Genomic DNA, 282,466 nt, shown 5'->3' on the forward strand with positions numbered 1-282,466 from the left:
CAGGGGCCCAAGGACTCAGGCCATCTTCTACTGCTTTCCCAGGCCACAGCAGAGAGCTGGATCAGAAGTGGAGCAGCTCGGACTCTATAACTGGCATCCATATGGGATGTCGGTGCTACGGACCAGTGCTTTAACCCATTGTGCCACAGTGCTGGCCCCATTAGAATGTAATAAAAGCTATAGATGTTGCTATGGAAATTCTGGAAGACATGTATTAATGGCTTAATAGAGATTTGGAGTTGAGTATTTATAAATACTCCAGAAAAGCTGCAGGTGCTAAATTATTATTGTACATGTTCGATACTTAGGCTTTAAAGGTTTGGTGTCTGTAGCATCGTTTATTATTTCTGAAGCATTAACCACAGTTACAATTTTTTAAAAATGATTTATTTATTTGAAAATGCAGAGTTAGGGAGAAACACAAAGAAATCTCCAATCCACTGGTTCACTCCCCAGATGGCTTCTTGGAACGCCATCTGGGTCTCCCATGTGGGTGCAGGGGCAGGAGCACTGGAGCTATCTTCTGCTTTCCCAGGCACTTTAGCGGGTAGGAGGATTGGAAGTGGAGGTGGCAGGGCTCCAACCGGCACTCAAATGGGATGTTAGCATTGTAGGCGGCAGCTTCAGCCTCAGCACAATGCCTGCCCCTTGTAATGCTTTTCATCCTTTTTCTCATAACCCTTTGAGGCAAACACTAGTATTAGATCCATTTTACATATGGTGTAATTGCAGTTCAGGGCCTTGCCTAAGCCTAACAACTTAGAGTGGCATAGCTCATGTTCCAGCCTGGACTGTCCACTCCAGAGCTTGCTCTCTTAACCAGAGTTGGGTGCTGAAACAGGGCTGGAGTAACTGGTTTTAAAAAGCTTGGGTCTGGGGAAGCAGTAAGACTTGGAATGAGATTATGGCTCCCTTAGGTGCTGATTAGACTTGGGTAATTAAGTCTGCATTTCCTTGAATATAAAATACTTCTACCTCATAGTGTTGTCTGTTACTGGTTTTTTTCAAAATGAGTTGTACGTATTGAACTTGTTAGGCCTGTTTCAGCTGCTGCAACTGAAAGGAGCAAGTGTTAAGAATGAGATGCGAGACTGGCATTGTGGCTTAAGTGGCTGCCTGGGATGCCTGTGATCCAGTCCCACCTAAGACTTCTGATCCAGCTTCCTGTTACTGTGCACCCTGGGAGACAGCAGGCCATGTCAAGTACTTGGTTGGGTGGATGGAGAGTTTCTGGCTCCTGGCTTCAGCTCTGCTCTGGGTGTTACGGGCATTTGGGGAGTGAACTGACCGCTGGAAGGCTGATCTCTCACTTTCAAATACAGTGAAGTTTAATAGATGAATTGTAGTTCTGGGAAAGGTGGGTTTCACTCACACTTTGAGAAGTAATGACATGGCATCACAAACTGGTAAGAGATCAGTCTGTGTATTCGTCCATGCACTTTGACTTCTTTCAGACATGCAAACTACTTGTCCATGGTTAATTCAACACTATCGTATATCATCAATTTAAAGAAGATCGAAATTAATGAGTTTCCGGTTGGCCGTGTCCAGCTCGAGGGTCCAAACTGCCGTTGGCTGTGTGTGGGCAAGTTACTGAGCCTCGGTTAAGGCCCTTTGTAAAGTGTTGAGGTCGGTCTGAAAACCACAAAGGAACAGATCTCAGGCGTTACTCGGCGAGGGCTCTGAGAATGACCGCGAGGTCCCCCTGCAGGCAGCCCCCTCTGCCGCTGGCTGGGGAGGCAATTTCCACCGCACTACTAGGACCGTGCTAGCTTAAATCCCCTAGCCCCATTCACGATGTGTAAAGCTTCCAGGAAACCAGGAAAGACGCAGGGTTCAGGAGACAAAACTTCTCCCTCTTACTGCATCCGGGAGAGTGCTAACCAAAGGTTCCTTTCAGGCCCAGAGTAGGCGTGTAGCCTCCGGTGCTGGGCACATCGCAGCGCCACTTCTCAGCCTACCCGCCAACCCTCCGGCTTCCAATCCCTCTGAACCTAGGACCCAGGGGCTTCCGGGTACGCCCCGACCCCGCCTCTCCGCGCACCAGCACCCGCCATTGGCTGTGGGCGGCTCGACCCCGCCTCCACAATGGCCGCCGCCTGCCGCCGCGGCCCCTAAGAGGCTGCGGGGTTGCTGGTCTCCACGACCCATTCCCGGCTGCTGGGGCCGCCTGCTTGTGGCGCATGGGTCTTCTCCTAGGCGGGTCCCCATGCGCTCGGGCCATGGCGCGCTTGGGCGCTGTGCGCTCCCACTACTGCGCGCTGCTGCTGGCCGCGGCGCTCGCCGTCTGTGCCTTCTACTACCTGGGCTCGGGTCGGGAGACCTTCTCCAGCGCCACCAAGAGGCTGAAGGAAGCCCGCGCCGGGGCCCCCGCCGCGCCCTCGCCGCCTGCGCCGGAGCTGGCGCGCGGCTCTGTGGCGCCGGCAGCGGGCGCCAAGGCCAAGAGCCTGGAGGGCGGCGGGGCCGGGCCGGTGGACTACCACCTGCTGATGATGTTCACCAAGGCGGAGCACAATGCTGCGCTGCAGTCCAAGGCCCGCGTTGCGCTGCGCTCGCTGCTGCGCCTCGCCAAGTTCGAGGCACACGAGGTACTTAACCTGCACTTCGTGAGCGAGGAGGCCAGTCGCGAGGTGGCCAAGGGCCTGCTGCGGGAGCTACTGCCGCCCGCCGCCGGCTTCAAGTGCAAGGTGAGCGGGGCCACAGCTGGGGGCTCCTGGCGGGTGGCCCACGCCCGTCCTGGATACCATGCTGCGCGCTCCTGGAACAGCTGCGGGCAACAGCGGAAGGGGCTTCGTCGCCCTCCGCACTTCCAACGCCGGTAGCCCAATGCCCGCAGCCCAGCTCTAAATGTAGCCTGCTGGAGGCCTCGTCCGGGGGGCGTGTCCGGGGCCAGACGCGCTTGGCTGGTGCAGGAGGGGAGTGAGGGGTTCGTAGGCCGCCTTGCTTTCCTCTCCCACGTGAAGCGCTGCCCCGGGAGCGTGAACACGCCCCCACTGGGCGGCGTGGCAGGGTTCAGTGGCGCCTTCGGAGTCTGCTCCTCGTATTATGCCCTTCTGAGGACGGAACTGACCATTTGAGGGCACCAGCTGTTAGCCCGTCACGTTCAGCTCCGCATGGCCTTGGTGAGGCTCCTAAGGTATCTCAGTCGGGTCTGGCCACACCTCGTGCGAACTGTCTCATTTCCTCTCTGGTGCCCTCTCCTGCCCTTTAAGGGTCATGAATCCATTCAGAGAAAGCGCCGCTTCCTCCAGCTAAGCCAGAAGAAGCTCTGAGAGGTCGCAGTATGATGAGCTGGGAGAGCAGAGCTGGCCACCTTGTCCTGGGCTGGGCCGTCAGGTCAGCTCATGTGCCTGGCTCTGCTTGGCTGAGACTCGTGTGAATTGCCTCCATCAGATGGTTGCCTCCTTTTGACCTAAAAGTTACACAGAGGGGATCTAAGGTCGAATTTTTGGATAGGAGTGGAAGGTGGGCATAAAGAATGGAGGCTGATGTGAGTGGGGGAAGGTGGTGCCAGTGATTTGGCCAGGTGGGTAGCTCAAGGGAGCCACTGCTAGGATTCTGCAGCGTCCCACGGCCTGCCGTGGCTCCTTGTGGCCTGCGGAGTCAAACCTCAATTTCTTGGTAGGGCTGTCTGTGTTGTGAGCCTGACCCTCCATCTGGCTTTGTCTCTTCTCCTTCCTCTGCATGCACCTATCATCTTTTTTTTTTTTTAAGACTTATTTATTTTATTTGACAGTCACAGTTACACAGAGAAGGAGAGGCAGAGAGACAGAGAGAGAGGTCTTTCATCTGCTGGTTCACTCCCCAATTGGCCACAATGGCTGAAGCTGTGCTGATCTAAAGCCAGGAGCCAGGAGCTTCTTCCAGGTCTCCCACGTAGGTGCGGGGGTCCAAGGACTTAGGTCATCTTCTACTGCTTTCCCAGGCCATAGCAGAGAGCTGGATCAGAAGAGGAGCAGCTGGGATTAGAACTGGCGCCCATATGGGATGCTGGCGTTTCAGGCCAGGGCTTAACCCGCTGTGCCACAGCGCCGGCCCCTGCACCTTACATCTTAAATACACCTTTGCATGGGCTGTGCTCTGTCTGGGGTGTTCCTCCCTTCATCTTGGGCCCTTGCTACTCTTAGCTTTCACCTCCCCTGAGAATGCCTCTAGATTCTGGGGATGGTCCGTGTCCAGCCCTCCATAGCCCTCCATTCCTGCTCTCCCCCATAATATCCCATGTCAGTGTTTTTCCCTTTGTGTCACAGTTGCCCTTTTTAGGAGAGTATTTTTCTCTTTCCTGATAGGCCCAGAGGACAGTTTGCTCCCAGGGAGAACTGGCAGGGAGTTAAAACACCTCGGGAGGAGGAAGGCAGCCCCTTAGCTGCCTGTGGACAGATGAACCTGTTAGGAGCACTCCCCATGGTCAGGGAACGGTCTGAACTTTGTGCTGTAGAAGTCTGAGAATCCAGGTCCCGGAGCTCGTGGCTGGGGAGCCTGGTTCCAATGTCTGACCTGGGGTTTTTCAGCCTAGAGCCCATTCCCATTGAGCTAATTGGAATCTCAGGAGGTGGGGCCTGGCAGCCAGTCCAAGGTAAAGCTTAGGATCCTACCTAGTGTTTGAGAAATTCTTCGACAGTCTAGGGGAGACCAGTGGGTGCCCTTGGCCGTATCTGGGATTTGACCAGGTCGCCAGGCACCACCTGAACACCAGCATTGTCAGCTTATCACCTTCAGCCTGGGCCTGCTCCTGGCCATTGCCAGGACTCTCCCCTCCCCTTACCCTGAGCGGTAGGCACAGCTCTTGCAGCAGCCCCAGTGCTTTCTGGCTGTCATGCGTCTGCTTCTGTCCTCCCCACCCTCAGGGGTCTCTGTCTCTCTTCATTTCCAAGTCTTGCCCATCTTCCAGTACTCTCCCCTCCCGGGAGTGGCCCAAGGAGCCCACAGCTGAAAGCTATGCCGTCTTGTCTTTCCCTCTTGTACCTCCCTGGTGGTGACTCGATCCTGCCTGAACATCCATCCCCGTGGAAGATGCCTGCTACATAGTCGGCACCAGACTATGGTCCCGGGGGAGGGGAGGGTCTGGCCTTGGCCCAGGCTCCTGCCTTGACAGAGGACTTTCCTGTCCCTTGCTGGGCGGTCTGGCAGCTGCAGCCCTTACCGCAGGTGCGCACATGGCGCCGACAGCCTGTGGGAACCAGTCTGTCTCCTGCTGAGGCACAGGGTGCTTTTAGCCAGAGGCCATGGGCAGGTCAGAGTTTATCAGTCCTCCATCAAGTCACTCCTCCTCATTTTGAGTTCATATCTTGTGACTCTGTTTTTCCTTTGTGATAAAAGGTGTTCTTCCTTTAAGGGGTGATTCTCAAAGATTCCCTTGTGTTTGGGATTTAACTCTTTCTTTGGTTGGGAATATTCCTGAAAAGAGTGCTTCACACGTGCCCTTCCCCTGCCCACCATCGCTGGTGCCTGGCCTGCAGTTCTCCGCTCAAGTGTTAGTCCTTGGTAAACGTTCCCGGAGCCCCCTTCCTTCGTGCCATTTATTCCAGGGGTATTTATAGAATCACTGAATTAATTCGACTTCTCTTCAATGCTCCGTCCCTAGCATTTGATGTTACGCCTCACGTGTGTGTGAGTGAGTGAGTGAGAATTGCTTTCCAGTCCTGACGGGGAAGAAGGAAACTAGAGATTCCCACCCAGCTTGCATCAGAGCTGGAAGGGGCTTCAAGAGCCCGTAGCACAACAGGTGAGGTGAGAAGACGGTCCAAGCCACCCGGGAGCTCCTGGCTCTGTGGGGCTGGGCTGCTTCCTCGGCCAGCGTGTTCCCCGCCAGGAGCACGGCTTCCGGCTTCCTCTCTCCCAGGGCATACTGATTTCCCTGTGTCCTTGGGAAGAAGGCAGATCGAGCTGCCCACCCAGCCGTCTGGGACGCGGCACTGTGCCTGCTCCCAGAGCTTGCTTCTCGGGCTGCTGCTTCCTCTTCCTCCTCCTCCTCACCCCCTTCCCCCTCCTTTTTCCACATCCTCTCCCTTTCTTCCTCCTCCCCCTCCTTCTCCTCTTCTTGCCATTTTCTAGTGACAGAGAAACACCTTTTAGTAGCAATGGCTGCAAAATGAGATCCTAGAACACGGTTGGTGAGCTTAGATTGTATTTGGTTGTAGTCATCCTTCAGTGACCATAGGGGTTTGGTCCAGGATCCCCTCTCAGTTACCAAAACCCGTGGATGCCCAAGTCCCTTAGGTAAAGTGGCATGGGACTTGCGTATACTCTCTGTACAGTCTCTTGATTCTAAGACCTGATAGAACATACGCATAACAGTTATGTAACTGCGGTGTTGAGGGGACAATGACAGAAGAAACGGTCGGTGCGTGTACAGTACAGATGCGGTTTTTTTCTGAATATTTTTCATCTGAGGTGGATTGAATCCACGGATACAGAGGGCTGACTGGAATTCAAGATTAGCCAAAAACAATCCCCTGCACCACAACAGTCTTGTTTTGACTGTTCCTGAGAGCCTTCCAGAATCTCTGAGTTCTCTCAACAGTACAGAGGTGTTTATCACGCAGCAAACACCCGAACCTGCTGTGCTGCAGGCGCCAACCCAGCAGCTGCGCTAGTCTCTACAATAAGTTCATTTGCCAACTGGGCCAGAGTCACCTGGGCTCCTGGGGTGGCAGTAGCATGCAGAACCTGTGCCAGTGTGTGGTCAGCGTCTCGTGAGAGGGCCGGGGAGTGTATTTGGGTGAAGCTGGGCAGGCAGCGTGGGGGTTGCTGCCAGGGCTCTCCTGCTTCCCTCTCGGGCCCACTTGGGGCATCCTCCCCAGGGATGGCCTGGCACAGAGCAGGCATTCTGGAACCAGCTCTCTTTCTTCCAGGCTGTCGGGGCCTGCTGACCCGGGAAAGGCCGCTGTGTCCACCGGTTAAGGTGCTGCTTTACCACGTCATCCTGCCCTCCTGCGGCTCTCGGCTTCCCATCACCCCACTGCCATCCCCAGTTGTTCTAGCGTCCTGCACCCCTTGCCGTGGGCTGCAGCCTCCTCGGGCAGCCGCTTTCCTCCCTGGGCTCTCAGATAGCTGGTGCCTGCTCAGGGAGCTTCACGCTGGCCGGCTGCCCGAGGCATCCCGTCCTTGGAAAGCGTGGGTTGGGACCTGCCTCTTCTGTCAGGACAGACGGCGAAACCCAGGACTCAGTTTCTCATCTGAATGAGGCCCAGGGCTCAGCATTCCCTGGGGCCTCGGGGGCTTCTCTGTCCCTGTCCCTGGAGGTGACCCCTGCCTTGCTGGTCTGCAGTGGCTGCTTGAGCTGTAGCCCTCCGTCAGCTGGGTGCTTCCGCGTCTTGCTTTGTGTCCAGTCTCCTGACATGGTTCCATTCCGCTGACTTCTGGGAAGATCAGCACACTGAGCCGGCCTCAAAGCCCTTCCCGTGGCTCCGCACCGACAGGACCTGGTGACAGGTCATCCCACCTTCCCCATGGTGGCTGGCTCCCTGCACAGGTGCAGGAGTGTGCAGCAGCGTTGTGTCTTGGGGGTGCCAGCCCTGTGCTGTCCCCAGTTCCCAGCCCACATGTTCGCTTTCTGGAAAGGTCCCTGTGTGCTTCCTTTGCAGCTCACGTTCATGTGCTCATTTCAGCAGGTGCTGTGGTTGCTCAGCCCGTGCCCAGCACTATTCTGGGTGCGGGTGAGCAGAGTGGGCCCCGCCCTCGTGGACTTGCCACCTGGGGTTCACGGAGCATCTGTGCAAGGTGGGCTTTGAACACACGGGAGATAAGTGGGGTGTGGAGGGGGGCAGAGCTGTGTTGACAGAGCAGAAGGGGACAGGGCATGTGTGGCCTCGAGGGTGGGCCGCTAGTGGCTGTTCTGCATAGGTGCTCAGGTGACCTTGGAGCAGAGATGGAAGGAAGCGAGGGAGTGAGCTCCCTGGCTGAGAGCCGGCTTCAGTGAGAAGTGCAGCATGGGGGCGTCAGGTGGGAGTGCGCCCTGCCTGTGGGAGTGGCCACCTTACATACCTGTTTGCACCTCTCTCTCCCCGTCACTAGACTATGGTCTCAGTGAAGGCCACCCCTTGCCCACTTTTGTCCATGCCGAGATTTAGGGGAGCCCCATAGATCCCCATCCCTATTTCTGCTGAGTTCCGGGTGATGGACACAGTGGGCAAGCAGCCCGCTCCCCTGGAACACGGGATCCAGACTTTGGTGGGACACCGGCTCTGCCAGCCGGAGGTTCTGGAACAGGGCCGGCATGGCTGGGGCAGGCCTTCCTCTTGCCCCGGAAGGAGGAGTGGTGTGCCTAGTGGGCAAGAGCGTGGGGGGAGCAAGGGGCCGCAGCCCCAGTACAGTAGGAGTGTCCTCCATGTCCGTGTGGAGCTGTGGAGGTGGAGGCACCTCGCAGGGCCCCCACTCCTACGTGGACGTGGACGACGCATGTTGTTCATGTGTACTGCCAACGTGTGCTCTGGAGATGGAGCAACCCAGCCTCGGGCTCCAGCTCTGGAGGAGGGCGAGGGGGGGTGGGAGAGGGGACATGAGCGGCCGTGGACCACAGTATTGCAGGGGTGCCTGGAACCGAGTTCTGGGGGATCCCAAGGGACCGTAAGACGGGGCCTCAGCTCCTCACAGGGCCCCAGTGTGACCCTGAAGCTGCTTGTTCCAGGAATTTGCTGGCGACCTGGCGCTGGCGCTGCCGGTGCGGTCAGTCACTCAGCTCTCACTGCGGCAGGCGCCCTGCACCGACTGAAACTTGGGAATACGTTGTGGCAGTGGCAGTCAGGAAAAGAGGTGGTCAAAGAAATGTGGCCGGAAGTGAGAGCAGCTCTTCGTAAAGAGGCTGATCTTTTATTTTTATTTATTTATTTATTTTTTGAACAAATTTTACGAAACTACATTTGCAGCTTTATTGATACACACAGACATTTCTTTTTGTTGTGTCTTTGTTTCTTTTTTTTTATATTTTAGCTCCCATATGTGAGGGAGAACATGTGGTATTTGTCTTTTTGTGTCTGGCTTATTTCACTCCGCATGATGAGACTGATGCTTTATATGACAGTATTTGGAGAATGGTGCATTTAACAGTGGCGCTCTTTGAAATTATAACATGCTCATGAAAACAAGCAATTTAATAGTTCATGTGCCAATGCACATTTCTCATGTAAAACTTTATAATTGTGGATCTCTACAGAATAACTTTGTATAGTTTTATATCAAGTATAATAAGCATAATCCCACAAGTACAAACAAAAGTTGGTAGAAAATATGATTAAAAGTTTATTTTGGTGCAAAAATTGAAACCCATGCATTTTAGTCATAATCCACATTTTTGGTGAATTCTCTGAAAACTCTTCACATGGATTTCAAAAAATTTTGCACCAAAATAAACTTAATAACCAACTTCCTGAAGACTCTTCCTTTTTTATTTAAAAAAAATTTTTTTGAAAGGCAGAGTTACAAATAGAGGTAGAGAAAGAGAGAGAGAGAGAGAGAGGTCTTCAAGCCCCTAGTTCACTCCCCAAATGCTATAACAACTGGGGTTGGACCAGGCTGAAGCTAGAAGCTGCTTCCGGGTCTCCCATGTGGGTGCAGGGGCCCAAGCACTTGGGCCATCCTCCACTGCTTTTCCAGGCACATTAGGAGGGAGCTAGATTGGAAGTGGAGCAGCTGGGACTTGAACTGGCGTCCATATGGGATGCCGGCACTGCAGGCTGGGGCTTTAACCCACTGTGCCCCAGCCGCAGCCCCTTGAAGGGCTCTGTTATGTGTTGGAATTAGAAGGCAAAGCCCCAATGGCTGCTGGCGATCATGGTAAGGATGCGATGCACTGACACGTGGGTCATTTGTACGTTCTCTGGGAGCCTCAGCGTGTGGATGAGGTGCTCCAGCCTTGGGCAGCGGTGATTCCTCCTGACTTCTGGACTGTTCTTCGTTCTCACAGGCCATTTTGAAAAAGATGGACGTTTTTGTTTTTTTGCCATGAAAAAGTAGAGCTGTAACTAACACCTTAAAATCTACCCCTTTGAAGTGTACGGTTCAGTGGTTTGTAGCATATTTATCATGCTGTTCGTTAATTTGAGAACATTTTCAGACCCGTTCCTCTGTCCCCTACACCCGGAAACCACCAGTCCGCTTGTCTCTATTCTGGACATTTAATATCAATGTGCTGACCCACGTGTGGCCTTGGTGTCTGGCTTCCACCATGTTGCATGTTCTGAAGACCTGTGTCGTAGCACATGTGTGTGGGGGGGGGCGTCATTCCTTTTCCTGCTTGTGTAATACTCGCTGGAATGTAGTCCCGCACAATCCACTGGTCCTTGGTGGACACTGGCATTGTGTCCGCTCTGTGGCTATTATGACAGGTGTTGAAGTGCACGTTGGCTTATCAGTTCCGTTCTCAGATGCCCGGGGTGTGGCCTGGTCGTGGGATGGCTGGGTCCTATGTCAACTTTGACCTTTGGAGGAGCTGTCAGGCTCCTTTCTGAAATAGCTGCCCCAGCGTCTCCTCCCACCAGCAGCTTCTCCACATCCTTACCGCACTTGCTGTGTCCAAAAGCTTATTTCTTTATTTGAAAGGCAGAGCGATGTTGGGGGGAAGATATCGTTTATCCACTGACTCACTCCCTACGTGGCCACAATGGACAGGGCTAGGCCAGGCCCACGTGGCTGCAATGGCCAGGGATGGGCCAGGCAGAAGCCAGGAGCTGTGCACTCCATCTGGGTCTCCCACGTGGGTGGCATGGGCACTTGGGCCATTTTCCGCTGCTTTCCCAGGGAGCTGGATCAGAAGTGGAGCAGCCGGGACTCATATGGCATGCTGGCGTTTCTGGCGGTAGCTTAACTCGCTGTGCCACTACGCTGGCCCTGTCTTTTATCGTAGCTCTTCTGTGTGGGACGTGGTGTTCCTTTGTGGGCTTGATTTACATTTTCCTAATGAGTTGATTGCTAAGGACAATCACTCACATGCATTTGGTATTTTTGTTTGTAGTTATTTTTCTTAAATGGATTTATTTTATTTATTTGAAAGGAGAGAAGGAGATCTTCCATCTGCGAGTTCACTTCTAAAATGGCCAAAACAGCTGAGGCTGGGCCAGGTGGAAGCCAGGAGCCTAGAACTGCATGCCAGTCTCTCCTGTGGGTGCAGGGACCCAAGCACTTGGGCCGTCTTCCACTGCTTTCCCAGGTGCATTAGCAGGGAGCTGGGTTGGAGGCAGAGCAGCCTGGACTTGAACCCGCGCTTCCATACAGGATCCAGTGCTGCAGGAGGTGGCTTAACCTGCTGCGCCACAACTCCAGCCCTTTGGTATTTTTCTTAACCACTGACCAAAGCGCGTTTTACAAGAACACCAGCCACCTCCACGCTTCCCTCCCCACCTTTAGAGGATGGCTCTGGAAATGTGCATATTCGGAGGCCGGGTTTGGAAATGGCTGATGTGTACAGTGACGCTACGCCTGAAGTCGGCAGGGGAGTGTGCATCCTGTGAAGACCCCAAGAGAATAATGGCGAGGAGCTGGGCCCAGTGCCCTGGACTTTCTACCTGTGCTTGCTCCACACCTCGCGGGATTGTGGCGACTAGAGGAGGAGACAGGTGGGGTGGCCCCGTGCCGGAGGCTGAGCCGGCCGAGCCCGCCTCGCCAGCCGCCGGCCCTTGCGCTTGCCCTGGGCACAGCCTCGGAGCCCTGCTTGGCTTGCTCACCGACATGGAGGCAGTGCTGGGGCAGCCAGGTTTGCCCCTCTGCCCCGGGAGGAGCTTCCCGGGGCCGGGCCGGGCGCGGCGCTCCGTGTGGCCGCTTGGGGGCGCCGCGGGCCCGCGTTTGCGCTCCGGGACCCGAGTGTCTGCAAAGCTGGCGCCCTAAGTCCCTGTTCTTCCCTCTCGGCGCGCCCCCTTGTGTTTAGGAAGGGACCGGGATCAAAGGAGTCAGAGCCGTTCTGAGCCTTCACTTCCTCCCCCCTGCTTTGAAAACCCTGCGACCCCTGCCCGGCGCTGCCCGACTCCCCCACCTGGGGTTCCTGCCACTGAAGGGGCTTATGCTTCCTGGTGAGAGTGGGTGTGCCGGAGGTGGCGTGGCCCGGCGTGTCATCACCCCTCACTCTTCCCCCAGGCCGCAGGGGCCTCTTCCCTGGGGACCCTGGGCGGAGCAGCAACCTCACCCCCACCCCACCCCCATTCAGTTCTGAGCCAGGCCCTGTCAGCTGGCAGGAAGCCTGCTGTGAACTTAATGTGTTTTAAATTAAAGCCATTTGTTTTATTTATTAGGGTGATTACTGCTAAGCAGCCTGATTAAGCCATGCTCTGGAGGTGTCCAGGACTATGCAGGTCTGGCCCAGGCTGGAGAACAGGTGCTCCTCCTCCCCCTTGCCCTGCGTCCCACGACTGGGGAAGCGCCCTGCTCCTCACTGGGGCTCACGCCTGCCAGGGAGATACCTCAGACCTGGGTGTAGTGGGTGTAACCCACCGAGCCCTGCCCAGCACAGGGAGCCCAGCGGAGGGGTTGGGCACCCGGACCCTCTGAGTCCAGTTCTGGGAAACACCTTGTACTCTCCAGCCAGTGGAGGGTGCTGCCAGCTTGCGTTCTGCCGGCCTTATTTCAGGGTGTCCTGTTGTGCTGATGGTTCCTCCTCCACCCCCCCAAACCGCAGGGCTCTGCCCCCTGCCCTGCAGCGTTAGCAGGGCGTGGTGAGCTCTGGGCCCTGCTCTGGGTCTCCCCCCTCGGCGGAGCCCAGCCTGGGTGCTGGGGCAGGTCCCTTAGTGTCCCAGAGTCCCTGTGCTTTGCGGCGCCTGAGGGGCCCTGGAGGGTCTCGTGTTTTCTGCGCGATGGAATCTCCTCTGTGAAGTTTCCGTCGTTTCTAGAAAGCTCTAATTGTTGCAGTGAGTGAACCCGGAGCACGTCTGATGTTCTGTTTACCTCTTCTTTATCGTTTTTGATTTGTTTCTTGGTCTAATTGCTCACACAGGTTGTTTGTACTCTTTTTGACCTTGGGGCAAATGACAAAAACTGCAAAGGATTTAAAGAAGGGCAGGCCATCATAGTCAGCCTCCGTGGGGTCCCTGTGGCTCAGTACTGAATGCTGAGAGGTGTCCAGAGGGCGGGTCACCGCGGCAGGCCAAGGCTGAGCTCCTGAGACCTGCCCAGGGTGGTGGTCTGCGGGGCTGCTCTGGCAGGTGGTCAGCTGGAGCAGTCCTGCTTGAAAAGCCGGTGCAGGATCAGGCGTGGTGTGAGCTTTGCTGGGGTCCTCGGGCCCCCTGCTGTCGGGCAGGGGATTGCAGTGTGCCTGGGCCTGCTCTGTCGGGATGGAGATGCCGCTGGCTGTGGGAGCCAGGCAGCGCTGAGCGCGCGCATCCATGGTGAATCAGTAGGTAGGACCTGCCCATCTTGGAGATGATGGAAGCGAGACAGTGGGGTAGTCTCTGTGCCTGGCAGGAGACTCATAGCCAGAGCGGAGGGGGGCCACGGGGACAGGGGTGAACCTTCTGGGCAGGAGGGCAGAACAGGAGCTGCAGGCGACAGCAGAGCCCTGTCTACCCGGTGTCCAGGGGCCTCACCCCTGGAGCTGTGTCCCCCACCACCTCACAGCCCTCTTCCGGGAACACTCATTTCCCCCCCCCCCTTTTTTGTTAAAGATTTATTTTTATTTATATGAAAGGCAGAGTGACAGGGAGAGACAGAGAAAGAGATCTTCTACCTGCTGGTTCACTGCCCAGATGGCCGCAGTGGCCTGGAGGCCAGGAGCCTGGAACTCCATCTGGGTCTCCCACATGGATGTAGGGGACCAAGGACATGGGCCACCTTCCGCTGCTTTCCTGGGTGCATTAGCAGGAGGCTGGACTGGAAGTAGAGCAGCGAGGGCTTGAACTGGCACCCATCCCTCTCCTCTTTACCTGAGCGACTCCATCACCCTTTCAGGTGAAGCTCTGAGGGTGCCAGCTGTGTGGGGATCCACCCTTGATTGATCACTCCACCCTGGCTACCCCTACAGCCCCCCGGTCCATGTGCTGAGCCCAGGCCCTCAGTGAGTGGCTGGAGAGCAGGGCTGTCATTTCCCTCTGTCCTCCAGGCATAGGCACAGGAGCAGCCCACGGACACGCTGTGGACGTGCCTCTCGGGCCTGTAGAATTTGATGTCCTTGACCTTCAGCAGCAGCATGTGATTGTAAGAATCCAGCCTGCGACCAGCCAGGCATATTCACTTTTTTAAAAAAATTTATTTGAAAGAGTTACAGAGAGGCAGAAGCAGAGAGAGAGGTCTTCCATCTGCTGGTTCACTCCCCAGATGGCTGCAAGGGCTGGAGCTGCGCCGATCCAAAGCCAGGAGCCAGGAGCTTCTTCTGGGTCTCCCATGCGTGTGCAGGGGCCCAAGGACTTGGGCCATCTTCTACTGCTTTCCCAGGCCATAGCAGAGAGCTGGATCGGAAGAGGAGCAGCTGGGACTAGAACCGGTGCCCATATGGGATGCCTGCGCTTCAGGCCAGGGCTTTAACCCACTGTGCCACAGCACTGGCCCCGATTCACATGTTTTAGAGACCTCTTTCCGGGTTTGGGATCTACTCCTTGTGCTCCACTAAGAAATCCTGGTGCTGGGCTGGGGGGTTGGGGGAAGGGGAGGGCTTTGCTGGCCTCTCTCACCCCAGACAGCCTTGGGGGGGCAAGAGTGGGCCCCTGATCCAAGCTGAGCCCCAGCTGGTGAGCAGTATCCCATGGGCCGTCCGGCCTTGCCTCTGGGAGGTCACTCTCAGCTGAGTTCTAGGTCTTTCTCTCACCTTGGCTTCTGGTGTCAGGGCTTTCCGGTGTCTCTGAGGCTCAGTGTCTCATCTGTGAGCTGGGTAGAGACGTCCCAGAATGGAGCAGGCTGTCGCATTGGTGTGGGAGGCTGGGCAGCTGCCGAGGGACTTCAGGAGCTGGGTGCACCTTGAAGCTGTTGTTCTCCTGTTTTTGGGCCAGTCCCTGCACCGACCTGCCCTCTCCTCGCTGCTCACTCTCCTTAGGGACTCTGGGAGATACTGGTGCACCTGTGACGGCTGCTGGGAGCCCGACTGCGGCCCGCCCTGGGGGTGGGGTGAGAATCAGACGCCTGTCGTCAATCCCAGGGAGAGTGACCGCGGTCACTGTGGAATAGATCCTCCTTAGCTCTCCTCTTCATTCCTAGAGCAGTCAGTCCGGGGAGGGGAGCGGTCTTGTCCCCTAGGAAGAGGTCACATGGATGGGGATCTCGGGCCCAGAGCAGATTTAGTGGCAACCGGGAAGGGGCTGAGCTGGGGTGCGAACCCCCATTTCTGGGTTCTGAGGTGCTGCGCCCTGATGCCCATGATGCCCACGTGTTCTGTGCTCTGTGACAGCTGGGCTCGCCCCAGGAGGGTTCCCACAGGGCTCCTGTGCCTGCTGCTTTGAGGGGCCCTGCTCATGTGAGCTCCTCCCCTTGTCAGCTGGTGGGGGCAGCAGGTAGTTGTGAGGAGCAGGGTTGGGTGGGGGCCCAGAGCCTGTACGGGGCTCCTTCATGTGCTATTATTCCCTAGAAGTAGCTGGAGCCCCCATCTGAAACTGTCATTAAATTTTGAGAAAGCAAGACAGAGAAAGAGCGTGAGCTCCCATTTCCTGATTGACTCTCCCAAATGCCCAGAGCAATGAGGTTTGCACTAGGCTGAAGCCAGGAGCTGAGAATTCAGCCTGGGGCCCCATGCGGATGGCAGAGACCCAGCTGCCTCCCAGACCTGAGCCGCGAGGCGCTTCCTGGCATGGTGGAAATTTCACGCTGGCCGGTGCAGGCTGGGGCTTGGGTCCTGGTTGGTCACTGCTGACAACTGAATCCCGGCCAGAGTCCCGGGTTCCTGGGCGCCCCCTGCTGGGGTCTGGCTGTGCCTGTGGTCTTGCTCATGAGGGGCTTGCTGGTGTGGGCCTGCCCAGCCAGGATAGGGGGCTTCTAGGGCGAGCAGGGCCCTCTGGGGCATGGCACGTGCTGCCCAGCCTCAATGTTCCCTGCCCCGTGGTTGGCAACCAGCAGCTGTCTCAATGTGTGTTTGGCCCCCGTGTCCTAGGCTGGGACCCCCTCGTGCGGTGGGGAATGGACAGCTAAGTGGCCAGCTGGGTTTGGTGAGCAGTATTGCAGGGGACGCTGAGCGGGTGGCTCTGTCAGCTCTCTCGTCTCGGCTCCCCAAGAGCTTGGGTCAGAAACCAGAGCAAAAACCGGGGCGGGGGGGTTCCTTAGCGACTGCTCTTGGAGAGCGGAGCCCTTTCAGAACTCACGCGTTCCTCTTGCTTTAGGCGGAAGCTCTGTCCTAAGCAGTGGGCTGTGGGAAGTGAAATGTGACCTTGCAGTTTAACCTCCCGATTCCTGGAGCTGTTGACTTCTGAGCCCGTCTCTGTCACGTGTGTGGCATCTGGATTTGATTTGTGGAAATCTTCAGGGGATTTGCTGTGGCCTGGAATTGTGTGAGGGAGATTTCAGCGCCCAGGACCCCACTCAGCTCTGCGGACTCCACCTGGGCCCTGGGCAGTGGGGTGGGGAAGGGGGAACTGTGGACGGAAGGGGTCCCCGTGGGGTGAACGTCATCGCCATCTCCCCATCTTGCTCTCCTGTCTCGTGCTGTTGTTCTATGGCTGTAGCATCTGTGGTTGTCATGTGTTTTTTTTCTAAGTCTTTCTGAGGTTTGATCTTTTACACTATAAATAATGCCACAGGCACTTCTGTGTGCAATGTTTTTTTGTTTGTTTGCATTGTTCTGGATTCTTCCTGAGGAGTGCTGTAGCCCTGGCTGGTCCTGTGTGAGAATGAGAACCTGGAGTCCAGCTGGTTAGATAGTAGTTAGCAGTAGCTTCTCCTGGGTTTTCAGTATAAAACGTTTTGCCTGTTAATTATACGGCCCAGTATCTCAGTCTGTGTTCTGTTCTTTAGAATACCCAAGAGTAGGTAATTTAGAAAGAAAGAGATTGATTTAGGCTCAGTTCTAGAGGCAGCACAGTCCCGGGGTGTGGTGCTGGCGTCTGCTCCACTTGCCCTGAGGGCCTTATGCACTTTAACTTGGCATGGGAAACACAGGGCAAGCCACGCCCTGTGCCAGAGGGTACAGGGGGCAGGACTCTGGCAACAGCTGACCCACCCCTGGAGAAGGTCAGGTCACCTGTGACAGCCCCGCCCCAGGACCCAAGCCCCTCCCGCAAGGCCCCAACTCCCCACCTGCAGTATTCAGCCTCAATGGGAGTTTCTGCCTGGAGGGACAGTATTCAACCCAAAGCTCTCAGGCCTACCTTCTCTCCCCTTGTGTGGCATTTTATTTTTTGTACATTAAATAATGAAACAAAGCAGAGACATAAAAAGCATAACAGACACCTCTGTTTCTACTATATAGATTATAGGTGATTATTATATATATAGATGATAACCTTTTGGTGTGTTTGCCTCAGATTACTTTATACTAGATTAAAAATGTTTTTAAAAACTTATTTGGAAGGCAGAAAGAGAGAGATCTCATTCACTGGTTCACTCCCCAAATGCCTGCAACCATCATGGCTGGCCGGGCCGGAGCCAGGAGGCAGTAACTCCAGGCAGGTCTCCCACTGGGTGGCAGGGACCCAGCCACCTGTGCCATCACCATGGCCCCCAGGGTATGTATTAGCAGGAAGCTGGAATGGAACAGGACTACAGCCCAGGCACTCCCATGTGGGATATTGGCGTCCCAAGTGGAGGTTTAATTGCCATACCAAATGCATGTCCGTGGTTATTTTTTGAAAGAAAATATTATAGGGACAGCTAAATCTCAACTTGGTTTCTTCCCTTTTCTGCCTCCTCCAGAGTGGGGATTTACTATCTCATAAGAGAAGCTGCTGTGTGCTGTAGAATTTGTGTGATTTTGTACTTTTACTATGCTTTAAGCAGTTGTATAAATGCTCCCATGTAACCTTTTACAAAGATTTTAAAAATATCTAATAGCGTATTTGAGAGGCAGAAAAATCTCCCATCCTATGGTTCACTCCCAAAATGGTCACTCTGGGCCAGGCTGAAGCCAGGACCCAGGAGCTTCATCCGGGGTCTCTCACGTGGTGCAGGGGCCAAAGCACTTGGGCCATCTTCTGCTGCTTTCCCAGGCCATTCACAGGGAGCTGGGTGGGAGGTAGAGAAGCCAGGCCTCTTGTTGGGTGAGGGCACAGCAGGCAGTGGCTTCACCAGCTGCGCCACAACCCCAGTCCTCTCATATAACCTTTTTGATGTTTCTTTTTGCACTCAGCGTTGTGGCTTTGAGATTTATCTTACTTGGTGGGTTTGTTTGGTCGTTGTAACACTGGGTAATATTTCATTGTGGTGGATATCTGTTTACCCATTTCCCTCTGGGAGTTGGCTGAGCAGCTCCCACTTTTTTGTCACCCAGGCATTGTTGTGATGGATTCCCAGGGCCACACCTGCAGACACAGGTGCGCTGGGGTCGCCGAAGGCCCCGCACCTGGAAGGGGCCACCTGTTCTGGGTAGGGGCATCTTGAGCTGCACAGGATCCTGCTGAGCTCTGCTCCAGCGTGGGGGTCCCTTCCTACCCCAGGGTCTCCCCAGCACTTGCTGTAGGTTCCCTTTCTTCGCCTTCAAAACAGGAAGTAGAAAGTCCAGGGCAGCTTTGGAACTAGGAGGGAACTTTGAGCGCAGACTGGAGTGGCTCCTTAGCATCCCCCCCCCCCCCCTTTCTGGTTGTTTGGAGGCGGGCGGTGTGGGCCAGTCTTCCCTGAGGGCTCTGCATCCCTGCAGTGCAGGGAAGGAGCCTCTGGCTCAGTCTGGACTCAGCTCTGAGGATCCATACCCAGCTGCGCCATCATGTTGGCCCTCTTGCCTGCTTCCCTCACGGGCTGCAGGTGTGGGAGTGCAGGAGAAGGCCGTCTGGCTTGGGCTGGCTCCTTCAGGGGCTGCAGTGTAACCTGTGGGTAGCTTCCCCCAGCGCCGCCCCTGCCCCACCGTTTCCCTGTCTGAAGTGCGAGGGTGGAGTCACTTCCCTGTACACCTGCCACTCACAAGCTTGGTTTTTGTATTTAGTGGGGGTCTCCCTTAGGCTTGATCCTTAGGGAGCCAGCAGGTCAGGGAGGTGGTGGCAGTGGCCTGCTGCCTCCCTGTGGCGTCTGCCAACTGTGCTCATTAGATGGACTATTTCTTCCTGTAGCTTCAGGGACTGTCCCTAGACCCCTGGGGCTTAAGGCCAATGTGCACTTATGCTGACAAGGAAAGCCTAGGGCTGCTGCTGGCATGCACGGGTCACTGACAACGCCACACAGGGCGCAGCTTTCTTTGAGACGAACATTCCGAGGTCTATGTAAATTATCCAGTCCTGCTGCTTTCTGAAGCATGCGGGTGTTTGCTGTACACCCACTCTGCTGGTGCTGTCCTCAGAGCAGAAGTCTGTTGGTGAACAGAGGGGCAGAGCAGGTGGGAAGTCTGCCTGGGTGGGGCTGCTGTTCTGGTGGGAAGAGGGTTAAATGAGACAGTGAAGAGGGGAGCTCCAAAGGGTTAGGTTTCATTATTTGTGCCAGGAAAAGCAAATGCATAAATTATACAGCAGGCTAGCAGATGAGTAGATTGCACAGTGTGTTAGCAGGTGAGTAGATTGTATGATATATGTTATCAGGTGAGTAGATTGTACATCGTGTTAGCAGGTGAGTAGATAGTGTGATGTTAGGTGAGTGGATAGTATAGTGTGTTATCAGGTGAGTAGATTATATAGTCTATTCAAACACAGATGTAAGTCCAGAGCATCAAGAAGCTACCAACAGTGTGTTTAACTCTTTTGCCTGAGATGGTGTGTGTGTAGTGTACACACGCAGGACACAGCAGGGGTGCACACCGGCAGCGCATGGGTGTGTGCACACTCAGGGCATGGGGATGTGCACACACAAAACATGGGGGTGTGCACACAGACACAGAGGCGTGCACACTCAGGACATGGGGGTGTGCACACTCAGGACACGGGCTTGTGCACATGCAGGACAAAGGGGTGTGTACACCCAGGACACGGGGGTGTGCCCACTCAGGACACAGGGGTGTGTACATGTAGGACACAGTGGAGGTGTGTGCACACAGGACATGGCAGGAGTGTACACACTCAGGACACAGTGGGGGTGTGCACACACAGGACATGGTGGAAGCAGTGCTCTGGAGAGGGACTAAAATACAGTGGTCCCCTTTACCAGCTGGGGGACACCCTCTGAGACCCACTGTGGTTGCTGGAAACTAGATAGTACTGACCCCTGAAATATGATGTTTTTCCTAAACATACATAGCTGTGATAAAGCTTAATTTATAGAGATAGTGAGAGATTAATGTGATAGCAAAATTGAAGAGTTGTTATTAATATGCTGAGATAAATGTTATGTGAATGTGGTCTCTCTGCTCTCTCTAATCTTATTCCACGGCGTCACCTTGGATGGATGACTTCACTGACCAGCGATGGTCACCTCCCTTGTAGAGAGCATGGTCCCGGCCAGGAGCGGATGAGCTCATGTTTGTCTGCATCACTGCCGACACTGCCGACACACCTGTTATTTAATTTCCTTGTGGTCTCGGAAAGAGCAGCCGGCTGTGAGCCGCGTGTCTGCCCGGTGCAGTGTCTGCCGGCAGTGCTGCTCAGGGAAGGGCCAGATCGGGAACATCCCCGGCAGGTTGGGCCTCTCGAGGTCACAGGCAAGTGGTGATGTGCTGACCTGGGGAAGCAGGGGGCCAGGGCAGGGGACGCCGTCTGGAGCTCCTCCCACTCCTGGCTGCCCGTGCTGTGCCTGGCATTTTAGACACGCAAAAGGAGGCGACAGACACCAGCAGAGCCTGCCAAGTCTGTGGTGGGAATGTTTGCTCCCCAGTGTTTGGCGGTGCCCTGGCACCAGCTGCAGTGTCGCTGCTTGGGGCATAGCTTGCGCTGATGCCCCTCAGCCTTCTTCCTGTGCACCTGGCCTTCCCTTGGGTGACATCTGTGAGACCTGCAGTGTTTGTGCTCATCTGTCTGGCAGTTGACACTCAGGCTGTCTGAGTTAAACTGCCCAGCCTGTGGGCCTCTTAGCATTCCTAGAGGCAAAGGTCCCCATCTGGGAAGCACCAGGGGGCCTCAGAGCACCGCTGAGTCTGTTGGGCGGAGTTTGGCGGAGCTCAGTGGAGCACTCTGGGTGCAGGGGGGTGGTGGACATGGCCAGTGCTAAGGCGCAGCACTGGCTTTCAGTGGGTCAGGCCTGTGCACCCGGTGGGGTCTGAGAGCCAGTGCAGTCCCCCAACCCCTGGCCAAGGATACTGGCCTGCTTGCCCAGTGGAAGCCAGAAACTGGCCAGGTGCCTCCCACGGGTGTCACAGGTCCTGGGATGATCCCCGCAGCACCCCTTCCCCACCCCCCACGGCCCTGTGACCTCAGGTGCCCGCTGCCCTGCCCCGTGGCTCCTGCTGCTGCTCCTCCCTCTGCTTTCCTTCTCTCTCCTTCCTTTTATACCCTTTTTTAAGGTGGTGGTTAGAAAACATTGTTTCAAACAAACTGTTACTGCCAGGAAAATTTAATACCAAATCTAAAAAACCAACACCTTGTGATTTATGGGAGAGGTGAATTGTGGAATGTGTATGCCCTCCACACAAGGATTATTTGTTCTACAAAAATATCCTTTAGTGAGCTCTGATGAACACTAGGACTGACTCTGCCTTTGAAAAAACGATGACAGGGAATTGGGAGCAGGAGGCGTGGCTCCCTGGGGGAGGGGTCAGGGGACTGGTTATGCTTATAGCACCCCTCAGTCAAGAGTGCAAGCTTGTGTAGCCATACGGTACTGTTGCTGTGTCCTAGTCCTTTTTCCATTGCTATGATGGAATACCTGAGGCTGGGTGATTTATAAAGAAAAAATTGGGAAGCTGGGAGGTCCAAGGTGAGAAGCTATATTTGGGGAAGGCTTTTTTTTTTTTCCTGGTGAGTGGCAGACAAATGTAGGGTCCATGTGCTGGCTCTTTCTCAGTTGCCTGGAACAACCCAGGCCAGGCTGAGCCCAGGAGCCATCCTTATGGATGGCAGGGACCCCAGTTTCTCGAGCCATCACCATGGCCACGCAGGGTCCCCATAGCAGGAAGTTGGAATCAGGAGCTGGAGCTGGGCATGGAACCCAGGTGCTGTGACTTGGGTCCAGAAGTGCTTGGCCAGGTGCCCGTCCCTGGGGTAACTGTCCCTAGGAGGTGCAGGACGTGGGGAGGAGCCACGTGGGGAGCCACGTTGACCTTTATAACAGACCAATTCTTTTTTTAAATTTATTTTTAAGGAATACACATTTTATAAGTACAACTTTAGGAATACAGTTATTCTTCCCACCATACCTACCCTCCTATTCACACTCCCACCCCTCCTCTTCGTCCCCTTCCCAGTCCCATTCTCCATTAAGATTCATTTTCAATTAACTTTGTACACAGAAGACCAACTCTCTACTAAGTAAAGATTTCAACAATTTGCACACACACACACACACACACAAACTGAGAACAAATTTTACAGTTAACTCTCATAATACAACTCTTTGAGGACAGAGGTCCTGCATGGGGAGTTAGTGCACAGTGACTCCTGTTGTTAATTTAACAATTAACACTCTTACGTATGATGTCAGTGACCACCCTAGGCTCTTAACATGAGCTGCCTAGGCTATGGAAGCCTTTTGAATTCACAAACTCTGTCAGTATTTGGATAAGGTCATAAGCAAAGTGGAAGTTCTCTCCTCCCTTCAGAGAAAAGTACATCCTTCTTTGATGGCCCCTTCTTTCTGCTGGGGTCCACTCACAGAGATCCTTCACGTAGGACATTTTTTGTTACAGTGAACAGATCCACTCTTGAGGTAACTCCCTGGCCCGCCATTTCAGTGACCGGTGAATGGATTGTTATAGGCACAAGGGCGCCGCCCTCCTGAAAGTCCCACCTGCTCCCACCTGTAGTCCCGGTCCTAGCTCCCGGTGCTAGGCTGTGCATCCTGAGGCTGGTGCCCCTCCTGCTGGTGCTGCTGCAGGTCAGGGCTCCTTGGAGACCAGGGTCCCGGTGCTGTTGCTGGTTCCTCCGTCACCAGCTTTCCCGTGGGCCTGTCTCTGCCGCATTCCGTTTCCCTGCCGTGTCTCATTGCCCTGAAAGTATCCAGGTTAGGGATACACGACTGGAACGTGGCTCATCCCTGCTATGATGCTGAGTGTCTCAGGAGCCCCAGGACACCCATACAGATCAGGGTGCAGGTGGAAGCTGGCGGTGCAGACAGCGGTGGGTGGGGGTGGGTGAGGGCTGGAGCTTTTGCACTCTGGGTAAAGTGGGTCACAGCAGTGGTGTTGGAAATTACTTTAGATTTATTTATTTACTTGAAATACAGAGTTACAGAGATAGAGAGAGGTCGTCCATCTGCTGGTTCACTCCCCAAATGGCTGCAACAGCTGGAGCTAAGCCGATCTGAAGTCAGGAGCCAGGAACCAGGGTCTCTCACGTTGGGTGCAGGGGCCCAAGTGCTAGGATCATCTTCCACTGCTTTCCCAAGTGCATTGGTGGGGAACTGGATCAGAAGTAGAGCAGCTAGGACTTTTTTTTTTTTTTTTTTTTTTTTTTGACAGGCAGAGTTAGTGAGAGAGAGAGAGAGACTGAGAGAAAGGTCTTCCTTTTTCTGTTGGTTCACCCCCTAAGTGGCCGCTACACTGATCCGAAGCCAGGAGCCAGGTGCTCTTCCTGGTCTCCCATGCAGGAACAGGGCCCAAGGACCTGGGCCATCCTCCACTGCACTCCTGGGCCACAGCAGAGAGCTGGCCTGGAAGAGGGGCAACCAGGACAGAATCCGGCGCCCCCCACCGGGACTAGAACCCGGGTTGCCAGCGCCGCAGGCAGAGGATTAGCCTAGTGAGACACGGCGCCGGCCTGAGCAGCTGGGACTTGAACTGGCGCCGATGTGGGGTGCTGGTGTCGCAAGTGGTACGCCACAGTGCCAGCCCCTGAGAGTGAGCGAAGTTATTGAGAGGGCAGCATCGAGTCACTGATAACTGGCAGTGTTTTTAGGACCTGCTAGTGATTCTGAAAGAGAGATCTGTGCATCTGTCAGTCTATCCTCTCACTCTCAGTCATCTGTCACTTGCTAGTCTTGGAAAATACCATTTAAAGGAACACCTTTGATACCTTCTCAGACATTAGCTTTAACAATAGGGCACAGCTGCTCTGAAGCAGCTTGCAGGCTGGTTTGAAATCTGTCAGTGACAAAGAGAGAGAGTGCATCCCAGCTCTGCGGGACACTCCGCCCAGCAGGTTAAAGGTGGCAGGGAGGCCCACAGGAAGACAGCTCCCTCCTTGGGTGAGGACCAGGATGGAGAGGGAGAAACTTGTGGCACTCCCTGGGCCAGGAGGGGGCCTGGGCTCACAGGTCCTTCCAGGAAGGGGTCGAGCAGGGCCGTGGGTCTGTGTGCTGGGCAGGCTGCCCATCAGCCCTCCCCGCGGGACGCTTGCATCACTGTCCCTTCCTACCTGCAGCAGGCACTTTCTGGACCCCCAATACGTGGGAAGTGCTTTGCCGAGGGCTGGACCAGCCTTCCAGGCTGGCCGAGACAGATGTGAGTGACTAAACACCTAACAGATGGGACAGCTCGGGTGGTGGTGGGAGTCATGGGGAAGGTGAACCTGGCCCTGGGATAGCCAGGGCGGGGTGCGTGCTGTGCGTGCTGTCACCATTGTGGTCGCTTCTCCTGGTGAGGGAAGGTCTCGGGGGTGGTGTCTGTGCAGGCACCTGCGTGGCTGTGAGGATGGCAACGCAAGAAGGTGCTGGGGGAGCGTCCTGGGGGCGGGGGAGGGCAGCCAGGGCCATGGCCCTCACACGCCAGTGTGGATGTGCTTGCAGGCTCAGGGATGGCCAGTCTGTCAGCAGAGAAATGGAAGGTCACTCAACAGGGCGGTTTTATTTTCAGATAGTCATTTTTCCTCCGGCCGCTGCTGGAGTCGATGACTGCTGGAGTCGATGACTGCTGGAGTCGATGCTCCGATCGGTAATATGCTTGCAGCAGCCGCTGTGGGGCTTTGTCCCCGCCCACCACTCTCAGAGCACGGGGTGCCGTGGTGCTGGGCCCCCATTTGTCCTGAAGGGTGCTGAGGGGCCGGGGGAGAGCTGGGGACCTGCCCTCGCTCTGACACCGTGTGGACAACTCCTCTGTGGCCATGTGCCAAGTGCTTGCCGGTTTCCTGAGAGGTCTGCTGTTGAGTAGGTTCTGCCTCACTGTACAAGCAAACCCGAAGCAGGCTACTTTTCAGTAAAAGAGGTTTATTCTGCTCACGCTCTTGGAGGCTGCAAGTCCCATCCATGTGGCCTCCAGCGAATGGCTGGTGGCAGGAGCAGGTTCACGTGAGCCGGAGAGCTCATTGCAGACAGGAAGCCGGAGACAGACTGGGCAGCACCCTCTGTTTACCTGAGGACCTCCCACTAGGCCCCACCTCTTAAAGGGCCATACCTCCCAACATCACCACACTGGGGGGTCAGCTTCTAATCACAACCCCCTGGGGCCATGCCACACCCAAACCCTGGCACCTGCCCTGCCCCTTGTCTTCTCCAGCACCCTCCCCTCCAATGGGAGGCAAGGTCCTTACTCCGTGATGTTTTTGATACATCCCAATACCTTCTGTTGGGAGTCTGTGAAGCTTTAGAAGCCTGATCTGCAGATAGTTCCTCCCTGCCAGGTGTAGCGTGTGGAAGGAAGCTTCTAGCTGGGCATGGGCGGAGTTGGGATTGGAGGTGTGGGCAGAGTTTAGTATGGGGCAGGGCCGGGAACTACCTGCCCTGCAGCCAGAGGAACACGGAGCCAGGCAGCTCCCATCACAGTCTGTGGGCTCAGAATGCACTCTTTTCTTGGGTCTAGGTTGGTATATGGAGAAGGTGTTCTGACTGTAATGGAAGGGGGATGACCATGTCACCAGTCCTTTCTCCAGCTCCGGAGCCCCCATGGAAACAGTCCTCGGAGTTCTTTCCCATTCCGTGGGCCACCTGGGGCACAGCAGTTGACCAGAGTTGCTGACATCTGCGTGGCACCTTTGCCTCTGAGTCCAGGGCTGAGTATCTGATCCTGGGCCGCCCTGTTTCTTGGGCCCATGCAGGCACTGACTCCCCACCACTGGCGTGGTTCCAGCCCGGCCAGGGTGCCCCCTGTGCTGGGCAGTGGCTAATGGGTGGCATTTCTGTGGCTGATGGTGCACCGTCTTGCTGAGTCCAGGTGTTCGCACAGAATCAGGCAGCCCCTCAGGCCCTCTGGTGTCTGCAGTTCCTGCAGTACTTGTCCATGGAGCCCAGGCCTGGGCGGGGTAGACTGTGAATTTTCCATTTGAGTGAAGTTCCCTGGGCCCTGTGCTGTCACTGTCCCTTCCAGCAGCTCTCCTGGGGACAGTCTGTGGCTGCGCAGTGGCTGGCGATGCTGCTGCAGGAGGGCCTGCTCCTCTGCATGCAGGCCTTGGGGGTTCCTGCACACCTGCCGTGTGCCGTGCTCAGGGCCAGCCCTCACCAACCCTCTTCTTTTTCCAAGGACGTGGCCATGACCCGACTCCTTGCCAAGTGATAAACGAGTTTTCTCCCCAAAGTTGAGCTAAGGTCTTGGCATGGCTTTACGTCCCCAGTGAGAGTTTAGTGGAGCCCTGGTGCGGCCCTTCAGTGACGGGCTGGGTTGGCAAGGCTGCTTGCTGCTGTCTGGACCGGGTAGTGCTGTGGCCGGCTGCTCCGGCCTCCCTGTGTGGGCAACATGGAGGAGTGCTGAGTGTGACAGAGTATGAGGCAAGCTTCCCTCTCCCTCCCTCCTCCCCCAGGCTCTCCTTTCCAAGATAGTTGAGTCTTTCCAGAGCTCTTCTGTTACCCTGCTCTCTCTCAATCACATCCTTCGATCTGAACAAAGCAGCATTGTTTGAGGGTACCTCAGCCTGAAGCAGCCTCGGTCCTTACTGAATTTGGATGCTGCTACCTGAATTCTGCTCTTGACAGAATTCATTAAAAATGAAAGGAGGCAGAGAAATTCAGCACAGATTTAATCATTATTCCTGGGGGGAGTGACCTCATAATTATATGTATGGAGTATTGTTATAAACAAGCCTTTTAAGCATTGTTAATCAAAGGCAGATTAGGAAGGAGCTACAAATATGTGATTACAGGCTGATTAAAAAAGCCTTAAAGTACGGGTCCGGCTTCAGAATCACATTGTTAGTGCCAACTGCATCAGACTGGTTGTTGTTGTTTTTTTTTTTTTTTTTTTTTAAGATTTATTTATTTTTTTGAAAGGCAGAGTTACAGAGAGGCAGAGGCAGAGAGAGGGCGAGAGATCTTTCATCTGCTGGTTCACCCCCCAAGTGGCTGCAATGGCTGGACCTGGGCCGATCTGAAGCCAGGAACCACGAGCTTCTTCCAGGTCTCCCACACAGGTGCAGGGGCCCAAGTGCTTGGACCCTTTTCCACTGCTTTCCCAGGATACAGCAGAGAGCTGGATTGGAAGTAGAATAGCCGAGACTTGAACCAGTGCCCATGTCGGGGGACTGGGGAGCAGGGAGAGAAAGAAAGAAGTCTTCCATCTGCTGGTTCACTCCCCAAATGTCCATGACAGCAGGGGCTGGGCCAGGCTGCCATCAGGAGCCCAGAACTCTACCTAGGTCTCCCAGGTAAATGGTGCAGCCTCAACCACTTAAGCCACGCTCTGTTGCCCCCAAGGCTGCACAGCCTCCCACAGAAAACCTGCACTGTTAGGGAGCTGTGCCTCGTGCGTGTTGGGTGGCTGCTGAGGGTGACTCCGGGGCTGGAGACATTGCTGTTGAGGCCTGTGAAGGGATTGAAAAGGAACTCACTTCATAAGCCGAGCATAGGGGAAGAGAACACTTTATGATTAATAGAATTTTTAATTTTAAATTTGTCTACATACATATACAGAGCGAGGAGGACTTTTTGGTCTGCATCCACAATAATCACATATTCCCCTTGGCACAGGCCACTGGTTGGGGCTTTCTTACTGCCCAGCTGCCTTCAAGAGGGGATTGGGTCACCTTCCGTTCCTGGTTTCCTAGGTTACCTGCTAATCCTTCCTGGCTCTGGGGTGGGGGGGAATTGGGTAGAGAGGAGGCTAGGGCGGAGAGGGGCCTCCTCCCCCTCCCTGTTTTCCCTGCACTCTTGCTGTGCTTTCCCTGCCAGGCAGCAGGGCTGGGCCAGGGGCTCCGGAGAGTGCTGGGGAGATCACAGTTTGTACCACGTGGTTTGCTTCCTGCTGCAGACAGCGGACCCTATGGAGCATCTGAATTCTCTTTAAGTAGATTTATTGTATGAAATATTCATCGGAGCGGGCTTGGCGGTGAGCGTTCGGAACAGTGTCCCGAGCACAGTTTGTCCTCGTGAATCTATTAATGCTGATGGGATGCAGTTATCGCTGGGAAGGCTTTGGGGAGAGGTGGGGCTGGGGAGGGGGTGAGCTGGCCCTGACACTCCCTTTTCTCCCTGAGTGGGACTGGCAGGCCCTGCGCCCTGTTCCTGTCTCTTTCTTTTACATGGGCACAGAGGCTGCCGCTTCTTTGAGACCCCTCTCGTGGGCTTCCAGCCTCCTGTCGCCTTGCAGCTGCCTGGTGTGGCTGGCGGTGCGCGGACGCTCCGAGGGAAATGCTGGCTCGTGAGGAGGGGGCACTCGGGCCTTGGGCGGAGGGGCGGGGGCTCTCACACTTAGGAGGAAGAGCAGCAGGCGTCCCATGCTTGTCCCAGATCATCCTAGCAGCCCCCATAGATGCAGGTGTTTTGATTCCTGTGTTACCCGTGAAGGTGTTGCAGCTCAGAGAAGCAGCTTGCCCAGAGTACAGTTCATTTCATTTAGCAAACTTGTACTGATGGCCTCTCGTGTAGCCAGTGGCAGCCTCTGGCAGGGCCTGGTCCAGCAGATGCAGAGACAGAGACCTGGTGCACGGGTCCTGCAGCATCAACGAAGCCTGGCATGAGTTCAGGTGCGGGAAGGCCCTGAGGAATTGTGGGAGGCTGTGGGGAGGCAAGGATGTGAGCCACAAAGCTAGGGCCAGCTGGCTTGGTTCAGTTCTGCCCAGTCACTGGGGGAGGGTATGGGGGTGGCCAGGGCCCTGCCTGCAGGTGCTCCTAAGCCTTGCTAGGGATTTGGGCCATGTCTGAAGCAATGAGGAGCTCTTGGGGGGTGGTTTTATTTTATTTTTATATGTTTAGTTTTATTTGAAAGTCAGAGAGAGAGAGATTTTCCATCTGCTAGTTCACTCCCCTAAATGCCCACAACAGCCAGGGCTGGGCCCAGCTGAAGCCAGGAGACTGAAACCCCATCCTAGTCTCCAATGTGTTAGCCACAGGGACCCAAGTACTTGAGCTGTTATCTGCTGCCTCCCAGGGTACATATCAACCGGAAGCCGGCCCAGAAGGGGACCCGGTTGTGAGCCCAAGGACCCTGGCACGAGATGTGGGTGTCCCAGGTAGCATCTTAACTGCTGCACCAAACACCCACCTCGTTGGAAGTTCTGAAGCCAAGGATAGAGAGACATGGGTTTGTGTATTTGGAAAATAACTCTGGGGGTACAGCCGAGGCTGTTGGCATGGGTGAGGTAGGAGGCAGGGCAACCTGTGAGGGTGGTCATGGGGCAGGGCTGAGAAACCTTGGTGTTTGTGTTGGGAACTGGTTTGGATTCTGCACGTCAAGCTGGGAGGCCGCAAGAAAGAGTCGAAGCAAAGAAGCAGAAAAGGGATGAAGGAAGAGTAGCACCTTGCAAGAGAAATGTTCCAAAATAAAGGATCTGAAGAGTTACGTAAAACACGTCTCAGGGAGTGATGAGGACCAGCGCAGTGTGAACGTTTTCTAAGTTTAACAGAAGTTTCAGGGCCCTTGGGGGTAGCAGCAGACACTTCATGTGAGCTAAAACAAATACAGGATGAAGAGAAATAGAAGGGAGGTGTTTGAGAATATAGACCAAAGTGGCCAGTGTTGTGGTGCACAGGGTTAAACCACCAACTGTAGCACTGGCATCCCATATGGGCACCTGTTCTGAGTGCCGGCTGCTCCACTTCCTATCCAGCTCCCTGCTTAGTGCACCTGGGAAAGCAGTGGAAGATGGCCCAAGTCCTTGCTTCCCTGTAACCATGTGGGAGACCCAGGTGCAATTTCAGGCTCCTGGCTTGGGCCTGGCCATTATGGTCATATTATGGTCACCAGAGAATAGAAGATTCTCTCTTTCTCTTTCTCTGTAACTCTGCCTTTCAATAAATAAATATATCTTAAAAAAAATGTAGACCAGAACCCCAAGCAGGGGAAAGCAGACAGGGCACTTACCACCACTGCACAGCTGTGATGTGACCACTGAAGGCTCTGGAAGCGGCTGTGCGGGTGACCCTGGGACCCTAGACCCACTCAGGGAAGAGGGGAAGGCAAATGACAGAGCCCACCTGTTCGACAATTCCCCAGACACCCCCTACACCTGTCCCGCTGGCAGGTCACCGGCAGCACCAGCTGGCCGACTGTGGGTTGACGTGGCTCCACCTTTCGCTGTTGGCACCATGTAGGTGGGTTTGCGGCTGGGAGTCAGTGTGATGGCAGCTGGCAGGCTTGTCCTGTCTTGTCCGCTATCAGGGAAGAGGGCTGCAGGACGAGGGTCGCCATCTCTTAGGAGGGTGGAGGAAGAAAGAGGTGGGATCCCCAGGCTTCTGGCTCCATGTAGAGAGGATGCCGTGGATGCTGCTGGGCACTTGGAGTGGCAGGAAAAGCTTGCAGGACCGACTCGAGCAGCGGGCATGGGAGTTTGGTGTCGTTTGAGGCCAAGCTGTGTGTGGGATGGACTTCTGATCTTCTGGAATACAGTCAGCTGGGAACCCCACCCCCATTATTACTCATGTTTAATCACTGGTCCTGCCATGTCTTCCTGCCTTGTCGGCTGCTGTTGAGGGACAAGGATGTGTTTATAGGGGAAGGACTGGTGGGGCTGGGGCTCTGGAGACTGTACACCCATTAGCCCTGGGACCTGAGTGCTGGGACCTGTCTGGGTGTTTGCTTTCTCATCTGTAATTTCTAAATAAACTTTTTAAAAAAGAGATTTACTTTATTTATTTGAAAAGCAGATTAACAGAGAAAGAGGGAGAGACAGAGAGAGAAAGAGATCTTCCCCCTGCTGGTTCACTTCCTAGATGGCCACAACAGCCAAGACTGGGCCAGGCTAAAGCCAGGAGCCAGGAGCTTCATCTGGGTCTCCCACAAGGGTGGCAGGGGCCCAGGCACCTAGGCCATTATTGGGGAGCTGGATTGGAAGCGGAGCAGCCGGGACTTGAACTGGTGCTCAGATATGGAACATTGGCATCACTAGCGGTAGCTTAACCCGCTGCGCCGCAACGCCGGCCCCCTCATTTGTAATTTGGAGGCTGTTAGCGTTATGCCTGCCTCACTGAAGTCCTGGTCGTCCTGGGGATCCGTGTGCAGCGTCTGGGGCTCCACGTGACCTGGGTGCCTCGAGGACAGCAGCGCCCGGTCTTCTCACTGCTCTCATGGCTCCCCGCAGTGTCGGGAATGCTCGGGAGGGGCTGGTTGAGTTGGTGGCTGCGGATACCCGATACCGTGGCCCTGACCATTTTCCTGGGGCCAGGTCCTTGCATGGCTCGCCCTCTTGGGCAAGGAGAGGAGAGCTGGAGTGCCTGGTGGTGCTGCAGGACACAGGTCGAGGCCCCCGGAAGCTACCCTGCCCGCAGTGGCATCAGCCACCGTGGCCTGCTGGGGACCCTGGGTTCTAGGACCACCCCTTTGATGTGGTTTCCAGTCGCTGGGCACAGCGCTGCCTTCGGGGTGGCCCAGCTTGAAGCTCAGTGGCCCCATTATTCCTTGTTGCCTTAACTCCCACTTGCTTCCTAACCTCTGCCTGCTGTGCGCGGACCCCAGAGAGGCCCAATTTGTTTCTGCCTCTGTGGGCCCGTGTGCGTGCTGGGCGTCTGGCGCTAAGGGCGAGGGCCCAGTCACTGACCCGTGTGGTTTTCTTGTGCCCCGCTGCAGGTCATCTTCCACGATGTCGCTGTGCTCACGGACAAGCTCTTCCCCGTCGTGCAGGCCATGCAGAAGCACTTCAGTGCTGGCTCGGGGACCTACTACAGCGACTCCATCTTCTTCCTCTCGGTGGCCATGCATCAGATCATGCCCAAAGGTAACGTGGACTGCCCGGGGCCACAGCCCCGGGATGTCTGATTTTTTGCACATGTCCATGCCTCCGGTACCACCATAGCCCATGTCACTGAAATGTGAGTGAGAGAGCTAGGGGCCCAGCCAAGCCCTTTGTACAACAGAGCTTCCTGCACAAAAGTCAAGGTTGCATAGCTCTGGGGACCCATTCCTATGCACATGGCATGAGTGGTGCAGTTCGCTGGCCCTGGGCTCGGGGAATCTGGGGCACAGAATCTTAGGGAAACACTGCAGACTTGTATTGATTGATTGTCACTTGCTAACACCTTGCCCTTCATTTCCTAACTTGGCTGGGTTCAGGAAGGCAGCTGGGTCATGGGGGGTGCCACAGGTCAAGCCTGGTCAAGTTCTCTTTGGGCTGTATGGGACACTGGAGTTGGAGGGGAGTGAGATGCTTAAACTACCCTGGCAACTCATGCAGACCTCGGTCCCTGACACAGACCAGGCGCTCCCTGCACCACCACCCCAGCTGCTGGGAGAGTCGTCCTTTGGGTCACCTTGCCTCTGTGTGGTGCACACGCGTATGTGTGTGTGCATGTAGCCATGGATCCATAGCAGATTTGCTTAAGATGATGCCAGTTTTCTATGACACGTGTGTGGTAAATTCCAGGCTGTATTAGAAACAGGAAGCTGAGGCTTTTTAAAGCACCTCCTGTCCCCTTCCTCGTGCTGTCTTAACGTGACCGTAATGTCCTCAGTCTGTCGTCATCCTGCCCTCCCCTTTGCGAGCTGTCGACCGGTGCCCACCGGTTCTGGAGGCTGGAGTGACTAATGTGTCCCCACGCTGTTGGTGACCTCAGACAAGAAGTGCAGTGGTTCCCTGGGCTGGCAGCGTCAGCATCCAGGCTGACAGTCCCTGTGTCCCCGTGTAGTGCAGGGGTGGGGGCTGGCGCAGGAAAGGCTTTGCAGGGGGAAGGTGCTGGAGAGAGATGCTGGCACAGTGGAGGCAGCCTGGGCTTGGGATTGCGTGTGCTGCTCTCTTGAATGGTATCTGGACCCCAGAAAGCTTTCCAGTGGGGTGGGGGTGGGTGCGGCCACTCCCGAAACAAGGCTGTTGAAGGCCAGGAATGTTCGGTCCCTGGTGCTGGTGTTCATTTTTTTAAAGTCAACTAATTAGTAAGTTGATTCTTTAAATGAAGAGAGAAAGGGGAGAAAGAGAGATTGTCCATCTGCTTGTTCACTCCCCAAATACCCACAACAGCTAGGGCTGGACCAGGCCAAAACCAGGAGTCTGGAACTCAATCCAGGTCTCCCGCGTGGGTGCCAGGGACCCAAGGAGTTGAGCCATCACCTGCTGTCGTCCAGGGTGTACATTAGCAGGAGGCTTGATCAGGATCATTGCTGGGATTTGAACTTGGGTACTCTGATGTGGGATGCGAGTGTCTGAAATGGCACCTTAACTGCTGCACCCGGCACCTGCCACCCCACACTCAGGCTGGTGCAGGACACTGGAGTGAGCAGGGATCCTGGGCAGAGGAGAGTTAGGAGCGTCTTAGGGAGGCTGAGTGGAACCTCCTAGCTTTTTCTGCTTCACTGTCCTAGCGCCAAGGATGACAGTCCCAGTGCTCCACAGAGGGCTGGGGGTGGAGCTCCTGGACATTCCAAGGAGCCATGCTCTGTCTCCCTCCTCATGCCTCAGTGGCTTAGCAGTAACCTGTGGGTGTTCACTCTCTGCAGAGCCAGAGTGCAGGCTCCGAGAGCCCGGGAGGATTGTCTTTGAGTCATAGGCCACTCCTTTGTGTCTTAATTTCTGAAATCCTTTAATTGGCACCTACATGGACTAGGTCAGTTTGGGAGAGGTGCTAGGTACATCTCCATGGCTCCCTGTACACTGAGCTTACACACCAGTTGGGAGAGAGCCCATTCCCAGTCTTCTCTCCCTGTGCTCTCTCCTTGGTCCTCGACACAAGATGCCTTGGTAATAACAAATGTGCTTACCTTGTCCCCAGGGATGATCTCATCCCATGTAAGCCAGAAAGGAGCTATAATCCCCCCCCCCGCCCTTTACAGGTGAGGAAAATGCAGCAGGAGCACCCTGTGGCTGCCTGACCCCAGGGCTTGCACTCTTTAGTAGGAAAAGGAGATTTGGATGATCCACAAATCTCCGAAGTTAATTATAAGCTATCCTGATAACTTTCATTCGAATAAAGTTTCTAAGACAATGAGCAGTGCACAGCCAAGAATAACCGAGCACAAAGAAAACAAAATTCAGTGAGTGAGAGCCACAAAATAAGAGATGGCAGAAGTAGCCCTGCAAGACTGTAGCTGTTAGAATGGTCAGAGGTGGGTTGTAAACAGTGTGTGCTGACCATGGTTGAAGAAAAGAAAAGCGAGCTTGAAAGTACCTTCAGAAACAGGAAACTGTGCCGGCGCCGTGGCTCAATAGGCTAATCCTCCACCTTGCGGCGCCGGCACACCGGGTTCTAGTCCCGGTTGGGGCGCCGGATTCTGTCCCGGTTGCCCCTCTTCCAGGCCAGCTCTCTGCTATGGCCCGGGAGTGCAGTGGAGGATGGCCCAGGTGCTTGGGCCCTGCACCCCATGGGAGACCAGGAAAAGCACCTGGCTCCTGGCTCCTGCCAGGATCAGCGCGGTGCGCCGGCTGCAGCGGCGGCCATTGGAGGGTGAACCAGCGGCAAAGGAAGACCTTTCTCTCTCTGTCTCTCTCTCTCACTGTCCACTCTGCCTGTCAAAAAAAAAAAAAAAAAAAGAAACAGGAAACTGTAACAAGTGACCTAGCATATTTGAAGCAGAACCAAATGGAACTTCTAGAAAAATAAAGGGTAATCAAAACAAAAAGTTATAAGCACTAATTAAGAAAAATTTTACAAATGCATATTATTAAAGGCAACCCATGTGCTAATTCCTACATTTTGTGTTTCTTACCCATGTTCTATTCTCCTCTCCAAGAATGGGCTCTGTAAATAGATATTTTTTTTTTATAGTTTATTTATTTGAAATGAGGGTGAGGGAGGGAAGACAGAGAGATGGGCAGACAGACAGGCAGGCAGAGAGAGGATTGAGATTGAGATTCTATTTGTTGGTTCACTGCCCCAAATGCTAAAGCCAGGAGCCTGTAGAACCATCCGAGTCTTCCATGGGGGTGACAGAGACCCGAGCACTTGCCATCACCTGCTGTCTTCCCAGGTGCACATTAGTAGGAAGCTGGGTTGGAAGCAGAGGTGGGACTTGATCCCAGGCACTCTGATGTGGGATGTGGGCGTCCTGAGTGAGCAAGGGGCGGCTTAACCCATTGTGTCACAGTGCCCACCCCTTACTCATTTTGAAGCACACCATGACACACAGCAACTTTTTTTTAATAAAATTATAAATGAGAGTGAACTCTACATCCTGACCTGCAAGTTGCTTTTGTTTCACTTCCTAATGTGGTAGATACGTTTGCTATCAATGTGTATGGATCAAATGAAACTCATTATTTTGTTGGCCTTGCTGTTTGCACATGGAACAAAATCCAGAGAAAGGGCATACAGAGGAAAAGGTCTCCTTCCCAGCCTCACTTCCTACACTAAGTCCTCACTGCCCTGGAAGGTTCTGCACCTTATTTCTCTCCCTTGCCGGTGTGTCTTGCTGAGAGTTCCAGGTCAGCATGTGTAGGTGCCTTACCTTATAGCAGGCTATGGAATCTGGGCTTTAGATTATTTCCAGTTAAAGGCAATGCTACGGTCACCGTCTTATTCCGAAGTGACATCGCACATGCACTGCATGTTTTTTGGAGAAGTTCCTAGAATGACGTCGCCAAGCAGAGGGTGTGCGTTTTCAGATCTGTTAGATCTTACCAAATTGCCCTCCACCCCTGTACATCCCCACTTCTCCTATCACCAGCAGTGGTTGAGATTGTCTGTTTCCCTAGATAGCTCATAATCCAAGCATACTGTTTGATCTTTGCCAATTTGATAGGAGGAAAATTATTTCTCAGTGGGGTATTTTCATACTTTGAGTAAAATTGGATCTCCTTTCACATGATAAGAATCCCTGAAATTCATTTTCTGTGAATGACTCACATCATTGGCCCATTTTTTTCTATTGGGTTGTTGGTTTTTTCATTGTGATTTCAAGGAGCTCTGTATTTATTAAAGGAATCAGCATTCTCCCCTGATACTTATCAAAAACTTTTTTTGGTAGTTTGTTATCTTTTGACTCTTTTTTCATCTGTGAAGATTTTAAAAAATGTGCTGTCAATGCATCAGTCTTTTAGGACTTCCAGGTTTTGTATTGCTCCTAGAAAAGCCTTCTTTATTCCAAGATTATAAGGAACATTATCTTGTGATTTGTGATAAAATACTTTGTAAACTGCAGTATATGTGTACACAGAGAAGTGAACTTTTTTCTAAGGATTTTTTTTTTTATTTATTTGAAAGAGTTACAGCAAGAGGTAGAGACAGAGAGAGAGGTCTTCCATCCGCTGGTTCACTCCCCAGATGGCCGCAACGGCCGAAGCTGAGCTGATCTGAAGCCAGGAGCCAGGAGCATCTTCCAGGTCTCCCACAAGCATGCAGGTGCCCAGGAGTTTCAGAAACCTGGGGTGGGAAAACTCCCTCCATTCAGACAGGCACCAGAGACCGTGGAGGATCAAGCAGTTTATGTCAGCGGGCTCAGCTGGAATCATTTCCCAAGAACTGAGCAACAGTGCCAAGTTTCTTACAATATTTATAGGTTCATCAGCATCATGCCTTAGCTGTTACAGCATTGGTGGGCTTGAATTGCAGCCTATGTGACTTAGGACCACACTTCCAGTGGTCGGTGGGTCTGGTGTGTTTGTAAGAGAGATACCAGGGGCAGGTTTATTAGGACAGCTCCATGACTGGAGTTTACAGAAGCAGAACTTAGGACATCTTCCCTCCCTAGACAAGATCACAGTGGGCAGCTGCTTCACTAGCTAATTGTGAACAACTACTTTTCAAGGTCTGTGTTCAGAGGAGGTGTCTGCTTTCTTTTCTTTGTCTCTGTGGCCATATTTCCTCTACACTAGAACTTGGGTCATCCTCCGTTGCTTTAGCAGGGAGCTGGATCAGAAGTGGAGCATCCGGGACTCAAACCGAGGTCCATATGGAATGTCGATGCTGCAGGCCAGGGCTTTAACACACTGTGCTGCAGCACCAGCCCAAGAAGTGAACTATTATTACTCTTAAGAATAGTCCTGACCTACTCTATTCTCTGAATTCATCTAAAGGAATTCTTTGTTCAAGGAGGGCCCAGTGGGGTATTGGATGCCGAGGATTGGAAAGCCTGCATCAGGCCAGTCTCACACCTTGGGCTTCTGGACCCAAATTGACTGCGTTCTCAGAATTCCCATGTTTCCACCTTGGGGGCTGCTGGTCACCATGGCTGTCTACACATAAGGCAGTGAAAGCGGAAGAGATTTGGAAAGAGAGGCCCAGGTGAGGGCAGTGGAGCCAGCATGCCACAGAGCCCAGGGCTGGGTCTTCCTCTCCTCTGGGTACTGCTGGGGCAGCATTGCGTCTGAGATTTGCTCTGTCTTTTGTCTGACACAGTTTTCCATTATTAATGTATCCTATCAGATGGTTACTGCCACTTTTTCTTGGCCAGCCATCGCGTCGGTCTTTGAAGATTACATCGCAGCCTCATTCCATTGACAGTTAATTTCCGGATTAGTTCTCAAAGTTTGGATCTTTTGTTGTGGTCCTGGGGAAGGGCCCCTCTGTATTTCCTCTGACAGCTGCAGAAGAGTGGGACTCTGCGCCCCCGAGACCAGATCTGAAGTGAGCCTTGGTCATTGCTGTTGTGCTTGTGGTTGGTTCGCTCCTGGTTACCCGTACCGATGCCGGGGAGGAGCAGAGAAGGAGCCATGTCAAAGACATGGAATGAGTCAGCGGGAAGCCTTGGGTTATGGTGCCTTTGTACATTGGTCAGTCGGGTCCCCAGGTGGGTGCGTGGTTGTACTCGTGTGCACGCATCAGCCCAGCTAGGACTTGGGTCTTGAAAGGCCAGCTCGATGTAGCCCAGAGTGTGAAAAGCTGGGGAGTGGACCCAGGCCTTGTCGAAGAGAAGCCCAGGGCTCCAGTACAGTTTCTGAGCTCAGAGGGACAGAGAAGGGATCAGCAGAAACTCGAGATAGGACCGGGGCTAAAGTGCGCGTAGAATTTAGGAGGGGGCTCTGGGACAGGGGTGCTTGCTGTTGTCGGAACGTGACTTGCAGATGGTTTCACATGGTTCAAAGGCAGAGTGCCATGGGCTCCCAGACATGGGTAGCTGTGAGTAGGGCCCCCACCTAGGGTGTATGGGGCACCTCTCCTGGCTGGGACCAAGGGCCCTTCCTGCCCCGCACTCTTAGGAATTCCCCACCTTGTCCACCCATCCATTTGAAAGGTGATGGGTTCGTCCCCCTCTCTAGAGGAACCCACAAGTCTGGGGCCTCTCATGGGCTGCCGGGAGGGTGCTGTGATCCATCACGTCTGGGCTTTGAGTGAGAGGGCAGGTCCATCCCTGGGAGCCTTTGCACATGCATGGCCTGGGTTCCAGTGCATAGAGGTTCTTATAAAAGAATTTACATGTTAAATTATGTACAGTGAAAATAGAGCTTTCAACTCAGCAGGTCTGACACTGAACTTGGACACGGCTGTTTGAGAAAAGTGCCTGGGTTAAGTCCAGCATGCTTCTCTAGCTGGGAACCTTTGCCTTCTTCCCGCTCGCATCTGATGAGGAGCCTGACAACCAGAGGGTGGGGCAGAGGGCAGGGCACAGTGGGCCCTGGAGTGTGTGCAGGGCCACGGGCCAAGAGCCTGGCTTCCCTCCTGTGGCCCACAGCTGTTTCCATAGTCTGTGCCGTGCTTAAACTGACGAGGAGCAGATGAGGTCAGAGCGGCGGGGCAGCCGGCTGACCCCTTGTCCCAGCCCGGTTTGGACAGGTGTCCCCAGGAGTGCTGCATGTGGCAGTGGGCCCCAGATTCCTGCCCCAGGGCATTCAGCGCAGGAGCTCAGGGAATGCTGGGCACTGAAGCCCTGCCTGGGAGGAGCCCCACTGGCAGCGATGGAGGGAGGCTGCCTGCCTGTCCCGTGGCAGGTCTCTGGGTGAGCACCGGGAGAAGTGCTTTCCAGGCATGATTGCAGAGGGGTGCTGGAATCTGACCAACTGCTCCCGCCACTACTGCCCTAGCAGTGAGCTGTGCTGTGCGCAGGGAGCCCCCCCAGGGAACGGAGACCCTCATCCGTCCCACTCTGTAGAGAAGGAAGCAGGGACAAGGTGCGAGTGGAGGCAGGATGAGACCGGCATGTGGGCTCCTACCTGGGCTGCCCGATGGCCTTCCCAAAGATCAGCTCTGCGAGGGGCCGTGGGGGCAGCATTCCTTCAACTGCTGGTTCCGGGGAGATCTTTATGGGAACTGTGAACAGCAGTGATGGAAAAGGATCTGTGGAAACATTGTCTCTTCATTTCCCTTTTTGGAGGTTCATGGTGCCCAGCATCATGACTGGAGACACTGCGAAGTTAGGGAGTCTGTTTTCCTAGTGTTACCCAGCAGCTCTCAAGTTGGCTCGGCTATGGAATGCTCTTTCTCTGTCATCCTGGCTGACGTACAGACCAGCGTCCCTCTAACACCAGCTTGGGAGGTTCCCTCGAGGCTCCTAAGTGTGGTACACTCGTTTTCAGTGAACACATGTGACCCAGGAGCCGGCTGGGGTCTCTGCAGCCTGAGCTTGTCACCATGGCTGGAGTCCTGGTGAGGAAACCTGGCAGCTGATAGGCCCTGGGAAGACTCTTTAGCTTAGGCCTCTCCATAGGTGGCAAAAAGACTTATTGGAGGGGCGTGTGGCATAGTGGGTTAAGCAACTGCCTGTGATGTCGGCATCTGTGGGGAGCAACTGGGAGCAACTCGGACTAGACTAAGTTACTCGAATTAAGACTTATTCTATGCATCTGCTCTCCCACAATATGGCGCTGGGAGAGGAGTGAACAGCTTCTACGCAGCTGCCTCCAGTTCAACCAATAAGCAGCAGGACCTGCTCCTGATTGGAGGAGAGCAGCGTACTCGGCGTGTGGGTAGCAGAGTTGGGATTGGTGGAAGAGGACTATAAAGGAGGAGAGAGACAACATGCACCAGGAACATCTAAGGGGAACATCTATCTGAAGGAACACCTGTGCAGCCCCCAAGAGAGCCGGCCGGCGGTGTGCCGCTCCCCCGCGGAAGTGGGGAAAGTGGCAGGGGGAACCGCCCTTCCACGGAGGTGGAAGGGTCGGTAGCCAACCCGGGAAGAACCAGCAGCAAACCCGGGGAGGGCCGAGCAGACAAAAGAACAGCGCAGGGTCTTGTGTCGTTCCTCCACGAAGAGGGGGAGCGACAGGCATCCCATAATAGAACGCTGGTTCAAATCCTGGCTGCTTTACTTCCTATCCAGCAGGTAATGCACGAGGGAAAGCTGCAGGTCCTATGTAGGAGACCTGGATGGAGTTCCTGGCTCTGGCTTTGGCTTGGCCCAGCTCTGGCTGTTGCAGTCACTTAGGGGACGGAACCAGCAGATGGAAGATCTGTGTCTTTCTTTTTCTCTCTGTGACTGCCTTTCAAATAAAGGCAGCATGATGACCAAAGTGCTTGGGCTCCTGCCACCCACATGGGAAACCTGTATAGAGTTCCAGGCTCCTGGCTTTGGCCTGGCCAAGCCTTGGCCATTTGCAGCCTTTTGGGGAGTGAATCAGCAGATGGAAGATCTCTTCTCTGCCCCCTTCCCTTTCCAATTAATAACTAAGAGTACTGGGGTGACACCAACTCGGATCATATGCAGCTCTGCCGCTCGGTCCTTGACAACGACAGTATCGGTTTGTGAAGAGGAATCGAATAAGCCTGGTCGAGTGCAGGAACGCTGCGGCGGTGTCCCCTGCTGGCGTGGGCGTGGCCTGGGCTGGGACTTCTTCATCCCGGCTTCTCCGACTGCTTGTACCAGTGGCCAATGGCATGGCCTGGAATGCCTTCAGGCACTTGGCCTTCCCAAGATGAACTGCCTGGGCGATACGCTCCTGCATGCCTCCTCGGAAACCTGGGGAGGGGGAGAGAAGGTCGACTTTCCACTCCCTCTGCGTCTACTTCCTACTCGGACTTACTCATCCTCCTGGTGAATCATCAGTGCCAAGTGTTGCCTCCTGAGTTTGCATCCCTTCCTCCCCAAGCATTCTTCTGGGATGCTTTCGTCAATAATTTCTCTGTAGTCAGGAAATACAACTTAATTTTTATAATCCAAACCAGACAGAATTGGGTAAACTTGATATACTCCATATCCCCAAGCCCCGGTCGAATGCTTATTGGATCATCTTTTGTTATGAGTTAGTCGCACTTCTGCCACTCTGATTTTCTGGATCAGGGAAAGCTGAGTGTGAAGTCTGTGATAGCACGTGAGCCAGCGGCATTGGCCGTCAGCTGCTCTCTCCAGGGTGTGCAGAAGACCCCTGGTGGGCGGGGCCTTTGAGGGGGAGCCTGTCAATTCAGTTTTCTTTTTAATTGACACGTAGTAATGCGTAGATGCATGGGGTGTAAGGTATATATTATGTAAGGATCAAATCAGGGTAATTTGTGTAATCAGCATTTCATACATTTACTATTTCCTTGTTGTGAAGAAATTCAAAAACCTCTCTTCTATAAAGGAGATACAAGACCGCTACAATGAAACTGTCAAACATTGATGAAAGAAATTCATGAGGATACAAATAAATGGAAAGATACCCCATGTCCCTAGATGGAAATAATATTGCTAAAATATCCACACATACACACACACCCCCATAGCAATTTAAAGGTTTTGATGCAATCTCCATCAAAATATCAATGACATTCTTCATAGAAACAGAAAGGACAATCCTGCAGTTCCTATGGGACCACAAAAGACTCTGAAGAGCCTAAGCCATCTTGGGCAAAAAGAAGCCAAAAGAATCACAGTGCCCAGCTTCAGAGTGTGGGGCAAGGCAGTGTGGCTTAAACTAGACACGGAGACCCGGGGAGCGGAGCAGAGAAACCCAGGAATGGGTCCACGCTGTTACAGCCACCTGGTTTCTGACAGGGCATGGAGAGCACCCCCTAGGGCAGCAGACAGTCTCTTCTATAAAGGGTACTGGGCACTGCATGTGCAGATGGAGAAGAGCTCTCTCCCTGTGTACAAAAATCAACTCACGGTGAATGAGACCTAAAACTCTCAAAGTACCAGAGGAAAACTAGTGGCTTAGTTTTTCTGGAGTTCCTGGTCTGGGTTAGGGGAGCAGCTGAGGCCAAGTGGACGGGCTGGGGACGGGCAGCGGGAGTGGGCTGGTGGTAGCCACACGTCGGGCACCAGCAGCCCTGAGCAAGCCTTGATTGGCTTCTCTGGAGCACTGAGAAGTGGGGGCCTGCGAGGGGTGGGGCTGTAATCGTTTCTAAGGCAGGGATTCTGATTCAGATTGGTGTAGGTCGTTTTGACTTGGGCAGTTTGATATGCCAGGTCAGGGAGCTGGTGGCCATCCTCGGCCCCACAGTTCTCGCTTCTAAACGTATATCACCAGAGCCCCATCTGAATACCATGCCGCTAAGGCTTGACTCTTGTCCTTTGAAGTTTCCCTGAAACAATTTGAAATAGCCTTGCATTTTTGTTGTAAATAAACACCCCAGAGGAAAGTAGACACTAGCTGCTGTTGTCTCAGTTAAAAGCTGGGTGAGCCATGAAAACTCAGTGCCACGTCAGTACCAAGTGTGCAGAAAACAATGCCTCCATGCATATTGATTCGTTGTCATCCCAAAGCGGCTTCGCTGCAAGATGATTAACCAGCGCCGGCTTTTTGAAAGGACATTCCAGTCCCAAAACAAGATCTGCCTGCTGCCCCTCCTCTGCCTGTCCTCAGATCTGCTGCTTTTTTTAAATTTCCATCAAGTGAGGTTAATGGCTCCTTTAGCTGACAATTATAGCCGGTTTAGTCTTGTCTCATGCAATATTCCTCATTACTGTGGCATTTTAGTTCCCACAAAGCATTTTTTAACAATCCCTTTGTCCTTGTACGATGTGACTCTTAGCTTTAAATTTTATCCACAACTGGGCCCTGACTCTGAAGGTAGTGATGAGATTATTAAAAAACTATTCAGATCTAGGGAGAGAGGGCAGAGGCAGGCATTGGAGCTGGCAGTTAAGCCTCCAGGAGGGATGCCTGCAGCCCACGTCAGCATGCCAGGGTTCAATACCCAGCCTCGACTCTTGGTTCCAACCTTCTGGTAAATGCAGGCCCTGGGAGGCAGTGGCAAATGCTCAAGTGATTGGATTCCTGCTAACTCACAAGGGAGCCCTCAACTGAGTCCCCAACTCCTGGCTTCAGCATCCCTCCCCCACCCTCCCCTTTGCTGGCATTTGGGGAATGAGCCAGTAGATGAAGTAGATGGGAACTCTTTCTGTCTCAGTCTCTTAAACAAATAAAAAAAAAAAAAAAAAAAGCCAGCCCCTTCTGTTTCGTCAGGGGCCTGGCTCCTTGGAGTGGCGTCTTCCTCTGTCTGCCTTGCCTGTGTTGTTCCTCGGCCTCCCCACCCTGCCCCTGTGTTGCTGAAAGATTGAAGGAGTAGTCCTGTGATGTCTTTGCTAACTCCTGTGGCCCCAGCAGACTCTTGGGATGTGTCCGGGGTGCTGGTCCAGGGCCGCCCTGGCAGAGCCGGAGAGGACGCCAGCAGCCTTGTGGACTTGGGGCATGGGGCAGGGTGAGCGGCCTGAAGCTAGGGAGCACCCCTGCTGCCAGTGCCGCGCCAGGGATTGCGAGGCCAGCTCTCAGTCCGCAGAGCCGTGCCGCCTCATAGGGCAGCTGCTAGCCACAGGTGGCTGGTGGCTTCTGCTCCGGACAGCTCAGAAGAGGAAGGTGTCCGTGCCTGCAGAAAGCTGTCTCGCATGTGCTCTGCCTGTGCTCCGAGTGGTTTGAGAGGCCCACGTTTGGGGCACTGCTCATGGCAGTCCTCACTCAGAGCCTTGTAGGGGGAAGTGGGGTTCAGCTGTGCGAAGGCAGGAAGTTGGCCAGTGATCGGGCAAGCAGGCTGTGCCTTGGGCAGGCTTAGAGGGCCTGGAGTTGGCGTCTTAAGCACACACAGGCCGGCCTGGTGAGGAGCAAGGGCCGCAGTATTTGGAAGTCATGCCAAGGCTCAGACCCACTGAAGCTCCCAGGCTACCGTAAAAGCAGCAGGTCCAAGTGCAGACCCCAGCAGGTGAGGCTGGGGGTGCTGAAATCCCAGCTGCCCGAGGAGCTGAGCCTGCTGGGAGGCCGGCTCCAGCACAGCACTTCTGGGGTGCCGATTCCCTGCCCTAAACTGAGAGAGGCCCTGTCCAGAGGAAGAACGGTGACCACCTCCCTGTGGGGCTGGTAGCGGGGCAGCTCCCGCAGCCTGAGGGCCTCTGGGGAAGGACCGTGCAGCAGCTGCCCCAGGAGCACGTGTCATGTCAGAGCACCCAGACCGGCTGTCTCAGTCGCGCCAGCAGCACTGAGGATGAAGCAGTCATAGCGACAGCTACTACTAACAAAACGCTCTGCAAGACCAGACACTGTTCACCATGCTTTCTGTAAACTCAGGTGAGAAAACATTTATGGGTGGGCCGGCGCTGTGGAGTAGCAGGTCTGCTGCGATGCTGGCATCCTATATAGGCACCAGTTTGTGTTCTGGCTGCTCCTCTTCCAATCCAGCTTCTTGCTAATACACCTGAGAAGGCAGCTGAAGATGGCCCAAGGGCTTGGGCCCCTGCACCCATGTGGGAGACCCGGAAGAAGCTCCTGGCTCCTGGCTTCAGTCTGGCCCAGCCCTGGCCATTGCGGTCATCTAGGAAGTGAACCAGTGGATGGAAGACCTCTCTCTGTCTCTCCCTCTCATTGGAACTCTGCCTTTCACATAAATAAAACAAATTAAAAAAAATTTATGGGAACCAAAGGCAATTTTATCATTGGAGGGTCGCCCATGGGAAAGGCCCAGCACTATGGCATTCAACATCAACAACCATTGCCATTGTAACTCTTAAGTGAGTATTTTATGGTTAAAAGAGAATCTTTATGTACATTTTATTTAAAAAATGCTTTGTTGAGATTCAATTTATAAACCATAACATTCACCCACTGCTTAGTAAATTTTTGGAGTTGGGCAGTCATTACCACAGTCCAGTTCTAGAACCTTTCAGCCTTCCAGGAAATTCCCTGGGGCTTCTTTGCAGCTCATCCCTGCTGCTTCCCTGCCTACAAGTAATCACCGTTCTGTTTGCTGACTCTGTTAAGTTTGTCTTTTCTGGACGTTTCACATAAATGGCATCATACACCATGTAATCTTTTCCACCTGGGTTCTTAGCATGTTTTTGAGGCTCACCCATGTTATAACATGCGTTGTAGTTTGCTCCTACTTAGTTGTTGAACAGTAATCCATTACATACTTGTAACACGTTTTGTTCATGTACTTAGGGATTGGTGGGCATGTCGATCCTTTCCGCTTTGAGGCTATTTTGAATATTCCTATTAGGAACATTCGTGTGTATGTCTTTGTGTGAACACCTGTGAGGGGGCTTCATAAAGTTCATGGAAATGCATATTTTGCAAAAACTATGCATGGATTTCAAATTTTCTTGTACTAAAAAGCCTTATCTTTTAGTTGCATTTTCCAGACCTTTTGAAGAATCTGAATATCTTAATTTTCCTTGGGTGGATGCCTCAGAGCAGGATTGCTAGGTTGTTTGGGAAACTCGTGTTTAACTTTTTAAGAAACTGCCATTTTTCCCACATGGCTGTACTTTTTATATTTCCTCCAGTAATGCAGGAGGGCTCCAGTTTTCCACAGTCTTCCCAACCTTCATCATTGTTATTGTCCTTTTTTTTTTCTTTTTTTTTTTTTTTTTTGACAGGCAGAGTTAGAAGTGAGAGAGAGAGAGATACAGAGAGAAAGGTCTTCCTTTTCTGTTGGTTCACTCCTCAAATGGCCGCTACGGCCGGCGTGCTGCACTGATCCGAAGCCAGGAGCCAGGTGCTTCCTCCTGGTCACCCAAGCGGGTGCAGGGGACCAAGCACTTGGGCCATCCTCCACTGCCTTCCCGGGCCACAGCAGAGAGCTGGCCTGGAAGAGGAGCAACCGGGACAGACTCCGGCACCCCGACCGGGACTAGAACCCCGGGGTGCCGGCGCCGCAGGCAGAGGATTAGCCAAGTGAGCCGCGGTGCTGGCCCCATTGTCTTTCTATTACAGATTGCAACAGTCAGGTCGAAGCCAGGAGCTAGGGACTCAATCCAGGTCTCCTGTGTGGGTGGCTGCCTCCCAGATGGGTATTAGAAGGTAATTGAGGCCAGTGCCAAGGCTCACTAGGCTGATCCTCTGCCTGCGGTACTGGCACCCCAGGTTCTAGTCCCAGTCGGGAAGCCAGAGTCTGTACTGGTTGCTCCTCTTCCAGTCTAGCTCTCTGCTGTGGCCTGGGAAGGCAGTGGAGGATGGCCCAGGTGCTTGGGCCCTGTACACTCATGGGAGACCAGGGGGAGGCACCTGGCTCCTGGCTTTGGATCAGTGCAGCACGCCGGCCATGGCAGCCATTTAGGGGGTGAACCAACGGCAAAAGGAAGACCTTTCTCTCTGTCTCTCTCACTTCTAACTCTGCCTGTCAAAAAAAAAAAAAAAAAAAAAAAAAAAGGAAAGAAAGAAGAAGGTAATTGGAACTGGGAGCACAGCCCTGAACCCAGGCTCTCTGTTACAGGATGAAGGTGTTCCAACTGGTATCTTAACCACCAGTCCTAATGCCTACCCAGAGTTGTATCCATTCTTCATATCTTCTGAATACAAGTTCCTTATCAGATATATGATTTGCAAACACTGTTCTCCAAGTTTGTGGCTTATCTTCATTTTCTGTGTACTTGTTCTATCAATTATCGACAATGGGAATTTTTTAAATATTTATTTTATTTATTTGGGGGGCAGAGTTACAGACAGAGAGAGAGAAGTCTTCCTTCTGCTGGTTCACTCCCCAAATGGCTGCAATGGCTGGATCTGGGCTAATCTGAAGGCAGAAGCCAGGAGCTTCTTCTAGGTCTCCCATGTGCATGCAGGACCCAAGCACTTAGGCCATCTTCTGCTGCTTTCCCAGGCATTAGCAGGAAGCTGGATCAGAAGGGAAGAAGATGGGACTTGAACCAGCTCCCATACAGGATGCCAGTTCTGCAGGCAGAGGCTTAACCTACTATGCCACAGCGCTGGCCCCAACAGTGGGGTCTTAAAATCAGTTTTGTGTTTTAATAATCTGAGTATGGCTTCTACAGCTCATGTGTGCTTACTGGGTAGTAGATAGAGCTTTTCCCATTCTTTGCTTTTCAACCTGTTGATTGAGAACCTGTTGGTGTCTTTGAATGTAGAATGTGCCATAGTTGAGACAGAGCTTTTACTTCCTGCCTGGCAGTCCCTGCCTTTGTATGGAGTGTTGGGAGGCCTCCTGTTTCATGAGATCAGTGGAGGTGATTGTCCATTTTTTCTTTGTTTCCTTTTTCCCTTCTGTCTTTCTTACGCCTCTGCTCCCCCTTGCATGCCTTCTTTTATTGTTAAATGCATGTATTTCAGCGACCATTTGAATTCTTTTTTTGACTTTGTGTACTGCATTTTTGAATTGTTTTCTTTGTGGTCACTCTAAGAAGTACAATGTGCATCTGAAAATCACAGCTTCTGCAGGTTAACAAGAACTGAAAGCCTATGAAAGAGGGAATTTGCTTCTGGAAAGCTGCGTGCTCTCCTCCTTCCATGCTGGGATCCTCGTATTTGTCACATCTACGTGTCATAAACCCAGTAATACAGTGTTATCATTTTTGATTTATGTAGATTTTTCTTTTAAAAAGTTAAAAAATAAGAAAATATATTTATTTAGTCTTTTTTTTTGAAGACAGATTCTTTTTTTTTAGACAGTGAGAGAGAGAGACAGAGAGAGTTATAGAAAGTGAGAGAGAGAGAAAGGTCTTCCTTCCGTTGGTTAACCCCCCCAAATGGCCACTATGGCTGGCGCTGTGCTGATCCGCAGCCAGGAGCCAGGTGCTTCTTCCTGGTCTCCCACGCGGGTGCAGTGCCCAAGCACTTGGGCCATCCTCCACTGCCCTTCGGGGCCACAGCAGAGAGCTGGACTGGAAGAGGAGCAACCAGGACAGAATCTGGCGCCCCAACCGGGACTAGAACCCCGGGGTGCCAGTGCCACAGGCAGAGGATTAGCCAAGTGAGCCACGGTGCCAGCCTATTTAGTCTTTTTTTAAAAAAATTGGCTCATGTATTATTTCAGATGCACTTAAAGATACTTCATTTATTCTTCTGGATTTCAGTGCCATCTGGCGTCATTTCCTTTTTCTTTTCTTTTCTTTCTTTCTTTTTTTTTTTTTTTTAAAGATTTATTTCTTTATTTGAGAGGCAGAGGCAGAGAAAGAGAGAGAGGTCTTCTATCTGATGGTTCACTCCCCAAATGGCTGCAATAGGCAGAGCTGTGCCAATCTGAAGTCAGGATCCAGGAGCTTCTTCAGATCTCCCACTTGGGCCATCTTCTACTGTTTTCTCAGGCCATAGCAGAGAGCTGGATCGGAATTGGAGCAGCCAGAACTTGAACTGGTGCCATATGGGATGCCAGCAATTCAGGTGGCGGCTTTACCCACTATGCCACAGCACCGGCCCCTCATTTAGTTTTTCTTAGGAGGCAGATCTGCTAGCGGAGTCTTCTGTTTGACGTTTTAATTTAGAGCTGTCTTTATTTTAGAAGAATTGTTTGGCCAGATGTGGAATTCTTGGTCAGTAGTATTGTTTTCCATTTAGTACTTTGGATGTGTCACGGCACTGCTTTTGTTTCTGATGAGAAGTCAGCCATTAATCATGTTAATACTCTCTGGAACACGAGTTGTTTTTCTCTTGCTGCTTTCAAGACTTTCAAGACTTTCTTGTTATCTTCCAAGAGTTTGATTATGGGGCCGGCGTTTTAGAGTAGCAGGTAAAACCACAGCCTGTGATGCCGGCATCCCATCCGGGTGCTGGTTCAAGTCCTTGCTGCTCAACTTCCAATCCAGCTCCCTGCTAACGTGCCTGGGAAAGCAGCAGAAGATGGCCCAAGTGCTTGGGACCCTGCACCCACATGGGAGACCCGGATGAGGCTCCTGGTTTCTGGCTTTAGCTGGGTCCAGCCCTGCCGTTACAACCATCTGGGGAATGCCAGCGGATGGATGGTCTCTCCCTCCCTCTTCTTGCCCTCCCTCTTTGTGTAACTCTGACTTTCAAATAAATAAGTCTTTGAAAAATAAATGAATAAATACAGAGGCAAGCAGACTCCTTGAGGCATGATCGAACTTAACATCTTCCAATGCTTTTTATGTCCAGTGGCTGTGTTTAGTGGCTCCTTTGTCAGAGAGAAGGAATTTGTTTAGAAAACAAAGCTGGGGGTAAAAGGTTGACAGTAAACAAGGGCACCTCTTTGAAGTGGTTAGTAAGGAAGGGGAGCTTGCAGTGTTTCCTGGCATTCACATGGTTTGCAAGTGCGCCACTTTGATAATCGCGTCCAGGCATGTCCTCAGCCAGGTCTTGCCATCACGGTGCGAGCGCGTGGCCTGGAACGCAGCCTGCAACCCTTCTCTTCTGGCTGCAAATGGAAAACAAGTTTCAGTCAACAGGACTCTACCTCCATTGGAGCGTGAGGCAATTAAAATCAAAGAAGCTCGGGGAAGTGATTTCCAGGGGTGAAGTCCATGTCTGACCCCTGCTGAATGCTCCAGCCCAGCAGACCTCCGGAGAAGTGGTTAGGAGGAGATGATTGTATTCTTAGGGCTCCTCATGGCATCACAGGGATAAATAGAAATTTCCTGAAAAGAATTGAACGGTGGCAGAGGCAGACATGAAGAGAGGGGATGGAGATAACTGGGGGGAAGACAGAGCAAAGCTTCAGCCAGTGTTGCCAGGAAGGGGTCTTGGGAAGAGGGAGAAGTTAGGAGTAGCACGGCACTCCCTCACTGACTCGCTTATTCTGCAAGAAATGCATGCAGTTCCAACTGGGCGTCACCTCCTGCCTCGGTGCTAAGGGCACGGGGGTTGGAAAATCAGATGTGGTCTCTGACTCGTGGAACATGCAGTGCGGATGGACACTAACCAGATAACTGTGCTGGTGGCTGACTGTGAGCAGCTCTGATAAGAGCAGGGACAGGGAGCTCCAGGTGCTGCGTGCGTGAGGTTTTGCTGGAGCGTGTGCGAGTGTGTCTGTGCACACACGTGGCGGTGGTGGGGTGATGTCACATTAAAGGTGAGACAGGTGGGTGAAGCTCAGAGGAAGGAGGACTGGTGCAGGCTAAGAGTATGGCCTGCGTGGGGCTGGAAGGAGCTCCGTGCGTCTGAGACCCTGCAGCCTCCGCAGTGGGGCTGGAGTGCACGGTGCGGCTCTGCGGGGCCTTGAGAACAGAGCTGAGGACTGACGACCTAACCTGTGGTGGGTGTGATCTGATGGAATTTTAACCAAGATAAACGTACCATAAAGCGTTTGTGGAGCAAGTGGAATTAAAAGATACATTTAGGAGTGCAGACATGACTTTGAATCCCCATATCCCTCGCTGGCTGCCTGGGTGTGAGTTCAGGATGTGCATACCCTGGGAGGCAGCCCTGATGCCTGAAGAAGTCAGGTCCCTGCCACCCACACAGAACACCCGGCCTGCATTCCTACTTCCTGGCCCAGCCCTGGCTGTTACAGGCTCGTGAGGCCTGAACCAGTGCATGGGATAGCTTTCTCTATCTGTGTCTGTCTCAAACTCTTTCTCTCTGCCTTTGAAATAAAATGAAAATAAATAAATTTTTTGAAAAGACAGTTTTTTTGGTACAAAATTATTTTGAAATCTGCATAATTTTTAATAAAATACATTTTCTATCCACTTTTGAATACTGCATATCAGCATGATTTGCATTCTTATCTAGAGATGTGCTTTTTAAAAAAAAAAAAGAGAGAAAAGGTTTATTTATTGATTTACTTGAAAGAGTGACAGAGGGAGAGAGAGAAAGGGAGGGATAAATAAATAGAGCTCTTTCTTCTGGTAGTTTACTCCCCAAATTGCCACAGTGGCCAGGGCTAGGCCAGGCCAAAGCCAGGAGTCCAGAACTCCATCTGGGTCTCCCACACGGGTGGTATTGGCCCAGGCACTTGAACCATCTTCTGCTGCTTTCCCAGGCACATTAGCAGGGAGCTGGATTGAACCGACGCTCCTATGGGTTGCAGGTGTCACAGGTGGTGTCTTAACCCTCTGCACCACAATGCTGGCCCCTTTCATGTATTCTTACATGGGAAGAACCTGAAAGAATGGCCTGGACTTGAGGATCCCATGGACCTCGTTGAAGCCCAGTGAAGAGTTCTGCTGGCTGGCCCATGGTCAGGAAGCAGCAATGGAAGTTTTATGGGCGAATGACATAGCCTGGCAGCTGCTCTGTGCTGGCTTTGAGTTCTGGGGCAACAGCGTGTAGCAGAAGCAGCTGAGCGAGCTGGTTCAGATGTTCAGGAGTGAAGGGAATGCAAGAGGAGGAAGCGCTCGGGGCAGGTGTTGGAGGCATCAAAGGGCAGGAGGGAGAGCTCAGGGAAGTGCCCAGGGCGCAGAGCTGAGCGATGTGGGTGAAGCGAGGAGGGAAGGGGAGGCTTCTGGGCTTGTTGGGAGGGAGAGGGGATGTGCATGCAGGGAGAGAGATGGCTGTGCGGCCCCTTCAGAGAAGTAAGAGGTAAGGCTCACCTGCAGGCTTCGAGAAGGACTGTGGGGAAGTGAAGATCCTGTGCCCCGTGTGTCCCTTAGCACCCCGAGGTGGACCTACCTGCCCTCTGGCCAGAGCAGCCTGGCCTTGCTCTGGGGGGCTGGTGTGACGAGCAGCATAGCTCTCAGCTCTGAAAGCTGATCTCCGTGTGAGCACAAATTGGCCTCATTACCCACGGTCATTTGGGGACCCCAGAAACTCAAGGAAAGAAGCAAACCCAAGAAGCTCCAACTGTCCCGAGACTCCAGCGCTGCCCCTGGTCACCAGTGCCTTGTGTTGTGTGAGGGTCTTTCTGTCCCCAGGGTATGGTTCTGGGAGGGTCCCCTGTGTCTGTAACCCTCCCCCGTGTCGCTGCACGTGTGCTTCCTGTCCCACTGAGCAGTGATGTTGACGGAACGTTCCCCAGCTGAGCCACTTTTTCCATTCTTTAGTCTCAGTTCAGAGACACGGAGCATTCCAAAACCTTGATTGTTCCTCTGTTTCCCAGAACAGGCCCCTTCTTCCCAACACTCCGCACCCCTCCTTCCTCCCCTCCCCCCTTGTCCACTCCATTCTTCTCATTCCTTTTCCTTCCTTTTTTGTGTTTTATGGGAGTGAGGTTATTTGTGGAGCTGTCACTGCCCTGCCAAAGGGTAGACACGCAGGATGCCTGGCCCTCCTTGTTTACAACTCCTGTACCCTGCAGTCTGCAAAGTGAGCCCAGTGAAATACCCAGCCCTCGGGAAAATGAAGCTCCAGGGTTGTTTGCCATAGGGATCGGCTAGGCAACTCTCCTTTTCTCGCTATGGACCGTTTCGCTGGTCCAGGTGAGAAGGCTTTGACGTGAAAGGGATCTTCAGACTTTTGTCTTAACTGAAGTAGGCCCTTGTTTCGGAATCGTAAGTTCCCCAGAGCACATTCCCAGCTCCTGGTGTCTGGGACAGACCCCAGTGTCGGGCGATTGAGAGGCCATGGTGCGGGGTGGGGAGGCCTGAGCCACAGAGACTCACAGGTTTCTTAGTAGGTTCTTGTGGACCATTTTGAGAGTTTTGCTGAACTTCTAGAACCAGGAAGCCGTTTATCACAGTGGCCTGACTTATGGTGACTGCTTAGGAGGGAGCGTTGGGATTTTGATTCTGCTGTAGGTTCAAAGGCAAAAGCAACGACACAGACCACTGCAACTCACTGAGCCCCTTTCTATGATCTAAATGGTATTTGACAGCTGGAAACCCAAAAGGAAGCTATCATTTTGAAAGATATTTTCTGAAAAATATGTATAGTCCGTCACTGTAAAAATGAAGCAGTCGCCAAGCTTGGCCGTTGTCCTTTGTACTGAATTAACTCATTTTTAACAAAAGAACGCAAAGGGAGCTGCTTTACCCTGCTGGTGTTGGTGCGGGCTCTCTGTGCATCTTGCTCTGATGGTTGCTTTGGCTCCTGGGGTCCTCCTGGGTCAGTGGTGGAGATTAAAAATGCGTGCACGTTGGGAAGTATCACACAGCCTAGATCCTTCATTCCACTCTTCCTTCTTCTCCTTCCTACACTGTGGCCCCAGCCTGGCATCTAAAGGAAGATTTTCATTCCAGAATTTACAGTGAAATCCTTTTAGATTTCAAGCTGTCAAATACCATTAGATCTCTCCCCAGATGAGATGCCTGGCAGTTAGCCTTGGCCGCCACCAAGATCAAGAGCTGTTAGCCCTGGGAAGTCTTGGCCGTCACACTCGTCCTGGCCATTCCAGCTTCACAGGATCCTCCTCCCAGTCTCGGGTGTGGAGGGGAGTAGGGAGCCTGAGTTGGTTGCAGGTTACTTTTCCTAGGGGGAGGGTAGATGCCGGCTGGGCTCTGGGTAACTTTGTTTCCTTCTTGTTTGCAGAGAAAGCAGAGCATGGGACCCATTATGGAGAGATTTGTGTCCCCTTGGCTCCGAAAATGGTTTGTCCTCCTTGGATTCTCAGAACCAGGCCTTCTTGCCAGGGTCACGGTAGTTGGAAGCCAAGTTCTTGGGGAACCCGAGAGCAGACCAATTCTACCCTGAGCCCTGAGGATTTAGTAGGAGGCGCAGTGAGTGGAGCAGGGTAATGAACTTGAACCTCATTCTAGCTCTGCCACTATCTGTGTGACTTTCATCATTTGTTTTGTCCTGAGTTTCAGTTTCTTGGTTTAAAAATGAAAATAATAATGTGTGCCTCAAAGACGTTTATAGAAAAGGAAAGAGATGTGGTATATGCATGTATGATATAAGCTACAGGGATGCCATCTTTCTGTCCTGTCTCTCTGTAGATTTTGGAATTCTTTTATCCATGGTGTGTACTTCAGCACCAGGCACATTAAATGCTCCTCAGTAAATCTTTGTGGGTTTGGGGAGTTGCTTTGGCAGCCCCACCCTTAAGGTTTTAATTCTGACCTTTTATGGGGAGGTAGCTAAAATAAAAAATGTCTAAAATAAAAATGTCTAAAATAGTTGTTGTCTGAAAAATAGATTTCACGTCAAGACATGAAACAATATATCTTTTATTGTTTTTTTTTTAAAGTTTCCTTTGTTTCACCAATGACTTTCTGTTAAGATCTTCTCTCTTGATGCTGAAAGCAGAGCTTGGCTTTGGCTGGGTTTCCAGGGGGTGGGGGAGAAGGGAAACCAAGCAGGACGCTCCCCTGCGCTGCAGAGCTGCTGGTGAGCTGCTGGCGGGGCGGGGGAGCACCTGTGCTTGGCTGGAGCCAGCTCTGCACCTTGAATACAGGGCTTTGCCGCGTGGGACCCGGAAGAGCAGGTTGCCTTGTGGAGTCCTCATTGGCGGGGAATGCAGCAGTGGTATGTGGCCTTAATTGCATCATGATCAGAGGCCAGCTTCTAGGATGTTCTTTTATTTATTTATTTATTTATTTGAAAGGCAGAGTTGCAGAGGCAGAGAGAGATAGATTGATCTTCCATCCACTGGTTCACTCCCTAAATGGCCACAATGGCCGGAGCTGTGCCGATCCGAAGCCAGGAGCCAGGAACTTCTTCCAGGTCTCCTTTGCAGATGCCTAAATACTTTGCGGAGGCCTAAATACTTTGGCCATCCTCTACTGCTTTCCCAGGCCATAGCAGAGAGCTGGATTAGAAGTGGAGCAGCCAGGACTCGAACCAACGCCCATATGGGTGCCAGCACTGCAGGGGTGGCTTCATGTGCCATGCCACAGCGCCGTTCCCTGTGCTATCCATTATTCTGAAGGTCTGTGCGCTGATTCCTAATCTGCACAGCTGCTGTGTGAGGCGGGAAGGCAGTGACTGTAGTTTTCCCATCTTCAAGGTGAGAAAATTCAGTGTGGAGAAGTTAGATGATGTGCCACACCCCTGGTTAAGGGCTGGCACAATGTTGGGAAAGATGATGGCTAGAAAAACAGGGACTTGGATTTACGCGCCCTTCACAGTAGGGGCAAGAGCTCCCCCAGTGGCAGTCGGCAGTCCTGCTGCTCTGGAATTGAACTTGAAAAGTGGAGTGCCTCTTGGGATAGAAGGTGTGTTTGTTGGTGCGTATTTTATTGGAGATCTGGGGCAACTGTGTCTCAGGAGAAATAGGAAAATCTGTTGGGAACTGACCTTGGACCTCAGCCTTGGAGCCTAACCATTGTCTGTGCTTGAGTGACTCACACATCTTCCACTCACGTTTCCATGTGCATTGCAGTGCTATTATTTTTGTCATTTATTATCTCATCTCCCCCTCACCTCCCCGCCACGCTCCTCAGAGAATTTGAGGTATTTATTATTTAATTTTGTTTTTTGACAGGCAGAGTTAGACAGTGAGAGAGAGAGACAGAGAGAAAGGTCTTCCTTTTCCGTTGGTTCACCCCCCAAATGGCCACCGCAGCCGGCACACTGCACCGATCCGAAGCCAGGAGCCAGGTGCTTCTCCTGGTCTCCCATGCGGGTGCAGGGCCCAAGCACTTGGGCCATCCTCCACTGCCTTCCCGGGCCATAGCAGAGAGCTGGCCTGGAAGAGGAGCAACCGGGTCAGAATCTGGCACCCCGACCGGGACTAGAACCTGGGGTGCCAGGGCCACAGGTGGAGGATTAGCCTAGTGAGCCACAGTGCCCGGCCTGAGGTGTTTATTAAAATAACAAAGCTTAAAATGAAACAACAAAAACAGAGACTCTGGGGTGCATATGTAGGAGTTGCTAGTGTAGGCTCATAGGAAAAGACACCAAGGTGTGCACCTCCTCAGCCTGGCAACCAGTGCAAAAAGGGACACCCTCGTCACTCATGCAGCCGGCATGGCTGGAGGAAAGAGGACGAATCAGCCCACGGGGGATACTGAGCTTTCACAAGCGCTGGCTTCGAAACAACCCCGTTCTGTCTCACACAGAGAAATCCCTGCTCTCAGTTCCGCACCCCTGACCTGCAGCTGGGCCCAGCGTGTGCTGTGGGCGCCTCTGCCCACGCGTGCTGCTCCTCCCTGGCACTCTGCACTCCCCACCTTTAGGTCTTTTGTCTACACTGACTTCTTTGAAATAAGTTGGGCATTTTAATAAGATTTGTTTATTTGAAATGCAGAGTTATAGTGATCTTCCTCTGCTGGTCCACTCCCCAAATGGACCCAATGTCCAGGGCTGGCCCAGGCCGAAGCCAGGAGCCAGGGGCTTCATCCAGGTCTCCCACATGAATGGCTGGGGCCCAAACACTTGGGCCATTTTCTGCTGCCTTTCCAGGAGCGTAAGCAGGGAGCTGGATCAGAAGTAGAGCAGCTGGGATTTGAACCAGTGTCCACATGGGATGTTGACGTTGTAGGTGGCTTCACCTGCGGCACTGCAATGCTGGCCCCTCACTTGGGTATTTCATGTTTTGGTTTTTGGTCAACTCTCTTTAGCCAAGTAGTGATCAGCTGTCTCACTTTCTTTTTAGCTGAGAGCCTTAGATTACTCCAGCTTTGAGGACCTCCTATGAGCAAAACCCTGGATAGGAATAAGGTTCCTGCAGTGGCTCCCAGAGAGTCTGTTGCTGCTGCTCCTGCCGAGCAGACCTGTGGCTTAAGGCCCCTGCAGGGGAGGAAGAACAGCGGTCGCCCTTGCACACTGCCTCTGCTGGGTGCGGAGCTATCGAGCCTGTGCGCCTGGTCATGTTCGCAGGTGCACTTGTGCTGCGGCTGCCACCATCTGGCGCTCGGAGGGCTGGGCCTTACCTGTTTGCCTATTTCCAAGGCTCCAGAGCCAGTAAGAGGAACATAGCCCCCGTGGAAAAAAAGGAATAGGAAATTGTTCAAGAGGGGATTGATTAAGTGAGAAAAGCAGCCAGAAACGGCTGTGGAACCAGGGGTGGCGACAGCCAAGGAAGCAAGTATAGGGGACCAGGCAGGCCAGAGGTGACTCATCCCCAAACCCTAGCGGCTCCTCCATCCTCGGCCCTCCCCAGCCTGGTCTCCTGGAGCCGAGGGGCTGTGTGCACCCCTCCCTGCCCTCGCCTTCAATGCAGAAGTGGCTCCGTGCATCCAGGCCAGCGTGTCCCAGGCCCGCTGTGGGCACCTCGGGCCTGCCCTGCTTCCCCCTTCCTCCCTCATGCGGTCAGGCGCTTGTGAGGGCCCCGCTGCTGGGTGCCCTTCAGAGTGTCCTCCCGGCCGTCTGTCTCCCACCTTCACCTCAGCCCTGCCCTGTCAGCAGCGTGGAGCCCCAGTGGGGGGAGATGAGCTGGGAGGAGACAGGGCCCCGCAGAGCCCTGTAGAGTAGGGAGCACAGGCGAGGCATCCTCGGTGGTCCTCACACACTCACACCACGCAGGGTGCAGGCGCAGGGCTCCAGGGACCAAGGCCTCCCTTAGCACACATTTTTTTTTTTTTTTTTTTTTTGGAAAGGTAGATACAGACAGTGAGAGGAAGAGACAGAGAGAAAGGTCTTCCTTCCATTAGTTCACTCCCCAAATAATCACAACGGCCGGAGCTGTGCCAATCCGAAGCCAGGAGCCAGGAGTTCCTTCCTGGTCTCCCATGTGGGTGCAGGGCCCCAAGCACTTGGGCCATCTTCTACTGCTTTCCCAAGCCACAGCAGAGAGCTGGATTGGAAGAGGGGCAGCCGGTACTAGAACCGGTGCGCATATGGGATGCCAGTGCCGGAGGTGGAGGATTAACCTACTGCACTTTTAAATCGATGCTCTGTCTGCACTCCTGCACTTCTCCTCAGAGTGGGGAGCAGCAGTTCCTACTGGGTAGAGCTTGTTTCTAATTCCTGTAGTTTCCTTATTGAGATTGATTATGAGCTAGTAACCACAATCCTGAGAATTTTTTAAAAGATTTATTTATTTATTTTAGAGGCAGAGTTACAGAGAGAGAGAGAGAGAGAGATCTTCCATCCTTTGGTTTACTCCTCAGAAGGCCAAAACAGCTAGGGCTAGGCCAGGTGGAAACCAGGAGCCAGGAGCTTCTTCCTGGTTCCCCAAGTGGGTACAGGGGCCCAAGCACTTGGGCCATCTTCTGCTGCTTTCCCAGGCCATTAGCAGGGAGCTGGATGGGAAGTGGAGCTGCAGGGACTGTAGTCAGAGCCCATACAGGACGCCGGCATCCCATAGGCAGTGGCTGAACCCACTGCACCACAGCACCAGCCCCAATCCTGGGGTGTGTATCTCATCACCGTACCTCCTCCTCTCCCTGTGCACCCGCTCATGCGCACACACATGCAGAGCTTCCTCTGGCTTAGCACTGCTTGGACTTCGTGTCCTGTGCTGGTCGGGCCGTTGACTGCAGCAGGCAGCAGCAGCCGTAAAGGAGCTGTTGAATCGGGTCGGGGTTTCAGGGTCAGAAAAATTGAGGTATGATCCCATCACTGGTTCTCGAGCCTCTCCCACGGCACCCCCAAGGAGCCGGCTGCTCGGACTCCTGACGGCAGGGAGCTGCCGCCCAGAAATGGAACTCAGTCTCGGTGAAGAAGCCCAGTTGGCTCCACATAAGGGGGCTTCCTGGGGAGAGCACGGGCAGGCTTCCCAAGTTCGTCTGGAAATGAGAGAGGGAGAGAGGGGAGAGAGAGAGAAGGGAGGCTGGCTGGCTTAGGCTTTGTGTGGTGCTCAGGGCCTGAGGTTGGGGTGAGGGTTCCACGTGAGCTGGGGCTTGCGTGGTGTACACTTCATGCTGGCACTGAAAGAGTGAGCATCTGGGTTTTCTCAGCAGATTCCATAGATGTGGGGCAGAAAGGGACGAGGGCAGGGTCAGGCTTAGAAGCAGTCAGCAGTCAGTATCAAAAAGCAGAGTCAGACTGTTGTGCCCCTTTCCATTTCTGGTCTCTCAAGAGAACCCTTGCACACAGGGAAAGGCACAGGGCTTCAGGGAGCTGCTCCTGTAGTTCTGATGGTTGCACTCGCCTTGTGGTCCCTGCCCCAGTCAAGACACCTGCTGTTCCCACCCTCCGATTTTCAGTGTCATGACTAAGGCAAAGCTCTGGTCCATGCAAGGCTGCAGGGCTCGACTGAGTGTGGTTTGGTTGTTGATCCTGCTGCTCTGGGCTCTGTCAGAGACCGATGCCTCAGCCCACCATTCATTTTGTTTTTAAATGAGTTTATTTTAAAGCAGACAGGCAGGCAGACTCCGTCCATGGCTTCCGTCCATGGGTTCATTCCCTGAATGCCTGGAATGGTTGTGGCTGCGTAAGACCCAAGCAGGGAGCTGGGACTCAATCTACTTAACTGGGTGGTGGGAAGCCAGTCACTTGCACCATCACCAGTGCTCCCAGGACCTGCATCAGCAAGAAGCTGGGGTCAGGGCCGGCACTGTGGCATAGCAGGTAAAGCCACTGCCTGTGATGCCGGCATCCAATATGGGTGCCGGTTTGAGTCCTGGCTATGCCACTTCTGATGCAGCTCTCTGCTAAGGTGCTTGGGAAATCAGTGGAAGGTGGCCCAAGTACCCCCCTGCACTCATGTAGGAGACCCAGAAAAAGTTCCTGGCTCATGGCTTTGGCTTGGCCTGACCCTGGCCACTGTGGCTATTTGGGGAGTGAACCAGCAGATGGAAGACCTCGCTTGCTCTCGCTCTCTCTCTCTCTCTCTCTTTCCCTACGTAACTCCAGCTTTCAAATAAAGAAGAAGCTGGAATCAAGAACCAGAGCTAGGAACTGAACCCAGGTACCCCAAAGCGGGATGTGCTTCCCCACTGAGCTAAGCACCCACCCCTAATTAACCTCTCTGTCTATTTCATGACCCTGGCAAGGCTGGTAGGCATGTTTCTCTCTGTTCTAAGAAGTTGTTAATGAAAATAGTTAATATAGAATAAAGACAGAGTCCTGATTTCATTCATGTGAGTTCGTTTTGAAATTGAGGCCTTGTTGAGATCCTGTTTTGGGACCTGGGGATAAAAAAGAGGGGGAGACTTGTTCACACTATTGTGGGGTGCACAGATACCCAGCCAGCCAAGCACCATGCTGGGTACACACAATAGAACTATGCGAAAGGTACTGTGAGGAACAGGCCATTCTGTGTGGATAGCTAGCGAAGCCCACAGAGGGACGAGCCCGAGATCAGCAAGGAGGCACCTGCTGAGGCCTGGGGGTGCACACAGCATGGAAGAGCAGGACCCCGGCCTCCGAGCAGGAACTCCGGGCTGGTCATGCTGATGAGAAGGCCTGGACGTGGAGGCGGGCAGGTGTCCCCAACATGCCAGGGAGGGGCAGTCAGCTGTGTCAGCAGGTCAGGGCGTGGTGTCCCTCGAGGGGCTTGAGAGTTCCTTCCCGTTGGTTCAGTAGTTACCGTACGTTCCGAATCCCATTTCCAGCAGACCCTGTAGGCCTGTGCTCCGTGAGGTAAGGAGGTTGCTATGGGAACAATGACTTCGGCTTCTTCTTAGGGAACTGTTTGTACAGTCAGTCCCAACCCCAGACGGCTGCCTTGCGTGTGCACGTTCAGAGTTCTTGGGTGAGCGTAAGGAGGCAGCGCCGTCCTCTCCTGCGGCTCTCCAGCCTCATCAATACCAGCGAATCTGCCAACACCAGATGTGGAGAAGCGGAGGGAGCTTCATGCACATGACACATCTGAATACTAAAGCAGAGGGTCCCGGGGTGCTGCGTACTGACGGCTCACGAGTGTGGATTGTGTCCAAGACTGAGAAATAGAACTGGGATTTATGTCCAGGGACCGGCTTGTCTCTTTTCTCGCCGGTTATTCAAATCCTGGAGGTGGAGGGTGAGCACACAGGTATCTGGGTTACCCACAAGGGGATCAACATTCTGTCTTGCCCCCTGTGCCCAGGATTCAGATATGTACCCCAGGGTGGGGCAGGGGTGCCTCTTCTCAGGTGTGGGTCATTACTGGAGAGTAGCTGGCATAAAATGATGTTACCTTTTAGGTATGTGGGCAGATAAAAGTCTGTGTATGTCCACTTTATCCCTACCTTGCCTTCAGCTCCTGCCTGTTTGCTTGTGACTTTTGTTTTTGCTGAAGAGTTATTTTATTTGTTTATTTGAAAGAGAAAGAGAGAGAGAGAGGGAGAGAGGGAGAGTGGGAGAGAAAGAGAGATGTTCCACCCACTGGTTCATTCCCCAAATGCCCACAGCAGCCACATCTGGGCCAGACTAAAGCCAAGAGCCAGGAACTCCATCCTGGCCTCCCACTTGGTAGCAACCCAGTACATGGGTCGTCTTCCATTGCCTTCCCAGGCACGTGAGCAGAAAGCTGGATCAGAGGCAGAGCGGCTGGGACTGGAACCAGCGCTCCAAATGGGATGCCCGCACTGCCGTTTCCCCACCCTGGAGTCAGCAGGGCAAGGCAGGGCGCGGGGAGTTGATCAGATGGGAAGCGGTGACTTCACGCCTTACCCGTGAATCCTCCTGTGGAGCCCCAGCCCTCCGAAGCACAAGTGATTGTGTGCAGCCACACCTCCTAGCTGGGCTGTGCCAGGGCCTCCTCTCTGGACAGCATAATGGGAAAGTGCTTTTGTCCAGGGGGCTTGAGCAAGTTTCTGGGTGCCCAGCAGCCCTGGACCTAGGGAGCTCAGCTTTGCTCCCCCAGTGCCCAGGGTGGGCTCTACCCAGCTTGTGCAGGAGGGCCTGAGCACCTGTGGCTGCAGCATGCCCCCATCTGGAACCATGGCCCATTCCGAGCTTATCCTGTTTCATCCTGACTCTCCCAGTTAGCTCCTCCTCTGTCTAGCCCCACACAGTAGCCTGTGAGAGCTGGGCAGTGTGCAGGCCTGATCCTGGCGGTTTAGGGATCAGTACTTGCCATGGCTCCCTGCCCACGTGTGCACTGGGCTCCTCCGGGGCTGGCCCAGACTGCCTTTCTAGCCTCGTTTCCCCGGGGCCCCTCGCATCCCTGTTTCTGCTGTCACCAGTCTCTCCTTCTGTAATATCCGTTTCCTGCATAGACAGGTGCTGTTTCCTGTCTGTCTTTCAAGGCTTGTTATGAGCTGAGTTATGCCCCTCCCAGATTCATGGGTTGAAGCTCTAACCCCAGTGTGGTGGAGCACCAGTAGCCCACAAGCAGTCTGAAGGCTCATCCCTGTCCCTTCAACCCCTAGCACAAATCAGTGCCAGATGGTGTGTGTGCATTAAACTAACGATGAATGAATTACATCGTACACGCATGCACACCCACACACACACATGCACATGCACGCACACTCCTTTACAGCTGACTGGGAGGCTGCATGAGTACCCTGATGGCTGCTGCCTGTTGTCCCTGCTCCTGCTTTTCTGGATACGGGTGTGAGGCGGGGAGCATGGAGCAAGGGTTCGATGGTGCTGTTTGTCCACCTCCAGGACCCTCCGGTTTGCCTCGTGTGCAGCTGTTCCCAGCTCAGTTGGCAAGGATAGATGAATGTTGTGGTAATATCGCAAAGGAGAACCAGAGCCAGGACCAGAACCAGACCACAAGCAAGGGAAATATTTGGGAACGAGAGGATGTATATTTTTGTGTTTTTTTTTTTATTAAACAAAATTATGTTATCTTCAGTATTTCTTTAAGATTTACGTATTTTCATTTATTTGAAAGGTAGGGGCATGAAGAGGGCAGAGAGAGAGGGAGGGAGAGAGGGAGAGAGGGAGGGAGGCAGGGAGAGAGGGAGAGAGAGAGAGAGAATTCCCATTTACTGGTTCACTTGCCAAACGCCCACAACAGCTGAGACTGGGCCAGGCCAAAACCCAGGAGCCAGGAACTCAACCCAGGTGTCCCATGTAAGGAGCAAGACCCAACTGCTTGAGCCATCACTGCTGCCGCCTGGGGTATGCATTAGTGGGAAGCTGGGATCAGGAACAGGTGGGGCTGGGATCTGCGCCTGGCACTGCAGCATGAGACGTGGGTCTCTCGAGTGGCATTGTAAATGCCTTGCCAAACACCTGCCCCGAGAACGTGTATTTTGCTGAGCTTTCCTGATGTTTTCTTCACTCGAAGAGTAGCAGCCTGTGTCTTTGGACCCCAGCCTCACAAGTTAGGTTGTGGATCCCAAATAAAGGAGAGGTCCAGGTTTCTTGATGGGAGAGCACTGATCCGGGTCTCCAGTGAGCGTCTTCTCCCTGGAGCGTGGTCCAGAGAGCCAGGGTACTGAGGGATTCACCAGGTTATGCTGCAGGATGCTTGAAGAGGGGTAGAGAGGGGCTGCATCTTGAGTGGTGGCGTTGATCAGCCCTGGATCCCTCCAGATCTCGTCCCTCTGCTGCCTGGAGCCCCTCGCTGCAACGGTGCCCACTGGTCCTCGTCATGACTGTGCCTGTCTCCCTCGCTGCTACACCATGGCCCCTTTCCCTGAATGTGCCAAATGCATTCTCTGAGTTTTCCCTGGTGGTCCCTTTGCTCCGTCTTCCTCCTGAGCTTCCTCATAGTTTAAGTCTGCACCGCAAGAATTGCTTTCTGAAGTGCCTTCGCCCATAGGACCATCTTTGGCAGCCCCTCGGGGCGTCACACTCCACGCCGTCAGAAGCCACCTTGGCTGCCCTGAAGTTACAGGAAAGCAGGGCCATTGCCTGGCTCTTCCCGGCCTTACCTGCAGTGCCCAGAACGGCATCCGAGCACAGGAACAGTTTAGTGGGCATTTGTTGACTGGTGGAAAGAATGCAGGGCCCTTCGTCTTGAACAGGGACGACGACAGTGTCTTAGGACAGTGCAGTCCGTGGCTGGCCGTGTGGCAGGCTGTGTGTTCCCGTGGAATGCGCACTCAGAGGGAAAGCTTTCACTTGCCCCAGGCTCAGAGGACGGGGCTGCACACTCACACTCACTCCACAGTGCCCAGCCAGCAGCTCCCTGGGGGAGCGATTTCCTTCCCAAGCAAAATGCTTCTCCTAGCAGCTTCTCAAGCTGCAGAAGGAGACTGTGGTGCAGTTCCAGGGCTTTGTTTTGAGAAGGAGAAGGGCTCCATCTTTGAGCACAAGATCACAGCTCTGCCTGTGCTTGATGTGCTTTTGATAGACTTTGTTTATGTGTAGGGGATTGAGGTTCCCAGTCATCATGACCATACTCAAGATGTGAACGGAAAGGGAGCGTGGAAAAGAGCGCAGAACTCTAGCTGGCTTCCCGGAAGAGGAGGACCCCCTTCTTTGCTGTTTATGCGGCCACACAGTTATACCTGGCTTTGTAGCTGGAATTATTTGGGAGTACCTCTACCATTGTTCAGTTTGCCCTTCCATCGCCCACCGTGATCGAACGCTGTGCCTGGGTGTTTGTCACTAATGACGGCCATGAAGTCTCAGATGACCTCACTGTGCATTGCATGGAGGCCATTTGATCTCTTCATGTTGGACTGGAAGTTTCCCAAAGCAAGTCTGTTTGTGCTGGCTTTCCAGGGACCAGACCCTAAACACAGACCCATGGAGTTCCACCTGTGTCACTGGAGGAGAGAAGGGACAGGCCGTGGCATCCCTGCTTGATCAGAGCCCTCCAGACCTGGAGACGCCGGCTGCCAAGAAGAGGTTAACAGGTTGTCTGCTTCCCTAGCAGTGCCGAAGTGTTCCCTTTGTACAGGCCTGCGGGCAGTGAAACCACAAGGAAGGCCCATTCGGGTTTCTGAGTCCACCCAAAACCATGAAATTTGGAGTTTGGGTTTGTGGTCGGAAAGTGGCTGGGTAAAAACAGCACCGACTGACTCAACAGATGTGCGTGTGCAGGCTCCCGGCGCTCAGGCGCGGGGCAAAGCCCTGCTTAGCTGTCAGGGCCTGCCCTCCTATGAGCAGGGTGGGGCTGCCAGAAGAATGCAAGCCCACGTTTGCATCCCCTACCCAGGACTGCTGTGCGCCCTGGCCTCAATCCTGAGAGCCCCCTGTCCAGGCTCACCCTGTGTCCTTTGGCGGCCGTGGCCAGAGGGAGGCAGCCTGTGTTGTACAGCTCTAGGCAGCGGCAGCTCTCAGTTCAGCCGCCGTGGTTCCTGGGGAGCTTTGCACGTCGTTAAAATCTGTGCAGAGGGCATTGCTTAGCCTTGAGTTACCTCCCTAGACACAGGGCTCCACTGAACTCCCTGGTCACGATTGGAGGTCCCCACCCATCTCTAAGGCTGCTCCCTCTTTGCTGGGTTCTGTTAGGCCTGGAGCTCTGAGAACACACACTGACCGCTGGGAGAAGGACTTGTCCCAGCAGCCTTGTGGGTTTGGCCAAGCTGCTCAGATACTATTACACCTGCCATTTGGACTTCCAAGATGTAAGAGGTGTACCTCAAAAAGTTCATGAAAAACTGGAATTAAAGCGTAAGTTAATTTTCATGTAAAAAATTTTTAATCTTTGTGTAGCTTTTAAAAAATTTTGTTGTTGTTGTTGATTTATTTCAAGAGATTGAGAGACAGAGAGTGCTCCCAGCTACTGGTTCACCTTCCTAATGCCTGTGACAGCCAGGGGCAGGAGCTGGGAACTCAATCCAAGTCTTGTGTGTGGGTGACAAGAACCCAACTCCTTGAGCCACCAAGGGTCCATACTAGCAGGAAATTGAGTCCGGCTGGAGTCAGCCAGGTATCCAACACTCTGATGTGGGATGCGGGTGTTCAACCAGCAGCTTAACTCTTAGGCCAAGTGCCCACCCAACATCGTTTTTTTATAATATGCATTTTTTCATGAAGATCATTTGTTTGCATGGACTTGAAAAAACTTTTGCAATAAAACTTTTATTTTCATTTTTTAAGATTTATTTACTTATTTGAAAGAGTTACAGAGAGGGAGAGAAAGAGAGAGACAGAGAGAGAGAAAATCTCACATCTGTTGCTTCATTCGCCAGATGTCTGCAGTAGCCAGGGCTGGGCCAGGCTGAAGCCAGGAGCTTCTGGGTTTCTCATGGGAGTGGAGCCCAAGTGCAGAAGTGGAGCAGCTGAGACACGAACTGGGTGCCCATATGGGATGCCAGCATTGCAGGTGGCAGCTTCACCTGCTATACCACAACACCGGCTCCTTATTTTAATTTTACATGAATCTTTTGAAGTCCCTTTGTACTTAGCAAGAGGAGGTGAGGAAAACAGCATAAATACAGTTAAGTAAACCATAGGAAAAAGGAACAAGGTGAGAGTAACTTCCAGATGATTGTTTGCTTTTTATTTCAAAAGTGCATTTGTAAGCCCAGTGAACTACTTTGTGGTGAAGCAGAAGTTTCTAGATGGTTAGCTTAGGAGAAATGTTATAAGAACAGATAACTGGACCTTGTGGAAGAATCCTAAGAAAAAGCCGAGATCATGACAAAATGCCTTCAGTCTCATGTACGTTGCCTAAAAATGGATATTTTCTAGGAAGCAAATTTTTTAAAAAATAGTTTTGATTTAAAAACCATACATGTTCATTTTGAAAAGGTATAAAAATTTTAATTGCCCATTTTCTTGCTCATGTGTATGTGCCTCTCTGTATATGCACAATAATACATGTGGCATACTGATAATCATATAACATTGTGTAGTTTCAAATATTTTTTTCTGTGATTACAAAAATATGTATATGAGTAGTATTTGTGTAGTAGTAGTAGAAAACTTGGGAAAGTGTAAAGATTTCATTTAAATAACCTGTAATCCCACTCTGGGGAGAGGGTGCATGGTGGCCCCGCCCCCGGCAGTCACATGTCTGTGGAGCTCCCTGTCTCTGACTCTGGCCCTGTGACTTGTTTCCGACAAACAGGATGTAGTGGAAGTGATGCCACGTGACTTCTGAGGCCAGGTCACAGAAAGCCTCGCGGTTTCAGCTTGGGTCTCTTGGAGCCATTGGCCTTGGCACCCAGCCGCCATGCTGGAGGAAGCCAAACCCCAGGGCGAGCCCGCATGAAAGTGAGCTCTCAGCCAACAGCCAGCATGGATGCCAGGGCTGCCAGTAGCCACCCCGGATGCCCAGCCCGGCCAAGCCTTTCCGGGACTCCGGCCCCGCCTTTCCGGGACTCCGGCCCCAGGCGCTGTCTGCATCTCCATGAGAGGCACATGAGAGGCACCCAGCTAAGCCTTGTTGACCCCAGAACCTCACGGAAAATGGTGCTTTATTGCTGGAAGCCAGGAACCTTTGGGGCAGTTGGTTACATAGCAGTAGGTAAACAGTAGGCGCAGGGTGGATGGAGGCAAAGGAACCCAGATTGGGAGCTTTGCTTTCCTGCTTTGACACTTACTCGGTCTGTGCCCTCAGGCAGGTTCTGAGCCTCTGTGAACCTCAGTTTTCAGCCTTTGTACAGTGCAAACTGGGGAGATTAAAAGTGTTAGAGTGTGGGCCGGCGCCGTGGCTCACTAGGCTAATCCTCCACCTGTGGTGCTGGCACCCCGGGTTCTAGTCCCGGTTGGGGCGCCGGATTCTGTCCCGGTTGCCCCTCTTCCAGGCCAGCTCTCTGCTGTGGCAGCGCACTGGCCGCAGCGGCCACTGCGGGGTGAACCAACGGCAAAGGAAGACCTTTCTCTCTGTGTGTGTGTGTCTCTCTCTCTCACTGTCCACTCTGCCTGTCAAAAAAATAAATTAATTAATTAACTTAAAAAAAGTGTTGGAGTGTGGGGCATCTGCCAGGTGGTGAGTCGGTGTGAGCGCCCTGGTGGCGGTAGGAAATGGTTGTGAAGAACGGGGCTTGAAGAGGGGACCCTGGCGCCGCGGTCCTAGGGCGGGTCCAGTCCGCCAGCTGTGGCCGCCCTCTCTCAGCCGGCCCCGCTGGCGCAGTGCTGGAGCATCCTCTCCCAACACTCGCTGGGTGACTGGTGAGCAGGGCCACCACCTGGGGAGTCAGAAGAGGCTGGGACAGCAGCAGCAGTGACCGCGGGATGCGTGTGCGTTTTGAGGTAGGAAGGGTGCCATTCATTTCTGAACATCCACACGCAGCGTAGAGCTTGGCACACAGCAGGGCCTGTGACTGTTCGCTTGGGCGGACACGGGTGAGATGCCTGCCTGACTGACGTCCTCACTGCTGCGGGAACCACGAGGGGAGGAGGGGGTGTCAGAGGCCGCCTCTGCCCAGAATCTCAGGGTGGCAGGACGGCGAGGGGTCTCAGAATCCCCGTGTGTGTCCTCGTGGTCCGAGACAGCGGGTGCTCTGAGGAGTGACTTGCCCACGGTTGGGCACAGCGGCAAAGCCAGGCTCGTGAACCTGGCTGTAACCAATGCCCATTTGTATTTTTCTAAATTCCTAAGTTCACGTGCATTAGATAAGATGGAGTCTGTTTTGTTATTTTTTCACATAAACACATGGGGGGAGAGAAGATGGTCTGTTGCTGCCTTCTAAAAGTGCTTTTAGTGACTGGCATTGTGGTACAGCACGTTAAGCCACTATCTCCAATGCCAGCGTCTCCTATGAGCACCAGTTCAAGTCCCAGCTGCTCTACTTCCCATCCAACTTCCTACCAATGTTCCTGGGAAGGCAGCAGAAGATGGTCTGAGCCCTCATGCCCCTGCCACCCATGTGGGAGACTCACATGGAGGTCCAGCCTCCTGGCTTCTTCCTGACCCATCCCTGGCCATTGCAGCCATGTGGGGAGTGAATCAGTAAACCAGCAGATGGAAGATCTCTTTCTCTCTGTTTCTCTCTCTCTGTCACTCTGCCTTTCAAGTAAAAATAAATCTTTTAAATAAATCTTTTAAAAATATAGAAGTGCCTCTGATATGCAGTCAGCTCCCACTTTTTTATCTACTGATGTAATGGTGGATGTTGACCCTCCAGCCTGTGGGGCCATTTTCCAGGAGGGGCATTGCCACCTCAAGTGCCCAGTGTCACAGCTCTGACAGCCCTCCTGGCCCAGCTCCCCTGCACCCCAGCGTCGGTCAGGGAAGAGTTTGCTCAGCACAGCTCGCCATCGGAGCTCACCCGGATAGCAGCACACCAGTCAAGAGACGCAGAAGGAAAGAAGGCTTCGGGAAGCCAGCCTTGGGCATCGGAGGCAAGAATCATCAATTTTGCTAAAACAGGCAGCTAGAAATCCGGTGAGGAAGATGGTGCTGTCAGAGTCTCATTGTGTATCCCTGCAATATGTTGTCATCACAGACAGAAAAGGGTGCTTTCACAGTGCTCCAAGTTAGCATCGCCAGGAATGGGACAGCCCACCGCGATGTGCTCCCTGATGGGGTGCAGGGAGACCCCAGTGTCGCTTGTGTGGCATTCTCCAGCAGGTCCCTCGCCCACATTTCATCATATGGAAATGTTAGGCAAACCCAGACCAAGCGATGTGCTGAGTAGCTGGCCTGTACTCCTCAGCTTGCCCTGGAAGATGAAGGAAGACCGAGGAAGTATTTCAGATTGAAGAGGTGGGACAACTGAGGCAGTCCTGGGCGAGAGACTGTGTGTGTACTTTCATTTATTAGAGACAGACAGATCTCTTATCTGCTGGTTCACACCGCAGATGCCCAGAATGTCTGGGGCTCCACCAGCCTGAAACCTGGAGCTGGGAACTCCGTAAGGTACCCTGTGTGGATGACAGGGACCCAGCTGCTTGACCCATCGCTGCCGCCTCGTAGGGTCTGCATTGGCAGGAAGCTGGAGTCAGGAGCTGAGCCTGGTGCTTAACCCAGGTATTTCGATACCTGGATTGGATGTGTGTGTCTTCACTGCCATTTTAACTAAACACCCACTGCCAGAAATTATGTCTTTGTTTTTGGAGAACCGACAGATTTTGAATGGGATTGGGGATTAGGTGGTATTAATGTATTAATGTTAATTCCCTGGATTTTTTTAATTTTTTTTATTTAGTAAATATAAATTTCCAAAGTACAGTTTATGGATTACAATGGCTTCCCCCCCCATAATTTCCCTCCCACCCACAACCCTCCCATCTCCCGCTCCCTCTCCCATTCCATTCACATCAAGTTTCATTTTCAATTATCTTTATATACAGAAGATCAATTTAGTATATATTAAGTAAAGATTTCATCAGTTTGCACCCACACAGAAACACTAAAATACTGTTTCAGTACTAGTTAGAGCATTACTTCACATTGGACAACACACTAAGGACAGATCCCACATGAGAAGTAAGTACACAGTGACTCCTGTTGTTGACTTAACAATTTGACACTCTTGTTTATGGTGTCAGTAATCTCCCTAGGCTCTAGTCATGAGTTGCCAAGGCTATAGAAGCCTTTTGAGTTCGTTGACTTTGATCTTATTTAGATAAGGTCATAGTCAAAGTGGAAGTTCTCTCCTCCCTTCAGAGAATTTCCTGGATTTTATGTTGTGCTTATGAAAGAGTGTCCTTGTTTCTTAGTGAGTGTATACTAAAATATTTAGAAGTTAAAACCTTTTTTCCTCCTTACTTTCAGTTGCATTTATTGCATTTTATGACTAATTAAAATTAAAAGTAACTTAAATTGTATTTGGTTAAAATGAGAAATAAAATTAATGAAATGACAATTTAATTAAAATAAGGGAGTGAATTAATTTGTACTTAAGTGCAATCTACTGGACAGAATCTTTTCAACTGTGGGCTGTGCTGTGGGAGATGTTATAAAGGGAATTTCTTAGTTCTCCCTGTGGCTCCCTGCTCCTTAGGAGGCAGGTTTGTGTTTTGAATGAAAATTGGGGTCTATACTCCCAGCCCAAGGGCCTGGGGTCATTCTTTTCTTCTTCTTCTTTCTTCTTTCTTCTTTCTTCTTTTTTTTTTTTTAAAAAAAGATTTGTTTAAGCCGGCGCTGCGGCTCACTAGGCTAATCCTCCGCCTTGCAGCACCGGCACACTGGGTTCTAGTCCTGGTCGGGGCGCCAGATTCTGTCCCGGTTGCCCCTCTTCCAGGCCAGCTCTCTGCTGTGGCCAGGGAGTGCAGTGGAGGCTGGCCCAAGTGCTTGGGCCCTGCACCCCATGGGAGACCAGGATAAGTACCTGGCTCCTGCCATTAGATCAGTGCGGTGCACCGGCTGTGGCGGCCATTGGAGGGTGAACCAATGGCAAAGGAAGACCTTTCTCTCTGTCTCTCTCTCACTGTCCACTCTGCCTGTCAAAAAAAAAAAAAAAAAAAAAAAGATTTGTTTATTTACTTTGTAAGAGTTATAAAGGAAGAGAGAGATCGTCCATCTGCTGGTTCACTCCCCAGATGGCCACAATGGCCAGTGCTGGGCCAAGCAAAGTCAGGAGCCAGGAGCTTCTTCCAGGTTTCCCATGTGGGTGGCTGGGGTGGTTGGTTCATCTTTCACTGCTCTTCTCAGGCCATTACGGGAGCTGGATTGGAGGTGAAGCAGCCAGGACACCAACCAATGCCCATGTAGGATGCCGACATTGCAGGCAGTGGCTTTACCCACTACACCACAATGCTGGCCCCAGGGGACCTTCTTCACCTTTTTTGAAAACATTTATTTACTTATTTGAAAGGCAGAGTTACAGAGAGAGACAGAGGGAGAGACAAATCTTCCATCTGCTGGTTCGCTTCCCAAATGGCCACAACATACGGAGCTGTGCTGATCTGAAGCCAGGAGCTCAGCTTCTTCCAGGTTCCCACATGGGTGCAGGGGCCCAAGGACTTGGGCCATCTTTTACTGCTTTCTCAGATGCATTAGCAGAGAGCTGGATTGGAAGCAGAGCAGCAGGGACTCCAACCAGTGCCCCTATGGGATAAGCCGCATTGCAGGCGGCAGCTTTACCCACTATGCCACAGCGCCAGCCCCAGGGGTCATTCTTAACAGACTGGTGATAGAGAGGCTCCTGTTGACCTCAGCAATCGGAAGGAAGCACTGAGACCTCAGCTAGAGGAGGAAACTGAAGGGGGGTAGCTCTCTTGGCTGCAGCTCCTGTGCTGCGCTCAGCTGGAGGGGTCTTGGGAGACGCAGAGGCCTGGAGTGTGAGGAGGGTGGTGGCTCGCAAGGACTCCCCGTTGGAGAAGGGTGAGTGCTACGTGACAGGCAGCTCCACCAGGGAAGGGTGGCAGGTTCACTGTTGACGCTGGCAGGAACTGCTGCCCAGATTCAGACACCTTCACGTCAGAGACCTGAACGAGGCAGCCAAGGAGCTGGAACGCTGAGAGCAGAACCACCTGTGCTTGCTTAGGCGTTGCAGTCAGCGCGTCCCAGGCTGTGTGCAGGAACTGCTTGGTCAGTGTTGGGGGAGCAAGGTAGTGGTCACACGGGAGGTCTTCCTTCTGTCACCGTCTGGGCGATGCCAGCCATCTGGCGAGGTGTGCCTGCTCACAGAACTCCCATCGGCATTGCAGAAGGAGCTCTGGGATTGTGATTCTGCTCTGAGGGTTTGCCCAGCTTGCTGGGGTCTGGCTGTCTCTGGCTCGGTCCCCTTTGCCGATGACCCTGCTTGGGCTCCAAGAGGCACAGTGAGACAGAAGTGCAGGGACAGTGGCAGGCAGGTGACAAAGGACAGGAGTCCTTTAGGAGGCAGGCTCTGGACGGGTGGTCTCATTGGCAGACCAACATGGACCAGGTCGGGGCTGAGCAGACGTCTGGAGGGTGAGCAAACAGCAGCTCCATGCCAGCAGGGGGCCCCGAGCAAGGAAGAGGGAGCAGGATGAGCATCGGATGGCACAGACTTGTCATTACTGACCAGGGGACCTTAGCAAGACTGTCTCTTTGAGCCTCTGTTTCTTTACCTGTAGAGTGGGTAGAATCAATTCTTGCCTTACAGATAATTGCTGTTCCATACCCGTTCTCTTGTTTTCATTTACAACTGAATCCCATTTATTTGGGGGTAGCGTTGTGCCAATAAAAGAATGCATTTCACAGCCTTGCTGGCAGCTAGCTGTAAACATTGGGTTAAATTTTGCCTGTTGAGCTATGAGAAGGAAGAAATGTTAGAGATTTTCAGGAAGGATGCCTAACGGGTCTGCTTCACTGCAGGAGCAAGGTCTGAAATGTCCTTTCTCTTTCCTCCTTTCTGTTATCTGGAATGTTGGCTGGAGCCCCACTAGCCACGTTGCACCATGAGGTTGTCGTGAGGATGGAAACCAGATCTAGGATAGCAGAATGGGTAGGCAAAGGGGCCTGAACCCTTCCTAACTTTCTGGAGCATCCACACCACCCCTGGATGGCTCAGTTACCATCTAGTGTGTGTTCAGACCAGCGTTCCTCTAGCAGTCCTGTTATATGTAGTTGAACCCAATCAGCAGGATGTACCTGGCCTCTAGGGTCCTTGTACAGGATCAAATGAACTAAAGCATGGGGAAAGTGCTTTATGAGCTGGGAGTGCACTTTGAACATGGTGACCCACTGTAAAAATATAAAGGATTAGTCCTGCTGTTGTCACTGTCATATGAGTAAACCGGAGGGGCAGGACTGTCATGGACAGGAGCACCGTCAGGGCACAGTGTGGGCATGAGGAGTGGCAGGCAGCAGCGTGAGATTTATATTGGCTTTTCCAACCTGACAGTGAATCCATACATAGCTTAGACGCCAGTAGTGAGGGCGCGAGGGGTTAGAGTGTGCACAGAGAGGGGCTCGTGGGACTGGAGTGGAGCACCCCGGTGATTCAGTTCCAAGAGAGGGGGACTTTGGAAAGCTGAGGTGGGACAGTGCGGGCAGACTAGTGGCAGCCGTGCAATTATTTTTGGAAAATACCTGCAAATTCTGCCCAAAGAGGATTGCTTTCCACGGCTCATGGCCCCAGGGGTCTGTGCAAAAAGACTGGGAGAGCCAAGCTCAGGCCTAGTCAGACTGCTGTGAACGAAGGAGAAGTGTGGTCCTGCCCAAGTAGCAGGGAGAACTTAGGACTTACGCATTGGGAGATAAACAAAATAAAATCTCTGGCCAATCCCAGAGAGATTTAAGCCACAGATGGGCCAACGGGGACCGTGGGTCTCTCACCTATAGAAATGGGAGGTTCTCCGGATCGAGTTCCCGCTGCCTACCAGACTCGACAGGTAAGTCCATGCACAGTGGCAAGAGGAGCAGGTGGGTGTTCTGTGCGCTGCCTCCCCTGCGTGTTGTGGATGTCTCTGAAGCCTTTGCGAAGCTCAAAATTAATTCTGCCCGGTACTAAGGCACATGACTTACAGCGCTCGGGAGGCGCGAAGGGTGAGCAAGGCGACTCAGGTGACGCTGTTGCTGCAGCAAAACCTCACCTTTCCATAATCATTTGTTTTGTCCCAAAAAACACAGTGCTGAGCGCTGCAGACAGCACTATGGCTGAGTCATGGCTGGCTCTCAGCCTTCCGTGCTCACCGTGACGGAGTGAACAGGGTGGAAGACAGAATTGCTGTACAGCTAATGTGTAGAACTGAGTGCGCTCATGAATTTCGACCTCCTGGCCCCAAAACCTGTCCCCAGAGCTGCTAGCAGGCTGCATAAATCACTCCTGTGAACTCCATTTTCTTCCGCTTCCTCTCCACTCCCCTCGTCCCTCAAGGCGGCCAGCTGCGAATGTGAAAAACACAGGTTAGCAGGGGTGAGAGTCAGGGACTTCCGGGCAGGGCAGAGCATGCAGAGCGAGTGTGGGCCACATCCTGGCGCCCAGGAGCCCATCAGAGTCCGGTGCGATGTCCCCTGCTGGGCACGTGACCTTGGTTCCATGCCCAGCACCTTCATTTCCTGTGCCGTCGAGTGCAAATAGTAATTAAGTTTATTTTGTGCAAACTGTCTATGCACAGTTTGTTCATGATACCCATGATCTGTGAACTGTCTGAAGACTCCCTGCATGCATAGATGTCAATTACGTTTGCACTGAAATACACTTATCTTTTAGCTCATTTTCCATGAACTTTTTGGAGTCCCTTGTTTGTGTCGGCTATTATCATTAAAAACTTCCTTTCTCTCCTTACTTTTGTGGCACTAAACCCTCTTTCCAAAAGTTTCCCCTTGGTCTCTGCTCAATGCGAGGGACTCCCAGCGTCTTCCTGCCCCTCAGAGCTGGGGTCTCGAGGCGGGTGGCTGAGGGCTGGGGTGGGGGGCACTGTCGCAGAGCCGCAGTCACTGCACAGAGGTAAGCAGGAGCCGGCTGCTATTTTCACCCTTGTTGGGGACACTTTTCTTGTCTTGAAAGATGACGGGATTTAAAAAGGGCCTTCAGAGATGGCTGGAGGCTTTGCTCAGGCACTTGTAGGTGGTGGGCCAAACCATCAGGCCGGCCCATCTGCGAGTACGTCCTTGCTGAGCCTGCTCTGTGGGCCCGGGGTTCCTTGGGTGGGAGCGGGAGGTAGAAACGCCTGTCTCGCAGAGCCTGGGCCTGGCCCCCAGCCAGCTACTCCCTGCTCCCGCAGAGGAAGCGTGGGCTGGCCAGGCTGGAGGAGCCCCAGGAATCTCTGCCGGAGGCTTGGCACTGGCTGCCCTGTTCTTTGTAGCAGCTCTTCCCTTATTCAGCCAGCTGGGCCTTCCACCGCAAAGGGCAGGGACAAGGGTGCCATGCGGCCCGAGCCAGGCCTGGCTGGGAAGCTACCCAAGCTTCCTTGTGGATGTGAGCGCCACCATGGCCAGTTCCAGCCACAGGTCTGCTCCGGGACTTAGCCCAGATCTGTGGCAGGGCCCCTGTCTCATGGTACAGCCGGCCAATGAGAGAGGCCAGTCTGGTGTGGCTGGGGGAGGAGTGAGAGGGAGGTGGGCGGGGTCACAGGGCGACCATGCAGCCCCTGCGAGGTCGTGAGTCTCTCGCAGTTGGCGGGAGTCTGCACGCCTTTCAACTGTCCTGAGGTCCCTGCAGCCACAGGTGCCTCTAAACAGCCATGGCCAAGTGCTGGGGAGGGCGAGGTGGGGGCAGCTCGCCGTGGACTTTCAGAGTGGACTGCGAGAAAGCCAGGTGCCTGCTTCTAGGCCCCCAGCCTATCAACGCCCAGGTGCAGAGATGAACGTTGTCCTCCCTTCCAACCGCCCCAAGTCCTGGCTGCCTCCGAGCTCGGGGTAGTTCTCGGGTGGAAGCCCCCTGATCTGCTGTGAGCCTTTGTCTGTGGGAGGCTCTGAAGCGGTTTCCCAGCTGCAGGGAAGCAAGGCGCCTGCCCAGCCGAGTTGCCGCTCCGGTGTTGTTTCCTGGCTGGCGGGCCCCATGCTCGCCTACATGTGCCCGCATCCTGTGCCAGTTGGTCTTGTTGCGTGCTCGCTTGTGTGTGGTCAGAGGTCAGTTCCAGGAGAAGAGAAGAGAGGGGAGAGGAAAGGAACTGTCAGTTTTTTTTCTTCTGGCATTTTATTCTGCCGCTGTTTGTTGCCGGGTGTTGCTGGTTACTCACCCAGTTGTAACCCCATCTCCGGTCAGATGACATGCCTTGTGGCTGGCTTGACTGGAAGCAGATGAGGAGCTGTCCCGAGCCTGTTTCTGTGGCGGGGTGTGGATGTGGGACTCTCCCAGCTGGTGCCCAGGCCGAATGTGCGGCTGTGTGTGCGGTCGTGTGCTGCGAGCCTCAGACCCCTGCAGCAGGTGTCGGCGACTCCTGAGGAACGCTGCCGCCCAGGGCCGTGGTGCAGGTGATGGCACCGAGGTCTCGCAGGTCCTGAAAGATGCACCTTTAACAGCACGTGGCAGCCTTGTCCTTCATTTGCCAACTGTCTACAGCTAAGTGGCTCCATGTCTTTAACCTGAAACTGGAGCAGGAGAAGGTAGGGTGAGCAGATAGCAGATATAAACCCTGGCACCACTTTTTTTTTTTAAGATTTATTTATTGATTTGAAAGGCAGAGTGACAGAAAAGGACAAGAAGAGAGAAAAAGATCTTCCATCCGCTGGCTCACTCTCCAAATGCCCACAACAGCCAGGAGCCCTGAACCCCATCCACGTGCTTGGCAGGGCCCAAGCACTTGAACCCTCTTCTGCTTGCCAGGTGCATTAGCAGGGAGCTTAGCCAGCAGCTACAACAGCAACCTGGCACCACTTTCTTTTGTTTGTTTTTTATTTTATTTTATTTTATTTTTTACTCCCTGCAGATGAAGTTCGAGTAGAACTATGTCAGACCAGAGAAGGGCCACCTGATCCTCTGCATCTTTGTCACTGGGGCTTGATGTTCTCCAGCGGTTCTTGTCTTGTGATCAAACATGCCTCATTCTGTGACTGGGGGCTTTGGCCTGGAGCTCTGTGCCATGGAGGCAGCAGTTCTTCCCTTCCCCAAAGCAGGCCAGGTGAGCCTGCCCAGCTGTCATCCTCCTTGGATCCCAGTGTGCTGGGCCGCAGCCGCTGGCCCAGGCTGTGGAAGTGTTGGGAGCTCTTCCAGGTTCTGCCATCCCCCAGCAGGCCAGGTCGGCGCCACTGGGCGGCTGAGCTCACCCAGGGAGAATGCTCAGCGCAAGGGTGTTCCTCAGATGCCGGGTGCCCATCCCAGCCTCCCTGCCCGGTGAGCGAGCCACCATCTTCAGCTCTCGTTTCTGTGGTTGTTGGAAAGAACACACAGGAGGCCGCGTAGGCGCAAGGGGCTGGGTGGGAGGCTCCTCTCTGGTCGCAGCAGTAATTACTTCCCGAGGAATGAGCAGGTAGAGCTGGAAGGGGGCCGGGCCGGGGAGTGGGGTGACCCCAGTGCTTTCCCGCTGGGAGCTGTGGGTCTCCCACCAGGCACTGAGCCTGCGCCCTCACAGGGGACTCTGGGTCCTGAGTGGGACGTCTGGGACCTGCCTCCGGCTGTAACACAGCTCGAGGAATATTCTCGGCAGAATGTGGAGATTTGCTTGTTGTCTTGGCGCCCCTGCCTGATGCTAAAGTGAGATTCTGGAGAGCAGTGCTCCGTTCCCTTGCTGGCGTATGGGCCGTGGGGTCCTCCCACTTCCTTTCTTGGACCCTCCTTGGGCAGGTACTCCCTGGGCTAGTCACCGTGGGCGCCGGTTAGTCTGTGCCCTGCCTCGCTACGCAGTACTCTGCTGTCTGGGAGCCGGTGGCCCCTGCTGGGAGTGGGGTGGTGGGAGCAGGGCTAATAAACTCAGAGCCTCAGCTGGGGAGTCAGAGCCTGGGCTTGGCTGTGTGACCTGTGACAAGGCGCTCAGCTGCCCCATCTGCAAAATGGGGGGATGACCGTGGTTATTATCCGGCTGTCTGTTCAGGTCAGTGGCTCTCAGGTTTTCTGTCCTCCCTGATCTGCCGTGTTCCCACAGGGTCTGGACGTGGTGGCCGTCCTTGGGGGTTGCGCAGCCATCTCCTCCTCCTTTCCCTCCGACCGTCTTCCCTGTGCTTTGTAGAGCTCCCCGGGTCCTGGCTGTAGGGCAGCCCTCCCGTCCATCTGCCCTGCTTCTCAGGGGCCCTGCTGTGGCTCCCGCCATCCTCCAGCCAGCATCCTCTTTGGCCCCGCACTGTGCTGTCAGTCCCATAGCTCAGTCTCAGTTCATCCTCAGCACACAGCCTGGCTTGACATGTAATCCCACGCCCTGCCCCACTGCCCGGCCAGGGCCGGAAGCCGGGGAGCAGGGTCCCTTTAAGCCTCTTTTCCCAGTGAATTCCAGCATTCCCAGCAAGCATCTTCCTCTTCTCAGGGAGGGACATATACAGTGCGGTGTCTCATTTCGTAATCCCATGGGAGGATAACCTGGACAGATGGATGGCCCTGGGGCGGAGCAGGCTGTGCGTGGCTATCGGCCTCCTTGCATGGAAGAGAGTGCGGTCTGCCGCAGCCTGAAACAGGGTGCTGGGGTCAGTCACCTCCCATCACCCAGAGGGGTCACGTGGTGCTGCAGCCGCCATCTCTTCCCTTCCGAATCCCGTCCTAAGAAGTGCTCGCAGCTTGAAGGCCTGCCTGCCCACAAGGTGCTGAACGGTGTCTCAGAGCTGCGTCCCCTTCCTGGGCTCACCCCCAGCCAGTTCCTAAATGGCAGGGAGTATTCAAGGGGTTATTAAGAGGAGACCCAGGCTCCACCCACATGAGAGAGCTGGGTCTGTTCAAGAAGCACCCTGCGCCCCTGAGTTCCGCCTTCCCAGAACGTTCTGTGCTTGAGTGCCCTTCCTGCAAGAGTGCCGGGGTGTGTGTGGGGTGTGGGTGTGGGGGGAGCTGGAAGTGCTGCGTGGGGAGTCCCGGCTTCTAACCAGGGCCTGTCCAGTGTGTGTGTGTGTGTGTGTGTGTGTGTAGAGCTGGGAGCACTGTGTGTGCTGTGTGGGTGTGGGGGGAGCTGGAAGTGCTGCGCGGGGAGCCCCGGCTTCTAACCAGGGCCTGTCCAGTGTGTGTGTGTGTGTGTGTGTGTGTGTGTGTGTATGTAGAGCTGGGAGCACTGTGTGTGCTGTGTGGGTGTGGGGGGAGCTGGAAGTGCTGTGTGGGGAGCCCCGGCTTCTAACCAGGGCCTGTCCAGTGTGTGTGTGTGTGTGTGTAGAGCTGGGAACACTGTGTAGGGAGCCCCGCCTTCTAACCAGGGCTTGTCCAGGTGGGTCAGGGACAGAGAGAGACTGTGGGGCTGCCGCTTTCAGAATGAGGAAGGTGTTGGTGGCCTCAGGAACCCGAGAGCACATGTAGCTCATGGCCAGCTTGGATGGAGGAGGACTGGTGGCTGAGCAGAGGGCTCTGGCCTCCACCAGGAGTTTGTTCATTTCAGTGAAGTTACCGTAATTCCTTCAGTTTCCCTGCCTGAGCATCTGCTGCCAGCTTGCGTGTTCCACAGTTCTGTTTGTCTGTCATGGTCTGTGCCTTTTGCATGCCCCCGGGCCTCTGATCAGAAGAGGCATCAGGGTGCACCAGAACTGGCGTCAATGTCAAGGTTCAAATACCACTCCACAACTTGTTCTGTGATCTTGGGCTATTCCATTGAAACTTTCTAAGCATGTTTCTTTCTTCCCTTCCTCCCTCCCTTCCTATTTTTAAAGATTTATTTATTTTTTGAGAGGCAGAGGCAGAGAGAGTACAAGCGAGGTCTTCCATCCACTGGTTCACTCCCCAGATGGCCACAACAGCCAGAGCTGGGCTGATCTGAAGTCAGGAGCTTCTTCCAGGTCTCCCATGTGGGTGCAGGGGCCAAGCACTTGGGCCGCCCTCTATTGCTTTCCCAGGCCTTAACACAGAGCTGGATCGGAAATGGAGCAGCCAGGACTGGAACCAACTACCACGTGGGATGCCAGCACTGCAGGCGGCAACCTTACCCGCTATGCCACGGTGCTGGTCCCAACTTCTGTTTCTTCATCTAAAAGTGGGAACAAGTGGTCTGGCACTGTGGCATAGTGGGTAAAGCCACCACCTGTGGCCCCAGCATCCCATTGGGTGCTGGTTCAAGTCCCTGCTTCTCCACTTCTGATCCAAGTCCCTGCTAGTGCACCCGGGAAAGCAGTGTTAGATGGTCCAAGTGCTTGTTTCCTTGCACCCATGTGGGAGACCCGGATGGAACTTCTGGCTCCTGACTTCTGTCTGGCTCAGTCCCAGCCATTATAGTCATTTGGGGAGTGAACCAGAGGTTGGAAGATCAATCTTTCCCTGTCTTTTCCTCTTCCTCTGTGTGTGTGTGTGTGTATAACTCTGTCTTTCAAATAAATCTTTTTTAAAAATTAAAAAAAAATACAACTGGGAACAACCCTAGGTAGCACCTTGGAAAGTTATAAGAAATCAGCAGTTTCCCAGGCATCGTGATTGCTCTCTGCACCTGTGGTCTCTGTGTGCCTGGGTCCAGTCAACCTCAGATCAGGAATGTTCTGAAAATGAGGTGCACCTGCACCAAACATGCACCCTTCTTCCCATCACCACTCCTTAAACCAGCCAATCCACCAACTCTCCGCTTGCACTTATATGGTTTTAGCTGTTATGACTGATGTAGAGATGACTTAACGTGTGCAGGAGGGTGTCTGTCGGTTACACGCGATACTTCAGCTTCCTACTCCAGGGACTTGAGCATCCACGGGCTTTGGTATCCACACAGGCTCCTGGAGCCAGTCCCCCTTACGGAGAGATGACTGAGCTCATGAACGGGGGAGCTTCAGTTTGGCCTTTGTGAATGTTACAGGAAGGACTAGCCAGGGTCACCAGGATGGGCTCTCCCCTCTTTCACAGCTTGGCCAACACCACGGATTGCCATCACGCATCTGTGAGGCTGCCCCGTGTCCTGGGCAAGTGCCTTTATCTCCTGCCCTGCTTATTCGGAGAGCCTGGGAGGATGTGGTTACTCTGCCAGGGGTGGTAGTAGGACTATCCTGTCCCTGTCCCACCAGGGTTCTGCCTGATGCCCAGGAGGGCTAGCTTGGGGTGCAGGAGATGGACTAAAGGAAGCAAGAGAAGTGGCTGGAGGGGGTGTGTGTGGTGTGCGTCCTGAGCGCCAGGCAGCAGCTGTCCCCTTGATGACTCATCATGACTTCTTGGTAATTGCAACTTTCTTATTTATTTGAAAGGAAGAGCAAGAGTGAGAGGAGAGATATCTCCCATCCATTGGTTCATTCCCTAAATGCTTACAACATCTGGGGCCTTGCCAAGCCCAAGCCTGAGGCTGGAAAACAATCCAGGTCTCCCCTGTGGGTAGCGGAACCTGCGTCCTGGAGCCGATCACCTGCTTCTCCCCAGGATGTGCATTGGCAGGAGGCTGGAATTGGGATCGGAGCCGGGACTCGAGCCCAGGCATTCTGAAACGGGACGTGGGTGTCCCAAGCGGCGACTTAATCATCGCATCAAATGCTGCAACCTTCATTCCTGGACCCTCTTTCTGGCTCAGTGTCCGTTCCTTCCCCCAGAGCCTCAGGACTGCGTCCGAGCAGCAGGTGCCTGGACACTGTCCCTGGTCTCTGCCTCTCTGTCAAGGGCAGGTTTCCAGGAGACCAGCAGTGTCACCAGCCTGACTTTCTGACACCCCTGCTCCCAGGATGATCACCTCTCCTGGTTTCTGGATAATTGGTGTTGTGAACGGGGTTTTTCCATGCAGCCAGGGAAGTGGTCCTGCTGCTGTGTGCCTGGCGGGAGCGGCGAGGATCGGCATAAAGCCAGGCAGAGCCGCATTTGCTGGGCAGACCCTCCTTCCGAAGCCTCTCCCCACCCCCGGGGGTCCAGGGAAGCCGGCCCTGGTGCCTCCGGCTTTCCTCTGGCCTGAGCAGCCAACTTCTCATCTGCTCTACCTCAGCTTGTGTTTTTCCCAGAAAAGCCCTGTAGAATGTCAGCCGACCTCTTGTTTCTGCACCACAGAGGAAAACAGAACACGGAACAGATTCTTCTTGAATTGTAAACTGTGATTTCTTCATAAACTGATTTAGAAAGTGGCTTTCAGATTCTGCAAACGTTCCTGAGTGTTTGCCAAGTGCCAAACCCTGTGCCGCGAGGTGGGGGAGCCAGGATAGGGAGGACTTGCCCCCTGACCTCAGTGGAATTCATGGGCATCCTGTCCCCAGCACAGGGCAGGTGGGAGATCATGGTCCAGGGCTCAGCGGAAGCCCCAGTGTGCTGGAGTGGGTGTTGATTCCGCTTCACCCCTCTATACCTGCCCACAGGCCTCCTCCTCCATGAAGCCTTCCTTGACTGCTCCAAGCCTCAGCGAGTTTCCTATTCACCAAGCTTGCCCTGGCCTGGAACATCCGTCTCCCACATTGCTGCATCCTCAGTCTTATATCATCCCTGTTTTATTGTAACAAGTGTCCCATCTGAGGGTCAGAGAAGTGAAGTATCTTTCTTGGGGTCCCAGGCCAAAACTGCAGCAGAAGTAGAACTTGAACCCTTGTGCTGTAATTGCCGGGCGGGGTAACCTCCTCATCACCTGGGACTGCTCTGCTCCCTTCTACATCTGCCTCAGCACCCCGGCTTTGAGGTGCACGTGCCCCCCTCCACTGCGTGCTCCAGCACGAGCCCCTCCCCTGTTGTCAATCACCTGCAGTCTCTCCCTGTGGGCAGGGGCCCCACCAACCAGCCTGGTGTCTGGCACCCGTGGGAGCACAGTCAGGCTTGGCCAGGTGAGGGGTGGCAGAGTGGCCTGAGCCTGCGCCTCCCTCCTCCTCCTCTCTCCCAGAGTCACCTGGAGGCAACGAAGGAAAAAGCTATTGTGTGCCAGGGCATCGTGAGACTACAAACATGGCCGGATCTGAGGCCTTTCAGCTGTGTCTCCCTGGGTGAGCATCTCACGCTGGCAGGGCCTGGGTGTGCAGGACGTGCTGACGAGGGCCTGAGGCACTGGCATTGTGGACCTCGCTCTCTGGTGGGTCGCTCAGCACCTGGGCTGCAGGGCGGAACAACGCCTTGTTTCATGTAGGGCGTCCACGTCACCTGTCGTCCTGGGCAGAGCCTTCCTGCAGGGAAGTGGGCCACTGATGCTCACACCGAGACCACAGGCCCAGCATGGAGCATGTGGTCGCCTCGTTTGTTTTGTTTCGCTTTTGTCTTTTTTTTTTTTTTTAAAGATTGATTTATTTGAGAGGTAGAATTACAGAGGGAGAGACAGAAAGGTCTTCCATAGGCTGGTTTACTCCCCAGATGGCCGCAACAGCCAGAGCGGGGCTGAACCGAAGCCAGGAGCCTGGAGTCTTCTACAGGTCTCCCACACAGTGCAGGGACCCAAGCACTGGGGCCATCTTCTACTGCTTTCCCAGGCCATAGCAGAGAGCTGGATCGGAAGAGGAGCAGCTGGGACTAGAGCTAGTGCCCGTATGGGATGCCGGCACCCATAGGTGGAAGCTTAGCCTACCATGCCACAGAGCCAGCCCCAGTCACCTAGTTTTAAATGGAATGATGTGCATGGTTAGAGGGAAGGATTGGGCAATTGTTGGTGAAGACTTCCAGTGCAGAGGAGTTGCAGGTCAAGGAAGGACCCTTGTTTCCGACAATAACTCTGCCTCATTTGGTGATGGCAGTTACAGCCCAGGGCCCTTTCGGTCAAGGCTCCCAGGATGTGTGTGTGTGTGTGTGTGTGTGTGTGTGTGTGTGTGTCTGTGTGCCTGTGTTTCTTAGCATTGTCGTTTTCTTTCTTCTAGAGATTCTGCGGATCATTCAGCTGGACCTCGACCTGAAGTATAAGACCAACATCCGGGAGTTGTTCGAGGAGTTTGACAATTTCCTGCCAGGTGCTGTCATTGGTATAGCCAGAGAGATGCAGCCGGTGTACAGGTGCGTGGTGGCTGTTGACATCCACTGTGTCTGGATTTCTCGTGCCGTGTTTCTGTCCCTAACACTTGGTAGCATGCTGTGGTAACTGCATACGGTTCATAGTATCGGCAGCGGGGTTCTCCGGCCACAGATGCTGCCTTATTATTTTGGCAGGGAGATTGTGACATTTTGCTTCTGGAAATCCTAGTAGTTGTGATTGTCGGTTCTGTGAAGATCAGAATTTTTAAATCTTGGGCTTTGTCTTATGGACAGGGTGTCAGGATGTCCCTTCTGGGCTCTGTGTCGCTGTGACCCCACTTCTCTTCCACCGGCGTGGGGTGGTGGCTGGTGTCGTAAGGAGGGAGAGGCAGCATGGCTGTGGCACCAGGACGGCGTGGGTCACCTAGTCCCGGTGCACGCTGCAGGGTTTCACAGTCAAGTGCATCTTGTGTAGAAACGTTAGCACCCGACAGCCAGGACGTTCAGGGCAGCATCCTTTGTGGGAGCTGGAATGTGTGGGCCAGCAGAATGGAGAAATAAGATGTATTCACCCCGCCGAGTGCCGGGCAGCCACACAACGGAGCGCGTGGCGGCTGTGTGCATGTTGGCGAAACTGAGCTGTCACCTCCAGGGAAGCACGCATTGTCAGACGACCAAGGAGAGGATGGTCCCCGCAGCCAGGGTGGCGGGGTTGGGACCGGGGTCGGGCATGTGGAAGGTGAGCCGCAGTGCCTTGTTTTCCCGCCTGGTGCCTGTGGACCTGTTTGTGTGTAGTCTTTTGTGTGTAATCCAGGTCTTACCATTTTTTTTCCTTTTCTAAAAAAAGAAAAGGAACAGCAGAAATCAGTTTTTGTTAAGAACTAGGCCCGTGCCCTGAGCGGATGCTGAGAGTTGCCTGTTGCTTTCTCGTCCTCCAGTGACCAGAGTGGCAACTCAGCCAGAGCTGGAGCTGCTCAGGTTTGCTTGGAAAGAGCTGGGATTTCACTCTGCCCTGGGTTTTCATTCTTTGTTCTCAGTGCAAGCCCCACTGCCGTCCCCCGGGACACTGTTGGAGTGGGGCCCAGTCACTGGAGAGCTGTGGGGCTCTGGCTCCACAGGGTGCGCTTCCCCAGCTCACATAACAGGAAATTCCTGCAAGGCCTCTGAGAGAGCTGATAGCTGCTGGGGCCTTACGTAATCCTCTCACCGGCTGGCTGGCCCGGAGTCACAGCCTCGGCTTCTGCCCTGCAGCAGGGTGGAAGGGGGAGGGCGTGGACAAACACCTGCCGCCTTACCTGTGCCAGCCTCATTCCCTCACTTCTGTGCAAGGTGTACCTTATGCTTGGGGTCTTGGACGGCAAACGGAGGTGGTAGAAGGAACATTAAACAAAGAGTCCAGGTCCTAGGTGCTCGTCCCAGCACTGCCACCACACCTGGGACCTTGCTTCCTCCATCGAGAGGGGGAACAGGCGAGGCCCTCGCTCCCCGAGCTGTGGTGCTGGTGGTCACAGCTCTCCTGTCCCCTGTTGTCTGCCCGTTGTGGGGAGCTGCAGCTCTGCTGGGAGTGCTCTGGGAGGCCTGGGGTCCCTGGGATGTTGAGACTGGCCTAATTAGGAAATGCAGTTAGAGTAGTGATGCCTTCGAGCCCTGGCCTGGAATCTTCTCACGAATCATGCGTGGAAATCTGGAAACCTCATCACACTTAATTTAAATGATGTTGGCCAGAATTTATATTTTCTGTAGGCGTAGGATTTCATAAACAGTGTAACTTAAATCAGTTTAATTGTCTGGGCTTCCCAAAAGAAATCTCAGAAGGGTTTTAGATTAGAAATGAAATTGAGTTTTCCTCACTTTCAGAATCTTTAATTAGTGTTATGCGCAGAGAGAACGGCCGCTGGAGCCTGGAGCATGCCGTTGGCAGGGCTGGGTCCCCCCAAACCAGCGGAAGCCCCACCTGAAATGCCCAGGGCCCTGTGCTCCGCACCTGCGTGTGGCTGCCCTGTGGACACTGGGGTTTGTGCAGCCGTGTGCTGGCCGCTGGCTGATGAGTGTAGTGTGCGTTTTACCTTCTTCCACTAGAGAGCTGTAGGCTTTCTGCAGCTGTGGGGGTGGGGGACTGGGTGGGGGATGAGGGTTGGCCAGAGTGGGGTGCAAGGGCAGATGGAGTTGGGCCTTTTCGTTGAGCAGGGCCCTCAGCCCTGTTCTGCCTAGACTTGGCCATCACGGTCTGTGGGGTCTCTGTAGCTGGGCCACCTGCCCTGATGGCTGCCTGGTCGCCACCCCCGAGATCCCTCTCGGAACTGGCTCCCTGAGTGGGGAGGTGTGAAGTGGGCACTTGAAGGTGGAGTCTAGAAGAAGCTGTAAGAAGAAAGGAAAACTTGAAAATACAGTAAAACAGCACAGAAGCTAGCGCTGACTGGTGAAGTGAGCCTGCCTGGATATGGAAATTTACTAAGCAGGAGTCGATGTGGATCCCTGCATTGTGTCACGTTGTAGTCACTGGCCCCACAGTGACCGCCTTCAGAAGCGGGCACGGTCAGTCTCAGTACCTTTGTGACTGGTTCCCTCTATTGTGCGCCTTTATTGTTACAACCTTGGAGGAGGGTGAGGAAGAAATATTTCCTACTGTCTACTTGATAAACAGTTTCTCCAATTTTTCCTTCCAAACGTATGCTGAACCAACTGTTCTCTAGGCATTGGTGCTGGAATTGTGGCATGTTAGAGCAGGGGTGGGGACTTTCTGTCGGATCCCTGTTAAAATTCTGTTGAGTGAATCATCCTGTGACCTTGTTCATCTGAAAGTTGTGCGTGTGGTCATTTTCGGTGGAATGTTGCCCTTCCTTCCTTTTTTCTGCCTCTTCCTAGGGGACCAGACCCCTGGGCAGGTCCTCGGTGGTGATGTATTCACTTGGAAAAAAGAGTTGAGGAACTTTTCTATGAACAGACAACTGTATTTTTGCAAATATAGAATTTGCGTCTGTTTTGAAACAGCCCGGGTACAAGAACTGGCTGCCACAATGGACTGGGAGACAGAAGATAGAGGCTCACAAATCCAGGATTACGCAGAGTGTAATTTCCTAAGGATTATGGACAGAAGCATGTCTTGGGTGATGGCAAGAAGTATAGATCCCTGAACCCCAGCGCAGTTGGAAGGGTTATTTATGGTGAACTAGACCATGGCAAGCCTGTGGCCAACCCAGACTTTTTCAAGAAATACCACTCACATTGCAGGAATCAGTGACTGGCATGAGATACTTGGTAGACTGTTCAATGGTTCTGTTTATCCCAGGGGTTTGGGGGTGGATGCCGGGGCCTCCTAGTGGGCACGATGGTGAAGGCTGGATGCCTGCAGCCTCCTCACGTACTAATAGCAAAGTGGAGGAAACCGTTGGACGCTCTTTACGTGTGGGCTATGGAAATTGTGGCAGCGAGTCAGCAGCTGGAGCAGCCTGCTGCAGAAGCAGCAGCGTGGGTTGTACTCAGAGGCGAACTCCTCACCAGGCACTCGGCAGGTCACTGGACTCGACCCTCTGGCTTGTCTCCCGGAAGGGGGGACCATAGAGTGACGCACAGAATGACTGGGGAACCCAAATGAAATGACACACGGGGAAGCTTCTGGGTGAAGGCGCTCAGGGAAGAGGGTTTCCTCACGTCTTCCCTTCCTCCTCACAAGGCCCCTTTTGTTTTCTTTACCTGGCTTTTTGTCTCCCAGGTTCCTCCTGCTCTGCCCCACCCCCGACGGCATAGGGTTGTCAGTTAACACATAGGACAGCTAAAGTAAACTTCTCATAAGTAATAAGTACTATTTTGTATAATACATATGGCCCCAATATGGCATGGGACATACTTATGCTAAACAATTATTGGCTGTTTGTTTGAAACTTAAATTTAACAGGGTACCCTGTTTGCTTGGCAGCTCTGCCTCTGCCCGTGATCTGGCTTCCCTACGGACCCGTGGGTGAGCAGATCAAAGGGGACACAGGGCCTAGAGAGTGAGGGCTGGGAGCAGAGTCTTCAGGAAGCACAGCCCGAGCTGCACCTGTCTACGGGGACAGGGGCCTAGTCACTGGAGAGGCCACCAGGGCCCTGGCTGGGCTTCACACGCAGGGCTCCTGCTGACCCTGGAACGAGTGAGTGAGAGAGAGAGTGTGTGTGTTTGTGTTGGGCAGCCGGGGCCGCAGCCTGTGGTCATGGTCACTTTGTCCTGGAGCTGGCCTCCCGAGGAGCCTCTGAATGCATGCTTTGTTGCGGGGGGCATGGGCTTCCGCCTTCATTCTCCCGGGCTGCACAGGCCCTGTGTGCTGGAGTGAGCCCAGACCCGCCCCGAGCTGGAAGCAGCTGCTGAGAACATACCACCAGGCAGGAATTTGCTTTTGTGTTAAGTATTTTAATAGTGTCTGCGCCTTCTAGGTCACGTGGCCTTTATGTGTTTATTTCTTCTTTATGGGCAGCATTGTGCCAGCCAGTTTCCTTCCGGATGCTTGCAGTGCAAGTCCGTCCAGGCTGCCTCATCCCACTCCTGGCTGGTGAAGGCTCTTGGGGCAGTGCTGGGAGGGAGTGGAGACTAGTACTTGGGAATGGCGGGCGTGCACAGACACCTGCCCCTGCCCCTGCCATGCTGTGTGACCCTGGGTGAGGGCGAGTCTGTGACCTCTCTGAAGCTGTACTCTGCAGAGCACTGCCCATGGCGTTCGGCCAGACTGTGTACTCACTGCCGGGCGCAGGGCTGCACCCAGCTGCATCCAGAGTCAGGTTGGCTGTGTGACCTCAGGGACTTCACTTCACCCCTGAGCCTTGGTTTACTTCTGCCTACACTGAGGGCCACCAGTCACTCAGCGTAATCGCTGCGAGTCTTTGCCTTCTCAGCATCCGACTCCCTCCCCAGGTTTAAGGACTTCTCCATAGCGTAAGCTGCCTCCCGTTGTGGAAGACCCAAAGGCTGCGTCCTCGCTCCCCTGGGGAAATTACCCGTGGGAATGTAACGTCTATACAGGCCGTCTTCATGCTTTACTACACACCTGAGCAGTGCAAGGAGTTTACAAAACACACACTGACAGTATTTCAGGGAGAAAATCACAGGTCCACAACAATAGAGGCAATTTTAATATCCCAAGAGAGCACCTGTGGCTGGTGGCCTCCTGCAGTGATCCATTTCCTGTTGGTCCTAGAGAACCCCCCCGATCTTCTCTCTGGATGTGGCAGAGCTGACTGCAGCATCAAGAAGCTGCCCATGGGAATATTTTGACCCAGGAACCCGGTTTTTCCAGCCGTCCCTCTCTTTGGGATTTTGACATCACTATTTGGGGTAGAGGATATTTATTGAGGAGCCAGAGTCGCTTAAGAGGTGTGGTGATCCACCTGGACGCTTGCAGGATCTGCCTCTGTAGACAGCACTCATTAGCAGGCCTGCCGGCCCTGACGAGCCTCAGAGCTGTGCGGTCATGGAGAGGCTCCTGGGGCCTCATTAACCTCAGCCAGGGGGAGTCAGGGACCTGTGCACTTGGCTGCTTCTGGTTCACTTGATTCCCTTTGGCTCTGTAAAATAACGACTGCCTCCTTTAATAGAATGAAACTTCTCTCTTAGTGCAAAGACCGTCCTATGTGGACCGGCCCAAGGACCATGAACTTGGAACCATAAAGAAGGTCAAATCATCCTGGCCCTCTACTTGGGCCGACAATGAATGAGATTTTCATGTCCACGGTGACATAACAGCAGCTCATTGGTGTTCAGCTTCCAGAGAGCCTGGAAGCTGGTGTCTAGGCCAGGAAAAGACTTGAAGATGAATCCTGGCGTTTAGAAGGGATAGCCTGAGCAGAGGAGGGGCACCCCCCTTTCCTTCATCTGTTCCTTCCTGCCAAGATGTCAGCAGGCTTTAGAAGAAACACCAACTGTGACCTCAGTCCTGCAGGTGCCTCTCTGCTCAGATCTCACGTCTTTGCAGCACTGTCCGAGGTTACAGACTAAGACAGGTGATCCAGCAGCACACTTTGCATGACCGAAACAGGCAGGAGGGAGGAACCTCCTGGTCTTCCCCTGCTAGCCAGAACCTAGGGACATGCATGCAGGAACTGCAGTGAGCTGATAAGGCCAGAAGAGCCCCCATCCCCAGCTCACGCACTGCACTGCATAAAGATCGGATGGAAGGGCTGGCATGTGGCATAGTGAGTAAAGCCGCTGCCTGCAACATTGACATCCCATAGGGATGTCAGTTCAGGTCCCGGTTGCTCCACTTCCCATCCATCTCTCTGTTACGGCCTGGGAAAAGCAGAGGAGGATGGCCCAAGTACTTGGACCCTGCTACCCATGTGGGAGACCCAGATGAAGCTCCTGGCTCCCAGCTTCTGCCTGGCTCAGCCTCGGCCATTGTGGTCATCTGGGAAGTAAATCAGCAGATGGAATCAATCAATCTCTCTCTCTCTCTCTCTCTCTCTCTCTCTCTTTCCCCCAACCCCATGACTCTGACTTTCAAATAAATAAACCTAAAAAAAAATCGGATGGAGTGGGTGGCTGTGTCCTTAAAAGTAGTAAGATGGGAGAACATCTGACTAGCTCTCAGAAGAGAAGGTGCCTATCCAGTGAGTACAGCACATTGTCACAAGCACATGGAGAGGCCGCCAGTGAGCCAGAAACTCAGGACACAGTGGTTTAATTTCAAGTAAATGCCTCCAGAAATAATAAGAAGTTTTTGAAAATTTAAAAATGGATTATGAAAGAGAGAAGGAAAACAATGGCTTGAAAACTAATCTATGCCCTAGTTTTTAATTTCTGTTTCTGATGTTTTCGGTGCTATGGGCCCAGTGTTGCCAGATTTTTTTTTTTTTAAGAGAAGCCAGAAATCTCTTGCTATCAATAGCAAAGACCATTAAGCAAGCAATCTACTGGTTGAACAAAACACATCAGTGCACCAGAGTCAGCCCTCACATCTAGGCAAAAAAACATGGCTAAAGGCTGGGCCGTTGGCCGGGAGCCCGGCGTGTCCTGATGCTGATGGGCTTGGATTGCAGTCATACTTTGCTCTTTTAATTGTTTTCTCCCATTCCTCAAAATAGCTGATTTTTATGGGCAACTTAAATTTCCATCAAATACACACACACACACACACACACACACACATATACATATGCATATAAGCTAACTCAGACTCACCTGATGACAGGCATCAAGGCCACGCATAATGCTCATGCAGAAATGTATTTTGGGTGGAAATAAAAAAACTCACCCATTATTGGAGCTGGTAGTTGCTTCAGCTTTAATGTGCGTAAGACATCTTTCACTGCTCTTGGTGTCTGAAGGTGCATTTTGGGAGATTGAAGGCCCAGACCAGGAGGAATATGGCGAGAGGCATCCAGAGGGGAGAAAGAAGAGCAGGGTGAGGCCGGGGGTTGGCGAGGCCGGGGGGTGCCGTGGCAGTGTGCTTGCTGCTTCTCACGCCATCCTCCTGTCTGTTGGATGTGACCTCAACAACAAGCCTGGGCCATGCCAGACCCCCAGGGAGCCCAGCTTGTGCATGGACCAGCCCCTGGCCTTGCTGCCTGCTCTGCCAAGGTGGCGAAGACCTTGGCTGGCCTTGGACTCAGGAATAGTTAGGTGTCTCCTGGATAATTAAGTTTTCCTCCTGTACGACTAATTCCCTGTCCTTGTTCTAATTTAGCTAATAGGAAACTTACTGCAAAACATGTGGTACAGCTGTTGCAAGCTTCTGGTTCTTAGGGTACATTTTGGTGTCTTTGTTGTTTAAGATCTGTCCCTACCAGAACCACAGGAGGGGTGAAATTTGGAGGAAAGGGAGGATTAGGCTGTGCCGCCCCATCATGAGTTGGAAATATTCAGTCATAAATGCATTTAGCACACCTAACTCCTGAATGTCACAGCTTAGCGACCTGATGCCATGGAGGACTCCAGTGGTTTCTGTGTGCTCGGTGCCACCCAGCATCGTGAGAGAGTCATGATTCTCCATCCTGGGAGAAGATCAGCATTCAGACCTCAAATTGTAGTTTCTACCGAATGCATTTCACTTCTGCACTTTGTGAAGCTGAGAAGTTGCTAAGCCCTGCCGTCGTAAGTGAGGGACCAAATGCACTTTGAAGTCCAGTTATCGAGGCCAGTAGCTATGTTTAGAGTCTAACAAGGTGTGGGCCTTCTCAGGGGGCAGGGGGAGTTCACTCCAAGTTGTCATCGCAGCAAAACGTCGCTCGTGTTTCCACTAGGTTAGTGTTTGGCTTCGTTCCAGAGCTACGTCACACAGCGTGTCTGGACCTGCCATCTTTTGGAGGAAGCGCTGGCTATCCTGGCGCTGTTCTCTCAAAGTAGAGAGTAAGCGTGACTCTCCATAAGCGAAGCTTAGCCCGCATCTCGGTCAAACACCAGGTCTGGAGGTGGAGTCGTCCTAGTTCAAGGTGCTGGCAGATGGGGAGTCTGGTGAGGGCCCTCCTCCTATTGACAGAGTGAGGGAGCTCTCTCCTGCCCCCCCCTTTTTCTTAAATGATTATTTATTTGAAAGGAAGAGTTATGCAGGCAGAGGTGTGGAGGGGTGGGCAGGAGATATTCCATTCACTGGTTTATTCCCCAAAATGGTTGTAATGGCTGGGGCTGAAGCCAGGACCCTAGAACTTCACGTGAGTCTCCCATGTGGGTGGTGGAGGCCCAGGTACTTGGGCCATCTTCTACTTTCCCAGGTGCACTCGCAGAGAGCTGCCTTGGAAGTGGAGCAGCCAGAACTCAAACAGACACCCATATGGGATGCTGGCATGGTAGGTGGCAGCTTTACCCACTGTGTACAACGCCTGCCCCTCTGTGACTTCTTCTAAGAGCACCAACCCCACTGTGAGTGCTCCACCCCCATGACCTAACCATGTGCCAGAGGCCCCACTGCGACCACCATCCCAGTAGAGATTAGGAAGTCCACATGTGAATTTGGGGGGGACACACAGCCCCGAACACAGGGCTGCCCCCCATCTCCCGGTGACTACCTCGTCAGCTCCTTGCCGGCACTGACACTGCCTGCAGACTGATCTGCTGCTTTTGAGAACGGACTGCTGGGATTTGGCCATCATTCCATGTGGAAGGAATCGGTGGGAAAAAGTGCAGGAGGGGCCGCTGCCTGTGAGAGGTGCAAATGCTTTGCCGGAGTCGTGGATCCCCGCTGGTCTCACCAATTCTCCAGAGCTGCCCTTCCTGGTGCATTAGCCGTGCCCAGCAGATTCTCTGTAGGGCCGCCTCCGGGCAGGGCCGCACCCTCTCTGCCTGAGGCTGGGGAGACTGGCCCGCCTACTGGCCCGCCTGCCTTTGTGTCCTCATGGAGAGGCTTTCACCCTCAGGCCAGGGCACAAGGCTCAGAAAAGCTGCCTTAGGTCTACTGCATTGGGATCTCCGGTCACTGCAGGAGGGAGGGTCTTGGACTAAGAGAAGCCAGTCGGGGGCTGTGGGCGAAGCCAGACAAGCCACATCCAGCCCAACCCTGGGCAGGGGAAGTGGACACACAGACTCCTATCCTGGCCTTGCCCAAGGTAAGCTTGGGAAATTAACCTGAGCCCGTCCCATGTCCTGGGAGCATTTGGGGAGGCTGGCCGTTGGCCTCCCGTCTTGGCACTAAGCTATCTTAGTGGCTTTAACAGCTCAGCTGTGATGGATTCCACAGGGCCTACTGTGCACCAGCCTTTGGGAACACGTCTAGCTGGCTGGCTCCGCCCCAGAGCCGAGGGTCAGAAAATGACGTTATGGAAGTGTCTGTGGCCACACCCCTTGCACTTAGAGATAGCCCCAGACCTTCCCTCCCACCGCCCGTTCTGACCCTCACCATCATGTCACCCCATTTGCTGCCTCTTGCAAGGTCTCCAGCCAGACCTGGCTGCTTGACTTGCAAGTTTGTTTCATGCTGGACAGTCTCCTGGAATCCCTGACAGCCCACCTCCACTCCAGTCTGTGCAGCCAGGGGACACCCTGCCTCTTCTGTGTCTCCAGAGTAACTGGTGATGGTGTTTTTGAGCACCTACTGTATACGAGGCATTGTGCTAATTCTAAAGACCAAACTCCTTAGCCTGACCTGGAGACCTCTTGATCGCCCTCCTTCCGCTCCCACCCAACTCCTGGATGTCTTGTGCCTTGGAAGATACTCGTCCCTCTGCCCAGGATCCTTAGACTTGTAACGCTTGGTTCTCATTTTCAAATAGTGCCATGAGGGAGGGGGAACTGAATTCTGTGGCTGTAGGAATAAATCCAGGTCACGGGAAAGCTACGTGTTCTTGCCAGTGTGGAAGTGGACTAGAACATAGGGAGAGTATCCAACCCAAGGTCAGCCAGAGCTGAGCTGATGGCTGGTTTTACTGTATGACTTCACATGACATACGTAAACTTTTTTTTTTTTTAAGATTTGTTTATTTATTGAAAGGCGGAGTTACAGAGAAGGAGAGATGCAGAGGAAGAGAGAGAAGTCTTCCATCTGCTGGTTCACTCCCCAAATGTCCACAATGACCAAGGCTGGGCCAGACTAAAGCCAGGAACCAGGAGCCGGTGCAGGGGCCCAAGTACTTGGGCCATCTTTTGCTGCTTTCCAGGCCATTAGCAGAGAGCTGGACTAGAAGTGGAGCAGCTGGGACTCGAACCAGTGCCTATATGGGATGCTGGTGCTGCAGGCAGTGGCTTAACCCCCTATGCCACAGTGCCGGCTCCATAATTAAACCTCTTTAAAAAATTTATTTGAGAGGTAGAAATATATATATATATATATAGAGAGAGAGAGAGAGAGAGGGAGATAGAGAGAGAAAGGTCTTCCTTCTGCTGGTTCACTCCCCAAATGGCCACAATGGCTGGAGCTGAGCTGATCTGAAGCCAGGAGCCAGGAGATTCTTATGGGTCTCCTACATGGGTGCAGGGACCCAAGCACTTAGGCCATCTTCCACTGCTTTCCCAGGCCATAGCAGAGAGCTGAATCAGAAGTGGAACAACTGGGACTTGAACCTGTGTTATACTTAAAACTTTTAAAGCCTCAGTTTCCTCTTTTTTCAGAGACACAGCCAGCATATTGGTTATAAGATGATTTCTCCTCTTCCCTCCACAGCACATTTGAGACACAGGACTCTCGTGTCAGCCTGCCGATTCTGATGTGCTGGAGTTTGCCCCTCCTTCTCCCCCGATTGAGAGTCTCTGGCCCAGATCCTTTGGGTGAGAATGAAACGATGTCATGGCCACGTTACCCAACAGCAAGCATGGAGGAGCTTGATAAGAGCCCTGTCGCCCTCTCCCTGTCCTACACAGTTCAGAACTTGCCTTGGTGTGGTCAGTCGTGGGCAGTGTTTACAGGACAGAGGGCCCTGTAGAGCCTGAGGTAGGGTTGCCTCTGAAGCCGGAAGGGGTTTGTCCTGGCTTGGAAAGGGAGCATGCTGTGCAGGAAGGGAGCGCATCCTGCCTCGGATGGCCCTGTTCTCTGCACCCCTTTGAGCTTGCAGGCCAGATGCATGCCCTTGACCATAAAGAAAAACACGACTTTGCTTTCCTGTTCCATGGTGCAGAAGACCAGGGTGGAAAGTCCCATGGCAAAGGGGCAGAAACTGTGGCCAGGGTGGAAGTGACCCACGGTAGCCACCCATGTTGTTTTGGGTTACAAACTGGGCATAGCTTTCAACAGTGTGGTGTTGGTGCTTTGTGAGGCACCGGTATGGTCGATCTCTGCATACAACTCCACAGCTGTGCTCCGGAGGAAAGCTTCACACTCACTTCCTCTACTCCACCTCCTTCTAGTTCAGAGCCCCTCTGCCCTGGCTCCAACAACTGACGAACCAGAACGCCATCTCTACTGCACATGGGTACTGGGCTTGCTGTGACTGTGTGACTGAGTGGTGCCCTGGCCGCCTCCAGCCCAGCCTAAGCTTGTGACTTTACCAAGGCCAACTATTTCCTTTCTGCTTCTCACTCCCTGTGTTCATGTCTCAGTCTGAAAACCCATTTTTTGGATCTAGACTTTTGTGATTAAGGTCCTTACAATCCAATGCCACTTCCTGGCATGGTCCAGAAGCAGTCAGGTGTGTACTTCTTGGGCCTCATCTTGGTTCCTTCTTTTCCAAGCCTGAAGTCCCCATGTCCTTTGACAGACAAAGTCTTCTCTGCTACTCAGGCGTGCGCTGTGAACTTCCTGCCAATGATCCTGTAGGCATGAGCAGTGCCCAACTATTTACAGGCTTTATATTTGTGTTTTAAATTTGCTCCTCACACTAATTTTGTGAAATAGGAAGGCAAGTCATTTTATCTCTACTTTGCAAAAGTGACTCAGTTTGGGGTAGGTTGCCTTTGCCCAGGGTCACTGGGTTACTTGGTTAGGACTAAACCTCAGGGCCCTGCCTGTCTTCCATGGAAGAGGGGAGATCCCGAGGGGTTTTGCAGCCTGACACTCACTACCATGCAGCCTGCATCACCGAGTCCCCCTTCGTGGAATCTGCAGCAGGTGCTGCCTGTGAATCCGTCTTCCCATCAGAATAACTACCAGCATGTGAGCTCCTGCCTTGACACTGGAGCCTCCTACAAACTTGCCCTGCTGTCTCCAACTATAGCCGCCTTTGTCAAAGGCTGTGTTTCTGCTCTAACCTGTGTGAGTTTCTCCAGCATAATGGTTTCTTCACAGCATGCTGCTGTCCCTGGTGATGGTGTGATGAGCGTGTAGGGTTGTGTGTGGCCATACGGCTGCAGGAGGCTTCTTGGGGTTTTTGCTCATCAGAGCAGCTCAGTGATGTAGTTTGAATGTGGAATGGATCCAGTCAGGCTCCCCATAGCTTCTATACCAGAGAGGGAATGAGTTCAGTTACTACAGGGCACAGGCTTTGTTTTTTCATATATATCTGCAACATGACTTGGATTCAAACTTCTCTTAGCCTAGAGGCATTAGCATAATGGCTGCATCCTGTCCCCCAGCAACTCATACATCCAACCATCCATCCATCCATCCATCCACACACTCGTACATCTGTCCATCCATCCATCCATCCATCCAAGGTAATAAGAAAGATTTACTGAGGTTAGAAATCTCTTTTCATCTAAAGAGTTTCAATATCTGCCTCTTACTCGCAGAAATCCCATTTTAGTATCTATTGCAAGAGCAGCCAATTTCTATTGCATTGTCTTCCCCATCCTGCTGCGGAGGCCTGGGGGCCGTGCTCACAGCCAGCCTGGGTTCTCCAGGAGCCATGGACGCGCTCTGTGTGTCACCCACTCCTGGGGATTGAAACCACTGTACGTGCTCTCTTCCCTCCCATCCCCTCGCTGCCTCTTTGCTCCTTCCTCCTGCTGCCGAATGGCCGTTTGATGAGGGCATGGAAAGGTGAGTTTGGGTGGCTGCAGTCACATCTTTCCTCTCTGGCCTGGTTTCCTCCTTTGTAAAACATGAAGGGTGAATGGAAAAGTCTTTCTTAGCTCGACCAACAATTGTGGGTGCACTACTGTAGCTGCAGGACCGCAGGGATGGGAAGGCGCCAGGGCACCGTCGCTCGCGCTGGGATTCCCCGTCAGCGTCCCTGACTCACCAGGGCTGAACTGCATCACTGGCCACCACGGGGACCCGCTGCTTCCCAGGCCACCTGTTATTTTATTGTTGGAGCAGTTCTCGAGCATGCATTTCTGTCAGTTACGTTTAAGACTCTGCTTCCCCGTGTTGCTCCCGCTTGGCCCCGCTCCTGCACTTGGAGGCCACATGGGACATGTCCACAGACTCCTCCTCCTAGAAGCCTTCAGATCTGCAGGGAAACTCATTTCCCGGAGCCATCCTTGCTCAGGGCCAGCAAGTCAGCGCCGTGGCTGAACGCCTTCCCTCTCGGGGCAGACTCCCTGTGGCCAGAGGGAGGCCCCTGCCAGCAAGGCTACGCGGATCCACGGTGCTCACCTGGGAAGCCAGGGTCCCAGTGTGTAGCTTTCCCTGAGCCCCACGCCAGCATCCCGAGGGCTGACCTTATCGGCAGCAGAAACACACATGTGTACAGTCAACAACCAGCACCCACTTCCCCAGGGCTTGCCTGAGCCTGCCCTGTGCTGATCGTGATGATCAGCAGGGGTCACACGCTTGTTGCAGGATGTCTGGGGCCATGAGGAGCAGGAAGGGACAGAAGACGGGGTCTGGAAGAGCCAGTCACGTTTGTTGGGAGTAGCCTAGAGGACCCCTAGAGCCCAGTGCAGTGATTCTGAGATGTGGCCGTACAGAACACGTGTGCCTCCATTATTTATTTATTTGAGAGGTAGAGTTACAGACAAAGAGAGAAGAAGACAAAGGGAAAGGTCTTCCATCCGCTGGTTCAATCCCCAAATGGTCACAATTGCCAGAGCTGGGCCAATCCAAAGCTAGGAGCCAGGACCTTCTTCCAGGTCTCCCATGTGGGTTCAGGGGCCCAAGCACTTGGGCCATCTTATGCTGCTTTCCCAGGCCATCAGCAGAGAGCTGGATCAGAAGAGGGGTCACTGGGACATGAACTGGCACCCACATGAGATGCTGATGCCATAGGCGGAGGCTTACCCCACGAAGCCACGGCGCCAGCCCTACCAGGAGATTTTCTGTGCTGTGTCATCCCTAACCTCGGAGGCATGCTCAGATGGATGTTAGCAGCTTCAAGTGGGCATGTTCTGCCAGCCTTTTGTAAACCTAGTCCCCTACTGCCTGGAGGGGAGCATGCCCCTTGTGGGTGTCCCTCCAAGTGCACGCAGAGCAGTTCCATAGCTGCCGGCTCCAAGAGCCTCTACTCCTTGGTGCTGCCTGGCAGCTGGGTCTCACAGCCCTGAGACATTTGTCACAGCCTCAGGGGCCTTCTCTGTGGCTGCTTTGAGACCACACTGCCTCTGTTGTCATTGAAAAAAATAATCAGCTTAACTTTTGCATTGGAATAAAACTGAACTGAAACCCTAGCTGTTTCTGGTCTATAGACCCGAGCTAACCTCCCACAGTTTTGAAAGACTTGAGTGCTCCATGCACGGGGTTCGGTGTTGCATTGCTGTGCTACAGTGGTGTCCAGGGCCCTTGGAGAGCCTGGCCTGCCAGCAGGTTCTGGGGAGTGAGTGTCAGCATTCGCTAGAGGAAGGGCCCGGTCTCAGGCGGGGGAAGCTGCGTCATGGAACGGGCCCGAGGTGGTACTCCCGAGCACTTTGGAGAGGTAGGGTCACAGGCTGAGATCAGACCGCCAGCTGACATCTCACTCTGCTGCTTACCTGCCACGGGGCCTTGCCCGGCTCAGCTAACCTTCCTGTGCGCTGGTCATTGCTGGAAAGTGGTCCCTTCATGAGGATTCAGTGACTGACCGTTTGTGGAGCACTTGGACGCCTGGCACTGGTGCCATGTGAACATTCCTAAGGTGAGGAAAGGTGTTGGGCCCAAGCGCCCAGTGCGGCCTGAGTCTGCAGCCGAGGGCCTCGGAGACGGCAGGTCGTCTGCCTGAGGTCATTCAGAGTAGAGGGGTTGCACCTGCACTGCGTGGAAGTTCCGTTTTCTTGATGCACGTGCTTTCTGAGTTCAGGAGAGGCTGTCCCGTGGGGGATGTTTTCTCCCCAAGGTCTTTGCTCAAGGGTTTCCCTCGGTTACTTCTGTAGCTCTGGCGTACGTGTTGACTGCCCCCCAACTTTTTCTTCTTATTTTGGAAGAAAGGCCCCACCCAAGTTTGGCCCTGCGGAGCTGGCAAAGCCACGCACCTGCTGATGCCGTTCAGGAAAGTGAATTCCGCCGTCCTCCTGAGGGCCTGATGGCACAGCGGTCGGCTGCCTGTCCCTGTTCCGGGCTCTCTGCCTGCCCTTCTCCTCTGCGTCTCCTCCCACAGGCTCCTGGCACTGTGCTGGCGTCCGCACTCACCCACCACCTCTGCCCCAGGCAGGGCGTTTTGGGTGTGATGCTGTGAGATTTTTGTCTTACTGGAAAGAGTTCATTTACAGAATGCAACTACTTCTGCCCTTATGAACGTGAAAACCCAGTTCACCAGAACGTGCAGCGTTGGTGGAGAGAGAATGGTGTGTGGGATTTAAACAAATGGAATTTAAGTCTTGCGTTCCTGTCCCTTTGGTGAAACGAGAGTCCTGTTGTGTCTCCGAGTTGTCGTCCACATGTGCCACAGACACCTGTGCCACGGTCTTGCCGTCTCCTGGATGGTGGCTGCCACTTATGCATCTCCAAGTAAACAAGGAGCAGCTCCGTGGCAGCACTCTGTGAGTCTCCAGCTCGGTGTGGTGCATCCCACGGGCTCACTGGGTCACCTGGGGCAGGCTGACGTCATTGGCTCATCCCAAAGCTCGCTGTCCCCCTCCTGCAGTGTGCAGGGACAGTGCACGGAGATAGACCGGGTCACGGCAGTAACACGTATTACGGAGTGCGTGTCACGTGCCAAGCACGTTCTGAGCGCTTGGCTGTTGAGGTTTGCCAGCTCCATGAGGTCATACTGTCTCTGTCCCCACTTTTCAGGTGCGGAAGTAGAGGCACAGAAAGGCAAAAGCCTCATGCTGGGCTGTCACAATCTGCACATGTGGAGACCGGATTCAAGCCTGAGCGTCCGGCCCTGGGAGCCCTGCCTTGGTCCCTGGGCTGACCTTGTCCTCCGGCTGTGGAAGGTTGGCACTGTTGGGCGTCCATTGGGTTCCTTAGGGGTGAGGTCCTGCTGGCTCCCCGACGTGTCGCTGGCTGGCTTCCAGACGCTTCCTCTTCGCCCTGCTAGCTGCTGACCTCCTGCCTGGATTGCTTTCCTCACTGCCCCGTCTGTTCCCTACGGGATGGACAGGAGAGAGTCTCCCCATGTTAGAGAGTTTGCCACAAAAGTAGAAAATGGCAGATCCAGCCTCAAGCATAATCCAGTGTTCTTTTCAGTCTATCGTGACCTTATGTCTACGGTACTGAACCTCGTCTGGATGTGCTGGGGTCACCGTAAGCAGTTGTCACTTCCTGCCTGCTCATGTTAGAGAACAGGCGTCTCAGAAGAAGGTTCTCAGCTTGAGTCCTTGCTTGCATTGTGGGTGGGTGGCCACAGCCGTGAAGGAGAGTGGGCGAAGTGTCGGACAGCCACGAGGGACTTTCTGCAGATGCCTCTTCCTGTGGCTGCAGATTCCAAGGCATTCCCTGTGACTGCTGACTTGGGCGATTTGCTGCAGTTGGAGACATAGGGAGCCCCTACTGGCCAAATGCTAGACACTCATTGGGTTTGCTCCAGGACAGCTAGCTGCTAAGCCCAGGCCTGCCCTTGCTTGTAAAGTGCTGATGAAAATGTGGAGCTAGGACTGAAAATCCACCTGCCTTGTGGACAGCTGAGTCAGATCTCCTGTCCTTTGCATGGACAAAGAAGACTGTGTGTGTTTGAAAGTGTGTGGGGTGGGGAAGAGGGGTAAAGGAGCCGCCCAAGCTGTCTTGGGTTCTGATTCTGGGGTATTGGGCCATCCGAGGGTTGGAGCTTTGGCAAGGAGATGCCAGAGGTGACACAGAGAGAGGAGGAACTGGTAGGTGGAGTGGCCAACCTAACATTTTCTGTGGCCAGTTTCTGAGAATAGGCTGGGGGGTAGCATTTGTGGGGGAGGCACCCCAATGATGTCACTGCTTGCAGAACTCACTGTGTTTGCAGGGCCTGGGCTGAGCGGACCCTTGGGGCCCTGCCCCCACTGGCCTCTGCCCTGCCGCCTTCCTGACAGCTTGTGGGACAGCGCCATGCTTAGTGCAATGTGAAGGCCCCTTTGGATCTCCCAGGTCATTTTCCCCTGCTCCCACCTCTCACCTCTCCCCACACCCTGCAGTTGAATGCCACACGTGGCACCTCCCAGAGGTGCTGACTCCAGCCCAGCCCCTGCAGGTTGCCTGTTGTCTCTGCTCTCCTCCTGCTGCTGCTGTCAGGGCCTTGCTGGTGCCGGTTCCTCAGCTTGGCCTGCGCTTCGCCAGTGCCAGCTGCAGAAACCCTCCTTACTTCACAAGCTGAGCTCCAGCGTGGCTGTGCCCTCGAATCCGTTCGCTGATCCACTCTACCCCTACACTGAGCTACCTGCCTGCTGCCTTCTGTGCTTGTAGTACCTTGTTTATGACCGCAGAAGCATTTATGTAATGCTACCTGGGGTCTCCACGGCTGGCCACGAAGTCCTCAAGGCCCTGCAGCGCCCACCCTCACTTATTCTTGTACCTTCGCCCCATGCTGAGCCCTGTCCAGCTATTTCTAGAAGGCAGCAGGCTGCCCATCCTCTGTCTGTGGAGCCAAATCGTTGCTGCTTCAAAGTCAGCTCCAGAGTTATCCTCAGAGGGGTGAGGGGGTGACTTCTGACTTCTGTCTTGTGTCTTGTGACTTGTGTTGGTGGCGATGCTATTGATGCACCTGTTATTCTCCAGAGAGAGAGAGAGAGAAAGAGGGAGAGAGAGAAGCCACAGGTCTACTAAGAAGCCCTGGGGATTGTGTACAATACACTGAGTGTGTACTGAGGCAGGCAAAGTGGCAGCAGAGATAGACAAATGGCCAAAAAGCACTTGGAAAGATGCTCAGCATCACTGGCCATCGGGACATGTAAATCACAGCCATGGTGAGATCCCAGTCCACACCCCCGGGATAGCTCTGATCACAAAGACAGCACAGTAGCAATTGTAAGGATGAAAAGAAGCTGGAATCCTCCCTCCCTGCTAGGGAGAATGCCAAGTGGTATAATCGCTCTGGGAAAGTCTGGCTGTTCCTCAGGAGGTTGAACACAGAGGCGGGCTTCTGGCCTAGCAGCTCAGCTACTGTTAGCACACCTGCATCCCATGTTAGAGGGCCTGAGTTCAAGTCCCGGCTCCAGCCCTGATTCCAGCTTCCTGCTAATGCACACACTGGAAGCTGGCAGGTGATAGCCTAAGTAGCTGGCTCCCTGCCACTCTCCTGGAAGACCTTGCCCCACTGCCCTGCCCCACACAATATTTTTTGCAGGTAAAATGAATGAAAGCACTGACAGGTGTGTCTGAAGCTGTTTTTTTACTGCGCTTTTCTGATGTGGCTGCCTTTTCACTTCCCAAGACCATTCAGATGACTCGGTTCACACTTGGAGCTCTGTGCTGGCCACAGGGACAAGAGCGTTGCGCTGAGTGTCTGGTGTCGGTGCACACGTCCATCCTTTCAGCTGGATGTTGTACCACTGAGAACCATGTCCCAGGGTTCTCAGATCCCAGAGGCAAAAGTCCAAATCGCCAGCTTCAAGGAGCTGATGGTACTTTTGGGGAGACATCGTAAGCAACTAACAGGCAAGCAATGATGGCGAAGGGCTCCTGGGAAAGGCCCCAGGAAGAGGTGACTCACTGGAGGCAAGCAGGAGGTGGTCAGGAGGAGAGGACATTGTAGGTAGAGGGAGCTGCATGGCAGTGGCCTGGGGGCTTCATGGAGCCAGGAGAGTTCAGTCCAGGGCACCAAGGGGTGCAGGCTAGAGAACTGTCAGAGCAGACATGCATGTGGCTTCATAAGCGGTGCAGAGGCCTTTGGACTCCATCCTGTAGGGTACAGGAAAGAGAGGAGGTCTGGTTTTATTCTCATTTTAAGCCGGTCAAGTTGGCTGCATGGTGGGGGTTAGACTGGAAGGGAGTGAAAGCATGGATGCCTAGAACTGAGAGCTGAGTTGTTGTTGTTGTTTTTTTTTTTTTAAGATTTATTTATTTATTTATTTGAAAGGCTAAGTTACAGAGAGCGAGAGAGATCTTCCATCCGCTGGTTCACACCCTAGATGGCTGCAGCAGCTGGGGCTGGGATAGGCCAAAGCCAGGAGCCTCTTCTGGGTCTCCTACATGGGTAGCAGGGGCCCAAGTAGTCGGGCCATCCTCTGTTACTTTCCAGGCACATAAGCAGGGAGCTGGATCAGAAGTGGAACAGCCTGGGTACAAACCAGTGCCCCTATGGATTCCAACATTGCAGGCGGCAGCGTTATCTGCTGCGCCACAATGCTGGCCCCTGAGATGAGATTTAAGGAGAGGAAAAGGAGTCTGGGCAGTACCAGATGCACCTGGGCTTCTGGCCACGCCTGGCCAGCCTGGTGGGTAGGGTGATGAGACCTGTCTGTGTGACAGGAAGCCCTGGCCAGTTGGCAGGTTTTTGTTGGTCATTCACTTCCTGGTAGGGGCGGCATTGCAGCTGAGCTGTGAGTGCCTGCATAAGCAGACCTGGACCACAAACTAGCAAGTGCAGAATGCTCCCGGGGCTGCCCACAGCCAGCGCCAGCCGTGTGGCCACTGCCTCACGTGTGACGGGTTGTAGGCCCTTGTGGGCGCTGGGGCCTCTGGCACACCAGGCCTTTTCACTTGCTGGGACCCTGGTTTTTAACTCTCCCTGTGAGGAGACAGATGACTGGTGGTCTAGTCTCTGTGTCGCGGGAGATGATCCATTTGCAGGGTTACCTCTTTCTGTGACTTACATACTCATTTCAGAATTCGTTTCTGATCAGCCGTATTCTAGAATACAGATACCGACTCCAGGCACTTCAGGTTCTGCCTGCCTTTACCTCTCAGGGCCTCTTTTAATTCCTTGGAATTAAAGTTCTGGAAATCCACAAGGAGAACACCTTGCGGGAGGGACCCAGCCGGTTGCTGCAGTGAGGTCGCAGTGAAGATGGAAGGCCCTTTCTCTGCTTCCCTGGGAGTGTTTCGGTCCCTCCGCTGGGTGAGGTCGTAATTGCATCACAGCCAGGCAAGAAAATCAAATCTCCTGCCAGCAGGTTTGCAGTGTTTTTCCACTAGGCAGCCAGGCAGACGGAGGCTCCCGAGCGCCCGGCCCGCTCCCAGCCAGCTGAGGGCGATGCGGCCTTGTGGCTGTACAGTCTGGTCCCCCGGGAGGGGCGTGCTAGGAGCAGGGCCATCTGCTTCCCCGTATCTTCTTTTTCTCAAGAATGGACAGCCTGTCCCTGCGTGCTGCTTGCTTCCTCAGAAGCCACTTGGTCTTGCTGGGCCTTTGCCAAGGCTGTCACAGAGCAGAGGCCTGTCAGCATCGGAGGTCCAGCCCAGTCCCTGTCGCCTCCCTGGACAGCAGGAGTTGTGTCTTCATCACCTTCACAGCTCCACACGGCCCTCAGGACACCGTCCCCGAGAACACTGGCGAAGTGAATACGCAAATGGATGAATGAGGGATCCCTGAGTGACCGTTCTGACTGCCTTCGCCCATGGGACTGCATGTTCTTGGAGGCACCGGTGGTGTCTTGGCCGCGGCCGTGTGCACTGGCCAGCCCAGTGCCAAAGGGAGTCTAGTGGCTGAACAGTGGAGGTCTTGGCCATGCCACAGGTGTGGTGTCCTCTGCCGGTGGAGCGTGTCATTCGGGCCTCAGCCTGAGGGGTTTGTTGATCTCGTCTCTGTGAGCGTGGGGGCTCCTCCTGGCTGCCGTGGGGTGCAGAGATGCTGGTGGAACCCAGTGGGGCGTGACCCGTGGTGTCCTCACCGAGGCACTGCTGGCTGACTGGGCGGGGCCTCACGCTCCCACCATGCCTTTCTCACTCGTCCCAAGGGACTTCATGAACTTGCCAAGAAGCTGCTAGAATCAAAATTGTAATTCGCGTGTCTTAATTGATTTATTTATACTGTAGGCTCCATCTACTTGAGAAGGTTTTAAGGTGGCATCTAATAAAGGAGATGCAAATGCCCAAAGAAGTAGGAAGAGGAGGCAAGAATGAAGATGTTTAGATGGCTTTCCCTGAGAATTCTGTTTAGTGTTTAGCTTCTTGGAGGCCAAGAAAGAAATGCGTACACATGTGGTGAAATGTGTGACCTGTTCCGCAGCGGAAGCCGTGGCAGCCCCAGTCCGATGCCCCAGTCCGATGCCCTCAGCCACCTCTGGTCTCAGAGGACAGTCCTGTGAGCATTCAGGGTGACCCCCAAGGACTTGTCCCTGTCTGGGGAGTCCCCTATGAATGGCCTCCCACAGCCCCCTGCCCCCTCATGAGCCTTTGAGCCCCTGTGGAGTCCTGGCTGGGTCCAGCTCCCACTGCCCCTAGCATCGATCATGGTAAGATGCACTTCGCATTGGGTTTCCTCCTTTCTGTGTTTCTGGAATCCCCACACAGTTAAACAGTCAGCATCTGAAGTCTCATCTGGGGCTCTGTTCCCCTGCCCACCCCACCCACCCCGTCCTGTGGCACTCGGGCCAGGAACAGGCAGAAACCAAACCACTGAAGCTGGCGAATCCTGCCACCCTGCACCCTCGGCTGGGCCCCCTGCTTGGGAACACTTTGTTTCACAAAGACCCTTGCTCTTTGTGCCCAACCTGCTGTCCCTTTTGGCCACACCACTGGGCTCGGTTCTTGTAAACCAGCGTCGTGGTGGGTGTGCCTTGGCCGGCTGGCCCTCTCAGACCGTGAGTACCCTGCACTTGGCAAGGTGCTGCTTGCCCCAGGTCTCTGCCTTTCCCCCTGCTCAGTGTGCTGCTGCCTGTCTGAGACCACCCCGAGTGTAGCCCTGAGGGCACCAACCACTGCGCGAAGCCCGCAGGAAACAGTAGCCCTGCCGTTTCTAGTTCCACCTCCACACACCTTTCCAAGCAGGAAGAGGCATCTCCTGTGTTCACCGTCACTTTAGAGAAGGCTCTGTTAGGTGACAGGGACTGGACACTCCCCTTCTCTTGCCCGGTCAGTGGATGCCATTCTTTCGTGGGTGGCAGGTGCAGATAGACGGGAGCCGCCATGACTTCCTAGGGCTGTCGTCTCTCAGGAGCTCTGCCAGCTGGGTGCCCACCGGGCCTTTAGGTCTCATGCCCTCTCCTGCCTGCAGAGCCTGACCATGGACGTTTCAACTTCCTTCAGCTGAAAATCAATGTGATACCGTCATCTCCACGGGGTCATTTGCCTTTGGGAGTGTGGGGCCAGCCAGGTCTGCCAGGGCATTGACTGAGCTTAGATTCTATAGGGATCGGCCCCCACCTGAGATCTTTACACCAGGTAGTGGGGGGAATGCCCGTCTCCTCCTCTGCCCACTGGCCTAGGCTCACCCCACCGCCACCCCCCACCCCCCACCCCCAAGCTTCTGTGAGCATATCTTGGCTCCAGCTCCCACCACAGCCCTCCTGGGGACATCCTGGTTAGAACGGCCCCCTTGGTTCCTGGTGCTTCCTAAGGAGGTCAGAGATGTTCTCCTAACTTCTACAGCCCCTCGGAGGGAGATGGAAGGAAAAGAACCCAGGCCCTGGCCTTCTGTGTTCCCTTCGCAGGGAAACGGTTGGGAAGAGTGAAGGCTGCAAGTATCATGTTTAGCCCTCAAACTAAAATGAATAAATAAATAAAAATTAGTTTGGGGCCGGTTCTGTGGCTTAGCAGATAAAGCCACCACCTGCAGTGCTGGCATTCCCATATAGGTACCAGTTCAAGTCCCAACTGCTCCTTTCAATCCAGCTCCCTGCTAGTGTGCCCGGGAAACAGTGGAGGATGGTCCAAGTCCTTGGACCCCTGCAGCTGCATGGGAGACCAGGAAGAAGCTCCTGGCTCCTGGCTTCAGATCAGATCAGCTCTGGCCGTTGATGCCATTTGGGAAGTAAACTAGTGGATGGAAGACCTGTGTGTGTGTGTGTGTGTGTGTGTGTGTCTTTCTCTCTGCCTCTGCCTCTCTGTAGCTCTGCCTCTCAAGTAAATAAATCTTTAAACAATTGGTTTTATTGTATTTAAAAGGCAGAGAGACAGACAGGCAAGCAAAGATCTTCCATCTACTGGTTTACTCCCTAAATGCCAGCAACTGCCAGGGCTGAACCAGGCCAAAGCTAGGAGCCTGAAACTCAGCCCGAGTCTCCCATGTGGGTGGCACAGACCCAAGTACTTGAACCATCACCTGCTGCCTCCCAGGGTGTGCATTAGCTGGAAGCTGGAATCCAGAGTGGATTTGGGACTCGAACCCAGGCACTCCAAGATGGGGCACAGACCTCCCAAGGGCAGTCTTAGCCCCCGCTCCAGCCTGCCACCTTAACCTCAGTGCAGCTTCCGGCCAGAGTGAGGCTCCCTTCCCTGTCCGTGGGGACGCGTTAGCCCAGGTCCCTCTGATGCCAGCATCTTCCTGTTGCGCAGCCCGAACTGCACGCGCCGGCCTCATTGCTCTCATCCTAGGCTGTTAGCCTCTTGAGGGTGGGGGTCAGGTTCGGCTTTGTCATCCTTCCCTTCCTCGTGAGGAGCTGCTTAGTGAGTGTGCAACGAGTTGGTCCTCCCCGGGTTGGCCTACTAGAGGCTGGCCTGCCGTGTACTCCTGCGTCTCCCTCCACACTGAGACGACCCACAGCGGCCTCGCCCCCGGCCTCGCTGATAGAAAATACAGATGTGTCCTGTGTCCATGGAAGACGGTTGCAGCGCTGGCCCAGGCAGCAGCCTCCGTGGAGCCAGCCGCTTTCCGCCCTCCGGCCTGCCGTGGTGGGAGCTGCGGCCCCCGGAGCCTGGCTGACTCCGTCCCAGCAGCAGGGGCAGCCGCGCGACGCCGAGGCAGGCGTTGGCGCCCACGTCCCTGGGTTACTCCGTCTGGAAACTGGGAGAGGCTCCTTTTCAAGGCGCCTGGGGGTCCTAGAAACAGATATGAAGGCGTAAGTTCGTTAGTCCATCAGTCAGCCGGCAAACATTTCCCTAGCGCTTGTCTGCTGCTGAGCACTGCACCGGGAGCCGGGGTGCATCACGAACACCCCCAGGCCCAGGGGGCTCACAGTCCGGCAGGGACTATGCAGACTGGAGCATCAAGCACGTTGTTGTTATCAGGTCCCCGAGCCTGCCCATGCTGTGTGCGGTCCATTGCCCCTGGGGAGGCCTCTGGCTGAGATTCGTACCTGTAGTTTACATCAGCATCTTGTCACTTCCGTGGAATACCGATCCTGCAGAAGAGGATTTCATAATCAAATAAGCTTAAGAATCTCTGTCTCTCTCTATACACACACACACACACAGTATACATACACATACACATGCATACACATATACACATATATACATACACACACGAATACACATAAACACCTACATGTACACGCATGTAATATGTGCACACGTACACTCCTACACACATGCGTACACATACGCACACATATACACATGAAAATGTACACCTGCACACACATACAAATGTACACACATGCACATATGCACTCTCGTGTATACATGTATGCATGTGTGCGCATATGCATGTGCATGCACACACGTGTACACAATACACATTTATGCATGCACACATGTGTACACACATTCATATACACATACACGTAGGCACATAGACACACATACATATACACATACATATATGCACATACACACATACACACACAAGTATACATACACACATATATAGTTTGTCTTTTAAACAGACACCAAAATCTGCAGATGCTCAAGTCCTTATATAAAATGGCATAGTGTTTGTGTATAGCATACACCATGTATAATGCCATGTGTATATAATCTATAACATCTTGACCTTACTACCTAATACGAGTACCTAATACAAAGTAAATGCTGTGTCACTAGTTGTTACACTGTATTGTTCAGGGAATAATGACAAGAAAAAATCTGCCCATGTTTCGTACAGATGCAGTTATTTTCTCAAGTATGCTCTGTTGATGTTTGGTTGAATGCACAGATAGGAAACTCACAAGTAATGGAAGTCCACCTGAATATACTTGGCACTTCAGACATTTTTTAGAAAATGGAATTAAATGATACACTTATTTTGGTGCAAAAACAAATGCAAACCCATGTGTAGTTTTTTCAAAGTATGCATTTTCCATGGCTTTTTTGAAAACCCCTGTTTGCAAGAATTTAAAGCAATTTTTGCACCCAAATAAGCTCATCTTGTCATTGCATTTTCCCATGAGCTTTTGAGGTACACGTGTGTACTTTAGCCCCTCTTTTAAATTGACGGGGTCCAGTAAAGTGTACGGTCCTGGCTGGTTTTGTTCCGTGTGACCTTTCTCAAACGTCTGCTCCAGGCCCCTTTTGCCACATTGGTGCCTGTATTCCTGGGCTCTGAGGCCACACCAAGCCTGCCAGGCCGGACAGCTTTGAAGGTCCCAGTGCTCTGGGTGGTGCACGAGGCTCTGGGGGATGGCCTGTGCCTTGGGGCAAAGGCCCCAACCCAGCAGCACCCATACCCCCTCTCCTCAGCCATCATTGTGCCTGCTTCCCAGGAGACCCGTGGGACTTTCCCACAGTGGGTTCGGAAGGCGACGAAAGACACCTGCTGGTGTGGCACTGCCTCGGGGTCCACGGCCCTTCCTAATTGGTCTCTGAGCCATCAGCTGGCAAAGCCATCTGTCAGAGAAACCCGAGCCGCATGCAGAATCTGGTAAATAATGCAGGCTGCTGCTGGTGCAGGCCTCCAGCCCTCAGGCTTTGCACGCCTCCTGCGTCGGAGGGTGGCAGGTCTGGGTTGGAGGGTGGAGGTATGGATTGCAGCGTGGAGGTGTGGGTCAGAGGGTGGAGGGTCTGGATCAGAGGGTGGAGGGTGTGGGTCGGAGGGTGAAGGGTCGTGGCTCAGCCCGCTGTGCCTCCGTGCCCTCCCAGGGTACGGGAGGTTGACTTGGGTTAATCCTGCTCGGGTGGTATCTGCCCTCTCTGGGAGGGTGGGTGTGATGACCACTTTTGGGCAAACTCCTTGACCTGCGATGGGGATGGGGGGCGCTTCCTTCCTCACCTGTAGGTTCCCCCACTGTTCACAATCAAGGTAGCATCTTTTTTGCTGTTCTTGTAAGTTAGAGCTTTGCGTGTTGAAGGCACCTAAAAATACTGGTTGAAGTCATTCCCGGTGATTAGATCTGCTTCTCATTCCCATCTAGTGGAACGGCAGAATGTCACAGTTGAATGGGAGCAGAGAAATCATCTCGCCCGGCTCCGTCATTTCTCAGCGTAGGAGAAGGAGACCAGAGCAGAGTGACCCTCTCAGGGTCACCCCGCTGGGTCCCGCGGAGCCTGGTGGGTGCCCGGACCCTCCCCAGCCTGTCACACCTGGCTCTGGGCTCGGTGAGCACTGCAGGCAGCCCCAGGCACTGTGGCAGCAGGACCCTGGGTGCTGCTTCTTTCCTGTGCTTTGACTTCACAGGGAACCCACCCGCGCCCTGCTGTGCTCTGTCTGTCCTGCCTTGCCCTTCTTCCCCCAGCTCCCTGCCTGTTAGTGGTGCCTGCGGCTGCCAGCTGTCTCTTCACATCCTCAGGGAAGAGCTGGGGAGTCAGCCTAGGGCTCAGCGACAGGGGGTTTGGACGTTGGGATTTTCCGGAGCCTGAAGGTGGGATGGGGAATCAAACCTGCCCCTCCCCATCTGCGCCGTTAACCTCAGCTCTTTCAGACCATCTGTGTGTCCCCCCAAAAATCCTAACTCCCGGGGAGGTGGAGGAGGAGGCGGGGCTTTTGGCAGGTGGTTAGCTCATGGGGGTGGAGCCCCTGCGAATGGGAGCCGTGGCCTTGTAAAGGGAGACCCCAGAGCACCCTCGCCCCTTCTGTGAACAGGAAGGGAAGGGAGCCCTCTCCAGGAACTGAACCACCTGCACCTGGATCCTGGCCTAAGGCACTGTGTTCTCCTATCCTCAACTACAAAGGGAGTGTGTGTGAGACAAGCAAGGGCCCTGGGGGGGCCAGGACCACTAGGAGGGAAAGGAGCTCCAGGGTGAGAGAGCAGGGGTCAGGGGTGCATCTCTGTCCGTGCTGGACCCTTCCTTTCCTCTGTGCACCGGGGGAGCCCTTCCAGCCTCTCACAGCCTTGCTTACTGTTTGAATTTCTAGCTGGAGCAGCACTTGGCTTTCTGGTTTCTGCTCAGAAGGCTTAGGGGCACATGGCCGGATAGGACCAGGCAGCCAAGCTGAGGGCAGACCACAGCGCATAGCTCGGCAGCCCTGGCCCGGCGACCCTCACTGCCTCGTGCAGCTCAGCGGGGCTTTGTGGGTGCCGTGTTTCTGTGGGCAGCTGTGACCTAGGCTGAGGATGCCATGGATCCTGGGTATTTGGAGCCCGGGCCCAGGGCGGGGTGGGATGAGGGGTTCAAGGAGACAGCAGCTACAGGCCAAACAAGACTCCCAGGCCACCCAGCTGTGTCCTTGTCCCCAGCACTTGCTGGATGCCTCCCAGAACCCTCCTGTGGGCAGTAGGGGAGAGCGTGAGGTGTGCCTGCAGCTGAGGGTTCTGGGAAATAAGCCCTAACTCAGTGGGGAACAGGCGGGGGCTGGGTGGTGTGCAGAAGCTGTCCCGCCAGGGTCCCTCCCCCTACCTCCTGAGCTTGCCCTGAGCTCCCCTCATCCTGTGCCCAGCAGCTGGGCCCCAGGGCAGGACATCCCGAGTGGGACCAGGAGGATGAGACAGGCGGTGCGGCTTCAGCTTCACAGTCACCGAGTGCTTGTGCTGGCTGCTGGCCCCTGGCCCACCTGAGGGCGGCACTGCTGCAGATAGGAATGTGACGTTAGTGCGCGCAGCACCTTAGGTGGAGTTGTTTGATCCTGGCGGCAGTTCTAGAAAGCCAATGTTAACATTGTACCCATTTTTCCAGACAGACACCGAGGCATAGATAGTTTCCAAGGTCACCCAAGGCCAGCCTCAGAGCCAGGATTCTGGGCACGGCCTGAGGCTGTCTCTCAGGCCTATCTCCTCTGCGGCCCTGTGGGGGCATCAGCAGCAGAGGGTTGGGAAGGGACCCCAGCCCCCACTCTCACCCCCAGGAGGACAGGCCGGCTGCTAGCAGGACTTCTTTCCCTGGACGTTTGTTCGGCTCTGCCTGCCTTTGAGCCAATCCTCTTGCCTCGGGGCTTTGGTGTAGGCCTTAGAAGTAGAAGTCTAAGCTCAGCACTTTCATTGAGAAAGGAGAGAGGTCACATGGGCGTTGACGGAGGCTGACCCTAGAGAGGGCAGCCGGTGGCCCAGTCATGCAGCGGGCGCCCCGCAGGCCCAGTGGGCACTTCCCATCCCGGGGTGAGCGTGGGGACACAGCCGCCCTCCCTCCAGCCAGCAGGCCCTGGGCCCTGCTGTTCCAAGTGCACAGAGCAGTTCCCCAGCTATTGTTCTTGGATATGTTCCTGTGATCGCAGGGCCTCTGAGCAGAGAACAAACAGCTAGGAAAACACAGGGGAGCTCAAAGATGCTTGTCATTTTTGTGCTGTCCGGAACAAAGGAGGCATTCGGGAGACTGGCAGGGAAGCGGGCCTTTGAGGCCTCTGCCGTTGGGTGGGCTCCAGCTGGTGCCCAGGGAGCGTGGTACCAGGCACCTACTCGGCACGCAGGGCTGGGCCTGTGTTTGCACGCGCAGCCCTTCCTCTTTTCATCCCGACGTTGTCGAGAGTGGCCCTGTGCTGTCCCCGGTCACAGGCGCACTGCTGCCCAGCTCCCTGGAGCAGCTGACCCTCAGCGGGAGCAGAAAGGTGTGTTTGTAGAGCAAGCCGAGCTTTGTATCCGGCTCCTTTGGTCAGTTTCACTGTATGGATGTGATCTCCATTTTCTCAAAGACAGAGCTGAGGCTCAGAGCAGGCAAGGGCCTCACCCCAGGAAACCCAGCAGGTGCCCAGAATGCCCGGGGTTCGCTTCTTCCGGGAACTAGATTTGGAAAGTTGCCTGCCTGAGCCTCTCTGAGAATCGTGAACCGTGGTGGCCCACTATGGCTCTCAGCCACACGGCATGAGTTAACTCTCTCCCCCTGCAGCCCTGGGCCTTCCTGGGGTCCCCAGCACAGCCCAGGGTGATGGTGAGGAAGCCAAGCTGCTCCTTTGCCTTCTGGGGGCCACATCTGAGCTGCATCTCCCAGTCCCTCCTCTGTGTCCACGACGTGTGCGTGCAGCGTTGCCTGTGTAGGTCAAGGCCAAGCAGGCCCAATGGAGGACATGGGGAGTGGGGTGGAGCCGTCTACACCCTGCTCCTGGAGGCCGCGCCTTCTGTGCCCTCATAGATTTTTTTTTTTTTTTTTTGACAGGCAGAATGGACAGTGAGAGAGAGAGAGACAGAGAGAAAGGTCTTCCTTTGCCGTTGGTTCACCCTCCAATGGCCGCCGCGGCCGGCGCTCCGCGCTGATCCAAAGCCAAGAGCCAGGTGCTTATCCTGGGCCATCCTCCACTGCACTCCCTGGCCACAGCAGAGAGCTGGCCTGGAAGAGGGGCAACCGGGATAGAATCCGGCACCCTGACCGGGACTAGAACCCCGTGTGCCGGCGCTGCAAGGCGGAGGATTAGCCTAGTGAGCCGCGGCGCCGGCCTGCCCTCATAGGTCTTGAGGAGGGGAGACTGGACCTGCACCGCGGAAATGCCTGAGATGAGTGCTGGGCCGCAGGGGAAGAAGCCGGGGGTGTCTGGCTGAGAGAAGAGGGAGCCCACAGAGGGGTGTGTCTTTCTTCACGTGCAACAGGAAGTGCACTCGTTCCGTGTGGCCTCGGAGCAGAGAGTACAAGCTTGAAGGTGCGCCGTCCAGCGCAGTGTGACAGAGTGCACACTACTACACCAAGAGCAGTTTTCAGAAAACAGCGTGTTGGACTGAGCCAGAGTTTCCTGTCCGTGGAAACTTCCAAGTGTTTCCCGGATGGGGAGGCTGGGGCCTGGGGCCTGGCACGTTCAGGGCTGAGTGGCACAGAAATGGCCATTCCCTCGTCCACCCACTGGCCTGTGAGTGGCGCCCTCCCCAGTGGCCTTCAGTAGCAACCACACCAAGAACCGAGCCAGGGGAGAGGCCTCAAGACACACAGAGGACCAGAGACCCCTCTGTCTTCTCGCGTGGGCCCACGCTTGGGACCTCAGCTGTCCATGGGAGCCAGAGTGAAATCGGGGACCTTTACTTGAAATTTCGAGGGTCCTTGCTGTATATTTAGATGATTCTAAGTATCGGCTGCTTATAAAGAAACGGGCAACGTGGTACAGTTTTTAGCATTTATTCAGTGAGAGAAATATGCAGGAAAGTGAGGGCTTTAATTAGGGGAGAAAAAAGTCTAGAAACTAAGTTGGGTCCATACCAGGCAGAGAGCAGGCTGGGAGCGATGTGGAGTGAGCCTTCAGTTAGTTTCAGCCTCAGGCAGCATAGTGGGCAGGGAAGCAGAGCGTGGCCAGAAGGGACCTAGAGGCGCGGGACAGCGAGGGAGGGGGCCCAGGTGCTCCAGGTCTTTTATTCACTTCCAAAAGGGGAGTGGTTACATTGTCTGATTGGCAGGTGGGTGCCTAGGAGAGGTCAGGTAGGGGCATGAGATCACACAAGGGGGCAAGGTGAAGGCATGGTCTCCAGCTCTCAAATCTAATCCATTTAATCCTGTCTGCCTGCCTAGATTAGGAGGGCTTTGGCAGGGACCGCTGCAGGGGAGCGGGAGCCCCGTGCCTGCCGTGGGCCAGGGACAGGGGGCTGCTCCAGGAGAGACCGTGTGACATGTCATATCCAGACCAGGGAGAAGTCGGCCAACAGCCACTGCCTGAGAGGCCGAGCCTTCCTTCGGAGCACTGACTCGGGAGCTGGGAGTCCCAAAGCTGTGGCCATTGAGGAGTACAGGAGCAGGGTGTTCGTTCGTGCATGCGAGCTAGTGTGTGTGTGTGTGTGTGTGTGTGTGTGTGTGAGAGAGAGAGAGAGAGAGAGAGAGAGAGAGAGAAAGAGAGAGAGAAAGCGAGGGTGTGGGCTTTTCTTCCTTGGTTTTCCTCTTCTCTCTAGTCCTAATGCACACCAAATAACTCACGTTAATAACTTGGAATCCTTCCATATTTTGATCTCTGCAGATCATAGGAATCTTGGGATGCAGCTGGGATTGCCATCCCGGGGCTGGCGTTCAAGGCCTTTGTGACCTGGCGCTGACTCAAGGAACTGGCTAGATTGGGCACTTGCTGCTCCCTGAGGCTATCTGTGCCTGGTACTCACCTCCTTTGCGCTGTTCCCGCTACCTGGAGAGTGTCTCTCATCTCTCCATTTGGACGGATGCTCTCTGTCACTCAGGGCCCACTCCTAGCATTCCTGGACTGCCAGCCGCCGGAGCGCCCTCGGGTCCTGTCTGAACGCCCAGGGCTCCATTCCAGCCTTTTTCCCAGCCACGCCCCTTGCTGCTCCTTCCTCCTGTCCCTGGAGGCCATGCAGCTTCCCTGGCAGCCACACTCTGCTCCAAGTGGGTGTTCAGGAAGCGAAAGACTAAGAAGCCAAGTGAGAAGCTCCCCAAGACAGGCGATGCGCTCCCACACCAGCCTCCTGTCTCTCAGAGCTATGAGAAGGGGCAGTGCGCTGGTGTGGCTGACATGTGCGATCGGGCCGCACTGCCCGCCTGCCGGTCCCGGCTGCCTCCTTCAATAGCTCTGTGACCTTGGCCAGAGCCACGGCCTCCTGTGCCTTGGTTTCTGTGTTAGTTAACTAGGAGTAAGCGTAGTTCTTACTCACAGGGCCGTTGTGGGAACCCTAGTGTTTTTAAACATGCCAGGTTCTCAGAACAATGCCTGACCCTAGTGTCCCTGCACGTTGGCGCACTGCTGCCTTCCGCCTTCCCGGAGACTTCCACAGCTCTCTCGCTTGCTCGTCACAAAGCAGTGCCGGAAGTTGGAGTCGTCAGAGCTCCCAGTGAGTGTTCAGCACTGTTTAAATCCCATGAAAGGGGGGGAAATTCAGGAAGTCGCGCTGACCAAGGGCCGGCTCTGGCCAGGCTCTGTGCAGTTTTTAATCCTCATGGCAGCTGCTAGCTGTGTACGAGGGCACTTGGAACAGTTCATGGAAAACAGAAGTAAAAGATCAGCTTATTTAGGCACAAAAAATTTTGAGATCCATGCATATAAGAGATCTTTAAAAAGTTTGTGGAAAATGCAGTTATGGAAAAGCTCATGCATGGCTTTCAAAATCCTTTTGCACTCAAGTAAACTCACCTTTAATTCCATTTTTCCATGAACTTTTTGAAGTACCTGCATGTTATTGTTCCCATCTTATAGGAAGCTAACTTCAGAGAGGACCAGCACCTTCCCTAACATGACTCAGCACGAGGGGCTGCACAAGGAAGAGTCCAGATCGGGGCGGGCGCTTGGCTGAGCGGTTAGGGTACTCACATTCCATCTGAAGTGCTCAGGTTTGATCCCAGCTCCAGCACCTGACTCCAGCCTCCTGCTAATACAGACATGGGAGGTAGCAGCAGCTCGAGTTAGTAGGTCCTTACACCCGCATGGAGACCTGGATTACGTTCCCGGCTCCTGACTTCGGCCTGGCCCAGTCTTGGCTATTGCACAGGTGGAAGAACTCTCTGTCCCTGTATCTACACAAACATGCACACATACATGCACGCACACACACACACACCTTCCACCTTCTGGCTGAAAACCAACCCAGAACCCTGAACCAGGCTCTGAAACCCTTGTTCTCTTGGCTGGGACTAGGAAATGCGTGTGTCTGTGGTCCTGACCGGAATGTTTGGGGAGATGGCGGCTGGGGAAGCCCTGCCCTTTGTCATCTGGGGAGTGAGCACAGTGGACCAGGGTGGACAGATATTCTGGAACTAGCAACTGCAGAACATCAAGCGAACCCCCGTTTGCCCTGTGTTCAGCTGAACAGCAGAGGCCTTCGGCCAAGACGTCAACGGCTGAGACATCAGAAAGCCTTGCTTACTCTTCTTGGTGCAAATGGTCTGTTGACTTTAGGAATCCCCGTAACCATCTTTTCCGCCTGTCAGCCAGCCAGGTGTGCCCGCCTGCCAGTTGCTGTTAGCACCCACATCATTCGCTGAGCATTTATGCAGAGAATTTAGTGCCAAGTAAACTGTGGAAAAAATGAGTTGCTGAGGCATTTATAGCTAGTGCTGATGTACACTTTGCATATATAGTGGGCAGGCTCTGAATCAAGATCCAGCAATTGGGATGAGCAAATGATGCCCCTCCCCACCCCACCAACGAGAAGCGTGCAGTAAGGACGTTTTACTGCCCTTTTAAATCTTCGAGTTAATGTTTTTACAAATTATGTTGTGTTGTAACTGAGACCATCCAGGCCCAAGCTCTCTGCAGACAGTAAATGTTGGACGCCTCGTCTGCCAACGTTGCCAGCTTGAAGGAAGGAGAATTCTGTGAGAAAATCATGGTCTCAGGGCTGGCACTGTGATACAGCAGGTTAAGCCACCACCTGCATCGCTGCCATCCCTTATGAGTGCCAGTCCACATCCTGGCTTCTCTGCTTCTGATCTAGCTCCCTGCTAGTGTACCTGGGAAGGCAGCGGAGGATGGCCCACATAACTGGGCCCCCACCACCCATGTGGGAGACCCAGATGGAGTTCCAGGCTCCTGGCTTCAGCCTGAACCCATCCTGGCTATTGTGGCCATCTGGGGAGTGAACCAATCGACGGAAGCTTCCCTCTGTGTCTCTTCCTCCACCTGTAGCTCTGCCTTTCAAATAAATAAATTTAAAAATTTATAGATATGATTTATATTCATTGTAAATATATATGTACATATACATTTATAATGGGGCATATATATATACACACACACACATGTATATATATGAGGCATATATGTGTCATGATTCCAGAGTTGGTGCCTATGGTGGTGGGTGGGAGGGCTAGAGATGGCAGGATAGTATTCACACTCGGTCCCTTTACTGTTTGCAGATGCTCTCAATGACAGGTGCACTCCTTGTAAGAATCACCAGGCACTGTTACACGCCTACCCCGGGAGAACTCTCCTAACCAGGTGCCATATACATGAGCCCATCTGCACTTGGACCAGCTCAGTCCTTCCCCTTTCCCCTCCCTTCACCCCCCTTTCCCTCCCCCTTCCCTACCTCTCTCTTTCATTGTTATGAATTGAATTGTGTTCCCCAAAATTCGTATGTTGAAGTCCCCGCCACCACTGCCTCCGAAGGTGACCTTGTTTGGAAGCAGGGTCCCTGCGGTTATAACTAGCGCAGGGAAGCTCACGAGGGCAGGCATTGATGCAGGGTGACAGGTGCACTTACGAAAAAAGAGGAGGTTCCGACACAGGCACTCTCACGGGAACGCCATGTGAGATGAATGAAGGCAGACATCAGGAATTCGCTTCTGCCAAGTAAGGGATGGCAGAGATGACCAGCAAACCACAGGAAGCTGGGGGGCAGCGTGGGGCAGACGCCATGGGATGCTAAGTTCCTATTGTTTAAGACGTGCAGTTTGTGGCACTTTATGTATACACACACACACACACACGCACAGAGGAGAGCGAGCCGGGTTGTTACTGCCTTCTCCTTAGCACGCCCATTAAGGTTGTGACTGGGATTTTGGCCTGAGCTACGGTGGCACCCTGTATGTGTGCCTTTCTTTTTAAAAGTATGCTTTGTGGGGCAAACATTTTTGTCTAGTACTTAAAATTCTGGTTAAGATGCCTGCATTCCACATCTCAGAGCCTGAGTTCAAGTCCTGGCTCTGGCTCCTGACTCCAGCTTCCTGCTAATGCAGAGCCTGGGAGGCAGTGGTGGCTCCGGTGATTGGATTTGGTTGCATGGGAGACCTGGATTGAGTTCCTGATTGAGTTCCCTGCGTCAGGCTGGCCCCGACTGTTGCAGGCATTTGGGGAATGAGCCAGTTGATGGCTTCTCTGTTTCTCTTTCTGCCTGTCTAATAACTATTTTTTTATTTTTTTGACAGGCAGAGTGGACAGTGAGAGAGAGAGACAGAGAGAAAGGTCTTCCTTTTCCGTTGGTTCACCCCCCAGTGGCTGCTCTGGCCGGCGCGCTGCGGCCAGCGCACCGCTCTGATCCGATGGCAGGAGCCAGGTACTTCTCCTGGTCTCCCATGGGGTGCAGGACCCAAGCGCTTGGGCCATCCTCCACTGCCTTCCTGGGCCACAGCAGAGAGCTGGCCTGGAAGAGGGGTAACCGGGATAGAATCCAGCGCCCCGACCGGGACTAGAACCCAGTGTGCTGGCGCCACGGGTGGAGGATTAGCCTAGTGAGCTGTGGCGCCGGCCCAAATAAATATTTTTTAAAAATGCTCCTGTTCAAGGATGGAGATCTGGGAGCCAGCATTTGCCGTAGTGGGTTAGGGCGCCGCCCTCAATGCCAACATCCCATTTGGGCGCCAGTTAATCCCAGCTGTTCCGTGTCCCTTCTGGCTTCCTGCTAATGCACCTGGAAAAGCAGCAGAAGGTGACCTAAGTGCTTAGGCCTCTGCCACCCACATGAGAGACCTGGATGGAGCTCCTGGCTCCTGGCTTCAGCCTGGCCCAGCCCTGGCTGTTGTGGTCATTTGGGGGAGTAACCAGCAGATGGAAGATCTCCTACTCTCTGCTCTCTGTAACTCCAGCTTTCAAATAAGAAAATAAATCTTAAAAAAAAAAAAAAGAAAAAGAAAAAGATCCTGGCTTTGCCACTTTCCAGTTAGTTTACTTCCCCAAGACTTCACTGCCTGATCGATGTGTAGGAAACAGGAAGAAGGCTTTAGGGGTTGTTGCGAGAACTGAAGTGGTGGCAGTAGCCTTACTTGTTTGGAATAAATGCCTTGTGGGAAGTGACTTTAACAGCAGCGTGGTGTAGAAGACAGTCCTTGGACTTGCTTTCCTGGGCTGATACACAGCTGCACGGGGGTGGTGGGAGGGGCAGGGCAGACTGCCTTTGGGTTATATGTAAGTATTGTTTTCTTCTTTATGGTTTGCAAGGTGTTCTTGATTTTCTTGCTTCGAACATTTTTTTTTACAAACAGTAAATTTTTTTTAAGAAACATTTCAGTGAGTCTCAAATGAGTGCAGTGAGTTAGCTCCAGCCTCCAGCAGTACGCTAACAGTTGAAGGTTCTTGAGAAAGGGCCCAGTGATACCACGTTGCTGGGATTTGTTTACGTCTTGCTCAGAACACCAGAACGCACGTTTTCATAAATGCTGCTGCAGCTTGTGTTGTGTTAGTATTCACGCTTTGCTGGTTTTCCTGTGCAGTTCTAGTTGGTCATGGAAAACAAGCCAGGTGCTCTCTCTGTCTGCCGCCCTGGCTCTGTGCAGCAGGGGGGCTGCTGTCCCCATGTGAGATGGTTGCTAAAGCTCCACCAGCAGCGATGTTTACAGTCTCATTTCCAATGTGCTGTGGTTTGGCCTGTGAAGAGGGGATGGGGTGGCCTTGGAGTTGGTCTCCCAGGTTGAAGGGGCTTTGTGCCCCAGGAGCCTGTCTCTTTTCCTCATTTCAGCAATGCGGTGGCATCTCTACCAGGCCTGCCTCCTGAGGCCACAAGGATTCCAAACGCTGCTGGGGCTGGGTCACCAACTTGGAGTGGGAGACACGGAAGGGACTGATGGAGGCTGAAGACCGCCTGGCACGGTGAATTGTCCTCCCCGGCACCAGAAGCCGCCGTCCTCCTGTTTTAACTGTGTCACAGGCAGCATCTTGTGTTGCCAAAGCGAAGCTGTCAGTGGCAGGTCATTCTAGGCAAAGTGAAACCAGCACGCTCCGCTCTGCCAGGCCAAGGGCAGGTGGCTCTGTGTTTGGGACTTACTGGTATTTGCTTGTCCTGTCACCAGCACAGAAAGACTCTAAGGAGCCTCTGGTTGTTGTTTTTTTTTTGTTTTGTTTTGTTTTTTTGTTTATTTTTTTGTTTTTTTGGTTTTTTTTTTGACAGAGTGGACAGTGAGAGAGAGAGAGACAGAGAGAAAGGTCTTCCTTTGCCGTTGGTTCACCCTCCAGTGGCCGCCGCGGCCGGCTGATCCGAAGCCAGGAGCTAGGTGCTTCTCCTGGTCTCCCATGGGGTGCAGGGCCCAAGCACTTGGGCCATCCTCCACTGCACTCCCGGGCCACAGCAGAGAGCTGGCCTGGAAGAGGGGCAACCGGGACAGAATCCGGTGCCCCGACCGGGACTAGAACCCGGTGTGCCAGCGCCGCAGGCGGAGGATTAGCCTATTGAGCCGCGGCGCCGGCCAAGCCTCTAGTTTTGTTCCCAGCCGGGAGCACTTTATCAGGGATGCTGGGCCAGTGTTCAGGGCTGCAGGTGTCTCCTTGCATGCCTGTGCCCCCTCCCCTCTGGGGCATGGTTTGGACAATCTACCCTTGGCCTAGGTGGGCTTGGGGTCCCGGGACTGGGGCCATGCAGCTTGCTGGGCCTGAGGTAAAACAGGTAGAAAGAGGGTACGGCTCCTGTTGACAGGTTGGGCTGCCACCCTCAGAGCATTTCTACGGAGACCCTCCAGGGCTTGAGGACCCTCGGGCTACAGGGCTGCAGTTTCAAATCTCACCAGCAGGGGTCCCATCTGTGCCGCTCACGGGTTCCAGGCCTTCTCAGCCCAACCCCCAACCCCCCCCCCCCCCAGCCTCCTGAGACTTAGGCACAGCTTAGAGGCTCAGAGAGAGGAAATGGCTAATCTCACGGGAGAGGGTGTGTGCAGGGCCAAGCTGGAGCCAGAACCTTCTGGGAGTGGGATAGAGCAAGAGCGACTGTCCATCCTGGTCGTTAGTGGGCGATGGAAAGAAGATGCCTGGGCCTTGCACAAGGAGGCTTTACCATTTTCCTCAGCATGATCACATCAAGTAGCTGTATTGATTGTCTGCTATCACTTTATTAATAACCAATTGGGCACTTGGACATAAAGAGCCCACGCTTAATTTGCAGCGGTACTTTTCCATAGGAATCAATACCTGTGACGTTCAAATAGGCAGTTAAATGCTGCACATCGATGAGGTGCTGCCGGAATTAATCAGGTACAATGTAAATACTCCAGGAAGAGGGGAGGCCATGTGATCACCGAGGGGTGCTGATGCTAAGGCAGGGGGCGGTGGAGAAGCAGGAAATGCTGGTGACAGCCTGGCGAGTCCTCAAGAAAGGAGAAGGAGAGCCCACCAGGCTGGGAGCGCCTGGGGACCCTCGCGGTCGCACCCGCACCAGCGGAGTGGCTGAGAAGTCGCCTCTGACCTCTTGACCGCCGCTGATGGTTGAGCAGGTCTCCACCTCTTTGCTGGCTGGAGCTCCCAGGGCCGACCGCGTGTTCTGGAGGAGTCTGAGCTGCTCCCAGCTCCCAGCTCCACAGGCCGCAAGCCCTCCGGGGCGGCCCTCCCTGTCCTGCTCCCAGGCCAACAGCGCTCACCTTGCGGTCCACCGCTCCTGTTAAGGTGGAACGGAGATACTGGCAAGCCGTGCTGGAGCCTCTGGCCTTTGAAGGCCGTGTGTCGATAAAGGGTCACGTGTTGTTGTTTCTTCTTCTCTCCCCCATCTGCCGCTCCCGTGCCTGCACACAGGACTTGAAGGAGGAGTGTGTTGAGTCTGTTGTACGTGCGCGTCCCTGGGCCTGCGGGCTGCAGGGGAGTGAAGTCATGTGGGGTATGGACCGGAGTCTGTGCTTCCTGGCCTTCCGTGAGTGCCCGGGGGAGTCCGCAGGGACCTCCCAGGCATAGGAGAGAGACTCAGTGTTCCAGCACCTTCCTGGAGGGCCAGTTTCACTCAAAGATTTAGTAAGGGGGAACTGGTGTGTTAAAACACAAGTGGGTATGTGAGGGTCCTCAAAAAGTTCACAGAGGGGCGGGCCTTTGGTATAGTGCTTAAGACGCTGGTAAAGGCGCCCACATGCCCTGTCGGAGTGCCCGGTGTGATCCCCAGCTGCGTGCCTGAGTCCAGCTTCCTGCCAGTGCACACCTGGGAACAGCAAGATGAGCCCCGGCCACCCACGTGGGAGACCTGGATCAGGTCTGCAGCTCCCAGCGCTGGCCTGGCCCAGTTACAGCTGCTGCAGGCATTTGGGGAACTGAACCAGTAGCTAGAGGAGCACATTTCTGTCTCTCTCTCCCTTGCTCCCTCCCTCCCTCCCTCTCTCAAATAAATATCTTTAAAAATTTATGGCAAGTGTGTATTAAGTGAATTTCAAAATTTTTTTGTAGGAAAATAAATTTATGTTTTAGTTCTATTTTTTCCCTGTGGACTTTTTGTAGTGCCCTTGTATTATGGAGCAGACTATTGAAAGTTTCATAAACCTTTTAGAAGAGACACAATTTCACACACTGGGCACCAGCTCTGCCCCTAGGTCCCTGGCATTCACCTCTGTCCTGTCCCTGGGGAGAGTCTTAGAATCCCTGCCCAGTCTTTTCTGTGGGTTTGTCATTTCTGTAATATTATTTTGTCATCATGAACTAGAGGTGTGATGCTGATGTGAATGTTTGGTTAGTTATGAAGTGCAGCCTATCAGTGGCTTCCAGATGTAGTGCCGTCACATCACGGTTACCAGGGAGTCCCAAAATCCAGGCTCCTAGGCTGTCTCCAGGGGAGCCTGATGCAGTAAGTCTCACGGGGGTAGGGCCTCCAAATCTGTGTTTTGAACATGTGCCAAAAGTGATGGTAGGCTGTAGCTGGAGTTGGGAACCAAAGAACCAAACAGTTTATTCTAACTACAGGAAGCCCCTTTCTCTATGAGGACACGTCAGAGACCCCCAGTGGACCCCCAAATCCATCACTATAGTTCTGAACTCTGTAATTCAATGCTTTTGCATCTTGACTGAGTGCCCGCCTTGCACTGCGTTGTGCCTTACAGTTTGAGGTGCAACAGCAAAACCAGCACACATTTCTTTCTCCTTCTTCGTGATTTCAAGGTAGAATGGTCGTTCTTACCATAAATGGTAGCAGCCTCAACATGCCTTTTTGGTTTTTTCCTTATTCAGTCAAGAACTTTTGCCTTTTCACTGCAAGGAAGCATGGTACAGCTCCTCTTTGGCTGCTGCACTCACAGGGGCCCGTGCTGTGTCTGCCCCACTCCAGTCAGTAATGTAAAGACGACTCCATGGACATGGCTGAATCCCCAGGGCCTCCATGCTCTTTAGGGAGCACCAAGTGGCCGGTGTCCCAGCTTATCACGGCGTCCTGCACTGGGTGGGTCATAGGTCCAGAAGTAGCTTCTAAATTTTTGTCTTTCAATATTCCACAAACATTGTGGAGCCAACCTCATACATACACACTGGAATATTACTCAGCCCTGAAAGAGAAGAGAGTCTTGCCATTTGCAGCAACATGGGTAACTATGGAGGACATGACACCAAATGAAATAAGCCAGACACAGAAAGACACTGCACGACCTCACTGAAATGTAGAATGTGGGTGAAGAAAAAGATGAAAAGGCACAGAGGTAGAGACTAAAACGACAGTTACCACGGTGGGGGTGGGAGGAAGAAATGAGGAGATGTAGGTCAGAGGAGACAGGAGCAGATAGGTAGAAGGAACAAGTCGAGGTTAGGTGCAGTGGCATGGTGGGTAAAGCCACCGACTGCAACACCAGCATCCCATATGGGCGTGGGTTCAAGTCCTGGCTGCTCCACTTGTGCTATGGCCTGGGAAAGCAGGGGAAGATGGCCCAAGTGCTTGGGTCCCTGCACCCATGTGGGAGACCTGAATGAAGTTCCTGGCTCCTGACTTTAGATTGGTCCAGCCCTGGCCATTCTAACTAGCAGATAGAAGATATCTCTCTCTCTCTCTGTCTCTCTCTTTCCCTCTTTGTCGCTCTGTAACTCTTTCAAATAAATAAATCTTAAATTTAGAGAGATACTGTACAACCTGAGGACTGTAGTTAATTCTGATGTAGCGTATGTGTTCAGGATATCTCCTGGAGGAAAATATTTTAGGTGCACTTGCCACAGTAACCATTTCACTGTCTGCACATGTATGAAAATACCACGTTAATGCCTTAAATCTATACAGTAAGTAGGGAAATGTTCACTCTCACCTAAATATTGAGAAAAATATATAGAATTAGGCATGCCAGGCACATTTTATGATCTGTCCCAGTTGCATATATTTTCTCTTAATACAGAGCTGCGTGTTCTCATTTTCATTCAGGAAAGATCATAATCAGAGCTACGTGTCTATTAACCACAACTTACCCAAAGCTCACTGCACAAGGAATGTCCCCAGGGCTAATGAAAATCTAAACATAGCTGCTTCGGACCCAGGGAACTTGTATGCATTGCTAGCAAAATTAGTCGAGGGGAAGGGAGTGATTTTAGGAAGGAGGACTTTGTTTGCCAGCCTCCTGGGGGTGGTGCACAGCACGGTGGGCTAACAGAGTGATTTGGGAAAGTGGCAGTCGGTAGGGGGGTGGGGGTGCGGGGCGGGGAGTGTTTATTTCTGTGCTGTAAATCAGTTAAGGAGATTATGTTAGTCTGGTGGTGCCCGTGCAGGTCTACACAGCTTTTGTAGACTGCAGGTCTACACAGCAGGTGGCTCGGCATCCTCTGATGCAGTCGCGCTTCCAGGTGCTCGCTGGGTTACAACGCCCAGGCTGGATGTTGATGGGATTGTTCCAAGCACCCTCCTTAGGGGCTGGCGGAGGCCTGGGCCGCTTGCCTGCCACGTGGGCCTGGCTCTGGGGAAAGGCAGGTTCCACCCTTGCCGTTCGTGGTGGAAGTCAGCCTGTCTGGAATGCTGTGTTCTACCCAGCCGGGAATGAGTCTGTGCTTCGTGCAGGGCACCGGGGATTCAGCTGTCCCCAGGGGTTCCCAGCTGGATGGAGGTCATTATCAACTCCACCCCTGAGAGGTGCTCTAAGCAGGCAGGCTGAGGAAGGACGAAGGACGCGGCCCCTCTGGGTTTCATGAAGAGAGGTTGTCAGGTTGCACCAGCTGGGAGGAAGGCACTGCAGTGACAGGGGCGTGTGCCCGGATGGGGCCCCAAGGGAGGGAGGCTCGGGTGCAGAGCGGCTGAGGGTGGGCAGGAGCAGAGGGCAAATCATGAGGAGTCTCAAGTGCTGGGCCGGGCAGCTGGAGTCGAACCCACAGACAGCGAGAAGCGTGGCGTCACCCTGACTGCAGACGCTGCCTTCCGGGAGCAGGGTCACCGCCCGCCCCCGCCCTCGTCCTTGCCAAACCACACCATCCTGCTGTTGTGGCAACACAATGAAGGGCTGGAACTCACTGTCGTCCCGCGCAGGTCTCACTGTCTGAGATGAGTAGAGGCCACCGGAGGTCCAGAGACGGGTGGGGACAGACCGCTGGTGGCCAGGTGCACGCGAGCTGCGGCGGTGCAGAGCCCCTCGCCGGCGGGATCTTAGGAGGTCACGCAGGAGCCCTGCCTTCTTCTGTAGATACTTCCTGTACCGTGTCTATGTGTCTTGTTTCCTAAGACAGGAAGAGTTGTCTCTTCCCTCTCCCACGTCAGCCCAGTGAGGATCAAGTCCCACGTATTGATCAAAACTACACTTAAAAATTAGCTTTTTCTTATGAACCTTTATACTGAACAAGACTTCAAATACAGCTGCTGCATTTGATTCTTCGTCTAACGGTTCCACCTTTGCTACCTGGCATGGGAGAGGGGCTTGGAGACCACTTGCTCTGCGTGATGGATTTCTCTTCTAGCTAACTTGACTGTCCAGGCTGACGGCGCAGCCCCAGGTGGCCTCGCTGGGCTGGACAGCGCTGTGATACACCTGCGTGGTGATGGACGCAGACCAACTATGTCCAGCTGTTTCCCAGACGTGAGTCCGTGTCCCTGTGCCCAGGTCTGCCTGATGTTTGGGAAGTGGAACAGGTGTATTTCTCACTCAGAGTTTGTTATTCCAGTCCCTTGGGAAGGCGGGGGTGGGGGTGGGGTGGGAGGACACAAACAGGCAGAGGTGGTTGTTTGAGAAGCTGCCTCTGTCCCTTTTGTCCCCAGTGCCCTCGGAACATTGCGCGTTAATTATACAGCATGTGGCCACCGCAGCTCTCCCTGTGGCATCCCTAGCTTTGGAAAACAGATCCGCTGTGATTGCAGAGCGGTCCGAGCCTGCTGTGGTGAGACACAGACAGGAAAGCAGCAACCCCCCCAGGCCCCAGGCAGCGTGTCCCGCTCTGCACTGACGGCCTCCTGCTCGCTCGGAGTCCACAGGCTGAGGGCCCTGGGAGAGCCTGGAGCAGGTGGCCTCTGGAATGCAGGCAGAGAACCAGGCTGCTGATCCCCCTGATTCTGTTGGGAGGTGCGAGAGCGTCAATGTCCAGAACCCAAAGAAAAGAAACTGCTCAAGTCTAGTGCACACGCTCAGTGGACGCAGCGGTCCCGGCAGGCCTTGCTGCTTCTCTGGGCCTAACACCTTCTGCTCTCTGCCAGGTTTTATTTATTTATTAAATGTTGTACAAGGGTGAGCATTTGGTGTAGAGGTTAAGATGCTGCTAGGGAAGCCTGCATTCCGTGCTGCACTGCCTGGGTTCATCTCAGATTCACTTCCCATTCTAGCTTCCTGCTTATGCGCATCCCGGGAGGCAGCAGGTGGATTCCCATGTGAGAGACCCAGATTGAGTTCCCAGCTCTCAGTGTTGGCCCAGCCCAGCCCCAGCTGCAGCAGGCATTTGGGGAGTAAAGTAGATGGGAGATCTCTCTCTCTCTCTGTCTCTCTCTCTCTCTCATTTTCTTTCTGCCTTTTCAAATTATGTTAGTAATAATTTAAAAATAAAAGTTGTGCATATCTATATCTCATAGCTGTGCCATTGTAACCACTTTTAAGGGTATAGGCAGTGGCACTGACTCCATCTACAACATTGTATAACCATTCCCACTGTTTCCAAAACAGTTACATCTCCCCAGGCAGAAACTGTGCACCTGTGGAGTGAGAACTCTCTGTGAATTTCCCTACTCAAGACTTTCACGTATGAAGAACCATATGACGTTCGTCTCCCGAGCCACTCTCTGCAGCCTCTGGGCCCTGGGGCACTTTGTTCCCCCTCCCTGGCCTGATCTTTCTCTGCAGCCTTCGGTTTGACGCTTGCTCCCTGCTCGGCCTGCTGCTCTGTCTGTAGGGGCATTTGTGTGAGGGTCTTCTTTCTCCACCACACCTGCAGCTGAATCAAGAGCGACTGTGCCATCTCAGAGCAGGTGCTCAGGGCTGTGTTCCACCCGAGGCAGTGTTCCCTGGGCACTCAGCACACCCTGAGAGGTCTGTACTGTGCAACGAGGCTTTGAAACCAGGCTTCCCCACCTCTGGGCTGGGCGGCTTTGACTAACTCCCTTAACCCCATAAGCCTCAGTTTTTTCTTCTGCAAAATGGGGATGAAGCAGCACCTGCCTCACAAGCTTAGGAGAGCAAATTCAAGTCTGGAAACACTCAGAACAGTGTGCACGTGTGCTGGCACTGGGGGCGTTTATTATGGCCAGTGTTGCAACCAACATCACAAAGTTTTTCTAAGGATTAAGTGAGATGATGCGCACAAATTTTTTTTTTTGACAGGCAGAGTGGACAGTGAGAGAGAGAGACAGACAGAAAGGTCTTCCTTTGCCGTTGGTTCACCCTCCAATGGCCGCCACGGCCGGCGCGCTGCGGCCGGCGCACCGCGCTGATCCGAAGGCAGGAGCCAGGTACTTATCCTGGTCTTCCATCGGGTGCAGGGCCCAAGCACTTGGGCCATCCTCCACTGCACTCCCTGGCCACAGCAGAGAGCTGGCCTGGAAGAGGGGCAACCAGGACAGAATCCGGAGCCCCGACCAGGACTAGAACCCGGTGTGCCGGCGCCACAAGGCGGAGGATTAGCCTAGTGAGCCGCGGTGCCGGCTCTCACAAATTGTTTTAAAAGTGGCTAAAATGTACTAAACATGTAGTAGATATCAGCTGCCTGTGTGTGTGTGTGTGTGTGTGTGTGTGATTATGTCAAAGCCAACTCAGCACTGAGAGAGGTTGCAGGCTCTGTCTCTGACTGGAAGTTGGCACTGGTCTGGTGCACAGCCCGGAGCTCTTCTTAGGTAAAAATCAGAAGCGCCTGACTTGAGGTGCTTTCCAATTCCACTGCCCAGCCCAGCACTGGCAGCTTTTTCTCCTCTTTAAATCTGGAACAAATCCTGGGAATTGGAATTCTGCTGACCCTGGGGAAAGATCCTCACGCTCCGCCTCCGTTCCCAAGGCTGAGCAGGCTTGACTGTCCGGGTGATACCTACCATCTCAGTGAAGGTTCTTGGGAAGGGGCCCCTCGACGGAAACCAAGCTCCAGAGAGCTTGTCTCTGTGCTCTGATCTTACTTGCCAGCAGACACAGCCCTGCTTATTGAGCAGCTATTAAATACCAGGGCACGGAGGCAAAGGGCTGGGGCTGCAGAATGAGCGTCTTCTTCAAAATGCATCCTCATTCGAGGAAAGGAAGAGTCAAGCTAGGTGGGAGGTTGGGCTGCAGTCTCCTGACCGCAGACGACGTGTGTGTGTGTGTGTGTGTGTGTGTGTGAAATGCGTGTTACAAGGACGTGTATATGCCTGTGTGTTACGAGTGCATGTTTGTACACTCATGTGCGTGTGGTGCATATGTGTACAGGGGGATGCAGTGGCCACAGAGCATGGTTCCCAGGGATCCTAGGTGAGTTTTCCCAACCACAGCCCTCCGAGCGCCGTGTCTACACTGCCGTCACTCACACGCTCTCTCCCTGGCCACACGTGTCCCTCTGCTGGACGGGGCTAGCACTGTGCCGAGGGGATCCCTCAGTCTGCTCTTGATGGTCCTGGGCTCAGCAGATACCCTGGAAGACTAGACTGAACCAGCTTCATTTTCTGATCGAGGTCAAAGGGGCTTGCTTGTGGCTGCGTTGGTGGGGAGGGAGGCCCAGGAGGAGACAGATACCACCAAGAGCTCACTGAAGAATGGATTGTCTGTCCGTCTAACTTCTCTCATCGTTGCTTTGGCTGTAGAAGCAACCCTGGCACCACTGAGCTGGCTTCCTCGAGCTCCTCACCTCTTGCTCTGGCAAGACCCTCTCTGAAGCTGCTTGAGTTGATGCAGGGCCAGGAAAAGGGGTGGGAAGGAAGAGTTTGAAGGGTTTCCTGAGTGGTCTTTCCCAGGCAGACCTGGGTAATACGGCTTCTAAAAGCACCCAGCTCGGGCCAGCATTTGGTGCGGTGTTTCAGACACGTCCCATCTCCCATCTGGGAGTTTTGGGGTTCAAGTCCCCTTCCTGCTTCCTATCCATTCCTGCTAGTGCACACCCTGAGAGGCAACGGTGATGGCTCAAGTACTTGGGTCCCTGTCACCCACCTAGGAAACCTGCATTGAGTTACTTTTTCCCAGCCCAGCCCCAGCTGTTATGGGCAATTGGGGATTGTGCCAGAGGATGGGAGATCTTTATCTGTCTGTCTTTGTCTCTCTGCCTTTCAAATAAATAAAATAAAATTTTAAAGTAATTTTTAAAAAACACTAGGCTTGTCTCCACTGAGCTGCTGAGCTGCCTTGAGAAGCAGACCCAGAGTGCACCTGTGCTGAAGGCACCGGCAGAGAGCAGGAGGCAGCAGGGAGGGGGCTGGGCCTGGGGCTCCCCACGCTGCCCTGTGCGGCTGCCCTGAGAGCTGTCAGGCTCCCTCGCTGGACAGAGTCCTCTGAGGAACTGCCCTGTGCGACCTGAACCCTGTATTTCCCCTGTGCCACACACAGGAGCAGTTAGAACTGGAGGCCAAGCCCTCCTCCCTGATGGCCTGGGTGCAGCTTCTGAGCTGGACTCCGCCCCTCTGGGGCAGGAGGGAGGCACGTGTGCACGGGCTGTCACACGTTCTTCCCTTTAACTCTCCGGCAATCTCCCAAGATGTTTCCCTCTCCACTCTTGCCTTGAGAAAACTGAAGCCAAAGGAGGAGAAACAGCGTTGGAGGCCCCCTGCATCCCGGGACATGCAGGCACCGCTGTGCCACGTGCGGCCCTCGGTGCTGGCTGAGCAGGTCCCAGGACTGGCTTCCACGCGCCCCCAGGCCCCTCTCTTTCCTGCACTTTCTCACTGCACAGAAGTGCAGCCCATGGACCGGCAGCGTCGCCATGCCTGGGAGTTTATCTGCACTGCGGAATCCTGATCTGTATGTGGCTGGATCCCGCACATGGATTTCAGAGGCGCAGTGGAGCTTGGGAAGGCTGCTGTCCACCCAGCAGCTCTTGTGCAGGGGAACCTGAGAGGGGAGTGGAGGCAGAGCGGGGCTCACTGTAGCCAAGAGGTGGTCCTGGAGACAGAGTGGGGCTTCCTCTGGACGGCTGGGGAAGGAGACCACGGCTGCTGGGAGGGGCACGAGTGTTGGCCAGCCCAGAGTGTCCAGCGAGCCTTTGCATCCGGGAAGCCCTTCTGAGAGGAGGGGTCATGAATGTGGGCTCCATAAAGGCATGTCCAGCTCTGTCCAAGGTGTGGGGAGACTCAGATGGCAGCACTGAGTTCAAGTTTGTGTCTGTTCAGAGTGAGAGGTCACGCGTGTGCGTGCAGGTGTCTGTAGCCTTAGATGAAGGGCCAGTGACTCCCAGGCTGTGCAGCAGGAAGCTGGAGAGGCCAGGGAGTATGCAGGGGGCAGACAGGCAGACAGGCAGGCAGGGCTGGCAGGTGACCAGGGCCTGCGCAGGGCCTGGCTTGGCTCTGTGGGCAGCTGGCTTCTTTGTCCTTGGCCTCCTTCCCAGGGTACATCCACAGCTGGGGCTCCTTCAAGCTCGACCCTGTGGCCAAGCTGTGGGGAATGGCTGAGGTTGGACACTCAGTGTCCTGTGGCTGCCCGGCCTTGCAGGAGGGCTCGCCACCTCTGCCTTCAGGGGTGCTGGGGTCCATGGGTCTGGGTGCCGGCTGGGTGAAGACAGGCTCCTGATGAGTGCAGATGTGGCTCGGGCCAGGGGCAGCCAGGGCCCCCATGGAGAAACCCACAGAAGGAAGGCCCCTGGCAGCAGCGTCCAATAGAACGGCCGCTGTCTTGGGAGGATTCTATTGGCTCCCCCAGGGAGGAGCCTGAGCAGGATCTAATTCGAATGCCAACCTTGCTCTGGTTTTCAGGCCGCCCCCTTCACATTCACTCACAGCCCAGCCAGCTGTTCTGGGGGAGCCCTGAGCTCCCCTTCCACGTGCTGGGCCTGCTCCACGTGGCTCTGGGCACCCCTGCGAGACGCCTGAGCAGTCTTCCAGGCAGAGGGACCAGGAGGGTGGTTGAACGTCCCCGGTAGTGTCCCTGGCATAGCAGGTTTGGGAGACTCACCGGAAGGCCTGGAGAAGACTCTAGCACAACAGGTGCACAGAGGAGCCCGGGATACGGCTCCAGTTTCAAGGGGAAAATTGAGGACTGACACAGCGGGGGAGGGGGCAGGGGATGAGCCCTGGGGCCCTATGTGGCCACGGGGAGCAGGGGAGAGGCAGGTTTGCTGTGAGTCTTCTGTGAGGAAAGCGGTGTGTCAGCGGGCCTAGCTCGGCCCTGTGACTGGGGATCGTGCATGGTGCTGCCGTGGAGACTGTTCCGGTGATGGGAGGCCCAGTGGTAGGAATCGAAGAGCCACGCCACACCTAAGCTGGCAAAGCCAGGGAGAATGCGCTCCCGTGGTCCAGCTGGGAGACTGAGGCCCAGAATCACAGTGTGGCCTGGCCACGCCCCAGTGCACGTCTGTGATCATTGCACTAGTGGTGGCCATCTGCCCCATGTCTGCAGTGCTGGAGACAGAAACCTGGACTTGCAGTCCCTTCTCCTGCGGTCTCCCCTGTGCCTGCCATCCTCAGGCCCAGTCACATGACTGCCGAGTGTCCCCTGAGTCCCCCAACCCCTTCCTCCCTGGGCCACGGCCGCCACACCCTCCCGATCTCGGTGCCTCCAAGCCAGTGCCCACCCCTGCCAGAGTGGCCGTCTTCATGCACAGGCCGCCTTGCTTCCAGCCCCTGGTTGCTGTCAGCATCAAGGTCTACGCCCCTGCCCTTCCTCCCTGGACCTATTCTGGTCCCTGCCCAGCTCAGCTGTCCCCGCTCCTGCCCGTTGGGCCACCCCGGCCGGCAGGGCTGCCCTCGGTTCCCCCGTGGCGGCTTCTCTCCCTGCCTGCCTCCCTCACTCTGGTTCAGCTCCAGGCTTCAAGGTCAGTTCCTCCAGGAGTCTCCCTGAGCCCTAGCACTGGGAGGTGACTTGTCCGTCAAGGTCTCCTAGCTCCCTGCTGTGCTGTCTCTCCTCTCCTCTTCCCACCCCGAATTGTCGTCTTCCCTTGGCTGGCCTGTGTCCCCACACACTCAACTCCACAAAGGAGGAATCGGAGTTGTCTTTTCTGCCGCTGCCTTCCAGGGCGCAGAGCAGAATCCAGCAGGCGGCAGGATTCAGCAAGAATTCCTTGGATTCATGAATGTGCCTGCTCTCTGAGCCCGACGCTTGGCGTGCACTGCCTCGTGCCAGCCTATAAGGGCCCTGAAAAGCGCTACAGATGACTGCGGCCCCGAGCTTTGAAGTCGGCAGCTGGAGGGCCTGCCCGCAGGGAGGGGCAGTGCTGAGACTCAAACCCAGGCCTCATGGTGTGCCCTTAGCTGCTGTGCTTGTCCAATGAGATGGGCTAGGCTCTCCCATGGGTCTGTGGTCTCTGCGGCAACGCCATGGCATGCCCAGAGACAGGGCACAACCTCCGTCCCGCGGCCGAGGGGCGGGGCCGCCCTGGTGGTCTGTGTTTTGTGAACCAGATTCTTCCAGTCACCCCCAGTCTGAGTCACCGTGCGGCTGGGACCGGAGCCAGCCTTGCGGGACAACACAGTGCTTTGGGGGTTTTCTACTTCCTCTGTCCCCTTCCTAAAAAGAATGAAAGGGGGTTGCAGAGACGGTGCCCAGGCAAGCCAGCTGGCTCCAGGGAGGCTGCAGGCAATGGTTGAGCCAGCTGGTGGGGAGCGGGGGCAGGCTGGGGGCCCTGTCTGTCTGACAGCTCAGGTGAGCTCTGTTTCCACTGCTGGGCTTCACCAAAGCTGTCTCTGTGCCGAGGCCCCGGGCAGCCCGTGGATAAGGAGAGGATTTACAAGTCAAGGTTGGGTCTTTTGACCTCTGCGAGGCCTGTGCAGCCGAGCGCAGAGCTGAGTGGGGTGGCGGCCTCAGGGCAGGCTCTTGAGACGCCTCTTCCCTGTGTTGAGCACGGGTCAGCCTCCAGAGCAGCCGTGCTGTCGCCGCAGCAGCCGGTGACAAGGCCAGCTGAGGCCTGAGCATGTCAAACCAGCCCTGCTTGGAATGGCCTGCGGGAGCCTGGGCAGAGGAGCTCTGCTGGGGCTGTCCCTGGGCACTGTCCGCTACAGCCAGCAGGCACTGCTTCGAGGCTGAGCTGAGGCCACCTTTCTCCCTGGCTTCCCTGTGAAGGCTTGGAGCCAGGCTGCAGGGCCGGGGTTGGGAGGCGTAGCTCTGATGGTAGGGTTGGGTGGTGCCTCCAAGAGGGGGGAAAGCAGTGGGGCTGGCCAGGTGCAAAGCCCACGCTCCTCTTGGAGTCAGGCCCCAGGGACCACTCCAGGCTCCTGCTGTCCCGAGCTTGGACTTCCCAGTAGCTTCTCTTCTCCGTGACCTTGTGTGGGAAGATTCAGCCCCCGGGGCTGCCCTTGCTTTCCAGCCGCTCCCATCCTGAGCACTCCCAGGAAGCACTGACCCTTGGGGTGTTGGGAACTTGGGGAGCACTGAGAGTGGCCTCTGTTTCTGCCTTGGCACCATGGGTGGCACTTCCCTGCCAAGAGCCCAGGTGCCCCATGCCGGCTTCGAGGAGGGCTGTGGCCAAGGAAGCTGGCTGCACAGGACAAGGGCTCCGGGCTGCACAGCGGAACAGGACGGGTGCCCACACTGGCTCTCAGAAGCCACTGGAGCCCTGTGCTAGTGTATGAGGGGAGCCAGACTCAGCAGAATGTGCCACCGCAGCCTGGCAGCCGGCGCCACCCTCGGCATGGGAGGGGGAAAGAATTGGAGGTCTTACCCACCCTGAGAAACAGCATGGGGTTGCTCAACCCAGATCTGGAAAGCCTGGGCAGACCCAGTGCAGGCTGCCCGCCTGCTGGGGGAGGAAGGCCCAGGCAGTTCCCCGGGGCCCCATGAGCGTGAGCCATGACCTGGCATGCTGGCCGCCCCGCTCTGCTTCCCCAGGTGAATCTCTGTAGGTTTTTTGAGCTCTGAGACTTTGGTTCTAATCCAGACTGGAGCCGGGCTCCCTGCCTGCACCTGGGGCAGGGAGCACCTGGCAGACTCCTGCTGTCCCCCCGGTCCCCCACGCACAGTCTGCTCCGTGTCTGCCCCACCAGCCAGGCCTTCCTTGGGAACCAGAGCCCTCTGCGAGTCTCTGCTTCTCGCTCCAGCTCTGAGCTTAGTGAGGGCACAGGAGGTGGAGGCCGCCCTGTAGGCTCTGCACGCCACTGGCCCATCAGAAGCAGCGCTGAGCCAGGAGCCCTCCTGCCCTGTACCGTCCACCCTGGGCTCAGCCCTGCAGGAAGGCTGTGACCCTGAGCACAGTACTTAACCTCTCTGAGCCGCCACTTCCCACTCTGGAATGGAGATAGCCCAGAACAGAGATGGTTGCCATGAGAGCTGAGATAATGTGTCTAAAGCTGAGCAAGGCGAGGGAGAGAGGCAGCTGCTCCTGGGTGCTTCAGGCAGTGCCTGGCTCATGGCAGGCCTTGAGCTAACAGTTACTGACAGTGCGGTGTGGGGGTGGGAGGGGTGGGGTCAGGCCTGTGGGGTTGGGCCCCCCTGAGATCGTGACCTTGGTGGGGAGAGGGTGTGAGCTGAGCTTCCTGGCTGGGGCCTGGAGCTGGGGAGGTGTCCCCAGCTCCATGCTGTTTGGGGCAGAGGTGGGGCTGTGCCTCCTGGCTAAAGGCAGGTTTGGCCAGGTCTCTCTGCACAGTCCCCCCCTTTTACTCCTCCTGTGTGGACTCCCACTCGGCTCCTTGTTTTTCTGCTGCCACGACTGAGGAGGGTAGTTCTGGGGAGATGGGGTCATTTTCCTTCTTGGCGTGTTCCTCCCTTCTGCTCCTACACAGCTGCCCAGAGAGCAGCACCAGAGAGAGGCAAGGTGGGTAGCCCCCGGCGGCCATCCCGGTGGCCATCCCATGACAGGAGGGAGTGCAGGAGGCAGGAGACTTAGGGCCACCCAACCCCGGTAACAGATCTGTAGCTACAGCCAGCCAGTAGGGCAGGGCGAAGACAGACTCAGCTGGAACACTCGGTTCAGCAGGCGCCCTGTGCACTACCCCTCGACAAGCACGCTTGGGCTTCAACTGAGAACCATCCTGAGGCCTGGCCCTGGACAACTGGGCGGTGGGGGTGGGGGTGGGCTTTGTGGACACAGGGAAAGGAATTTAAAACAAAAGCAAATAACAGCATCGGTCGTACCACACGTGGCTGATGCATTTAAAGGGAAGTCCATCCATGGCATTCCGTGCTTGTTAGAGGATCTTGAAGTTCACTCCCAAAAGCTTCGTGGAAGGCAGACCCCAGCCCTGGCGTGGAGCTGTGGTTGTTCACAACCGAGCAGGATCCTTCCTTGGCGCGTTCGTCCATTTCATGGGTGCTGGAACCGAGGCCCTGGGCGGGGAAGGGTCTTGCCCAAGGCCACTCTGCTTGTGAGTGCAGAGAGCACTGCCTGCTGCAGACCACAGGGCTGGGAACACGTGCGCCGCTTCTCGCTGAACTGGCCACCTGTCCGTGGCTGCCCTGATCTCGTCTGAAGGCGCCGAGCGTTCTACCTTCGTTCTCTCAAAGTCCACTCTTTATAGCAAGAGGCCTTTTCCAGGGCAGTGAGCAGAGGCCCAGGACTTGAACCCAGGCTGAGACTGTCTGCCCCCAGAACCTTAACCCCGGCAGGCCCTGGCACCCTTTCTTCAAGGCAGTGGAAACCTAAGAAACACCTGTCTCGCGGCACGGCCCTGCCTTCCCCTTCCCTGGAGACTGGCTGCTAACCCCCCGAGGTGGGAGGTGGTGGAGCTGGGCCCGGGGTGGGGGTGGGAGGTGGTGGAGCTGGGCCCGGGTGGGGGTGGGGGTGGCAGGTGGTGGAGCTGGGCCCCGGGGTGAGGGTGGGGGTGGCAGGTGGTGGAGCTGGGCCCCGGGGTGGGGGTGGGGGTGGGGGTGGGAGGTGGTGGAGCTGGGCCGGGGGTGGGGGTGGGGGTGGCAGGTGGTGGATTAGCAAGGTTAAATTCCACACATACCCCCTTCAGCCACCCTCACAGCCCATGCCTGTGTGCTGTTCACTGTCCTGGAAAACACCCCAGCGTGTGTCCCAGGTGCCCTGTCATTCCGTGCCCTCCAGCGCCAAGGGACCACTGGGGGACGACAGTGAGCTGATTCTGAAGGTGGCTCTCTTGACTCCGTCTCCCCCTGACCAGGGCCCTGACCCCCAGCCTAAATTCAGGGATAGGGTCGGCCTGGGGAGCTGAGCTGGGGCCTGAATGCCCAGGACAGGTGCATGCAGGGGTCCTGGGGCTCCCCCAAGGCTCGAGCTACCCACTCACAGTGAGGTACGAACTCCAGGACGTGGGGCCACAGGGTGTTCTCGGGCCAGTGTGGCAAAGGGCATAGTGCAGAGTGTATGGATCTGCCCGGGTCAGGTCACCTCTGGGCCCCGCACTACCAGCCTCGGTCCCGCTGTGCATCCCATCACCGACATGGATTCCTGCCTCTCCATCCTCACGTGGAGGGAGGTGCCCCGCGGCTCCCAGCTCCCTGGGCAGGATGCAGCCTGCTCTGCTCACTTGCCTCCCTGAGCGGTCATTCCACCTCCTGCATCCAACATCCTCCCTGTCAGTCCTTGCCTTCTACTTTGGGAACTTCCTGTCCTTTCCCTCTGTAGTCCCTGCCTTTGGAGTGACAACTGAGAAGGGCCCTTGTGAGCTGGAGGCCCCCTCAAGGCCGCAGGACCCAAGGGTGAGGAGACGCGTTCAGGGCGTCAGCCCCAGGGTTACCTGGCTTCGCTCACACCCTTGGTGCTCTGGCACATCCGTTCGTGAGCTGTGGATTGCTGGTTGTAGTACGCAGGGGCGCTGTCTCCCCTCTCTCTCCACAGATGGCTGCACCTCCCACCTGCCCGAGCTTCCTCGGGGTCCCCTCCCCCAGCCCTGCGCTTCCTCGCCTCTGTCCCTCCTCTGGTTCCAGGTGTATCCCGGGTTTCCCTGTTCTTGGCAGGTGGAGGTTCACTGTCTCCCTGCCAGTTTGCCCACCTGTCAGAGGTGGTGGTAGTACACATCTGGTTGTTTCAGACATTCCAGTTAATACAAAAATGACCTGGCACGTAGATAGGACCAAGCACGTGCTGAGCGTCCCAAATACGGAAATCCAAAACCTGAAATGCTCCAACTTCTTGAGCGTCAACATGACGTCACACATGGAAAACCCCACACCTGACCTCCTGTGACGGTTGTGGCAAAATACAGGTGTACTAAAAATACTGTATAAAACCACCTTTAGTGGTGTGTTTAAGGTATATGCGAAAAGTTCATTGCATGTTTAGACTTGGGTCATATCCCCTGCCAAGACATCTCATTATGTACATGCCGATGGTCCAAAATAGAAAGCAAACCCCACACATTCCTCTCCCAGAGCATTTTGGGTGAGGGTGCTCGGCCTGCCCAGGCCATTATCATGGCTTGCATTGCCCGGTGGACCCACCTGCCATTTCCTTCCAAGTTTCTTTCCTTGGCATGTGCACATGCCCAGCCCCCGCCCCCTCTGTAAAACACCTTCCCTCTGCCCTCTCTTTGTGCGTCTCCGCCTTCCCGCTCAAGTGCTTCCCAGTGCAAGCTGTCCATCTGTCAGTCACCTCTGTCACTGGTCGCTGCTGCCACCTGTGGCACCTCCCGGTCCTTGTCCTCAGCAGCTTTCATTGCAGTGGTGCTGGGGCTGGGGGGCACTTTAGCCTGGGTGAGGACCCAGGAGGACCCAGGAGAGATGCGGAGGGCAGGGGCCTCGGAGATGCCCAGGGGCCCGGTGAGCAGGTTCTGTGGAGGTCAGCGCAGGAACGTTGGGGGTCTCAGCTCCCTGTCCCTGGAGGGGGTGGGTGCCTCTGGTGGCAGGATCCACAGAGAGGTCAGCTGGGGTTTGAGTAGCGGAAGGCCAGGGTGAGGAAAGGGCCATCCTCAGGGCCTGTGGACCACTGAGGCTGCCCTAGGGATGGAGCAGAGAGGAAGAGGCTGGAGGTGGGGGAGGGGTGCCAGGGGAGGAGTCAGCCTGAGTAGCAGGGCAGCCATGGTGTGGAGTTGACAGGTGTTGCTGCGTGAGGGATGGGCGGAGTGCGACCCCGGGGTCCAGGGCAGCTGCAGCAGGATTCTTCTAGCCAGGGAAGGGAGCTGTCAAAGCACTGGGTGCCGGCTGGGGTGTTGCTCTGTCCCCATCAGAGCGCGTGGATGAGAGGCAGAGGGTGGGCAGTGGACGTCAGCACCAGGGATGGGAGGGCTGCATCTGGGGAGGGAAGGCTCAGAGGAGCCCTGACTGGATGGGGGGTAAGGGGGGTGGGGAAGCTGTCAGCACCTTGGAGGCTGGAGTAGGCAGTGGGCCTGGGTGTGGTGGCCTGCAGGGGCAGCTGGAAGGCCCCCTGGCTGAGGCAGTTCTGACTGTGAGGGTGCTGGCCTGGGGTCCTCGCAGGGCCTCCATCTCTCCTGCCCTTTCTGTTCCCTGAACAACAGAACTCTCCGAATTTCTCATGCCTGCTTTGCCCTCTTTGCTCCTGTCTTGTACATCCAGTCGCTGCCTGGGCTGTGGCCCCTCGCTGTTCTCCCTGGCACCCACCCAAGACTGAGCAGGACACACCCCTTTCCTCCACCCCAGACCGGCTCCTCAGCTTCTCACCTGCCACTCCTCTGACCAGTGCCACCCTCCCTGCAGTGACCAGGTGGTGCCTCGTCCTCTCTTGGTTCCTCTGGGGGCTGAGCCCTGCTCAGGCACATGTGTGTGCGAGAGCTGACAGTGGCACCAAGTGACAGCGAATGCCCTGGTCCCCGTGCACCTGTCCATATCTACAGGACAGCAGATGTGGAAGGAAGGCTGCTTAACCAAGGGGCCCAGGCAAGATGGGCCTGGTGACCAGCAGGTCAGGAAGGCATCGGCTCCCTGGGTGCATCAGAGGGGCCCTGAAGCTTTGGCGAAGAGCAGCGGCTGAGCCATGCCATGGGAGGCCTCGGGCTGATGGCCCTGCAGAGGGCTCTGCAGAAGAGGCGGCCGTGGGTGCTTGGAGGGCCGTCCTGGGGCAGGTCTAGGGCTTGTTCGCCCTCCAGGGTCCGGTGCCCGGCCAGTTTTCCCCCAGGAGTGAATTGCTCATAGCCTCTGCAGCTGTGGCAATGACATAGTCAGTGGGGGTAGGGCATCACCAGTGTCGTTCCAGACTCCTGCAGTAGGAAGCTTTGTCCAAGCAGAAACCACCAGGTGGATGAGGGCTGGGCTCAGGTGCTGCCACACCCCGAGGGGAGCTGGGCAGGGCGGGGCGTGGGCAGCATCAGCCCTTCTGTGGCTGAGGGACACTCCTGATGGGCACTTGTGTCCTCATCCACAGCCCTCTGGGGGCATCTTGTCCCTTTCCCAGCACACCAAGGCTCTCAGGCCCAGCAGCTCACACAACTGGCCCTGGATTCCATCCTCTGGGTTCCAGGTCACAGTGGTCCGTGTTCCTCTCACACCACCACGTTGGCAGGCTTACGTGGGCTCTTACCTCCCTGTGACAGCCCCCAGTCCTTGGGGGCGAGGGCTCATCTGCTCACTCCCCCTGCTGGGTCAGTTAAACATCTGGGTGACAGCTGATGGATTTCTTCTTCAAAAGGTTTTATTTGTTTATTTACTTATTTGAAAAGCAGACAGAGAGAGGGATCTTCCATCCACTGTTTCACTCCCCAAATGGTTGCAACAGCCAAAAGCCAGGAACTCCATCCCGGTCTCCCATGTGGATGGCAGGGATCTGAGCACTTGGGCCATCCTCCGCTGCCTTTCCAGGTGCATTAGTGGGAAACTGGATCAGAAACAGAGGAGTCAGCACTCCAACCAGTGCTTCAATAGGAGACGCTGGCGTCCAAAGTGGTGGCTTAACTCTGCACCACAGCACTGGCGGATGGATTTCTTCTTGGCACCCAGTGTGCTCTCCGGTGTCCCACAGCTCTGGGAGCACCAGGGGACCTCAGCGTGCAGCCTTTGGACGTCTCTGCTGACCGACCATGCCGGTCCCCCACGCCCGCCTTTCCCAATCCCTCTGCTTTTCCCGGCAGCACTGACACCTGTCCCCTGTCACCCTCTTGGACGGTTCATTCTCTCACAGTCCATCGAGAGCATCCTGGGGCGGGGCCCAGTTCTGGATCCCCAGGGGCCCTCAGAGCCTGTGGACAATGAGGAGGAGGTGAGCTGTGATCTTTTCCTCTGGCTTCATGGTTGGAGGGTGCTTCGGGTTGAACTGTGCCCCATGCAGGTGCTACTAAAGATTGGACTCTTGGGAGTGGGGTCCTTGCAGAATTAAGAGGGGTGGCTGGCGCTCACTAGGCTAATTCTCCGCCTTGTGGCGCCGGCACACCGGGTTCTAGTCCTGGTCGGGGTGCCGGATTCTGTCCCGGTTGCCCCTCTTCCAGGCCAGCTCTCTGCTGTGGCCAGGGAGTGCAGTGGAGAATGGCCAAGTGCTTGGGCCCTGCACCCCATGGGAGACCAGGAGAAGCACCTGGCTCCTGCCATCGGATCAGCGCAGTGCGCCAGCCACGGTGGCCATTGGAGGGTGAACCAACGGCAAAGGAAGACCTTTCTCTCTGTCTCTCTCACTGTCTACTCTGCCTGTCAAAAAAAAATATAAAAAATATTAAAAAAAAAGAATTAAGAGGGATTACGCTGGAGGAGGTGGCCCGAGGCCCGTATGATTGATGTCTCCAGGAAGTGGGGCTTTAAACTCAGGGACGCTGATGCTGCAGGGTGCGTGTGGAGATGGGGGCAATGCTTCCACAAAGGATGCCAGTGATTGATGGAAACCACCAGCCGCTGGGCGGGTGGCATGGCAGAGCCTGTCTCGTGGCCTTGGCAGGAGCCCAAGTGCCAGCCCCCTCAGACCACCAATCGCCTTTGCTTCGAGCCGTCCAGCTGTGGTGCTCAGCTAAGGCAGCGTCAGCCAGGTGACAGAGGGGCCTGGAGCGAGGAGCCACTGCTCAGGTCACCACTGGGAGAGTGCTCCAGCAAGCGTGGCTCACGGCATAGCCTCACCCTGTGCCCTCTCCACCACGTGGTGCTGTTGGAAACCCACAGGCTGTGTGCGTCCCTGGGCCACGGTCTGCTCTGGGAGCCTGGTGCTGGGCATGGGGAGGTGCTGGGGGCTGCAGTGATGTGTGTAACGAGGCAGCTAGTCTGGGTCTGAGGGAGCCGGAAGTCCCTGCAAGCCCCAGAGGCATATTACCCCATACCTGTCCATCAAAATGCCCCCTGTCCCAGGATACACCTGTTTCATCCTGGACCTAGAAAGGGAAGATGCCATGAAAATTAAGCTGCCCTTAGGATTTATGGAGGCATCGTAAAATTCCCAGGTGGTTTCATGTATGCAAAGTTCTTCCCAAAACATGAGGACCTGGAGTGGAGACGCACAGCTGCTCCTGCCCACGTTGGTCACACGGTCCTGGCCACTCGGGGACGTTGGCACAGCACACGCTGCTGCCTCCTCCCTCCCTTGCACCCCAGACCTTCCTCCAGGTCTCCCAGGGTTGCAGGGGGCAGAGATGCCCAGGGTTGGTAATGCAGGGGCTTTGCTGGCCTCCAGGGCAGGGAGAGGTGGGAGGGGCGGGCACAGCCCCTGACGCTGGCTCCCTCTGGAGGGGCGGAGGGCCTGGAGCCAGCTCTGCTGGGTGCCTTCCCCGGGAGCTCCCGCCATGTGCCTGCGCTGCCCCGGCCCCCATGCAGGAGCTGGGATGTGGTGGCTTGGCAGCTCAGTTGCTGGCCGAACACAAACACCGTTTCTTAGCAGCTCCTGCCAAGGACAAGCATATGCCTTCCACCGCCTTCATTTTCCTCCTGTTGCCCCCGCCAGGCTGCTGGATGTTTGGGTGCCCAGCTCCCATAATAGGTGCAAACACGTGCGCGTGGCAAGGGGTGGGAAAGCAGCCACGCTCTGCCTCCTGTGAGGCTGGCATGGGCAAAGCTGCACCTCCCCTCACCACAGGGCTCGGTTTTGGGGCGTGGGAGGGGCGGTTACCTTTGCTGAGCACAGAGGTTCGTGGAAAAGCATGGGTGATTTGCCCGGGAGTGTGGGCCTGCTTTTCTTTGGAAGTGTGACTTGGGGCAGGACAGTTTTCAAGCCTCAGCTTTCTCATGTATAAAATGGGAACGTGGGCCGGGGGAGTCTGAATACCTCGGGCTCTGGTGGACCGTGGTTCTCTGAGGGGCCCTCCTGGTCCTCCCACTAGCAGGCCAGTGCCGGAGGGAGTGGCTCTGGGCCTCTGTGACAACGTATCTAGCCTGTGAGTCTTTGGGGGTGCAGTCAAACCTTGGCAACACCTGAGCGCCCTCTCCCAGTTCCTTGCTGCTCTTCAGCCCCACCAGACACCCAGCCGCGGGGGATCCAGTGCTCAGGGGAGGCACAGGCTCCGTGGCAGCAGCTTCAGTGCTCCCGTGGCCCTGCCCCCTCACCCTCCCGACACTGAAGCTGTGCGGCCTGACCTGCTCCCACTGGTCCACTGGTCCTCACTGGCCAGCTCCTCTTTCCTGCGGTACTGCCCCTAGCACCCTGGACCTGCAGAGTTCTCCCCCTGCTGGACCCTCTAGGGAGGGGGCAGCAGGAAACGGGGAAAAGGAGCCAGGGCCTGATGGGGTCAGGCCTGCCCCCTGCTCCCTCCTCCTCCCTGGTGAACGCTGCTGTTCCCACCCCTTAGCCGGGGACCGAGTACCTGGGTGGCAACACGCTCCCCCTCTGCCACGTGGTGGCCCAGGTTTGCCTGGTATACACTGCCGTCAACCACTTGGAAGAAATCCAGTAAAAGGGACGGTGGCCGAAGTGTGCCCCAACCTGGGTGGGCACCTCACTGACTGCAGGCTTCTGTGGCTGGAAGGGCGCTCTGGGCATTCTGCTGGACAGGTGTCCTCCGGATAACATGGTCATCACGGCGTAGCCACCACAGCCCTGCTCCGCTCCCAGTGCTGTGCAGGCAGAGTGCACACACTGACCCACTGACCACCCGCCGTGAGAACATCCAGAAAAAATGCCTTTTGCCCCCACCCCCCACCCCTGGATCAGTCTCGCGTCGCCCTTTGCCATAGCGGAGACCTCAAGGAAGGTCCTTGCCACGAGGGTGCACGATGCGGCTGGAGAATGGCTCCATGGCGCACCCGGGCTGGGACTGTGATTTCATTCCTGCTGCACCAACAGACCCTGTCCTGGGACCGGGTCGGGGAAGTGCATCTGTGAGAGACGGGAGGGGCAGCGTTTCCGGCTGGGAGGCACAGTGGGCATTGCCTTGATGCCTCCCCCGCCCGAAGGACCCCTCCCGCAGCTGGCCCCTGCCCGTGATGATGGCCTTTCCGCCTTCCTCCCAGCTGCGGCACCGCTGCCGTGAGCAGGCCTCTGTCCCCGGGGCTCCGGGCCACCCTGCGTCGCTTCCTGCACCCCTGCAGCACATGCAGGGCCTGATGCCAGGAGGCTGCCGAGCAGAGCGGCCAGTGAGCCGACCACATCCATCACAGGCAGCGTTCTTGGCCTTTCTGCCGCCCCTCAGGTGGAGGCATTTGGTGGAGCGCCTAGCGGGATCCCTGCCCCGTGACCCTGGATCGGCATTGAGACACCATTCCCTCCAAGTGCACACACCCCTACTGGGCTCTCTAGCTGCTGCTCATCCTGACCCACTGGGCATGCGCCCTGTGCTGTCTAAAGCCCCCAGCGCCCACCCAGCCCTTCAGAAATGCTAGGTTTAACTTAGGCAGCTGTTTGGTGCAACAATTAAGACTGCTTGTGATGCCTGAGTCCCAGGCTAGAGTGCCTGGTTTCTGTCCCAGCTCTGCTCCTGGGTCTAGCTTCCTGCTGATGCATACACGGGGAGGCAACAGGTGACAGTTTAAATAATTGAGTCTCTGACACCTGGCTCCCGCCTGGCCCAGCCCTGGCTGTTGTGGGCAGCTGTGGAGACAGCCAGCAAAAGGAAGATCTCTGTCTGTCTGTCCATCTGTCACTCTGCCTTTCGAATAAGTAAGTACATTTTAGAAAAGGAAATGCTAAACTTAGGGTTTCAATGAATAAGGTTTGTTCTAGAGTTTCGTTTCGGCCTGGGTTAAGCTTCGCATGCCTTTCCCAGGTCATCAGTGAGAACTGCTTCCAGCCTTGTTTCTGTCTCCCCTCTTCTGATGATTGCAGACAAAGCCAAAAGGAAAGGGAGTCCCACCTAGATTGTTGCTATGTGGTGGAGGTGGGCGTTGCAGCCAGGTGTCTGGGGTCAGCCCCTGCTCTACTGCTGACTTGCCGTGTGACTTTGGATGTGTTACCTAACCCCTCTGTGCAGCAGTCCCTTCTGCTGTAAACTGAGGCATCGTTTCACGGAGCACGCCTCCGTTAGGGTTGCTGTGAGGAGCTAATGAGCCCATCTGGTACTGTGCCTGGTGCATCCCGTATCTATACAGATGCTCCTTGACCTAGACGTGGTTTCCGCTCCAGAATCCTATCGGAAAATGCGTGCGATATGCCCAGCCGGGAGCACTGCATAGCCCAGCCTCGCCTGCCTTCAGTGCGCTCAGAGCACTCACACTAGCCTCCAGCTGGGCAACAGCACCTGGCGGAAAGCCCATTTTATGATAAGGTGTTGAATAGCTCCTGTAATTGGCTGAGGGTCATGCAGAAAGTGGAAAAGAGAAAGGGTGCATGGGTACACATTTGCACCATTGTGAAGTAAAAAAGCTGGAAGTCAAACCATCATTAAATTCAGGACGATGACAATGATGGTGACATTGCAGCGTCCGAGGAGCGGGGAGGAGCAGAGGCCCGGAGCTGGGAGAGCTGGGTTCAGGCGCTCGCCCTGGCCCTGACGCTGGCGTGCTCTGGGGCTCCCCACGCGGTGGTTCCACCGCCCTGGGGGAGAGGGGCCAGGGAGCCCGCACCCGGCTAACCCTGTCTTTTCCTCTGCAGGCACACGTTCTGGCAGTTCCGCCACGAGAACCCCAAGACCAGGGTGGGGGGCCCGCCTCCTGAGGGGCTCCCTGGCTTCAACAGCGGGGTGATGCTGCTGAACCTGGAGGCCATGCGCCAGTCCCCGCTCTACGGCCGCCTGCTGGAGCCTGCGCAGGTGCAGCAGCTCACGGACAAGTACCGCTTCCGCGGCCACCTCGGGGACCAGGACTTCTTCACCATGATCGGCATGGAGCACCCCGAGCTCTTCCACGTGCTCCACTGCACCTGGAACCGGCAGCTCTGCACCTGGTGGAGGGACCATGGCTACAGTGACGTCTTCGACGCCTACTTCCGGTGCGAGGGTCATGTCAAGATCTACCATGGGAACTGCAACACCCCCATCCCAGAGGACTAGTCCGTCCTCGCCTGCCGCGTCCCGGGGGCCCCTAGATCCAGGGAGGAGGGGGCACGCCGCGGGCAGACCCCGGGCAGGTCTGAGCGCCTGCGGGGACACTGCGGAGGCGTCTCCCTGGGCAAGGTGCTGCACGCTGCCCACTTGCTGCTCCACATCCTGACGCCACTGAGCCAGGACTGGCCTGGGCGTGGCTGGTGCTTGGGACATCTCCCTCCAAGATGGCCATGGGGACATCTGCCAGTGAGCCAGGAAGCAGGGCTGAAGAGAAGGAAGGAAAAATCTGGTTCCCCTTCCCTGCAGCCCCAGGGAATGGAGAGCCTTTTGAGAACCAGCCCCTCTCAGAGCAAAGATAGATGCAGCTTGCATTGACAGGCTCTGGTTTTGCTAAAGGACAAGCAGTACTGTGGCAGCTCCCAGTAAGCTCCAAAGGATTGGACCCGGGTTCTAACAAGCAGCCGAGTCCCAGCCTGCAGACGCCAGGCCTCCACAGTCTCACCTGGAAGGCCGTGTGCTGGGTCCCACGGCACTTGGTGCAGGGTGAAGTTTGCCACCTGCTTGGGGAAGGCTCTCAGGGCCACGTAAGCAAAGTAGGCCCGTTACTGAAGCAGTCACAGCTGCTGTCTTCAGCTGCATCCCAGAAGCCACTTGGTTATCTTGTGTTCATCCAGGCCAGCTCCAGACTATGTTCGGAACCCAGCCCTCCATCAAGAGCAGAAACTGGCCACCCCTGAGGACGTGCGACACCGTTGTCTGGGCCAGGGACGCTCATTCTAAGGAGGCCCCCAGTCGTCCACAGGGGCAGCCGTGTGGGCTGGGAAGGGGTGTCGCTCATGGGCTTGTAAGCATTCCTGTCTCTGGGTTTCAGTAGAAATCTATCTCCCTTGCGACTTTGTCACGGCCCACGCCGGACAAGTACCCTAATAGAAATTAGAGTTCCGTGTCTTTATTGCTTTTTTGATGGGTTCTCCTGTATGTAAGCAGCAAACTTGAACCCCCTGGTGGTCCATTTCGTGTAGCCCAGCTGAGGCCCCTGGGGGACACTGTTGTGGGGTCTTCATCTTAACTGTGTTTCAAGTTCATTTACTTCTTGGCTCTCCACCACGAGGGAGACTAGCTAATAAAGGATCTTTGAGAACCCAGCGATCCGCGCTGCTTGTCCTTGGATCCCTGTTTTCGGCCGCACGCACGTTCTGGACGAGTTGACGGATGTCATTCAGAGCTCCCCTCCCAGCACCCGCGGTTGAGTGCACTGTGCTCACTGCGGTCTCTGAGGACGGGAAGAAGGGTGTGCCTGGACAGGTAACAGGGAAGGTAGGACCGGTGCATTATGCGAGTAGGAAAGAGTCCTGTCGGCCCAGGTACTGAAAGGCCCAGGCCAGGTGCAGCCCCTCCCTTCTCGCCCTCGGCCCACGTCTGCCTGACCCTCTGCTGGGGTGGAATCCATCAGCTCTCTTGGTAACTTGATGTCCTTTTTATTGACAGCAATTAATGACGGCTTGCTGTGTGCCAAGCACTGATAATATCAATATGCTATTGGTAATAGTTGTGAGAAACTCAGGATGATTTCAATTCTCAAATGTGTTGTGAGAAAACAAGAGATGTGGACAGAGAGTCGTACGTCGTGGTGCTTATCACAGCAGTTTCAGGGAAGACAAGGCTGCAGACAACTTACATTGTTGACTAGGAAGTGGATAAACAATGCGTGACGCAGCCGTGGACTGGAATACTTTTGAAATGGAAAGCCACATTTTTGGAGCAATGTTTCATGCCCTGGGAGATGCGTGCAGTGTGCTATTAATGGAAGAATGCAAAATATAAGGTTATATCTATGTAGGGTGTGATCCTCACGTTCAAGGTTATATGTATGTGTGTGTATGTAAACAGACTTGACATACATGTATTATAAAGAGAGCCTGTGTTCTGCTCCATTTCATTACTTTAACTCCTAACAAAGCCGTATCTTTCAGATACCACATTTAAAAATAACAATTTTCATGGAGAAACACGTGGATTAAAGGCCAGAGAACTTTGGGCCGACGACAACAGAGGTGTTTGCTGCGGCGATTGCAGTCCTGACGGCGTCTGTGCGCCGCTGAGTGTTTTTGTTATTCCCAGGAGAAACGGTGACCTGGGTAGTTAACGTGGGCGAAAGCCACATCAGACCTTATGTCCTTTCCTCACTCCCCTTTGCACTCACTCGGGAGCTTGTCCTGCCCTGTCCCAGGGCCTCGACCTTGCAACGCCATGGTGAACAGCAGAGTGACACTCGGCAAGAGACCCAACAAGACTGAGGAGGCGCCGCGGCGCCCCCACGCCTCTCCTGGGGTAGATCCGATGTATCACGCGGTGCTGACTCGTGCTTGGCTCCGCCTGGAAGCGGCGACACGCAAACCTAACTGACGGCGCTGTGAGCACTCACTGTCAAGCGTAAGCCTGTGCATATATAACCGAAAAGAGGACATTTCTGGGCACCGGATTAAGGTGCTTTTTATATAGTTCTGCATTTTGCACGTGTTGCATAGTGACTATTAACTAATTAAAATACATAATAAATGCCACACGCCTCCCCGGTTACAGAGAAGCATGGTGCCGGCCACTTTACAGCCCGTGGCTGGCCGTGGTCGACAACACGCAATGGACGATATATTCTAGGCCAAGTAGGCTCAGGGTCTCCAACTTCCCCCACAGGTGCCCTAGTTCTGTAAATAAAAGTCATCTAATAACAGCGGCTCCACACCCTGCTTTTATTTCTCAGATAACTGTTGTCTTTTATGGGTACACACAGTCTGCTCCGCAGATGGAAATGGCTCGGAGAGACGCATTCTTGTACGTGTGTCAGAGCACCAACAGCCACATCCCAAGCAGGCCACGAAGACACGCGGGTCGGGCAGGTTCCCAGCCTGCAGCGCCCAGAAGGCGGGCACAGCACCTGCCCTGACTAACAGGCAAACCCTTGCCCGCTTGAACTCAACTCCCCGGCTGATCTCAACCTGGCAGGCCCAGAAGCCGGGCTACTCAATCTGGTGTTGGGCAGGGCAGGCAAGAGTTTCCAAGCCGGCAGGCCTGGCTCTGAATCCGCCATCTGCCCTTGCTTCCTGGGTGACCTTGGACAAGCAAAGTCACCGCTTGCCCCACCTCTAAACACGGATAAAAAGAGCTCCCCCGAGGAGGATTTGTTGGAGGAAGAGAGCTGCATAAGAACCTGGAAGCAGTGGAATTGCACTGGGTGCGAGGGAACGCTGACCATGATGACTGAGAATACCCTGGGATTATTAGAGCTAGGACAGGTGATGACTGAGAATACCCTGGGATTATTAGAGCTAGGACGGGCCGGGGGAGGAGACGTGGAGAGGGCAGTTGGGGAACAGGTGCCAAGTAGAGGCGGGCATGGCGGGAAGGGGTAAGCGCTAGGGCTCCACGGTGTGGTAGGGGCACGGCTGCGTGCAGCAGCTGGCCATGTTTTATGAAGAACTAGAGGAGAGCAGTTTGCAGGTTCCAACCACAGAGAGATGTTTAAGGAGACGGATGTTCTAATTGCCCTGATTGGATCCTCATACAGTGCATACATGAACTGAATTATCACAGGATACTTCACACAGGTGCCATCATTGTGTGTTGTTACATTTGTCAAAAAAGAAAACAGCCCTCCTGGGCCGCGCAGGTGTCGGTAGAGTCCCCTAGGCTGAGTGGGTGGCCACAGGCGAGTTCGCCGGTTTTCCCAGGCCATAGCAGAGAGCTGGATGAGAAGTGGAGCAGCCGGGTCTCGAACTGGTGCCCATATGGGATGCCTGTGCTTCAGGCCAGGTCATTAACCCTGAAGTTCACGTTCAGTGCCTTCCCCGGGGACTTGCACAAGTTCCCAGCACTTTCTCACGGCCGCGCTGACAGAAGAACCTCCTTCGCCTGTCTGCTCCCAGGCCATAGTCTGGATTCTTCATGTTGGGTGCAGGCTCAACGTGGAAGGCAAGCATTCAGCCCCAGGGACAGCGTCTCCTCCCCTCTGCGTGTCCTGCGTGGGTAGCGCTGGGATTCGTTCCCTGGTTGAAGTGGGTCAGCCAGATCCCGCTAATATAAAGTCCCCCCCCCTGCAGTTGAAAATGACAGCTAATGTGCAGGAGAGGGAGGGGCACAGGGCCAGGGGAGGATGAGTGACAGCTCCTCCTTGGAAAGGGGACCCTGGGCGGGATCCTGGAAAGACCGGTGGTCTTCCTGCCAAAGGGGAGGGTACTCCAGGCGCAGGACAGCGCTGCCACTCTGGGGAAGCTGGTCTTCTAAGGGAGCCCTTGTCACCAGGAGGGGCCGGAAAAGGGGAGGGATGGCCAGGCCCCACCTGCGGGTGGACTCGGGAGCCTGGGCACGCCCCACTCCTTTGTAGCTGGTAGCGCTGGTGTTGCTGCCATCCTGAGTATGTGACCTTGGCAAGGCCCTGCCCTTTTGTGGCCCCTCCTTTCGGGGAGGGGCGTGAACCTGGATTATCCGCGGCGCTGGGTCCCGCGTGGCTGCTCCGCCGGTTGCCGCCCTCCCTCTCTGACGGGGCCTGTTCAGGATACCGCGGCGCGCAGGTCCATCGCCTGCCAGGTCTCTTGAACCAGAGCAGGCGGGCGGAGGGACATCCGGGCTCTACTGTGGCTCTGGCGCCCTTGGGTAAGTGACTTCCTCTCTCTCTGGGTTTCAGGGTCCTCATCTGTGGGCAGGGGCAAGGCCTCCCTTGGTCCTTCAAGACTGGCTGCGGGGCTTGAACCCAGGTCCGTGAAGTGGGGGGTGAGGACTGTTACTCCCCGCTCCGCCCCAGGGTGGAGTCCTCGGGGCTCTTTGTCCCCGCAGGGGTGTGGCCCTGTCTGAGTCTCGGAGTCCCCCCTGTAGCCCTCTCCTGTGCTGCGGGCCAGGTTGGCCACCCCTGCACAGGCCAAGGATGCCCCTGAAAGGGCCGGGCTCTGCTTGTCTCCCTCCTTAGAGACTCAGCGCGGGCGGGCGGCGGCTCAGAGGAATTTGATGCCCCCCAGCGGAGGAGGGCTTGGTGCACTGAGTGCTGATCAGCTCAGCACACATCCACGGAGCACCTGCCGTGGGGCGTCCTCAGCCCTGGAGGGACTCAGGACTGAGGCAGCCCCCGCCGCGCCTGGCGCACAGGAGCTCACGGGGCGGCGGCGGGACGCAGAGGGCCATGATTCAAAGTCAAGCCGGAGACAGTGGGGATCGGGCACCCTCGGAGCCCCACTTCCTCACCTGCAGCTTTGCAACCAACACGTGCGGGGCTCTGCAGGAACCGTGGCGGTGACTAAAGCGATGCATGGGAAGCAGACACGCGTGCCTGCTCCGGGCACGGAGACAGGCGGCTCCGCCTTGCACCGTGGCCGGCATTAGAGTGGCAGGCGAGGAGAGGAGAGGGAGGGGCCGATTCTGAGCAGGAAGCTGTGAGCCTATGTCTTGGAGGAGGTTGATTTGCTCCTTGAAAATGGTATTATTTAATGCCACAGGAAGTCCAGATAACAAATGGCTTGCACAAAACACAAAGCTTTTTTTTCCTTGTAGAAATATCAGATGGGGGCGAGGGAGGGAGTAACAGTAGAGTGGGAAGTATCATTATGCTCTTAAAACTGTGAATATGAAGCGTGAAATTTGTTCTCTTTACAGAAATTTAAAAATTTTTAAAAATATAAGAAATATCAAAGGGAAGCTTCATGGGGTCAAGAACACACCATGGTTTTCTGTCTTATCTCTTTTATAAATATGACTTCATTCCGAAGATTACTTCATGGTCCAAAATGGCTGCTCTAGTTCCAGTCATTGCATCCACATTCAGCCAGGAAAGAAGAAAAGGGAAGGAAAAAGGTTTTGCTAGCCCTTTAAGAAAATGTCCTTGATGTTGCACTAAACTATTGACAGGGCCACATCCACTACAAAAAATGCTGGGGCAGGAAGCCTTTATTCTGAGTGACCACGCATCCTCAGCTGAACAACCTACAGAGGAGAGACCAGGTACTAGGGACCAACCAGCAGCAGCTGCCATGCGGGCGGGCTCCGGCTGCCTGCACACGGCTTGGCCAGCTTCATTTTGTTTTCAGGAGGCCTCTTTTTGCCCCCTCCATCTGGTACCCAAGGGAGCTGGCTCTGACCCCTGACTGCCCCGGGTGGGGGTGGGGGGGCGTGGCTTAGAGCACTGCAGCTACTCCCGAGAGAGTTCTGCCAGGAGCGGAGGCCGCACCGGTGTCCGCGCACCCTCTGCGGGAATCCGTTCACCGAAGACCTGCCCAGCACGGAGGGGTCCCGGGTGTGGAGCGGGGGCCAGCGAGGACGGTCCTGCTCGCGCACCCAGGGCGTCTCCGGAGCTTGCAGTGCCCAGGTTCTGCTTTCCTGACCCAGGTCCTGCCTCCACCGGGTGTGCAGTCGCTGACTGCCTGGGGCGGGGGTCTCGGTTCTTACTGCCCGGGCACCCTGGGCGTTAGACGCTGCTGAGGAGCCCAGGGGGGTCTCCCGGGCCACAGCAGCCTGGACTCCCCTCCTCGGCAGGCCCTCCATCCCGTCTCCCTCTGCCTCCCTGCGCCCCTCCCCCGAATGTCTGGGCCTCATGCACTGTGGTGGCGTGGAGCACCCTGGAAGGGACCTCCCCCACCCCACCACCTGCATGCCCCACCGGGCCCACCTGACCCCCCCCCAAAACACACAGACATTGGCTTCGGTTTTCCTGCTTCCTTAAAACAGGGTGGATAACTCCACGGTGCAGCCCTGCGTCCTTCGGGCAGGGCAGCGCTCTGTGCGTGGCTGAGGCTGTGGCCTCGCTCCGCCTCCTCCTCCAGGCTGGCCCTGACCACTGTCCAGGGTGCCCCTCTCCCCGGTGGTGTCAGCGCACAGGACGGCACCAGCAGCTCCCTGTTCTTGGGTGCAGGGGTGCTCCTGGAAGGCGAGGTCTGGGCCGGGACCCCCGCGAAGGGGCAGAGCCAGACGTGGAGTCAGCGGCCTCGTCTGCCTTCCGCTCGGCTCCCGGAGCCCCGTTCCTTTGGGGTGTCTGGGAAGCAGCAGCACCTCTGCCTCCCGGGGCCGTTCTGCCTCTGCGGGGATCTGTTGGTGCTTTCCCGCTCCCAACGACGTGCAAAAGCAGGGCCCAGCCTCACCCCTGCATGGCCGGGGACCCTGGTGCCGGAAGTCCATTTGGCCAAGGGCAGCCCTGGGCAGGCCCCTCCCTCTGCAAGGCCTCCGTGTCCTGAGTGCCAAGGACAGGCGGGGCCTGGGCACCCCTGGGCCCTGCATCCCCTCATCTGAGAGCTTCTGACCCGGTGGGGTCCGGGAGGAGCTGACGGCCATGCCCTCCGCCCTGCGCCAGCCATGGGGGCGGACACCTTCGCTTCTCCCCCCTGGGTCCCTCCACCTCGGGAGGGGGGCGGTCAGTTCCCCCTGCTGCCTTCCTTGGGGTGTCAGGGGTCAGGGACAGGAGTATCTCCCTCGGCCCACGCCTGCCTGGCTTTCCGCAAAGGCCCCCTGGCCTGGCTCAGGGCCTTGCCCTGCCCTGCCTGCCCATGGCCCATCTCCCCACAGCCGCAGGTATAAAGGCCACTCCCACCGGTGCTCACACCCCTCCTCCACTTGGGTGCCCGCCCCCATCCTTGGCCGTCGGACTCCCTCCCTCTGCCCTCTCTCCCTCTCGTTCCCTGCCTCCACCCCTCTTGTGCGTGGTCTGCCCCACCTGGGAATCAATCCCCTTTGCACCTGACACACAGCCCTCCGCGCAGGTGCGGCCAGCACAGACCTCCCCCGACAGGCCCACGCTTAGTCTCGGGTGCAGGTGTCCCGAGCTCTGCAGTGGACCCACCTCTGGGCTCTCAGTGAGGACTCGCAGAGGGAGCAGTGGTGGACAGAGCTCACCTCGCCTCCCCGCTGGAGGGGTAGAGCGACTGGGACTTCCAGGGGACGTGGATGGACGTGATGGATGGACCGCGGGTCGGCTGGCACTCAGGACCCTTTAGGCCTTTGCTGCCTGGAGCGTGCGTGCTGAGTTCCCCACGGCCTGGCGTTCAGGTCACGCGCAGAAGCTGTGTCTGGTGGGCGCAGGGACTGGCTGCACCTCCAGTCTGTGTGGAGAGCGGCGGTACAGAGAGAGCGCAAACACTTCTGCAGCGGGGGGAGACCTGGAGGGGACACAGGGCAGCTGGGCCTTTGTCCTTGTCCTTCTAAACCACAGGAGCCCGAAACCGTGGCCCACGCCACCCCCAGTGGGACAGAGAACATCAGAAATCCTGCTGGGGCTGGCTTGCAGCTGTTTCCCAGGGGGCCCCTCTCCGGGCCCTGGAGGTCAGCACACAGCACTTCCTGAGGCGGACGTCAGGCGCTCCGTCCATCGTGAGGTTCCGTTAGCCAAGGGCCGCCTCTCCCTTCCCTGCAAAGCCTGCTCTGCCTGCACGGTTCCCCCGGGCTGGCTCAGAGCGCGTCTGCCACGTGCCTCCCCAGGCCGGCAGACCCGCGTCCTGGCCAGCCTGGCCGCCGTCCCTCAGCTCAGCCTCCCCAGACCTCTCTGTCCGGCTCCGCTGAACTGAGACGCGTGCCACACACTCGGCCTCGGGTAAGGTGCACGGAGGACTTTGACAGCCTCCCCTCCCTGCTGTGGAAAATTCAGGCTTCAAAGGGACCCGCGTGAGGGCCGTCCCCTGGGACTGGAATCCCAGCGTGTGCTCAGCCATTTCTGCGAGCACGCTGGCCGGGTATGGGTCCCTTTGATGCTGAGGAATGTGTTTGATGTCTCTGCTGTGTGCCCGCATCCACTGCCCACACAGAACCGGACATGGCAGCGTGTGGCTCGTGGCGGCACAAACCGCACACACCTGTGTAAGCACCCGGCTGTTTTCAAAGTCCGGGTGTAGGAAAGTAACATTCCATTGCAGCTGTAGGTAACGGACCCGAGCTGGGCTCCACCCACCAGTCTGCCCACAAGCTGGCCGGGAGCTTTAGCCATCTAATGGGGGTGGGGGTGGGGGTAGCCCCCGCTAATGAGACAAAGGGGCGGGGATCAGATGCAGCCCGCCTGGCACCCACGTGTTCCCTCCTCCTCTTTCCCTACCTGTCCTCCAGCGCAGCCCTGCAGAACCTTCTCTCCAGCCTCCCTGACAAGCCCAGAGGGTGGGCCCTGTTTGGACAGCAGATGGATGACAGAGGGACAGATGGATGGATGGATGGATGGATGGACGGACGGACGGACTTGAGGGCAGCAGGTCTGTAGTTTCCTGCACGTGCAGGTGTCCCCAGAGGGCCTCGTGCTGGCCACCCGGGCCCCTCCGTGTGTCGTCCTGGGGTCAGGCAGCAGGCGTGGCCACCTCCTGCTTGCTGGGAATGTCCTCAGCCCCCCCGGGAGACCAGGGCCCCACGAGTCAGTCCCCAGGCGTCTGCTCCCCACCCCCACCCCTTGCATCCCTGGGGCATTTCACAGTGCGAAAGCAAGGACGCTGGTGCAGGGGAGTGGCGCCAGCCCGTGAGAGGGGCGGAGTCCTGGCATCACGGTCAGTGGCCCTGGAGGAGACGCTGGGTCTCAGGTGGCAACTTCACGGCAGCACTGGGGCGTTTCACTATCGGCGGGGCGCGCAGGTGCCTCCCGAGCACAGATCCTGCACAGAGATGTACACCTTGCTCACAGGGTGCGTGCAGCCTGGCCGCGGAGACTCGGCCATCCGGCCTCAACTGAGCGGCCAGGCACTGCAGGCCCTGGTAGACGGGGCCAGACGGCCCCTGCCCTCCGGAGCGCACGCTTCTCCAGGAGCGCCATCTGCGCGCGCAGCCGCAGCGCCGTCCCTGGTTGGGGCTGACACGCCAGGTTTGCGAGCTCTGGAGACTTGTCGGGGTTACAGCGCTTGCCGATTCCCGGTGTTTCAGGCAAGGACACAAGAGTCCACGAAGTCTAGGCCGGGGGTCGAGGCCAGGCCCAGTCCTCCTTGCCCTTCCCTGCCCCTCCCCCACGCACCATGTCCCTGCTCCTGTCCTGAAAACTGCAGCTCCAAGGGGATGGAGAAAGCGCCAGGGATGACGCGCTGGCCCGGTCACAAAGGGCAGGTTGCCGCGCTGTGGACAGCTGATGGCTGCAAGGACTCAAGAGAGCGGGGCCCAGGCCCTGCCCCACCCTTCCAGCGAGCCCCGGTCTGGGGCCCCCCAGAGGTCAAGTCCTGCTGCATGTGTCGGTGTGAGGACACGAAGCTGGGGACTGGGTTTCAGGTTTACCTGGAAACCAGGCAGCGTGGGGAAGTGAGTGGCTACGCCCAGGCTTTGCCAGGCCTCCAGTTGCCCAGCACGCTCACGTCTGGACGTGCCGTGCTTGCTGACGCTGGCTGGCCGGGGATGCTCCAGGCTTGGTAGCGCTGTCTGGGAGCCACACAAGAAACCTCCGGGTGGGCTCTGCAGGCCCAGCTACACCGAGGCGAATCGGCCTGAATGAGGCACACGGGGCTCCCTTCCCCACCCCCACCGGACACTGCTGGAGGGGAAACCACTTTGGATGTAAGCGTCTGAGCTTGCTCTGTGCTCCTCGATACCGAAGACCCCCTCGGCTGCTTGGGAGCAGAGGCCACGTTCCCCACACCCTGAGGTGCCCCACCGGCCCGGGGGCCTGGGGTGCTGGCACAGGCCCTGCCCGGCAGCCTGGCTCCGTGCCACTCGTGCAGGCAGAGAAATTCCAGGCTTGCCCCCAGCCCCGCTGAGCTGCTTGGAACTCCGTTCTTTGACCTGCCCGGGCGGCTCAGTGCCGGGAGGAAAGGAGATAGATCAGTATCCGTCCCCATGATCTCAGGCAGGGCTTTGACCTCTGGGCAGGAAGCTTCCTGGGGAAGAGCAGCGGAGGGGGATGGCATGAGAGCGGGCAGTGCCGGCCTCGGCCTGTGTAACCGCACTGTGGGTGGCGGCGTGGGCGCACCGGCCGGGCCCCTGCTGAGCCCCGGCGCACACGGGTGTCCCAGGTGCTCCTGCAGCACCAGAATCCCATATCACAGTGCAGGTTCGAGTCCCGGCTGCTCCACTGCTGCTCCAGCTCGCTGTTAAAGGCGCCTGGGAAAGCAGTAGGAAGATGGTCCAAGTACCTAGGCCCAAACCGCTCATGTCAGAGACCTGGCTGGAGCTCCAGGCTCCTGGCTTTGGCCTGGCCTAACCCTAGCCATTATAGCCATTTGGTGAGTGAACCAAAGAATGGATGATACTCTCACTCTCTCGCTCTCCCTCTCTCCTACTCTGCCTTTCAGATAAATAAGAAATCTTTAAAAAGGAAATGGAAACCACCTCCCAGCTCTGCCCTCTTCCTCCTCCCTCGCCACTGGGCTCCACCCTCCCCCTGCCAATGTGTGAGAACTCCATCATCCCACACCGTCTCCGTCTTAGTCCTTCCAGGCAGCTGTAACACAATACCGGGCACCAGGCAATTTATAAACAGCAGGAATTTATTTATTTATTTATTGTCGGGGACCACACAGCATGTAACCTCTTAGTGGAAAGCTAGTGAGGCAGGACTAGACAGCCCAGGCCGGATAGTACTGATAACGCAACCTTGTGTGACCTTGTGCCTTAAGACCTTGTAACCTTTCCCCTACTTGCACAAGCATTGCAGCTACAAGATAAGCTCCCCCTCCTTCCCCTGCCCAATGCCCTGCCCTCCTAAATGCCCCTCCTTCCCCCACCCGACACCCTGCCTTTATGATATATGAGTGTGGTTGAAAAATAAAAATCGCAGCTTGATCAGGACTTGTCTTGCTGCCATCTTTGTGTCTCCTGTCCCTTTCATTTCTCCTTCTGGGTGCTCGGCCCCAGTTGCTGTCCCGCGGGACGGGACAATTTATTTGACAGATAGAGTTAGACAGTGAGAGAGAGAGACAGAGAGAAAGGTCTTCCTTCCGTTGGTTCACCCCCTAAATGGCCGCTACGGCCGGAGCTACGCCGATCCGAAGCCAGGAGCCAGGTGCTTCCTCCTGGTCTCCCATGCAGGTGCTGAGGCCCAAGTACTTGGGCCATCCTCCACTGCACTCCCGGGCCACAGCAGAGAGCTGGCCTGGAAGAGGAGCAACCGGGATAGAATCCGGCGCCACAACTGGGACTAGAACCCGGGGTGGTGGCACCGCAGGTGGAGGATTAGCCAAGTGAGCCACGGCGCCAGCCTGAGCATCATACATTTTCAAAAACTGCAGCTCATTCATTCAGGAAGCTTGAAGGAGACCTGCAGTGGGGTCAGCTAAGAATTCCAGTGGCAGCAGCCCCTGGAGAGGCGGGGCAGAGCGTGGCAGACCCCGTGCTGAGTGCATTGTGACATGACCTCCGTCACATGACCTCCTCAGACCACACCATGATGCATGGACTCCGACTGCTCCCACTCTACAGGTGAAGAGACTGTGTCGTAGGAGACATGTAGTTTGCCCGCAGTCCGGAAGTAGAGGCAGGACTCAGTCCCAGGTCCACTAACTGGACACAGACAGGATGCTGCCGGCTGCTGGTCCATCAGTGCACACGCACGGGGCATCCAGCCTGTGTGTGCAGGGGTGTTTATTTAGCACCTACAAAGCAGGACAAGCCGGTCCATTTTTTGCTGGTGTTCTGGGAACCGGCCGGTGGCGATTCCCAGTCTGGCTTGGTGAAATCTCAGCCATGTTTGCCTTGCCCATAGAGTGGAGTAGGCTGGACATCAGGTGCGTGGCCTTGTCATCCTGGTCTTGCAGGTGATTAGCAGCGCGACCTTGGAGAAGTCACCTTTCTCCAGTTGCAGTTGCCCCTTTGGAAAACGAAGGGACTGCAGCAGCGAGGTCCGTGGTGTGGAAGTTGCCCCAGGGCGCCCCTGGCAGCGCCCACATGAACCTGAGACTCTGAAGTCCATGCACGAGAATGGTAAGTGCATTCTGTGTGATAGACAGCTGCCAAGCTGGCCGGAGAGCCCCGCCCACCTCTGGGTACCGTCCTTCGTGCCGTTCCCTGCCACGCAGAACCAGATCTGATCCGTGGGGTCAATGGCACGTGCGGCAGTCCTGGCTCACACGCCTGAGCCTGCGTCTTGTGTTCCCTCTCTCTCTGTCTGATCTCTTGCCTGGAGAAGCTGCCTTGTGGTGAGCAGCCCCACGGAGAGGCCGACGTGGCCAGGAACTGAATCCACTTGCCAGGAGCCACGTGGGGCAGCCACGGGGGCTGCCGACCTCTTAACCCCCTGGTTCACCTGCAACCTCATGAGAGACCCTGCTGCAGAAGGACCGGGATGAGCTCTCCCAGGATTCTTGATCTCAGAACTGTGTAAGACAGAACCTTTGTGTGATTGAAGTTGATAGATTGTGGAGGACAATATGCTACACAGCCATAGATCATGAATACGCCCCCTGTATGCAGCAGCCACAAAAAATGGAGGAGGGCTGCGTGTACTGGCCATGGCTGGGTGGACCTTGCTTCTCTCATACCCTGCTGCTGGGAGAGTACCTTGAGATTGAACTGAAAACCTGGCTCGGATGAGATCAAGGCGATGTCAACTACCACTCAAAATGCAAGCTCCCCAGGCTTGAGGCTTAGTATACACACTCATATGTGCTCCTTCTCTTTGAGAGAAACGTGCTGGAAGCAGGATGGTGCTGTGTAAGCTCCTTATTGCAAGTGTTGTCTGTAAGTAAATAGGATGGTGTGTTTTCCTTTTTTTAGATTTATTTATTTATTTGAAAGGCAGAGTTACAGAGAGGCACAGAGAGAAAGAGAGAGGTAGAGACAGAGAGAGAGAGAGATCTTCCATCCGCTGGTTCACTCCCCAAATGGCCACTACAGCTGGAGCTGAGCCAATCCGAAGCCAGGAGCCAATCCTAGCCTCCCACATGGATGCAGGGGCCCAAGAACTAGGGCCATCTTCTACTGCTTTCCCAGGCCATAACAGAGAGCTTGGTGGGAAGAGGAGCAGCCAGGTTTTGAACCATTGTGTGGGGAGCAACTGGGAGCAACTCGGACTAGACTAAGTTACTGGAATTAAGACTTATTCTATGCATCTGCTCTCCCACAATATGGCGCTGGGAGAGGAGGAAACAGCTTCTACACAGCTGCCTCCAGTTCAACCAATAAACAGCAGGAGCTGCTCCTGATTGGAGGAGAGCAGAGTACTCGGCGTGTGGGTAGCAGAGTTGGGATTGGTGGAAGAGGACTATAAAGGAGGAGAGAGACAACATGCACCAGGAACATCTATCTGAAGGAACACCTGAGCAGCCCCCGAGAGAGCCGGCCAGCGGTATGCTGCTCCCCCGCGGAAGTGGGGAAAGTGGCTAGGGGGAACCGCCCTTCCACGGAGGTGGAAGGGTCGGTAGCCAACCCGGGAAGAACCAGCAGCAAACCCGGGGAGGGCCGAGCAGACAAAAGAACAGCGCAGGGTCCTGTGTCGTTCCTCCTCGAAGAGGGGGAGCGACACATTGTCCATACGGGATGCCGGCACTGCAGGCACTGGCTTTATCTGCTATACCACGGAACCGGTATATTTTCATTCCATGAAATACCATGAAACTATCAAAATGAATGAGCCAGACTTGCCTTAGATTTTAAGGGGAAAAAATACAAATGCAGAATGGGCAGAGGATATGGCACCACCGATAGACACCTTCTTCTTTCTTGATGTTTCTATAAAAAATGATAGGAAATGATCGAAGAGTCTGATGACATAAGCCAAAGACACAAGGATGGGTCCCTAGAGGATGGGAAGAGATTATAATCGAGGCGTTCATTAGAAAGGACTTAACTGTTAACTATAATGTTCTAATTTGGTTAAATAGTGAGATCGTACCAGTGATCACTATGTAAGAAATGCATTTAAATATTCATGTGTTATTAAACATTAATTCAGAAATAGCCGCTTGTCCCTACCTAGAACTCTGGCTGGCTGCACAGCGGCGTTAGGAACACACAGCGCTCGTCCCGCCCCCACGGGGGGTCGCTGATGTAATTGGTGCTGGGGTTCTCGCCCTGGTGCCTTTCACTAAGATCTGGGTGAGCCTAGTGGAGAGTGGAGGCTGAGGCGCCGTGTGTGAGAGCAGCAGGGACAGAGGGCAGGACCCCGGGGAGACACGGCCACGTGGCGTCCTGGCCTGGCTGTCGGAGCACAGGAGGACGTCGGGACATGGCCGGTTCAGCGCCCAGCGGGCGGCAGTGCAGGCCCCGCGGTCTGAGGACCGGGCCCTGGTCCCGACGGGCACCCCTGGGGCACTGGGTCGCTGCAAGCCCACAACTGTTTCCAGACGGACCCTTGAAAGGCTCCGCACATCTTGGATCATTTCCCAGGTTATATTTTAATCACTGCTCAGTATAAAAAATACTTTGAAGTCATTTTGTGGTTTTGAGCTTTGTATTTTTACAGCTTTGCGGGTGGAGGTTGGCCGGCTCTGGTGCGTCCGAGGCTTCTGGGCAAGGACAGAGGTCAAGCTGCAGCCTCCGGAGCTTCCCCAGCGGCCAGAGCCTGAGCCCGGGGCTGGTTCGGGGTGGGGGTGGGGTGGGGGTGGGGGTGTGGCTTCCTGTGGGGCTGGAGGTCTCCGGCAATGAGGATGCTTTCTCAGAGTAAGCCAGGCCCTCGAAGCTCGCTGGGCCTTCCGGAAGGAGAGGGTAGGAGAGAACAGGCCCTCCAGTGGGAAGGGATGAGCCTTGGAGCATTGTGGGGAGGTGGGGGAAAATCCCCCCGCCCGGAGCTCTGATGTCTCAGGGCACAGGTCCGACAGCATGGGCAGCTCTGGAGTCCAGTCCCCTTGATTCTGCAATCCAGGCCCTTGCGGTGAGTTCCACAGGGTCCTGCCATCGACGCATGTGTGAGTTTGTGTCCTGGCTGCAGAAAGCCTGGGAGTGAGATGCTGGCTCCTTGGGTCTCCCAGCTTTGTTCTGGGATGGGATGGGATGGGATGGGGTGCACTTCCACACTTGTGGGAGACAGGCCTTGCGAGGTGGCTGGCTGGCCACCAGCACGTCACAGGACACCGTCATCCTGTCTGTCCCACGTGTGCTCTCCGGAGCTGCCTCTGCCGGAGCACTGGGCTGTCCTGGCTGCCTCACAGACGGATGGTGCCTTTGCTGAGATGGATGGGACGTGTTCCCCAGGGAATTGCCCCCAGCCCGCCAGGCCATTCAGGGCCCTCCTGGCCGCCCCTGCTGGCCTGGGGGATGCACTCTGTGAGCTGGCCCAGAGGAAGGGTGCTGCAGACAGCTCCCTCCCCATGCTGGTTCTGTGCCTTGAGGGCCCAGGCCCCAGTGCTTCTGAAACTACCCCTGTGCCTTTGGTCACCAGCCAGGGTCAAGGACCCCCGGACGGACAGGACAGGACTAGCGAGGGCACTGGGGGATTCGTTCAGTCCCCCAAGTCAGCAACCTCCCCAGGAGGCAATGACTGCTTGCTCCTGTGTGCAGACTGTGGGCAAATTAAACGCAGGCTCAACAAAGCCTGGCGGTCAGCCCCTCCGTGCTGGGCATTGGGGGAGACTGGGCTGCACGGCACAGCCTCTCCCCAGCCCTCAGCTGCCCGGCTGTCTGAGGAAGCAGAGGAGGAACATGGCCCATGTCCTCCCTGGCAGCCCCTCCTCCCCCAGCCCCTGTGCGCAGCGGCAGCCCAAGCGGCATGGCACAGCCTCCGCTCTGATGTGCAAGGCCGCGTGGGAGTGGATGGCACAGGCTCCGGAAGGAATCGGCTGGGTTTCCCTGCAGCTCCGTCGCTTTTTGGCTGTGTGATGCCAGGCAGGTCACATAACTGCGCTGTTTCAGGCCCCTCTGTAGAATGTGGATGTGGAAGGCTAAATGAGCTACTGTGTGCACGTGGAGTGTTTCATGCTTTACCTGGCACAAAATATGCACTCATTGTCACCATTGCCACCGAATTGCAGGGCCCACATCCCCGACTCCGAGTTGGAAGGGAGATCTCTCTGCAAACCACCTCAGTCCTCCTGGTGCTTAAATGCCCAGGGCACGCCTGCTAGCTTAGCTGCCTGTGCCGGGCACCTCGTACCACCTGCTCACACACACACGCGGGCCTATCTCCGTCTGCCCCCCATACCTGCTGCCTGTCCCAGCTCTCACTGGTACCCAGATGCCCTCTGTGCCAGGCCCTGCTGTGCCCACAGGCTCTCCGGCCACCCCCTTGAGTTTGTATTCTGGGAGCGTCTTCACAACCCAGGGTAGGTGTGTATGGAGTGGCCCGGCTTACGTGGGAAGGAGCTGGTGGTGTCAAGATGCCTGGTGGCTGAGGAGGGCGGGCGTTGGTGAGCTGGGGTGGTGGTGCCTTCTGCCAGGAAGTGCCGGGGCCATTCACACGGTTGGGCAGGGGCAGATGGGAAAGTTCCCCCGCCCTGCCCCCTCCCCTCCCACAAGACCCCTGGGAGGGCGGAAAGGGGGAGGAGAGGGAGGAGCAGTGGAGTGGGGACATGGAGATGCCCGCCCTTCCTGCCGTGGCTGACGCACGTCCCCACGGTTCCCACGCACAAGCCCGCAGACTGGGACTGCTTTGGGGGTGATGAGGCTAATGTGGGGCCCCAGCATGGCCCCTGCTCCTGGAGGGCAGCTGTCCTTCTAAGGAGGGGAGACTCAGACGCACACAGACAGACCCAGAGTGGGAGGACGCGCTGCCTGGGAGCTGAGGAGAACGAGACCCCGAGAAACCAAACCTGCTGGCCCCTTGATCCCAGACTTCCAGCCTCCAGGCCTGGGAGGAAATAATTCCTGGGATTTATCAAACTTCCCTTATTAACAGCCCCTCTCCATGGTGTTCTGTGATGGCAACGGGAGCCCAGGGACCTCCCCGGATGGATGCTGGCCGAGGGCTGTGGCACTTAAGTCCTGTTGTTCGTTTTGTGTCCACACCAGGATCTGTGTAAAAATCACCCTGGCCCTTGCAGAGGCCCTGCCCGGAGGAGTTGGAGCTGGGGTTGGGGTCCTAGTCTCTAGGGCATGTCTGCAGCCTGTCCCCCCAACAGGCTGGGTGGGACCCTAGGAGCAGGGAGAGGCAGCTGCGTCCCTGGGTGGTGTCCAACTTGGGTCTTGTGGCTGCTCTGTGGGGCTGGGATCCCCCCGTGGAGTGGTAGCGTATTTCACAGCCTACAGCTGGGCAGAGAGGGGCTTGGCCAGGTGCCCTGGGCCAGGCCTGTTGTCAAGGGGTCCAGCCTGCATCTAGACAGGTGTGTTTTTTTTTTTTTTTTTCCATTTGCATGGTTCTTCAGATCAACTCAGCTGTCCTCTTTACTGAGGTTATCCACAGAGGTACTCTGGCTACATCATGGCAAGGGAGTTACCAGCAGCTCTGGAAACCAAGCGAACCCAGAGGGAAGATGTGGCAAAGACTCAGGCTTGCCTGGACCATGTTCCCATCTCCGGGCTGATTTCCAGACGGTTGCCCTGCGGAGTCTCTGGGATCTGCAGGCGACCTTGCCTGGGTGAAGAAAAGTAAAGCAAGCCTTCGTCGTGTTACACCTGGGGCCGCTCGCTAATGGCCAGTCCTGACTGGCAGCGGGGGTGTGCCAAGACAGAGCCTGTGGGGCAGCAGGAGAACGAGGCTCCTCTCTAGTGCGGGAAGGGCCGAGCACATTCACAGTGTGTGCAGAACGGCCCAGAGAGGCGAGGAGGGGACCGGTGATGGTGGTGATAGATGACAGCTAGCTGCCTAGATGCCAGACAGAGATGGTAGATCAGTAGATGTAGATGATGTAGAGATAATAGATTAGATTGACAGCTGACAGAGTAGGTAGCTAGATGACAGCTATAGATATAGATGTAGGCAGAGACGGGAAGGTAGCTAAACTCACCCTTTCGCCAGGAGCCCGCTCCCACAATGACAGCGCCAATGCATTCCTACTAGAGCAGTCCCTCACAACCTAATCAGCTCTTAAAGGACCCACCGCTCAGTGCCATTGCACTGGGGTTGAGTGTCCAACACATGCACTCTGGACTGTGGCTCAGTGGGTTAAGCGGCTGCACGGCACCTACATCTCTATCCCAGTGCCAGTTTGCATCTGGCTGCTCCACTTCTGATCCAGCTCCTGAGGGTGCACCCGGGAGGGCAGCGGATGACGGCTGAAGCACCTGGGTTCCGGACGCCCACACAGGAGAACTGGATGGAGCTCCTGGCTCCCGACTTGGGCCTGGTCCAACCCCAGCTGTCATGGCCATTTGGGGAGTGAACCAGCAGATGGAAGATCTTGCTCTCTCTCTCTCTCTCTCCCCCCTTCCTCTCTCTCTGCTTTTTAAATAAATGAACGTTTAAACAAGAAAAGAATCCAGATGTTCCATCAATTGATAAATAGATAAATAAAATGTACTATATCCATACAATGAAATATTATCTATAAAAGGAAGAAAGAAATGAAGTACTGATACCTGGTACACTGTGGATGAACCTCAAAATCATTACCTCAGTGAAAGAATCCAGTTACAGAAGACCGCATGTTGCACAGTTCCACTCGAGTAAACTGCCTGGAACAGGGGAATTCACGGTGACTGAAAGCAGATTGGCTGTTGCCTAGACTGGGTGGGGATTGAGGATTGCAGAGACATGAGGAGGGGTTGCCGAGTGGTATGAAGCAGATTTGGGGGGGTGATGAAAAAATTTTTTAAAGATTTATTTATATATTTGAAAGTCAGAGTTACAGAGAGAGAGAGAGCGAGAGACAAAGAGAGAGTGATCTTCCACCCACTGGTTCACCCCAAACGGCTGCCATGGCCAGGGCCGGCCCAGGCTGAAGCCAGGATCTTGGGGCTTCTTCTGGGTCTCCCACATGGGTGTAGGGGCCCAGGGACTTGAGCCATCTTCTGTTGCTTTCCCTGGCACATTAGCAGGGAGCTGTATCTGAAGTAGAGCAGCTGGGACTTGAACCAGCACCCATATGGGATGCCGGCATTGCAGGTGGCGGCTCGACCCACTGCACCACAGTGCCGGCCCCACAAGTGTTATTTTACAGCTCCCGCGGCACATCTTAGCTGAGTCCGTGGCTTCAGGTTTCACAAGGCTGGCCTCCAGGGATACCGGCACTGCAGATGGCGGCTTAACCCTCTACGCCACAGTGCCAGCCCTGAAAACAGTTTAAAATGGATTGTGGTAGTGATTATACAACTCTGTGACTACATCAAAAGCATTGAATAACATTGTTAAATGTACAAATTTCATTATATCTCAATGAAGCTTTTGTTAAAGGGGGGCACTGAAAATTAATGTGCTAAGTCTATGATCCAAGAAGCCAGAAAAAGTTCTAGAGTAAAATGAAAGAACATAGAAAAAAATTAATACAAATGAAAGCATAAACCAGGAAATATGAAATGAACTTGAGAGCGATCTTCTCCAAAGGTAATAAAATAGATGCACCTGTGCTCAGAAAACATGAGAGGGCTCCCGTCACCCTCGTCAGGAAGGACAAAAGGGGCCGCGACGCGCAATACGGCAGATGTTGCCAAGACACCAGGAGGGTGTGTATGCCAACAAACGGGACAGGGTGAATTCATCCCCCGTCTGTTCTCAGGGATAACGGTCCCTGAGATTCAGCGTTGGTCAGTTTAACTCACAGAGTGGAGGACAGGACAGAGTAAGCTCAGATGTGGGAGGAGCTAGGAAGAGCGGGGATCCACCACACAGGCCAGGCAGAGCAGAACTCCATGGGGGCGGGCGCTGTCCCCCCTCCCTGCTCGGGCAGCACCCGCTCTGCAGGCCACGAGGACGCCTTCTCCAGCCGGGGTTCCTGGTTCCTTCTCCGGGGTCAGGTAGGCACGCCGGCCCCCGTGACGTTCCTTGCAGCCTGAGTTCTGTGAGTTTCCGCTGTGCTGTCCCCCAGTCGTCGCAGGGATGTGAAACGTAAGCGTTGGGTGATTTTGCAGGCACCCCACAAATCCACGTGGAGCCTGGACAAGATCTGGAGAAGGGATCCGGGGAGCCGCAGGGCTCTTGTCAGTGGGGCTCGGGCCTCTGCCCGAGGGTCATCCTGTGGGGCTCTGGCCATGGCTGCTCGGCACCCTTGTGACAGATCATTTGCAAACCCCTGACCACCCAAGCTGCAGCCGAAGGACAGGCCCCACCAAAGACTCCCGAGTTCTGAGGCCCAGGACCCAGGGGGTTTCAGTGAAGGAGGGTCGCACGCATGCACCATAGAGAGTGGATCTCAGGACCGGCCTGCGCCTGGTCTGTGTTTGCCGCACATCTTGGGGGTTTTCCGTAGCACATGGTAGAATATGCCCGACATACTTACTGAAGAGCCTCAGGGACTACGAGCGACTTTGCTGGTGCTTTTGAGTAAGGTTTCTGGGTGTTCTGGGGTCCACGGAATTCTCAGTCCCAGACAAGGTTTATGGCCAGAGAGCGAGTGGACCCAGGAGGTGGACCAGGGAAGGCCAGGACACACAGGAAGCAAGACCACACCCTTCAGGTCCACCTGTTGCAAAAGGACGGCTCGGTTACTAGAGAAGCAGTAGAGGTATTCTGGGGTGGGGATTGCTGAAGGCAAAGGAGCCGAGTAGGCGGGACTCCGGCAGAGGGGCCGGATGCGAGAGGGGCGAGAATGGTATAGTCGCTGGAGGTCGGACTGTGGGCCTTGGACGGACGGGAAAGACAGACAGCCCTTGCCTAAGGGTGTGGAGACACGTACCTGAGCCCTGGGCCACCTCCCTGCTGAGGTCACTGTCACCCCCTCTTGAGAGAGGTCTGGGGCCTGCGCCAGGCTTCCTGGGAATGGTGGTGGAGTGGGTGACGGGGTGAGGGGTGGGCAGGGGGTGTTGCACGATTTCCATGGGTCCTTCTAGCCGGTCGAGTCCTTCCCAGTGAGGACGTCTGCTTTGGCTGCAGACTGAGCTGCCGCGAAGGCTGACAGGAAGAAACCAGTGCAGCGGGCACTCCTCAGAGGGCCCTGCCTCGCGGTCCATCCCGAACCTGCTGAGCCCAGCGGCTGTGCGCTGGCAGCTTCTTGCAGAACCCTGGGCAGCACAGTGAGGGAAGCACAGGACACAAAACCGCAGTGGACGGCCTGGGCGTTTGGCCAGCCGTTGAGACACCAGTTAGGATGCCCACGTCCTACATCGGACAACCTGGGTTCCACGCCCACCTCCAGCTCCTGGCTCCACTTCCTGCTACTGCAAACCTTGGCGGGCAGTGGTGATGGCTCAAGTCACTGGGTCTCTGCCACCCACGTGGGAGACCTGGATTGGGGTCCCAGCTCCTGGCTTTGGCTTGGCCTGGCCCGGCCCAGTCCCCACTGTTGTGGTCACCTGAGGAGCAAGCCTCCCAAATGGGAGCGTCATGTTGGTCTCTGGGTCTCCCATAAGTAATTAATTAATTAAAGCAACAGCAGCTGTGCTGGGCCCACTGGGCCTGGGGCGTGAGATACCATCTGGAGACGAGACTGGGCGCCCAGGCCTGGTGGCCTCAATAATCGAGGCCACCACACGGGCCTCGTTAGCTCGGCTGTTTACCTTCCAGGCAGCGCTCCCAGGGAAAAGCGCGTCTATGAAATGCCCCGTTCATTTCCTGCCCGAGATGCTATCGGAGCCCAGGGCTCTTGCCTCCTGCAGGATTTGCGGTTTCTCCCGACGCGTTCCCGCCCCCAGAGCGACGCTGAGGGAACGTTCCTGGAGGAACGCTGCCAGGGCGAGGCAAACTCCCTGGCTGTGTGCGCTGCTTGTATCTTCCGACGCGTCCCTCCTTGCTTGTTTCAACGCTGGGCATAAAGCCTAGGACTGACTGCACGCAGCATCATTACTATCACATATGTCAATGGATCCGCGAGAACACGAACGTTCTCAGAGCGATCTGAGAACCAATAGGCTTTCTGAGAGCTGCACAGGGCCTAGAAGCAGGAGTGTCCACCTGGCCTCCGGCGTGGCCCCTGAGTTCGGGGTATGGGGTGGCCGCTGCTGCGACCTCACCTCTCCCGGCCCAGGTCTGCTCTGACAGCCCCCAGCCGGGAGCTCCCTGCTGGCTCCACCTGTCCCTGCCGGGGACCCGTCAGGCTCCTTCCTCTGCCCTCTCTCACTTTACCTTGGGTGAAGGCGGTGTCTGGATCTGCTCAGACCGAAAGCTGGGAGGGCGGGCACACATCTGCAGGGGACTTCGGGGGGCCCTGGCCACGTGCAGGCTCCGAGGACAGGACCCGGCCTCTGGGCTTGGGACTGCAGCCTGTGTCGCCTCCATCTCCGTGTCCTTGGCACACAAGAGGCTCAGCGAGTGCTTGTGAGCTGAAGGCCGGAGGCTCAGGAGGCCAGCAAGGCCGTATGAGAGCCACTGGGAGCCTCACTCATGGCGAGGAGGCGGCCACATGCAGCCTGCGACTCGGGGGACTACCTGCCCCAAACCCATCCCTGTGCTCTGCCTTGACAGCTCCCATCACCCTCTGCTCCGGTACAGAAAATTCTTCCCCGAGAAGACCGATGCCCTCTTCCAGTGGGATGATGGACGCAGGCCAGGCATTCGTTTGCTCTCTTTTGGATGGGACATAACCAGGGGGCCAGCCCTCTGGAAGCCCTGTATGGAAACTCACATTAGACAGAGTGGAGGAGGAGCCACAGTGATTGACACTGCATGGCCAGTGCCTTTTCTCTGCTGGCGGGGGGGGTGGGGGGTAGGTGATTCTCTGCAAAGGTGAGCCCAGACTGGGGGGGGGTGACAAGTGCGGCGACACAGGGCCAAGAGGGCCTCTGTGAGGGTCTCTGCAGCGGCAGGCCAACTGCCCTAACTTTCACCTTGCAAAAAAAAAATCCCCTTTCTCTACAGGGAGGGAAAGGAACCTTGTGCTTGCCTGCTGAATGGGCCTGGGTTTAAGTCTCAGCTTGATTATTATTTTTTTAAAGATTTATTTATTTATTTGAAAGTCAGGGTTGAGTGCACCACACAGACTCTCGGGGCCTCAGCTGCTTCTGGTTTGAAATGGGCTAGTGAATCTTAGCTCCCAGGGCTCTCTGGGGAGGAAATGACTCGATGCCCATGATGCGGGCTTTGTGGCAGCTGACACCTAGCCACTGCAGCTCCCAGCTGTGGGTTTGGGTGTGTATGTGTGCAGTGGATCGGATGGTGACCCCTGAAAGCATATGTCTGTGTCTTAGCTGCTGCAACCTGCGATGTGATCTTATTTGGAAAATGGATTTCTTTTTAAAGATTTATTTATTTTATTTGAAAGGCAGAGTTACAGAGAGAGAGAGAGAGAGAGAGAGAGAGGTCTTCCATCTGCTGATTCACTCCGCAGATGGCCATAATGGCTGGAGCTGGGCTGATCCAAATCCAGGAGCCAGGAGCTTCTTCCGGGTCTCCTAAATGAGTGCAGGGGCTGAAGGACTTGGGCCATCTTCTGCTGCTTTCCCAGGCCATAGCAGAGAGCTGGATGGGAAGTGGAGCAGCTGGGACTCAAAAAGGCACCCATATGGGATGCCGGCACTGCAGGAGGTGGCTTTACTGGCTACGCCATAGCGCTGGACCCTGAAAAACAGCTCTTTGAAAATGTAATTAAACTAAGGATCTTGAAATGAGATCATACTGGACTGTCCAGGTAGGCTGTGAATTCCAAAAGTGCCCTGATCTGGCGCTGTGGTACAGTGGGCTAACGCCTCCACCTGAGGCTCAAGGACCCCGTATGGGCGCTGGTTTGAGTCCTGGCTGCTTCACTTCCAACTCAGTTCCTTGCTAACGCACCTGGGAAAACGGTAGAAGATGGCCCAAGTGCTTGGACCCCTACATCCACATAGGAGACCCAGATGGAATTCCTGGCCCAGATCCAGCCTTTGGGGCCATCGGGGGAGTAAACCAGCAGATGGAAAATCTCTCTCTCCCTCTCTCTCTCTCTGTAATTCTTTCAAATAAATAAATGAGTAAATAAATATTTTTAATAGAAAGTGCCCTTAGACAGTAGGGGAGGCGATATAGAGAAAAGGCAATGGTTGTGTAGACGGAGGCGGACAGCAGAGCGATGCAGCCACGCGCGATTGAAGGCCTGCACTGCCCGAGGAGCAGGAGCCACCCTCCCCTGCAGCCTGCAGAAGGACCCCTGAGGACGCCTGGGTTTCAGACTGTTGCTCTCCGGGACGGGACGAGAAGACGACGGCGGTGGTGGTGAGCCCTCCCTGGGGGTCATGCATTGTGGAGGCCTGGGAAGCGAGCAGCAGGTGTACACAGCCCTCACTGTTGGGACATGATGCACAAGGCCAAGTTGAACACAGTGAGTTTCCACTCCTCACTTGCCAGCTTCTTTTCATGTGGTCCCTGGACTCCCTAAGAGATAAATCAGAGGAGAGACTTTCAAAACGTTCTCGCGGGACAGGTGAAGAAGCCTCCAGGCTGTGAGCTGGGGCCAGAGCCTAGCCTGGCACCTCCCCCGGCTGTATCCCCCAGAGCCCAGCGTCCCACAGCGAGTGCTCCAGACACCGGAACTGGCAGGCTCCTCGCCTGATGCTGTGGTGAGGACGACAGGCTCCTGGAAGGCCCTGGAAAATGTCCTCCTGTGTCATCTTGGGGCAAGGATCTTCTGACTTAGGCCATGCGCTGGGGAGGAGAGAGTGCGAGGGCTTCGGGGAGGAGAGAGTGAGAGGGCTTCGGGGTAAATTGCAATGTGTTCCATAGGTTCAGGGTGTGGTCTTCTTTGTTGTGTGTGTGTGTGTGTGAGAGAGAGAGAGAGAGAGAGAGAGAGAGAGAGAGAGAGAGAGAGCGCTCGAGCTGCTTGCTCCCATCCCCTGGTTCACTCTCCAAATGCTTGCAACAACCAGGGCAGGACTAAGCCAAAGCCAGCGATCGAGAACTCAGTTCAGGTCTCCCAGTTTCTTCTCTCAGCATTGCTGCCTCCCAGGGTCTGCATTAAAAGGAAGCTGGAGGCAGGCACTCGAGACAGGTATCGACCCTGGGTATCCTACAGTGGGGTGCGGGCATCTTAACCAACGCCTTGACCTCCAGGCCAAACGCCCATCTGCAGGTGGGGTTTTTATTACTATGAGACCACGGGCACATCAGGATCAGCTCAACCCTGGAAGGGATTTCTGCGTTCCTCGAGTCGGCTCTGCCGCCCGTGCAAGGGCTGCCCACGCCCCGGAGGAGGGGCAGCCGGCACAGAAGCTTTTACCAAAATGAAGGTGAACCAGTCGTCTTGCATTTTAATTCCACAGGCCCAGCTGCTGCCTCTGAGGAGCAGGTTTCCATATTCCTGTCGGAACGTTCCTCCCTCTGTGCACAGCAGTTCCAGTAACTGCCGCGCCTACCCCGGGGTGGGTTGGGGTGGGGTGGGGGTGGGCGCCTCTCACCTGTGCTGACCTGGTCCCCAGGCTGGGCCGCAGCGAGACCTCAGCCAGGTGACCCCGCAGGAGGGGCCATGGGACGAGCCAAAGCACAAGTGAAAGCCCTTCTGGTTTGCACGGCCTCAAGCACGGCCCATCGATCTTCATGACGCCAGCCTGCTGCCCGCCGGAGCAGATGGCATGAGAGGCCTGCTTGCGTTTGATTTTCACATCTTTGCAACGAGCAAAACACATTCTGGAAGCAAGGAGCGTTGTCAGATAAATGGAACACCATGTAACATCTCGCCCGTGTGAAGAGGGGAGGATGGGCTCCAAGCTCCCAGCAGGCTGAGGCTGGAGAAACATCCCATTCGCGCCCGAACAGACAAAGGACCCTGCCCTCCTTCTGCCTTAAATAAATGGCTCTCCAGTTTGTGCCAGGCTCCAGAGAAGTGTCGGGGACACAGCTATGAACAAGACAGATGTATTCTCCTCCTCCCAAAGGAGTGGGGACAGTTAACAAATACTCAAGTAGTTTAATTTATTTACTTTTTTTTTTTTTTTTGACAGGCAGAGTGGACAGTGAGAGAGAGAGACAGAGAGAAAGGTCTTCCTTTTGCCGTTGGTTCACCCTCCAACGGCTGCTGCAGCCAGCACACCGCGCTGATCCAAAGCCGGGAGCCAGGTGCTTCTCTTGGTCTCCCACGCAGGTGCAGGGCCCAAGGACCTGGGCCATCCTCCACTGCACTCCTGGGCCACAGCAGAGAGCTGGCCTGGAAGAGGGGCAACCGGGACAGAAACCGGCGCCCCGACCGGGACTAGAACCCGGGGTGCTGGCGCCACAAGGCGGAGGATTAGCCTATTGAGCCGCGGCACCGGCCCATTTATTTACTTTTGCTAAAGACTTATTTACTTTGAAAGGCAGAATTACTAAGAGAGAGAGAGAAAGAGAGAGAAAGAGAGAGAGAGAGGTCTTCCATCTGCTGGTTCACTCCCCAGATGGCTGCAATGGCCAGTGCTGGGCCAGCCTGAAGCCAGGAGCTTCTTCCAGGTCTCCCATGTGGGTTCAGGGGCCCAAGCACTTCGGTCATCTTCCACTGCTTTTCTCAGGCCATTAGCCAGGAGCTGGATTGGAAGTGGAGCAGCCGGGACTTGAACCCACATTCATATGGGATGCTGGTGTTGCAGGCAGCAGCCTTATCTGCCACACCACAACGCCGGGCCCCTCCAAGTATTTTTAAATCACAGGAACGTGCTATGCGCTGCTTTGACGCTCGTGCGAAACCCAGTGCCACATGGCGCATGCGCGGGTCACTTTCTGGGGTTTCCCTTCCACCCATCTGAGGCTCTTGGCTCGCCGGCGGGCGCGCTGAAGGCAGGGTGCTGTCCTCTTACCTGGCTCTTCTTTTCCAGAATCGTTCTGCCTCCTGTTCCCCTGCACAGCGTTTAGAACTGATGAAAAAGAAGTCACGGGGCAGAAGGTGTCTCATAAGTGAGGCGCATGCCATCAGGACAGACCTGAACGTCAGACGGACGGCGGGCACGTGGTGGCGGGCAGAGGGGACAGCCAAGGTCCTGGTTCAGGCTCCAGGTTTTTCACAGGACTCTGAGAGGCAGCCCACGGCTGAATGTGGGTCAGCTCTATTTATAGCTGCCCAAGCCCTCCTTGGTGTATCCGCTCTCTTAACAACAGGCGCCTAAGTGAAGTTGGAGATGTTGGGGAGGATGGGGGACACTGCACAGGCCAGAGGTGTCCTCTCTCCCTGCAGGGCCACGGGTTCCCTGGCCTGAGCCGGGCCACATGGCCAACGGCCCAGGCCCGGGGCTGCAAGGCTGAGCTGGGGACTGGGAGGCCACCGTCCTGTCTGATGACTCCACACAAGGGCGGGGTGACGTGGCCCCAAATCTGGCCGGGCAGAGAGGCTGCCTGTGGCACAGAGCCCCAGTTAGTGGTCATGGCTGCTGGGAGTGTGCCCTGCTGGGTTCGGATCAGGCTCTGCTCCCTGCTGGGAGTGCCTGGGTGCACAGGCAGCAGTCTGAGCTGGTCCTGGAGGAAGCGCCATCCCCTGCTCTCAGAGCCCCTGGGCGGCTCAGTCCCTGGGCCACCCCCCATAACAGGGCGAGGCTGGTAAGTGTACCATAGGAGGAAGAAGAATGCACAGCAGCTTCCGCCACGCTGGGCTCCCTCTTGCTCCCAAGAAGATGGGGCAGGGCATTGTCTGGGCCCTCGGGAGTGGTCCGTGGGAGGAGGAAGACTGAGCAATGGGCCAGGAAAAGATGGAGGCTGGGCAGGCGCCGCGTGCTGGGGGCCTGGAGTATCCCCGCTTGCACACTGGGACTCTTCCCTGGCCCTGTCCCCCCCACTGTGGGACACCCAGGGTGCATGGCACAGAACTGTTCCTACCAGCTGCCTAGGAGGGAGCAGTGTCCTTTGGGAGGAGCCAGGAGGACATCCGAGCGACCTGACCGGTATAAGAGAGCACGGATGGCCTGTCCTCTCCCGAGGACACATGGTGGACATTTCGTGAGCCAGGAAGGCGCCTTTATAGCCGATCCTTACATATCATTGAGAAATGTGTGAGATCATTCCTCTCTCCACTTACTGCGTGCGACTTGTCTGGAGTCATCACGTCATTACCAGAATTTTTTGGTCACGCTGTTAAGAACAAATGGGCCCCTGCTTTGTAGTCATCGCACAGGTTCCAAGGGAGGGACAGGGGCTGTGAGGCGGGGACGCTGGCAGTGCTCAGGGCACGTGTGCCGGGTGCTGGGACCGACGGGGGCAGGCACCTGCAGAGGGCGAGTTCCCTGCGCCTGGTTCTGGTAAGGGACCCGCTGGGTGCGTTTTCCAGAGCTGCTCCCGCTGGGCTCTCCCCAGCTCTTCCCTCTCGCAGTGGCTGGGATGGTCATGGGGATTCTTTTCCCCAGAATGTAATTGTAACTGGCAGGGACTGCTTCAAAAGAACACATCTGTGGCCACTGTGGGCTGCCTGCTCCCAACATCTGCATGGCTGTTCCTGAGACCCTTAATTAATTGCAGGGAACATGACATAAATTGCTATGGGGCTTGGGAATACATCTGCTCAGGTTGTACACTGCACAATTCCAGGGGGGCAGTACTCGTTCATGACTCTCGGTGGGTGGTCCTATTGCAGAGTCCTGGATGGAGCTACGAACACCAGGAGGCCACCAGGAAGCCCCAGGGTGGTGCTGCCTGGCTTCCTCTAATCCAGCAATGTCAGCATGCTGCAGACTGGTGTCAGTTGCCAGTGTTGAAGGCAGTGGCATTTGGGTGGTAGGAGTTAGGAGCCACTGACTGGGTTTTATGGCTGGGGCAAAGCCAGGCAACTGTTCCGAAGCCAAGAAGGAAGAAAGCGTCCTGAGAAATGTGAATCTGAGTGGCTCAGGGAGTCAAGGGTTTTTGAGCGGGCCTCCGGGACTGGCGGAAGGGAGAGCTGACAAGTGGGGTGCGTGAGGCCAGGGTTAGGGCCTGCAGACCAAGCTGGGCACCGTGCTCTCGGGCTGCGTGCTGCCACGTGGTCAGACTGCATCCTCTCACGTGCTCTGTGCCCTGTCCCTGTCTCAATCAGTGCTCCAGGCACCTTGGACGAAGGCGCGTGCGATCCCCACGTGAGAGAGAAGACCTCACAGCGTGCACACAGCACAGCTGGGATGTGAACTCCAGTCCCTCCGGCCCCGCGGCCTCATTCCCAGCCAAGTGAACTGAGCCCCGGTCAGTGTTTGCTGCTTTCGGAATGTGGGTTCCCGGAGGGCCGAGCTAGCTGTCTTTCCCCCTTCCACATCCTTCCCCCACCCTCCTTCTCCTTTGCCCCTCCCCTCCTGCCCCTGCATGCCAACCAGCCTGACCCCTACCCCCCACCTCTGATGGGGTGGGAGAAGGGCTGCTTCCCTGACCCCCCCTTTCCCCCATGCAGTACTACGAGCGCTTCCCTTGCAGATTGGCTGCCAAGTTCACCGCCCCCACGAAGCCAGCACAGGTCCACTGCGCTCACTGTTTTTATTCGCTGTCTGTTGGGCACCTTCTTGCACCAGGGCCCACGGCAAGCCCTGGGATGTGAGAAGCGTGAGCTGCGGCTCCTGCCCTTAAAGAGCTCGTGGTCTAGCTGGAGACGCGGGCCAGCGAGCGGAACAGAGGCGAGCCCAGGTGTTCCCTGAACAGCTCCCAAGCTTACTGTGCAAATGAATCCCCTGGGGACTGGTCTGCGGGTCTGGGGTGGGCTCTGAGGCTCTGCCATTCCCACAACTCCCAGGTGCTGCTGCGGTCAGCTAATCCAGACCTAGGGTGGGAAGCAATGCCTGGGGCTGGGACGAGGGGAGCTCTGAGAAGGAGCCGAGTGAGGCCCAAGGCCCTGAGCCATGTTCTGCTTCAAACTGAGCGGCTGGAGCTCTGTCTTCTCTCAAGAATGAAAATCTTCCATTGCCACATGGAGGGGCTCCGGGTGGTTTTCTGTCCCGGAACACCTGTCCTACCCACTCTGCCTTCCTTCTCTGGGAACACATCCCTCGCTTCTGGGGAGTGCGCGGGTCTGGGCAGGGCGGTGAACCAGGGTTCCCTCCTGCCCCGGCATGTGAGGCCGGCTGAAGAGCTCCAGTTTCTGACACACTTGAGCTTGGCAGACAGAAGGGACCCGGAGGATGATGCATTTCAATCCCTTCGCTTCTGAAAGGAGGAAGCAGGTGTCAGGAAGGGGCATAATTTTCCCAGATCCCTTTGCGGGTGAGGGGCCAGTCCACGTACCCCAGAGCTCACAGCCGCCAGGCCTGGACTCCCTCCACTGGGGGGCCCTGCGTGGCACAGTCCCTGTGGGAACCATTTCTTTTTTTTGTTATTATTTTTTAAAGGTTTATTTTTATTTATTTGAAAGACAGAGTTAGAGAGAGAGTGGGAGAGAGAGACAGAGAGAGAGCATATCTTCCATCTGCTAGTTCACTTCCCTAAGGGCCACAACGGCCAGGGCTGGGCCAGGCTGAAGCCAGGAGCCAGGAGCTTCTTCCAGGTCTCCCACATGGGTGCAGGGGCCCAAGCACTTGGACCATCTTCTGCTGCTTTCTCAGGCACATTGGCAGGCAGCTGGCTTGGAAGTGGAGCAGCTGGGTCTTAAACCAGCACCCATATGGGATGATGGCAAAACGGGTGGTGCCTTAACCTGCTTTACCACAATGCTGGTCCTGGGATCCATTTCATGTGAAACTTTCCTCCATGGGGTTGTGCCACAGGGATCCTGCCTCCCACGCTCCTGAGCTGCCATTCAGGTTGACACAAATAACTCATGCAGGAGGAGTTAACTGGGCCCTTCCATGACAAGCTGCCAACAATCAAAGTGTCGCAGCCCACCACACCCTTGGGGGAGGGAATTACAAAGTCTGAGTGATGATCATCATGAAGAGTTGGGAGCAAACACACAGCCCCTCTCTCTGTTTCAGTCTCAAGTGATTGACACCAGTGGTACAGCTTCCCTGGTGCTTGAACTACCACGCAGTGCACAGGGAACTTGGTCGGCCAAGTGCATTTGCTGAAGGTGGCGTTGCTGTTGGGTGCTGGGGCCCAACAGCTGGACGCTGGGATGCAGATGGATACTTGCACCCACACAAACAGGCTGAGGGCCCCGACCAGCTCTTGCACACGCATCTGTCACATGAGTATACACGCACACACCTGCACACATGCCTCAGAAGTTGAGAATGCTTGGGAACACTGCTGAATCTTGCAGAAGATTCTGGTACAGTGGGTACACAATAAAGGACCATTTGAAACCTTGGAAAGCAAACCAGCACTCCTGGCCTGTAAACTGAAACTCTGTCCCTTTGGAAATAAGCCCCGCCTTTCCCCAGAGGATTAAGCGGGCTTAGCCCGGCCGCTGCTTTAATCAATACATGACCGCGCAGTGGCAGGTAGAAGGCCGAAGTTTGGGCTGCAAGAATGCAGAGTTTCAAACATGTCAATAAGCTTTGATTGTCACTGAGATCAGAATGCTTTGGTTAAACAAACAGGTGCAGCAAGAAGTACCAATAACACAAGGCCGTCAGGGGTCCATCTGCTGGGAGCAGCCATGTTTCCCTGGCTGCCCTTGGCCGCCATCCAGGCCAGCCCTGCCGTGGCAAAGGGATTAGCCATCCCTGACCTCCCCGACTCATCCAGCCAGTGGTCCCAGCCCTGCGAGCCCTCCCACCAGGCAGCCCTGCAGACACGTCCTGGATCGGATGGGAGAGCGCTGAGACCCGGGAGGGCTGGGGGTGTGAGCTGAGACTTTTGCCCTCAACAAGCCCCTAGTCAAGCTAGGAAGACAGAAACTCAAGCCGAGAAACCCAAATTCTTCCTACAGGCTTCGTCATCCCCACCGTGTCAGCCAGCGCCCGGCAAAAACCCAGTCACCAGAACTGTGTGAGCAAACGTGGCGTGGACCAAGTGCAGATTCTGTGTCCTGGGGAGGAGGGAAGGGCTGGCTTTGGTGGTCTGGGCTGGACCTTGGAGGGTGGGAGGACTGGGAAGTGCTGGAAGAGCCCCTGGCGAGAGGGGACAGGCAGAAGGCGCCCGCCCATGGCAGGCCGGCGTCCGCACAAAGGCATGGCAGGGCTGGCTCAGGCGGCGGGCTTGCCACCAGAGTGGGGGTGGGGGTGGAGAGTACTGGAGGCACATCGCTCTCGAGGCCAGAGGAGAAGGTGCCTGGGTCACATGGAGCCTTGAATGGCAGGCAGAGAGGACTGAGCCTCACTCTGTGGGGCAAGTGGCAGCCTCTTAGGGCAGCTTCCCCAAGCATTGGCATGAAGGCGCAGGGGCAGGGTGGCCAGGGCGTACCTGAGACGGGTGACACTAGAGGGCTGCCCTTTGGTGCCTGGTGGTCCCTGGGGCATATGCCTTGCTCTGCCTCTGCTGGCACTGACATGGAAACGAGTGCTGTGATCAAACCCAGGAACCTGTTGGTGGGGAGGGGCGTTGCAGCCTGCACCGTGGCACAGTGGGTTAAGCCACTGCCTGCACCCCACTTCCCATCCAGCCCCTGCTAATGCGCCAGGAAAGCAGAAGAGGATGGCCCGGGTGCTTGGGCTGCTGCCCCCCATGTGGGAGAGCCAGACTGAGTTGCTGGCTCCTGGCTTTGGCCTGGCCTAGCCCCAACTGTTGCAGCCATTTGGGGAGTGAGCCAGCAGATGGAAGTCCCCCCCAACTCTGCTTTCAAGTAAATAAAAAAATTTAATAATAAAAAGGAGCACATGTCTAAGAACCCCCAGGAGTCCTCGGCCCAGAAATACTGTCCCAGCTACTCTGTTATTTCCCTCTGATTTATAAAAGACCACCAGAGAACATTAAAAGTGGGCTGCAGTGTTTTGGTCCAGGTCACCAAACTAGGCTTTTGCAATTGTGTCACTGGCCAAGAGTGGGGGGGAGGGGGCTTACAGAAAGTTAATGTCTGCTCATGGCATGCCGGTCTACCCCTCCTCCTCCACTGCCCTCCCGGGCCACAGCAGAGAGCTAGACTGGAAGAGGAGCAACCCGGACTAGAACCTGGTGCCCATATGGGATGCCAGCACCACGGGTGGAGGATTAACCAAGCGAGCCACGGTGCCACCCCTGCCCCTTTTAAATATTTGAGTGATTTTTCCAAGTCATTAGAACCACCAGGAAGAGTTGATCTTTTCCTTAGCACTGGCTTATTCTTATTATCTGTACTCTCTTAGTCTTGAAACTGGCTGCATTTCCCTCCTTCCATCCGCCACTAGGGAGCTCAGCAGCAGAACTGGCCCACTCCAACGGAGTGTATCAACTCAGAATTCAGCTGTGGTCTAATTTTATTGCAGTGTCCCAAATTCACTCTTCCTTCCTCTCCAATGTCCTCACTTAGAGTTTTCAAATCTTGTGCCAAATTAATTTTTGAAAGCCACCAAGTATGAAGTGGGGCACACAAAATGAAAATGAGGTAAGCATCCTAAACGCTGCGTTGGAGGACATTGTAAAGACAGTGCGGTCTGTCCAGCCCTCTCAGGTACGGGAAAGCAGTGAAGACTCAGAATGGTGACGCCTCCGAGCCTCCATCAGTGTGGGGTGTACAGGGCAGCCGGACCTCCGCCCAGGTGCCCTGGTCTGACCACTCCTTCCTACTGGCTCACTGGACCGCCAGCCTCAAGAAGGGCTTGCCGGCCTTTGCATCGAGTCTCAGGAGGGCGTCTCTACTGGGAATATCAAGGGGTGCTGCTGTTCTGCTTTCCCCTAAGGCAGCTAGCTCAGCAGGAGCTGGGTCAGCAGACCCCCGCCCCGACGCCCCTACCACACGCCAAGCTAAGGGGCGGGGCATCGACAAAAGAACCTCTTTTAACCAAGATGGTGCTGCACCAATGAAGCCTCGGTTGACGCTTTCACTGCCCGGGGAAGGGCAGGCGGCTGTGAGCCAGCCCCTCCCCTCACGGCAGCATTGTCACCAATTGCGCGAGGAAGAGGCGGTGGGAGGGGCAGCGCTGACAGGTAGGGAGGAGTCTTGCTGCCTGTGAAACCAGATCACAGAGTCTGCACCTGAAAGCCAGCCAGCAACAGCAACCCGTGGCAGTGGGGGTGGGGGGGGTGGGGGGTGGGGGGTGTGCCCCCGGGGCTCCTGCCCGCGGAGCAGCACGCACACCCAGCCGTGTCTTTCTGACTTGGCCTGCTCTAATGGTGTGGGATGAAATGGTTCATCTGTCCTTGTGCCGCAACACACGTAAAACCACGTGGGCCTCTTGGGCTGGAGGCTGGGGAGTGGGCCTGGGCTTGTGTTGGGGGTCCCAGCTCCAGCAAGCCCTGTTGTCCTCAGCTCTTGCCACCGACTCAGAGCTGCACTGGAGGGCTGGGGGATGCTGGGAGGCCCTGAAAGTGTGCCTCATCCCTGGGGCCTCATCCCTGGCTGGGGAAGCCTGCCCTGAGCTCCTTTCTGGTCCCTGTCGTTGTTGCAACCTACACTGACCTGGGGAAGTGTCCATTTGGTGTTCGTCCGCACCGCGAGCTCCATGAGGGCCCTCAAGGCCACAGTGTCAGTCACTCACTCTCTTATGTGCCCAGCTCAGTGCTGCCACACCCAGGCTGCCCCGTGAATACCTCTTGGCCGAGTGGATAAATGACCGCACGAGCTGGTCTCCAGATACTTTAAGCGTCCCTTGTACTCAGTCCCTTGAACTAAGCCTGGTGCCCGGGGGACTGGGCTGGGCTGGGCTGGGCTGGGGCCGGAGCTCTTTCCCCGCTGTAACTCTCAGGCAGGGGTAATTCGTGGGCAGCTGGGCCCGGGGTGTCGTGGCTGTAGTCATGGTGGGGAGTGGGTAGATTGTGAGCCTCAGCCCAGAAAGCGCGGTCCTGGGAGAGGCCGGAGCCTAGGGCCCGAGGCAGTGCCCAGGGAGGGTCTGAGAGCTGGGCACCATGCGGAACCCTGGTCCAGTTTTCAGTTCATAAATGAGCTACGGAGGCAGATGAGTGCAGCTTGAACTTTTGTGTGCGCATTTTTAAATCTGTTTTTATGATTATAAAATTAACGAAAGAGGAAGGCGCTGAGTGGCTCACAGGGCTATGCCAACCTCGTTAATATCATAGCAATGCGAAGTTAGACAGAAATGAGATGCCGTCTCTATCCACCAGTTACGCTGACGGCCCAGCAGTGCCGGTGCTGGTGCAGACGGGAGTAAGTGCGGAGCTGCTCTGACAGCCGTCCAGGGCCCACGGCACACTCTGAAATAGCCGAGCCAGCGACCCGTTTCCCGACACACACTCTGGTCTAGAGCCAGGCTTCTCACCCCGCAGACTGCATCCAAACACCAGCAGGGTTGACAACAGGGTGGGGCCCCAGCCCCGGGGGTTCTGATTCCGGATGGGGTGGGCTGCGGAGCTGTCAGAGCAGGCCCAGGACCCCATTTGGAGACCCCCGCTCTGGCTCTGACTCCTGCCGAGCGTGCAGGACAACATGCTCAGTGGTGTCCACTGTGTCTCTTCTGACAGCAAAAAGCAGAACCCGCCCAAAGAGCCATCAGCGAAGGAGGGATGGCAGGAGGGGCCGAACGACCAGAGGGGGCTTCAAAAAGTTTGTGGAAAATGGAATTAAAAGATAAGCTGATTTGGGTGCAAAACCCCTTCAAACCTGGTTTTTCCCCCACAGTGTGCATTTTCAGGATCTTTTTTGGAAACCCATCATGTATTGTGACATGTCACCTAGTAAATATTTATTGCACAGCAGTGAAGTGAATAAAAAATGTATGTTTTTTTAAAAAAAAAAGATTATTGCTTTGAAAGGTAAAGTGATGGGGAGGGGGGAGTCTCTCTCTCTCTCTCTCTCACACACACACACACACACATGCACACACACACAGATCTTCCATTTGCTGGTTCACTCCTGGGCCAGGCTGAAACCAGGAGCCTAGAACTCCATCCAGGTCTCCTAAATGGGTGTCAGGGACCCAAATACTCAGCCATCCTCTGCTATTTTCCCAGGCCATTAGCAAGGGGCTGGCTTAGAAGTGGAGCAGCCGGGACTCAAACCTGCACTCGTACCGATTGCCGGCGCTGCAGGCAGAGGCCGCTGTGCCACAGCGCCCGCCCCAGAAATGTGCATATTGCAGCTCAGGAAGCTGGGGCATGTGGCAAGTGGCGGGCTGACACATACAAGCTGGTACCGTTTTATCGGCAAGTTTAGAAATCATTTTCGAATGCCAATTCTATGAAATGGATATAGGTCCTAAGACGTGAGCTGGCTCTACTTCTGCTCTGTGTGAGCTGCCTTCCTGGGAGAGGGGAGGAGGGCACTAGGACAGGAAAGAGAACAGAGAGGCGTCTAGCGCAGCTGCTGGTTTACTCTCTAAAAACCCACTGCAGGGAAGATGATCTCTCTTCATGGCAAGAGCCAGCTACAGCCGCACTTTTCTATCACTTTCTTCTTTGTGCTTCTGTATATTCTTTTTTTAAAGATTTATTTATTTTATTTGAAAGAGTTACACACAGAGAGAGGGAGAGGGAGAGGGAGAGGGAGACAGAGAGGTCTTCCATCTAGTGGTTCACTCCCCAAAAGGCCACAGAGGCTAGAGCTGGGCCAGGCTGAAGCCAAGAGCCCAGAGCTTCTTCCATGTCTCCCACGTGGGTGCAAGGGCCCAAGGACTTGGGCCATCTTCTACTGCTTTCCCAGGCCATAGCAGAGAGCTGGATTGGAAATGGAGCAGCCGGGACTTGAACCAGCGCCCATATGGGATGCCGGCACTGCAGGCGGCGGCTTTACCCACTACGCCCCAGCGCCAGCCCCGTCTTCTGTATATTCTTCAGTAGTGCACGCTCATTGCACAGCATTAGAAAATGCAGAGAAGCATAAAGACATGCGGTTCACATTTTTGCTACCTGCTTCTGTGGCTTAACGTGACAATTCCAGTAGTTTCCCACTCATTAAATTGTTTGGAGCAGTATCTGTTTGATGAGCTACCTCCCCATCCATCCTGCTGGCCTTTCGGCTTTCTCCTCCTTTGACTGCTATACAGAACAGGGGGCTGAATATCTTCACACAGTCAGCCTGGGCAGGCTGCTTCCTGGATGCAGTGTGTCCTTGAGTTTTTGGTCATGTAGCAGGGGAACCATCTGCCCCCTGGTCCTCGGGCAGGAATCCTGGGGGGCCTGAGCTGTGTAGCTCCCTGAGTGAGGCTCTGGGGCAGGGTCTGGGGAGGAGGCAGCGGCAGCCTGATGGGGTTTGCTGTTTTTATTACAGTTGAGGTCCATTTTACAGATCATAAAATTCAGCTATCTTAAGTGTATCCTTCAAAGATTCATTGATTTTTAGTCATTTTGTGGAGTGACACAGCCAAGACCTTTGATCAGTTCTAGAGCAGTTTCAAACCAAGTAAGATTCGTGTCCATTTCCTGCTCACCCCCCTCCCACACCCATCCCTAATGGGCTTGCTGGCTCCCTGAGTCTGCAAGGTTAGGTTGCAGGTGGAAGGCAGAGGCCAGATCTCAACTTAAACAGCAGAGTCAGTGCGCACCCGGGGGCGCCACCTCCAGAGAATTCCACACGTGGATTCCGGCCAGGCAAGAGCTCTGCCCTTGCCGGGAGCACTGCTGCTACATCGCTCCAAGGCAAAGCAGCTCTTTCCTTCTCCCCTCTGGGGCGGCGCATGCCCGGCCTTGGAAGCACGGCGAGCTGCCAATTCCCCAGGCTGGCAGTGGTGACACGTGAGGCTGAGGGGCCCCTGGAGCTGCGCGCCGAGGGCCTGGGTGCCTGCCAGAGAGGTGCAGAGCCGCCTCAGCCCCCGACATGGTCCACCTGGTCCTGCTGTGGTGGTCCTCAGGAGTGCCACCCACTAGCACCCCGACATGTTGCACCCGGGAACGACGGTGGTGCGAGCAGGTCACAGGTATCCGCCTGTCAGCTCTTCTAGCAGAGGTGCTGCTGAAGGTGCACATTTTTTAAAACAACATAAAAGTCTCCAACCCTCCCAAATTACTACAAGCTAAATGCTGAGACCCAGCACAATAAAACACGGAGCCGCGGTGAGCCCCTCCTGAAGACCCCCCCCCCGCCCCCCGCACTGCACCTGGAGGCAAGTCCTCCCCGGCTTGTGCTACGTTTATGCTCTGACTTCGGTGCCACTTTGTGGGCTTCCATGAAGTCCCCAGAGCAGCGGGAGGAGGTGCTGCACTTCACTGCCTCGGCACCAGTCTGGCTCTCACTGGCTTGGAAGACCTGGGGCCCGGGGCTGCTGCTCTGCCTTAGGCTCCGGCTGCACCTGGTCCTGGAACCAGTTTTTCCCTCTGACCTTGAGCTCCAGGAACAGCACTCTCTGCTGTGTCAAGGAAGCGTCTCCCTGGAGCTCTTCGCAGCCAGAGGCTCCGGCAAGGTACTGCTGCAGCATTCCCGCAGGATAATTCTATTTCTCCAGAAGCTGTTCCCACCGGCCGCTCATGAATCAGTCTCTGCAGACCCGGGATTGACAAAGAACCCCGTATTCATCTCACACCCGACTCCTTACCGTGAAGTTCACGGAGCCTGGGAGATTGTGCAAATGGACTCTCTTCTTTTTTGTGCCTTGCATTTTCCACTGCATTTGGCTTCAGCCCCAAAGACAGGCAATTGGGGTGTGTGTGTGCGTGTGTGTGTGTACGTGCATGTGTGTGTACGTGCGTGTGTGTGTGAGACACTCACTGGGCAGGCTCGGGGGTGGGGGTGGGAGGGCCTTGATTCCGTGAAGTCTGAGGAAGGCTCTGGGGCTGGAGACAAGGAAGCTGGAGCAGGGGCTGCCAGATGGGAGGACTCAGAACACAGCCCATGTGTTGGCCCGGGGCTTACAGGTGGGGAACTGGGGCAGCAGCTCCCTGGGCTTGTCCAAAGAGGGCTGGAGGGAGCCAGGCCCGAGCTGAAGAGCAGGCCCAGTGGGTGAAATGGGTCCTGCAGGCATCTCCAGGTTCCATGCAGAGGGATCTCAGGTGCGCACGCCTGTGAATTCTCCCCAGACGCTGGAAGTTGGGTACCAGCAACCACGTTCTGGATCCCAGAGTTCAAAGAGGTGAAGTGGGGCAGGTGTTTGGTGCAGCGGTTAAGACGAAACCACTTGGGACTCCAGCATCAGAGGGCCCAAGTTGGAGTCCCGGTTCTGCTTCCGATCCAGCTTCCGGCTCATGAGGACCCTGGGGAGGCTGTGGGTGAAGGCTTCTCAGAGAGGAGAGGTGGAGAGAGAGGGAGGGAGGGAGGGAGGGAGAGAGAGAGAGAGAGAGAGAGAGAGAGAGAGAGGTCTTCCATCTGCTGGTTTACTCTCCAGATGGCTGCAATGGCCAGAGCTGAGCGTATACGAATCCAGGCGCCAAGAGCTTCTTCCAGGTCTCCCATATGGGTACAGGGGCCCAAGGACTTGGACCATCTTCTACTACTCTCCCAGGCCATAGCAGAGAGCTGGATCAGAAGCGGAGCAGCCGGGACTCGAACAGGCACCCATGTGGGATGCCGGCACTGCAGGCCGGGGCTTCACCTGCTATGCCACAGTGCTGGCCCCCAAAACTTTTCAAAAAGAGACAAATGACCTGCTCAAAGCCATGGAGTTGATGAGCCCCGGGGCAGGGGGTGCAGTGCGGGAGCTCTGACTTCAGTGTCTTGGCACCGCCCACGCTGCTGTTCACCTGTGGCGCAGCTGGCACAGTCGAAGGTTCAGTGGCAGAAGTAGAATAGTAGGAGGGGGTAAAGCACCCGCTTTTCAGGGATAAACCTCCCGCTTTCCCCAGGGGACAGAGATGGAATGAGGGAATTTTCCCAGAGTCCAGTGGAGATGGCAAGGAGTCTCTGCCCTGTTGCCTCCCTCCCAGGGCGCGTTCAGAGGTGGGAACTGACCCCTGTGTGCTCACGGGTCCCTTCACACCACAGGGCTTGGTTTCCAGGGAGGCCCAGTCCGGCCCCTGTACTCATCCTCCATGAGGGGACTGGAGGCAGAGCAGGGACAGCCAAGGGTATGCATAGGTGTAGGGCGGCAGGGCCAGCTGGACCTAGAAATGTCAGGAGTTGAGATCCCAGGGTGGATGCCAGTGCCCTGGGGCAGCAGCAGTCATAGGCAGGGCTGCAAACCCCTGCAGCCTGGGGAGGCCATGTGGGACCCTGGGCATCCCATGGTGGGACTGGACGTGGTGGGATTAAGGACACTGAAGCTCTGATTCTCGGCTTCCCAAACGTCTAGGCACTTTTCAGAACGCGGATCTCCTGGGCTGTGCCTGGGCTTGCTCTAAGCCTCGCCACCTTGTGAAGCAGGAGGCTCCTCACCCTTCCAGGATGGGGAAACCTAAACCCCCGAGGCCCTCCAGGGCACACAACCTCATGGGACCTTCCCTACGGTTCTGTTCAAGGCTGCAGCATGTCTTTATTTATTTATTTATTTATTGACAGGCAGAATGAACAGTGAGAGAGAGACAGAGAGAAAGGTCTTCCTTTGCCGTTGGTTCACCCTCCAATGGCCTCTGTGGCCAGCGCACCACGCTGATCCAAAGGCAGGAGCCAGGTGCTTCTCCTGGTCTCCCATGGGGTGCAGGGCCCAAGCACTTGGGCCATCCTCCACCGCCTTCCCTGGCCACAGCAGAGAGCTGGCCTGGAAGAGGGGCAACCGGGACTAGAACCCGGTGTGCCGGCGCCGCAGGCGGAGGATTAGCCTAGTGAGCCACGGCGCCAGCCGTGTCTTTAGAAACAGGAAGTCTGGGCTCAGGCTGGGATCTCTGGAAGCCGACAGCGGAGTGAGTTAGTGACAATTTTTTTTTGTCTAAGAATGCTAATTCTTTATCCCCCACCTGTGACTGTAATGTTTTCTAGGACTGGCATGCGTCTTAAGAGAGACTGACAAAAAATACACATAAAAATCTTATGTGAAGCCTTTCTATTTGTGCACATTTTAAAAAATTAGAGAGGCAGAGACAGAAGAAGATTTACAGATGATAGGGATAGGGATAGGGATAGGGATAGGGATAGGGATAGGGATAGGGATAGATAGAGATAGCGCTTCCATCCTCTGGTTCACTCTGGCATTTGGGGCCAGAGCCAGACCCAGGAGGCAGGAGCCCGTGCAGGCTTCCCACATGGGTGGCAGGGCCCCGGTCACTGGAGCCATCACTGCTGCTCCTGGGATCTGCATCGGCAGGAACCTAGAGTCAGGGGCCAGAGCTGGGAACTGAACTGGGGCTGTCCTTCCACCGCCATCCACTGACGTGACTGGCATCCCTCAGTACTCAATCTGAAAAGGAAAAAGAAAAGTAGCTACAGAATTGGTGCAGAGCCCCAAGTCTACGAAATCACATTCAACAACTAATATATAACTTAATTGAAAAAAGCCAACCCTATTTATCTTGTTAAGAAATGTGATGAAATTTTGCTTTTAAAGCTTTATAATTATTAAATTTTATATATTTCTGTCTTGATCATTGCATATGACTAATCATTTGAATGATAATCCAGAATTAAAAACTTTAATACTTAGAACAGCTCCTGTGCCCTTGGAAGTCTGCTGCCATGGGAACGAGCCCACTGGAGCTGCCCGGTGGAGGAGAGGCGGGATGCCCCGGCAGACAGCTGGCCCAGGGCTGAACACGGGCGTGAGGCTGTGCTGGCCATCCCGGCCCAGCCGAGCCGTGGGCTCCCTGGAGCTGCAGAGGTGAGCCTGGGAGACAGCAGCAGACCCAGCTCTGCTGATCCCAACCCAGGCTGTTGCCTTGCAGCCCTGGGAACCAACAGGTGCCACGTGAGCCGCTGAATGAGGGATGAGGTTAGCTGTGGCAGAGGTGGCTTTCTAGGTCAGCTTGCGGGTCCAACATTGGGAGGGGGCAGCTCCCAACTCCGTCCGGCGCAGATGTGGCCGCTGTGTCCGTGGCTGTGCCAGGGCAGTGTGGGTGGAAGTGACGTGCGGCACTGCAGGGCTGAGGCTGCGGGAGTTCACGGGGACTCTCCGCTGCCCTTTTCCCCATCCGCTGGCGAGATGCAGGGCTTCTAGGTCCCAGGTGAGGGTGGAACCGCAGACCAGCGAGCCTGAGTTCCTGGTCACCACGCAGCAAACTGCCCACCAACAAGGAGCGCCAGTGTGGCCCTGTTAGCAGAGTGACATGCTCCAACTGGGTCAAGATTTGGAGCTCACAGTGATGATGAATGACTCCGCTGGGCGCCGGCTCAAGCACTTTGCATTTACTAACCCACTTCATGCTCTCAACAACCCTACAGGAAGGTACAATTAACCTCAGCGGGAAAGTGGGACTCAGAGGCCCGCATCTGGAATAAAGAGGGGTGGGGATTTGATCTGGAAAACTGGTGTCACCGACTGAGCATGAGGGGCCTGGCCCCTACCTTGCCACTGCACCCCACTGCGCACTCCCGCCCCCTCTGCCTCCCGGTTTCCTTATCTGTGAGATGGACTGGGAGTGAGGAGGTAAGATCCAGGAGCCCTCTGCTGCTGGGAGGTCCTGGGCTCCTGCGGGCCTCGGGTTTGCTGTCGGGGCACGAGGGAACTCAGCAGAGCAGTGAGAGTCTTTGCTTCTCGAGCTCAGAGGCCCATCCTGCATGCCAGGCTCCACCCTGTAGTCAGGAGTGGACAGTGGGAAATCACTGGGTCAGGGGGCCCTGGCTGGCCAGGCAAATGCCAGAACCGCAGTGGCTCTAATTCGGAAGGCCAGGGTTGAGACGCAGGATGCCCACCCCTGCTGTCTCTCCAGGGACCCCTCCTCAGCACTGGAAAGATTGCACTCGGTGACGAGAGGGGCCGGGTTAGTGTCTGACATCCCTGGGACCACATTCCTGCGGAGAGGGAAGAGGCGTTCGCGCACCCTCATATTTCAAAACACTGTGAGATTCCTGCACACGAGGGGCTGCAGAAAGCTCATGGGAAATGCATGCTGTGGAAAAGCTGTGCATATATTTCACTTTGTTCACTCCCCAAATGGCAGCAACAGCCGGCGCTGCGGTATTCGGGCCATCTTCCGATGCTTCTCCAGGTGCGTTAGCAGGGAGCTGGACTGGCCGTGGAGCAGCTTGGACTCAATCTGGTGCTCGTATGGGATGCTGGCGTTGCAGGCCGTGGCTTAGCCCACTGCACCACAATGCCAGCCCCTCCACGGGCATCTGGAAGTATCCACATGTATGCAGCGTTTGTGTGTATATTTGTCTCGCGACATAAGGAATTTACATACTATGGTATACATAGTGCGGCATGGTATATGGTGTGTATACCCAGGCAGTGGTATTAATGGGACCCTACGGCGTCACAGCACTTGCTGTCTGCACAGTTCCTCGCACACAGGAATGGGAGAACACGGCGCTGCTCAGGGTCATGCGCAGGCCCGGCTGGGGGAGGCGCTGCAGCCCCCACTTCTTTGTTGCTTACCCTCTCCTTGGCTCTTTGCTTCTCCAACTCGATCCTGTTTCATCCATGCTGAGTGAGCACCTAGGCCGGGCTCTAGGCACCCTCACCAACAGGCACTCAGGAACCAGGCCTCTCGTGGTGGGGCTGCCAGGCCTGAGGCGGGGCCTGAACTCGCCTTAGGTCTGAGAGGCGCTGCCTCAGTCCCCCTCGTCAGCACGACACAACACAAAGGGGAGCTGCCGGCCCCAGAGCTGGCAGGGACTAGGTGGAGCGGACGTCAGGCATGACTGGACAGAGGCCCGGACCCTGGGTCGGCTCTCCTCCTCCCAAGCTCAACCTTTCCTCTATCTTGGCGAGCCGGCGTGGGGGAGGGGAGAAACCCCATAGCAGACAACTTGGTTTAAATGACCACGGCTGGTGGCTCCCACAGGCCCCTCAGTGTCCTCCAGTCCTGGGGGGTAGGCTCTCGGGGCTGCCTTAGACCACGGCCCCTGCCCTGGGACCCACACCACGCCCAGGCCCGGTGAGGGCAGAAGGTCGTGGTGGGAGGCTCTGTTGTCAGAGCCGGAATCGGAGGGATACGGGGAGAAAGGCCGGAACAGCAGCTGTGCACTGGAAACACCCTGTCCGTGTCCAGTGATGGAAGCGAGAGCATTTCACCCAAGAACGCTCGGGGGCAAAGTTGCTGACCACATTGTGAATGCTGTGACAGGCAGCCGGCGGCAGGGCAAGGCCGCCGTGCCCATGGCGCAGGGAGCCCTGGGGCAAACTGACACACACAGAGCAGGGGTCCTGCGGCCCCCCGGGACTCAGACTTGGTGGGTGGCTGGGGCCTCAGCTCGGGCAAGGGCCTCCGAGCAGGAGGTGCCAGCCCCCCGGAGCAGCTGACGGTGGCTCTGGGGGGCAGAGGGGCTGTCCCTGGTTCTCCAGAGCTGGAGAATCTAGCAACTGGGCTCGGCTGCTCAACAGCGGCCGCAGACGCGGGGCCAGGGGCGGTCTGGGATGACGCGGCCAGGAACAGGAAGTCCTCAGGAAGCAGACGGCGAACAAACAGGAAAGAGCCCGGCCTGCCTCCTGGCCGCCTAGCTCCCTCCAGCGCCCCCTGTCACACAGCTGGGGACGGCGCCGCCTGGCCGAGCGGGCCCGCAGCTGCTTCACGCAGAGTGAGTTGGGTCCTCTGTGAGTGGGGGGCCCACAAAGGGGTGTAGAACCGGGACCTAAACAGGCTGGAGCAGGCTCTGGCCACACCTGGAGGCTGTGGCCTGAACTCCTTTGTCATCCTCACCTGCTTTCCAATAAAGCCAACAAAGGGACCCCAACCCCATGGCTCAGAAGCTTACTCTACCATGTGTAGCTCCCAGGGACTGGGAAGAGACCTGTGGGGGTCCGCCTCCCCCCTCCTCCCCGGCTCCGTAGTAGGCCTTCCGCTGAGGCACAGGTCTGTTAAGCTGCAGAAACAAAGACAAGACCCAGGACCCCTGGCACTGGCTGGCGGAGCTGGTGTTCAGCTGCGGGCTGAGGCGGGGTCCCAAAGCAGGGAGAGGGGATGCAGAGGAGAGAAGACGGGGCTGGCATGGGGAGCTGCAGGGGCTCAGGTGTGCACGGTGAAGTGGAGGCCTGGTCTCAGCCTCCTGCTGCTTCAGGTACAGGGTGGAGACAGGCCCAGTAGGGGTGAGGGTGCGGAATAAGAATTTAGAAGGATTATGCACCGTGTGCAAAACAGGATTAGACCGGTGCCGCCACCAGCCATTAGCTCAATAGGCTAATCCTCTGACTGCGGCTCCGGCACACCGGGTTCTAGTCCCAGTCGGGGCGCTGGATTCTGTCCCGGTTGCCCCTCTTCCAGGCCAGCTCTCTGCTGTGGCCAGGGAGTGCAGTGGAGGATGGGCCAAGTGCTTGGGCCCTGCACCCCATGGGAGACCAGGAGAAGCACCTGGCTCCTGCCTTCGGATCAGTGCAGTGGGCCGGCCGCAGCACGCCGGCAGCGGTGGCCATTGGAGGGTGAACCAATGGCAAAGGAAGACCTTTCTCTTTGTCTCTCTCTCTCTCACTGTCCACTCTGCCTGTCAAAACAAAACAAAACAGGATTAGATCAGCGCACACACAGAGTTAATATTCAAACTATAAATGCCAGCTCTTAGCTCCATGATGGTCCTGCAAATCTCCCCAGTGCTAAAGGTGTGTGTTCAAGCTTTGTCGCTCTTACCGAGGCCTTCTTAAGGGAAGGGCAGCTCTGGGTTTTCTCTGGTGGGGCTCAGAGAATGTGAGGGGCCTCTCTGGGGACCACGGCCAAGCTCCATGTTAAGGGGGCCCCCAGGTAGAGTGGCTTTACCTGACATGAGCTGTGGGTTTGTGAGCTAGTGTGGAGGGCACGGATGGAGGTGACACCTCCCAGGGAAGGGCCCAGGCAGGCAGGCAGGGTCCTCTTTCTCAACCAGAGAGGGGACCAGTGGAGACCCCCGGTGTTCCAGAGGGAGACTCCTTGGGGCCCAAAGGCCACCGGGTGCCCCGGCCCCTCTTGGCACCCTCCCAGCCGCTGAGCACCTGCTTTCTCAAGACCAGGAGCTCAGTGAGTTGTTGCCTTTGGGGGATGCAGCTCTCGGATGCTCTCCTGTCCCTCCTTCCTTCTTCTTCTTCTTTTTTTTTTTTTTTTTTTTTTTTTTTACAGGCAGAGTGGACAGTGAGAGACAGAGAGAAAGGTCTTCCTTTGCCGTTGGTTCACCCTCCAATGGCCGCTGCAGCCGGTGCACCACGCTGATCCGAAGGCAGGAGCCAGGTGCTTTTCCTGGTCTCCCATGGGGTGCAGGGCCCAAGCACTTGGGCCATCCTCCACTGCACTCCCTGGCCACAGCAGAGAGCAGGCCTGGAAGACGGGCAACTGGGACAGAATCCGGTGCCCCGACTGGGACTAGAACCCGGTGTGCTGGCGCCGCAAGGCGGAGGATTAGCCTAGTGAGCTGCGGCGCTGGCCTCCTACCTATTTACTTTTAAAAAATGTTTATAATATAGTCTATGTCAATGTCCCTAAGCAATAGAAAGTCTTGTCTTCTGTATTTTAAAAAATTTAAATAATAATACAGAGACCAAGTTGGGGTGTAGCGGGTTAACGCCCCCTCCTGTGATGCTGGCATCACATAGGGGTGCCAGTTTCAGTCCTGGCTGCTCCACTTCCTGTCCGGCTCCCTGCCAACATACCTGGGAAAGCAGTGGAAGATGGTCTAAGAACTTGGACCCTTGCCACACATGTGGGAGACCTAAGTAGAGTTCCAGGCTCTTGGCTTGGGCCTGGCCTAGCTTTGGTCATTACAACAATTTGGAGAGTAAACCAGCAGATGGAAGATCTCTCTCTCTCTCTCTCTCTCTCTCTCTCTTTGTATGTGTGTGTGTCCCTCTCTCTCTAACTCTGCCTTTCAAGTAAATAAATAAATCTTAAAAAAATTAAATAAAAAATAAAAATTTAAATAATAATATAGATCAGGGGCCGGTGCTATGACATAGTGGATGAGGCTGCTTCTTGCAGTGCATCCCATATGGGCACCAGTTCAAGTCCCGGTTGCTCCTTTTCCCATCCGGCTCTCTGCTATGGCCTGGGAAAGCAGTAGAAGATGGCCCAAGCCCTTGGGCCCCTGTACCCACGTGGGAGGCTGGAAGAAGCTCCCGGCTCCTGGCTTCAGATTCTTGCAGTTACGGCCATTGCAGCCAATTGGGGAGTGAACCAGCGGATGGAAGACCTCTCTCTCTCTCTGCTTCTCTGTAATTCTGCCTTTCAAATAGATACATAAATCTTAAAAAATAATAATATAAATCAAAGATGCCTCAGTTTACGCATTTCTGCCTCTTTGCTTTTATCATTCAGTGTAGGGTCTAGGGATCAGTTCATGTTGAGACAGATAGATTTAGTTCATTGTTTTAACTGAAATTGAAATGCACCACATTTGCTTTGTGCCCATTTTCTGGATGGTGACGTGGGCTGTTCCCGTGTGTTTTAGTTATTGCAACACGCAGGCGTCTCCCTGCCCTCGGAGGAGAGTCTCCCTAGGGGTGAAGCCTGGAGATCTTGCTGGGTCCCAGAGGCAGGTGTTTCCCAGTTTTCATAATGACGGCTGCGCTGTCTCCCAGGGCATCTGCTCCTTTATCTCCCCGGCACCGGGGCCGAACGCTCCCAGCTGGCAGACTCTCAGGACTGCCACGGTCGCACTTTACGTCTTTTTTCTAAAACCTGGGCGTTGAAACGGGATGGCGGAGTTTGTGTGTTGTCTGCCTGCTTCTGTGCAGAGAGCGTCCTGCCACAGGCCCCCTGCCCATTCCCGTTCCTTCCCCCAGTTACCCTGTAGCGGCTAATGCCTTTTTCTTACTGACTTGCAGGAAGTTTTAACGACTTCTTTGCTCTTTTATGTGGCAGATAACTTCTAGTCTGCCGTTATTTTGGTCACAGAGTATTTGAATGTCGATGCGGTTGAGAGAGAGAGAGAGAGATCTTCCATCTGCTGGTTCACTCCCCAAGTGGCCTCAGTGGCCGGCACTGGGCCAGGCCAAAACCAGGAGCCAGGAGATTCCTCTGGGTCTTACACGTGGGTGCAGGGGCCCAAGGACTTGGGCCATACTCTGCTGCTTTCCCAGGTGCATTAGCAGGTGTGGATTGGAAGTGGAGAAGCCTGTCTTGAACTGGCACCCATATAGGTTGCTAGTGTCACAGATAGTGGCTTAACCCTCTGTGCCACAGCGCCGGCCCCCAAATTTTACTCTTATACTTGGAAAATTATTGTCCTCACACCATCTATATGTAGGTTCTAGATTCTCTGACCTATTAATTTATTCTATTTTCCATTGCTGTACAAATACAAAGGTACCTTAAAAAGTTTGTGGAAAATGGAATTAAAAATTAAGTTTAGAGGCCAGTGCTGTGGCATAGTGGGTAAAACTGCCACCTGCAGTGCCGGCATCCCATATGGGCACCAGTTCAAGTCCCGGCTGCTCTACTTCTGATCCAGCTCTCTGCTATGGCTGAGAAAGCAGTGGAAGATGGCCCAAGTGCTTGGGCCCCTGCACCCACATGGGAGACCCAGAAGAAGCTCCTGGCTCCTGGCTTCAGATCTGCACAGCTCCAGCCATTGTGACCATCTGGGGAGTGAACCAGTGGATGGAAGACCTCTCTCTCTCACACTGCCTCTACCTCTGTAACTCTGCGTTTCAGATCTTGAAAAAAGTTAAGTTTATTTTGGTGCAAAAAAGTTTTTAAATCCATGCGTGGATTTTCCACAAGCTTTTTGAAGACTCAAGTCTTACTGATTTCTTTGCATTTACTGCTATGGGAAGATTAAGTCTCCTCAAAAGTCCTATGTGGAACCCAAGGCATCAAAATGGAACTGTAGTTGGAGATAAGTTCTTTTTGTTTTAATTTCATTTATTTTTATTCTTTTTACTTTATTTGGAAGGTAGAGAGAGAGAAAGAGAGAGAAAGAGAGAGGCACTGCAATATGGGATGGGGGCATCCGACAGCAGCCGCTCAACCCGCTGCGCCACAGCATCTGAAATAGCCAGATATATGGAGCTTAGAAGACACAAACCAAGAGAAAGAGAAGAGAGCCATCTGCTGGCTCACTTCCCAAGGGCCCACAACAGCCAGGACTGGGCCAGGCTAAACCTGGGAGCCTGGAACTCCATCTGAGTCTCCCATGTGGGTGGCAGGAACCCAAACACTTGGGTCATCATCTGCTGCCTCCCAGGGTGCACATTAGCAGGCAGCTGGATTCTGAAGCCTGGACTCGAACCAGGCGCTCTGAGACTACTAAATGCCTGTTCCTTGGAGATGAGAGCTTTAAAGAGTAATGAAGTTACAATGGGGTCTTTGGGATGGGACCTAATCCATATAACTGATGTCCTTACAAGAAGAGGAAATTTGGACACAGATGTATGTGCACAGAAAGATCACGTGAGGGACTGGCCCTGTGGCATAACGGGTAAAGCCATGGCCTGTGGTGCCAGCATCCCGTATGGGTGCTGGTTCGTGTCCCAGCTGCTACACTTCTGATCCACTTCCCTGCTAATGGCCTGGGAAAGCAAAGGAGGATGGCCCAAGTCCTTGGGCCCCTGTAGCCACGTGGGAGACCCAGAAGAAGCTCCTGGCTCCTGGCTTTGGATCGGTGCAGCTCCGGCCGTTGCAGCCAACTGGGGAGTGAACCAGCTGATGGAAGACCTCTTTGTCTCACTGTCTCTTTCTCTAACTCTGCCTTTAATTTAAATTAAATAATTTTTTTCTTTAAAAATCACGTGAGGGACATAGTAAGGTGTGGTGAGAACTGGGGAGAGAGGCCTCAGAAAAAAATCAACCCTGCAGATACTTTGAACTTGGACTTCCAGCCTCCAGTATGGTAAGAACTCCAGACTGTGTAGTTGGAGCCATCCACGCGTTGCACTGCGGAGTTTGTTATGGCAGCCCCAGCAAACTAACACTCTTACCTGTTTTCTTTAATAAGCTTACCACTCTCTTCTTCTTCTCATTTTCTTTTATTCCTCCTTGATTATTTATTTCTGAGACCGCTGTGTCTTCAACTGTCTCAATAGTTCTCCAATAATTATTGATTTTGCCTGTCTCTAACCGGTGCACCTGTTGTATTTTGAATGTTGGTTTACTTGGATAAACAAGCTGGGAGTGATTCATAGTCCCAAGGTACCCTGGATTTACTAAGCCCCCTCCACCAAAGCCCCCTCACAGAGAGGCTTCTCCTTGGGACATGAGAAAGTAAAGTCTACAGGACGTTGCCGCGTCGTGTCTGGACATGCTGAAGGAGATGGCAGACCTTCCACATCGCACTCCCCTTGAGGACACTTTCAGTCGCGTGTCTTGCAGTGTCTTTGTTGATGTGGAAGCTCTGCTGTTTCTCTGATACCCATTCTTCTACACGTGGCCTCCCTTTCCACTAAAGCAGCTTTTCTCCCTTTTCTTTGTAGGTGTGGATTTATGTCTCTCGTCCAGCTGGGGCTTTGTTGAGCTTATTTGATGTAAATCGATGTCATTCCTAAGCTCTGAAAAAAACCTCCATCATCTCTTTAATATGACCTCTTCAGGTGGGCATTCGGCATCACAAGGAAGACACGAGTTAATTATCAGTTTCAACTCCTGATTCCAGCTTTCTCAATGCAGACCCTGGGAGGAAGTGGTGATGGTTCCTGTAACTGGGTTCTTGACCCCCCACCTGGAAGACATGGCTTGTGTTCCCAGCCCCTGGCTTTGGCTGCAGTCCAAACCTAGCTGCGTGGGCATTGTGTCCCTCACACACACACACACACACACACACACACACGCACACACACCACCAGCACCACCACCACCAGCACCACCACAACCACCACCACCATGATACCATAGCACACCACACCACAACACAAGGCAAAAAAACATGGTCTCTTCTCCAGTCTCCAGGAACTGGCCTTGGGAAAGGCAGCACTTCCGGAACTCGTGCTGCGCGTCGTGTGTGGCTCCCAGCCTCTCCTGCACGTCTCCAGTTCTCCTCATGTTTTGTATCTCGCTGTGTTTCTCTGACTTCCTGAGCTCCAGCATCCTGTGTATCAGCCCTCCTCCCTTTGGGAGCGTCTAGCCTCACCACTAAATCTCACGCTGCTCGGTTCTAGCACATTCTCCTTGGCGCTTTTCAGCCTTTCTGTTTACCTTTTACAGTATTTGGTTTTGGCCCCATCATCTATTCCTGAATGCCTCCAGAAGAGTGATTTTGAAGTCCCTTTCAGACTTCGGCATAATTCAGCTTTTCCCTTGTTCTTTTGGTTGACTCCACTGATCACTGTCCATGGCTTAAAGTTTCCTGTGTGCTTTGTCCTTCTGCGGGGTCCTGCCCACACCTGCCGTGTGGAGATGTCCCCGTGCAGTGTACTGTCATGGCAGTACAGTTTCTGGGCCCAGGACACCCGGTAGCAGGGGAATCCATAACCTGGCCATACAGGGTGTGACTTTCCCACTCTTGCGCTAGGGTTCAGGCCAGCAAGCAGCTTCTCCCAGGCCAGTTCTTCAGCAAGTCACCCTTTCCTGACTCCTGGTTTTATTCAAGGAATCCAGTTCCAGCCTCGCTGCTATCTACAAGACCATGGCCTTGCCGTCCCTTCCTGGATGAGAAGTAAAACTGCAGCTGCTCTGCACACCATGGTTCCATTCACAAGGAATTCTGGGAAGGACAAGACTACAGGGACAGAAATAGACCAGAGGTTGCCAGGGCAGGGGTGGAGGAGGGACTTGGTCACAGATTGCCGGGGGAGCTTGGGGGTGATGGGACCGGGGAATGCTTTGATGGGCAGCAGTTACTCGGCTGTAGGCATCTGTCAGAACTCATGCTCCGTGTAAATTATACCACAATCTGATTTTAAAAATACAGGACAATAAACTGCATATCCAGCTCCATATAATTTCAGATAACTTGAGAAACAAATCCAGCTGAATCTCTATTTACAGGGGGTGATTCAGCCCTGATTACAGCTGCGAGTCTTCTTCATTCGAACATCCACAGATTTCCTTTTTAGCTTCTGAGCTTGGAATTTAATTCTGTTTTGTACGTAGCACTGTCAGGTGTTTGCAGAGGGAAGGGGACAGGCTGTGCAGTGCAGAGCACCAGGCTGGGCGGGGCCTCGGGACCCGGAAATGAGCCCACACTTTCCAGGTGAGCGGTGCATGCTGCTCTGCACGCTGGGTCTTCGTCGCCCCGTTCTCACCCCGATGTCCTAGCAGTGCACCTGCCTCAGGGGCTGGCTCCCTCCTGCAGCTAGCGAGGGTGGGACGGCTGTGCGGATGCAGTCCACGCATGGAGCCCAGATGAACGCCTGGGACTCACCTCAGTAGCCAAGAAGGCATTGCACAGGCATCTATTTCCAGTGCCTGCGGCTGTCCAGTAACGTGGGCCAGTAATGGCATTGCACTTGGTAAAATTAGAAGCTGTGAGATTGGAAATAAGGCACCTCCAAGAGTCTGCTGCTCCTGCCTCATTATCCTCCTTGGCTCATGAAATGAGCAGAAGCCACTGAGATCCAAAATGGATTAAATGAAGAATGAAATGGTTGGGAAGTTTCTGATTCCGTTCTATTCCACCCAAAATGAGCTTCCCTAGCCTCATGCAGAGAGAAATAGAACCATCCTAAAAATCACTTCAAAGTTTATGACAAATATATTATTTTCTCAAAATGTAAGAGCATGTTTAAAAATTTAGAGCAGTACAATATGTTTATAAAATATGCACACCAGTGACAACAGATAAGGGTAGACACCTCCCACCACCACCACTGCGCGTGTGTGTGCACACACACACACACACAGCATGGGGAAAGAGACAAGAGAGAGAAGAGAGAGAAAGAAGGGTGAGGGAGGAGAGAGAAAGAGAGAGAGAGAGGGAGGGAAACACTTCCTGGAGATTGCCCAGTACAGCCGCCTCTCATTTACCTGTTAAGCAAACTGTGGCTCAGAAATGGCTGTGACCTCCCCAAGGTCACACAGCTGACCGGTGTCAGGAAAGCCTGAGTCCCGGTCCAGCACCAGTCCCGCAGGGCCTGGCTCCTGTGGGTGTCAGATGGGCTGTGCAGACGGGGACCGCTGAGGGAGCCGGGACGCAGCAGTCCTGGACGGTGCCCTGGGGCCGAGCCTGCAGGAATGGGGCCAGGATGGGGAAGGCCCAGCGGGCACCAGTGAGGGCCGGGCAGCAGAAGCAGAGGCGCCTTCTCTCGGCCGCTCCCTGCAGCGCAGCCGGAATGGGGAGGAGGGCGGTCAGGCCCTGAGTGTCTGAAGTTGTGCTGCTGCTCTCCGAGAATGACAGGGGCCCCGGGTGGCCACAGGGACTAAGGTGGGGACATGGTCACTCTCTGAAAATGACCCCAAGCGACTGTGCAGCCTGATGCTCGCCTGCAGCTCGGCGTCCCGGCACACATGGCCTCCCGTCCCCAGCACACTCAGGAGGTGGTGTGGGGCACAGGGAGGGACAGGGCGCTGTGCCCTTGGCCTTGTTCACATGGTCAGCGCGTGGTCAGTACTCAGCTCTGTCACTGTCGGAAGCATTCTCCCTGTCCCCTCCCCGTGAAGGACCGTGCTCATGGCCACCTCCCCAGAACCTCCTTAGCACATTTCTGCGCTGCCTGCAGGCTGGGGTTGCAGACCGCCCCTGGGCGACAGGGCAGCTGGGAAACAAGCCTGCCGTTTCCTGCTTGTGCGGTGGAAGGTGACGGGGCGGGGCGGGGGGTGGTGGAGCTGGCAGTGGCCAGGCCTTTGGGGCCGGCCCAGCTCTGGCCCGGGATCCTCATTTTTCGCACTGGCAGTGTAGACGCCAGGTCTACCACACCCAGCTGTAGGGCCTGACCCAGCGTGCAGAGGTCCACCTTGACCGGGCCAGGGGCACAGGCGCGGGAGAGGCCGATCTCACAAGCGTGAGGCAGGAAGGCGTGTTTTGCAGGCGGGATGTGACTCGAGACGCTGGATGTTTCTGGGGGTCAGATTTAAGTTCCAAAGCGCTTGCAAGAAGTCAGCATCGGGAGCTGGTGCTGCGGCGTGGTGGGTTAGGCAACTCCTATGAGCACTGGTTCCAGCCCTGGCTGCTCTGTTTCTGATCCAGCTCGATGCTCATATGCCTGGGAAAGCAATGGAAGTCGGCCCGAATGTCTGGGTCCCTGCCACCCACGTGGGAGACCTGGATGGAGTCCAGGCTCCTGGCTTCAGTTTGGCCCTGCCCTGGCCACTGTGGCTATTTAGGGAGTGAACCAGCAGATGGGAGATCTCCTTCTGGATCTGTGTGTGTGTGTGTGTGTGTGTGTGTGTAACTCTTGCTTTTAAAGTAAACAAATAAACAAATCTTTAAAAACACAAAGTCACCAGTGTGTGTGTGTGTGTGTGTGTAACTCTTGCTTTTAAAGTAAACAAATAAACAAATCTTTAAAAAACACAAAGTCACCATTCACCTGAACAAGCTCATCTGAAATATCAGAAACAAGTGCAGGTTTCCACTGGCAATGCGGCTGTGGAAACGTGACCTGAATTTAACTATCAGGGCTGCTGAGGAGCCCTGTTGAACAGACAGAGAAATCAATTGCCCCGGTGGGCAGGTGCTGGCTTGGTGAACTGAGCTCTGGAAACCGGCTCTTGGTGACTGGGCCCTGCGGGGGTGCCCTGGGCTCACCCTCTGGAGGGAGACAGGGAGGCTGGAGTTCCCGAGTCAGAGTGCTTCGCCACCCCCCCCCCCACCCCCCTCAGCTGGTGGCCTCGCAGCTCCAGTGCCCAGACTCTCCCCAGCACTGGCCTGGCTGAAGGGAGCTGGCTGTGTAACTTGCAGGAGATTCACTCCAGAAATACACAACGGGGGCACTTGGGTGACACTGGTCCCGGATGCTTCAGCAGCTCTGGAGGGGCCGGAAGCTTGAGAGTCCCTTCTTGTCGGGGAGGAAAGAGTCGGTGACTTTGCCCGTGAGTCGAGGTGGGTCTGGATGAGACCCCTGAGCCCCAGGAACGGCCCGAGTGGGACGGAGACAGAAGGCAGCTGCACCTGTTTGCCGAGGCTGGTCCTGGGAGTGGGGGAGGGGGGAGGCTGTGCTACCTGCTCCTCTGCTAAGTGCAGCCCCCGGGGCGCCCATGGGGAGGAGGAGAGGAGGTTCTGGACCAGGAGCCTCTGGAAAACTCCCACATTATGGAGCTAACCCAAAAGGCTCCTCACGTCCAGCCCTTGTTAGAATGAAATCCCCTCACTACTGCTTGTAGAAATTTAAAAAAAATGGTGTCATGTTTGTTTATTCTGCAAACAATCACGTAGTGTTAGGTGTGCATGTGGAGGCTGTGGTGGTTGAGTGAAAGAGGAGGTTATGCTAGTTTAGAGCATTGCTAAATGGGTCCGTTTCTAAAAACAAACTGCGTATTTGCTGATCGACTGGTTGTTAATTACAGCTCTGCCTGCCAATCTGCACAGCTCCCGCCCGGAGGACTGGGCCCGCTCCATCACGGCTGGTGTTTTTCCCAGTGCAGGGCTGGCGGAGTGCAGGCGTTGTTAGCATAGTTCTTTCTGGGTAAAGCTGGCTCCTTCGGGCCAGGGATGGTGAATAGCTTACAGCGCACAGCCCTGGAGGGGTTTGCACAGCCTCCAGTGTGCTGCGACGGGTTAAGGGAGACTTTATTAACTGGTTGTGACTTTGGGATGGGAGCAGATTCAGGGCTGTGTAGATGTCTAGGGCCACGCAGGTTCTGGCCAGGCCTGAGACCCTGGCCATTGATGCTGTGGCTCCCTGCTTGGCATTTAGTCATGGGATTTCCTTAAAAAACTCTCCCTGGAGAGGAACATGCCAGCTCTCCCGAGGAACACACCACGCTGGGAGAAGTGTCCTGAGACACACAGACTGCTGAGTGGAGTGGCCCTGATGTCTAACCAGTGGGATTTATTGGGCCTTCTCAAACAAGAGAGCAAGTGTACAGGCTGTTAGATGGCGTGTTGCCTGTCCAACGTTGCATGACAGGTCGTCCAACCCTTAGAGGCGTAGCACGGCGGTGGTCACTCTCCCTTGTGGCTTCTCTGGGCAGTGAGCCTGCAGGTGATGCTTGGCTGGGCACTGTGGATCGGGGTCTGTCCTGAGGGTGCCGTCAGCAGCCACGCTGGAGGACCATGCCCCAGGTGGCCCATGCTCATGGCTGCCAAGTGGGTGCTGGCTGTCGGCGGGAGCCTCATTCTTCTCCATGTGGCATACCCCTGATGTCTTAGAGTCTTCCCCAGGGACCCAGAAGGCCAGAGGAGAAGCTGCAGCACCTGTCATGACCCCACCTTGGCTATCTCACACTGCACTATCACTTCTGCTGTGTCTGTTTGTCACCCAGGCCAGCTCTGATTCCACAGGAGAAGACCCCCCACCCCAGAACTTGGAGACGAGGAGGTCAGGGCATGAGGGGCTGTTCTGGGGGCTGCTCACTCCCATTGGTGGAAAAAGCAAACTTGCACCCGTGACATACCAGGTTAGTCTCAGTGTTGGGTTCCACCGGCCCATGGAGCTGATGCTTCTGATGCTAGAAGGGTCATATTTTGTTTTTATTTTTTAATTTTTTTTATTAAAGTCTTCCATCCACTGGTTCACTCCCCAGTTGGCCGCAATGGCCGATCCAAAGCCAGGAGCCTGGAGCCAGGAGCCTCCTCCAGGTCTCCCACGCAGGTGCTGGGGCCCAAGGACTTGAGCCATCCTCCACTGCCTTCCCAGGCCATAGCAGAGATAGATAGGAAGTGGATAGGCTCAGAATCAACCCTTGGGACATTCGGATCTGGCTAAAAGGTCCATGAGAGTCTCACAGGCATGGAAAGCCATGACACGGAGGCAAAAAACAATCTAAATGAAAGATCCTGGTGAACAAGACCCCAGCAGAAGGAACAGGCCATCAAACAGAGAGGTGCCTTTCTCTAAAGGGAGGAAGGAACCTCCACTGTGATACGGCCTTGACTAAACAAGTTCAGAGTCAGTGAGCTCAAGGGGCTTCCATAGCCTAGATAGCACATAGCAAGAGTCTTGGGTGATTGCTAACATCATAAATAAGAGTGCCAATTGTTAAATCAACAACGGGAGTCACTGGGTACATGCTCCCCACGTAGAATCTCTGTCCTTAATGTGTTCTACTACGAAACTTAAAAACAACACTACTAGTCGAACAATACCCTATACCTTGTGCGGTTGTGTGAGTGCAGCATGTTGAAATCCTTGCTTAGTACATACTAATTTGATCTTCAGTATATGAAGGTAATTGAAAATGAAACTCGTTGAAGGGCGGGATGGGAGAGGGAGTGGGAGAAGGGAGGGCCACGGGAGGGAGAGAGGTTGGGGGGGGAAGCCACAACAATATAAAAGCTGCACTTTGTAAATTCACATTTATTAAATAAAAAAATAACTATATAACAAACAAACAAAAAGAAACAGAAAAAACAAAGAACTTAATACTTTACCCTTTTAGTATTTTTTATGTTCTACTTAAAACTATTGGTTGAACTCTGTAATTAATACACAATTACTCTTAGGTGTTTAATTAATGTAATAACTAGTACTCAAATAGTATTTTACACTTTGTGTTTCTGTGTGGGTGCAAACTGTTGAAATCTTTACTTAATATATGCTAAATTGATCTTCTGTATATAAAGATAATTGAAAATTAAAAAAAAAAAAAAAGGAAGTGGATAGGAAGTAGAGCAGCCAGGTCCTGAGCCAGTGCCCACATGGGATACCGGTGCTTCAGGCCAGGGTGTTTTTTTTTTGTTTTTTTTTTTGTTTTTTTTTGTTTTTTTTTTTTGTTTTTGACAGGCAGAGTGGACAGTGAGAGAGACAGAGAGAAAGGTCTTCCTTTTGCCGTTGGTTCACCCTCCAATGGCCGCCGCTGCAGCCGGCGCACCGCGCTGATCCGATGGCAGGAGCCAGGAGCCAGGTGCTTTTCCTGGTCTCCCATGGGGTGCAGGGCCCAAGCACCTGGGCCATCCTCCACTGCACTCCCTGGCCATAGCAGAGAGCTGGCCTGGAAGAGGGGCAACCGGGACAGACTCCGGCGCCCCAACCGGGACTAGAACCCGGTGTGCCGGCGCCGCAAGGTGGAGGATTAGCCTATTGAGCCACGGCGCCGGCCTCAGGCCAGGGTGTTAACCCACTGCGCCACAGCGCCAGCCCCATGAAGGGTCATATTTTGAATTCATAATCAAGGCCCGGTTCCACCACACACAAGAGGCTCCCTTGCTTCTCTGTGTTCTCTGCACAACCACAAACCTTTCTCACCCAGGTTTTGTCTAGGCTGGTGCACTTGTTGGGCACACTAACAGCCACAGTGCTTCGCTGTGGATCAGTCAAGGCCTGGCGTGTGTTTGGGCCTCTTGCAGTAAATACAATCCCGGGTTGTTGTTATCTCTTGAGAGTCTAAATGTCCCCTTACACACAAGTCAATGACAGAGGAGACAGCCCTCAGGAAAAGAATCGTTGCCTTTGGCTGGCCAAACCTGTGCAATGGCAATGGTGGGAAACAAATTCTGTTCATTTAAACCAAAAAGAGACTTCCTGATATCTATAGTGCTTTTCCATCCCCACTGGGAAAGTGGGAGCACAGAGCTTAGGAAATGGGCTGGGACAGAAAGGCTGGGAGCAGTCAGCCTCACAGCCAAGCCACGGTGCATACAAGGCTGGGGAGGCTTTGTGGTCACAGCTGCTGGGAAACACAACTCCTCAGCTGGCATCCCGGCACCCCACAGCCACCAGCAGTCTGGGACATGGGGTGCTCGTGACCGCTGGCTCTGTCATCCCAGGAGCCACCCCTCGGCACGATATCACAGCCACGGATCCTGCCGTCGCCGCAACGTTTCTCCTGCTGATGCTGAAACGCTGACCCTGTGGATGTTTTTCGTTGTCAGATCCCAGCTCCAGTCTGGGGCAGGTGGGAATCTGATTGGCTGCGTCTCAGTCTTGTGCTTATATCCTCACTGCCAAGGAGGCTGGAAAGACACAAGCCTGGGCTTCTTGGCTTCTGAGGTGAGAGGCGGCCTCTGCTTCCTCGGGGATTCATGGGTGGTAAAGTGGCAAATAGGAGAAGGGCTCCGGCCACAGCAGGACAGCAGTAAGCACCACGAGGCGGAGAGCTGGCCACTACAGTTAGCTCCGCCCTGCAGACCAACAGCTTGGGTTTGCTGTTGTTATTTCATATCAGGGCGCGTGCGACAACTTGACCTGGGCTGACTGATTTGTCAAGACCAAAGCAATGTCTGCAAAAGAAGTCCGGTGAAAAATGGTGTCAAAGCAAGAAAAAATACTTGCAACTCAAACAAAAGAACAAGCAGCCCAATGTACAAATGGACCAAGGATCTAAACAGACATTTCTCCAAAGGTATGCACGTGGCCCCTCAGTACACGACAGATGCTCAGTGTCCTTGACCAGGAGGGAAATACGATTCTAAAACATAGTGAGAGGCCACCTCATGCCTGCTAAGACATCTCTAATAGAAGCGATAGACACTGACAAGGGTTGGCAAGGATGTGTACTGGGGGCATGTAAGATGGTGCTGCCAATTTGGAAAAGAGCCTGGCCAATCATTCTTCAAGAGAGTGAACATGAAGTTTCCTATGACTTAGCGTTTCTCTTCCTAGATATATACTCTTTTTTTTTTTTTTTTCTGACAGGCAGAGTGGATAGTGAGAGAGAGAGAGAGACAGAGAGAAAGGTCTTCCTTTTGCGGTTGGTTCACCCTTCAATGGCCGCCGCGGCCGGCACTCTGCGGCCGGCGCACCGGGCTGATCCGAAGGCAGGAACCAGGTACTTCTCCTGGTCTCCCATGGGGTGCAGGGCCCAAGCACTTGGGCCTTCCTCCACTGCACTCCCTGGCCACAGCAGAGAGCTGGCCTGGAAGAGGGGCAACCGGGACAGAATCTGGTGCCCCAACCAGGACTAGAACCCGGTGTGCCGGCGCTGCAAGGCAGAGGATTAGCTTAGTGAGCCGCGGCGCCAGCCCCTAGATATATACTCAAAGAAATGAAAATCATTTTGGACCAAAACTTGTACGTGAATATTCGTAGCAGCATCATTCATAATAGTCAGAAGATGGAAACAATCCAAATATCTGTAAACCAATGAATGGACAAAAGATGGCATGTCCTTGTCACGGAATGCAGAGATGATACAGCTGTGATGTGGACAAACCTTGAACAAGGGAAAGAAGCAGAACCAGCGGGCCCCGTGTTGCCTGGTTCCATGTACACGGAATGTCTAGAACACGCACATCTACAGAGAGACAGTGGATTAGCGGCTGCTTGCGGTTGGGAGGGGAGTAGGAGCCGTGGATGACGGCTATAATGGATAGGATTTCTCTTAAAGAGAGAGTGAAATGGCTCTAAAATTGACTGTGGCAATGGTTGCACATAATTGTGAATCTACTAAAAACCAATGAATTGTGTACTTTAAATGGGTGAATTATATGGCTTGTGAATTATCTCTCAATAAAGCTATTGTAAAAAAAGAAGAAATACTTGCTCATTCCAGAAAAGCAGAAAGGAAGAGAAAAATAAAACTCAGTGCAAACATTCGGGGTCACGTCCTTTCATTCCTTTTCTAGGGAAAACTTAAAAAAAGGTAAACATACATTTTTAAAGATTTATTTATTTATTTGAAAGGCAAATAGAGAGAACAGGAGAGACAGAGAGAGACAGAGAGAGAGAGAGAGAGAGAGAGAGATATTCCATTTGCTGATTCACTCCCATATGGCACTAAAGACCAGGACGGGGGCAGGCTGCAGCCAGGAGCCAGGAGTTTCCTCCAGGTCTCCCATAAGGGTGCAGGGAACCAAGCATTTGTGCCGCCTTCTGCTCTTTCCCAGGCTCATTAGCAGGGAGCTGGATCAGAAGTGGAGCAGCTGGGGACTCAAACCAGTGCTCATATGGGATGTTGCCATCACAGCTGGCAGCTTAACCCAATGTGCCATGATGCCAGCCCCATAAATTTTAAATAGTTCTGAGGAAAGAGCATATTTAATTTTACCTGGCTTTTCATTTTAATGTAAATTTCCCCATGTTTTTATTACCCTCCATAAACATTGTTTTTGAATGATTGCACAATGCATTTCACTTAATCACCTTACACTCCTTAAACACCTCCCACTGTTGGACAGTTCAATTATCTCCATTTTTTGTTACCGTTAATAGGCTCTGATGAACAACTTTTCTCATGAAGTTTATTTGAGATGTTAAAACAGTTCCTGGGCCGGCGCGTGGCTTACTTGGTTAATCCTCTGCCTGCGGCGCATCCCATATGGGCGCCGGGTTCTAGTCCTGGTTGCCCTTCTTCCAGTCCAGCTCTCTGCTGTGGCCCAGGAGGGCAGTGGAGGATGGCCCAAGTCCTTGGGCTCCTGTACCCACATGGGAGACCAGGAAGAAGCACCTGGCTCCTGGCTCTGGATTGGCACAACGCCGGTCGTAGCAGCCATTTGGAGAGTGAACCAACAGAAGGAAAACCTTTGTCTCTCTCTCACTGTCTATAATTCTACCTGTCAAATAATAATAATAATAATAAACAGTTCCTTAGGATAGAATCAGATAGAGGGTTTATTAGGCTAAGGAATATAGATGTTTCCAAGACAAGAATACCTAGTGCTAAAAATCCCATTCTCTACCTAAACTAGGCTCTCTGTTCTTCTGATCTGTGTTTTTCTTGTTCCTCCTCATTTCTCTGGGAAATGCATTTGCCCGTGATGTATGCAGTCAATACTGGAGTGTGTTTCCCTTTAGGTCTGTGAGTTGACGGCTGTCTGGTCACATGTAAAACAGCATGTTGGATTTTTTCAAGGCGTAAGAGGACAAGGACAGATAGCGCAGAGAGGAGGCAACAGCCAGATCTGGAGGCTGAGAAGCAGGTGGACAAACACTTTCAGAAAGATACTCTTTATTGGGGCCGGCGCTGTGGTGTAGCCAGTACAGCCGCTGCCTATGGTGTCGGCATCTCATATGGGCGCCTGTTTGAAACCCGGCTGTCCCACTTCCGATCCAGCTCTCTGCTGGGGCCTGGGAAAGCAGTGGAAGATGGCCCAAATACTTGGGGCCCTGCACCCTTGTGGGAGACTTGGAGGAAGCTCCTGGCTCCTGGCTTCAGATTGGCACAGCCCTGGACATTGTGGCCATATGGGGAAGTGAACCAGCGGATGAAAGACCTCTCTCTGCCTCTCCTCTCTCTGTGTGACTGTGACTGTCAAGTAAAATAAATAAATCTTAAAAAATACTCTTTATTGTCTGAAAATAGCTTCTTTTCCTGTATATGTTTAGGAATCGATGTGAATTTTTCTAAATCTTTTGACAGCATGTACTGAGATGCACATTTGATTTTTCCCTGGGCTTACTGATGCATCTTGCCAAACAAAGTAAATGAATAGTGTTCCTTCAGTTACCATCTTTCGAATGACCTAATGGGACCCAGTAGCGGGGCCATGAGGCGACACAGACCCCCTCTCTCCTGCCTCTTCCCAGAATCCCTGCAGACTGCGGTGGGGTGGGGGTGGGGTCATTCTAGTCTCTTGTCACTCAGAGTGTGGTCTTTGAACCCACAACATCAGCATCCCCAGGGAGCCCTCAGGCCCCACTCCGGACCTGCTGACCCAGAAGCTGGTATTTAAGGAGACTGCCCGGCCAGCAGATGCGTGTGTCCCTCAACGTCTCAGAAACACGGCTAGCAGAGGGCTGCCTCCTCTGCTGTCAGGGAGCTCTCTGGTCCCCCACAACACGGCGAGAGAAGTTCTAGACTGGGCACCTGCGTGTATGAGAGAGCAGGAGAGACAGAGGCAGCTAGAGACGGGGGGGGGGGGGGGGCAGGCCTAGGGTGAACACACTCACGCGTAAACCTTGCCAGGATCCTGGTGCACTCACAACAGTGATCTGTGCCTGTGTGCGAGCCAAGCTGGCAGTGTCGTGGCTTGGGGAAAGAGGTGCCCATGAGTTAGTGTTGGGAGGAGGGAGGGAGGGAGGGAGAGAGAGAGAAAGAGAGGGCAGTAGTTTTTCCTAGAGCCACCAGGGATGTATATTAACCACCTGCAGACGGGAGTCTTAAAGTGCCTGGGTGGCGGCAGAGGGGACGCCAGTGACGAATGAGCTCCAGACCTGGCTGTGGCAGCTGCTGAAGGCAGGATTTCCCTTCGTTTTCTTGGAACACTGTGCGTTTCTTCTTTGGAAAGTGTCCCAGCCTCTGCATCGGCTTCCTCATGTATAAAACAGGGGCAGACCCCCGACCTCTGAAGCAGGCTGCAGGCGGGGCTGGGGGTGGGGAGGCAAGGCAGAACAGGAGGAGGTTCACTGTATGTTCCGTTCAGAGGGAACTGATGGTGACCCAAAGGTGTCTTCAGGGGTGGGCGTTCAGCCTCGAGATCAAAACGCCGGTTAAGAGGCCCACAGACGGCACTGGAGTGCCTGGGTTTGGGTCCTGGCTCTGGTTCCCGACTCCAGCTTCCTACCCAGGACTCAGTGGTATTGGCCCCAATGACTGAGTTCATGCCACCCATGTGGGAGACCTAGATTTCCAGGTTCAGCCTGGCCTAGTCCCAGTGGTTGCAGGCATTGCGGGGGGGGGGGGGGACAGTAAACCATTGAATAGAAGATCTCTGTCCCCACCCCCTGCCTCCTGTGTGTGTGTGTGTGTGTGTGATGTCTCTGTGCCTCTCAAACAAAAACAAATACAAAACCCAGGTGTCTTCTACATGAATCGCAGCTGCACGATGATGTCATCCGTACCTGACATGGAGCTGACTTCTCACGTTTCTCCAGGGAGCTCAGGGAGAAGCAGCGGAGCAGAGAACACAGCTGTCTTTTCAACCAGCACTCCAGGTTCCTGTGAGAAAGTGCCATGATGCAGAGCACCTTTGTAACTGGAATAGAGATTGGGTCTGCTTCAAAGAAACAAGCATATCCAACGCATTTGTATTGAGTTTTGCGAGTGAGAGCAGAAGCCATCACGTAAGACCGTATTAGGGAAGGTGACTCCATGGTCCAGCTCTTATCCTACAAAGGATGTGATTAAACAGCTGCTCTAGAGACAGGAGAAGAGTGGAGGCCCAAGGGAGCTCACCTGCTCCCAGATGTGGGGAAGATGGGGAAGGGATGCCTCTGCGGCTGGCCAGCGCGGTGCGAGTGCTCCACGGCCGTGTGTTACGGCTGCAGTGTGTTCCCCAGCTTGCCCTGGTGTGGGGCTGTTGAGTTGGTGGAATTGTTAAGAAGTGCGGCCTAGTGGGAAGTTATTAGGTCTTTAGGGGCACTGCCTGGGAAGGGACTAATGTAGTTCTCGTGGGACCTTGGTTAGTTCCTGTGAGAATGGGCTGTTATGAAAAGAGGAAATCTGGCCCCTGACTCCCTCTGCTGTGCTGGCTTCCCATGGGATCTCTTCCACATGCGCCCTGGCCATGGTGGCGCCATCTGCCACCCAGCCCTCACCAGATGCCAGGCGGCTGAGACCGCCTCATGCTGGATTCTCAGCTCCAAAAGCCGAGAGCTAAACCAGTCCCTTCTCTTTCTAAAGTACCCAGTCTCGAGCATTTTGTTATAGAAAACAGACTCAACTGCTGTTTCCCCAACTTCAAGGTGCCCATTTATTAGTTAAGTGACAGAGCTGAGATTCTAGTTCAGCTCTGTCAGGCTCTGGTGAGCGCTCTCCAATACAGCAGCTTGCCTTATAACCACCCATAAAGCAATCTCCTCAAACTTCAACGTGTGAATCAGCCACTGGGGGTCTTGTTTAAATGCAGATTCTGATGGGAACACCTGGGTGGGCGAGAGAGTTTCAGGTGGTGCTGACACTGCTCACTTACAGACCCTAATGCCAAAGGCAAGGCCTTAGAGAGAGTCTATTCCACAGATTCACAACCTTGGAACCCACTGCCTTTACCTGGGGTGCCCAGGCCCAGGTACTTTCCCCAGGTTTCCAAGTTGATTCTAATGAGGCCCGCCAGCTGGGTGACCGGTGATCTGCTCCAGGCGCTCTAAGTGTGGGCTGGAAAAGGTGTGTAGGTGGGGTAGGGCATGACCTGCACGGAGCCGCACTTGGGGTTTTCTGAAGCTGTGGGAGGCAGGTTTACCTCCAGGTGGATGTGGACACTTTCCAAACTGTACACGGCCTCTCCTCTGAACTTCAGGTGTTTCCCAAGTTCACTACGTCTGCCGCCTTCCTCTTGCCTTCTGAGGGGCCCTGAAGTCATGGGTCTGGGCTGGCCACACCTGGAAGAATCAGATCTCATTCAAGAACTTAGCCACAGTCCACTTAAGGAGCTGCCAGCGGTGTCCTCGGAGAGATCAGGAGGTTATTGCAACCATAAAGCAGGAGAAAGCTGCTGTGTGAAAAGCAGTCTGAGAACAAGAAATAGAAACGTCTAGAATTCAAAGCATGCTTAGTGAAATTAAAAATTCACTGGATACGCTGAATAATGTAATAGACAAGGCTGAGAACCAAACTGGCAATTTGGAAAGGTTATCTCCAGAACGTAGAGCAAGACTGCAAAGGAATTATCAGAGAAAGTCCAGAGAAATAGAAAACTGCTCGGCGTTTCCATCTGCCTAATAGGAGTTTTGACAGAAAATGGAAATAAAAAAATAGAATAAATATTTCTTTTTTGAGATATTTACTTATTTATTTATTTGAGAGGCAGAGTTACAGGCAGAGAGAGGGAGAGGTCTTCCATCTGCTAGCTCGTTCCCTGAATGACCACAATGGCCAGAGCTGGGACAATCTGAAGCCAGGAGCCAGGAGCTTCTTCCAGGTCCCCCATGTGGGTGCAGGGTCCAAGCACTTGGGTCATCTTCTGCTGTTTTCCCAGGCCATGGCAGAGAGCTGGATCAGAAGTGGAGCAGCTGAGACATGAACTGGTGTCCATTTGGGATGCTGGCGCCACAAGCAGAGGCTTAACACACCCTAATGTACCACTACCCCAGCCCCTGTATTTATTTATTTCAGAAATATATGTAGATGATAGATAGATAGATAGATAGATAGGTAATGATATATCTCAACTACTGGTGCACTACACAATTGCCTACAATGACAGGTGGCAAGGGGCAAAGCTGGGAACTAGGAACTCAATCCTGTCTATCATGTGGTTGCACCCACTTGGTGGCAAGGCCTCAACTGCTTGGTCTATCACTTTCTGCATCCCAATCCCAGGGTCTGCATTAGCAGGAATCTAGAGTCAGGTAGTGAACCCAGGGGTTCTGACATGGATGTGGGTTTCCTAACCAGCATCTTTACCCTTAGGCACCCACTCTGCAGAAGAAGAAACACTTCCCAAATTGAAGAAAGCAGGAGTCTTGAGATTGAAGCCGAGTGCCGAGGATCAAGGATGTACACACTACAGACACATTCTGACTCAAAGGATAAAGATCAAAAGCATACAAGCTTGCAGAGCAGGAAAAAATATATATCTTGAAAAATAACAAGGTTCAGACTAACAGGATATTTCTCATCCGTTTGCTGGACACGGGGAACCCGTGGTGTAGTGTCCTCTGAAGGAAAATGGTCTTTAGTAGAAACTGCACGCAAGGGGATGGCGCCCAGAAATCACTTTCAGATATGCAAGAAACAACGACGTTCCTGTTGCTGTTGTAACAAGAGCTGAAAACAAAAAGCTCCTCTCTCGCCATTCTGGAGGGCAGAAGTCGGAAATCATTCGGCCCAAGTCAAGGTATCGGCAGGACCATGTTCTCTGCAGAGGCTGCGGGAGGGGCCCCGGCCTGCCTGTCCCAGCTCCTGGCGGCTGGGGCATTCCTTGGCTTGTGGCTGCCCACTCTGCTCTTCAAGACCAGCATCTTCATGCCTGTCCGGGGGCCACCATGTCCTCTAGGTCTGGGTGAGAATTCTCCACCTGCATCTCTTTTACATGGACACTTGTGATTGCATCCAGGACTTCTCAAAATCCTTAACATTGTCACAGCTGCAAATACAGGTTTTTTTTGTTTTGTTTTGTTTTGTTTTGTTTTACCACTTAAGCTAGAATTCACAGCTTCCATGTTTCAGAACATGGCTCTTGGGCTGATGCTGTGGCTTAGTAGGCTAAGCCTTCACCTGCAGTGCTGGCATCCCATATGGGTGCCAGTTCGAGACCCGGCTGCTCCTCTTCCAATCCAGCTCCCTGCTATGCCCTGGGAAGGCAGTAGAAGATGGCTCAAGTCCTTGGGCCCCTGCACCTGCATGGGAGATCCAGAGGAAGCTCCTGGCCCCTGGCTTCGGATCGGCGTAGCTCTAGTCATTGAAGCCATCTGGGGAGTGAACCAGTGGATGGAAGACCTCTTCTCTTCTCTTCTCTTCTCTTCTCCTCTTCTCTTCTCTTCTCTTCTCTTCTCTTCTCTTCTCTTCTCTTCTCTTCTCTTCTCTTCTCTTCTCTCTGCCTCTCTGTAACTCTGCCTTTCAGATAAATAAATAAATCTTTTTTTTTTTTTAAAGAAAGAGAACCAATTCACCTTTCCTCTTTTCCTCTGCCCCTTTGTTCTACTTGGGCTCCCAGCAGAGTAAAGGCTGCCCCTGCCCGGCCCTGGTGGTGAGGATGATCTTCGCTGGGTCATTGACTCAGATGCTCCTGTCTTCCAGAAGTGCATTCTCAGCCATGGGCGTCATGGCACAGTCCTGATGGATTCTCCAGGCCAGACATTCAGGCAGACACTGTGCTATCCCAGGGCCGTGACCGTGAGCCATTTGTCAAGGCAGCTGTTACGTAATTGTGCCACTGTCCTTGCAAGGACACAATGGGCCACGGAGCTGAAAACCTGAACCCTACAACCCTAGCCTCCCAGCAAACATCAGGCTGGACGAGGAAATAAGATGTACTCCTTAAGCATCCCACTGTGAGCAGCCGCATGTCCTGGTCTGTCCCGCATGTATGCTGCTCTAGCAGAATACCCAAGACTGGCTAACTAGCAATCAATAGAAATGTATTTCTCAGGTTCTAGAGGCTGGGTGGTCCAAGGTCGAGGAGCCTGCATGTGCTGTCACCTTCTTGCTGCGACTTCCATGGCTGAAGGCCTGAGAGCAACACAGCGTGCATTCGTGCACGCACAGGTTCACATGTGCAGAGACAGAGAGGAAGGGAGGGCTAAGGGCGCAGGGCTGACCTCACTGTCATAACAAACCCGAGATCTGGGGACTTACTGCAGAGATTCCACCCTCTGGCTTGTTCTTACTGAGGGCTATGCAGACAGTCATCTGGTCTCCCAAGTCTTGCAGCTGCCCCTCCCCTCGGTCACACCAGACCACCCTGCCTAGGTGTCAGTGGTGTGTGTGCCAGACTGGAGCGAGTGGAGGACAAAGGCCTTGTGTCATCGTGGCATGCCCTTCCCCCACCCCACCTGGAACTAAGCCAGCAGCTGACACACAGTTCACCCAGTTAGGTTAAGAGTGAACCAATGTTAGGGCCAGTGCTGTGGCAGAGTGGGTAAAGCTGCTGCCTGCCGTGGCCAGTATCCCATATGGGCGCTGGTTCGAGTCCTGGTTGTTCCATGTCCGATCCAGCTCTCCGATGTGGCCTGGGAAAGCAGAAAATGGCCCAACTCCTTGGGCCCCTACACCCATGTGGGAGACCCAGAAGAAGCTCCTGGCTTTGGATCAGTGCAGCTCCAGCCATTGCAACCATTTGGGGAGTGAACCAGCAAATGGGAAACTTTCTCTCTCTCTGCCTCTGCCTCTGCCTCTCTGTAACTCTGCCTTTCAAATAAATAAATAAATATTTTGTAAAGCAAACTGTTTTTTAAAGATTTATTTTATTTATTTGAAATACAGAGTTACAGAGAGAGGTACAGACAGAGAGAGAGAGGTCTTCCATCCAATGATTCACTCCCCAGATGGCCGCAATGGCTGGAGCTGTGCCGATCTGAAGCCAGGAGCCAAGAGCCTCCTCTGGGTCTCCCACATAGGTACAGAGGCCCAAGGACCTGGGCCATACTCCACTGCTTCCCCAGCCCACAGCAGAGAGCTGGACCGGAAGAGGAGCAGTTGGGGCTAGAACCAGCGCCCATATGGGATGCTGGCACTGCAGGCCAGGGCTTTAACCCGCTGCACCACAGTGCCAGCCCCAATAAATAAATCTTTAAAAACAAAAAAGGAGTGAACCCAGGCACGCAGGTCTCCTTGGCATGGCCTTGCATAGCACAGGGACAGGGCAGCCCAGAGGCTGCTGAATGGCAGCCGGGAGCCCACCTTCCCTTTTCCTCCCTGGCCGCATGCCCCTTGTGCTCTCCTCTTTGTCCTTCAGAAAATTAGTAAGACCTGATGCAGTGGATAGCGACTACAACATAAAGGCTCCTCCCTTTCACCGCACTGGGTCCTCACACAGCTGACCCCATCCGGTAACTTCCGGGACTCGGTGTCGAACAATTTCAGTGAGGTGGTTAGAGCTGGCAGCTCCAGGTGCGGGGACTCACACCCAGTGTGCCTCACCCAGTGGCCCCTCACCCTTCTTGGTCATTGGCTCAGCCTGACTCACCCCTGCTGCCTGGCCCGGAGCTGGTCCTGGGTCGGGAGAGCTGTCTTCTCTGGCTGCCCCTTGGGCTCGTCCTCTGCCAGCGTTATCCTACTCACTTGTCCTTGCCTTCGGTTGAATTATCTGGGGACGGTGAACCCTGAAAATGGATGTGTCTACGAGAAAGTTTCAAGGCTCTTCACTCAGACAGAGCTGGGCTCAGATCCAGTTCTGCCTTTGTTGGGCTCTGCAAGTCAGCTGAACTCCCACACCTCCGTTTCTCATCCGAAGTGGATTGTGCAAAGTCCAGAGCCGTGGCCTGCTACAGCAGTCAGCGCGAGGCTGGGAAGCGGAAGGGACTCAGTGGGGAGAGCTAGACCCACCCGTGGGACCACGGCCTGGGTTTGTAATAAACCCCTGTGCTCCTACGTCCCTGCTCAGCTGCTGAATTAGTCCATCCGTCAATTTGCAGGCTTTTCGTGAGCTCACTGAGCCTCCTCTTTGTTATATGCCTCTTTCAGCTAAACTATTAAGATAATTAATGGATAAAGTGTGTGATCATGAGTTAGGATTTTTAAAAACATTTCTCATCTCTTCTGCTAGAGATTGCATAAATTAAGTTTCACATTAAAAATGGTTCATAACGTCCAACTACTGCAGGCTTGCTAACAATGTCCAGTGCTCCAAGCCCACATGCCAGGCAGTGGTGAACAACCCAGGCTCCAGAGTCAGACAATACCAAGTTTAAATTCTGGCTCCATAGCCAAGGACCACATGGCCTTGACCATGATAGCGAATGGCCCTGAACCGTGGCCTCATCTGAGAGGTGGGTATGTACCAACACAGTTCTCGGTGTCTCTGAGAGGGTTCCACCCCCGGTGAGTGGTGGCTGGGTGGGGGACTGAGTGGAGGGATTTGGGGTGACTTTTTTACAAACTCCTTTCCAAGCTTTCGTGTAAAGCTGCACACCCCCAGGAGACACTGCTTTCAAAGTGTATCAGTAAAGGCAGTAGGAAAAATGGTTACAGCCCCAGGGTGCATCTAAATGTCTCATTTTCCTAGTGTCCTTCACGCCACCTGCTCCTCAAAAGTGGGAGCAGGGAACTGAGGGGTGAGGGGCGGCAGCTGTGGACCTTCCGGGCAAGGACAGGAAGGAAGTGTTGGCAGACTTCAGCTTTCCCAGGTGCTTCTGTTCGTAGGAATTCTCCCTGCATCACCCCTGGTCCCCCCCTGTGGTGAAGCAAATGCTAAGCACAGGTCGCGCGCTCTCCTAGGATTAACTGCTGGGTCCCCCTGTGCTCACACGCAGGGGATCTGCCCACAGGAGCACTCAAGGACAAGCCCACAGAGAAGCAGGAGCCCAGCTCAGGGTGGTACACGTGGACGGCCCATCCTACTGCAGACCCGTCTGAACTGGGGTGACTGGAGGCTGTGCGAGGAGGGAGACCGGCTAAGACCCTGGTGCAGGCTCTGCGTCTGCTCTTGGCCAGCCCCAGTGTCCCTGAGCACAGCTTTGACGCCACCCTGAGCTATATCCCAGGAAGGACGTCATCACTGCTTCTAGCTGCTCCTGAACAGGGACGGCCTGGGCCATCACAGTGCCTGCCATAGCTGTGCTAGCCCTCCAGTACCGCTTCATCCTTCTCAGCCCCGGATCCTGCACTGGGCAGCCTGAGCTACGGCTGGCCCTTTCTCTCTGCTCTGGCTGGAGGAAGATGGAAGGGGCCTGGAGTTAAGGTCAGCACGTCTGAGGATTGTGTATGGTCTTGGTTGTCAGCTGTGGGAGGAGCCACCCGGAGCACGCAGATGCCCTGGGAGGGACGGCATCCGTAGCAAAGGGAGCAGCCTGCTGTCCTGCAGGCGGGCCGGGCCCGTCACCCGAGGCTATCAGCATCACCCAGGGCCAGGGACAGTGGCCATGCTGGGGGCTTCCAGATGGTGAGGGGCAGGCCACTGGATCATCTGAGGGAGGTGGAGGGTCCTTGAGGGTGGGGATAAAGAAGAAATTTCATACGAGCTGTGCTCTAGGACTGGACGGGCTCTCTGGGGAGAGCGTGCTGCTTATGTTCTGCAACCCTGTGGGTGTGAGCTAGAAGGGGACGATGGCAGGTTATAGAGAAGGAAAACATAGCTGGGTAGTTAATAGCTTACTTGCCAAGGATGTCTAAGCTGCTTTGGGAGGTGGTGATCAACCAGTTCTTAGCTGTGCTTAAGCAAAAGACAGAACCTTTGTCAAAGATGTGGTAGGAGGGGGCGGGTGCTGTGGCATAGCAGGTTAAACTACCGCCTGCAACGCCTGCACCCCTGTGGACCCCAGAGTCTAATCTTCACGGTCATGTAGGGATGATATGAAGCAGGTGGAAACTGAATCCGGTCATGGTGCGTAGAGGTCGGGCGCAGGGAAGTCGTTAGAATTAGATGAAGTCGTGATCAATTTCAGTTCACAATTGATCACACTGATAGGTCTAAGAGTCAAAGGGATCACATAAATAAGACTAGTGTCTGCTAATACTAACTGATAGAACAAAAAAGGGAGAGAACAATCCAACATGGGAAGTCGGATACACAGCAGACTCACAGAATGGCAGATGTCCTAAACAGCCTCAGAATAGGCCCTTAAGGTATTCGGATCTGGCTGAAGAGCCCATGAGAGTATTTTAGGCATGGAAAGCCAAGACACTCAGGCAAAAAAAAAAAAAAAAAAAAAAGGAAAGAACAAACGAACGGGCCATCAAAGAAGGAGGTACCTTTCTCTGATGGGAGGAGAGAACTTCCACTTTAACTACGACCTTGTCTAAATAAGATCAAAGTCAGCGAACTCAAAAGGCTTCCATAGCCTTGGCAACTCATGACTAGAGCCTAGGGAGATTACTGACGCCATAAACAAGAGTGTCAAATTGTTAAGTCAACAACAGGAGTCACTGTGCACTTAGTCCTCATGTAGCGAATAAATGCTATAACTAGTACTGAAACAGTATCTTACACTTTGTGTTTCTGTGTGGGTGCAAACTGATGAAATCTTTACTTAATATATGCTGAATTGATCTTCTGTATATAAAGAGAATTGAAAATGAATCTTGATGTGAATGGAATGGGAGAGGGAGTGGGAGATGGGAGGGTTGCGGGTAGGAGGGAAGTTATCGGGGGGGGGGGGAAGCCATTGTAATCCATAAACTGTACTTTGGAAATTTGTATTTGCTAAATAAAAGTTAAAAAAAAAAAAGAATTAGATGAAATCACCCCAGTGAAGCCCCTGATCGAAGCCTAGTGGCTCCAAAAGAGGAGGGGAAGAGCCACAGACACCCACACACATGCACACACACACACATGCACCCACACACATGCACACATGTATGCACACACACGCATGCATGCACACACACATACACACGCACGCTCCCTATCTCTGGCTATGTGATGCTCTGTGCTGCCTTGGGACTGTCAGCAAGAAGGCCATCTTCCACCAAGTGGCACAGCTGAAGGGGCCATCCCAAGACCCTGTGCCAGCCTCCCAAACTCTGAGGTAGCCCACTTCAGCTACTTCATCACAGTAATGAAAAATGAACTCATACAACAGGCCTTATGAAAACAGGTAAGACTCATCAGGGTGGGAGCCCCCATTCCCCTCCCTGTAGTTGGGGGTGGAAATGTGGAAGGACCCCTCCCCCCTCCCACAGCGTTCTTCCTGCCTTCCCTCCTTTTGTCAAGCCCCTCTGAGGCCCCATGAGCCTTGAACCTGCAGATTAGCCCAGAACTCACCTTTGTTCCTTCCAAAACCTTTGTCAGCCGGAGCCAGGCGATGGAGCCTGGAGCAGTGTCCCAACCATGGGGGCACGCACTGTGTCTCCTACTCAGTTCAATGTCCCCTCTGGCATCACACACCACAGAAGTCCTCCTTGTTTGAAATATGTTCACCTTCACTGTCCTTTCCCATCTTAAAAGCGGAAAACAGAAACATTTACTCTTCGCCATCCCAATATTTCTCGCTTGTTAATCGCATTTGGGACATGGAGCTCCAGCCACTGACCTGTCTCCCAGCACCCTGCGGAGCAGCGCCTCTCTGTGATGGCTTGGTGATTGGCATTTCTTGGAGGTTTGTATAGAATGACAGAGAGTCCAGACTCTTAAGGCCCAAGAAAATAATGGCATAGGGGTTGGGGTGGAGATGGGGTGGATGGGGAACCCTAACGGCACCAGTATTCTGCATGTCCAGATTCTGCAAATGGGTCACTTCCATCTAGATTGCAGAAATCAGCTTAACAACTCATCTCAGAGGATGGCCGGAGGACCTGGGGGATCCACCTGCAGCTCAGAGCATTTTTAGCCCCAATGACTTGCCATAAGGTGCCCAAGAATGTTGGGAAGACAAGGGAACCCTCAGGAAGAAGCCAAAAGTGGCCGGTGGGATGCAACTAAAGGGAGTGAAGCCTCTGAGAACAAGGTGTGCGTGCCGGCCATGAGCAGAGCCCCAGCCCCATCACTGGGCAGAGCTGGGTCAGGGGAAGGGAGAGCTGGGAGAGATCTGATTCTAGGAAGAGGGTGGGAGACCCTGCACTTTGGCTCTCCTGACCCACGGTGCACCACCAACCACGTTGTCCACTCTGCTACCACCTCCTCTGAGGCCCTCGCCCCTCTCCTCTCCCCCACCCAGGACTCACAGCACCCTCCTAACCGGAGGGGCCCACACCTCCTTTGCAGCTTTACCTTGTCCTCAGTCCACTCTCCACTCGGCTCCACTCTGATCACGCCCGGCTTCCTGTCCTCCCTCTTGTGCCGTCTCCTCAAGGGAACTCAGGTGTTATTTGAATGAATGACTGAATGAACAAATTAAAGAATGCAGAGGGTGGGTGCCATGTCCGTGGAAACACACAAAAGGTGGAGGTTTGGGCCTCAGGCATTAGGGTGCTGGGGCATCCTCCAAGCCAGGTTAGGACAAAGCCAAAGTTCCTGGGAGAGAGGAGCTGGAGAGGCACCAGCAGACCTGGGTCCCGTCCCGCACCCTGGAGCGGAGTCCTTGCGGCGCCTGGAGTGATGGGTTCTCAAGCACTTTCCCCGTGCAGCTCTCTGCGCTGCACAGAATCATCTAGAATGTTGGTTGTGGTCATGTTGTGGGAATCCAAAGCAGACCACCTTTGAGAGGGAAGAAGAGAGAGGCTGCGGGAACCCAGCCGAGCTCCCCGCAGAGTGAGGGGGTGGCCCTGCAGCCCCACCAGCGCCACGAGGCTGCCTCTCCTGCACCAGCTCAGAGCAGCTGGGGTGGCTGACAACGAAGTAAGGGGACAGCAAATCCCACAGGACCACTTGCTCAGAGCCCTCGTTGTAGGGATTGGGAGTCGCTTGGCATCTAGACCGTGGCCAAGTCCAGGCTGGGACATTTCATGGGGAGTGGGTGAGCCGGGGGCAGGAAGGAGGGGAAGGCCGGGGCATCCAGCCTCTGTGGGTCTCCCTCCTGGATCTTGCTGTATCAAGACACTGGACGAATGGCACTCATTCTAGTTCCAGCGAATGACAGGATCCAGGCTGAGAGCCCCAGACCCAGCTCTCTCCTGTGTTTGCCAAGGACCTGCCTCCGTATCATCATCACATTATGTAAGCAGAGTTACTCATCAAGATTCCCAAGGACTTACAGATACAGAGCGTATTAAAAGCTAGTAATGCAAAGCGCACTGATGAATTATAGATATACAGCTCGTATAAAATCAGTGGCCATTATATATGGAAATTAAATGGTGGCTTAGAATAATGATTAGGCTAGAAATGCAAAATTGCTTTGTATACATACGTAGTGCTTGGCCAATCAGGAAAATACCTCATGACACGCTTTCCATGCGCTGACATGGAAGCCCAAGAGGAGGAGAAACATGCAGGTTGGAAATGGCTGGTGTCTGGGTGGAAGCACACAGCCACATCTGTCTGGAGCTGCGGGACAGCAGGAGGCGGAGCCGGGACAGCTGGAAGAGGAACACGCCTGGGACGCAGGGTGCTGGGCACAAGCTCGCCAGCGATGGAGGTTTCCTTGATTCACAGGGGAGGTACGGACGCCTAACCTTTACGGAGTGTTTACTAAGTGCCAGGCACTCTGCTAAGTGACTTTTTTTTCCCTTTACTTGAAAGTTCAAGTTACACAGAGAGAAGGAAAGGCAGAAAGAGAGAGAGAGAGAGAGAGAGAGAGAGTCTTCCATCCGCTGGTTCTCTCCCCAGTGGGCCGCAACAGCTGGTGCTGCACTGATCTGACGCCAGGAGCCAGGAGCTTCCTCTGGGTCTCCCACGTGGGTGCAGGGGCCCAAGGACTTGAGCCATCCTCTACTGCTTTCCCAGGCCACTGCAGAGAGCTGGATCCGAAGTGGAGCAGCTGGGACTTGAACCGGTACCCATATGGGATGCCAGCACTGCAGGCAGCAACTTTACCCACTACGCCACAGCACTGGCAACTCTGTTTTTTGTTTTTTTGTTTTTGTTTTAAGATCTATTTTTATTCATTTGAAAGAGTTACAGAGAGTGGGAGAGACAGAGAGAAAGGTCTTCCATCTGCTAGTTCACTCCCCAAATGGCTGCAACAGCCAGAGCTAGGCCGATCAGAAGCCGGGAGCCAGGTGCTTCTCCAGGTCTCCCATGTGGGTGCAGGGGCCCAAGGACTTGGGCCATCTTCACTGCTTCCCCAGGCACATTAGCAGGGAGCTGGATCGGAAGTGGAGCAGTCGGGACTCAAGCCGGCGTCCATACGGGATGCTGACTTAACTTGCTGCATCTCACACCAGCCTTTGAGGGGGGTGGTGTTGCCATCACCACTTCTGCCTATGGAGGAAGAAGTGGGGTGGGAGGCAGAGTTTCTGAACCTGACGGCCTCACTCCAAGGCCCAGATGACCACACGGCGTCATCTGCTGCCCCGACCCCTCCTTGTGCTGATCTGTGCGTGGCACCCCACCAGTCAGAAACTGCGTTGTCCACGTGTCCATCACACTGTGCCTGGACCCTGACTGGGGCCACAGGTGTGGGTTTTACCTCTGCCTCCATGTTGCTGGCCATGGACAAAAAGCCCAGGACACCAGTGAGGCTGTGTGCTTCGGCACTGACCCACCCTCACTGGGGCACTGTGCATGGTTCCAGGAGGAAGCATGGCCCCCATGTCAGTCTCCACGCCCCCCGAGCCCTCCCCTCCTCCTCACAGCCCGCCTGCTGTCTGCTGGGAGAGAGGCTGTGTGGGCATCGGGGTCACTCAGAGCTGCCACCCTTCTCTGTTCTACCCGATTCTTCACTTCTGCCTCCCCTCCTCCTCCTCTCCAGCTCTGAAATCCTGAGATGCTCCCTGGGGAATCACTCCGTGTTTTCCCTTTGGAAATGGCAGTGAGTATCATCGACCACGATGGGAGTGGTCTGACAGGCCCAGTGCTCTTCCTGCGATGAAAATTAAATGGTGGTGGCCAGCGCTGTGGCTCACTAGGCTAATCCTCCGCCTTGAGGTGCTGGCACACCGGGTTCTAGTCCTGGTCGGGGTGCCGGATTCTGTCCCGGTTGCCCCTCTTCCAGGCCGGCTCTCTGCTGTGGCCAAGGAATGCAGTGGAGGATGGCCCAAGTGCTTGGGCCCTGCACCCCATGGGAGACCAGGAGAAGCACCTGGCTCCTGCCTTCGGATCAGCACGGTGCGCTGGCCACAGCGGCCATTGGAGGGTGAACCAATGGCAAAGGAAGACCTTTCTCTCTGTCTCTCTCTCTCACTGTCCACTCTGCCTGTCAAACAAAAAAAAATTAAATGGTGGGATTGTAGAGGAAGGTGTGTGAGGAAATTTGAAAAGCTCTGTAAATGTAAAGACCAATAAAATAAAACTTTTAAGTGGAATTGGAATCTTGTTCTGAGATTTCTCTTGAAATAGGAACACTTAAATGAGAAGAAAGAAATGATGTAGATTTGTATTGATGTCTTGGGATGCAAAGGAGCACAAAGGCCTCAAAGCCGATTGACCAGAGGCCTTGGCTGATGCTACAAACTGAGTGAGGACTTGCTAAGTGCCTCTTCTGGGAAAATGGGGACAAGACAGGCGTTGAGGCAGGAGGCCCCATTCCTCCGACTTGGAGTCAGGTTCAGCAGCCCAGTCTCCCCCCGACCACAGTTTCTGCGCGTTTCAGAAGAAGGGATTCTCGACAGATGGTCTCCAGCGTCTCCCAGTTTTGCTGTTCTGGCCTAGAATAAAGAAAACAGTTGAGTAAGATCTCAGGTGGAGCCCGCCAGGCTGATTGCCTCCTGTGGGACTCACCCGCTGCGTCCTTGGGCCAAGGCTGCCTAGGTTCAAGGTTTCACTGAAATGGCCCGCAGTACTCAGGGAGACATGGTTTGCACTTAGCAGTTTAGGTTGAAGGCCCAGTGCAGGAGCCCCATGGAGGAAGTGTACCGGGCCAGGCGATGCAGGGTCTGGCATGAGGGCAGCACGGGGTTCCCTGCCCTTCCGGGGCTGCCGCCTTCCCAGCACCTCAACGCAGCCAAGCTGGGGCACGTTCCAGTCAGCAGACCCCCTTCCCACCTCAGAGGCCGAGGGTTGGACCTGAAGGTCCCCACCCTGGAGCCACCTGGGGACCCCACCCTGAGTCACCTGGTTAGCCTGGACTCAGGTGTGGCTGAAGGGGGCTCATTATGAATAACACAAAAATTCCCGAGGGTTTTAGGCGCTCTGAGCCAGGAGCAAAGACCGCAGGTTTGATGCCCAGTAGCTGACCTCAGTGGGCATTAGGTCACTCCAAGCACTGTCTTCCCAAGGTCCAGGGCCAGACGGAGAAGGGTAGAGGGTCTGGAGAGGCAAGGGGAGGACACGCAGTGCACCTGTGTCACACACACCTGCTGTCTAGAGGACCCCGTCCCCTCTACCTTCCCACAGGCCAGAAGAGGGAGGGAACAGCACGTCTCAGCCCTAGCACAGCAGAGGTGGCAGCAGCCCTCCAGCCCAGCCCGAGGTCTGCTAGGGCCACGTGGCTGGCTGGGGACCGCCCCCACCCCTCCTCTTTGTGGCTGAGGTCTGGGCCAGAGCCAAATGATCATGGCCTCCTTCTGCCCTGCTTCTCACCACCAGCCCTGCACCCATATCTCATTCGTTCCTGCCTGAGCTGCTGCCACATCCTCCTAGCAGGTCCCCCCGGGGCCAGCTTCTCTTAGCTAGCGATGGCACTCGCAGCCACCCTAACAGTTGCAGCTCCTAGCTTCCCACCCAAAGCTGTCACTCACGTGCCCTCATTTCTCGGTTTCCAAGCACAGCCTGACTCTGCCATTCGCTACGTGCACCTGTGCTACCTCAGGCTTTGTTGCAGCTGCTACCCTCGCCAGCAATGCCTCACCCCACCCCACCTATCACCTGCCAGCTTCTCAGGGTGCCTTTCCGACCCCCTCAGCCCTGGCTGAGGCTCAAACCCTTTAAACGCTCTCAGCGTTCCAGCTGCAAAACTCCGACTGTGACCTTGCCTGCATTCGTTTGCTTCTGCGTGTGCTTTCCCAGCACCCGTTTCTGGGGCTTCTACTCTGCCAGGGAAGGACCCGTCCTGCTCTCAGGGAGCTGCGGTCTGCCCAGCTTGGGAGACCTGCTGCACTCACAACAACTGTGCAGGTCACTGTCAAGTTCAACGGCTCTAAGTGCTGCAGAGGAGGGGGCGTGGGCCCAGGGATTTAGTCACGGGGGCGGGAAAGGTCTTCCTTGGAGAGCACGTGGAACCAAACGCTGAGGGAAGAGCAGAGAAAGCCCGCTGCCCAGGTGAGGGGCGGACAGTCCAGACATGGGACCGTGTGGGCAGAAGCTCCCGTCCTCCCTCTGCTCCCTTCTTAAGCCTTGGACTGACACACTTGACCTTTTGAGGCAGAGTCTGCCTCTGGTTTTGTGTTAGCCCAGCCCAGAACCTGGTTCTTACAGGTGCGCAGTGAGTCCTTAAGTTGAATTAAGCTGGGGCCGGTGCTATGCTGAGCAGGAAGCCGACATTCCAAACGAATGCCAGTTCATGTCCCAGCTGCTCTGTTTCAGATCCAGCTCCCTGCTATTGCACCTGGGAAAGAATTGGAGGATGGCCAAAGTGCTCAGGCCCCTGTACATGGGAGACCCGGATGGAATACCTGGCTCCTGGCTTCAGCTTGGCCCAGATCCTGCTGTTGTGGAGTGAACCAGTGGATGGCAGGTTGATCTTTCTGTCTCTCCCTCACTCTGTCACTCTGCCATTTAAATAAAAATAAATATTAAAAAAATTTTTTGAATCAAGCTGAAGTCCCTCTCCCCAGTCAGGCCACCATTGACCCTGCAACAGCACGGCCCCTCCCCTCCGGAGCTCAGGCACCGAGCAGAGGGAAAGTTCAGCGGCTGCCACCAGCATGAGCAGCGTTTGGTCTCCCACTGGAGTCCACCCAGAGCCCCTTGGCCAGCAGCAGTGGTGATCTGTGCACTGGCATCAATAATTGGAAAGGGCATAGCTGACGACGGGACCAGGGGACTGACCAGAATGACATGTGCTGTCCAGAGGCTGCCTTGAAACAGGGACCAGAGCCAGCCGTGTGGGAGAAGCTTTGCTTACCCAGGCTTCAGGGCAGCTTCTGCTTTGAGTGGAGCCTCTGACCCCTGACCCTGGGCTGCAGGACCAGAGACAGCGTGCCAGAGTCCCAGGGTGCCAAGCAGGGCTTAAGGCCCTGTGGCAACCAGAACCATGGTGGTGGCAGGCATGGGGATCTGAGAGCTGGGGACGGACTGCCCACTGTCACTGACATAGGCCAATCAGTCAAGTGAGACCGCAAGTGAAAATCGGAGCAGACATCTCCCTAAATACAGCCCGTGGGGCGTGGTCCTCACACTGGAGGGGTGAGGACAGGAAGTCCCCACCCTGGGGAGCCCTGAAGTCCTCCAGAGATGTCAGTGTGCTCTGCTTGTGGGACCTGGGTAGCAGCCAGTGAGCCAGGCCTGCCAGGGAGACCGGACTCACTGGGTGCCAACAGATGCCCTGCACTCCCGGATCCAGGCAGCCCCAAGCTCCCGGCTTCTCCCCGCCGCCTTCCAGAGAACCCAAGGAGCACCATCTCTAACAGCTCCTTCAGACACCAACACTCCGGCCGCCCTGGACTGCATCCTCCTCTCCCGCACAGTCCTGCCCCCTGCTCTTGCAGCCTGCAGTTTGCACTTCCTCCCAGCACGGCCTGAGTTCCACCTCCTCTACCAGCCCATCCAGCATTTCTAGGGCTGGAAGTGCTCTCCCCACCTTCTCTGCTCCCCAGCCCGTCTCTTGTGTGCCCCTCCGGGCCCATCGTTGAGCACAGGAAGCCTGGCTCCACCCCCACCCCACCCCACCGCCCCCCCCCCCCCCCGCCCCTGCTCTCTGCTCCACCCCCACTGCACCCTGCTGAGCTCCAGTTCCCCTGGGGTGAGGGCTCCAGGGCTCGGCGGCGTGCACGGGGCTCCGCCGGCCCAGCAGCACTGAGGATGGTTCCAGAAGTGCTGTCCTCGCCATCTCCCAGAGGAGGCAGAGCCGGGAGGACGTGCAGTTCTCCGGGCCGTCAGCCCTCCCAGCAGTCATCAGTAATCCCTGGAAAGGCTGTGCTTTGGCCATTTTCCAGAGAAAAATGTGTAACCCGGACGCAGGCAGGCTCTCGGGAGAGGCGGCAGCCAGAGACGCCAAGGGCATCCGTGATGAGGGGGATACAGCTGAGAAATCCTCTCTGCCTGTTCTCCCAGATGAGGAGCCCAGAGCTTCCCCCTCCAGCTTCCCTTGCTTTCCCGTTGGCCTGCAAATGTCCCCGGTCCGGGCAGACACTGAGCCTCAAACCTCCCTGCTCAAGACAGATGGCAGGGCGGAGCAGGCGGCCTGGGTCAGGGTGCCCACAGGATGGGGCACACCGCCAGCAGGGCAGGGCTCATCTTCCTTCTCACTTAACAGGCCACCTTGTTCCCTGGCCCTGCCCAGGGCACCCGAGTGACATGGGCACCTGTGAGAGTCACAGCCACAATTGCCCAGTGCTCACCGCAGCCAGGCCCTGTACAAAGCATTCAACATTCAGAGTTCATTTTGATCCTCCCAGTGAAATTGCAAAAGCAGTTTCGACTTTCATCTCCACTTAATAGTGAAGCAATCTGGGGTAGGATCTGAACCCAGACCATCAATTCTGAGTTTGTAGTTTCCTGCTTTTCTGTTCCACTGCCACGAGGTGGGAAAAGCGCATGCGGCCTCACACAAGTCACCTCGCCAGCCTGGGTGCTTCCCGGCCAGTGGAAAGGAGGGGGTGCTGTCAACAGGACACTGAGAAGTCACTGGGGGCATCTGGCAAGGCACTCGGAGACCTGGAGGAGAGAGCGAGCTAGAGGCACCTGCGCGGAGCTGGGCACGGGCAGGGCCTGCACCCTGCAGGGCTGAGACGTCCCTGGGGGCCATGTCCATAACGGGAGATCTGATGGCGGGGCCCCTGCCAGGCCAGGCCTCCGTGCTGCCGACCCTCGGAGGTGGCCTTGGCTCCCTCTGCCTGGTGGTGCTGCCTCTGGCGATGGCTGCCCGTTCTTGTCTCTAGGTCCTCAGCGTTCAGTTCCAGATGAGAAATCAAGTTAGGCAATACAATCAGGGGGTGTGCACTTCAGTCGCACTTCCCAGGAGAGGGACCAAACTCCCAGCCGTCTGTAATCCGCACCCAGCACCTCACTGTTTCACTCGGGTTCTATGACCTAACCTGGCTGGTGGCTCTTTTTGCTAATGTTCCAATCCCAGGCTTTGAGTTCCTTTTGAATTCCCCTGGTGTGGCAGCTTGGGGTGCCAGCCACAGCCAGGGTTCATCTGGGAAAGCATCCAGCCTGGTCCCTCACTGTCTTCCTGCTTGCAAGACACAGCTGTAGTTGGTTTTGGCAATTTTTCCTTAGCCTGGATGTACACATTAAAAAAAAAAAAGGGGGCCGGCGCCGCGGCTCACTAGGCTAATCCTCCGCCTTGCAGCGCCGGCACACCGGGTTCCAGTCCCGGTCGGGGCGCCGGATTCTGTCCCGGTTGCCCCTCTTCCAGGCCAGCTCTCTGCTGTGGCCCGGGAGTGCAGTGGAAGATGGCCCAAGTGCTTGGGCCCTGCACCCCATGGGAGACCAGGAGAAGCACCTGGCTCCTGCCATCGGATCAGCGCGGTGCGCCGGCCGCAGCGCGCCGGCTGCGGCGGCCATTGGAGGGTGAACCAACGGCAAAGGAAGACCTTTCTCTCTGTCTCTCTCTCTCACTGTCCACTCTGCCTGTCAAAAAAAAAAAAAAAAAAAAGATTTATGGGGCTGGCGCTGTCACGCAGCGGGTTAACACCCATATGGACACCGGTTCTAGTCTCAGCTGCTCCTTTTCCGATCCAGCTCTCTGCTATGGCCTCGGAAAGTAGTAGAAGATGGCCCGATCCTTGGGCCCCTGCACCCACACGGGAGACCCAGAAGAGCTCCTGGCTCCTGACTCTGGAACGGCACAGCTCCGGCCATTGCGGCCATCTGGAGAGTGAACCAGCGAATGGAAGACCTCTCTCTCTCTCTCTCTCTCTCTCTTTCTCTCTCTGCCTCTCCTCTCTCTGTGTAACTCTGACTTTCAAATGAATAAATCTTTAAAAAAAAAAGATTTATTTGAAAAGCAGAGTGACAGAGAGAGAGAGAGACAGAGAGGGAGAGACAGAGGAAGAGAGAGACTCCATCTACTGGTTGACTCCCTAAATGCCTGCAATAGCCAGGGCTGGGCCAGGCCAAAGTCAAGAGCTTGGAATGCCGTCTCCCACACGGGCCGCAGGGCCCTGGGCCACCTTCCACTGCCTTCCCAGGCACATTAGCAGGCAGCTGGATCTGAAGCAGAGCAGCTGAGATTGCAGTCGGCACTCAGACACGGATGCTGGTGTCATAGCCGTGGCTTCGCCCACGTGTCACAACACCCATCCCTGGACGAGGCTGTGCAGGCTGACTGAGTCACTGCTTTTCTAGACGATGACTGGGCCTTAGCCACAAAGAATGATTCCTGGGGGATTCTGAGCAAGTGAGTTGTAGAAGGTCCGGCATGGAGGAGAGCCTGACCAACCCAACGTGTAGCTTAGCCTTCCTTGATGTTTGACTCTTTCCCTGTAAATGATTGCCCCTTCCCAGAGGGGATCTCACTCCAGCACCTGGCCAGGCCAGCAGGAGAGGCCGGCTTATCACCCTTTTCACAGTCAGGCCCTGCCTGCTCCACAGCAAGTCCCTGCCATGGAACTTGGGACCAGGGAGCCGGGACCACTGCTCAGCTCGTCGTGTGGGGCTCAGCAGCAGCCCCGCACCCGGCAGGTGTGCAGGGGCCCATGACAATGACTTGGTCTCATCGCCTGATTTTACAGAGGCAGAAACAACTCCCCTAGGAGTAAGTCTTCGGTGGCAGGGGCTTATTAACTATTAACAATGTTGACAGCTAACACTGGCTGAGGCCTCCATACCTCCCAGGACCTTGGATAACTGCTCTGTGCTGCACAGTCTCCTTGCATCTGAGCTGCTGGTAGGCGTTCTAAGATAGACTTTACTCACTCAACACATGACATGACCGAGGTTCAAAGCAGTGAAATATTTTGTTCCGAGTCACCGCAGCTGATTAATGGCAGGGCCAGAATTTGAACGCAGTCCTGTCTAACCGCAGGCTTTAACCTCTGCCGCGAGCCTTGGTGGCCAGTGCCCAGCTTCACAGTGGCTGACAGTGTGGGATTTTCTTCTGTGGAAGAAACTGACTGGGATGCACCAGTAAGGGTCTGAAGATTCCTGGTAGACTCTGAGTCCGTGGAGGCTGGGACCACGATAGAGACCTGGTTCAGCCACTTGGCTGCAGCCAGGCTGGTTCGCATGTGTGTTACCGTCTGCTGGCCTGGAGGGCACCTGTGATTCTCATCAGGAGACGAATTTGTTTCATTTCCTGATTCATATGATCTCCAGGTGAGATCATGAGAAGTCAGCGATGCTTAATATTTAGTTTACGAGCACCGAGATCCAAAAAAGGTTTTACGAAATTGGAGCGGAAATTACCACTCAGCTGGAAAAGACGTTAACGTGGTCATATTTGAAACAATGGAAAGAACTTTTTAGCAGTTGTTTAAAATTAATTTTCCCTAAGGTGAAGACTTTAATCGGAGCTACGGCGTGAGAGTTAGCTGTGGGGATGGCTCTGTTAAGGAAGGAGCCTTTGGGTACCGGGTGTATTTTCAGCGCTGATTTAATTAAGCTCTTCCAGCGTCCCTCGGCCCTTGTCAAAGCTCTTGTTTCTCCTCCTGCTCCCTCCCAGGAAAGGCAGGAGGGGAAGCTGGCTGAAGTTTCTGCATTTCCGGTCGCTTCCCAGATGAAATCTGCTGGGTGGAAGTTGGCCTTTCTCACTGGTCTGCAGGCCGTTTGGTGGAATCATTCTTCACATTTTCCTGGGGTCAGATGGGCTTTGCTGCCAGCCTTCCTATCGCTTTCTGGTGGGGCTGCCTTTGAGAACAAGAGAACCTGCAGGTGCAGGAAGCAGCAGCTCCCTTTTTCCTTCTCCAGCCAGACTGGAAGGACCAGGACCTTGCACCAAAACACCACGCTACTTCCTCTCAGGGCCGGGGCTGAGCGGCTGGGGGCACGGTGGCTTTGACCATGTGCTTGGCCCAAGCTGGGGCATTTTTTTTAATACCAATTTGAAACAGAAATGTAACAGGTTGGTACATACCCATGGACATATATTCATGAGCATTTAAATTATTTCAGTGAGCCTTTGGACTCCACAGGGTGTGTTTGCGGGATAACCTATGTAGGAGTGAAATGGATGTCAAGCGGCACTCGGCTTTAGTGATTTTGATATGTGTCAAACTGCTCTCTACAAAGACCATATCAGCTCCCACTCCCGCTAAGTCTCTCACTCTAGGGCTTGCTTTCTCACACTGTTGTCAACCCGGGCCGTCATCAGACTTTCATCTCTGCCAATCAGAGTGGTGAAAAATGGCATTGGCTTGTTCAAATTTCTATTTCCCTAGTTAGGATTGAGGACAAATATCTTCCACATAGTCATCGGTCATGGCTTTTAGTCTTCCAGGCTCTGCTGTTCATGTCCTTTGCTTTTGTTCATTCTCATTGGATGGTAAGAACACTGATCCACGCAACTGCTGGGTTCAAGTGTAGCCACCATCCCGCCAGCCCCTCTCAGGGGCACAGACGGCATCTACGGACCTGAAATCCAAACAGGCAGGGAGAGCATTTTGGTGTCGCTTCCCACACACTGCCTCTGAGGCTCAAGACCCTAGGACCAGGAAAATGCATCGGCAACTCTGAAGGCAAGCAGCCGGCTGTGCTGTCCCCCCTCAGTCCTGGGCAGGCCCCCTGTGTCCCTGGATGTGGGGACTGGAGCTGTCTCACTGTGCCAGGTGTCTCAGGCTGTTTGTGCACTGAGGAGAGCTTCCTGCCCGGTCACCTCCAGTCGGGGGCAGAAGACCTCTCACCAGCCGGCTCCACCATGGAGCTGCCACTACACAGAGGTTCTCCATCCTTTCCCCTCACCGTGTGTGTGCAGGGAGCAACAGCCTTTGGCTTCCCCTGCCGCTGAAGGCCCCAGGAGAGAAGGTTCCGGACAGGACGTGGACCACCCCTGCGGTGTTAGCGGCTCCTATCTCTGCACCGTGGAGGGAGGCTTCTCCTGCTGTGCTCCTTCCCTCATCTCTCTTGAGAGCATCGTCTCGGAGAAGAGAGGCGTGGTGTGCGTGGCCCCTTCTCCTGCCTGCGCCTCCCACGCTAGCCCACACTCCAGCATTGGGGATTTCTTTAACACTGCGGAAGAAATATTCCTACACTTGCCATCTTATCTGCCCCAGGTGAGCCCACACCCACGTGGTATCTCTTTTCAGAAAGCCCTGTCTTTTGCCGGATTTCAGGCTGCTTGGCTGTGCTGAAACCTAAGTTCTTTCATGAGTTCAAGCAACGTTCTGATTTGGGAGGTTCACTGGTTTGCTGTCATTATGAGGGTCCAGCCCCTTGGTGCAACTCAGCAGCCCTCAACCTCTCCAGAGCCTCTGATTGGTCACCTGTCTCCTCTGGAGGGCCCTTGCAGCGGGGAGCAGGCAGGTCAGGGTTGTTGGCGTGCCCTGAGCACTAGGCATGGAACATCTGTGGAATGCAATGGGCTCTGGAGCTGGCGGCCAGGCGGCCAGGCGGCCAGCAAGGCAGCTAGACTCATTGGCAAAGGGGTTTGAGGAAAGGCCAAGAAAACACTGCCAAACTGCAGCTGGAAACCTCTGTGCCCTGATTCTGTGTCCGGGCCCTGCTCCCCGTGGGAGGGGCTGTTTGCACTCCCCCTCCCTCAGCACTCTGAAGTCACATCTGAAGGGCAGGCTACGACTCTCACTCAGAGAACATCCAAAGAACTTGGGTTCATTTCTCCACTGAGTGTTGATTGGGCTCCTTTGTGCCAGGCACTTCTAGGTCTCCTTGGTTGTAAATCTGTTCTTGGGTCTTTACGTGATTCCAACTGGTCTCTCCAGGAGCTGGGTAACCTAACTCCTGGGACAAATGATGAGTTACAGTGGCTTAATATCATGGGTATTTACTTCCCCTCCGTGGCAAGGTCCATTGCAGCATTACCAGGCAGTCTCCCACGATCCAGGCTCTCTCCACCTTACACTCTTCCTCCCGCTAGGGCCTCAGAGAGTCCTCTTCAAAAGAAACGAAGAAGACACTCTTATTTCTCCTACCGCTCCCTTTCTCTCTCTCTTCCTCCTCCCCAAGATTATTTATTTAGCAGGCAGAGTCTCTCTCTCTCTCTCACACACACACACACATACACACACACAGATTTTTTTCATCTACTGCTTCACTTCCCAAATTGATGCAACAGCTGGAGCTAGTACTGGCCAAAGCCAGGAGCCCAAACTCTGTCCTCGTCTCCCAAACACTTGGGTCATCTTCTGCTGCCTTTCCAGGAGCATTAGCAGGGAGCTGATTCGGAAGCAGAGCAGCTGGGACTTGAACCAGCACTCGGACATGGGATGCCAGCATCACAAGTGGTGGCTTAACCCACTGCACCACCATGTCACCCCCAACACACTTACTTCTTAACTGTGACAACATTCCAATGTTCCATTGCTACCTCATTGGTGAAAATGAACCACGTGGGCCCTGCAGGGAGTCTGGGAAATGTAGTCCCTAGTGGAGAAACCGCTTTGAGGCAACAACACTACACATCAGTCTTTGGTACTGGCAGCCGTCTCTGCCACAGTCCTGGAGAAATTAGTCCGAACAATGCTGTTGATGTCTGGGTCCCAGCAAGGATTAGGTCCTGAAAGCACTGCACAGAGTGCTTGGAGATCATCCTGAGCTACAGGACATCTGGATGTGAACTCGGCTGATTCTGAGCGTGGGGTGGCAGAGATGGATGCGAGCAAGGTGTTGGAGCTGGAAGGTGTGGGTGTCTGAGCAGGCTGGGCCGTGTGCTGGCTTGCCAGGCAAAGTGCAGGTTCTTCCGTCTCGTGCTTCGAGTGCTTCGCGTGCTCATCCCAGCAGACTTACCTTCTCCTGCTTCTCCTCGGCTGTGCCCTGTTCTTGGGGTACCCAGCACCCTATCCTCTCCCTACCAGAGCAGATCAGTACTCATTAATTCCTTCACTCATTCATTCAGTAAACACTGTGCCTTTCTCTAGGGAGAAGCACAACAACACATCCGCTAAGTCCCTCCGCTCAGGAAGTTCCAGGGCTGGTGGCAATGAGCTTCTCAGAGCGAGCCTCTGCTGGGAACTCCAGCTGAAACATTCCTTAGGGAAATACCTTCTGTTGCCTTACCTTTCTCTGAGTCAGTGCTTCCTGTAGACTCTCGGGTCTGATTCTGCATCTACATAATCCAGAGCCCCTTCCAGAACCTTCCCAGCAGTAGCGCTTATGAGAGATATGTCAAGGTCAGGGTGGTCACCGCCTCCTGGCTCACCCTGTTCTTCCTTTTGTGGAACTGAATTCTGCTTCCCTTTTGTTCCTCCCGTGGCCCCCTGGAGTCACAAGGTCCCGATCAGCCCCTTTGTTCCCAGGGGAGCTCCTGGGAGACTGATTAGTTTTCTCTATACAGAGGCCTCTCCCTGGACAACACCTGCTTCCTCTGAGACCTTCCCTATCATTGCCCCTCCTCTGCCCCGCACCCATCCAGAGTCACTTGCCAACCACCTGCCGAGTGACAGCAAACACTACCTACTCAGCCCTGACCTTGTGTGGGAGGCAACTGGGAGAGACCCCTGGGGACACTCTGGCCCTCGTTTTTCATGACTTGAAGGAGATCTTACAAGCCTTTGGGCATGTTCAGAGATGACCTTGCAAAGGTCCGATTGGCTTTCTGGAGGTTGCAAATACCTTCTCCTCCCTTTGCTTTGCCATTTTGAGCATCCTCCAAATGACATGCTTTGGTGGGGGGCGAGGCGGGGATCTGAAACTCCACAAAATCCCACTTGAAAGCTGTAGGCGGAAGTGGAAAGAAGGCATCCGTGTAATGGATCGTTGCTTCCGCGGCGGACGTGTGTGGACAGCGTGTTCACAGCCAGCGTAATCTCCTCTCCTGGCCTTTTGCCCCGGGCCTGCAAGCCTGGTAAATAGCAGGCCCGGAGAGGCCCAGGGAGCCAGCCACGGCCCGGAACCCAGGGGCCACGAGGTTAAGCACAAGAGCGCTCTCTTTCCAGGAAGGAACAACTGAAGCACGACCACGACCTTGGCTTTCAATCAGTCTTTGTCCTAGTCTTCCCGCTCTCTTCCTCTCCGCCCCTCCCCGCCCCCACCTCCTGCCCACGGCTGGCTCCTGACTGCCTGCCTGCTCTGGCGTGGGCCCTGAGACTGGAGTGTCCACAGAGCTGAGTCAGGCTTCCTCCTGAGGGCAAGAAGAATGCCTTTCCGGAAGCTCAAGTATTCAGAGAATGTGCCCCCTCCCCCACACCCCCAGAAGGAGTGGAGTTAGCAGCCCTTCCTCCGCAAATGACTTTTATTCATGCTAGAACACCGTCCTGATCTCAACACGGCCCACTCGTTGCTTTTTCTGACCAGGAGAGAGTCTGGCTGTGGCACCCCAGGCCCCAGGTGCGGTCCAGGGCTCCGGCTGTTGGAGGCAGCGTTGTTAGCACTTTGTAAAGGGCTTTAACACCAGTTGTGGTGCCAAGCCATTCTACTGCAGAACTGCAAGCAGCATGTTGAATTTGACCTCTAGGTGGATGCTGTGCCTGGTCTTGAAACCAAACTGTGGTGTTGCAGCAGTGCAAGAGAGACTCGGTGCCTCTTGTGCTATTGGGCTCCAATGAAAGCGGATGTACTCTTCCAGAATATTTTCATCTAACTGATGTTCTTCCCGTGGTAAATGCCAAAGCCTCGCCCATCAGTGCAAGAGAGATGTTTCCAAGACTAAAATTACACAATCTGTGCCTGCATTGTGGTGCAGCAGGTTAAGCTACCACCTGTGATGCCTGCTCCCATATCAGAGCTCCGGTTCTGGTCCAGATCTGCTCCAGATCCAGCTGCCTGCTAATGCTCCTGGGAAAGCAGTGGAAGAATTGGACCCCTGCCACCCACATGGAAGACCCAAATGTAGGTCCTGGCTCCTGGATTTGCCCTGGCCCAACCCTGACCATTGCAGCCATTTGGGGAATGAACCAACAAATGGAGGATCAAGCTTTCTCCCTCTGTTTCTTTCTGTCACTCTGCCTTTCAAATAACTAAAAATTTAAAAAATAAAATAAAACTTTTCTAAAAAAGGATTTATTTTGTTGTATTTGAAAGGCAGAGTGACAGAGTGAGAGGGAGAAACAGAGAGAGCCTGACTTAGTTGCACACGACTAAGCACACGTCTCCATGCGCTGGTTTACTCCAAAATGGTTGCAATGGCAGGAGCCGCATCCATCCAATGCCAGGAGCCAAGAGCTTCCTCTGAGTCTTCTGTGTGAGTGCAGGGGCCCAGACATCTTCTTCCGCTGCTTTCCTCGGTGCATTAGCAGGGAGCTGGATAGGACAGGGGCAGCCGGAGACTTGAACCAACGCCCAAATGGGATGCCGGCTTTACCCCTATGCCATAACACCACCCCCCAAAAAAAGGAAACTAAAAATTACATGATTTTGCTTTGTCTGGAATGCACTCCTGGCTTAGTTCTCTTCTTTGTTGAAATAGATGTATATTTACATAATAATAAAGACGCTGGGATCACACAATGAAAATAATCAAGTGGAGAGAGGGTGGGTGATTCATACCCTGGGCTACTGAGCTCCAAACACTTCACTACTCTGGAATTAAAAAAAAAAAAAAAAAAAAAACTCTTGGGTTGCACCAGTCATTTTTCCAGATGAAACTGGGCTGTCCAATATTTAGCAAGCAGGATTTCACTTAAAATGTGAGACCTACAGTGAAGCCCAATCAATGCAGGGAAATGGATAGCCCTGCCTCTTGGATCACTCTATGACAAGAGTTTGGCTTATCTGAAGCCACAGTCTTTCTTTTTTTTTTTTTTTAATTTTTTTGACAGGCAGAGTGGACAGTGAGAGAGAGAGACAGAGAGAAAGGTCTTCCTTTTGCCGTTGCTTCACCCTCCAATGGCCGGCGCACCGCGCTGATCCGATGGCAGGAGCCAGGTGCTTCTCCTGGTCTCCCATGGGGTGCAGGGCCCAAGCACTTGGGCCATCCTCCACTGCACTCCCTGGCCATAGCAGAGAACTGGCCTGGAAGAGGGGCAACCTGGACAGAATCCGGCACCCCGACTTGGACTAGAACCTGGTGTGCCGGCGCCACAAGGCGGAGGATTAGCCTAGTGAGCCGCGGCGCCGGCCCAGTCTTCTGTGTTTCAAGCCCAGTGCCTCCTGTGTGTGGCTGAACCTGATGGCTACTTCCCGGCGGGGGAGTAAAGCCTGAGAAAATGAGGGTGGAAGGAGAAGCCAGGTTACTAGTGCAGGATCAAGGTCTCTCCTTGCTCTTCCCCTGGCTGGCCATCCGGCTTCCGCTGCCTCTCCACCTGGAAGGAGGGGGAATAAAGAAATCAGGTACGCAGGGAGAAAGGGGAGGTGAGAATGTGAATGAGCACCCTGAGCCCAGTGTGGACAGACGTGGAATCTGCAGATGCGGAATTGAGTGATAACCTTTCTTTGAATTTGACATGCTTTTGACCTTGCTGTGCAAAATAGTGTTTTTCCAGCTTGGAAGAAAAATATGACAACATCTGTTTGTAATGTTAAGACTGATCGCTTTACCTACCCCCACAGCCAAGTCCGCAGGAAGTTCTGTCCCTCTCAAGACTTCCCACCTTGTCTGTCCGCGAGTTCTTGGTGCAGGCTACAGAGGGGAAGGAAGACAGCGCCACCAGGGGCCGCCTGAGAAGACCCTGATGCCCCTGGAGCGCCCCTGCTCCACCGCCCCAGCCTTCCACACTTCGGGGAGGGGGAGGGGCTTTGGTTTTCTGAGTCCACATCCAAAGCTTCTCCTGGCCCACAGAGCCCAGTCCAGTGACCTCAGCCCCTCAGAGAGCTTCCGATCCTGCATCTTCTCAGGGAAGGAGTCACCTGCTCTTGCTCCTCCTCCCCGGAGGCTCTCTGACGGCTGCAGATTCACCAGCTCCTTCCCGGAGGCGGGCAGAGGGGCGGAGGAGGCGTGTGAGCTCACTTGGCTTGGAAAACCTCCAGGCCTGTGAATAATCCCCAGTTTAACCCCACTCCTCTCCCAAGGAGAATTCCATGTCCACAGTAGGAAGACCTCACGAGACACAGGGAGCAGGGATGTTTCTCTGTGTCACTTTCCAGAGTTTGAGGCTTGAGGCAGGTGCTTGGATGGTGCAGAATTTATTGCTGAGAACTCTAGCTGGACCTCAGATGTCTGCTCTGAGTAGAGAGAGTAACATGAGGTTTAGGATCTTCTTGCTTAAGCGTGTGCAACCAAGTCAGCTCTGTACCCTACCCTCTGACTACTGCTTTCTTTTCTCCAAGATTTTGTTTTAAAACTTTCAATCCAGAGTGGGCATTTAGTCTGGCTATTAGGAAGCCTGCGTCTCCCATCAGAGTACCTGGCTTTGATCCTGGCTCTGGCTCCTGACTCCAGCTTCCTGCTAACACAGACCCTGGGAGGCAGTGATGATGGCTCAAGTGATTCAGTTCCTGCCAACCACATTGGGAGACCTGGATCATGTTCCAGGCTCCCAGCTCTGGTAGGGACAGGCCCAGCTGCTTCAGACTACTGGGAAGTCAGCCAGCAGATGGGAACTCCTGTTCTCTCTCTCTGCCTCTCAAATAAATTTTTAAAGATGAACAAAACTTTCAATCCTGTAGAAAAGCAATACGAAAAGTACTGTGATGTGTACTTATGATCTATGTACTTTTCTATATATAGGTAATACTTCAATATAAAATTAAGACTAGATTTACAAACATATATACTTGTGTTGTTCAGTCAATGTATACTTTTTTGCTATATTTACACTCTATTTTTTTCTTCTCCCCTACAGACATACAGAGAGGTACAGCACTCAAATGTATAGCAAAATATGCATATATATGCATATACACATTCAAATTTTTTTAACCATTAGAGAGTATGTTACAAATGTCGATTCTTCATCCTTAAATACTATGCATTGCCTACAAATTTGACATTCTCCTACATAACCAAAATATCATCTTTTTTATTTAATTTTTTATGCAGTGGACAGTTTTCAGTTTTTAAAAATTTTTTTTTTTTTTTGACAGGCAGAGTGGACAGTGAGAGAGAGAGACAGAGAGAGAAAGGTCTTCCTTTTGCCGTTGGTTCACCCTCCAATGGCCGCCGCTGCAGCCGGCGCACCGCGCTGATCCTGGCAGGAGCCAGGAGCCAGGTGCTTTTCCTGGTCTCCCATGGGGTGCAGGGCCCAAGCACCTGGGCCATCCTCCACTGCACTCCCTGGCCATAGCAGAGAGCTGGCCTGGAAGAGGGGCAACCGGGACAGAATCCGGCGCCCCAACCGGGACTAGAACCCGGTGTGCCGGCGCCGCAAGGTGGAGGATTAGCCTATTGAGCCACGGCGCCGGCTAGTTTTTAAAATTTTTTAAAAAAACTTTTTGACAGATAGTTAGTGAGAGAGACAGAGAGAAAGGTCTTCCTTCCATTGGCTCATCCCCCAAATGGCTGCGATGGCCAGAGCTACACCGATCCGAAGCCAGGAGCCAGGTGCTTCTTCCTGGTCTCCCACGTGGGTACAGGCACCCAAGCACTTGGGCCACCTTCCATTGCCTTCCCAGGCCACAACAGAGAGCTGGACTGGAAGAGGAGCAACCGGGACTAGAACCCGGAGCCCATATGGGATGCCGGCGCTGCAGGCAGAATATTAACCAAATGAGCCACAGCGCCGGCCCCAGAATATCATCTTGAGGAAGCAATATTGACATAAAACTATTAAAATGGTCCATATTCAAGTTTTCCCAAGTCCGTTGTAATTAAATGTTAACAATATGTAGCTGCTAATCAAGATCATGTTGTATTTAGTTGTCGTGCATCTTTAATTTCTTTTGATCAAGAATAGTCCCCCTGATGTTTAAAAATTTTTTATGACATTGACATTTTGGGTTGCTCTGTCATGCTTTGCTTTATGTTGAACATTTCTGACAGGCATAGTACCTAGATGACACTGCCTACCCCATCGTATCTCACGGAGGCAGAGCGGGAGAACGCTCCGTCGGCTTGTCCCGTTGTAGGTGGTGTGAAAGCCTCATCATTGCATCAGGTGATGGTGTTTCGCTGCTCAGGTAAAGGATGCCAGCCAGATTTCCCCTGCATGCAATCTGTAAAGCGTATATTGAGAAAATGTTTTAAATACTAACAATTTAAAAACTGCTTTTTGTGCCTTGCTAATGAATTGTCTGCTGCACCTCTTGTGTGGCCGTTAGCTTCCCGGCAGGTTCCACTCCCATCCAGAGCGCGTCTGGTGTGCGGCAGAAATGCACCAGGACACCTGTGCTGCTTTGACCATCATCACCTGCCGCTGTTGTCCACACCGACCCCTCTGGGTCCTAAATCCCTCCCTGCTACCCTCACAGGCTCAGAGGTGTTCTCTCATCAACCTTGGCTAATCCGGCCGGTCCAGACGCTGTCTGCTGACTCTCCTGTCCCTGGGCAGGTGTTGACTGGCTGGCCTGCCTCGTGTGGAGGAGTCCTGCATGCATTTCTTTCTCCTTTCTCAGGGAATATGAATGATTGGATCAAAAATAGACCTCCTCACCCAGGCCAATCTCATACACATAAGATTGAAAATTATAGGGGCCTGGGCTTTGAGAGGTCCAGCTGAACGCCACGTAAGCAGGTAAGGGGAGAAGCAGGGCGCACTCTCTTCTGAACGCAAAGAGGACCACAGATCCAACTGAGCACTCCAGGGGATGCTGCCTGGCGTGGCTTTTACCAAATCAGGTGAACTCCATGATGATCTCGTTTCGCGCCCCATTGTGGTAGCTGTGGTTCATCAAGGTTTTCAGACGTCACCACCAAATCCCCACCGCTTCGGTTGTTTTGCCCTCGTTTCCATCTTGCTCTCTTTTACTTTCATATCTGGACCTGTAGTAACTCTACTAATAATAGGGACAATTTGATGGAGAGCAGTGGATACAGCTGTGTGCACTTGGCCTCTGCAGCCCACTGGGTGGTGCAGAGAATGGGAGATGGTGTGAGGACGGCCACAGCCACAGTCTGTCTAGAATTTGTCGGGGGAAATGGACTCTCCCGGATCTCTCTCCAGTGTTGCTCTGTTCCCTCCGACCCAGGAGATGCAGAGGTGGTAATGAGGCTCTTGGGGACTTTCTCTAAAGCAAAGTACATTAAGATCAAAGTGGAGAGCCTGTGACACAGCTGACAGTGTTAACTCACACTTGAGGAGAGGTGGGAGCTTCCTCTTGCTCATGGAGTCCAGATAATGTGTCTCTGTTTGGGACTTGTCACCTTTTAAAGCTGATGCTTAAGAACCAACTAATATGGAAATTCATGCTCCGGCCCTCCCAGGCAGGCAGTCCCAGTGGCTCCCTGCCAGCGCTGATGGGCAGGTCAGGGGGGCGGGGCTTGCAGTCCTGATCTGACCCTGGGCTCCCCAGGGCCCCGGGAGAAGGCCCCTTTCCCGCTTCCAGGGAGAGAGGAAGGCTGTTCCTTGGAATTGCTAGCTCAGGCACAGATGGGGAAGGGAAGCGCAGCGTGGAAAGTCGTGCTCTGAAATTCCATCCAGGCGGAAACCCAGGCTGCTGGGCAGCTGTTCTGGGAGCCGAAGACGCGGCAGTTCTGAGAGAGAGAAGAGGAAAGCTTCAGAAAAGCTCTCCACTGCTCATGTATTCTGCGGCTCTTGGGTCGGTCTCAACCCCCTGGTGCCTGCAGGACCTCAGCTGCTTCTCCCCCTGGACAGAGTGCTGCTCCGGAAGTCGGCAGACACTGCTCCTCCAGAAGTGGACTCTGGGGCCGGGCTGGGCTCCGGTCTGTAGGCTCTGGGTCGTGACAGATGCTTCACATGGTTGTTTTACAGGGTGAGGGCCGGCCATCATCCAGCAGGCACTTACACAAGGCCCACTGACTTGTGGCCAGGGCATCTGAACCAAGGCAGGATTGCTGCCCCCCAGGAATGCCAGGCTCGGGGGGAGCCCTCTCCCCATTCTGAGCCATCAACGCTTTCCTCTGTCATTCCCCACTCCTCCTTAGGGGTCCACTTGAGTGTCTGCCAACTCCAGAAGCCGTCCCTCAGGTGTCCCTTCACTCCCCGACAAGCCGGACGTGTTCTTTGCTCAATCTCTCCATCGTAACAACGAACACATCTGGAATTACCTGTTCGGTGTCAGTTTGTTTCCCCACTGGATCATAAGCATCAAGAAGTTGAGGACTGTCTCAACCACTTCTTTTTTTTTTTTTTTTTTTAAGATTTATTTATTTATTTGAAAGAGTTACACAGAGAGAGGAGAGGCAGAGAGAGAGAGGGTGGGGGGGTCTTCTATCTGCTGGTTCACTCCCCAGTTGGCTGCAACAGCCGGAGCTGCGCTGATCCAAAGCCAGGAGCCAGGAGCTTCTTCCGGGTCTCGACTATGTAGGTGCAAGGGCCCAAGTGCTTGGGCCACCTTCTACTGCTTTCCCAGGCCATAGCAGAGAGCTGGATCAGAAGTGGAGCATCTGGGACTTGAACCGGTTTCTACATGGGATGCTGGCACTGCAGGAGGCAGCTTTACCCACTATGCCACAGCGCCGGTCCCTCAACCACTTCTTGAGACACTGAGCAGTGCCTGGCACAGTGGGCACTGAGGGCAATCCGTTGAACCAAGTGTTGAGACGATTCTGTGGTTTGGATGAATTCCGTAATTCAGGTGTAGAAACTTGTTGACCAATGGGATGGCATCAAGAGGCAGGGTTTCAACAGGTGATTAGGTCTTGAGGGCTCCTTCCCTGACGAAAAGGATTAGGGCCCTTATTAAAGATGCTTCATACAGCACTCAGCTCTCCTGCACCTCTGCCTGCTGCCATGCGCGGAGCCACAGACAAGGCAAGGTCTTTGGGGAAGGTGTGAAACTCAGCACATAGTCATAGCACACTTGGTCGGGGCTCCTGTTTTATGAATAGTGAATATATATTACAGAATTATCACAGGGCAGATTTATTAGAGGTGGGAAGTAACTGAGTTTTATGAAAAATAATGGCTGCCATCATGTAGATATAATTACTTGCAGTGCTTTGCCAGGGCTGCTATCCAGTTTTATTTATGGGCAATTTTTCTTACACAGTTTAAACTACACCCAGAGTCTAATCGGTCTGTTTTAACTGATCTCCAGGTTGCCTTTTCTGGCTAGGTCTGGAAGGGGACCTGCTGTGTGGCTGCTGCTGCAGCTGGCCCTGGACGTGGCTCCAGAGAGGAGCCCCTTGCACCTGAGTGGCCATGGACCATCACCCCTGGAAGCTGGTCCTGGTTGCCCTTCACTGGAGTCAACATTCTTTGGGATGCAGGGTCTGAGGCAGCAGTTGATTGTAAAGAGTTTTGCAAGGAGAAATAAGGGCTGTAGAATAGAAAGAAATAGGCTTGCCTGGATCAACGTGCCAATCCTGGTTCTACTGATTTTGCTCCCGCTACTTTAACTTACTGGGTTTAGTTTCTGTTTCTGTAAGAGGCGATACCTCATTTGCAGAACTGTGGAGGGAATTACAGGGGGTGATATAGAGCAGCCAGCTCAGAGTCTGATCCCAGCAGGCACACAGGTAAATGTACTTGCAGGTGGAGGATGGGTCAGGAGAGGTGAACGGCCTCTGCGCCAGAGCCCTGGCTCTGCTGGCTACAGCCCTGGCAGGGGGCAGCCCATGGCTGTGCCTAGCTCAGAGGGCCCCATCTGTCACATGACCGTTTCTCCCTGCAAGTCTGAGAGGGCTTTGGTGGGTGCCTGACCCAACGGCAGCCCACTGGTAGGTGAGAAGCTGTTCTGTAAGATGGCTTAGCCTAAAGCTTGGTTCAAACCAGGTGGATGGGCAGTTAGCTGATCCAGTCAGACTCCTGTCTCTCTCTGGATGATGCACAAGGGCTAATAGAAGCAAGCAGGCACCCGAGGAGAAACAGACAGACAGGTGTACCTGGGACTCCAGCTCTTGCTAAGGCAGGGAGGAACGATGAGCCCCTGCAATGTTCAGGCTTCAGGGTCAGGCTGTGGCTGTGCCTGGGCTCCCCTGGGAGTCTTGGGTCCCTCCTTGCTCCTGTACACCTACAACAACCTTCATCACAGCAGGAAGGTGGCTAGAGCAATGGTCCGTCCCCAGCCCCAGCAGCAGGTCATGCACGGGAGAAACTGGAGCTTGGAGAAGCCCAGGGTACTCTCACAACTAGGGCACCACTGAGGCTGGACACCAGGTCACCTGACTCCTATGTCATTGAGAAGGAGGAGCCAATGTGGGGTTCCTCCAAGAGCATGGTTTTGTAGGGCAGGGGTAAAGCTCAGGGGGAAGCTAGAAGTCGCAGCTCTGGAATCTAGAAGCAGCTCTTCCTGGCCATCGCTACTTGTGTGTCCTCCTCCCTTGTGCCCGCCCGCACACTGTGTGCAGTGACTGCCTTCCTGGCAGACCATGCAGGGAGGTGCAGACTGCACCCCACTGTGACAGCTCACGGCCCAGACTTCGTATCGCACGGCGGCTGGTTGGCGACACCCACATGTGGTTCTGGGCGGAATAGAAGAGGGTGTGTGTGCTCAAGCGGGTCCTCCATGGCTACTCAGAAGCGGAGGAGGCTCTGGAGCCGTGGCTGCTGTCTTTCCTCCACTGAGTGCTGGGGGCTTTGGCAGACAGTTCAATGGGGCCCACCTTGGGGGATCCCTGAGGTCCAGCTCACCCCTTCCAGGGTGATTTCAAACCCTTCGCTGGCCGCTTCCGCCGCCCTCCCAACAAGTGACCCTGACTTTCACTTTGGTAAAGGCAGAGGCATTCCATGGACACATCCGACCCTTCTAGCCATGGCTGCCGATCCATTCGCCTTCCTAGTCAGCCTGTCCTCCCTTCTGCTTCCACGAGAGAACCAGCTAACCATCACTTCTTTTTTTCTTGCCCTCAGCAAACGGTCTCAAATCCCTAAGATGCTGGACAAATTCTTAAGAGACAGTCATATTTGGAATTTGGGGATGAAAAAATGGGAATTCTCAGGAATTACCAAAATCATGTTATTTTAAAAATACTTTCTAATACTCTTTACACTCAGTTTTTAAAAGTATTTATTTTATGTATTTGAAAGGCAGAGTTACAGAGAGGGAGGGAGAAGGAGAGATCTCCCATCTTCTAGTTCACTCCCCCAAATGCCACAATGGCCATGACTGGGCCAGGCCGATGCCAGGAGCCTGGAACTGCAGCCAGTCTCATGTGGGTGGCAAGAGCACAAACACTTGAGCCGTCTTCTGCTGCTTTCCTAGACGCGTTAGCAGGGAGCTGGGTTGGAAGTGGAGCAGCCAGATCTTGAACTGGTGCAAAGATGTGGGATGCTGGCATTGCAGGCAGCAGTTTACCCATGGCATTATTCTTTACACTCTTAATTATATATATATATATATATATATAGTGTAATAAATAAAAAGCATTGTTTGGTGACCTTCATAAGATATTTGCACTTGGCCAAGTTTATAAAGCATTTGTACTTTGGCAGTATTTGTAAAGAACCGTAGCTTATGGTAAAGATTCAAATACTGAAAGTTGCCTGCGGCTATCCCGGAGTGTCAGAACAATGCAGCCTGGATCTGCCAGCAAGGCTGATGGTACCTTACGGAGTAATCTCTCGAAATTGCCAATTTACAGACCTCCTTTCTCTCTAGAAGTATATTTTTTTTCTCTGACTAGTATCCAGAGACTGTATAATGTTCACTCTACATATAAACATATGGGTATTTACTGCATTTGGAGGAGCAGCGCCAGCCAGCAGTAGGAGGTGCAGAAGCGCACGTCTGTAAGAAGACAGTAGCCACAGCAAGGCCAACCAGTGGTGCTATGGGTGTAGCATCTCTCCGGGTGTCCACAGACACGGCCACCTTAGCCCCGCACTCACTGTGTCCATGTGCCTTACTCTTGCCTTTGACTTGACCTCGATGGATGACTTTGACCAGTAACATCTCTGCGTTAATTGCTGAACTTTAAATCTCACAGCAGAATTACAATACTCCCCTTCTCGATGTCTTGATTGAGTTATCTTGGTATCTGGAAAACCTAAATCTGCTAATGCAAGCAAGGTATTTCGGCACAAACACTAATTCTGGGCATGTGCCAAATGTTACAGTTGATATTAAGGGTTTGGGGACCCCATGTTGAAAGTCTGGATGTATTACTTATAGCTGTGTGGCGTTTGGCAAATTACTTAACATCACAGACCTCAGTCTTTTGGGGACAGAAGGGTCTTTTCTCTTAACATCTTTATTGAGGTATAATTGATATACAGTAACTTTCATACAAAATCAATTATAGCTAATATTTATTTGAAAGGTTGAGCCAGTGGATGGGAATTCTCTCTCCATCTCCCATCCACTGGTTCACTCCCTAAATGCCTGCAATAGCTTGGGCCGCACCAGTAACCAAGAACTCAATCCACAACTCCACACAGGTGGCAGGGACCAAACTGCTTGAGCCATCATCACCCCCTGCCTCCCAGGGTGCACATTAGCAGGAAGCGGGAATGGGAAGCAGACCTGGGACTCAAACCTGGGAGCTCAGATGTGGGGTGCAGGTGTCCCATGTAGCATCTTAGCCACTGTGCCAAATGCCTGTCCCCGACCTCAGTTTTCTAATCGGTAAGCTTCATTGCTGTTTTAAATTTTAATTCTGTTGTTTTGAGCTTAATGACTTGTGTTGAGGTTAAATATGCTCGAGGGGCTAGTATTGTGGCACAGTGGGTTAAGCTACTATCTGCCATGCCAGCATCCCATATGAGCACCAGTTAGAGTTTCGGCTGCTCCACTTCCTGTCCAGCTTCCTGCTAACGCACCTGGGGTAGTAGCAGAATATGGTCCAAGTACTTGGGACCCTGCACCCACGTGGGAAACCCAGGTGGAGTTCCAGGCTCCTGGCTTTGGTCTGGCTCATCTCTAACCATTGTGGCCATTTGGAGAGTGAACCAACTGATGGAAGATTTTCTCTCTCTCTCTCTCTCTCTCTCTCTCTCTCTCTTTCTTCCCCTCTATCACTGTGCCTTTCAAGTAAAATAAAACAAGTCTTATTTTTTAAAAGTGTTGAAAAGCTCTTAACACAATCTCTGGCATATGACACGTAGTAGTACATATTGTAGCTATTAAGACATAAACCCTTATGAAGGAAGGAATGAGTGGTCTGAAAGGAATGAACAAGAATGTGAGGAAGAGCTGTTTACATTTTCTAGTAACCACATTAAGGAAAGTAAAAACAATGGCCAAAACTATTTAATAACACACTTAATCCAACATATTCAAAGTGTTATTTCAGCAGGCACTCTCTATAAAAATTATTAATGAGATATTTTACGTACTATTTTTTGAGTGCCATGCCATTAAATCTAGGGTGTATTTTACATTTGTAGCACACTTTAAGTTAGGCACTAACTTTCCACTGGGAATGTCTGATCTGTATCTAGAGTTCATGAAGCTTATAGCAATTCACAGAAGTCTATGTGTTCAGGTTGTTTCCAGCGTATCTAAAGTTTCCCACGACTTGAATCAAGTATCTGCTTGTCTAGTATCTTCTAGTCACGTCTCATTAATACTCGTATTCATATCAGCAAAATTGGCTCACCTTTTTCTAAGAGAATCAATGTAATTTTGAAGGAAAAATCATGTCAGTTTCAAAACTGAGTCTGTTGAAATTAAGGAAATTGATTCTAATGCCTGGGTCAACTTCATCTTATTAATACAGAATTCAAAGACATGGCATAAATTGAAATGAAATGCTAAAAAAGCATACTTCACATTTTCTTGTAGTTTTTATAGATGCTGTTACTTTTAATTAAAATCATCTGCATGTTGATTTGTGTTAGGATATGTACACAATCATTATTGTTGATTTTTTTCTTCTGAAAAGACTCAGTTTCAGCATAAATTTTCATAGCTGTCTAGATAGGGCATGAAAGCTTTTCCTTTCCAAGGAACTTCAAATTTAGCTCATCCAAATGCAGTGTGACAGTATCATATTTTGTCTTTGATATTTAATGTTTAGCAAGCATTCCTTTTGTTTCAAGAAAATCTTGAATTGGAGTTAGTGCAGCCAATCTTTGTAAAAATCCCCCACCACTCAACTACTGAGCACTGGAAAAGAACATGAGGGCACTATAATCATTGTCTTTTTGTTCTTTCAATGTTGCCATGAACGGGCGGTAATTCACACATTTGCATGTGTGCAGTGAATTATGAGAACAGCTCTATCTATGGCTGTTTCCATAGACTTTTCTTCAGAGAGCTAGGAGAAAAGACTCTCATAGATGGAGACACTGACCTCTTGTTTTATCCAACAAATCTGGATTTTTAATCTAACACGGCTGGGGCATCATCTATCATGATAGAAACATTTTTCATACCTAGTTGGTGGTTGTGTTTGACAGGTGTGAAAGATGGAAAAATACTTGTTCTACAAATTTGGTTTTGTAGGCCATAAATTGACTTTCTTTGAAAAGCTGAAAGTCTTTTCAGACAAAATGCCCCCAAAATATTAATTGGGAAGAGTCTTTGATATTGAATGACCTATGTGAAGCTAAAGAGAATACCTATAATTTAGAAAATGTCGAGTCAATTGAATTTGGGTGTTATTAGTTGGTTCTTCTATTGTTTTGTGCCTTAACTGAAGATCTTGCACAATTAGTAACATCTTTTTAATATTTATGATTTTCTAACAAAATGTCCATGCCTTAAATGGAAGTTATTTTCCTTTTAAACCACCACTCCTTCTAAAATTATTATATGTTTGCAAGAATATAAACCAGTTTATAATTGGCTCAAGTTGCTGGATCAGATAATATTAAAATGCTTAAATTTTTGTAGGTATATAATTCTGATTTCAGGTGTCTTTATATTTTTTTGATTGCTGAGAGTACACTTGTCAAATTCACTATGTATTTGCTGAGAATGTATTTAACCATTCATTATATTGTATCATATTTATTTATTTATTTATTTGAGAGGCAGAGATACAGACAGAGAGTAGGAGAGACAGATAGAATGGTTTTCCATCCTGCTGGTTCACTCCCTAACAGCCAGAGCTGAGCCGATCTGAAGCCAGGAACCAGGAGCTTTTTCCCACGTGGGTGCAGGGGCCCAAGCACTGTGGCCATCTTCCATAGGTATCCCGGGCCATTGCAGAAAGCTGGATTGGAAGAGGAGCAGCCGGGACACCAACCAGCACCTATAAGGAATGGTGGTATGGCAGGCAGAGGCTTAGCCTACTATGCCATAGCACTGCCCCCCATATTATATTTTTAAATGTTTATGAAAACAAACAACTTTTTTGTTTTTCCTTGCCACAGCAAATTGCAGTGACTAATTTCTGTCTGTTTTTAATGCTTAATTTCTGCTTCTTTCAAAACAAATTACTTCATTTATGAGGGAGCATGGTCACTAGCAACTCACTTTTAGAAAAGCAAGCAAGCAAGTAAGCAGACTCTTCTCTATCAGTTCCAGTTGGAAAAATTACAGGGAAGGACTCTGATTGGCTTCTGTGGACCACACACCCACTCTTGCACCAATCACAAGATGGAATAGATGGGAGGCTTTGATTGGTCCAATATGTATTGTGGGACTATTCTTAAGGCCAAGTAGGTGGGATCCCATCCAGAAGAAGGGATGAAAGCCTGGAGTTGTGGCCCCTAACCCACCCTAGGGGGTGCAAGGAGACAGGGAAGGATTTCCAGAGTAGGTCATCCCTTAGCTGAGTCTTAAATAATAAATTAGGGGTACTCTCAAGCAGGGAAAGAGGGAGAAAACGGGGGGAAAGGCATACAGGGAGAGGGGAAACATGAGAAAAAATACAGGAGCAAGAGAAAGTTTGGTGCATTATAAGCCCTTTTATTAGACTTTAAGGTATAGGCTATAAGCATTCAGAAGGCCAGGACTCTATCTTATCCATCTTTGTCTCTGCCCACCTGCTTGGCCTAAACAAGGCACTCCTTTTGTGTCTGTTGAATGACCGAGTGGATAGTAAATAATGAGCAATGTTCCATAAATTGACCAGACCCAGGCAGGAGGCAAGAAGTGCCTCCTCCATGTCTTTCCAAGAGCACAACCTGGAGCTCAATTGAATATCAGAAAATAACTTGTTTTTCATTTTTCTGGAGAAATAAGACTAATTACAAAAATGCCCACAGGAGGCTTGGCTACCAAGGCTTTTGTTTGCTGTTGTCAAGCCTTGCTATTCAACTGCACTGCAGGAGATTAGATCAGACCTTCATTAGAAGAACAAATCAGTATGGTCTGCAATACCAAGCTACTTCCACAATTATGAGCTATTTAAATATATCCCAGATAGGAAAATCACAATTAACATCTCATAATTGAGATATATTTAACATATTTTTATTTTATTTTAAAAGATTTATTTATTTGAAAGTCAGAGCTACAGAGAGGGACAGGCAGAGAGAGAGAGAGAGAGAGAGAGGGAGGGAGGGAGAGAGGGAGGGAGGGAGGGAGGAATTTTCTATTTGCTGGCCCACTCCCCAGATAGCAGCAATGGCCAAGGCTGAAGCCAGGGGCCAGGATCTTCTTCTTGGTCTCCCACTAAAAGGTGGGTGCAGAGGCACAGAACTTGAGCCATCTTCTGTTACTTTTCCCAGCCATTATCAGGGAGCTGGATGGGAAGTGGAGCAGCCAGGATTCAAACTCGTGCCCATATTGAAGTTTAAATTGAAGTTTCACAAGTACCTAGAGCTTGAAGAGTCAAATAGCTGTACCTCCCATTGGAAAAATCAGTACCCACCCTTACTCCACTTCACAGTATTCTGAAGCAACCATTTTCAGATCTGTCACTTGATTTGTTTCCTAATTCCTTCCACAGATGCTCATATTGTTACTGATTCTGTAGTTTGGGCATCATCTCTCGACTCTCCACTGTGGATGATGAGTCTACAGCAACTTTCTCTACCCGTTTACTACCAACACCCAGACACATAACCATGGAGACACAGTTCCTACCTTCCCGCCCTCCTGATATGGTTGTACAGTAGTTTGGATTAAATCCATATCTGTTGTTTACATTATCCTGACTTCATAAATTCTATTGTAACTGAGCCATATCAAGTACTGTGGAGCCTTTTCCTTCCTCCTTCAACTTTCTGTTTACCCAGGAGTTAATAATTGCCTTCTTTTTCCCCATTTGATAAGTTTCCTATGTACTCAACACCAATTTAAATTCTCTTATGAACATTTTCTGTTAATATATTCAAGCACAATAAGTATTCTGTCAATTTAGTTTTCTTGAAGAAGTTGCTCATTTATCTGATGCAATCTGGCAGTGTTTTCACTTCTCTGCAGAATTAGATGACCTCTGTTTTGAATATTATATTCTCTTCCTTCCTAATTAACTCAATAATTTTGGTAAGACATATTCTCTACTTTTTAAAAAGAGTACATGGTAAGTATTTTTGTTTTTGTTTTTGTCCCTACATATCTGAAGAAGTTTAAATTTATTATGAAATCTAATTGAGACAGAAAATATTACCTCTTGGGCTGGTACCGCGGCTCACTAGGCTGATCCTCCGCCTGCAGCGCTGGCATCCCGGGTTCTACTCCCAGTTGGGGTTCCGGATTCTGTCCCGGTTGCTCCTCTTCCAGGCCAGCTCTCTGCTGTGGCCCAGGAGGGCAGTGGAGGATGGCCCAAGTGCTTGGGTCCTACACCCGCATGGGAGACGAGGAAGAAGCACCTGACTCCTGGCTTCGGATCAGCGCAGCGCCGGCCGCAGCACAGCAGCCGTAGCGGCCATTTGGGGGTAAACCAACGGAAGGAGGACCTTTCTCTCTGTCTCTCTCTCCCTCACTGTCTAACTCTGCCTGTCAAATAAATAAATAAATAAATTCCTGCTGTTTATAAATTGCCTGGCTGCAACGCTCTGGCCCTAGCGGCCACTTGGGGGGTGAACCAACGGAAAAAGGAAGACCTTTCTCTCTGTCTCTGTCTCTCTCTCTCTCTCTCTCACTGTCTAACTCTACCTGTCCAAAAAAAAAAAAAAAAGAAAGAAAGAAAATATTATCTCTTGATTTTGAAAGCACTGCTCCACTGGCATGCTTTTGATTGAGCTATGGTAAAATTCAAAACATTCTGATTCTGATTCTGGATCCTGTGAGTGAAATCAGTCTCTCCCCACATTAGGGTTCTCAGGAGGGACAGAAACAATGGGACACAGAGAGAGAGAGATGGACGATAGGGGATTTATTAGGGCAATTGGCTCATATGATATGGAGACTGAGAAGTCCCACAATAGACTGTCTTCAAACTAGACAACCAGGAAGGTGGGTTTGTGGCTCAGTGCAAGTCCTAAGGCCTTAGAACCAGGGCAGCCAACTGTTCAATTCTCAGTCTAAGGCCAAAGGTCTGAGAACCTGGGGACCTACACATGGAAATCCAGGAGTCCAAGTGTTGTAGGTGCAAGTATCTAAATTTTTAGTCCAAGCTCTTGCACCCACAGAGATAAGAATTCAAAGCAGAGGCATCAATACAGTGCACAAATGAGAACAGGGTTTATTTAAAAGAGACAGAGAGTGAATATACACTCACACCTGAGGGTGGCCCGGCCCACACGGAGAGACACCCGTCATGAGTGGGCCAGAGAGTTGTCTTTGAAGAGAGAGTGAAAGGAGGCCAGAGAAGGGCCCAAAAGCATGGTCCAGAAGGCAAGAGTGAAAGAGGGGCCACTGCGGTGTTATCAGTCTCTTTAATGAGCTAGAGGCTGGTGCTCTAATTGAGTACACAAACAGGATGGAGTTTGGGGTGGAGGTTAGTGTGAGTGAGACTTTCTGGGGGTTTCATGGCACCTCCACACAGAGCTTAACTTCCATGTGGCCATCATGGCGTCTCCTCCTTCTTGGTCCCAGATAAGACTCACGTGCATCATGGGAAAGTAAGCACACTAGATTGACAGGCAAAGGGGTGGAGTTGCAATGCACTGTTACACAGCAATGGTGAGAAAGTATTCCAGCCTTATTTCTTCCACCCAGCTCCCTGCCTCATTCCCCCATAGCACAGAAGCTGAGGATGTGGAGTTGGGATTCCGAGGATGAGATGACTTTCCCCCATCTTCTTTCTGGAATTCCTGCTGTTTGGCTATTGGCTCTTCACCACTCATCACCTATGTTTTGAAAATGTTTTCCCTAGTTTTTGTTCCTTCGCTCACACTGTCACTCTTCTTTCCGGAACGGTTTTTCACTTTAGCATTCTAATTATTCTACTGAGTTTTTCATTTCTGCTTTCATGCTTTTAATTTTTAAAAATATTTATTTATTTACTTGAAAGTCGGAGAGAGAGAAGGAGAGGCAGAGGCAGAGAAAGAGTCTTCCATCTGCTGGTTCACTCCTCAGTTGGCCACAACAGCTGGAGCTTAACTGATCAGAAGCCAGGAGCCAGGAGCTTCTTCCAGGTCTCCCACGCAGGTGCAGGGGCCCAAGGACTTGGGCCATCTTCTGCTGCTTTCCCAGGTCATAGCAGAGAGCGGGGTCAGAAGTGGTGCAGCCGGGACTCAAACTGGCACCCATGTGGGATGCTGGCACTGCAGGCGGTGGCTTTACCAGCTACACCACAGCGCTGGCCCCCATGCTTTAAATTTTAAGGACGTAATTCATCCCACTTTTATAGTATTAAAGATATAACACTTTATCTCTGTGAAGCAAGTAATGATAGTTTTTATTTTTAAAATGATTTTATGTATTTGAAAGGCAGAGTTAGAGAGAGAGAGAGAGAGAGAGAGAGAGTGAGAGAGCTCCTGGCCCTTGGCTTCGGTCTTGCCCAGCCCTGGCCTTTGCAGCCATTTTGGGAAAGAACCAGTGGCTGCAACAGCCAGGGCTGGGCAAAACCGAAGCCAAGGGTCAGGAGCTTCTTCTGGGTCTCCAACATGCGTGCAGGGGCCCAAGGACCTGAGCCATCTTCTGCTGCTTTCCCAGGCATATTAGCAGGGAGCTGGGTCAGAAGTGGAGCAGCTGGGACTCAAACCAGTGTCCATTTGGAATGACGGTTCCCAGGCAGCCTTGATAGTTTTTTTTTTTTTTAAGTCTCTCCCAAGTGATTTTTTCTTTATGTTTGTTACTGATTTCTTTTATATTAGAGACTTTCCACCAAATTCTTGGTGATTCTTTTTTGCCTATGTGTATTTAAGTGGGGCCTTCGCAAGTGCTGCAATATGAATGTGTTGCCTGAATTTCAAGTGTTGGAATTTAGTCCCTAAATTCAGGTGTTGATGGTATGTGAAGATGGGCCCTTGGAAAGCTGTTAGGATTAGATACGGTCATGGTAGTGGGGTGTCCATGATGGGACCGACAGCTTTATAAGAAGAAGGAAGTCCTGAGCTTCCTCTGCCTGGCGATAAGCTGCCCTCCATTAAGTTGTGAGTAGCAAGAAGCCCCCAGCCCCAGCTGCCAGCACCTGGCTCTGGGACTTCTCAGCATCAGAACAGTGAAGGAAGTAAGCTTCCTTCTGCATGGACCACACAGTCTGTGGTGTTGTGTTATAGCAGCAGGAAGCTCAGGAAACAGGGTCTCCCCAACTCCACTTTCACTGCAGGGTTGGCATGGGGGCCCAGAATAGGCATGCAGTCCCATAGGGAACTTGGTCACAGTTTCTGCACCTTAACGCTATCCCCATAATGCCACACCAGCATAGCCACTTGCCCAGGACCAGGGAGGAGGAGGCACCGTGCTAAGCAAGTTGCAAGGTAGAGACACCATGCAACTCACAGAAGGCCTCACATGCACTAAATTCCACCCTGTTTGCATATTCAGTTAGGGAACCCCCCACCCCATAAAGGGTGACCCCTGGACGTGGGAGCATCAGCACTTTTAGCCTTGTCGCAGTCTGTCCTGGCGGGCAGGCCTCCATGTCGCTGATCCTCTCATGGGGAGTATCTTTCCTCCTGGCGTTGCTGGCACTCACTTGTGTGTATACTCGCTCTCTCGCTTTAAATAAACTCTGCTCTCATTGCTGCACTTTCTTTATGTTCGTGCTTTGAATTTTTAGCTCATGTGGGGCAAGAGCCTGGAATAAAAACTGAGAAGCACATTTTTGCGGCAGGGGGGTCTAGCAGGGGCCTGGTAACATCAAGGTCTTTGGGTCTTTTCTCCTGAGCTGGCGGAAGGAGGTAGCCCGGCTTCCACTATCCAGGAGGAAGGAAGTGAGTAGTCTTGAAGGACAGCTCGCAAGCTTTCCCTTGGTTGCCGTTTTCTGTGTGATGTCCCTGCTCTGGATCTCTGTGGTCCCTTGGCGCGGACCGTCCCTCTCATGGCTGTGAGAGGCAGCCTCCAGGCTTCAGCAGAGGCAACACCCACTGTGTGGAAGGAGGGAAGGGAACCAGAGGTCCACCTACTTCTTTGGTGGGCGTTCAGCCCATCCTCCCTTCCTTCACCTCACCGCCCGAGGCACCTAGCAACACCAGCACTTGAGCCTTCTCAGAGTTCTTCCGTGTGACATCAAGACATTTCTTGGCTCCCCTTCTGGTTGCATTTTAAACACATTTTTTAAAAAAAATTTGATTGACATGTAAGGTAATGTATGGTGCAGTATTTCAATACATGTGTGCAGCATAAATGGATCAGATCAAGCAATGAGCATTTCCTTCTCTTTTTGTTCCGCTTGTTACCTATCAATTCCTCTCCTCTGGTTTTTTATATGGTGTGTAATATGTGATTGTGAACTCTAGCTGCCCCACTGTGCGGCAGGACACTGGAACTTACTATTTCCACCCACTTAGATTTTGTTATCCAGCTTCCCTGTCCTTATCCCTCCCTCGACCCTTCCCAGTCTCTCGTAACCTCTTTTCTAGGTTCAGACTGGCCTTTTGGGGTTAACTTCAATTTATGGGAGGACACTTAACGTTTGCTCTTCTGTGTCTGGCTTGTTTCTCCTAACATCATGGTCTCCAATTCCACCCATTTTGCCGGATTTTATTCTCTTTATGGCTGAATAATATTCGTGTGTGTGTTTGTATGTGCACCTTCGTGTATCACATCTTCTTCATCCATTCCATCCATGCCTAGGATGATCCCATATGTTGGCTATTGTGGATGGTGCTGCAATAAGCATGGTGATGCAGGTGCCTCTGATATGCTGATGTCACGTCCTCTGGCTGTTCACTGGAAGTCGGATAACTAGGTCACAGGGTACACCTACTTTCAGTTTTTTAAGGAACCTCCATCTTGTTCTCCATAATAGCTAACTTGCATTCCCATTAACAGAGTGTAAGAGTTTCCTTTATTCTGGGGCCAGTGCTGTGGTGCAGTGGTTAAAGCCTTGGCCTGAAGCGCCCATATGGGCGCTGGTTCTAGTCCCAGCTGCTCCTCTTCTAATCCAGCTCTCTGCTATGGCCTGGAATAGGAGTGGAAGATGGCCCAAGTCCTTGGGCCCCTGTACCTGCATGGGAGACCTGGAGGGGGCTCCTGGCTCCTGTCTTCAGATCGGCACAGCTCTGGCCGTTGTGGCCATCTGGGGAGTAAACCAGTGGATGGTAGACCTCTCTCTACCTCTCTCTGTAACTCTTTCAATTAATAAAATAAATCTTTTAAAAAAAAGAGTTCGCTTTCTTCCACATATTCACCTACATTTGATGTGTTTTGTCTTTTTGATAATAGCTATTCTAACTACAGTGAGATGATATTCCTCATTCTGGGTTTTTATTTGCATTTCCTTGATGGCTAATGATATTGAGTCTTTTTTCACTTATTTGTTGATTGTATGTCTTCTTCTGAGAAATGTCTATTCTGATTTTTTGGCCATGTCTTTTTTTCTTAAAGGTAGAGTTACAGAGAGAGAGAGAGAACTTGCATGTGCTTGTTCACTCCCCAAAAGGCTGCAACAGCCAGAGCTGAGCCGATCTGAAGCCAGGAGCCAGGAGCTTTATCTGGGTCTTCCACACAGGTGCAGGGGCCCAAGCACTTGGGCCATCTTCTACTGCTTTCCCAGGCCATAGCAGAGAGCTGGATTGGAAGTGGAGCCACCAGAACTTGAATCGGTGCCCATCTGGGATGCCGGCGCTGCAGGCTGAGGCTTAACCACTTATGTGATAGCGCCTGCACCTTTTGGACATTTCTTAATGGGATCATTTTCTTTTGTTATTGTTGAGTTTTTTAGTTCCTTATATAGTCTAGATGTTAATCCTTCATTAGATGAATAGTTTGTAAATATTTTCTCCTATTCTCTTGGCTATCTTCACACTGTTGATTGTTTAATTTGCTGTTCAGAGCTCCTTAGTTTGAGATAATCCCTTTTGTCTATGTTTGCTTTTGTTGTCTGTGCTTTTGGGATCCTATGCAAAAAAAAAAAAAAAAAGAAAAAAAGAAAAAAAATCATCTCTAAATCATCTCTGCCACTGTCCTGAAGTGTCTCCCCATGCTTTCTCCTAGTGCTTTCACATCCTCCATCTAGGTCTTTGATCCTTGTTGAGTGGATTTTTGCATAAGGTAAGAAGATGGGTGTCAAGGCTCAGTCCTTGGCACTGGGGTACCCAGTGTCCCAGCACTGTTCGCTGAGAAGACCGTCCTTTCTCCCGAGATGCTCAGCACTTTTGTCAAGGGTTGGTGGCTGTAGCCCTCAGCTCTCTCAGGCTGCTAAGTCAGGGCCACTCCTCCATGTGCTTTCCAGCTTCTGAAACTTGGACTGCTTTCCCATCCTCTTTGTCCCTTTGATCGTACACCTTTAATTTAATTCACTATTATTTTATTAGTTAACAGTTAGTTGTGCAGAGGAGAGTACTGTGTAGATTCAATACACCATTTTAACATGAAGACCTGATTACTTTTCATTAAAAATTTTTCACCAAACAGTTCTAAATAGCAGGCCACTTTACATTTGAAATAATATTTGGGGCCGGCGCCGCGGCTCGCTAGGCTAATCCTCCACCTTGCGGCGCCGGCACACGGGGTTCTAGTCCCGGTCGGGGCGCTGGATTCTGTCCCAGTTGCCCCTCTTCCAGGCCAGCTCTCTGCTGTGGCCAGGGAGTGCAGTGGAGGATGGCCCAAGTGCTTGGGCCCTGCACCCCATGGGAGACCAGGAGAAGCACCTGGCTCCTGCCTTCGGATCAGCGCGGGCCGGCTGCGGCGGCCATTGGAGGGTGAACCAACGGAAAAGGAAGACCTTTCTCTCTGTCTCTCACTGTCCACTCTGCCTGTCAAGAAAAAAAAAAAAAAAAAAGAAGTTTGCACGCAAAAAATATTGAAATCATGCATATGAGGGGCTTTGAAAAAGTTCACGGAAAATACATATCATGAGAAAACCACACGTGGATTTCAAAATTTTTATGCTTCGAAATACATTTGCCTTTTAATCCATTTTTCCACAAATATTTTGAAGTATCCTTGTAGGTTCTTATTTTTAAGCCAGTGTGAGTCAGGGTCTTCAATTATTTGCACCCAAGGAAAAAAAATCCAAATTATGTATCCTGCCAATATACAAGCTACACGAGTAGGCAGGAAAGCACTGGTTTTTCAAAAATTACAAGGAACTGTTGATCTGTAGTCTTCTAAAATAAAGCAAGCAAGTTCAAGAGTGAGTTTCATATAAAGAGGCATGCGGTAGCATCCAGGTTGTGTGCAGGTCACTTATTGAATACGCATTTATTCCATTGTTCAGGGTCTCTTACCAATCAAACAAAATTATGGCTGTCCCCCGTGTACTCGAGTCCTAGTGAATATACAATAAAGTGGACAATGAATTGCAGTGAAGCAAAGCTTCCGGAGTAATTGGAATCAATGGGTCCAGTATTTTTAATTGCTCATATCAGTTCTTTCGAGGCCTTCTTTGAAGAGGACCTTTCTGTAGATTACTCTAAAATTGTTATTTTAATTTTGATGGGTTATGAATTATAATCTAAAAGAGACATTTTTGCCTCTCCTAAAATAAGCTTTAGCAGAAAATATCTGAGGCAGACATGGTATTGTTTGGGCCAAAAATCAACTGAACAAATGTTTTACTGCTAGCACCGTGCCCACTGTGCAAGGGTTGAGGGTTCAGGGGCCGAGAGGGTGGGTTCGAGTCCTGACTTCCCTCACTAGCTTTGTGGCTGCAGGTAGGTTCCGTAAGCTCTCTGTGCCTCTAACGAATGAGCTGAAAGATGAGGGTAATAAAACTAGCATCTACCACACAGCCTGATGGGGAGATGAGGTGAAGAAACAGGTGTTTAAGAAAAAGACTCAGAAGAGTGGCCATGTCTTAGTCCACTTCCCCTTGCCGTGACAATGAACCCGCGGCCGGGGACTGTGTAAGGGGAGGAGGTTATCCAGCTCCCTGCTTGGGAGGCTGAAAGTTCAAGACCTGGCGGCCCCTCTGTTTGAACCCTGGCAAGGACACTGTTGGCTGCATCACCGGGCGGGGCAGACACAGGAAGGGAAACCGCTCTGTGCAGGAGAGGCCAAGTGGGTGGGGCAGCCTCCCTCTCCCCTGGCGGCCCGCTCACGCCAGGACCCGCGGTCATCTTTTCCAAGGGTGGAGCCCCAGTGCCCTATTTACCTTCTCCCTGGGCCCCACGGCCTCGAGGCCCCACCAATACAACGCCGCCACGCTGGGGACCAAGCTTCCTGCAGGGGAACGCTGTGGGACGCAGTCAAACCATACCCAGCCCGGCACATCGCGGATGCTCAAAATACAGGCACTGGCTGCTGCTGGCGTCGGGACTGTGCCGTTGGACACTGACGGAGCACTCAGAGTCGGGCTCGCAGCTGCATGGGTCAAGGACAGCGGGAGGGCCCTGGCTGCCCAGCTGGCCTGTGCTTCCCACTCCTCCCTCCCCTCCGCTTGGGGGTTTCCTCCCCCTGCCTCTCTCATCCTCCCCACATCTACCCCTAGACAAATGGACACAACTTCCATCCCAGGGCCGCTCCCGGCTCTGAGCCACCCCCTGCTCCTCCCAAGAAGCGCAGCTCAGTTCCACTTCTCTGCACGGCCCTTTTGTTTCCAAAGTCACTCACGCAGCCCCGGACACGGGGGTCGGAAGGAAACAGGACTTGTCTTAGGGAGCATCGGGATCCCTGGAGGGCCCAGAAGTCCTTGACGTCCTCTTCAAGGGGTCACTTTCATCCCTGGAACTTGGGGGGGGGGTGGTCCCAAGGAGGTGAGACACACACATACCAAGAACCACCACTGGCTTAGAAACAAGGGCCCTGTGAAAGTGGAGGTGAGCACACAGGAAAGAGTGTTTCCTTCTCTTTCTTTTCTAGTTAATTAATTTACTTGAAAGGCAGAGATGGAGAGAGAGAGAGAGAGAGAGAGAGAGAGAGAATCTATCTGTTGCTCATTCCCCCAAATGGCCATAACAGCCAGGGCTAGGCCAGGCTGAAGCCAGGAGCCAGGAGCTTCTTCTGGGTCTCCCATGCGGGTGCAGGGGCCCAAGGACTTTGGCCATCTTCTACTGCTTTCCCAGGTGCATTAGCAGGGAGCTGGATTGGAAGAGGAGCAGCCAGGACTGGAATTGGCACTCATGTGACAGCCTCCTGCACCCCACCACCAGTCCCAGGAGAGAGAATTTCTGAGTTCTCAGTCAAGCGGATGACATCGGTGCCACGTCCAAAGACGAGGGCCTCCGCCAAGCGGGAGGAGGCGCAGGAAGGGCAGAGGGAGGCACGGCCGAGCTACAGGGTCCTTTCTTTTCCAGAAAAGGACACAGCTGATGGGCCCTGGGCTGTGCCAGCCGTGGCCGCTCCTTCGTGGTGCTGCTTATCCATTTATCCACGTCTGGGCTCTGCCCGGGTCTTGATTTCGTCTGGGGCTGCTGTAGCTCAGGCCTCCTCCTATCAGGTTCTGAGGGAAGAGCCCTGTTGTGCTGCTCCCGTGGGTGCAGGTGCATCACCAGGATGTGCAGACTCCGTGAGCATGCCTGCCCCAGGGCTCATCCCATCCCTAGGAAGGAGAAAGGGCAGTGGGCTTCGGCGGGGTGCCTCTCTGTGCGGGTGCTGGCTGGGCCCTTCCCCCAGACTCCCTTTTATGATCCCCCACCTCCCAAGGAGGCCTGCCCATGGCCACTGCTCTTTCTTTCCTCCTCGGTGTTAACCCTGCCACTCCTGAAGGGGACAGCCACCAGAGCCTGCAGGTCCTGCCTGTGTGCCGAGCTGTGACAATTCCTGGACCCCTGTCCCCCGCGGGAGCTGGCCATTTCAGGAGTCCAGTGAGCCGCTTCCTGAGGATGTGCTGTGGTGACTCATGACCAACCCCCAGGGGAGAACAAACCAGCATCTCCTTGCCAAAACCGAACAATAGCGGCAACATTGGCGTGATCTCCTAGGAGTGACGGACGTCACGGGCTCCGGGGGAAGAGGCGGCGTCCCACTCAGCTGCGTCCTCCACCAGGCCACCCTTCCTCCAGGTGGGTGGCAGGGGCGCAGGACGGGCGGAGGTGTGGGTGAGAGGTGATACCACCTCTCACCATCAGAAGTGTTTAAAGGATGCTGTAGGGTGCCTGATAAAGGGCCCTCGGGGTTCGGAGTCTGTGACCTCTGAGTGTCCTAGCAGCCCGAGGCCCCTGGGTTCTGAGCGTTGCAGAGCCCCTGTGCTACCCTGGAGTGTTTCTGCTCATGTAGCAGGAGCTGACCTTGGAAATTAAAACCATGGAGCCCTAAGAGGAGAGGTCATTCTTCCAGGCTGTTTCCAGCAGCTGTAGTCAAGGCTGCCCTTGATAGGTGAGACAGACTTGGCCCCAACCTGACGCAGCTCATGGCTGAACACGCGAAAAGGCTTTCCGGGGACTCTGCAATATTTCCTTTTTTTTTTTTTTTTTTTTTTTGACAGACAGAGTGGACAGTGAGAGAAAGAGAGACAGAGAGAAAGGTCTTCCTTTGCCATTGGTGGCCGGTGCGCTGCGGCCGGCGCACCGCGCTGATCCGAAGGCAGGAGCCAGGTGCTTCTCCTGGTCTCCCATGGGGTGCAGGGCCCAAGCACTTGGGCCATCCTCCACTGCACTCCTGGGCCACAGCAGAGAGCTGGCCTGGAAGAGAGGCAACCGGGACAGAATCCAGCGCCCCGACCAGGACTAGAACCCGGTGTGCGGGTGCCGCAAGGCGGAGGATTAGCCTGTTGAGCCATGGCGCCGGCCAACTGCAATATTTCCATGAGCAGTGCTTCGCTGCCTGGTTCTCGGCGGAGCTGGCCTCCACAGGTGGCTGGACTTGAGCGAGCCTTGCCCAGCAACACGGGGGGATGGAGGGATGTGAGGATATGGTGACTAAAGGATGCCAGTTTCACTGCACCTGCTGCCTGCCCTCCCCCTGGCTTTCGCTCCATGAACACACAGCTCAGTGGACAGCACTGGGGCCAGAACACCTGTGGAAATGACCCTCCATCCCCTCGCCCCGGCGTCCCTATCTTGGATAGCAGCACATTTAGCAAAAACAGAGGACACCTGGTCACATTTAGATTTCAGACAAATGAATCCTGAACAATATTTGGGACATACTTATGTTCAGCAAGATTTATTTATTTTTTAAAGATTTATTTATTTATTTGAAAGGCAGAGTTGCAGAGAGGCAGAGAGAGAGGGGGTCTTCCATCCACTGGTTGACTCCCCAGATGGCCTCAACGGCCAAAACTGTGCCAATCCGAGGCCAGGAGCCAGGAGCCAGGAGCTGCTTCTGGGTCTCCCACACCATCTTGGGCCATCTTCTTCTGCTTTCCAAGGACATAGCAGAGAGCTGGATCAGAGGTGGAGCAGCTGGGACTTGAACTGGTGCTCATTTGGGATGCTGGCACTGTAGACGGTGGCTTTACCCACTACACCAAAGCACTGACCCATGTTGTTTATTTTGAGAGGCAGAGCTACTTGTCCTGGCCAGCTCAAAGTCTCTCATATGTTCGTCGTTTGTAATGATTAGAAAGTCTCACTGGGAATAGGGGTTGCGGTGGGCTGCCGCTGTGGCAGACTGGATAGAACCTCCACCTGCAGTGCCGGCATCCCATATGGTTGATGGTTTATTTCCTGGCTGATCCTCTTCCAATCCAGCTCCCTGCTAATGCACCTGGGAAGGCAGCGGGCATGGCCCAAGTGGTTGGGCTCCTATATGCATGTGGAAGACCTGGATGAAACTCTTGGCTCCTGGCTTTTCAGCCTGGCCCAGCCCGGGGCATCGTGGCCATCTGTGGAGTGAGCCACTCTCTTGTAACTCTTTCAAATAAAGAAAATAACTCTTTAAAAAAAAAAAGGAAAGGAATTCAGACCAGTGATTGGGATTTTTGAGAAGAGAGGACCCAGCCAAGACTTCATCCCCTGAAACCTTACCTTCGTTCGTGTCTTGCTTCTTGCAAGCCATCAGGACTTGAAGACGGCAGGTGGCTGGAAAAGCCAGAGTGACCAGGGCAGGAGGTTACACCGCCTCTCAAGAGGCGACCTCCAATGTCAACCTCTCTCTCCTCAGCTCCACCCGGATGCCTGGGGGCAACTCTAACTCTGTGTGCTCAACACTGCATGCACTGTGGCTTCCCTTTCACGCCTGCTCCTCTTCCTGAACTCCCAAGGTGAGTGCTCCCCCTGCTGTCACTCCGGTTATTACTGCTTGGCTTCCTGTCATCTGACCCCAGTTCCTATAAGAAGTGTGAACATGATGGGCGCCAGACATTCCCACACCTGCCCCCCACTGGCTGGGGCTCGAACCTGTGACCCAGGTACGGCCATTCATTCAGACCATGCCTGTGGGATTTTGGTTCTTGAGAATGACACAAAGGTGAGAGACTGTACACAGCAGACATGAAGGGGGCAGGTGCAGCAGGTGTCCCATGTAGGGGATGCTTTGGCGGCTCTTGGGCTGGGACCCTGGGCCTGGCCTCTCGCAGTGCCTGCCTCTTCACAGAGATTGGTGCTCCAGCCTGGCGCTGACTGAGCGAGCTCTGTTCTGCAGCCGGTGAATTCCTGTGAGATCCACAGGGTCAGTGCCTGGAGTTTGCAACTGCGACCTGGCTGGTCCCCTCAGCCTTCCCCAGTCATTAGGTCCGGGAGCTGGGACCCCTTGACTGTCCTATCATGGTTCACATACTAAGGTCACGGGGGCCCACTGATCCTGCCCCACGAGGTCCCCTCTACTGCCCCCACTGCCACCCAAGCCAGGCCCCCATTGCCTTTGCCCATTCCTACTCTGCCCCTGCCAATGGCTCCTCTGGTGGCCTCTTAATCATGACCACCCACTTGTGGCCAAACTCAAAAGCCTGGACCAGGATTTTGGTCACAGGAGGAAAAGGACGGAGAAGAGAAAGGAGCTGGGTGACACTGAGAGGAGCGGAAAGCGAGAGCACAGAATGCAGGTGTGTGGCGCCAGGAGCCACGTCTGCCTGCTCCACAAAGATGCTGAGCTGCAGGGCCGCAGGGCCGCGGCTGCACCGGCTGCTCCCTGTCTGTGCTCTGGCTCCTTATTTTCTGAAGTCACGTCCATGAGGACACATTAACCACTCTTGATGTGGAACTGAGTTACCTTGAGGAGCCACAGTTTTCTCTTGCTTTTCTGGGAGCCCAGCTCCCTGGGGATGTATTAATTGATTTTAAGTCCAAACCAACCTAATGCCCTTGGGCACTGTGCCCCACAGGGGTCAGCGACGACTCCTGTAGAACAAAGGCTGAGAGCCAGCTCCTGGCTGTGCCCCTCTTTATCGCAGCAGATGAGCTGAGCCCAATCAGGAGTGCAGAAAGCCCGCAGCACCAACCCCTGAATAAGAAATAGTTAGCAACTGTTTATTGAGCCCTTGCTTTACGCCAAGAACTGCACGGGACACTGAGGAGTCAACGAAGGGTGAGACAGACTTGGTTCTGACCTGACGAAGCTCATGGCTGAACACGCGAAAATACCTTTGGGAGGCTCCTTGGTGTTTCCATTTGCCGCCTGGGTCTCGCCGGAGCTGGCCTCCACATGCGGCCCTACCTGAGCGAGCCTTGCCCGGCAGCATCTTGGACGCAAGGATGTGGGAGACCTAAGGGTGCTAGCGTCATGCACCTGTTGCCCACCCTCTCCCTGGCTGTTGCTCTGGGAACATGCAGTTTAGTGGACAGCACTGGGGCCAGAACACCTGTGGAAATGACCCTCCATCCCCTGGCCCAGCGTCCCTATCTTGGATAGCAGCACATTTAGCAAAAACAGAGGACACCCAGTCACATTTAGATTTCAGATAAATGAATCCTGAGCAATATTTGGGATTCAGCAATATTGATGTTCAGTAAGACTTAGTTATTTTGAAAGGCAGAGCTACAGAAAGAGAGAGAGAGACACACAGAGATCTTCCATCCACTGTTTCACTCTCCAGATGGCCAGCACTGGACCAGGTCAAAGATAAGAGCCAGGAGCTTCATCCGGGTCTCCCATGTGGGTGCAGGGGCCCAAGCACGTGGGCCGTCTTCTGCTGCTTTTTCCGGGTGCATTAGCAGGCAATTGGATAGGATGTGGAGCAGCCGGTACACGAACAAGCACCCATATGGGATGCAAGTGTTCACAGGTGACAACTTTACCTGGTACTGCACAGCACTGGCCCCAGGTGTCAGCCTGCCCTACCAGCCCCACTCCAACTCTAGCCAGTTGTCCCCTGCCCCCAGTAGGCCAGGTGCCAGCTCTGAAGCCGTGCCTTCCCCAGGGCAGGAGTGCAGCCCCCATCCCTGTGAAGAGAAGCATTCAAGATGAGCCTGCTCTCAGCTACTGTCCCCAGGTCAGAAACCTGACTCAGCCACCATGACCAGCACTGATGCCAAGCAAGCAGTGGCACAAGCCAAAGAGGACACAGAGGTTAGCAAGACACAGCAGCCACCATGGGTGGCCCAGGGGCCATCCAGGGCAGCAAATGAGCTCCTCAAATAACTGTAGTACAAGGTAGAAGAATCAGAAGAAGAAATCACCTCCATGCCAAGGACATGCAGGAGGAAAAAGATCACAGGCGGCCCTCACAATCCATCAGACAAACCCCACAGGCGCTGGCAGGTCAGTTGGTGGCTTGGGTGTGGGTGTCCTGGAGCTCCAGGCAGCCCAGGGATCAGCCACAGGGTGCATGCCCGCTGAAGCCTGCCCTTGACCCACCAGGTATCTGCAGGCTGCATCAGGGGCATTCCTCGGGGCATGGCCAGGATGGGCCATCAGTGTCAACCCACATGGCGAGAAAGGGGCGTATGTCGGGTAACCCCAGGACGTCTCGCCTGGCCAGGGGCTGGGGCTCCCTCCATGTGGGGTTTAGCTAGACAGGTTGACCTGAGGGTGCCACGGGTGCAGGGCAATGGTAGGCTGAGCACCTGGTGGAGCTTTGCCGCCCTTTGAGGCGAGATGGGGTGGGGCACCTGGTCTTCCTGGAGCTGGGCCTCTCCCGCCCAAGGCCTGCCGACACCCCCTCTGGCTGTGCTGCCTAGGGCATGCCAATCATGCTGCCAGTCAATATTGACCCACCTGAGGTTTGTGAGGTGATAACATGTCGGAGGCTGCTTTGTGCTCGCCGGGCACTGAGGAAGGTGGGAGAAGGCTTCTCATTCACCGCTTCCCCGTGAACATGACTGAGCCTTTCCCAGCCGGGCAAACACTGCCAGCCCTGATAATGCCCAGAAGGCGGCCCAAGAAGACAACAGGCAGGTGCCTGTTTGCCAAGGGAGCGGTGAAGGACCCGCGTTCCTGGGCCGTGGGAGGCCCCGCACACTGGCCCGTGGCTCCCAGAGTGCCCCAGCGCTGCGGCTCTGGGGACAGCAGAGCCACGGCAGGGTAATCCATGCTCTCCACCCCAGCCAGCCAGCTGGGCCCCCACAGCCTCCCAGGGAGGAGCTGTCAGGGATGCTGTTGAGAAATGACAGTGATGTTGCTAAGTGGGTACGTGCAACAGGAGCGAGCAAGCCTGCCTCTCCCGGCCTCCCCCGTGTCATTTTCCCAGGTGCTGATGCTGGAGAGTGTGTTGGGGCCCCTCTGGGATCCACGCCCCACAGATCCTCTGGAACACAAGCAAAGGAGAGGAGACACCTGGGTGGAGGTGGAGGCCAGGGCTCTGGGCTCCTCCTGCTGCTCCCGGCAGGGGCTCTGCTCAGCAGGCCCAGTCCCCTCCTGGCCCTCGGGCTCCCCCCTCTGCTGAGCTGCCTCCCCTCGGATTCCCGTCTCCCATGGTTTCACCTTCTCCATCACTAGGTTTGGGAGTTCTGGCCTGAGTGTGACCTGACCTGGCTTCTCCATCACTAGGTTTGGGAGTTCTGGCCTGAGTGTGACCTGACCTGGCTTTCACAGTGTCCCAGGGCCCCCTCTGGAAGGCTGGCACCACCATCCCCCTCCCTCCTCTTCCTCCTCCTCCCTCCCTTTTCGGCCTTCCTCTGGGGGGCTGCCCTGGAAAGCACAGGAAGGGGCTGGGCTGGCCTGGCTGCTGCAGCTGAGAGCTGGGGGTGGGGAAATCAGGAAACCCAGGCTGGATTCCAGAGTGGGTTGGAAAGTTCCCTGAGCCACCAGGATCAGAGAAAAAAAGCTGCAGAACCCTGCTTGGCAAAGGCTGTTTGAAATTGCGCTGAAGCCATGACGCTTCCGTGTGGAAGCCCAGCCTGCCAGCGAGGAGCAGCACTGCTTTTTGTTCATTCTTACACACGGAATGCACGCTCACAGCGAAGAAGCACGGGAACACAGAAGTCCCCCCAGCCCACGCACCCTGGTGCCACACGTCCACCTGCCGGGGGCCAACTGGTAACAATGTCTTGGTCGGGTTTTAAAGAACCAAAGTTCAGGACTGAAGCTATGGAAGCCAGCTGGACTCTAGCTGGTGTGTTTGGGATGGAGAGAGGAAGTGTGTGTGTGTGTGTGTGTGTGTGCGCGTGCGCACACACCCACACAGGTATGTAAGTGTGAACCATAATTTATGAACACGGGCTCTGGTATCCGCTGCCTCCTCTCCTCCTAGCTGCCTGGGCGATTAGCTCGATTTTTATTTTGGTTCCTCCTTTTTATCCTTTGTTGTTCGTGACCAATACCTGCGGCAACCTACAGATCTTGAACCCTCTGTGAACCTGCAAAAGGCTCACCCTTCTGTGAATCCGTGCCTACCAGGCTCGCCTCCTTCCAGAGCCAATGGGAATGGTTAACAGATCCCAGGTGTAGACGGTCCCAGGTGGCTTATGATGCACTCCACAGCCCGGGGAGGCGCCCACGGTCTCCCCTGTAGAGATGAAGAAACGGAAGCGTAGCCATCTGTCTGAGGGCCTACAGCTGCAAGAGGCAGAGCTGGGTCAAGACGCGGATCCCCAGTGGATACCTGGGGTGACCGTGGGGTCCCCACTGTGACCAGCTGAGCTCACCAGCAGCACAGAATCCCCAGTAGCCTCTCCCAACCGCCTGATGTCATGTGGAACTTTCCAAGATTCACAGGATTATGGGTTACAGTGGTTTTGATCTGCAAATGGCTAACATAATTAGATAACAACCGCATGATTGAGTAGTTCTTAAAAGCTGCTGCTTCATTTGAAAGTCAAGTTAAGAATTCTCTCCTTCACATGGAATTTGAGGAAGCGCTCAGAAAAACCAGCTTGGCCTGCGGATTTGAATAAGCCTGCCAGCATCCATTCTAAGTCTCTTTGATACTATTATCAGTGGGGAGTTTTATCAAGAAAATAAACTTGTTCTAGAGTTTCAGCAAGCTGCGACTGTGAGTCACAGAACTTGAAGATCAGTGGGAAGAGAGCAGTCAGGCGGCCACAGTCACCCCGCCGAGCCTCATGTGTCAGGGGAGACCCGGGTGCCAAGGGTGATGCGAGGGCAGAAGAGGGCGCTGACTGGGCCTGTGGAGCTCAGAAGGCCGAAGGAAGCGCTCCTGGGGAACTGGGCCTTGAACGAGCGCGAGGGTCTGGCAGGCAGAGAGAGAGGTTCAGCAAGGTGCTAGGTATGCCGGACATGGAGGCGGGTGGCTGGGTGGCAGTGGCTGGGGGTGCACAGACGCCAGCAATGGGCTGTAGGAGTGGACTGCGACTGGGTTGTAAAGGGCTGAGCCCGTATGCTTGCTGGAGTGTTGGGTCTACATGGGTCCTGGAGATGGGTCGCTTAAGGCTTTGAGCCTCAGTGCCCCTACCCTAGCTGCATTTGAGAATGCCTGGGCCTGTTGCAAACCAGACAATGATAGAAGCCCCCTGCCCCCACCAAGCCCCCAGGGAGGGTGCCTGGCTGCAGGAGGCCTGTGGACAACACGGAGCAGGGTGAGCTTTGGAGGAGGCGGGGGTGGGCCCCTCTCGCTTGCACTGTTACCCCCCCCCACTTCAGGTTTTCTCTGGAAGGTTCTTCTGTTTCTCTCCCCAGTGTCTGTCTCCAGCCAAACTGTTTATGCATGGTAAAACACATGCACACACACACACACACACATACACACACACGGAAAGCAATTAGCTGGCTGCTTTTTCCTAAGAGTTTTAATATGGGAAGTTGGGTCAGGAGGTCGCACCTGCCTTGGAGATGAGGACAATGAAAAGTGGAGTGGCAGCAAGCAGACAGGAGCAGGGATGAGATCCAGCCTCCGGAAGGCGTTGTTCAGCGTGAGATTCTTAGCCGGTCTCCTTCTCCTCTCTGACTCGGGGACGATGGAGGCCGAGAGGCGGATGCTGGCTCCATCCCTGGTTCCTCGGGTTCTTCATGGGTGAGTTTTGCCCATCTGGTTCTGCCATGGTAAAAAAAAATGTTCACAGCAGCTGTACAGGCCCTGGCATCCCCGAGATAAGAAGTGGGTCACAGGGAGACAGCAGGGCTGGGCCTCTTTCCCCCGGCCCATGTTTCCCCGCCTGACGCCCCTCACCCTCCCACCACTGAGGAAGGGGGCCCGGAAGTCACGGAAACATCTGGGCCTGCTCTGTGCAGAGCCCCAGAGCAGCTGGCCCTCTCTCTCCACACCGCTGAAACTGTCCATGTCGCAGCGGGGCCACGAGGTGGAGACGGCTTTCTGGGGGGTGGGGCTGGAGGCCGGGAGGGGAGCCAGCTCCTTTGTCTTCACCTCTGGCATCCATGGCTGGAGACAGTTCCGGAGGTGACTTACTCCACTTGAGCTCAAGAAGGCGTGGCACAGAGATGCTGTGAGCAGGGGCAATGGAAACGTGCAGGATTTGGCCTCTCACAGGGGTTGGCCAGCGGACTTAAGAGGCCAAGGAAAACAAACAAACAAACAAAACCAAACCCAGGGAGATGCAAGGCATGAATGTTGTAGTGGCATATCACCCACACGTCCCTTCCACATGCTTTTTTGGACCCATATGGGTGGTGAGTAGAGTTGTCATTTCTTTGCTAAGCAGTTTTCCCTTTTCTATTTTTAAAAAAGATTTATTTATTTATGTGCAAGGCAGAGCATCAGAGAGAGAGAGAGAGACAGGGAGAGAACCTTCCATCCGCTGGTTCATTCCCCAAATGGCCACAAAGGTTAGGGCTGGGCCAGGCTACAGCCAGGAACCAGAATTCCTTCTGGGTCTCCCACGTGGGTGGCAAAGGCCCAAGCACTTGGGCCATTTTCCACTGCTTTCCCAGGCACATCAGCAGGAGCCCAATCAGAAGCAGAGCAGCCAGGATTCAAGCCAGGGCTCTGGTGTGGGAAGCCGGCGTCACAGGCGGTGGCTTAACCTGCTGTGCCACAAGGCTGGTCCGTCCCTCCCTTTTCATGGAAAGGGAATTGAGTGTCGTTCAGCTCTGGATCATGGGGGTCATGGCGCATGCACGTTGTGGGAGCTCGGCCAACAATGAAACAAATCCTGAGCTTAAAGACCCTTGGGCCCAACTTGCTTGTTGGCTTACTAGGGGGTCTGAGACCCAGGGCCGGGCAGTGTGGCCGGCTACTTGTGCAGGGTGCAGCTTGAGTGGCACTGAGGATGTGCCTGGCACCTCCCAATGGGCCTGTGTCTCTTAGCTCAGGGAGACAGTGCTCAGGCTGGGGTCCGGGATCTCCAAATGGACTCACTCTTTAATGAAGTTGGTTTTTCACTTGGAAGAGTGGGATTCATTTGCAGCTCTGGTCATTCAAGGTAATTTGAGGCTTTAAGTCTAGGGCCCAGGCAGCAAGAGTCCTGTTCACCTTGTCAGTGCTAGGACAACCAGAGAAGGCTATGGGACTGCTGGTTGCATTCCTAAAGGTATAGTGTCCATGGAGAGGGAGGCACTGCTCAACGGAGGTGCTGTCCAGTCCTGAGCTCTGTCCCGGACCTCGCCTTTCTGAGCTCCAGGAGGGGGCCCAGGAGGCCAGGGTCCCAGAGAAGATCTTGTCAGGCGGGCCATCACTGCGAGACTAAGAAAGTGCACACTGAGAGCCCTCGAGGGGGGGCGTGGAGAAGGCCGGCCCGGTTTTGGGATGTCTGAGAGCATGTTGCGAGCCTGTGTCTGGGCGGCCTCGATGCAGCCTGAGTGTGAGATGTAAGTCAGGGCTGAGTGGGCTGGAAGAGTGAGCAGGAAGAGATGTGATTCCGGGCCTTCAGGGGGCCACACTCACGTTCCTCGGTATAAAAGGGATCTCAGGATGTGTGCCCTGCCTCTCCGAGTGGCCTGATGAGGATGGGGTTTGAGTGCTGGGTGGAACCTGCCAAGGATCTGGCACGGGCCAGATGTTCGGCTTCTCTGGGCCTCTTCCTTTCCCCATGTTGCCACTGCAGAAATATCAGATCCTAGGGGCATGTGCTCCCTGGGTGTTAGACAAGAGTTCCGTAATCATTTCAATTGCTTTTTTTGTGTTAAAGATGTATTCATTTATTTGAAAGTCAGAGTTACAGAGAGAAAAGGAGAGATAGAGGGAGGAGAGATATCGTCCATCTGCTGATTCACTCCCCCAAGATGGCCGCAACAGCCAGGGCTGGGTCAGGCTGACCCCAGGAGCCAGGAGCTTCCTTTGGGTCTTCTATGTAGGTGCAGGGGCTCAAAGACTTGGGCCATCTTCTGCTGCTTCCCCGAGCGCATCAGCAGGGAGCGGGATCGGAAGTGGAGCAGCTGAGACTTGAACCAGCAACCACAGTGGATGCCGGCATTGTAGGCTGCTGCATAACCCGCTGTGCCACAACGCTGGCCTCTCTGTTCAGTTTATTCAACTCCAGCTGCTGGGTCTCTGAGAAGCTACAGACTCTGCCTCAAAGGATTCCCGCAGCGATGGGTGTCAGGGGCCGGGAGTGCCCCATCTACACTGAGGCCTCCTCTGAGGACGGGGCGGCCCTTGGGGACAGAGGACTCTGCACCTAGCGACCTTTCCCTTCGGCTGCCATTCACAGCTCCAGGTTTTAAGGGAAAACTATGAAGACATTCCTTTGAGACTCAATCGCAGAATAGGGCCCAGTTCGTTGGAAGCAAACGATGTTTCTAAGGCAGAGACGGGTAAGCTAAGGGCTGTCTGGCCCCCGGATACCAGCATCGGGGCCAGCCTGAGTGCACCGGCTCCAGCAGACGCGAGGCGCAGCCGCAAAGCCGGGGCAGACTCTGCCGGGCTCAGGGCCTTGTGCTCCCTCAAGACCAGGCCTCGCACCACGTGATCAGAACGCAGCCCCTCCACATCAGTCTCCGAGACGCGTCTGCTCGCCTGGTGAACCAAGGAGCCCGTCTCAAGTGAAAGCCTTAGGCACACAGGTATTTTTAAATGTGGCATGTGATTTTAAAGAAATAATAAAATAAGTGGAGTTTTTCATTTTATTTGAAAGACAGCAAAGGAGGGAGGAAGAAAGAGAGGGAGGGAGAGATAGAGAGAGAGAGACTGACCTTGTATCTACTGGTTCACTCCCCAGATGCCCACAACAGGCGAGACTGGCAAGGCCAAGGGCCTGGAACATAATCCAAGTTCCCTTTCTGGGTGGAAGAGACCCAACTCCTTGGGCTATACTTGCTACTCCTCAGTGTGCACGGTAGCAGAAGGTGGGACTGGAGTCAGAAGCCGAGCCAGGACCAGAACCAGGCACTCCTGCGTGGACGTGGATGCACTAAGTGCTGTCGTAGCAGCCGCACCAAATGCAGTGCTAACGGTCTTGATTTGCTTTGTAGACCTGGTTGGTGTTCACCCTCTCCACTGTCTGATAAATCACCTCCTCTCCTCTTCCTTTCTCTCCTCCCTCCTCCTTGTTAGCCGACTTCACTGCCTCAGGGTCCCCCTTCGCCTCCTCTCCAAGATCCAATATTTGGCTCTCATTTGCAGGTAAGCAAATATAATTAAAAGTATCCCAGGGCCACCCTTATCATCAAGTGACCCTAACCACTCAGTGTCCCTGTGTCATGATCTATAAATTGGAGCTAACAATAGCACCCACCCCTGAGGGGTGTGAGGGATAAATGTTACAATGGAATAAAGAGACAGCGCCCAGCACACAATATGTGCTCAATAAAATGTTCACTGAGCTGTCTCCCTACTCCTGATGTCACCAAAGCCCGTTAGAGGTTCTGTCTTCAGAGTTACTAAGCTATCACCCCATATTAAATTATACCACAGTCCTTAGTTCAGCTGATTGATGTTTACTGGAAAACTAAGTAAAGGTGGAAAGAGCTCAGTGGGACTCTGTTTTCTCGTCTGGGGAATGGGAAGGTCACAGGGCTGTGTTGCATCCGATGAGAGCTCTGATGTTAATGTGAGAGGTCCGAGACTGAGCCAACAAGAGGGCTGCTGTGGGGGTGTGGGCGCCCGCCCTGCTCTCTCCCCTCCCAGCTGCCCCTTCGGGGTGCACATGTCCATGTCATGGGTGTGATTGGGGGAAACTTCCCTGGTTATCTGACTTCCCACTGCCTGAGTCACCGTCCACAGCAGCCTGACAACACAAAGGGGAGCCCACCCTGGAGCCCGCACCCCCTCAGCTCGCCCCATCGCCCCCTCTCTCCTGTGCATACCTGCACTGAATGTGTGCAGAGTGGTACCCAGAGCCCGGCACGGCCTGGCCGACGGAAGGCCCCTGCTCTCGCGCTCGGCTTGCCCCCGCTTCCCTTGCTGCCTCCCCAGGCCCCTCCCCACAGTCACTCAGACGATGGCCGCCACTCTCTGCCAGCACCTTGCAGGCTGCTGGGCACAGAATGTGCTGTGGACAGACGTAACTCCCACTTGGCAGGTTCAACCTCCCCGCCCAGCCGTGTGACCTTGGGTGAGTCCACGGCTCTGGCGCTCTCTCCTTCCTTCCACGCCTTTCTCTGGCACCAAGGCGTCCTCTGTTCTGTGACTTCTTGCGGTTCAGCCGCCAGCAAGGCCTGAATGTCACGGAGGTGCATTCCTGCTGCGTTACTGTAAGATACCATTTCCCCAGCCTCACTTACTCAGTGTCTGTTTAAAAAACAAACCCCAAACCTTTGCCCAGTGGCCATGTAGGTCATCGGGCAAAGCCCCAACGCCCCCTGCCCCCACCTGCGCCAGCAGCCCGCCAGCTCCTCCTGGCCCTGGAAATCAGCCCTGTGACAGAGTCAGACCCGCCTGTGCCTGCCACACCCGCCCCCGCTGGACCAGCGGGTGGGGTGATCCAGGGCTTCTCCCAGGGCTGGTCCTGGGCAGGATCCCAGCGCTGGAGCTGTCAGGCAGGGCAGGTGCCCTGGGGTGTGTGCTCCCGTGACAGGCCCCCCGTGGGTCAGGAGCATCCCGGGTCACGCCAGGAGGCCCATGTGTAGTGGCTTAGCCACAGGGAGGATCTTCCAGACTGGTTGCAACCTGTTTTGCTGTGCACTTTTTATTGATTTATAAAGATGGTGCGCTCACACTTTATACTCGAGCGAGGGAACAGTGTGTTCACATCTGGGATTATGACCTTACGGCTGTGCCGGGTGACTGGGAGGGTGGGAGCCGGGGTGGTGATTGCGGGGGCCGCCCTCCTGCACATGCACACGGGAAGCGGCCCTGGGAGGGACCCCGGGTGTGGCGCTGGTGCCCGACGGCCAGTGGAAGCCCCTGGGAGTGAACGTGACCTTGGGCAGGCCTGGCATCACTCTGTGCTTTCATTTCCTGATCCATAAAGCTGGGATGAAAGCTGCTGCCTGCTCGTGACTCTTGACCATCAATCAAAGGAGCCAGCAGGTGGAAAAGCCTCCTTGCGCAGCCACGCGCTGTGCAAATGGAGGAGTGCGTGTTACTGTTTTTGCCGCCATCTGGGACCCAGAGGGAGCCGGCACTGTGGGGCCCGTGTCCACAGACCCTTACTGAGCATCTTCCCGTTGCCCACCCTGCCCCGCCCCAGGCCAAGGGCAGGCACCTGGCACCCCTGGGGTTGACTCAGCAGCTCACCTTAGCTCTGTGCACAGCCACAGGTGTCCCTCTGCACCTGCCACGCTCAATCCAGACTGTTCTGACTCCTCCATGAACCGGCATGGAGTTTGTATCTGTCCCAGGGGATCCAAGTGGTAAGGGGAGGTGGGCAGAGCTGAGCTGCCTTACCATGGGTCTGAGCTGTGGCCCTGGCCCAGAGTTCAAGCCTCACTCAGGGCCAGATCTGGATACTGCGGGCAGCCGTGGGGCCATGACTTCAGAAATGTCCATCAGTGACAGATCCCAAGGCACACACTCACCTGGGCAGTGGAAACACACACAGGGCTTGGCCTCCTCGGTCCTGCTCCTGTGCCAGACCTGCCCACTTGAGACAGCTTCCGGGAGCATCTAGGGAGGGTAGCTGGGCCCTGGTGGGGCTCAGAGCACTTCTCGTTTTTCAGATGGACCTGGGTGCCTGGGAGACGGGACAGACCTGGGCCGTGGATGAGGCTGTGGTCGTGAGAGGAGAGACGGCTGTGACTTGAAGCCACCCAGTTCGGGCGCTTTCTAGGAACCCGAGAACCTGGGATGCAGGCCGGTTCTTTCTACTGTTTGTGTGGCCCACCCCCCAACCCCAGCTCCCGGTCTAGCACCGCGCTGAGGCCTCCCCTTCCGTGTACTTGTGAACAGAGTGGGATCATCACAGGTGCAGACGCCTGAACACATCCACAGGTGCCATGCCCATCAAGTCTCCTCCCGGGTCAGACCCTCGCCTGCCACCCAGGGTTCTCCTGGGGCGGGGTTGGAGGGTGGAGCCTTGCTGACCAGATTCCTGGCGAGTGTTCCAGAACTGTAGGTAAACCTGCAAACCAGCTAGGGTAGGTGTTATGTACTCCACAGGAGGCCACACGCCTTGTTTGTGCTAACCCACAGCGTCCTGATCTCAGCGGCTCTGTTCCCATAGCGGCACCCCACCCTGCACCAGACACACCCGGCCTCCACGCAGCAGCCAGCGTGGCCACCTTAGCACATCAGTGGCTGCCCCCAGCCTTTAGAGTAAAATGGCTTCTGGGTCTTGCAGATACAACTCCAGCCTGTCAACCTCAGCCGATGCCACCCTCCCCTCGTAGGTCTTCTCGTAGTTTCTTGGCTACACAGGGTTCTTTCTGCCCCAGGGCCTTTGTATTTACGGTCACTTTACCAGGCAAGCCTTCCCCTCAGTGAGCTCCTCTTCTTTTGAGATTCAGCCTAAATGTTGCCTTTCAAAGAGGCCTTCTGTGACGCTCTTGCTGTTTTACTGTTTCCCGTCTCAGTTCAAGGTTTGCTCCTTCCCGGCAGTGGGGCAATTACTGCGATTATGTCAATATAATGGGTTTTTTATTTTTTTATTTTTATTTTTATTTTTGACAGGCAGAGTGGACAGTGAGAGAGAGAGAGACAGAAAGGTCTTCCTTTTGCCGTTGGTTCACCCTCCAATGGCCGCCACGGCCGGCGTGCTGCGGCCGGCGCACCGCGCTGATCCGAAGCCAGGAGCCAGGAGCCAGGTGCTTTTCCTGGTCTCCCATGGGGCGCAGGGCCCAAGCACTTGGACCATCCTCCACTGCACTCCCTGGCCACAGCAGAGAGCTGGCCTGGAAGAGGAGCAACCGGGACAGAATCCGGCGCCCCAACCAGGACTAGAACCCGGTGTGTGCTGGCACCGCAAGGCGGAGGATTAGCCTAGTGAGCCGTGGCACCGGCTAATATAATGGGTTTTGTTTTTCACTCTGCCTCCTCCACACAAACTCATGATGGCAAGAGTCGTGTCTATCCTAGGTCCTGATGATCCCTGGAACCTAGCATCCCATGTGACTCCTAGTAGATCTTGCAAAAAGACTCAGTGATCAAATAAACAAATGTCCATTTTGCAGACGGAGATACTGAGGATTAGAGTAAGTGAATAACTTTCCAAGGCCACACAGCAAGTACACATAGAGCCAAGAACACCCAGAGGTCCCATTCTGCAGATGGAATTGATATAATGCAGATAGAGTTGATACAATGCATGCTCTGAGGTGGAGGTGGAGGTGGTGGTGGTGGTGGTGTGTGTGTGAGATTGTGTGCATTCAGATTTTCCTTACATAGAAACAAGGAACAGAATCCTACTCGCTCAAGAGTGGGACCCAGACCTCCGGCAAGGCCTTGTCTCCGACCGCCCGTCCCATCGGGAAGAGCAGGGGGCGGGGTGCTGGTCCTACAGCAACTTCCTGCAGGCTTCCAGAACCGGCTGACTCTGCTACTGAGTCAGGACCGCCGCTTCCCAGCGACAAAGCTTTCTCAAGCTGCAGACACGTTCAGCCTATAAAACATTCGCCTCCTTTCTCACTGCATAAAGTTCAACCTTCGCTGGGTCGTTTGGCTGTAAGAGGAAGGCCCTGGAGCTGACCGGGAACCCTGGGCTGCCCGGTTACAGGAAGGGGGCCTGGGGGCGGTGAGCAGGGGCCAGGGGCCGGAGGAGTTCTCCCTCCCGCGGCCGACAGGAAGTGCATTGTGTGCTGGGAAGCGCGGCTCTTCCTTCCTTTCTTCCCTGTGCCTCTGCGGGGACTTTCACAAGCCTTCCCCTCGCTCCGGAAGGGAAATATAGCTGTCCCTGCACCTTTGCTTGTTTGCTCCAACTTTTTTGGGAAATATGAAATACCCACAGAAAATTGCACCTCCCGTAGATGTCCCGGATGAGATACTGTTCAGCAAATATTTATTCCCTGCAGGGCGGGGTGTGGAGGCGCCCGTTGCCTGCGCCAGTGGTGTTGTACTTGGCCTTGTGGCTTGCTTTGGGCAGCGGCCTGAGGGCGCTGGTTCCAAGCTGAGACCTTGAAAGACCTGTATGTTTGTATTTGCCCCTCTCGGGTGAGGGAGTCCTTGCCTCTCACCCTAAGAGAACTTGCCCTGGGCAGCTGCCAGTTAAAGGAGGATGGTAGACGCCGGGCCAGTCCTGCCCTTGACCCTCTGCCATGCCCAACCTGGAACAGCTGAACTCTACCCACAAGCCCGTCACCAAGACACAGCCCTTGCTGTCTGCTCCTGGGTTGGGGTGGGTGGGTGGTTTGTTACGGCAATAGCTAGTGGCTTCCTTCACTCAACATCACCGTTGGGAGATGCATCCTGGACGCTCTTTGTGGCTTCTCAGTGCTATTGAGCGACTACACCATAATTGATTTTCCCGCTCTATTGCTGATGGGCACTGGAGTTTCTGTTTTCATCCATCATGAATAAAATTGCTATAGCATTTCTGATGGGTCGATACTCGGAGTGAAATTGTACAAAAGCCCATGTATCTGTTGGGTAAATACTAGCAATAATAACAAAGGATGTGTGTATTCCACTGGAATAGATACTGTCAAAGAGTTTTCCAAAGTTCCTGCTCCAGGCTCTGTCCCCGATGACTTGTGGAACTTCCGATTGCTGCACGTCCCAACAGTCCACATTCTCAGCACGCACCTGCCTGTCTAAATGTACTTATGCTGATGGGTGGGTGTGAGGTTGCAGTGTGGATTTAATTTACATTTCTCTGAGGACTCATAAAGCAATTTTCCGTCTGTTTATTGGTCATTTGGATGTTCTCTTAGTGAAGAGTCTGTTTTGCCCTTTTTCCTATGGGGCTAGCTGTCTTTTTCGTAGTGATCTGTAAAATTTCTTGATATATAGTTGACGTGAGTCCCATATGTATTACAAACACCTTCTTCCACTGCCTCTTTACATTCTCGTTAGGGTTGTTTGGTGCACTGAAGTTCTTTATTTTAACATAATCTAATTTATCTATTTGATCTATTTGTGGTTATCGACTTTTTTTGCCACATGTGAGAAACAGTTGTCCACTCCAAACTTAGGAAGATGTTCTCCCATTGTTCTAAAAGCTTCCTTGGCCTGTGGCGCTGTTGGGACTGATGTGTCTGTGTGCGGTGCGGCTGGGGTGAAATGCCTTTTTCCCTTTGTGAATATGCAGTCGATCCAGGTCCATTTCATCGAGAAGGCCCTGCTGTCCTCCCCAGCACTGCCGCATCGCTGCTTCTGTTTGGGAATTGATAAAAAAAAAAAAAAGCACTGGTTTTGAGAACGCGCTTACAGGCAAGAGAGGTGAGGTGCACATCTCAGCTCCCACACCCTAGCCGAGTGTGTAGTCTGAGGGCCTTCCTCCCGTCTCAGTCTCCATGTCTACATCTGTATTTAAGAGCAATGAAACTTTTCATCTTGAGGCCTTAAGGCCACCAGTGAGCTCACCTGCGAGAGAGCGCATGGTGCCTTCAGGCTACGGCTGTTGCTCGGCCTCCCCTCCCACCGTGGTCCGAAGCTGGCGGAATTGAGGTCTGAACTGGGGAGCAAACTTGTCATCCAAGACGGATTCTGCCTCCAAGGCCCTGTGCCCTCACGCAGGCCCGCGGTGACCTGTATCTTCCTCCCGGCGCTCCCTGGCCATCCTCACTTTCACTCTGGGGCCCTGGCTGCTTCCAGGCTTTGTTTCCCTAGCCCCTGCATGAAATCCGTGACCCCCCATTAGTTACCACTTCCCCCTCAGCTCACTGCTGTGCTGTGTTTGCAGCCAGAGTCCCAGTTTCCCCAGTGAGCTGACAATGCTGCACACGCTCCCTCAGTTTGTTTGTGACACCCGGCCAGCTGCTGGCCTGTCCGGCCGGGAACCGAGGGATGGTCTTTGAGGACAACATCCTGTCTTTGTGTGATGGCTTTTTAGAGAACCAGCTGTGAAAGAAACCTGCTTGGGCACTGGGGTTTGAATTCAATGCGAGGCACAGATAAAATAAACATCAGCCATTTCACACATCGGCCAGGTTAGAGTTGTGTGGTCTTGATGATGAATTCTGGTCGGCCAGGAGGGTTCCGACTCCTGCCCCAAGCTGCAGGAGGCAGATCAGAAATACGCTCCCTGGAGTTGGACTTGTGCTGACAAAAATGTCAAGGGTTTATTTATGTGTGGAGAAGGCTGCAGATGTCACCATTTGTGAATTTCAAGGTCAAGTTCAGCATTTTTCTGAAAAGGAGAACCAAAGCAATCTGCGTGTAAGACATTCTGGAAGCTGGGGCCCAGGCCCCCGTGCAGGGTACACATTTGTTCAGTATGCACGCATAGACTGGCTTCTTCAAAAAAAATTTATGGAAAATGAATTAAAAGTTAAGTTCATCAGCCGGCACCGCGGCTCACTAGGCTAATCCTCTGCCTTGTGGCACCGGCACACCAGGTTCTAGTCCTGGTCGGGGCGCCGGATTCTGTGCCGGTTACCCCTCTTCCAGGCCAGCTCTCTGCTGTGGCCAGGGAGTGCAGTGGAGGATGGCCCAAGTGCTTGGGCCCTGCACCCCACGGGAGACCAGGAGAAGCACCTGGCTCCTGCCATCGGATCAGCATGGTGCACCGGCTGCAGCGCGCTGGCTGCGGCGGCCGTTGGAGGGTGAACCAACAGCAAAAGGAAGAAGACCTTTCTCTCTGTCTGTCTCTCTCTCTCTCTCACTGTCCACTCTGCCTGTCAAAAAATTTAAAAAAAAAAAGTTAAGTTCATTTCAGTGCAAAAAAAATGGAATGCAGCAATTTTTTTCAATAGTGCATTTTCCATCAACATTTTGAAGACCCCCATGTATGCACAGATTTTAAAAAAAAATTTACACCCAAATAAACTTCTCTTTGAATTCCATCTTCCATGAACTTTCTGAAGTCCCTTTGTATGAAGTCTCCTGTTATCTCAGGTCTCTGCTAAGTGCAGGTGGTGGACAGGAAGATGTCTTCCCAACACAGGAATCTGCTTTAGATTGTAACACTGAATTCATGGTGCTTGTGAAGACAGGCAGACACGTGCAGATCCAGAGTCGGTCTCCTCCTCTAACATTCGATGTGGTGCCTATTTTTATCCTCCGAGTTACCAAGGCGTTTGCCTGGGCTTTTTGCCCTGGGGGCCACGCTGCCTGGTGAAGATTGTGTAGCTGCTCCCTGCTGAGCAGAGTCTCCATTTGGTTTAATTATTGATGTCTTCTACTTTGATTCCCACTAGGGAGCATTTCTTTAATCCCTACATTTTTTAAAGCTAAATCAAGAGCATATAAAGTCTTCTTGGTTCTAGTTACCACAAATGTGTAACAAGATGTGAACAGCTTTAAAAAGTGACCTTGATATATTTAGAAAC

At 54.2% G+C, this 282,466-nt stretch overlaps 1 protein-coding gene across 4 annotated transcripts; it reads left to right on the forward strand.

Moving 5' to 3' along the window:
* The first annotated feature begins 2,076 nt into the window (after positions 1-2,076).
* Positions 2,077-147,912, forward strand: XXYLT1 (xyloside xylosyltransferase 1). 4 transcript variants are annotated; one of them, XM_089330815.1, is made up of 5 exons: positions 2,077-2,687; positions 31,922-32,069; positions 83,806-83,938; positions 100,309-100,454; positions 146,375-146,502. In XM_089330815.1, the coding sequence occupies exons 1-4, from the start codon at positions 2,184-2,186 to the stop codon at positions 100,430-100,432; spliced, it is 909 nt and encodes a 302-aa protein (XP_089186941.1). In that variant the 5' UTR covers positions 2,077-2,183; the 3' UTR covers positions 100,433-100,454; positions 146,375-146,502. The 4 variants fall into 4 exon arrangements, with proteins under 4 accessions (XP_089186941.1, XP_008264920.2, XP_089186942.1 ...); XM_008266698.5 differs by lacking the exon at positions 100,309-100,454 and having other exon boundaries at positions 146,375-147,912; XM_089330817.1 differs by lacking the exons at positions 2,077-2,687; positions 100,309-100,454 and adding an exon at positions 24,902-24,928 and having other exon boundaries at positions 146,375-147,912.
* The last annotated feature ends 134,554 nt before the right edge of the window (positions 147,913-282,466 follow it).

Source organism: Oryctolagus cuniculus, chromosome 4, assembly GCF_051225735.1.
Source record: "Oryctolagus cuniculus isolate XC-2025 breed Fujian yellow rabbit chromosome 4, ASM5122573v1, whole genome shotgun sequence".
NCBI classification, from domain to species: domain Eukaryota; kingdom Metazoa; phylum Chordata; class Mammalia; order Lagomorpha; family Leporidae; genus Oryctolagus; species Oryctolagus cuniculus.

Excerpts from the sequence above, each read along its gene's own strand:
- XXYLT1 (XM_008266698.5), top strand. The coding sequence starts at position 2,184 with ATGGGTCTTCTCCTAGGCGGGTCCCCATGCGCTCGGGCCATGGCGCGC. Across the intron at positions 2,688-31,921 it reads CCGCCGGCTTCAAGTGCAAG|GTCATCTTCCACGATGTCGC; the intron begins GTGAGCGGGGCC and ends GCCCCGCTGCAG. Across the intron at positions 32,070-83,805 it reads GCATCAGATCATGCCCAAAG|AGATTCTGCGGATCATTCAG; the intron begins GTAACGTGGACT and ends TCTTTCTTCTAG.